The following is a 288,358-nucleotide window of genomic DNA, read 5'->3' as shown; positions in this document are numbered from 1 at the left end:
CACACACACAGATGGAGAGCCGTGTACCCAATTACGTGATAGAAACTTGAAGGGGAGGGGAGGTGACATCGGATTTAACGTTGTATCAAACAGACTCTTTGTGTGTGCATGCTTGCATGTGTGCGTGTGAGTGCACGAGAGGAAGGTGAAGGAATGTTGGGTTCTTGTGGTTCTTGTTCTTGCCCTGCCTGGCTTTATGGGGCCAAATCAAGGACTGCTTGGCTCAGTCAGTATGCTGTGTCTGAGTGGGGTATTCAGGTTAAACTGTGGCATTGTATATTGTATCTCAGTGGGGGTAAAACTATAAAATTGCCATTAGTCTGGAGGGGCACGGGTGACCCAGTTTTCTCAGGCACAGCAATCTGCTGTGCACAGTTGTGTCCCTTAGGCATGCCAGGAACTTATGATCATTGGTTTGAACACACCTATCATGTTTCTAGGTTTGTCAGCATCATACCCATGCTTCTGGGTTTCATCAAAATGGTAAACATCAGAGACCTGCATCACTTCAGGCTTTCCTCCCACTTTAAACCCTGAATTAGTAAAGTGAAAGTTTGGGCCTGCCTGAAATACAGTTCAAAATGTCATGAAGAGTATGACAGTAATATTTCCCTCAATGAGCTGATGTATTTACCATTATCTCCAGGGTCGACGCAATGAGCTAATGTATTTACCTTTATCTCCAGGGTCGACGCAATGAGCTGATGTATTTACCATTTTCTCCAGGGTCGACTCAATGAGCTAATGTATTTACCTTTATCTCCAGGGTCGACTCAATGAGCTGATGTCACAGATCAGGATGCAGAACCATGTTTCATCTCAGAGACAGGAGGTGTCATTTCAGATGGACACAGAACTACAGTCAGAGATAAAACAGGTACTACCAGACATGTATTGGCTACCATGGTTACTGTATACTTTTTGTGGTCATGGACTGTTACGAATTGAAGTCAAACACCTTGTGTTGAAGTTGAAGGGACTTACATTAATACTTCAAGTTATCCGAGGTTCACCACAACCCTAAAGGATGAATAATGAGGGAATACACAGGGACCAAGTTTTCACTCGGAGACAAACATAAGTTTGACACATCAAACTTTGACACAAAAGTGTTTGACATGTTTGTCTGTAGTTAATATTTTCCTGTTATTGCTCATAAGTCTAATAAAAATATGTAGCGGTTCCTATTACCATGACTACTCCTGCCGATAATTTCAAACAAGGGTAGGTACACACTTTTGTTTTTGTTGAAACCCTGCTATGTTGGAGAACTAGAATAAAGCTATGCAGTGTTTGGTATATATATTACTCAGTTAAGAACAGCCAATTCTTTCTTATTACTATAGTTAATCTGTCATAGTATTACTATAGTTAATCTGTCATAGTATGCCTGATTAACTATATTATTGTCAGATCATAGGTTTTCGTACATCATATGTTTTCGGATGGCCGTGTTTATCGAAATTACTCACGCTATAGCAAGGGATGTGGTGTCACACTGATGATGGCGTCTGTTATAAGCGAGTGAGATGTTTTACAGTTGTTGTTGTGATTAACAGGAAAATACAAATATTTTTTAAGCATCCGAAAACCCGTAACAGGGATAATATGAACTTCTTTAACTTCTTTTGAGTAGTATATGTTCCTGCCTGCCCTTTGTTTTGTCCTGAATAATGAGTACCACTAAAAATAGATTCCACACCTTGGATTATGGTGCTGGTAGTTCGGGGGATCTGAGCACTGAGCATGTTTTCAGGCCTTATTCACAACAAGTCAGTGAGATCAACAGTTACTGGTAATACATTGTCCCTTGATTGTGGTACGGAAACCCCAAGTTGTAGATACCCGTGAAGATTCCGGGGTGGAATAGGTCTTCAGCAACCCATACTTGCCGTAAAAGGTGACTATGCTTGTCGTAAAAGGTGACTATGCTTGTCGTAAAAGGTGACTATGCTTGTTGTAAAAGGCGACTAACGGGATCGGGTGGTCAGGCTCGCTGACTTGGTTGATGCATGTCATCGATCCCAATTGCGTGGATCGATGCTCATGATATTATAATCAGTGGATTGTCTGGTCCAGACTCGATTATTTACAGACCGCCGTCATATAGCTGTAATATTGCTGAGTGCGGCGTTAAACAACAAACCAGCCAACCAACCAAGTTGTAGAGTAAAGATCCTTAGTTTTAAAGCAGTAGGTTAATATATTAAAATACTCCATGCTCTGAGACATTGCTCTGTTCTGTTTTTCTCAGCTCCTGAAACAACAACAAGATGGTCTCAATCATCTGATCCAAATCTTGAAGGACGATGCCTCCGACCTTCACCTTATAGAATCGTCCTTAGCAGATACACAGACACGAAGATGATCTTACATCTCACTCACACCAATAGGATGGAATATTTTTGCTTTCTTTTCATGGAGTCTTGGCAGATTGTGACAATTCTGACATTGACCTTGGCATACAGCTAAATGACCCTTGTGCTGTAACACATCCCGGAGAAGATGTCTTTACGTTTGATCCTGCAACTCTGGCAACTCGGCAAATTCAAGACACAGCTGGGTTCATGTGCACTGCACTTTGTTGTCATGGGCAACAGTTGGCATTATACCTCAGGTATCCTGGGGTTGTCGATTTCACCAGTGTGGTAAACATCGGAGACTTCCATCACTTTTGGAGATTTCCTTCTCCATCAAGACATGCCATGGTATAATTGAAATACTGTTCAAAGTGGGGTAGTCCGGACTCACTCATGTGCAACATTGTGTGCTGTGTGAACCATTGTCAGTACACAGAACAACTTCTTCATTTTCCTATGGAAACAAATGTCGTTCCAGGACTATTGGCACTGGAGGCGTTACAACTCGAGTTACTTGGATAGACCATTCATGGAGGTCCATGGTGTGGACATAGGGATTTATAAGTCAGGAATGTGGACAAGATACCGTAAACATCAGTATACAAAGTCAGAGTTGAGATGGTTTGGCTTTATATTTGTGATGGGATGGTGTAGCAGCCATACATTGGAGTAAAAGGCGACTAACAGGATCGGGTGGTCAGGCTCGCTGACTTGGTTGATGCATATCAACGATCCCAATTGTGTGGATCGATGCTCATGATGTCAATCACTGGATTGTCTGGTCCAGAATCGATTATTTACAGACCGCCATCATATAGCTGGAATATTGCTGAGTGCGGCGTTAAACAACAAACAAACAAATAAAAATCACGGACACTTGGCTTCATGGGGACAGTGTGTGAAACAGCTACTCATTCATGTGCGAAGTAATTCAGACTCAAAATAACTTGTGGTATGGTTCATTGACCAATACATGGAACAAAACTAATCTTTAGCAAAACACACAATAAAGTACCTACAGGGATTAAGAAATGAGACGATCTGGAGTAGAATAGGTCCTCAGCAACCTATGCTTACTATAGTAAGATGCGACTAAAAGAATCGGGAGGTCAGGCTCACTGACTTGGTTGATACATTTCATTGTATGCCAACTGCGTGGATCGATGCTCATGATGTCAATCACTGGATTGTCTGGTCCAGACTCATAAATTTACAGACTGCCGTCATAGAGGTGAAATATTGTTGAGTGCGGCATTAAACAACAACAAACAAACAAATAAACAAACAAGAGATGAGACCGATGGTGGGAACTCATGGAGGGTATGTAGTCATTGAAAAGAAGTATTGGAGCACAGATCAGGACCCACTTGCACAAAGCAATCTTAGCGCTAAGACTATCTTAAGCCTATGTTAAAGTATGGGAGTTACGATCATCTTAGCGCTAAGATCGCTTTGTGCAAGTGGGCCCTGGTCTTTTCTCATTTGTTCTGACTGCAAGCAACACATGGTTATTGTTCCTGGTTCATGTTTTGATTACAAAATGTCTCAACTCATCCGTAAATATGTATATATATTGTAAGTTGTAAATAAAAATGTCATCCTTTGTAAATTTGTGTCGTTTTATTACACAAACCCAGGATTGTTACCATGGTTACAGCAGGTGGAGATGTTACTTCAAAACCACGACCCTGTGAAGATCCGGGGTAGAATAGGTCTTGCTTGTCTCAAGAGGTAACTGGATTGGGTGGTCCGGCAAGCTGACATAGTTGATGCATGTCATTGTATCTCAATTGTGTAGATCTTTGCTCATGAAATCAATCACTGGATTGTCTGGTCAAGACTCGATCATTTGGAGACAGTTGTCATATAGGTGGAATATTGCTAAGTGTGGTGTAAAATAGACACAGGTCACTGCTACATGCTGTGTGTGTGTGTGTGTGTGTCCGTCTGTGTGTATATTTGTCTGTGGTAGGCATAAAACTAATAACTCCCACAATAGGGGCAATTAAGTTTCGCAAAGAAATCGCAAATGATCTACGATCCACTTTCTGTGTAAAGATTTTTCTGTTGCAATGTATGTGAATTATGTTTATTTACAACAATACAATACAAGAACCATGCGTGTATAGAAACTAAACGAGTAGCATTCTGTATCTATATTTTCAATAATTCTAGGTATAAGAGTCAAAATAGCGGTGGGAATTATAGGAATGCATCACTGAATATCATTATAAACACGTTTTTATGTACGGCATTATGGGAAATATCGGCACATCGGCCCTGTGTATTCGGGATGCTGGAGGACCATGGTGTAAACCAACTCTGACCGACCTCACCACGTCATGAGACGCACAAGGAGTTGCCTGGCATCACTGGTCAATTACGTCAGTGTTCAGTCACGCCCTTATGAGGCCATTGGTTAATTCTCCACTAACTGTGTATATTGCTCAGTCGAAACATGAAAATATATTTCTTCCTGGGTAATTTTGTTTGGGCTGGTAGACTGACTAACACCAGAGGTGTATAGATACAAAGTGGCCGCATCCTACAGATGTTATTTTACATTCAAATTTGGGGATTTTTTCCAGTCACATTTCAAATTATACCTATGGGGGGAAAGTGGGAATTTTCTCACTATTTCTTCAACATAATTTAACAGTACAGACAAAGGTGAATTTAAAACAATCACGGATTTCTGGGTAGAAGGTAATTGATTGATTTATGGCCATATTTAGGAGTTTATGTGACCATCACCCATAAAGTGCATGACGGGTCATGGCAATAGCTCTAATTTAATCAGGTTACCATCTAAATATTCCTGCAATATATGGGTTGGGAACACCAGAAATAGGCTTCAATCATTGTACCCAAGTGGGGTATCGAACCTTGGTCTTTGCCATGACCAGCGAACGCTTTATCCACTAGGCTACCTCCCGGCTCCCCTGTGACAATGGTGTTATCACAGTTGATGTGTGTACTGGGGTAAACTACACATGGAGAGACATCCTAATTAGTGTGGCGACACAGTTAACCATCATAACACTACGAAGTGCATTACTATGATTATCAGTATCTATAACATATATTAAATCAGCTGTCATCCTAATATTTTTGTATATTTTAAGTATAGTTTGGTCAAATTATGCAAGTGTGTGTGTGTGTGTGTGTGTGTGTGTGTGTGTCCGTCTGTCTGTGTGTATATCTGTCTGTGGTAGGCATAAAACTAATAACTCCCACACTAGGGGCAATTAAATTTCGCAAAGAAATCGCAAATGATCTACGATCCACTTTCTGTGTAGAGATTTTGTTGTTGCAATGTATGTGAATCAAGTTTATTTACAACAATACAATACAAGAACCATGCGTGTATAGAAACTAAACGAGTAGCATTCTGTATCTATATCTGACATTTATCTACTACAAAATGTTCAATAATTCTAGGTATTAGAGTCAAAATAGCGGTGGGAATTATAGGAATGGATCACTGAATATCATCATAAACACGTTTTATGTACGGCATTATGGGAAATATCGCTTTCGCCCTTTCTCCCATGACTGATTAACCCTTATAGTCATATGATAAAATCGGAAGTTCTTTTACTTCTTTTGAATAGTTTAAACTGTAAATCTTAAAATAAACGCGCGTGTTAATTAAATGCGAAAAATGCGAGTGGACTTAATTAATTAAACTTTGCATTTATGTCTCAGAAATGACTGTTGATAAGACGGCCTTACTGCACACTTTGAATAGCGGAAATATCAACTTGAATATAAAAACAACTATCTATTTCCACATAACGTTTTTTTAGAACAAAATGTCATTCATACACTGGAAATTACATAATGGACCACCGGTGAGTTATCATTGCTGGGGTGAGGACCCCTACACACTCGTGTAAAACTCGGCTTCAGTGAGTACTCCAAGTCCAGACAGACGCCACCTCTAAGTGACCTCTATATACGTCTGTACAGTAAAAGTACGTTTAAGTTAAACGTGACAAAAGTTCAACATTCTCTCCATTGGTATAATTTGAAATGTGACGTGTAAAATCTTAGCTCTCCTTTACGAAAAAGACCCACCTCATCTACCCCCACCCCACCCAAAATACACCCAAAAAACCTGATGGCTTTCTAGAATGCTCTCGGATGAAATGAAGGCTACAATGATCACCACATCTACATGCCGTTACCCTGATGTGAACTGAGTTTGTGCCAATCTGCCAACAGAGGACGCTCTTTTTACCGGGCTTGACGGAAATAGCCGAACGTGAGATTGGGGTTTGTGTTTCCATGTGACGTAGTTTAGTATGACGTCATATACTGAATGACGTCATACACTTATGTCGCCGGTACAATGACGTGATGATATTGGAAAAATGGCTGCTGCTTCTGAAATTACTTCTCTGCATATCTGCAGTTGCTACGGAAGGTTGGTATATTTGATTTTCAGAGGTTCTTTTTCCAAACATTCATGATGAAAAAGAATGGGCATGAACCAAAAGAAATGTTGACATCAGTTACACATCATATGTTAGGTGGGGAAATCTAAACCATTTAATTTGTTTCAATTGGACTAAACACAAATGTATACTTTTGCATATGTAGTGTAAATATATACGAGATGTAAATATTTATTTTGGCCGGGAAATGAGGGAATAATATCTTCATTTGCAATAGATCAAGTATGTGTCTTTTGCAGGGATGTATAAGTAGTTATCAAGGGGCGCGGTCGGCAATTGAATGTTTCCCTCACCACGAAATCGTCGAAAGTTTACACATTTCAGATTTCCGACATGATTTGCAGTCATTCGGTGCAATATGCTTGAACTGATTTGTTTTTATTTCAATGTCGGCAGATTTGAAGACAAGTGTAAATTGGGGGAATTTGAACAACTTCGTATTTATTCACAACAGTGTTGACAAAATGACAATTGTCACTGTATTAATGTCACTGTACGAACTGTTTCTACCTATGAGTGAATAAGGTAGACTAAAATAAATAGTCTCCGAAATAAAGTTATGTATGGCGCCGCTTTGAACAGTGAGTGTATCGCTCGATGTTGGAGGAAAGCTTGATGTGTGAGGAAAGCTCTATGTGGGAGGAAAGCTCGATGTGGGAGGAAAGCTTGATGTGTGAGGAAAGCTCTATGTGGGAGGAAAGCTTGATATGGGAGGAAAGCTTGATGTGGGAGGAAAGCTCGATGGGGGAGGAAAGCTTGATATGGGAGGAAAGCTCGATGTGTGAGGAAAGCTTGATGTGGGAGGAAAGCTTGATGTGGGAGGAAAGCTTGATGTGGGAGGAAAGCTCGATGTGGGAGGAAAGCTCGATGTGGGAGGAAAGCTTGATGTGGGAGGAAAGCTTGATGTGGGAGGAAAGCTCGATGTGAGAGGAAAGCTTGATGTGGGAGGAAAGCTCGAAATGATGCGGGTCTTAGACGTCTAACATGATCAGGGAGAAAGTGGGATTCGAACCTACAATCATAGGTTTATCGCGCGTCTAAGTGGCCGGCGACAACCCGTCCGTAATGAAAGATTTTAAGTGGAACCTAGATTCAAATATTACAGCAGAAAACCTTAAGGTCCCGAGGACACTCTTAATTTCTAACAATGCAGTTCTGTTTCTGACTTTTACGAGGTTTTTTTATCCCTGTAAAATTCCCTTCAAATCCAACACCAATACGAGTGAGTGAGTGAGTGAGTATGGTTTTACGCCGCTTTTAGCAATATTCCAGCAATATCACGGCGGGGGACACCAGAAATGGGCTTCACACATTGTACCCATGTCGGGAATCGAACCCGGGTCTTCGGCGTGACGAGCGAACGCTTTAACGACTGGGCTACCCGACCGCCCCAACACCAATACGAACAGTGGGACGCATTATGAAATCATGATACATGGCAAGAATGGAAGAACTATACCATGACAATGGCGACTGTTGTATTACAGGGCCAAGCAACCGGACGATCGAGGCACGACTCGTGGACCAGCTGACCAGCAACTATGACCGAAGGGTCAGACCACGGATGAACGCCTCGGAGACGGTAGACGTGACCTTCGCCTTCTACATGACGAGGGTAGACATATTGGTTAGTTGCTCTTACACGACGTTCTACAATTATGCCACGGTAGAATCGTTTCTAGTGCTTCACAGAAAGATATTTATCCTACAATCTTCGTAATAACTTGTCATAGGAGTTTTCGCTCATATTCTTATTACGTTGTCGACTTACGAGCGCTTCCGGGGAATTCGATTTCGCACTCTCTTCGGCCTATTGGGTTGAAATACTTTATCTGTATTCGCCCGATGACTGTGATGTATTACATTATTGTTTTACCTTGGCACTGTAAAAGGTTTGACTGTTGAATCAGTGGGTTAAGATCACGTCAATACCTGCCTCTGATTAGAATATCTGATATCATAACCGTTTGTAAGTGTTCACAGCTCACCTACTTTCATATGTATATATTATTTCTGTGTAGGCTTGAAGCGAATATACGCTTCTTTATTTATTTTAGTTTCAGAATATTTAAACAATGGGCTGGGTGGAAATGGAGACAAATAGAAAGCCTATAAATACTGGACACAGAAAATGGGGATGATGAACATTTTGGGGGAAATTGTGTGCTCAGTCATCACTTATAAAGACCGCCTCCGTGGTCTAGTTGTATAGCGTCCGCCCGGCCGCGTCATACCAAAAGACGTTAAAAGATGGTACTTGTTACCCTGTCTGGCGCACGGCATTAAAGGGATAAAACAAGGACTGGTCGGCTCAGAGTCGGTATACTGTGTCTGAGTGGGGTATTCATGTCTAACTGCGGCATGGTATCTCAGTGGGCTAGCACTATAAATGGGCATCAGTTCACACTTGTACAATCAGCCACACACACACTAGCATGCACGTCGCTATATAAATGCAATAATCTTGGACGCGACGTTAAACCCAATTTCACCTGGGTATAATAGTTGTGTCTAAGGCGCCGCAATTCAAAACAGCGGCGTGGTATCCCAGTGTGCTAGCACGAAAAATCGGCATCAGCCCGGACTATGAAAGCAGCCACAATCACACACGTGCATTCACGTCACTATGTAAGTGCAATAATCTTGGACGTGACGTTAAACCCTATTTCACCTCATCACTTATAAAAACTATCCCCCCAAAATGAGTCATGATCCCTTTGTGTTCATTATAGTATTGCATCAAGGTGTGTCGTTTCCCTCATCGTCAAATAGACGAACGAATTTGACAACACAACGATTATCTATTTATCAAGCTATAAACTTTGTATCAACTTCTTGTTCCCACTGCCAGAATTTGCGGAGTGAGATGTTGTCTGTCACCGGGTGGATCGTGGTGGTAAGTACTATAAGAAGAATGTGAGTGAGTGAGTGAGTGAGTATGGTTTTACGCCGCTTTTAGCAATATTCCAGCAATATCACGGCGGGGAACACCAGAAATGGGCTTCACACATTGTACCCATGTCGGGAATCGAACCCGGGTCTTCGGCGTGACGAGCCAACGCTTTAACCACTAGGCTACCCGACCGCCCCTAAGAAGAATGTATTATCATAGGTTTGTTTTCTTTATTTTTCTTTATTTGCTTGTTGTTTAACGCCGCACTCAGCAACATTCCAGCTATATGACGGGGGTCTGTACCTAATCGAGTTTGGACCAGACAATCCAGTGATTAACATCATGAGCATGTAATTGGGATACGATGACATGCATCAACCAAGTCAGTGAGCCTCTTACGACAGGCATGGGTTGCTGAAGATAAATTCTTCGCGGTTCTTCATGGGTTTAGTGTCATAGGAGTACGACGGCAAAATGCCTCTTCAAAAACTTTTGTTAATTTTTCCGATTCAAACCGAGCAGAGCCGTTTGCCTTCTGTGCTAATTCAAAGGGGGTAAACCTTAATTCATGAGCGGTTTTTAAGCCCTATTGTGTATAGGGCGTTTTGATTCCCCATGTATAGAGTGTGGAAGCCATTCGTGTTCCCCGCCGTGCTGTGCTTGGAGTTTGGTAAACATGGCGTACAGCATGCTCCAAGATGAATCCGAACTGTTAAGCTGACTGTCTAAGATCAGAATGCCGCATCACCTTCACGTCTAAACTACACTTCTAATAATTTTTTCTTCTCCTTGGTGAATCTGTTTTAGTGCTGCATTCACTTATCGTTTTATGTCGGCGATATTGAACTAGTTAGTGTTAAGACTATTGCCACTCCCATGGCCCATACTTTAATATAGGCATGATGGTATATACTACGGAAGCCTTTTAGGGCCATTTTTTTCGATACTATCTTGAAATTTCAAGATACTAAGTTGAAATTTCAAGATAGTATCGAATCTTTTTTTAAAAAAACCCACATGGCCCTAAAAGGCTTCCGTAATATACTGTATGTATACTTGGGGTAGAACTTGGGAGTGCATACCCACCATGCAAGTCTTCTCTTGGCTTATTCTTCAAAGAAAGGGTGTGTATGCTGATGGACAAAAATAAAGGAACAGGTAAATATATAGCAGAAGAATGTATATTGGCCTGCTTGGTAATTAAGTTGGATGGATTGTTGTTTAACGCCGCACTCAGCAATATTACAGCTATATGACGGCGGTCTGTAAATAATCGAGTCTGGACCAGACAATCCACTGATTAATATCATGAGCATCGATCCACGCAATTGGGATCAATGACATGCATCAATCAAGTCAGCGAGCCTGACCACCCGATCCCGTTAGTCGCCTTTTACGACAAATAGAGTCACCTTTTACGGCAAGCATGGGTTGCTGAAGACCTATTCTACCCCGGAATCTTCACGGGTCTGGTAATTAAGATAGAGACTGTTAATGAAATAATTGTATCTGGTATGATCACTTCACTGTCATTAAGTCATTTTCTGGGTAAATATCGTCAAACACATGGACCCTTTTTTCCTTTTACAACTCAAAAGAAGTTAAAGAATTATTCTTTCTTACTATTATAGTTACGCTGCCATAGCTTGACAGATTAACTGTAGTAGCAATATGAAAGCATCGGGTGTTGTTTAACTTGTTTTGAGTAGTATATATAGAACAACTGTAGAGTTCGTCCACAGTTCAACTGCCTGTTGTAGAGGTGGTATGACGACATCTTCCGATGGGATCCAGCCCAGTACGACAACATCACTAAACTAGTGCTGCCCACGTCCTCTGTATGGTTGCCGATCATTGCCCTGGACAACAGGTGGGTGGAGAGGGAGCTGGGATAACGCTGTCTGGGAACAGTCTTTCCGTTACACCACGGCATCCAGCATCACGTGGGAGTAAAGGGACTCACATGCACATGTTGCCGTGGAAACAGGTTGGGACACTGAATCAGTTGAATATCCGTTTCCATACCTTATTTTGTAACTTGTTCAATATGTCTTCATAAAGTCTCCTTGGGGATTTTGACATTTATCCAATGACTGTTGCCTTACAAATTGTTGGCATTGGCATCTATTGGCTAGTATTACACTGTAAACTGCATCTTATGGTGTCTTCTAATCGTTCCCCGAGAAAGCTGGGCACGATTGTCCATTTCCCTGAAAAAAGATTCGTCTTTGAAGTCACGGAAAGGGACGAGGTTGGCCGATCGCTAGAGGGAATATATTGCCATGATATGATAAACCCATCCCATAAACTTGGTGTCACGATCCGATAAATATGCAAATGTGGTCATCTAGCAGGAACTACTTTCAAACTCCATACATCGATGCATTGCCTTATCTCTTTCCTTTTATCCCAACATGCGCACAAATAAAGGGGTTCCCGATATAGCGCCGTGTTTCTGTAGACAAACATGGCCGCCATGAGACACCGACACTATAGGACAAATTTGGCTAACTTTTCTAAAGCTTCTTCATTGAGAGAAAGTACTTCTTAAACATCCATTATTGTAAGAATGACATCATATATGGGATGATACATGTTTATGATTATTCAGAAAGCGCGACAGAAAAGAAGCATGTAGATTCACAACAAGGTTTTTGCGTCTTTACTTGGAATGTTACACAATATTTAGTCAGTGAGTGATTTTTATCACCACAGTCAGCAATAGTTATATATATTAGGCATTTTCCAAGCAGCTTGCAAAAATCGAGGCTCCATGGGGGAGTGGGTCAGGCACACCCGTCACAAAAAGTATGGGCTACGACCCGAGCCATCGGGGAACGATGAAATGCAGAAATGCATTCAGTTCAGTCGTAAGGCCTGACCTCAATACTTAGCATTTTAGTCTGCTATATATGACAAGCACGATAATAACAAGATTATTGCGGGGCAAAACAAAGAATTCAATTACAAACGTAATCAAAACGTTACAAAACATTTGCCAAAACACTGCATACTTAAGGTCCAAAACTCAAATTTAAATTAATCACCATCGAATAACAAATTCTTGTTGCACCATCAACATCGGTGTATTCTGTCTTAAGCCCGGCAGTTTAGTTAGAATATTGCGGCGTTTAACAATGATTAATAAATACATCTTTACTAAGCATACTCAATTAAATTGCGCATTCTTTGATCAAAAGGTGTGTTTCCATTTTCAGCGTCGACAATATAATCGAGAAGAACTTCCGTGACAATTTCTACGTGCTCATCTCCTACACCGGCCTAATGTCGTGGGAGCCGGGGGGAGTGTTCACGACGTCGTGCGAGATGGACATCACGCTCTACCCGTTTGACCGTCAGACGTGCACGATGTTCTTCTCAACGTGGGACTATACCGTCGACCTCGTCAACCTCACGTTCGCGTCGCCGGAAGTCGACAGGGACGCCTACGTTGAGAACGGAGAGTGGGAGATCCTGAGCACAAAAGTCGAGGGGGACAGGTTCAGTTACAACAACAGCCCGGAAATGATATACCCGGAAGTTGCTGTGACTATACAAATACGGAGGAAGTCCACGTACTACTTCATCAACATTCTGACACCCTGCTTGATGATGTCGTGCCTTGTGCTGATGGTGTTTTACCTGCCGCCGGACTCCGGGGAGAAGGTCTCGCTCGGCGTCACAGTTCTCCTGGCCTTCTCTGTGTTCCAGCTGATGATAGCCGAGGATATGCCGACATCGGCCAGCGCCATGCCCATACTAGGTACTGGTCATACTGAACAGGGGACACGGGTGGCCAAATCGTCTAAGGCGCCGCGATTCGCTGTGCAGAGTTGCGTCCCTTGGGCACGCCAGAAACCTATGATTGTGGGTTCGAATCCCGGTTCGCCCAGATTATGTTTCTAGGTTTGTCAGCACCATACCCGTGCTCGTGGGTTTCACCGAAGTGGTAAACGTCTGAGACCTGTATCACTTCTGGCTTTCCTCCCACATTAAGCTGTCACGCCGTGATATAACTGGAATAATGTTAAAAGCGGCGTAAAACCCAACTCACTCACTCATACTGAACATTCGGGTTACAACTGGTCTTCAGCAACCCATGCTTGTCGTGAGAGGAGACTGACGGGAAGCCTGATCTAGTTTACTTTGGGGCAAATATATTACGTCAACACTAGAGAACAGTCCATTTCATGTGGGCGTTAATGTCGCAATAGAGGTGACATTTATATGAATAGATGATTGAAAATCAGTGATGACACCAGGTGTTCTCGAATAGGGTAAGCATGTCCTGCCCTACGAGTAGCACCGCCACTCACACAATTTGGATTAAAAACAAATACATACATAAGCATTTGATGAAAAATTGTTGTCTGGCGTTGCCAGTCCTCTGGACCATCGGATATATGCCGTGCTACCCGTAGTTTGGGGATATTGGAGATGCTGATACGAGACCATATTACCGATATAAGGATTTTAGGATAAGTCATTATTATAAGCTATTAATTAATGTGATACTTATTTTACGAAACTTTCGCTATGAAGTATGAACCTAGCTTCGTGAAATCGGTATATGATACATACGCGAATGTAATACCATTACAAATAGCGACACGGAGATCGATGCAAATAGTATTAGTGTTTCCATTTCTGGTCGGGAAACCAACTATGAGTAATACTATATAGTTAAAGTTATTCGCAACTCGGAATTACGGAGTATCTTTCTCTCGTGAAATTCACTCGGGACAGATCATTCATAATTCATATTACCATCACTACAAAGACCCGTGAAAATCCGGGATAGAATAGGTCTTCAGCAACCCATGCTTGCAGTTAACGGCGACTATGCTTGTCGTAAGAGGCGACTAACGGGATCGGGTGGTCAGACTCGCCGACTTCGTTGATGCATGTCATAGTTTCCCAATTGCGTGGATCGATGCTCATGATGTCAATCACAGGATTGTCTAGTCCAGACTCGATTATTTACAGACCGCTGTTATATAGCTGGAATATTGCTGAGTGTGGCGTTAAACAACAAACAAACAAACAAACATCGCTTTATGATTAGGTTATGTAAGGAGAACGTGTTCCTATATTGGAAACCCTTCAATTTGTAAAAAGAAATCTGCTCTCCGACAAGCTTTAAACTGATCAATCTCTATAGTGGACATGCTGTGTGCAATGATCGATCTCTAAGTGGGCTTCACACATTGTACCCATGTCGAACCCGGGTCTTCGGCGTGACGAGCGAACGCTTTAACCACTAGGCTACCCGACCGCCCCGATCTCTAAAAGACTTGCTGTATTAAATGATCGATTGCTAATGGACATACTTTCTGTTTTACAGAGGTGTACCTGCTCTGCTTCATGTCGGCATCAACGTTCTCCGTCATCATCTCCGTCCTGGTCCTGAACCTCCATCACCGGACCGAGTACAACCAACCCCCGGTCTGGCTCCGGCGCCTCGTTCTCGACTTCCTCGGCCACTGGCTCTGTATGGGCACCAGGAGCCATACCACGGACGTCCAGCCGATTGTCGAGGAATACCACGACCACATGGATCAAGTAGAAGCCAAGATCGAGATCGACCATCACGACGAGCCCGCAACAAGCTGCAGTAACCCAAAGATCGTCCTCCCTGACTCGCCCGCCGAATCCACACACACCTTCCACCCTACAAGCGGGCTCCTCGGAGCGTCGTGTCAGAACCTACGGACTGGAGCGGCGATATCGGCGGTGAAGCTGATTCACAGCATTGCCAATATTGATAAGACGTCGGGCACACAGTCAAAGACAGCGTTCTTGTCCGCCGTTCGCGACGTGTACCAGGAGCTGTATCAGACCCGGATGGCTGGGGAGGTGGAAGCGGCCTTAGAGAATCAGTGGAAACAGATCGCGCGTGTTGTCGACAGGTTCTTCTTTTGGTTGACCTTCTCTATTCTCATAGTGTCCACGGCTATTATATTTGATGCTGCCAGAGACAGGCAAGCTTAAAGTCATTGGTGTCAGTACCTTGTTTACTTCTGCAAAGTGGCGTCTGGTACAACTGTCTTGATCGAGTCTGACGCCTGGTGTTGAATATTCGTTTGGGCTATGGGTGTCATAGGAAACGATGGTACTTGAAAACATGCAGTTAAAGACACTTTCTACCTTTAACGCGTCTTGTGCTAGGAGTGGATATTCAGTTGTATCGTTCATTTGTCTGTTGGTACATAGACATGGTCGTCCGTGTTACATTTGAGGAGGTGGAGATTAGTGATGCTCAAGCCTTACTTGAGTTTGCGTTCTGTGGTCGCCTACCCGTGAAGATCTGGGTTAGAATAGGTCTTCAGCAACCTATGCTTACCGTAAAAGGCGACTACGCTTTTCGTAAGAGGAGACTAACGAGATCGGGTGGTCAGGCTCGCTGACTTGGTTGATGCATGTATTCCATCGATGGATGCTCATGTCAATCACTGGATTGTCTGGTCCAGACTCGATTAATTACAGACCGCCGACATACAGCTGGAATATTGTTGAGTGTGGCGTTAAACAACAAACTAACAAACAGAATTTACAGACCTCCGTCATATCGCTGGAATATTGCTGAGTGCGGCATTTAACAACAAACAACCAATCATATCTTTGGTCACCAAGTCACAAGGCAGGATCCTCTTGACTCATAAATACAGTTATGTTCATTTGATCTATTCAATCATAGAACTTGATGTTCCACAGATCTTTACGGGAAGTCAAAGTCCCATGAGAAATAACTGTGAGATAACCACCGATTGCTTAAAATAGCAAGGCGCGGCTTTAGTAATAACTGACCAATCACAACTACTTATTTACCATAATATTTGGCCATTATCTTCAGCATACGTTTTACCAAAGTTATTTCTGGTTTCATTTCAAGGGCATTTGTTATCAAATTATTGTTGTTCAAAATCGCGATTCCTTTAAGGCATTATGAGAGCTGGACTCTTCAAACTACATATGTGGTAATAAATTTAAATATTAAACGAGACGTACCTGTAAGGTGAAGTTGGATAATTATTAATTCCACCGACCTATGAAGTACTGAGCCTCTTCAAATTATATATATGACAATAAATAGAATATTACAGTCGCTTCATTCGATATCAGAGTTGTCCCTCGTTGAATATGATTACTGCGTATGTTTCAGAAGTTAGATTGTTGTTTTCAAGAGTAAGTTGGGTTTTAGTGCCAGTATTTCGGTATTTCACTATCACATCGTTTCAGCTTAATGTGGGAGGAAATCTCGTAGAGTTTTCAGATCGTCGATGTTTACCACTTTGGTGGAACCCACAAACACGGGTATGGTGCGGACAAACCAAGAATCATACTGGAGGTTCGAGGGATTCGAACCTACGATCATAGAATTCTGGCAGGTCTCAAGTCGCAAATCTTAGTTTTGCAAATCACTCTCTCATTCGGACGCATTCATGCTGAGCAACGTTGTAACCACAAGATCTATTCTCCGTTTGTAACTGACGTGCCCTTGGGGCAGAAGAGACCAGTGAATAACTTGAGTGAGTGAATGTTGTTTCTTGTCAGCAATGTCCCAGATATATTCCTATCTGTAAGCGATCGAACCTCGACCAGTGAAACCAGTGCATGACTGAAAGCATGAGCGACGACCCGCGCCATCGGGAAACGACGAATTTGTGCATGGCCGCCATCGCTGAGCGAAATGGCGGATTAAAGAAATCTGTATCGGTCCGGTTTCCAACTCAGTAAGAAAATATAATTGTTGCACGATCTAAAATATAAGTAGGCCTACTCGTATATGAAGGCAAATATCTTAGGAAGTGAATCACGATACAATTGATGTTAGATCGCGACGTGTGCACTTTGCTGAAAAGAAATAAGATGCGGTGCAGAACTGTTAGGAAAACACTGTGGGGCAGGTCGAAGCGTCAAGTCAGATCAGAGATAGATTACCGCGTATTAACTGGTGCTTTAGTAAAGGCGGAGCCAATGACAAGGAGCATATTTTGTGTAAGCAAAGTCTGATTTATTCACAATAGAAAAATACTGATTGGAGAACATCATAAAATCTGATATGACAACTTCACAATAACATATGGGACATCACAAAAACTGCATGACATGCGTGTGCGACATTCATGTTAAGCATCACATGTGTGTATCACAGTTCATCTTTCGGCAACTTTGGACCTTGGTAATCTAACCCATACTCCCTCCTCAAACCAACCAACACTTTGAAGGGACGGCTGGTGAAATAGATCTGCATTGTTCGTATGATGTCCTTCCTTGGAACGTCAAAATGGCTGTGGGTGACTGCGCTCTCATAAAAGTCTACCGTCTGCAGCACCGCTTCTTCCCATGGCGTGGGGTCCCACCCCAGGACGTCCACGGCTTTGGAGGTGTCAACAGGGCCCTGTCGCACGGAGGGGAAGAGATACATGGCGTCCTCCCCCGTGTGGGTCTTGATCGTTAGGTCCGTCATGTTCAGCGCCATTTTCATGTCTGTTAGAACGTCAAGCAAAGATGGCGTCTCTTTGAAAGCGAGGTTGTAGGCTTGATCTATCCATTCTGGATTAGGTTGCAATAACAATCCGATAATACGAGCGACGTCTAGCGAGTAGACTAAACTGATCGGTTTGTTAAGAAATCTTGCTGGGACGGACACTGGTTTTTCAAGATATTTTGACAATTTTATCCACATTTGATAAATCCACCAGCGGTATGTATTGTCACGTGGTCCTATGACGTCTGGGAGGCGTAATGCAACATATGGAAATCCTCCATTCTGGCGCTGCTTTATAAGTTCTTCCTCGCATTGCAACTTCCGATGACCATAATCATCTTTTTCCGCCAGGGCATTCCGCACCTCTTCGGAATTCGGTCTCACGGCGTCAACCTCACGGGAAGGTTCAGAATGATTCTTTTCACAAACCTCATACACGGAATCAGAACTAATGTAGATATACAAGCCTAATTTATGTTTAAGCAAATCCACCGCCTCTGTCACAGCAAATGGATGATACCCACTGAAATCCACCACAACATCAACAGAATTTTTCTCAACAAGTCCAACAAGGTCGTCGCATTTACGTAGGGGCACACCTCGGTCACAAGCGATATGTCGTACACGCGGCTTGATGGTAAAGACGGAGTCCCAGTACCAGTTGCCTCTGTTTACTATAGTAATCACGTGACCAGCTTCTAACAATGTTTCCACCGTGGCAGAGCCCATGAAACCATTCCCTCCGAACACAAGAATACTCTTTGGACTCACGTAGTCTAGGTTGGGCTTCGCTTGAACGACACAGAGAGAAAAGAGAATGACCTGCGCGTAGTGGAGACTCGACATTTTGCAGAGCAGCCAAACTTAGTCGCGTCAGCATCCCACACGAGCTGGCTCCCCACTCCCCCACGCCATCTTGTAATCTGACACTTGGTCGTCTGCTCTGTTGTTTCCGGACGTGCGAGGCCCACAGTGGGTTCTTTAGTTCGTGCGTGAAGGAGTGTGGTGTATATGAATGTCAAAAGTTATCGTCAAGAAGAAGATGGTGTAAAATATAAAAACGATATATGTGAGTGAGTGAGTATGGTTTTACGCCGCTTTTAGCAATATTCCAGCAATATCACAGCAGGGGACACCAGAAATGGGCTTCACACATTGTACCCATGTCGGGAATCGAACCCGGGTCTTCGGCGTGACGAGCGAACGCTTTAACTGTCAGGCTACCCGACCGCCCCCGATATGTGTGAGATAAATATTGTAACCTAATACCATTGCATTAGGAGCTATAGTGTACAACATTTCATACAAGATGATATTTTACTGAAATGCGAATACACGATTTCTGATTCAACATGCACATATTTATTTGCATGGGCACTGTCGGGCTAGATCTGGCAGTTTCCATAGAAAGGTAGGTCTGGTTAAGTTGAGTTTCATTCATAAAGCAAAAGACACGTTTTTGCGTACCTGAGAATTTCAATGTGGCTCTGGTAGCGTTTCTCGCGCAAAACACACACATGTTAGTATGACATAAACATACATTTTGGTCTATTTATTATGGCCAGCATGTGGAGCGTCATTATTAGATTAAGAAAACAAAGATATTTAGCTGGACTAGTATCGAATATAGTTGACACTGTACTGTAAACATGGAAAAAATTTCGCCATGAAATTATTCCGAATGCGTCTGGAACGTTTTGCGACACCCTGTTGATGAGATTAACAAAGATCAAAGCTAATGTTTCAGGTGTTATAGTTGATAAGTAGTCGCAGTGTCAGCCAGTGAAGTTTAGACTATAGATGCATACATGTGTTGTTGTAGTTGATAAGGGGGGCTGGGGGGAGCGTGTTTATCTAACTGAATGGACTGGCTGGCGTATGTTTGTGACTCGGTGTTATGTCAACAACTCGACGTGTGTGGCTTGAATGCAATATGATACAACCAATCAGATTGCGCCACGTATGTTTTACAATACTTGTCATGCCAGCACGTCACCCGTTTTACGTCATATATAGAGGTTTGGCAATCAGTGTAGAAGAATAATTATTTTTTTAAAGATTTGACTTCAATATATTTTTGCCGTTTATATATCGCCTTGATATACATGTAGCTGGAATATTCCTGACTGCGAGATTCACACACGCTCCCATTAGTACACACTAACATATAGTCTTTTTCCCGATGCTGAATTAATGATCGTGGAATAGAACTGGCTAGATGTGCTTTTTTATAATCTATATTGGTTTTTTTTTCATTTAAATACATATATTCCAGTCATGGTGCTGAATGTGGGTGTTGTGTTCCCGGAACGTCGGCATGACGAGCCGATTAACGCTTTAACCCCACAGCCCTAGGTTGCCTGACCCTGAACTATATTATTTTCCCTTCCGATCAGCCCCTAATGCTATAGACCTGAAAGACGGGGTCTATGTTTGCCACAGGTTCTTCTCTCCCATTTCACTGGGACGTCTTATAAATTTAAATGAAGTTGTTTGTTTCTATCAAATATATATATTTTCAGAGACTAAGCGTCAGTCTACCCACTGCCTCTTTTAAGATCATAAATAACAGCATGTTAACATTAAGGGCCTGACTGTAAGGTGTAATGTATTCAACACTTATGGAAAAATACAACATATTTCAGTACAACGTATATCATATCGGCAAATTACCACAAGATGTCAAACTGCCACCAGCTTTTACTCAAATTATACGACGCTTTGTCAAATAGTTGCACCTATCAGTAATTTGCTTCCTGTAGTCAGTATCGAACTACAGCTGAACTGTGTGAGATCATGTACTGCTTGCACATGTAATTGTTTGACAGTACATTAATATTTAATCAACCACAGTCTAGAGGTTCTGACCCCGTGAAGATCCGGGTTAGAATTGGTCTTCAGCAGCCCATGCATGCTAGTCTACCTCGTGAAGATCCGGGTGAGGATTGGTCTTCAGCAACCCATGTTTGTCTCTCCCGTAATAGAGATCTGGGTAAGAACTGGTCACCAGCAACCAATGTTTGTCTCTCCCGTATCATAGAGATCTGGGTAAGAACTGGTCTCCAGCAACCAATATTTGTCTCTTCCCCGTGAAGATCTGGATTAGAATTGATCTTCAGCAACTTATGCTTGTCGTAAGTGGCCACTAACGGGATCGGGTGGTCATGCTCCCTGACTTGGTTGATGCATGTCATCGTGTCCCAATTTTGTAGATAGATGGACAGGTCAATCACTAGATCGTCTGGTCCAGACCTCCGTCATATAGCTGGCTACTTCGGAGTGGGGCGTTATACAACAAACACACGCATCTTTCCTCACCAATGGGCACATCGCCCAAAGCAACACATACAATGCAAGGCACGGTGAACCATGAAGCAGAGTTTATTAAGGAACAGGAATTAAGTTCAGCAGTAAGAAAACATATTATGGCTTGTGCTTTGGCCATTATTTATTTATCTATTAATTGGATCACGGTCACGGATATGCAGACCATATTTTTGTCAAATTGATTACCGAGTATCTTAAGAAAAATGGTCACTTATACGATGGCAATATTAGACATTCGTCTTAAATGAACCATTTCGATCCGTGGTAGCCGAGTATGTCCATAAGATATGTGGAGTTATGGCCTTGTGTTTCATGCACGGACTTTGCCGAAATGTACTCCGAGAAAATCCGATATTTCACATAGAGTTACAAACTTAAAAGAGTACCAAGGTTGAGGCCGTCATTTTCTATATCAAACTCCTTCTTCCGACATCTGACATTGGGAGAAAAAACACCGTGATCCAAAAAATACAAATAAAATTGCCTTTCCATAGTATGATACAATACAATCTTCATTGACAACGATGAACAATTATCTGTTTTACAGACGTAATTAAGATAGGTGTTAAAAAACATTGACAACAAACAATCATATTATATTCTTGATATTTTGATACTACATTGGTTATTAAACTTTTCAGAAGTCTCATTCGACCCGCTCGCCCCTTTCCGTAACCGGCTTGTCCGGAGTGGCAGGAGAGGCCACAAATGTGTATGTGTGAGCAGCTCACTGTTGAACCCGCACCAATTATTCAGCTAGTACTGAATGCATCACTTGTGGCACCTGAAAGGTTATATGGGCTGAAGGAAACATATTTTTGAAATGACGCCAATGAAAGCATTCCTTTTGTGCGTTAATAATCATAGGACATGACACATTTGGGATACTACCCATGGGAAAACTATGATCACAGTAACTCAATGATGTTACATTAATTGACAAAGTTATCCATCAGCTTTACTTGTACCAATTGGATCACACATCACTTATGTGTCATGACAAACCACAATCACCAACCTTGGCTTACCTGTGATGAGTTAAAGGCTGTTTTAAACCCTATTTCAGTCACATCAGAGAGTGTCAGCTGAATGTCAGGGGAAAGCAGTAGGTCCTAGCACTTGGTGAAACCCCAATGCATAGTTGGTGTGCTGACAAATCAGTGAGTGAGTGAGTGAGAATGGTTTTATGCTGATTTTATATATATTTCAGCAATGTCTGGGCAGGGGACACCAGAAATGGGCTGCACACATTGTACCCATGTTGGGAATCAAACCCAGGTCTTGGGTGTGACAAGTGAATGCTTTAACCTCTAGGCTACCCCACTGCCTGCTGACAAATAATCATCGGAAGGACAAATCTGGTATTTGAAACCCACAAGTAACTGATTCTGGCACCACTAAGGGAAGCAACTCTGCTACTAATTGGCCACTGGTACCAATTTTTTTGGGAGGCTAAGATATGGCATTACTGACATCATATATTTCATTCTTTGGTTAAGTAAACATGTGTTATACATATTTTGCCATTTTGCTCACTAATAATGGAATTCTTGATCCAAACCAATACTTCCATATAAGACAAATCTTAAATTTTGACAATGAAATAGATCTCCACAGCATCACAAGTATTGAGCTCTGTGAATGTATTGTGAGCTTTAAACCCATCTGATATGTATCTTACCACCTTACATAGTGACTAGGGCTGGGATGAGTACAAATTTTTTAACAGGTACCCAAACTGAAGCTAGGGTACCGCAAATATCAACATAGAGATATAACATGTATATACCTTTGCTTTGGGTTTTTGTTGTTTAACACTGAACCAACTATAGGACGTCTGCATGTTGATAATAAAGTCTAGACAAAACTAATCATATTATGAACAACTATCCATGTCACCAGGAATAATGACACACTTATCAACATAATTTAGTTAGTCCACCAGCACAGGTGGCTAGGAACCTACTCAAACCCATATTCCCGAGAAGAGTTAACTGACTGTAAAAGTCCAGTTTCCACCCATGCTGAACTAGGCTGGATCTTGTGCCACCATTTGCTAATACGAGTTATGTCCCTTCTAAGTCCGTCCTATCGACCAATCAGATTCCACCACTCATATTACTTGCTTTTAACAAAATGGCAGTGCCCAGTCAAGACGATCTGATGCAGCGTAAGAAATTGGCATTAGTCCTGTAGTCCTTGCAAAAGTGCCTAACAGTTAAGGACTAGTAGAAATTTGCCATTTTTAAAGGGTTTTCCTCTTTGTCATCATTATAAGGACAAGTAGACTAAAAATGTTAGTTTTACTGCTGTCTGATGGAAAATCAAAATCTATATTGTGATAAAACGGATCTTACTTTCCAAGGTACATTAAATAACGACAGCACCTTGATTAAAAACATTTTGAAAGATGTGGAAAATATCTGTTGATGCTGAGATGGGAGGTACACATGCTTTGCAAATCCTGCAATTGATCAAAATCTGCATGGCAGTACGTCCTTTCGCTAAACGATTTTGATTGGACTACACATAGGGATAATATAACTCCATAATTCCAGCCTAAATCAGCAAAGGTGGAAACTTGACTTTTATAGACAGTTAACTCCCTTGCCTCGGGAAGATGGCTCTAACCCAGAATCCCTGAGAGATACAATGCACAACCTAAATATTTGCATTAGATTTTGAAACAGAACTCTTGGTTTATTTAAAAGAAAACATCAGCAATCAATACAAACATGGAAAAGTAATTCTATTTTCAATTTAATCATGAAGTCATGCGTTTCATAGATGATATGTCACATCTGAAAACACCAGGGTCTTGGTATATCAATTTCATACTGGTAATCTTTGTCTATCCAACCTTGGATGCCCATCCAAGCGAAGATGGTACATATACTGTTTGAATGACAACTGTTGTTAACATAAAGTTTCTCCATCAAAGCTGGCGGATTGTGATGATGTTTGTAGGGCAACTGTTTATATGAGTGTTGCTTTAAAATAGTAAACATCCATTTCAAACAAACGTGTACTGATGCCGACTTCAAATACTGAGCTGAGGCCATTTATGAATATTGTATTGTATTGGTGTCATGGACTTCAGGAGGCAAACATCTTGGAATATGCTTTCCTTTGTTGGTTCTTGTAATCTCCTTTCATCTTTCGTGTCTTCTGAAGTTCTCTCATTATGCCTAATGAACATCAGAATAACACAGTAAACAAACAATTCAGTGTCCATTTCATGATGCTTCACACTAGCCTGAATTAATATATGATCATTATCATTCAATCACATTTTTTAACATTTTAGGAAGATATTTAAAAAAAAATTAAAAATTTATAAAAAGATAAACAAGGTTTTTCTTTTTCAAGCCTTGAGTAGTTCTAAAAAGTAAATATATTTGTAATTTGCATATGGCAAGGCTGAAATTCTATCCTCCAAGTTCATAAATGCAGTTATTATCAATGATTATTTGATTGTATGCTGACCTTTATCTTCAGGTTGAGATTTTAAGGCTGCTTCAAGGTCGATCTGAAACACAAGCATACAGTCAGGTGGATAGGTATTTTTAACTGACAATACAAATTAGCAAACAGCAGATCTTTGAATAAAAATACCACACAACTAAATCATCCAACAAGCTGTACATATTTCTAAGACACTAAGCACAATAAGAATGAGTGAATCAAGATCATTTCAGATTATTAATTATGATTATTTGTACCAAGGTAGGAATGAAAAATTATACAATGTCTACAATAAATTCTCTGAAAATCCACAACTGATAGCAAAAAAAATGTCACTATTTTGCCCATTTTTGTAGTTAGATGTTTTCTAATCACATTAATATGAAAGCCAGAGTTAAAAAATAACAATGCTAAATGGCCCCTAACTGTAACTGCCCCTAGATTATTTTACATCAGTGATGTCAGTAAAATTGTTTATTGTTAAACGCTGCTCTGAGCAGTATTCCAGTTATACGACGGTGACCTGTAAATAATCAATTCTGCACCAGACAATCCAGCAGCGCTAGAAACTAACATTTTTTGTCCACTAGTCCTTATAATGACACCAAATAGCAAAACCCTAAAAAAATGTAAATTTCTACTAGTCCTTATGATACCCAAGTATTGGACAGTTTGGCAAGGGCTATAGAATTAGCATGTTTCTACCACTGTCATGTGATTGATATCATGAGCATCTATCCATGTCTATGGGGTACAATGACATGCATCAATCAAATCCCCAAGCCTGAACATCCGCACCATTTAGACGCCTCTTACAACAAGCATGGGATGCAGGGGACTGAACGTCTCACCCAGTCACCCCACGGACCTTACTGCCATTGACACACATTGGATACTGTGTCATTCTGCCCCGTGACAACGTTAGACAACCCAATCTCATTAAAATCAGATCTTAGTTCTCGCTACCGCTAAACAAAGATCCGAGGACATTCCATTATGGGTCACGTCAGACAGACCTTGTGCGAACTTTGACAAACCAATGGAATGACCAATCAGGAGGCAGCTTTCTCGTGCTTTAAGGCACTAATTTCAAATTGGCAACTATGTTCGAAACATATTTTGACAAGTTCTCGATTACAAATTTGAAACCTGAACAAAAGAACATTCTGGAATGGCTAATAGATTGTCTAGATTGTATGGATTCAGTCGTTAAACCCGTAACTATTGTTCGGAATACCCCGTGTTAAAATTATCGAGGTTGCATGATTAGAAATCACATTCCGACATTCACTTTCATAATCTGGTAAGCGACGCTCTGATTGGTCGGATGAAAGGTCGTTCTGACGCGACCCCTAATGAGATGTCTTCAGATCCTTGTTTGGCGATAGCGAGAACTAAGGTCTGATTTTAATGAGATTGTTAGACAACACTTCCTTGTACACTATGTACTCACAATAGCATCATCCCAGTTCTTAAGTGCATTTTGGGCCTGAGCTCTTCTGAATAAAGCTTTAGCATTTGTAGGTTCTTTCTCCAATACCTGAACACAATAGAAACAAAATAGGGATGAAGTTAACAACTCTTTACAAGAAAAAATTTAATGTTCATGTCAATAATTTGAAATTTCCTAAAACCAACAAGGACTTTAACAACTAGTCATGCAGGCAACCTGTACTATTCTTTAGAATACAAACTTTTAGTTTCAATTTTCGTCTCACATTTGATGAAGGTATCTTTCAGAATCCTATTTATGGTACTTAATTCTCATGGATAAAACAAGATAAACATGTTTTATACATATGATGCTGAGATATGTTCCAACCAAGACCGGTGACGGTGACAGAGCATTTCAGAAAGTCAGACCCTTTCTGAGGAACTCTCCATTGAGATGAGGAACATTGAAAAACTGAACACTTTCAGATCCCAGCTCAAAACTCCTCGGTTTCTAACAGCCTATGAGCAAGAGCACTTTTGAGCAAAAGTCTGGATGGAGCGTTACAAAAATGTCTCATATATTATTCATTTATTATCATTAATAGCAAATGACATGAAATATTCATGATAATTCAAGAACTTACTTCGTGACAATTTTCAAATGCCTCTTCATATTCACTTAATTTCAAATTACATGCTGCTCTGAAAATAAAGACAAAGGGGAAATTAATTTTATTAACACAAAAACTGATCGTATGACTGTCTAATACTTTTGATTGCATTACTATGTACATATAACGCTATTAGAGTGAAAGGATGCAAAATGTAGGGCTATGTTTCATGTCTTGTCAATCCAGAAGTAGTGAGTGAGTTGGGTTTAACGCCGCTTTTAATAGTATTCCAGTTATATCGCGGCGTGTCAGCTTAATGTGGGAGGAAAGCACGAAGTGATGCAGGTCTCAGACGTTTACCACTTCGGTGAAACCCACGAGCACTGGTTTGGTGCTGACAAACCTAGAAACATAATGGGGGCGAACCGGGATTCGAACCCACAATCATAGGTTTCTGGCGTGCCCAAGGGACGCAACTCTGCACAGCGAATCGCGGCGCCTTGGACGACTGGGCCACCCGTGCCCCCTCAATCCAGAAGTAAATCTTATAACTGTGAGACTGCATCTTAACTCGACGAGTGACTTAACATGTACTGAATGGATAAATAGATTAGAATAAACAATCATAGAAGTCTAACACCATGTTTAGCAAATACAATCTTTACACTCCGAATGTACCAATGTTTTATATATACCACTCTAACCAAAAGGTCTGTTATCATCAGAGGGCAAACATATTTAACTTCTGACTGAAGAAAATAGAAACAACTTCTGACTGTCACAACATACACAATGCACTTAAAGTTTGTTGTTGAGATACTTACAGATTAAGAAAAAATGGTAGAATATGTGTGCGACCAATGTCTTCTTCTTCTTGATCAGGTAGCGACATCTGATTACTCATCGTGTGTAGATACCTTCAATGGCAAAATAGGGACTGGACTTAGAAACAATGATACCTGGGATCAAGGTGTCTAAACAACTGTATCAAGACAATGTTTGAGGGACAGTTCGACTTTTGTCCAGAAACCTGACTTCAAGGCTAGGAGGGATGTATCATGCATGTCTGTAATTCAATAGGTAGAGGTTTGATGTTTAATGACGCTTGGAACAGTATTTAGTTATGTAATGTTTGTTTGCTGTTTAACTCCACACATGGCAATATTCCGGCTATATGCATATGACTTTAAGTAATTGAGACCATACTACAGTCCAGAGATTGATACAGGGATTTAACACCGCTTTAAACAGTATTCCAGTTATATCACAGCGTGTCAGTTTAATGTGGGAGGAAAGCCTGAAGTGATGCAGGTCTCAGACATTTACCAGTTCTGTGAAAGCCACGAGCACGGGTATGGTGCTGACAAACCTAGAAACATAATCAGGGCGAACCGGGATTCAAGAACCTGGTGTGCCCAAGGGACGCAACTCTGCACATCAAATGGCGGCGCCTTAGACGTCTGGGCCACCCGTGTCCCTACCCAGGATTAGAGTGAGTGAGTGAGTGAGTGAGTGAGTGAGTGAGTGAGTATGGTTTTACGCCGCTTTTAGCAATATTCCAGCATTATCACGACGGGGGACACCAAAAATGGGCTTCACATATTGTGCCCATGTAGGGAATCAAACCTGGGTCTTCGGCACGACGAACGAACGCTTTAACCACTAGGCTACACCACTGCCTCCCCCACCAGGATTAGAAGAAACCAAATCTGTCAGTAGTGATCACCCACCCAAGTCACACAATCTGTTTCAGATGTGTATAAGCATAGTCTAATGAGGAATCCTCGATTGAGATAATTTTAAGTAGTACTGCATTTCTGATAACCTGCTCCTCACCTTAAAGCTTTCCTGTACTTCCTTTTGGCCTTGGAAAATTTTTGTTCCTTAAACAATGTGTTTCCAATCTTCTTGATATCAAGAGCAATAACTATGATTTTCTCCTTGTTGTCTTTCTGTAACATGAAAAAAACAATTTCAGCATCACAACATAGCCATAAAAATTACCACATTCAAGCACAGGCATGCTGCTGACAAACCTAGAAACATAATTGGAACCGGGATATAAAACCACACTCTTAGGTTTCTGGCGTGCACAAGTCCTATTTAAAAAAAGATTGCTTGGTATCCAACATCCCACAGTTGAAATTACTTAAGTTTTGAAGATTTTTCTGTATACACTACTCAGATCTTGATAGGTTTGGGATGTGGGTGGGGTTTGGAATGCGGATGGGGTTTGGGATGCGGGTGGGGTTTGGGATGCGGGTGGGGTTTGGGATGCGGGTGGGGTTTGAGATGTGGGTGGGGTTTAGGATGTGGGTGGGGTTGGAGGTGTGGGTGGGGTTTGGGATGTGGGTGGGGTTTGGGATGTGGGTGGGGTTTGAGATGTGGGTGGGGTTTGAGATGTGGGTGGGGTTGGGGAAGTGGGTGGGGTTGGAGATATGGGTGGGGTTGGAGATGTGGGTGGGGTTGGAGATGCGGGTGGGGTTGGGGGTGGTTCCAGATTCGGTTTGGTGGGGAAACCTGAAATGCACACATCTTCTTTGGGGGTAGGGGAGTAGGGGGGGGACTTACTGACAAATAAAACATACTAAGTACTCTGTATGCAGCAACTCTAGCAATGCCTGTTTCTCCTACCAGAGAGAAGTCCAGGCCAGCATCTATGGGGAAGTCAGCATATGTGTCCCCTGTTCCATCGTCTTTAGCTTTCTCGAAGTCCTCCCCTGGTTGAAGCTCCCCGCAGTCGGAGATTACGCATTCCTGAAATCAGGGGTATTCAGAATTAACAGATGATCGATAAATAAAACGTTTTAGTTACTTCGTGGAAAAAGTCATTTTTAACAAAACAGTTCATATTTAACGCTGTTTAACACTACTCTCAGTAATATTCCATCATATAAAAACGATATGTAAATAATCGCGCCTGCACCAGAAAATCCAGTGATTGACACCAAGACAAGACAAGACAAGACAAGACAAGACAAGACAAGACAAGACAAGACAAGACAAGACAAGACAAGACAAGACAAGACATCTGCTATATAGGCATGACAAGCTCACACACAGGCCTGCAACGTAACCTCTAACCTGGATAGTAATACAGCTTATTCTAAACCTAGTGCCGCCCAGAACGTTATTCTTTTCTTAACTTCAAAGGTATTGTAACATTGTAATTTGAGATTGCATTCAATGCACTAACATAAAACTAAGCATTATTACCTACTCCGCTTTACTGGTCCTGTTACCATTGGAATACAAGCTACCTCCACAAAGCCAGTATATCATGTATATATTATCGGGAATTGGAAAATCTTATTCAAATATGGGAATTTTTATAGACATTTGCTGCAGATTTGGTGTCAGAGCAGGTCCAGATAATTCCCTGATAACATGTGACATCCCAAAAATCTTGACTTTTTTCTGTACTTTTTAACATGCAAAAGGGAACTATGCTCCACTACTTGGTACTCATTACAAGTCTTGGTTGTAATCACTGACTTGTGTTGAGACACTGCCCATGTTTGTGTGTAATTAAGTAACTGTATTTGGTTTTATGCCGTTTTGAGCAATATTCCAGCAATATCATAGCAGGGAACACCCGGAATATGCTTCCGGAGTGAGTGAGTGAGTGAGTGAGTGAGTGAGTGAGTCAGTCAGTCAGTCAGGTTTAACACTGCTTTTAATAATATTCCAGTTATATCACGGCGTGTCAGCTTAATGTGGGAGGAAAGCCCGAAGTGATGCAGGTCTCAGACATTTACCACTTCGGTGAAACCCACGAGCACGGGTATGGTGCTGACAAATCTAGAAACATAATCGGGGCGAACTGGGATTTGAACCCACAATCATTGGTTTCTGGCGTGCCCAAATGACGCAACTCTGCACAGCGAAATTGAGGCGCCTTAGACAACTGGGCCACCCCCACACAAATTGTATCCATTTGAGAATTCAAACGCGCGTCTTTGGCGTGACTAGCAAACACTTTAACCACTAGGCTACCTCACCGCCTATGTGTAACTAAGGTATTCATCAACAACTGTATTCATAAAAATCATAACATACGAGTCACAAACAAAGCTGGCTAGTGACAATTTGCATCGATATGACACAAACTTCTTGTCATCATCATCATCATCATCATCATCATCATCATCATCAACCAACCTGTATAGGTCTCTCCCCATCTTTCTCCACATTCTCCAGCTCACTCACGATACCCATCCCGCTGATGACTTTACCGAACACGACATGCTTATCGTCAAGGTGTGGTGTGGGCACTGTCGTGATGAAGAACTGAGACCCATTGGTGTTGGGTCCGCTGTTGGCCATGCTGAGTAAACCTGGGATATCATGCTGCAGAAACAATTGTTACAAAGGTTAAATATAAATAATATTTTATACAATAATTTAACTGCCATATTACTGAACAACTTTAAACTGTGTTTGTTTGTGGGTTTAACGACACACTCAGCAATATTCCAGCTACATGTATATAGAAATAATAGTCTGGACCAGATAATCCAGTGATTGACATCATGTGCATCAATCTACAAAATTGTGATACGATGACACATATTAACTAAGTCAGCAACGAGCCTGATCACCCGATCACGTTCGTCGCCTCTTGAGACAAGCATGGTTTGCTGAAGACCTATTTTAACCTGGAATCTTCACGGGATGTTCAACTGTGAACATGGTAAAAGCCTATCAATGACCTCACCAATATGTTCCGAACAGCCTCAGAACTATTTACATGATTTACATACCTTGATATAAACACTTTTCCTTTTATGTCAAAACTGATTAACAAATAGTAAGGAGCTAAACATGTGATATTCTGGGAAAGGTTGGTATTCGAAAAAAATAAAGATGAAAATTAGAAAATATGTTAAATCAATACCTTATAGGGAAATCCTTCATCATCAAACTTAGCTCCATAGATGCTTTCCCCACCGGTGCCATTTTGGTTGGAGAAATCCCCCCCTTGGATCATGAAATCCTTGATTACTGAAAACAGCATGAAATCTTAGAAAAGCCTCCATAACACAGATTTCATGTAAGTATGACTGTTAAAACTAAATGACACTTCTTGTATGATGCAACTTTCTTTCTTTGTTAATTAATGCTGCACTGAGCAATATTGCTGCTGTAATGAGTGAGTTTATGCTTTATGTCACATCAGCAATATTTCAGCCATATCGTGATGATATTGCTGCTGTAATGAGTGAGTTTATGCTTTACGTCACATCAGCAATATTTCAGCCATATCGTGATGATATTGCTGCTGTAATGAGTGAGTTTATGCTTTACGTCACATCAGCAATATTTCAGCCATATCGTGATGATATTGCTGCTGTAATGAGTGAGTTTATGCTTTACGTCACATCAGCAATATTTCAGCCATATCGTGACGATATTGCTGCTGTAATGAATGAGTTTATGCTTTACGTCACATCAGCAATATTTCAGCCATATCGTGATGATACTGCTGCTGTAATGAGTGAATTTATGCTTTACGTCACATCAGCAATATTTCAGCCATATCGTGACGATATTGCTGCTGTAATGAGTGAGTTTATGCTTTACGTCACATCAGCAATATTTCAGCCATATTGTGACGATAATGCTGCTGTAATGAATGAGTTTATGCTTTACGTCACATCAGCAATATTTCAGCCATATCGTGATGATAATGCTGCTGTAATGAATGAGTTTATGCTTTACGTCACATCAGCAATATTTCAGCCATATCGTGATGATATTGCTGCTGTAATGAGTGAGTTTATGCTTTACGTCACATCAGCAATATTTCAGCCATATCGTGACGATAATGCTGCTGTAATGAATGAATTTATGCTTTACGTCACATCAGCAATATTTCAGCCATATCGTGATGATACTGCTGCTGTAATGAGTGAGTTTATGCTTTACGTCACATCAGCAATATTTCAGCCATATTGTGACGATAATGCTGCTGTAATGAATGAGTTTATGCTTTACGTCACATCAGCAATATTTCAGCCATATCGTGATGATATTGCTGCTGTAATGAGTGAGTTTATGCTTTACGTCACATCAGCAATATTTCAGCCATATCGTGATGATACTGCTGCTGTAATGAGTGAGTTTATGCTTTACGTCACATCAGCAATATTTCAGCCATATCGTGACGATAATGCTGCTGTAATGAATGAGTTTATGCTTTACGTCACATCAGCAATATTTCAGCCATATCGTGACGATAATGCTGCTGTAATGAATGAGTTTATGCTTTACGTCACATCAGTAATATTTCAGCCATATCGTGATGATACCGCTGCTGTAATGAGTGAGTTTATGCTTTACGTCACATCAGTAATATTTCAGCCATATCGTGACGATAATGCTGCTGTAATGAATGAGTTTATGCTTTACGTCACATCAGTAATATTTCAGCCATATCGTGACGATACTGCTGCTGTAATGAGTGAGTTTATGCTTTACGTCACATCAGCAATATTTCAGCCATATCGTGATGATATTGCTGCTGTAATGAGTGAGTTTATGCTTTACGTCACATAAGCAATATTTCAGCCATATTGTGACGATACTGCTGCTGTAATGAGTGAGTTTATGCTTTACGTCACATCCACAATATTTCAGCCATATCGTGATGATATTACTGCTGTAATGAATGAGTTTATGCTTTACGTCACATCAGCAATATTTCAGACATATCGTGACGATACTGCTGCTGTATGATCATGATGATGGCGGCCTGGACTTAATGGATGTGATGGCCAAGTGATTTGGTTGATTGTGTGTCAGGGTGCCTTGAAGGTGTTGAGCAAAGCTCATAAAATCAATAACGAATGACTTGATTATTTACAGCCTGCAGCCATATAGTGAGAATATTGATGAGTTCTGTGTTAAATACAAACAAAATTTACTTTGCACTTACATAGTTTACGTTTGTTTTGCTATTTGAGATAACTTACTTCTCATATTACCATGACCATGTATACTAGGAAAACAAAAACATAAATAAAAATATAACTGTTAATAGTCTTTGGAAATCATCTTACAATCAACATGATCAAGATAATAAAATTATATATTTTGACAATGTTTGCTTGTTGTTTAATGCACCACTCAGCAATATGCTATATGACGGTGGTCTGTAAATAATCGAGTCTGGACTAGACAATCCAGTGATTGACATCATGAGCATCGGTCAATGCAAATGAAATACGATGACATGCATGAACCAAGTCAGCTAGCCTGACCACCCGATTTCGTAAGTCGTCTGTTACGACAAGCATAGTCGCCTTGTACGGCAAGCATGGGTTACTGAAGACCTATTCTCTACCCGAATCTTCACGGGTCCTTGACAATGTAATCATGGTAACACAGAATGTTTTTCAAAACAGGGGTATAATGATACTTGACACATTGTAATGTTATTTCAATTATCACTGACAGCAACAATCATTATAATTATATCTTTGCAAATTAATTTGACATGAAAGACATCAGTCTCATTAACTTTATTATGATCAAATCAGATAAAAAGAGATATAGTACCAGAGTGAAATATCTAATTTTAAACATTGTTAAAGTCGGTACCAGTATCAAGCAGGACCTACTTCTGTGAAATGGACATCCTTTAAAGTGTAGAGGCTTTCCCGTGGTTTCTCCCACTCCTTTTTCACCTGTACATAAGGCTCTGAAGTTCTCAGCTGTTTTTGGTAATTTGTCCTTGAATAGTTCAAACACCACCTTGCCAACTGAAAAAGAAGATTGACATACCCTTTTCGTGAATTTACCAGGAAAGTTAATCAACCTTGCTGCAAAATCCTAGCTAAGGAATGATCCACTGTTATTATCCGACATCTATCACTAATACATGTAGTAGGACTGGGACGAGTCCAAATTTACTACCCGGGTATCCGACCACCTATACCCGACCCTACCCGGACACCCACTGTAGCGTCAAGAGTTGGGTACAAAATGTGCGATTAGGAATTGTTTTACCGGACTCATGGCAAAAAGTATTTAGGTACATCTATAAAACAATCTGGTCATGCATACACTGAAGTTGACTGAAGCTGTATCTTTACTCAAAACATATAAATGTCAGATCGAAGGAATGCGTGTATAGTCAGCAAGATAGACAAACATTAGCGACTTTAAGTTGTAGAAGTGTATTTTTCTCATTAAATGATATATCACGTGATTAACCACAGGTCCGGGTAGTCATGTGGGTACCTGGGTCTTATTCAGAACCAACCCGACCCGAGTTGCCTGTCCCAGCCATGATATATAGCTATGCATCCCTCCAACACTAGGCTAATGATGGTAATAATTTTACAGGATTTAATGCTATCTTTCCAAAAACCTTAAAAACTCAGCTATTTTTATTGTGATTGGTCAGGCTTCTTGGTACTATGGCTAAAACAGATTACCAGGACTATTCTGCACAAATACACTTTGACTATGGACAAGCTATTTGAGCTGAGACGATCTTTGTCAGCACAGGTACTACAGATATGTACCCCATCGGTACATGCTGGATAATGCAGTGAATCGTGGATTTTTTTTAGTAATGTATGCACGTAACTGTATTTGCTTGTTTTTTTCTATGGCACACAATATGACCGATCCATTTATGGAAAGGAAATACTGAGAGAAAAATATACACATACTGCCATGTTGAATTTTACCACGGTTTGGCATCCAGGATGTGTCGTATACGTAAGCGTACGAAGGAACCGGTTACGTGCATTGCTCAGTATAGCATGTGGCAGAATGGACTCATCTTAGAGTACCTTTCTGTATTCTGATTTCGGCTAGGGCACAATCTGCATACAGAAATGTACCTGGTATACATATCAGTAGAAGCCTTCAACCTCGGGGTATCGCAGTACTTGTAATGTACGCTAAACGGAACAAAATGCACTCACAAACCTTTATGATTATTCATGTTCTCTATATCTGAGGTCATTTATTTTATCTCAGTATGAATATTTTACTGATAAAAGTTCATTATTTACATTAGTAGCGTCGAGTAAAAGCCGGGCCTCGTGCTCTGTTTGACAAGGGAGAGAACGCCATCATATCGCGGTACATGGAAAAGTTGTGTATGGAGGTCCAAATTGGACAGAAACAGGACATAACTCCACCAACCACTAAGTATGATGATGTCAGACTTCACTGATTTGTCCATACAAGTGCAAAGACAGCACAAGTAAAATTCTGAATGTTTTATCAGTAATAGGTATTCAATACATATTTACGTAAGACCAAAATATTTTAAAAAATCAACAACAAAATATCAGAAATGATATTTTAAGATTTAAAATAAATAAATTGGATGACAATAATTTGTCAAAAATATGGAAATATGTTAAAAGTTAGCAATAAATATATAAAAAGCACTCCTGGTATGCCAAAAGTATGTATTTAGTACTATTTATCATTTGGCTACTAGTGAAGAACGTATTTCTAAGTATGGCATTATGGTCCTTATGATCTCCTAATAGATTATGGCCAAAGAGCGAAAAAAAATATGTGTGGACGATGTAACTTCCGTTACAATGAATATGCAGATGATCTAGTTCAGGTCGATGGAGAAAATTTACTTGGGAAACTGCGGGTTATATCGTTGTTCATTGACAGATGGCGGTAAGGCAATATTAAAAAGATGCCAGTAGTAAGAATCAATGTGTTAATAACTCCTTACTTACAGCAGACGGAGCATTCCGAGGAAATTGAAATTGTTTACGAAGCACTTCCTGGTTACTGATTTGCATTAATAGACAGCCGCTAAGAGGTGCGTCCCGCGTAAACTACCGGAAATCACAAATGCCGCGATACCATGAATGCCGCGGTACCACGGGGTCCGAGTATACCTGTGCCTTCAACGACCCAATCAGTATTAATAATGGAGCAGCTACTTGTTGGACATTGTTGGAGGCATATTCATTCAATTTCCATTCCTGTTCGGTACTACTTAATCATGTTAATAGCATATATTTATTTTTTTTCCAATAAACTTGTCTTGATTAATATTATAACTTCGATTATTACAATTAATTCAATAGATAAACAAATGTTGATCGATTGATGTAGCATCTACATTTCCCCATTTCTATTGTACATGTTGTAAGAAAGTGAAAGTGTACAAAATGATCTAGACCTTTTGATTGTACCAAAATGTAAAATAGGCTATAAATAACTTAGAAACATTTACAAAATTGTCATAGTCATGCATAGCCAACTGTTACAGGTGACTGGGTGCTCGTCATGCAGGCTAGATTCCTCTAGCAAGTTCCACAGAGCTATTTTTAGACTATGAAGACCCGTCAACCAGTTATGTACTGTGGTGTTATATCCATGTTCATACGATAATTTACAAATTGTGATTGAAAGCTTCATCGCACAATGCACCCTATTCATACAGCAAAAATACACCAGAAGCATCACGTGACAACGCGACTCACTGGAATCGCCGTCGACCGCAATGTCAAAGAAAACTCGGGGATTCCCATCTTCCGACGCCATGCTGCCGCAGAATCAAACCGAGGCTGTATTACGGAAGTGACGTTAGGTTGTATATAAAAGCTGACAGATCTCTTGAAGTGCACAGTCATATTTCTAGACGAAGCATAAGGATGGAGTTTCCCAGTTTAGGAAAGAATTGCTTTGAGTCGAGTTGTAAACAACTGGGTATGTGTGTTTTTGGTCCATTTAGAAATACAAATATGTCATTAAACTTCCTTAATTCCAGCGTTTACCTAAATGGGAACTAAATATATTTGTCAACAACGTTTTTGTCCTCGAAATCGGAATTTGTACTTCCCAGAGTTGTCACTGTCAGTTGACAAATGACTTCTGAAGTTCATGCGTGAATGGAGTGTCATAGAAATGTGTGATTCGTCAAATTGTTTATTCTATATAATTATGATGATATAGAATAGTTAATTTTCTTTTTATTCTATTCATTAACTGTTAATCACACAGACGTGTTTTTGTCAATATGTGATATCATAGTGATTGCGATCACTGATGATCTAGGCTGTTTTAGCAGCCTAAATGATATCCTCTCCATTGTTTGACCAAACTAGATCTAGTTCATTTTCTGTAGCTTATAAACCTAATGTCGAAATTGTATAAACAGGACTCTGACTAATCTTGATTTCTGTCAACACCGGTCCAGATTTACTGAAATAATTTTTCATAAAGTTTAATCTGCCTAATCCAGACTTCCTTCACTCTGGATTCTGGACTGAAATTGTGCGACAGAGGATCGTTTTACCATGTAATTGACACTCTCCCTAATCAGGATTGACTTTTCACATGTTCCCCTCACATTTTCGGTGAGCAGTTCTCATCAACATACAACAGAGCTACAGGTAAGCTGAGTATTTGTGTAACATACCCCCAAAACTATTCAAAACCCAATTACTTGCAATTAACTTGCGTACTGAAACGCATGCATTAAATGGAAAACCCAATTGTTTAAAAACAGCACACGTAAATACCCAATGAAGCTTTTTTAGCATGCGTACAATGGAGCTAATTTCCGAAACACAATTATGAGCTAATTTACTTTCTGAGTCAAGCCTATATTTAGAACCGTTATATACATCTAAAACATAATGTCATTTTTTTTAAATCTCAAAATGCTAACTCATTTGAGGAAAAACCCAACAGAATGATGAATAGATGAGGGGAAAAATATTGGTTACCCAATGAAAAATGTAATGACCCAATTAAAATAGAAACCTTCGAGTAAAAACTCAATTGCTCAAAAAGTTATCTGGAGCTCTGAAACAATGTGTAACAATGTTTACAAAGTGATATATTATGTGATGAAGAGAATGGTGACATATATTTTTGAGTTTGATGACAAAATAGCACATGAATCTGAAATTACTACTGAGTCAAATGTGTCATTTCCTATCTGGTATATAAAAATTTGCATATATTTTTATTCATAAGCAGTGAGTATTAGTACACTAATTGTGACAATGCAGCGTTTGAAGTTAAGGGATCCATGTCATAATTCTCAAGGACCCACAAATTAAATTAAATTTCAAATACTGCAATGGCATCTTGGGCCAGCAGTCATGATAAGTGGGTTTTTATGAACCTTGTAGGGATTCTGGGTTAGAATTGGTTCCCATCAACCTAGGCTGGTCATTACAGGTATTATAATACATCAGGTGGTCAGACTCAGTGTCTTGGTTGATTGCGTGTCATTGTCTGTACCACAAAGTCCAGTTTAGACAGGTTCCATGTGAAATATCTTTAGTCTGGACCCTGTTAGTTGGAAGACCTTGTTTGAAACATCTCTATTGCATATTTACAGGAACAATTCTCTCATCTCAATGATAGGTTATTCCTGATGGTACCATTCGAGTTAGCTATGTTGCACTGCATACTCATCATTTGATATGCCTCTGTTGTGCATCTCGTGTCCTATGTGATCTTCCTAAAAATAATCAATTACAGTAATTACATAGAAACAAGGTGGCAGTTTGGTAGTAGACTACTGTCCCGCCATTACATAATGGTTACAGTCTCTGGGCCCATTTGTGGATCACTAGATGTTCATTTCCCTTAGCTATGTTAACATGAATAATTCCTGTTTCAATAACAAATTCATTCTTCTGCAGATTTTCTTCCTATGAAATGTGATGCCTGTTCAAACATCTTTTGGTAAGTTACCATAATCATAATATTATTTGCCACCCTCTTAAAATATATACTGGTACTCAAAAGATGCAAAAATGTGAAAATAGTGTATTATCATGATAAAGAGGAAAATCCCACGTTATGAATATTTGAACTGAGGATAAAGAGTCAATTTTGTTTCATTGCCAGTATAGCAATCCTCCAATTTTATAGGGTATGTTATAATTTTTTCTCTACCCTCCTCTTGCATGCCCTGAACTTGAAAGGACCTGTCAAGTGGTTCCAGACCTTGTGTTTGTATGTCAGGAGTGTCACAATACGCCTTTCAACAGCGGTTGAAACTTACAGTTCTAGTCAACGGGTCCTTATAATGATAACATATAACAAAACCCTTAAAAATGGCAACTTTCTACTAGTCTTTATGATACCTTAACAATTGGGCAGTTTGGCAAAAACCACAGAACTAGTGCCAATTTCTAACGCTGCCTAGTGTATTGATACTGTGACAAGTTGTTTTTAATGTGTTATGAAACATGGTCCACCTCCTGACACTTGTACAAACCCATCATCGTGTTTTTCTTTTTGATGTTTTCAGTCGGGATCATATCAAGTATGACACTCACAGTTGTACAGAATCATACAAGAAGGTATGGCATAACCTGGGGATAAAGGGATCTTAGCTAAGGCAATCAGAACTCCCCTACGTTAACATTGGTATACTGTAGTTGTAGTGCTAAGTTCGTTTTGTGGAACAGAGGCCTGATAACATGATGGTCGAACAAGACTTTGACAATTTCTGCATGTTCTACCCATTTCTTGTTTTGTTGTCGTTAATGTGTCAATTCTTCATCCTTGTCATACTCAGCTGATAATTTTGATTTTTGGTCCATAGTTGTATAGCATCAGTTTTGCAAGTTCAGTAAAACCGTAAACTATACCTTGTAAGTGTTTGTGGTGAAAAGTTAAATATCAGGATATTTTTGGTTTAGTTATGTCATGTATACAATGGTATATGCATAATGTGGTATGTAGTAAATATGTACAAGTGACCTTTCATGTGTTCATGATGTTCAAAGCTAATCCTATGTTTTGCATGTACCACTTTGCAGGACAATCAAGTTCCTGTCTGTCCACTATGCAATGAGGCCATATCGGTGAAGAAAGGTGACCTCCCCGATGCTGTTGTGAGTCGCCACATAGACAATGACTGCTCCTCAGATCTTGCCAAACAGAGAAGAAAGGTACACATCACTGAGTCACTCTGCTTATATGTTCACTTCATTGCCCGGGGGCACTGGTGCCTAGCCGTCTAAGGCGCCGCGATTCGCTGTGCAGAGTTGCGTCCCTTGGACACGCCAGAAACCTGTGATCGTGGGTTCGAATCACTCTCACTCACTCACTCACTCACTCACTCACTCCCACTCACTCACTCACTCCCACTCACTCACTCACTCTGCCCAACCTGTGGGAATTCCAGGTTAGACTTGGTTCCCAGCATCCTATGTCGGTTGTAAGCCTAGAGATGACATAATGGATCAGGTGCTCATATTCTGCAACTTGGTTTATTGTGTGACATCAATGTCTTCACAAGGCACTGATATTTCTCACGATATCAGTCACTGGATTAGAATAAAATATTTACAGGTCGTCATCATATGGCTTGAATATTGCTGAATAGAATATTAATCGACACACTGGCTCCAGATTATACTGATTATCAAGATTGTGAAAACATCCATCGTACCACATGTGGTATATTTTGTTTTTGTTAATCTTTTTTTCATGTTTATCATGTTTGTCTCTCTAAATTTCAGATCTATACTAATAAGTGTACCTTCAAGGGCTGCAAGCAGAAAGAGGTAAGTGTTCAACATATTGAAGGGCTGGGGTATATAGTTATACCAAGGAATTCCATCCGTCTGTCCTTCCAAGGACATTTTTTTGTGCGACCTATAACTTGAAAACTACCAAGTGGATTCTTTTCGAACTTGAACACTTTTTATACCTGTAGGAGAGGTGCAGTTAAGTTCAATATTTGGAGTTTTGTGTGCTTGTAAACTTTAGTAATATTTAACTATAGATATTTCATTTTTGTTCACTTAAATTTTAAACTTTAGTAATATTTAACTATAGATATTTCATTTTTGTTCACTTAAATTTTAAGCATGTTAATGCAAAGATCTACCTGAACATTGTTGAAAGTCCTCTATACTGAATTTATTTTTAATACATGTATGTGCTTTTCATGTGCAATAATACCGATGTTACAGCTTGTGCCAGTTAAGTGTGACAAGTGTCATCAAAACTTCTGTTTCCGTCACCGCCACGAAACTGACCACAAGTGTCAGGGATTTGAGAACACCGGTCAAGGGATGTCAAATACAGGGTGAGTACCTCAGGAAGCCATGCCCAGCATCATGTTTAAGAGGAATCAGGTTTGTAGGGGGATGAGTTGTTAAAACTGAAAGTAATGTGTGCAGTTCGACATTTGTTGGGAAGGTAGTATTTGAGTGCATCAGTTTACCCTGTAAGATGAAGTGTTTGAAGCAGGCAACGAGCTATGATGAAACTACAAGAGTTCATGATGAGATGTGCTTCACCTTAAGGTTGTTGTAGCCATGGTAGCACTATTTCATATTTCATGATTATGCTAGGCTTTGAGGTTGTGATGGCAATATCGAATGTGAGTGGTATCTTTCCTTTGTGACATCCACGATGTACACTTTGTATATCATCCATGTACTGTAGTGAGTGTTCTCATCAAATACTAAGAGCCTAGTCTTGGACGAAGTGTATATAATCATGATTATGGATGTGGTGTATACCATAGACGTAGTGTATATCATCGATGTACTGTAGAGATTGTTCTTGTCGTCAGATGCTACTGTCCTACCGGTGGGGCTTGTGCACAGAGCCTTGTCTTGGACAAAGTGTATATAATCATGATTATGGATGTGGTGTATACCATAGACGGAGTGTATATCATCCATGTACTGTAGAGATTGTTCTAGTCGTCAAATGCTACTGTCCTACCGGTGGGGCTTGTGCACAGAGCCTTGTCTTGGACGAAGTGTATATAATCATGATTATGGATGTGGTGTATACCATAGATGTAGTGTATATCATCGATGTACTGTAGTGAGTGTTCTTGTCGTCAGATGCTACTGTCCTACCGGTGGGGCTTGTGCACAGAGCCTTGTCTTGGACGAAGTGTATATATATAATCATGATTATGGATGTGGTGTATACCATAGATGTAGTGTATATCATCGATGTACTGTAGAGATTGTTCTTGTCGTCAGATGCTACTGTCCTACCGGTGGGGCTTGTGCACAGAGCCTTGTCTTGGACGAAGTGTATATAATCATGATTATGGATGTGGTGTATACCATAGATGTAGTGTATATCATCGATGTACTGTAGAGATTGTTCTTGTCGTCAAATGCTACTGTCCTACAGGGAGGGGCTTGTGCACAGAGCCTTGTCTTGGACGAAGTGTATATAATTATGATAAAGGATGTCGTGTATGTCATGGATCTTCTTTGACTTTGCAGTGTCGCAGCTCTCTTTAGGAGGAAAACCAATGCAGGTTCTTCATCTGGCAGCTCCACATCTCAGAAACCCCGCAAACAGCCACAACAGACAACACTGACCTCCTTCGGCAGGGGGCTGGACAGGTGACTCACTCACATCTCTCTCATGGCCTGGTGGAGCAGGGCATAACCACCAACTTTGTCATTACATGACTTGTCCAGTTGGGACACTTGTCAGAATTGTCAAAAAGAAGCATCAGTATTTTTCATCTTCAAAACCACATGCATTGAATAGGTAGCAACAGTAGACATGAGAAATGACGAGGGCTGTGTTTCACATGTGTACTGCAGTATAATGCGATACTTAGGTTGAATTGTGATGCATATTGCAGTATATTGCCATTAACATAATGCTAAGTTTTCTTCCACCTTTAAACCATGCTTCTGGAATATTGCTAACAGCAGTGTAAACCCCACTCACTCACTTACACTTCTCTTGTGGACTAATGGCAGTTATATATTAAACAAGAGGAGGAGGATGATATGGTAGTTGATGGAAGAATCAAGCAAAGCTTGCAGTTTCTAATGTTTCACATGTCACCATGTGTATGGTGTGTTTCACAGTATGTATAAGGGGTCCTTACACCAAGTCATTCTTCTTCTTCTTCTTCTTCTTGACCTGTGAAGATTCCGGGGTAGAATCATCATCATATTGTTATCTTTGTACATTCATCCCACTAATAGTGTTGTGTAAACATCATGATATATATAGACCCATGAAGATTCCGGGGTAGAATAGGTCTTCAGCAACCTATGCTTGCTGTAAAAGGCGACTATGCTTGTCACAAAAGGCGACTAACGGGACCGGGTGGTCAGGCTCGCTGACTTGGTTGATGCATGTCATCGATCCCAGTTACGTGGATCGATGCTCATGATATCAATCAGTGGATTGTCTGGTCCAGACTCGATTATTTACAGACCACCATCATATAGCTGGAATATTGCTGAGGGAGGCTTAAAACAACAAACCAAACCAAACCAAACCAAACCAAACCAAACCAAACCTTCTTCTTCTTCTTCTTAATGATTGACCATACACCAGGTCATGTAAGCTGAGATGCATTTGATCACACCTTTATCACACCAGACTTTTAATTTTCCAGGGAGCGTAGAGAGAGGCAGCAAAGACAAGCTGCACCACCAACAGCAGCAGCATCAACATTGCCAGCTGGCATGGTATGTAGCTAGAGAGGGCTTGTTGATACATATATACAGAAATTGTTCATTTTCATGGTTGTTGATGAATTTATAATTCCATTTGTCCAGATCATTATTGTTCTAGTGACAACCTCTATATATGTTTTATGTCTTGATTTCAGACTGAGGATGAAGCTCTTGCCCGTGCAATACAATTGTCTATGGCTGAAGGTCAGTCACAACCGCGACCAGCGCAGGGCAAAAAACAAGGGTAGGTGACCTTATTTCAATCAGCTTGGTTTGTTATTTATTTAACACCGCACTCAGCAATATTCCAGCTATATGACGGCGGTTCAATCAGCACATAATGTTACACATTGATCAGATTTATGGATCTGTTTGTTTGATTGCATGCTGTACTCAACACATCACTTTTATTTGATATAAGTTGCTTCATCAGATTATGATCGATGAGTAAGTTGAACCAGTTGAGAAAAACCAGTTCCGGTGCCGTTAAAATATGTCTACCATAACCATGAGCAAGTAATATATACTACTCAAAAGAGTACACCAAATTCTTTCACATTACTATAGTTAATCTGTCATGACGGAAGGCCCAGTCGTCTAAGGCGCTGCAATTTCGCTGTGCAGAGTTGCATCCCTTGGGCACACCAGAAACCTATGATTGTGGGTTCAAATCCCGGTTCGCCCCGATTGTGTTTCTAGGTTTGTCAGCACCATACACGTGCTCGTGGGTTTCACTTAAGTGGTAAACATCTGAGACCTGCATCACTTCGGGCTTTCCTCACACATTAAGCTGTCAGTGTTTGTTTCATGATCATGAGCATTGCATACAGATGGCAGTGTATGGTTCCTAGTCATACAAAAGTATGGTTAAAAGTTCACTGACCTTGTCATACCCTTGACCAAGCTCCTTCCCAGCGTGTGACACCGTGTTACCCTCTCAGTATCATCTCTGCCACCAGTGTGTAAGTGGCCAGTACTGAAATCTTAAATATTTTCACTCTACCCCAAAATTTGTTATATGTATATTTTTCTGTCCGTCGGTGGAAATGTCATAATAATGAATTGGGAAAAGGTTCACAACTGACTTACTTGTTCGCAGATGAATTCACATTTGTTTGTTTTATCAGATTGGTTCAAGATTGTAGAGTAACAGAGAAGCTCCCATCTTCCCTGTTCATTCTTACTAAACTAATTACATGATATCTGAAATGAAATTTAAATTCCAATCATGCCAATAGACAAACAAAATAATTTAGGTGGAGACTCTAATCTAATGTTTGTAAATATAACTCAGTTGTTGAGAGTCACTCAGCCCAGTGGGGAGCTGTGTCTGGTGGCAGCGATAGTATAGAGAGCTTTACGAACAGGTTAACCCTTGACACAGTAATAAGTAGGGCTGTAACGTTACACATCATTGTGATACAATACTTATCTCGATATTAGTGACAGGATATGACACATGTATGATAAATGATGTGATATACCTTACATGGAAACTCAAATACATGTTAAGGAAACATTTCCATCATCAAAGATAGTGAATAGTACCAACACTGGTCGTAAGAGGCGATTTAGTGGATCAGGTGATGAGGAGTGGTGACTTGGTTAGTGGCCATAAAATTTCCAAGTTCTGTGATGGGATTTGAACCCACGAACCCACTGATCAGAGGTCGGACGTCATGTCCACATGACCAAAGAGGTTGACCCTGTCAGCAAGCTGACACGATAAGGATGTCATCTGTGTGATGACTCCACGCCCCGCTGCACGGTGTAAGCAACAAACATGTGTACATGTTTATGTTTGTTTCAGCCTGACAGCCCAGGAGCAGGAAGACCAGCTGTTGGCCCAGGCCCTGGCTGCCAGTGAGGAGGAGGCCATGAGGGATCAGAGGAGGAGGGTAGGTGCAGCTGTATAGGCAGTGGCGGGGCACGTGTGGCCCAGTCGTCTAAGGCGCCGCGATTCGCTGTGCAGAGTTGCATCCCTTTGGCATGCCAGAAGCCGATGATTGTGGGTTCGAATCCCGGTTCGCCTCAATTATGTTTCTAGGTTTGTCAGCACCATACCCGTGCTCGTGGGTTTCACCGAAGTGGTAAACGTCTGAGACCTGCATCACTTCAGGCTTTCCTCCCACATTAAGCTGACACGTCGTGATATAACGGGAATACTGTTAAAAGCGGCGTTAAACCCAACTCACTCACTCATGCATAGGCAGTGGGGTAGGGCTGGGACGGGTAACTCGGGTACTCGGGTCGGGTGGGTACTGATTAGGACCCGAGTACCCACAGGATTACCAAGACCCGTGGTTTGTCACGCGATATAATGTTTTATCGAAAACCCTATGTTTGAACTACAAGTCACTAATGTTCGCAGTTCTTCCTGACTACTTCGCCCATTCCTTCTGGTTTTTATATGTTTGAATGAAAATAAAACTTCAGTCAACTTCAGTGTATGTATACAGATTGTTGCATACATACATCTAAACACGTTTTTCCAGAGCTAAGGTCAAACTTTTCCCAATCGGACAATTTGTACCTACCTATTAAGACCTACAGCCGGTATCCGGGTAGGGTAGGGTAAGAGGGGGGTGAGAACCCAGGTGGTAAATTTGGAGTTGTCCCAGCCCTACACTGGGGACATTAGACTGTCATTGTCCCAGTAATAAGTTAACTGAGGCAATCTAGACTTGCCCAATCACCCTAGACTTGAGTTGGACTCCTTTTTCTGTTCGTTCTCTAGGGTCTGGGAGAGAGAAACTATGGGGACATTCATGCATGATACATTGAAACATGATCAAGTCAGGTATAAAGGGAAACATTTCACCCACAACAAGCCAAATTTCATTTGCTGATTATTGGAAACAAACATTGTTCCTTTTAATCACAAATTTCATGATAATGTTCCATTAGAAATTGTTGTATTTGGATTTGACTGTTGTTCTGAAGTTATTATTAGTTCGTGAACTTATTGTAGCTCCAGAATTATCTGAATACTTTTGTCAAGAGACAAATTGTCTGTGAAAATGGTGGACCAGATGTCAGAAATAAGTGGCCAGGGATCCATATTGCTGAAACAAAAAAGGTCATATTGGGTTATTTATTGATCATGTTAATGAGCCAGTGTCAGCTTGGCGAGACTTTCTTCTAACATGATTGTTATGGGGTGTAGGGGCATTTGATTTATTTGCTATATACAACATGGTGTTTATAAATTTATATTTATTATTTCCTTGTCAACTTGTAATTTGTAGGCAGTGAAAGTGTCAGCGTGAGTGTATGGTCCTGATCGGAGTTTCCGTCTATTGCAGCAGCATCAACAGCAAGAAAAATCAATGTGCGAAGTTTCCTGAAACAGATGATGAAGAAATGACTTGGCATTCAACCTATCCTACCTTAGTGGCCTGAATGGTATTGTCCAGATAAAGACATGGAATATACCATAGTTTCTTCCAGGGTGGATTAAGCGTATTGTGGAATGGGGAATACTTTCAAAGATTGTGTGCAATGATTGTTATCCTGCATTCTCTGCAGTTTCATTTCGTCATGTTTAAATATAGATTGTTGAATTTTATACCGAAAGTTTTACTGTCATGAACAGCCTCTCCAACCATCTCAACAGTGAGGGTCACAGTGACATTTATCTTTTTAACACTAGTCCAATGTTACACTTTACATCTTTAGAAATAATACTTTCTGATCATATTTTGAATGTCTTCATACTTGCATGTATGAGGTTCAGGCTTGTCAGTTATTGTGTCATGGTGAATATACCGGAAACTATACTACTCAGTAGACGTTAAGGACCACCGCTATACTTAATCTGATATGCCATTTCAGATTAACTATATCAATATGAAAGAATCGCGTGGTCCGTAACTTCTTTTGAGTAGTATTCTATCCATTCAAAGCTTTGATTGTGGCGCTTTCAGTATGGAGTAGCCAGATTGTGTTCTGTTGACAGAACCTTGATAAAAGTATACTATTCAACATTTGCATAGGACCACTCAATAATTATGGCCATCTGGTGTGTGACTGAGAGGGAGTTAATGTTGAAAGTTACATCGGCAGTATTTCAGCCATATCGTGACCTGTCCTGCAGTGAATCTCAAGTTTGATAGAAATGCATATACTTCCTTGATTGCAACTCACTTCCAGTATGTTGAGCACTGTTAACACTTATCATCATATTCCAATCAAGGTTTTCTGATTTATTTATTCCATGATTTATGCATTTTTGACTCTTTGTAACAATTTTATGTACCGGTACTTTTCTACCATTGTCTTTTGGAGAATATTGTGGGACTCTTTGAAATGTTTCTTCAAATTTTCTGTCATTGTATTGAAATAAAAATCAACTATATGTAATTTCGATATTCTAGTTTGAACTATTCTTGTACTTAATCATGAAAATTGTTATTTATGAAACATGTCTTAAATCCAGTGTGGTTCTCAGCAGAGGGGAAATTATTAACGTGGATATGTTGAAGAGTATTGTTAAGTTTGATTTCGTGGTGTCCATGTTTATTTGAATGTTTTATGTCTGTGATATCAATAAAGTGTACATATATTTGAAATGTAGTTGAAAGTTTGTATTTCTCAATGAACAGATGTACTATTTTTCTGCATCTTTAGCAGCTTGCATGGTCTCCTTCATCTGATGGGGACATGGGTTCAAATCCTCATTCGCCTTGATAAATTTTCTAGGTTTATCATTACCATACCTGTGCTCATGAGGTTCAGCAAAGTGGTAAATGTCTGAGACCTGCATCACCTTAGGCTTTTTTATTACATTAAGCTGACATACCATGATGTAACTGGAATACTGTTATTAGTGGCATAAAACCAAACTCACTCGCTCACTCCTTCACATGATGATGGGCAGCTGTCCGGAGAGCGGGAGGTCGGTGGTTTTATCCCCCGGCTTCCTCATAACAAAAGATGTTAAAAGATAGTACTTGTTACCTTCCCTGGAGCTCAGCATTAAGGGGCAAAACCAAACGGTTGGCTTGTCAGTATAACATCTCATGAGCAATGATTGAGGTGCATTCCTGGTTAAAACAGCCTCCCCTGATTGCCTGGATTGCATAATTGTTCCTGACACAAGGCATTGTGGGACATGGAGCCATGCTAGCAGTGTCAAATGACCATGTGTGGAGTGATGTGGTGGTGTCTCTGAGAGGGTGAGATGTTTAAAACCGCACTCAGCAATATTCAAGCTATGGCGAAGGCCTGTAAATAATCGAGTCTGGCCCAGACAATCCAGTGATTGATATTGTGAGCAACAATAATAAACAAACCAGAAAGACAAGCAGTGTTATATATTTTATTGCTGCTTCTGGTAGCAGATGAATTCATACAGCTTTGGCTATGATATATATTTGTGACACAAGCCATGGGCTCTGCATACATTCAACTTGTGGTACAAAACTTGGTTCTGCCGTACCATGTTCAAAGAATCTACTCCGAACTTGTTCGCTGAGGTAAAGCTAATCTCACTGCACCTTGACTAACTGTGGTGAAACCATCTACACAATACTAGAGTACAGGCTCTCAAGTCAGACTGATATATGAAAAGAAAGTCCTCGGTTAACATAACTTAAATAGAACATGCAGATTACATTTTAATTGCTGTGTGAAAGGTATGTTAGTAGTACTACCTGGATGAGTTTCATGTTCAGGCTAGAGCCCTGTTCAACAGAGTAACCATAACATGATGACATGCATTAACCAATCGGGGGTTCGGGTGCCCCAGACGTCTAAGGCGCCGAGATTCGCTGTGCAGAGTTGCGTCCCCTGGACACGCCAGAAACCTATGATTGTGGGTTCGAATCCCGGTTCAGCACGATTATGTTTCTAGGTTTGTCAGCACCATACCCGTGCTCTTGGGTTTCACCGAAGTGGTAAACGTCTGAGACCAGCATTACTTAGGGCTTTCCTCCCACATTAAGCTGACACGCCGTGATATAACGGGAATAATGTTAAAAGCGGCGTTAAGCCAACTCACTCACTCATTAACCAATCACTACGACCCTGACCACCTGATCCTGTAAGTTGCCTCTTACAAGAAGCATGGGTTGCTGAACACCAATTCTAAGCAGGATCATCACAGGGGTATAGGACTGTTGTCAGTCTGTGTAAAAAGTACAAGAGTAACAAGTGTCTTGCACTAAAATCACTTGGTGGATAGTTAAAAAAATCCTCTTCTTTTTTTTATCCATAATGTGCATATTTTCAATAAAACACAGCCTTCAATCTTTTTTTCCTTTTGCTGAACTTCAGCAGTCTAATGCATAAAACACTAAATAAATTGGCTTGGCCTTGTCATTGGATAGGAGCAAAGTGCTATGAAAGTTAGGATGCTCAGCAGTTTTATTAATGCCATGCTTGAGAACCCCTCCAACATTCCAAGCCTTAATCACCTGTTAATATCATGGCAGAAAAAGTACACTTTGGTTACAAAATACACCCAACATTTAAAATAATATCCATAATAAACCTTGGATAAATATCACTCCACCTACTACCATCACTACGCTGAACACAAAGTGTAGGTCCCCCTCCCTATTTAACTATGACAATGTACCACATTTCCTCTATTAGACGCCCAGGCGTCTTAATTTCAGGCAAGCCACTGACCTGGATTCTATTCTGTTTAACGCTGGCATAGTGGCAACTCATTACCCTACCCAATCCCAAGTTCTACAGTCCTACAAAGATTACATTTGCAGGAAACAGTCATTATTAAGTGAAGGGAGTAATCATTACTTGCCGTAATTTAATGTGATAGGGATAATTTCATCAAATGATGCACCCAGCCTCTATTAGAGGCCTGGGGTCTATTTTTTACAGAGCGTATAACCCGGTGTCAGTTAGAGGCCATATGTATTGAAGGCCGGGCACATAATAGCAGAAATATGGTATGTGTAGTGAAGGCCAATTAGCCCTGAAAGTAGTCGGTATAGTATCACAGTAGTAAGGACTAAGTGTGAGTGAGTGAGTATGGTTTTACGCCGCTTTTAGCAATATTCCAGCAATATAACGGCGGGGGACACCAGAAATGGGCTTCACACATTGTACCCATGTCGGGAATCGAACCTGGGTCTTCGGCGTGACGAGCGAATGCTTTTACCACTAGGCTACCTGACCGCCCCAAGGACAATGTGTGTCCAGCGATCGTAGTGCTATGGTATTATCGTAACTCCCATACTTAAACACTGGCTTTCGATAGTCGTAGCGCTACGATCGCTTTGTGGAATGGGGCACAGGGTGCCGTTATACAAACTTTTAGTGCTATGACTGTCGTAAGTCTGTTAAAGTATGGGAGTTACAGTCACCTTAGCGCTAAGATGGCTTTGTACAACGGCACCCTGACCTCTACATGTTAGAGCACCCCTAAAAGCTGTGAGCCAATGGGTGTTCATCATTTGGGTCATGTGTAGTACACTATTCCACTTCCACGATACACAAAAGTGATGGTCATAACATGTCTACGTCATGTTATATTTAAATAGAATCTGATTATCGCGATCAAAAGTGGAGTATAATATCATCATATCAACCCTAATATGGCTAGTGTACTCCAATCTTGCATGTTGTACCTCAGTGCTGTATGTACAATCAAGGAGATTCCTTGGACGCGGACCAAGTGGAAAGTTTTTGTTTGTTTCTTTCTTTGTTTAACGCAGCACTCAGCAATATTCCCGCTATATGACCGTGGTCTGTAAATAATCGAGTCTGGACCAGATAATCCAGTGATTAACATCATGAGCATCAATCTATGTAATCAAGAGCATTGGCCCACGCAATTGGAATACAATAACATGCATCAACCAAGTCAGCGGCCTGACCACCCGATCCCGTTAGTCGCCTCATATGACAAGCATAGTCACCTGTTACGGCAAGCATGGGTTGCTGATGACCTATTCTACCCTGGATCTACCTGGGTCTGAGTGGAAAGTGTGAGCTGTTCACCATGTACAAAGAATATGCTTAATGTGGAACTCAAGCAAATGGCTGTGCTCTAAGACAGAGAACTTTACAGAAAGTCCTTTATTTTGATTAAAAATGGAACAGCAGCGAGAACAATAGGATTCAGCTCCGCCTTGCCCCTTTAAAGTACTGTCACTTGTCCTCTACCAATAACAGTTACATCAGTCCCCAAATATACGAAGGACCTTCTCCGTAGGCTGGTGAATAGAGCAACTACCCAGAGAGCGGAAGGTCGGTGGTGTGATCCCCGGCTGTGTCATACCACAACATGTTAAACAATGGTACTTGTTTCGGGGGGGGGGGGGGGGGGGGGGGGGCACGGGTGGCCCAGTCGTCTAAGGCTCCGCGATTCGCTGTGCAGAGTTGCGTCCCTTGGGCACACCAGAAACCTATGATTGTGGGTTCGAATCCCGGTTCACCCCGATAATGGTTTTAGGTTTGTCAGCACCATACCCGTGCTCGTGGGTTTCACCAAAGTGGTAAACGTCTGAGACCTGCATCACTTCGGGCTTTCCTTCCACATTAAGCTGTGCCATGCCGTGATACTACTGGCATGGGGTTCAAAACAGCAATAAACCCAATTCACTCACTCACTCATCCAACTTATTAAAGGGAGGTACCTTTATCCTTTTATCAAGGGAGGTGATATCCGATGATTAACTAATGGGAGGTAACTGGAATACTGTTAAAAGCGGTGTTAAGCCCAACTCACTCACTCAACTTGTTTCCGTAAATGACTCCCTATATGGCCTGCATGGCCAGATTTGAGTCAGTATAATGTGTCTGAGTGGATATTCATAATAAAGTGCTGCTTGGTATCTCAGTGGGCTAGCACCATAAAACCAGCATTAGTCACACACACGCACACCCACACAAACCATTCCCCCTCACCTCACATGTACAAAATTATCTTAAGTGCCAAGGTTATTGTGTCTGTTACAATAGTAGGATCAGTGCATTGTTCTAACTTCATGTTGTTCCTCAGGGTTTTGGCTAGAGCATTTCATATATCAGTTCCAGTGATGAGTGAGTGAGTGAGTGAGTGAGTGAGTGAGGTTTTACGCCGCTTTAAGCAAATTTCCAGCAATATCAGGGCGGGGGACATCAGAAATGAGCTTCACACATTGTACCCATGTCAGGGCTCGAACCTGGGTCTTCGGCGTGACGAGCGAACATTTTAACAACTAGGCTACCTGACCACACTCCAGTGATGAAGAACCCTTGACTTACATCCCTAATTCTGAACACTGAGCACCAAGATCAGATAGTACAGATATTAGATAAATAACTTATGGCAAAGATGTAATAGAGGTAGAGGATTCGCAAGAATCAAATCACTTTCTTATCCCCAGCAAAATCCATCTCAGTTTATCATCATTATCCCATTACACCTGTGTTGACTGTAATAGAATTCTATTTCCTGCCTAGTTAACTACAGGTACTTGCCACATGGAGATAAACAAATGTCCATACAATATATCAAACACTTTATTATGGAACTTAGCCATACATCAATGTCAGGTATCTTCAAACTGCAAATGAAACTAGCATATGTCAGCTCACAGACATACAAACACCTCCCTTCTTTCAGTGAACAATGTCTAATTCAGTGGGATGCTGAATATTGTCTGAAGTTTCTAAATGTGCAATAATAATTATTAGTGACAGGAAAATAGCATATGTGACACATCAGATAAGATAAACAGGCCATTACATTCTGACCTGAGATTACAACTTCTTGTATATACAAGTACACTATTATCGCTAAAACTGTAATGCACACCTATGTTGGAATGATATATAATATGTACATACTGAATTTACCTACAGACCTAGATTAAGTACTGTTTAGGTCTGTGTATTAATCTATACAAATGTACAGTGGAGGAAAATGTACTAAAAATTCTACAGTTGATTATATGGTTGTAGTTTTGTAATAAGACGTATCCACTGTAACCTATCTTTTCAGTAATATTTTCACAGGGCACATAATACTACAACAAACTTTGTAGGCCTCATTCCGCAGGGCATTTTAACATCTTTTAACAGCAACTCATGACAAGTGAGTGAGTGAGTGGGGTTTAACGCCGCTTTTAACAGTATTCCAGTCATATCACGGTGTGTCAGCTTAATGTGGGAGGAAAGCCCGAAGTGGTGCAGGTTTCAGACATTTACCACTTCGGTGAAACCCACGAGCACAGGTAAGGTGCTGACAAACCTAGAAACATAATCGGGGCGAACCGGGATTCGAACCCACAGTCATAGGTTTCTGGCGTGCCCAAGGGACGCAACTCTGCACAGCAAATCGCGGCGCCTTAGACGACTGGGCCACCTGTGCCCCCTCATGACAAGTGTAGGTTCTGGTATGAGACATCCAACAGCTGCAGGGCTATTGACATAGATGGACCTGCCTTGCAGGGAAGGAGGTGTCTGACTGACTAGATTCATCTACAACTGTTTATTTCAATTTTGTCTTGCTTAAAAATATAAAGCTCAGGACTTAAAAAAAAATCATCAGAAAGACAATATATTGTGTTATACCACGGTAAATATAACTTTGATAATGAAATCCAAGGGATTTTTATAGGACTAAACATATTTTTTTATAAGGATCTTTTTAATCACCTATCAATCAAAATCAAACTTTAAGATGATTAAAAAAAATCCTGTACAGTGCTTTTTGTTATTATGTACATATTTTTGACCTACTGACTAAAAGTTCCACTGTAAAAATCTGAAACCAAAATATAAGAGAAACATCTGACCTAAACATTCAAACTCACTTGGCACATGAAATTGTGACTTTTAAGCACATAGCTTGAAAATGCTTTATAATTCAGACCTTGTTTCTGATCTTAGGATCAGAAAGCTAAATAACAAACACATGACTTTATGTAATGCACATGATAATAATATTGAGTATCCATAGTTTGAATAATGAGGTGTGTTGATATTAGAGCATAAGAGACTATAAGAAATCTACCTGCTTTTTGTTTATGACGCACTCATTTCTTAAATAATCAAGGCTGGATCAGACAAACCAGTGATTGATATTATGAGCATAATGTACACAATTGGGATACCATAAGACACATAAACCAAGTCACTGAGCCTGATCACCAGATCACCTCTCACGACCAGCATTGCTGAAGACCATTCTAAACCAACAATCCCCAGAGGGTCATTCTGATTAAAAGGAGTTAGATCTGGTAAAATTTCCCTATACATTAATTAAACTGTGCTATGGTAAACTATTAAATTCTAATTCAAATCTAACTCAAATCTTTGATCTCATTCCAAATGTTTCAAGTAGTGGATAACAGGACAAGCTATAATATATGCAATGTGTTATCACATGGCAGTGATCGATGAGTAACTATGCACTGTGCAATATCATGCAATATCACATGGGAAGGACCGACCTTATGGAAGCACTGAAACACGGTCCAAACTATGACCACACACAACATTCCTTGGTTCACTCATCAGCTAACACTAAATGCTAGAAAGATGGGGACAAAACAGAAACATAAACAAAGTTAATAGTGGAGTACAGGCTTTGTGGAGTATCTTTAAAACAGGTACAATTGGTTTTAAATTTGATCTGAACTGTTTGCAAATGGAGGACTGAATTCCTACATGCCATGTCCTGCTATTTCTGTTACAAATCCAACTATGAACAGACATGGCATGACTTTACTTAAACAGTTGTGTGTATAAAGTATTATCATTAAGTGTAATGAAATCCTGCTCTCTGATTGGCTAGTCGCTGTCATGTAAAGATCTTTACAAATCAGTCCCCGGCCTGTAGTGTTTATATGATCATCTGTTTGTCATATCATAACTGACCTCGTTCACATTTTAAGTTACCATGGTGATCCCACTGGCGGTCACAAGGCTGATCTCTATTGTCACACAAACAAAATTGAACTGAAAATTACCTTTTGTAACTTGTGGACACATGATCAGTCTGTTACATGTGTGAGTAGCGGGGTGTATTGGATGTTATGATCTGAACTTCGGTCTCGTGGTGTACATGCCCATTACACTCGTAAATTTCTGTACACCCTGCTAATGACACATGTAATGTCTTGTCAACAACAACCTTACTGTACTCTAGGTCATGAAATGGCAGACATCACAAGAAACCAGTTCTCTCCCAGTCACTATATCTTCATACACTAACAGACATTCTTTCAACAAAACAAAAGTTTCAATAGATATGTCAGTTTAATGTTTTCATCATGTCTAACATAGATTTGGCATGTGATGGCGCTTTGTATTTGTTTCGTTGGAACAAATGCAAAACAAGAACTAACAATATTCTGAATAAATATAACATTTACACAACTTCCTTGGCAAAATTACCATGACAACACCCATGAGATCCTGAATTGAATGATACAGTAATTGACATATATGCTACTCAAAAGAAGTTAAGGCCAACCAATTCTTTCATATTAGTGTAGTTAATCTGTTATGGCATGTGATAACTAGTCTTTAACATGCCATGTCAGATTTACTACAAAAATGTTTTAAAAAGTTGGGTGATCCTTAAGTTCTTTTGAGTAGAATATGTTTAAAGAGACTTCCATGGCATGAGCAAGACTGACTTAAGTACATCACACATGTACAGTAGTGAGGAACACTTCACAGTGATGTTGTCAGCATCTATTGAGGGCACCTGCTTACAGGAGATTACACTGCAGGGTTACAGGGTTACACCCCGCCACTAGTTCACTTGTCCTACTGCCCAGGGTTTTATCTGTCACTGGTCACGAGAGGACAACCCTAAATTTAAGCAATGAGGAATATCTGGGACAACTGTAGTCTAAACTTACTAATTTTTGAAAGAAATTAAAGATAATTATTTATATGATTTTCATGTTTGTAAAAGTGGGTCCGTGAAATTCATAGTGTGTTGATTGCAGTAGATAATTCAGAACAGATGTTGTTTATTTTTATCTCATAATGAATTCTATCCAATTCAGCTATAATAAGGGTAACACTATTTTTCAGGGCATAATCATTTGCAGAAGCCCCCAGTCTTTTCAGCTGCCCTCCTTCGTCGGACAGTTAACAGAAGAATTATAATGCACTGAAAAATAGCGTTCCGCTTATATTATCACCCAAACTCCTCCAAATCTGTAAACTGTCACATCATAATAATTAATTAGTTATGTAGGTAACGATGCCTGTACCAAAGTCAATATCTACCTTAATTTTTAGGTAATGTATTTTGAACAAACTTCATAACATATTTCACTAATCACCCTGGCAGTATTGGATTCAAAATAATGGAATGATTCCACTGGTTGGAACCCATCTCCAGTAGAGGTCCTTCCTTAGTCATGTTCAACATGACAAGGTCAAAGTGAACTAATGACAAGAGGTATTTGACATATGATGTCTACCCATGGCACCTATTGACTTCCTTGTTGACAAAGATAAAACAAACAACTAATGACAAATAGGTGTTGCTGTCTTCCATCTACAATATGTACAGGCCCATTATACTCAGGCACATTATAACAAAGCCCCATTAATTTTGACAGTTTTCTTGGGAAATAATTTGGATAAACAAATTCCAATATTATCGAATCATGGAGTAATAAAATGGAGTTATGTCCCTTTAGACAGATGTTCCCAGATGGACTGGGGCACAGGTCTGGATTAATGGGGTTTTGCTGTATGTACAAGACATAATACATGCTGAAAGAAATGTTGAACACACATGGCCGTGATCCACATTTTTTTGTGCTTCTGATTGCAAGGTTTTATCACTTGTTTCTGTTAAAGAAATGACTGTCAGCCATGCAATATTCCGACAGACGTTTCCATTTTCATTCCAAATAATTGCAGCAACATATCTGACCTATACAAGGCTACATTCAAACACTTATTCTCATACATCTCTTCTATCTGGATACATTGTAAATATGAACCTGTAACCAGAATTGCATGATACGTGTCCTTGTTCAGGGCAACTTTTTTATACCCTCTAGCCCATATGAAGGACATGTATCATATCAAGTTGTGCTGTGGTGGATATATACATAATTGACACTAACAGACAAAGTGGACTAAATCCTGTTTTGGTTGGCCGAGGTCCAGCAGTCAGGAGAGAGCTTCAGGGAAATATGTCAAGAAAACTTCTCCTCAAAGTAACTTCAGAATCATGACCCAAGATGTGACCCTTGACATCTTTGTGACCCGTTCCACAGAGTGATCTGGTGTAAGTCTTTGGGGGTTGCGATTGTCTCGGCACTAAGAATACTTGGTGGAACATGAGCCCACTGTATGAACAACATCGCATGAACTACATTGCATGAACTACATTGCATGAACAACATCGCATGAACTACGACTGCGATGTTGTTTGGCGATATGTCACAGCTCCAATCTAATTGATGAAGCATCCCTTACTTAAACCATATCGCAGATAGAAGGCCAAATCGCAAGGTTTGTGATGCATTGCAGTTTAAATTACACGTACTGCACAGTGTCACTCTGTGATGATGTCACAGTTTTAATCAATGTTCTTTTTATACACTACTAACAAAAAGAGTTAAGGAAAACCTGGTTCTTTCATATTACTATTGTTAATCCATCATGCCATATGAAAGAATTGGGAGGTCATTGACTTTTTGAGTAGCGCATTTTACAGAATGTAACTTCTCAACATTGTCTTTCTATCAGTTTCATATTATGTCGATTTTACAATAAGTTACAAGAACCTCAATAAATGTCGATACAGTGACACTGTAAGAGACATGCATGAAATTCATATCATTTGAAAGAACATTTTTCAACAACTGCTACACATCACACACAGCAGGAGTACATGTATCTGGGATGTGTTTATACAACACCCTAAGAGCAAAACCACAACTGAGCCCTGGGCCCCAGATCTTGGTTTAGTTTCACAATTTGATAAAAGTGCCATGACTATTACAGGTAAGGGACAGGTCATTTTAGGGGGGTGATGGTGTGCTGTGGCGGGGTTGGAATGGGTGGTCAAAATGGTCTTAGGACTATCATTTTCCAAACCTCCCAAAAAGAAATACAGGTAACATAATTGCTACCCCCTCCCCCTCCTCCCATAACAAGCGTCCAGCCCCTAATAATAATCAAAATTCTCAAAAAAAGCTTTTTAAAAATTAGAACCCCAATTTTCATGTCCCACCCCACCCTGCCACATAGTTGGGATATTTTTTTTGGAACCCCCAAATTTCAAATTTCGCTTTGTCATTTTTTTAAATAAAAACATTCATTAAATACTTTTTATTTTGTAGAAATGACTGGTCTCGAAGTAAAAGTAAGGGAGCTGTGGTAGTCCTAGTGCTGTAAGAATAGTTTGTGGAGCGGGTCCTTGGAGCCCTCAACTTCACTGCTGGCCAGGAGGTCAAACTAACAAACTGTAAATTTCCTGACATACTGTTGTCATGACAACCACACAAGAGAAACTATATACAGAAGAACATGATTACAGTATTGCACAGATATACAAGTGTGGTTGGAGGAGGCAAATAGAACAAATCATCACAACGTTAGCAACACGACAGTGTTGTCTACATCCTTATAATTATCGTATTCAACCATCTGTATGAATAGCAACGTATAGTCTAACATGACGAGTAGCAAGTGAGCTGAATTGTATGTAGCTTATAGCAATGCTGTTGTATATCACACATAGAACCCGTTTGGATATTGAACCTAAGTCCTGGTGTGAAGAGCAAACACCTTAATCACTGGGCTATCACCGTTTATGACTGATGAACCTTGACCTTCCTTGGATTACCCAAAATGCTTTGTTTGTCTGTTTGTTGTTGAACACTGCACTCAGCAATATTTCAGCTATACGACGTCTGTAATTAATTCAGACTGGACCAGACAATCCAGTGATTGACATCATGAGCATCGATCCACACAAATGGGATATGATGACATTCATCAACCAAGCCTGATCATCCGATCCCGTTATTCGCCTCTTACGACAAGCATAGTCGCCCTCAAAGTGCAATCAGTTGGAGACTGAACACCCAGGTAAAAAATTTAAATCAAATGCTCAACGGGCAACGCTCAAATGCTCATCAGAAGCTGATCTCCTTAGTTCTTCCAATCTTCTCTCAGCACAAACTGATCACATCGGCTTGTAAATGCAAAAGTAACACAACTGACAAGTGGGGAAGGTCAAAAGGCACCAGACAACCAGGAATGTGTGCCCAGTTCCACAGAGATGAACTGTCTTGATTTGGGTTCTGGAATGGAAGCTATCCTAGTGATTGTGAGTAGTAGGGTCTTACGCAGGCTGTCAACAGGGGACATAAACAATGAGCTCCAATTCCATACCCAATCTGGAAACAAACTTGAGTCTTGTTATGATGGCACGGCACTAGGTACTGAGCTAATCTCTGACGGAGAGATCCAGATCGTATTAGTCTGTAACATGTGAACACTACGGCGGTCAAGTTAAGGTCATTCTTAACTTGTAGAACCAATAGATTTCTATAAAATAACATATTTTGTTCTTGAGCATGTGTTTCATAGCTGGCATAGGACTTAAAAATTGTTCTAAGCTCCCAAGCGAAGACTTGAGCAAATATATTGCACTGTGTAATGAGATTCAGGTGTACATTATTTCTCCATAAAAATAGTATCTTAATATCTTCAGATCAATACACCTATGAACATAACAGAGAAACAAACATGGAGTATCAGCACTTTCAGGCCTGCTCAGTTCAAAGTATGTTACAAAAACATTCACGAATTGAATTGACAAGCCAAATCTACCTCCATCCAACCACCACACCACAATACACGTTAATGAGAACTGTGCTTTGTAAGTCCCGCATGTCTTGGTTTTTGGTCCTGTTTTGTACTGTCTGTGTGCCGAGAAGTTTTCCCACTATGCTCATCAGCTAACGGCTGATTGGCTGATTTGGACACAGGAAGTCTATGGTTAATGAATCCATGAACTGGGCTTATTGGCAACGAAGGCGAAAAAGTTGGAAGGGTGAGATCCAACTTTTCATATTCCTCGGCCGAAACGTGTTGCCGCAGTTTTGTGACTGCGTTCAGCAGAGCAGCTCTCTCCAGTTCCAGCGTACGAATGTGTGACTTGAGTTTGGCCTCGCCGACCTGGTAGTTGTGAACAGTGATCTCGAGGCTGTGCGTCTGTCCGTGAGCCTGCTGCAGCTTCTCCAGAAGCTCCATGTTCTGTTGCCGTAGGTTACGGTTAATGCCCTCTAGTTTGATGACGAGGTCAGACTCGCCTCGTTGTGGGGAATACATCATCTCCTCCCGTAGCACGTGATACTCCACCTCGTAGGATCGCAGTTGAGCCGTGATGTCCAGATCAAAGGCCTGGGAAGGATGAAAGGGTAAATTTCTTACAATTATCAAATTAAAAAAGTATGAAAATCAAAGGTGATCAGTTCGTCAATTTTGTTACCAAACCTTAAAATATTAAAACAAAATAATGAGCAATAGTACAAAAGAATCTGAAATGCACACATTGAATATTTTAATAGAAACAATAGCGCCACAAGGCTCTGTAGCTCACCTGATTCTGGAAGAAATAATTTTATGACACTTTAACCTAATTTTGGTACAAACATCCATAAAGTAATAGGAAAAAAATGGTGCAAAAAATTCTATGAAATAGAAAACAAATACTTCTGCAACATCGTTTATGACAATAATGTTGAGAGCAAATAGTGACTCCTTGAACAACTAGTCAAATTGTCCAAAACTCCTGCTGTCCATGGAATTTTGGGCTCGCTTGAACTTGTTTTGCTATATTCTTTACATCTAACGTTGAAGAATGGTAAAGCTGTGTTTGGACCATCCTGACATACAGACATGTTGCTGAAACCCTTCTTTTACCAAGAATGGCCTTCACACATCGTACACTTTTGGGGAATTAAAACAAGGCCTATGGATTAATCAGCCAATGCTCTGACAAGTGTGCTACCCTACAGCCCTGGTAAACATACAACCCTGCAGGCAGTGACTGTCTCCACACCTGTAGTTTGTCTCACCTGGTTAACGACTCTCTCCATCTGTACATGCACCATGTCAGGTAGGGTTGTCTTCAAGAATTCAACCACATTCTCAAATGAGTCACACTGCATTATCAGCTCACGGTGGTTGCCTAGCAACACAAGCGCCACCTTGAACAGGGCATCCGTGCCCTGAATGAAGATCATATCTGAAGAAGAAAGAGACACTGATTATTTGTTCCTACAGAAAGCCACTTCATGTTTGTCCTATTTTAAGAGTGAAGGATTGAATGTTGCTTTATGCAATAGTCAGCAATGTTCCAGGAACATAATCAATCAACCAGTTTCGTTCGTTTGTATTCACTAGTGAGTGAGTGAGTTTGGTTTTACGCCGCATTTAGCCATATTCCAGCAATATCACGGAGGGGGACACCAGAAATGGGCTTCACACATTGTAACCATCTCGGGATTCGAACCCAGGTCTTCAGCGTGACGACCGAACGCTTTAACCACTAGGCTACCCGACCGCCCCTTGTATTCACTAACGCCTTATAAACGATATCGCATCTACATGACAGTGGCCTATAAATGACTGATTCTGCACCAGGTAAACCAGTGATAGATATAATGAGCAACATCTCTCAATGTAGGATATGACGAAACACAATCCACCAAATCACTGAGTCTGACCAACCGATTCCCTTAAGTCACGTGTTACAACAATCATACGTTGCAAGGTACTCATTCTAACCCGGACCTTGATGAGTGAAAGAGGCTAAGTTGTATGAAGGTTGACTCACCAAACACCCTGGCCACGAAGCCGAGGGGGAACTGTGAGGCGAAGAGCGTGAGGAACCAGGGGGCAGCGTACAGAGTGGGGGCGATCTCGTGGGTCTCGAAGTGGTTGTACAGGTCCTTGTGGTGGTCATGCAGCAGGCGTGTCAGCTGGTACAGCTTGATCTAAGGAACACAAGGAGGGGTTCAAGTTTGGGTTTCACGGGATTTGTGGTTGTTTTATATATACATTTACCAAAATTGCTTTATCATCAAGGCCACATTTCAAAGAGGGGTTAAGTGAGTAAGAGTTGGGTTTAACGCCGCTTTTAACAGTATTCCAGTTATATCACGGTGTGTCAGCTTAATGTGGGAGGAAAGCCCGAAGTGGTGCAGGTCTCAGACATTTACCACTTCGGTAAAACCCATGAGCACAGCTATGGTGCTGACAAACCTAGAAACATAATCGGGGCGAACCGGGATTCGAACCCACAATCATAGGTTTCTGGCGTGTCCAGGGGAGGCAACTCTGCACAGCGAATCGCAGCGCCTTAGAAGACTGGGTCACCCATGGCCCCTATTGAATCCTGAAGTTAGTGTAGACTCTCACTGTCTGTTGATAAATGATTTCTTTTTTAAACAAATTGAACATCAACACATCACACTGTGAAAGGTCTGCCAGGTAGTAGATAAACGCAGCAAAGGTCACATCGAATACCTGTACTTAGGTAATGACCAAAAACAATGGCGATTTAGCTTTTTCAAAAGAAGCCATGATTTTTAATTTTTCCTGACGAGTCCTAAAAAGTCCTAGTGAATCGTGAACATAATATAAACAGGTTGATCATGTATCTCTGTCTGGTATCAAAGGTAATGTCTAACCCTGAATGACATCTAACTACATGGGAGACAAAATCTCAGTTTCACACAAGAAACAAGACACAAGCTTCAGCATCACACAAGGCCCTGGCTACAGCATCTGACAAGGCCCTGGCTACAGCATCTGACAAGGCTCTGGCTACAGCATCTGACAAAGCCCTAGCTACAGCATCTGACAAAGCCCTAGCTACAGCATCTGACAAGGCCCTGGCTACAGCATCTGACAAGGCCCTGGCTACAGCATCTGACAAAGCCCTAGCTACAGCATCTGACAAGGCCCTGGCTACAGCATCTGACAAGGCCCTGGCTACAGCATCTGACAAGGCCCTGGCTACAGCATCTGACAAGGCCCTGGCTACAGCATCTGACAAAGCCCTAGCTACAGCATCTGACAAGGCCCTGGCTACAGCATCTGACAAGGCCCTGGCTACAGCATCTGACAAGGCCCTGGCTACAGCATCTGACAAGGCCCTAGCTACAGCATCTGACAAGGCCCTAGCTACAGCATCACACAAGGCCCTGGCTACAGCATCTGACAAAGCCCTAGCTATAGCATCACACAAGGCCCTGGCTACAGCATCTGACAAAGCCCTAGCTATAGCATCACACAAGGCCCTAGCTACAGCATCTGACAAAGCCCTAGCTACAGCATCACACAAGGCCCTAGCTACAGCATCACACAAGGCCCTAGCTACAGCATCACACAAGGCCCTAGCTACAGCATCTGACAAGGCCCTGGCTACAGCATCACACAAGGCCCTAGCTACAGCATCACACAAGGCCCTAGCTACAGCATCACACAAGGCCCTGGCTACAGCATCTGACAAGGCCCTGGCTACAGCATCACACAAGGCCCTAGCTACAGCATCACACAAGGCCCTAGCTACAGCATCACACAAGGCCCTAGCTACAGCATCACACAAGGCCCTAGCTACAGCATCACACAAGGCCCTGGCTACAGCATCTGACAAAGCCCTAGCTATAGCATCTGACAAGGCCCTAGCTATAGCATCACACAAGGCCCTGGCTACAGCATCTGACAAAGCCCTAGCTATAGCATCATACAAGGCCCTGGCTACAGCATCTGACAAAGCCCTAGCTATAGCATCACACAAGGCCCTAGCTACAGCATCTGACAAAGCCCTAGCTATAGCATCACACAAGGCCCTAGCTAAAGCATCTGACAAAGCCCTAGCTATAGCATCACACAAGGCCCTAGCTAGAGCATCTGACAAGGCCCTAGCTACAGCATCTGACAAGGCCCTGGCTACAGCAACTGACAAGGCCCTAGCTACAGCATCTGACAAGGCCCTGGCTACAGCATCTGACAAGGCCCTGGCTACAGCATCTGACAAGGCCCTGGCTACAGCATCTGACAAGGCCCTAGCTACAGCATCTGACAAGGCCCTGGCTACAGCATCTGACAAGGCCCTAGCTACAGCATCTGACAAGGCCCTAGCTACAGCACTTAGACTATTGGGCAACCGGTGGAAATCTCCCTCTAACACCAATCACCTGTAGTGCCATCATGTTGGGTCGGTACTGCTGTCGAAGGCCCAACTCAAACATCAGGAACTTCAGGATCTCAAAGGCCTGGCACTCTTCAAGCTGAAACAACACACACAATACAACATTGTTTTTCTGTGACTATTGAGCACAAATACAAGAGTTTGGTTTAGTGTCACTTTGAACAGTATTTCAATAATACCACAGTGTGTCAGCTTCATGTGGAAGGAGAGCCCAAAGGGACACAGGTCTGCAAGGTTTGGTGCCAATAAACTTAGAACCATAATCACAGCAAAATCTGGAAATTGATGCAACTCTCCACAACTAATGTATGACACAACTAATGGACCATAGGTACGTATTACATGGCGCATAGGTATGTATTATATGGTCCATACATACGTATTACATGGTCCATAGGTAAGTATTACATGGTCCATAGGTAAGTATTACATGGTCCATAGCTAAGTATTGCATGGTCCATAGGTAAGTATTGCATGGCCCATATGTACATATTGCAAGGTCCAGAGGTAAGTATTACATGATCCATAGGTATGAGGTGAGGTGAGGTGAAATGGGGTTTAACATGGCGTCCAAGATTATTGCACTTATATAGCGACGTGCATGCACGTGTGTGTGTGTGTGTGGTTGCATGTACTAGTCCGGACTGATGCCGATGTATAGTGCTAGCTCACTGAGATACCATGCTGCAGTTTAACATGAATACCCCACTCAGACACAATATACTGACTCCGAGCCGACCAGTCCTTGTTTTAGCCCCTTAATGCCGAGCGCCAGACAGGGTACCATCTTTTAACGTCTTTTGGTATGACGCGGTCGGGGATGGAACCCCGGGCCTTCCGCTCTCCGAGCGGACGCTCTACCACAAGACCACGGAGGTGGCTCCACAGGTATGAAAGACATGGTCAATAAGTAATGTTGGTAAACTGTCTACAGGTAAATATTGTACATGGTTGATAGGTAAGTATTACATGTTCAATAGTTAAGGTATGTTAGATGGTCCACAGGTAAGTACTGTTATGGTCCATAAATAAATATGGTACAATGTCCATAGGTCATTATTTGGACATATTTTCACAGCAGCACGTTTAGTGCATAAATGATTTCATCCTTTATTATTACACAGTTTCTGATATTTTAAGTTTTTCCTTCAGCTCATTTTCCTGGTGGTCCAGCAGGTGCTTGCTGTACTCACATGCATGATGAGGATGCCAGCCACGAAGCTGAGGCCCTGACAGTAGCCCACATCCTGGTCCATCAGACTGTATGCCTTGAGGATGTTGAACAGCTCTAGTTGGCCTGGACCCAGCTGGGTGGCGAAGTAGGGATGACTCGGGAATGTGCGACCTAGTGACAGAGGAACATTCGAGCTGATACGAGACGTGGATCAATTGATTTATTTGCCACGACTGAGGAGAGATTTGAGTTATATGAATGTGCCAACACAAAAAGGATTTACAAGTGACATTGTTACCTCCCTTGATTGAGGTAGAGCAACAAAGTTACCTCTCCTGATTGAACTTCAGTACATAAGTTATCTCCCATTAGTTAATCATCAGACATCAGCTCCCTTGATAAAAGGATAAAGGTACCTCCCTTGAATAAGTTGGATGAGTGAGTGAGTGAGTGAGTGAGTGAGTGAGTTGGGTTTAATGCTGTTTTGAACACTATTCCAGTAGTATCACGGCGTGTCAGCTTAATATGGGAGGACAGCCCGAAGTGATGCAGGTCTCATAAGTTTACCAGTTTGGTGAGACCCACAAGCACAGGTATGGTGCTGACAAACATAGAAACATGATGGGGGTGAACTGGGATTCCAAACAACAATTATATAGGTTTCTGCGTGCTCAAGGGATGCATCTCTGCACAGTGAATTGCAGAGCCGTAGACAGTCTAAATGGGCCTACCATGACCATCAGGTTGGATGAACCTGTGTGATACAAGTAGTTTTCTTGACTTGTTGAGTGAGTGAGTGAGTGAGTTGTTTTACACCGCTTAAACAATATTCCAGCAATTGTGCCCATGTGCCCATGTGGGGAATCAAACCCGGGCCTTCAGCATGACAAGTTAATGCTTTAACCACTCGGCTACCCAACCGCCCAGTTAGATGGAATTACATAATCAGCCCCTAGTGTGAGCAGCAACACGAGGACAACTCTTACCAAGGTCTATAAGGATGGCGTGCTGATGAGTGGTGAGCTGCTTCAGGAGGTCGCAGTAGGCCAGGTGATGGCGGGGAAGTTGCAAGAGGCAGCTGGCGTTGTGGAGATGTTGCTGCTCACCAAGCAGTTTCCAGATATCCCCCCGAAGACTCCGTGGCACGCCTGCAACCAATGAAAGAAAGTCACTGAGTATTTTAAATATTCTTCTCGGTGCTAATATACTACTCAAAAACTATACTAACATAGTAATATGACAGAATCTCATTGTTCTTAACCTTTTTTGAGTAGTATATGACAAGCATGAAGTAAGCAACAAGTATGTGTTTGCTTTGTTGTTTAAAGTCAAACCAGTGATACTTTGTTGGTTGTTTAACGCCACAATCAGAATATACCAACTATGGGACTGCAGCCTGTAAATAATTGAGTCTGGACCAGACAATCCAGTGATCGATATTGTTAGCAATGATCACACTGTCGAGGACACGCTATCAACCAAGTCATCGAGTCTGACCGCCCGACCATTTGGTTGCCTCTTACGACAGCATTGGTTGCTGGGGAGTAAGTCTAACCCGGAATCCCCCTTGGGTTGGGCAGAGAATCTAAAACAGAAGTACACTGTACCCTTCTTGACACAGCCTAATAGCTTGTCTTGAGCTATCTTGGTTGACGTCCTGTTCTCTGCAGCGAGGAGCTCCTCCCAGACTTTGGTGACATCCTTCAAACATGGCGTCACTTCCTGGTAGTCCAACTTCTGTCTCTTCTGGTCCATCTCATCCTGCCGAGCTGCAGAAAAGTACCCCTCGTATAATGTCATGTTCAAATACGTAAATGAATCCATTTACCTCATCGTGTGGAACAATACAATGTTAACTAGGCATCACCTTCAAAACCTAAAATTACCAACAGCTATCTGCTAATTTACCATCACTACCTTTTTAATGCCATTCATGAAGGGTATCATGCTAAATCCAAAATTGTATATTCTAAAATTTAAAAAAAACAAAACCCCTCAGTGTCCACTGAACCAATATTCTAGTATAATTTGATGAAACCTGGCTTTATATATTTCCTAATAAAAGGAGAAAAATTTTGTGATACATTTGTATCTAAATATACTTGTAGTTCCCCCTAGAGCATGAAATGCCGTTAACCTTCAATTACTTGATAATCGGTAACTTATCTAGACTTGCTTAGAGGCCAATACCAGCCCCAAGTCTGCAATAAAGGTCAGTAAAAATTCCCCAACTAGGAAGTTCCAGTTTCATGTTGATACATTTGCTGTATCGTTATAACATATGTGATGATTTTGTAGAGGTGGCCTGTATTTCACTAATAATGGGGCCAATAAACAGTGATAGAAACAAACAGTTTTAGCCCACTGGTCCTTGTAATGAAAACATGTAGCAAAATCGCTATGACGAGCAAACGCTTTAACCACTAGGCTACCAGATCGCATCTCCACAATAAGAACACTTGTTAGATTTTTATTCAAATGGTGTGAAGGCCTTTTATCTATCATATACATGTTTCCTCATACTTACTGCTCAAGGCATCTGTCTACACTAACTGTCTGTGGATGTAATTCTCAGCGTTTGGTTACACTTGACAAGTATAAAAATATTTTCCTCAAATTTCATTAAAGTAAAGAAAATAGAACATATATTTTGAATCTCTTTGTAATTATTTATGGATAATATAATGTTAGACAGGGATGAAAATCAAATATTTTATTTTGGCCTTATATGTTTTCATCTGGATATGATTATTGTCCATAAATTGAATAATTCTATTTAAACATGGTTGGGTTCTGAACAAACATTTTCATCGACACAAGTGCAAATACTTTTAAATATCTCCCATTCTCTCACCCTTAGGGCAACTATTCAGCCATTGATGACATGGGCTGTCCTTTCCGTACATTAAATTGACATTGTGTTTCATCATAGTGATATCACACAAGGCTATTTGTGCATTGGTCATAACTACAACATAGAATTTACCTTTTTAACGCTGCATAACTAAACACTCATCACAATATCAATGTCTTTCTAAGTGCTTATTTATATATAAATATATATAGACAAACACAATATATGAGAGAGAATATGTATTTATAAATGTTTAATTAATATTCCTGTGGGCAGATGTATATCATAGAGATTAATTATGTTAATGAACATACTGCAACATTTACAATATTTTAATAACACTAATGATGAACTCTTACCATTTGACTGTGATATTTTCTAAACGGTCATCTCAATATTTCAACATATATACCCATGTTTCCTACACCAGTAACCATGGTAACAAGGGTGAAAGGATACGACACATATTGTCACATAAAGCATTTAATACGACATATATACACAAAAGGTGAATTTTGAAGGCTGTCTATATTATTGTTACATATTACGCACATATATTGTATATATTTAATACAAACATAGGCCAATGAATGCTTTGATTATCACAATCTAACACTGTAAATCCATTTCCTGAGCATCTGTGAATCATGATACAGCACTGTACCAGTGTATCGTTACACCCTATGTAGTACCATCCAATATCTCCTCACCACCTCTCGCCACCATAAACCATGCACCCCAACTGGGCCACCTCATAGGATCTGAGGTAACTAATAACACCATATGTATGACACAATAGTCTGTTTCCAAATAACACTACACAGAAGAGGGAAATGTTGTAGGACAATAGTGCTTATATACTCATGGAAATAAATAAAGGAACATTAGAGTCGTTTTGACATGTCACTATAATGTACCCAAATTAAGTCTTTGATGGACATTTAGAAGATGGAAGAAGATTAAAACAGGGATACCCTCGTCTGTATTATTCAGGGGCAAGAAGTAGCCCTGAAACATCACAAACAAAGAGGATCTGTAATGCGTAAAATATTTCATGACTTCATACATCCTAATTATTCGGCAACTGGGGCTTACACAATACATGTGATCGACATATTCATTCTTTGACTTATCTTGTTGATAAGCCGTATGTTTATCAACATCGGCGGGGAATAATCTTCTGCATCACAACGTGTTCCTTTATCTTTTTCCATCAGTATACAGTCAAGCCTCACAAACTTATAATCACTTCTGAGTCGAGATATCAGTCATTCGAGACAAGCAGATTGCTGATAGTGTGTCGATAATTACTCAACTGTGGGCACCAAGTTACATTGTCTAAACACACATGTCTATCAAACCAAAATGTCAACAAGATTCCACTACATATGGAATATTGCAGTTTGGCATTTTTTATACAGCTATCACAGTTCTTTTTTTTTTTAAATAATTATATTTAAGTGAGCATATATCATATAGCTGACTAAAGCATACTTATTTCAGAAAAAGTACTACAACGTCAAAGACAAGATGCTAGTAAGGATGGAAACTAGCCCTTAATGTTGCAACAATAACTATTAATATTATCAATATCATTTAATAAATCTTTGTAACTTTTGACTGTCTCATCTACCTCTAAAGTATGATTATAATAAATACATAATCACCTCTCTTGTCAAACATATTACAATGCATATACTGCTAAGGCTGTGGGCAACAATGTGAACACTGATTAAGCAGATCAACAATGTTCAATTATATACACTGGCTGAGCAGGAGATATAGGTTATCAAGAAACAGACTATACCTTACCACCTATTATCCCACCCTGACTGCTCAAAGGTGTGGGGGGTGTAAATAGGCACTGTGGGGGTGAAGTTATCCCTACCTGTACACACCAACTCTATATACATAGACTTACAACTGCCCTGTCAATCCTGCTGTCTTGCATTCCCTACCTATCTCCTGTTATCCCACCCCTGACTGTTCAGAGGTGTGGGGGTATAACAGGGCACTGTGGGGGTGAAGTAATCCTTACCTATACACACCAACTCTATATACATAGACTTACAACTGCCCTGTCAATCCTGCTGTCTTGCATTCCTACCTATCTCCTGTTATCCCACCCCTGACTGTTCAGAGGTGTGGGGGTATAACAGGGCACTATGGGGGTGAAGTAATCCCTACCTGTACACACCAACTCTATATACATAGACTTACAACTGCCCTGTCAATCCTGCTGTCTTGCATTCCCTACCTATCTCCTGTTATCCCACCCCTGACTGCTCAGAGGTGTAGGGGTATAACAGGTCTCTGTGGGGGTGAAGTAATCCCTACCTATACACACCTATTCTGTATACATAGACTTTGTAAACACCCTGTCAGTCATGCTGTCTTGCATTTCTAATGAAGCTCATTGCATTAATCTACCTAAGATTAATATTTTCAAAAGTAAAAATGACTGAAACATGCTCCTTTGAAATATCTATTTTGACCTAGCTAACTTAATTCAGGAGCCATAAAAGGTGACTAACGGGATCGGGTGGTCAGGCTCGCTGACTTGGTCGATGAATGTCATCGATCCCATATGCGTGGATCGATGTTCATGATATTAATCACTGGATTGTCTGGTCCAGACTCGATTATTTACAGACCGCCGTCATATAGCTGGAATAATGCTGAGTGCGGCGTTAAGCAACAAACAAACAAACAAACAGGAGCCATTTTATAACAGATATTATCAGCACAGTTACTAGGTACTTTATTGGGTTATCAACTGTGACAGAGCTGTGGGGTAGAGTCCGTCTTTCCTGATAAAGCATGTTTCAATCTTTTGTTAGGTGAGATCTGATATGGAATCAACAGTTGGTAGTTAACATTACCACCTCATGCTGATCTGAGCACAGTCTACTTCAACCTGACTGGACACAATAAATGGATCTTTCTGCCGCAAGGCTTTATTGATAAAGAGATTTCCAAAGGTTATTGCTGGCTTCTCGTCAACAGCAGGACCTTAAAACACAAAACTCTCTAACGTCCTATTTGATCATCCTCTCACATCAAAGCTTAGAACAGGGCAATATAAGATTTTATTCCCCATGCTGGAATTATCCACACAGCTGGGCTGTAAGCCCATTTAACACTGATGTGATGTTATCACCGGTTTTATCAATCTGATCTGCATGCCCGAATGTATCTAAAAACAACAACAGTCAGTTGGTAGCAATGAGTACTGACAGAACTAATCACAAAAGCTATGGGTTCTTTGCCATTGCTAAACCTGTCACAAGCCTTTTTGAAATATCCCATTTTTTAATATTACGGAGATTGGTTGATAAGTGGTCTTAAGGCACATTCTTATATTTAGTAAATTGTTGTTATGACAGCCATACCACTAATTTCCATTGGTGGATTCAATTTTTAATTGTTTGCAGGAAACAGAAATATGAGAGACAGAATTGCAAAAAAATTGAGTTGAAGAGGGTTGAATTTATTTAAAAACTGATGTCTCTAGCTGTAAATAATTAGAATTTTTAAAAATATTTTTCAAGTTTTCAGGAAATGCACCCCACATGCTTGAAATATGATATGACGATTATCTTATGATGTTATTGCCATCATCTTAGACAAATGTTGACAGTGCAGTTTCTATGTATACAGAATGTGCTCCATTCTTAAGCCACCAAGCTGGTGCACTCTCTCTCTGTGCCACTCAAACCAGGTGCAATGGAGATGGGTATATGAACTTTATGTCATGGTGGGCAATATTACATATATATCACTTCTATATCTATATTGCAGGCAAACCAGTGCTTGATGGTATGAACATAAACCCATGCCACTACACGGAAATTCACAATGAACCAATCATGTTAGACTAGGCGAGTGTATGGTGTGTCACACCCGAGTCAGATCATTGTGGTCAGTAAATAGTTAAAACAGGATAGCCAGATACAAGGTTGATAGTGTGAGCAACAATCCATTCCATTGGAGTACGATGACACACAATCAGGTCACATAAAGTGATCGCTTGATTCCCCTCATCATGATCATAGCTGTGTTTTTCAACAAGCATGGGTACTACGGCTCTACTTTGCCCCCAAATCTCAAAATGGACTTTGAAGGTAATTATCTATAAAAATATTATCCACAAGGAGCTGCCATTGTGGCCCCTTAATACTCCTTAGTACATCTAGCATCATGCATGGAATGGCTTGACATCTTTCGGCCTTGAATCCCAGTATTGAAGGTGTAATTATCCATCAAAATATTATCTACAAGGAGCTGCCATTGTGGCCCCTTAATACGCCTTAGTTCCTCTAGCATCATGCATGGGATGGCTTGACATCTTTCGGCCTTGAATCCCAGCATTGAAGAATCAAAGGAGAAAAAAACTGAACCATATTCAGCCTTCAATTCCAAAAGAAATTCGGCCTTGAATGGAGAAAAAAATGAACTATATGAATTTGGTTTACATCTGACACAGTTTTACAAATATATAATACAGGTGCAGAATCTTAAGTTATACACAAAGACATGTATCAATATTTCATACTCTACAACTGAAATAGGTATTACACAAAATTGAAATTTCTGGTACTGGTTCTTTGTACTGAACTGAATTGGTAGCTATGTGCATAACATATTATCAACTACAACATAATAAATGAAATCTCTACGATTATATAAACACTCAAACTGCTATATGTAAACAAATTCTTCGTAACAGGAATCATATTGCATGACATGATGTTTGAAGGAAGATGAAACAAAGCAGGATATAATGAACACAATTCTGTTCTAGGTGATTCGGCTAAAACAGACTGTGTTAGGAATTGCTTTAAACAAACCAGGCTTGAGATGTTAGTGAATACAACAAGGCTATTCCGGGAACTAAAACAAAACTGGAACACATCTCCATGAAACCAAGCTATGCATCCTTACCTTTGAACACCACTACTGACCGTGAGCCATACAGTATGAAATAGCCTACGAGGGCGGACAGAAAAAAATAGTTTGGTTAAATACACTGTCATAGGGGTCATGCAGGTTTGAAGGTGGAGCCACCCATACCAACATGGAGCCCTACACAAGGCTCCATGTAACGGTCAGTTGTGTTATACATACATTTGCTGGATCAGTATTACGATTAATCTTTCTCATTATTCTAAAAGTTTAAAACCATTCCTATGATAACTTCTTTGATAGGCATTTAGAAGTTGGAGTACTAAGTAAGGATAAGAATTTATGGACGAACAACTTCTTTATTACAATTAAGAGCGACGTTTCGGTGTAGGTTCTCACACCATTATCAAGCAAGTGTTAGAACCTACACCGAAACGTCTCTCTTAATTGTAATAAAGAAGTTGTTCATCCATAAATTCTTATCCTTACTTAGTATTCCAACTTCTAAATGCCTATCAAAGAAGTTATTCGTCGTCTTCATGGAGACGTGGCAATCACTTGCTTGATAATGGTGTTAGAACTACACTGAAGCGTCGCTCTTAATTGTAATAAAGAAGTTGTTCATCCATAAATTCTTATCCTTACTCATTCCTATAATGCTCATGGCACTGTAGCTCACTCTAAGTTCTAGGAATTGCAACGTGTGGGTCACTGCATCCACGTTTAACTTTGCAGCTGATGTGTTTATGTTATTAAATCATATTGCAGGGGAACACACAACTTCATTAAAATCAGATCTTAGTTCTTGCTACAGATAAACAGAGATCTGAGGACATCCCATTAGGGATCCCATCAGAATCACCTTTCATCCAACCAGTCAGAGCGTCACTTACCAGATCACGACAGTGACAGTTGGAATGTTTTTCCCAATCACACCACCTCAAAAACCCTAAACACAGGGTATTCTGTATGACACTTCAAGGGCTGTACGACTGAATCTGTCAAAATCATTATCTATCTCTCGCTCCAATGCGATAAACTGTTGAATAGAAGAGATTTTGCAGTCCACAGGAAGAGCTGCCATACAATCTAGGCCACATATTAGACATTCCAAAATGTTCTTTTCTTTGTTCAGTTTCAAATTTGAATTGAGAATTTTGTCAAAATATGTTTCAAAGCCTTGTCTGGGAATGGGAGTTGCCAGTTAGAAACCAGTGCTGTAAGCTCAAGTAAGTTGCTTTCTGATTGGCTAATGTCGATTTCTTGTTAGTCATTTCATTGGTCGGTCAAAGTTTGCGAAAGGTCGTTCTGACATCGACCTGTAATGGGATTTCTTCAGACATTTGCTTAGGGATAGAGCGAACTAAGATCTGATTTTATTCAGATTGGTGGAACACATGGCCTGCTATCAGTGGCTATTGGACATGTGTAAGGGCTGCAAGTGTCCCCCAAACAGATATTTTAATAAAATATTTTTCCAATTTTTTTTGGTGAGATTTCATACATGATGTTTACTCATGTGAAGAGTGAATTACGACTTTTTTCCCGTGGTCATTGATACAAAATTTCAGCTTAAAACACTCAGAGGAGAAACTGACTCAGTGGCTCAAGTTTCTACACCCATGCATGAAACCCGAATAATATTTTCAATATGGCTGCTGTTGCTACCATGTTCAAATTGGACTATGTACTATAACTTAGCACTTTTTAAATGACATTTTTGGTACAAAAGGGGCAGCTATAAATTAATTATGCAAAGATCTATTTAAAACAAGAATATGTACAAAATAATTGTTATATTGCATACTCTCTGACTAAATTGCACATTGTTACATGAATAAATGGCTGACATTTTTAAAGCTGCTGATGAGGAGGCCATTTTATAAATTTGACCTTATGAACACATTTTGGATAACATTATTACTTCACAACTTTCAATGACACTGCTGAGGTAGCTACGTCAGACATTATTTCTTCGATCACATTCTTAGAATTTCAGCTTTTTACTGCCTTTCAGAAAACATGACCAAAATGTAAAAGTTCATGTGATCAGCGAAAAGACAGGCAACAGATGGACGATCTGTTTCCTGAATCTGAAAAGTGAATACATTATCTCTTGTGCATAGACTAAACCTAGGAATTGGGGCTTCAAACATTCAACTACATGTATAACTGTAATATTAATTGATTGAATGAGTGAGTTTGGTTTAACACCACTTATAACAGTATTTCAGTTTTATCACATAGTGTCAGCTTCAAGTGGGAGGAAAGCCAAAACTGATGCAGATCTACATTTTCAACTTCAATCTAGACAAATCTAGAAACATTATCAGGGCATAGCTAAGATTCCATCCAATACCATTAAAATCTGATCTTAGTGCTCTCTACAGCTACACACGGATCTGAGGACATCTCATTACGGGTCACATCAGATCATCCTTTCATCCCTCCAAACAAGGCGTTGCCTATGAGATCGTGAAAATAAAAGTCTGAATGTGTTTTCCAATCATGCAACCTCATACAGACTGTATGACTGATTTCGTCAAAATCATTATCTATCTCTCGCTTCAATGGAAGAAACATCTGAAATGGAAGAGACTTTCCATGGCCCATGAAAAGTACGGCCACAGAATCTTGGCCATTCAGTTCCAGAATAATTGTTTATTCAGTTTTCAAATTTTGAATCGAGAACTTTGTCAAAATATTTTGTAGTCCAGACTGAAAGTCGCCAGTTTGAAACAAGCCCTGTAAAGCTAGAGAAAGCTGGTTCCTTATTGGCTAATGTCATCTTCGTGTAAGTCATTTCATTGGTCAAAGTTCATGAAAGGTCGTTCTGACGTGACCTGCAAAAGGATGCCCTCAGATATTGGAGTAGTGGTAGCGCGCACACAAAGACCTGAGTTTAATGAGACTGGGATTCTATTTACCTAGTGCTATTCCCTTCACCAACATGGCATCTCCATCACCATTTCATGTTGCGTTAAATACACATGAACTAGTTCCATACATCCAACTAAGGCCCAGTACCACACACAAATTTATTTATTTAAGAAAAAAAACACCTTATAAGCAAATCTTTGACATTAAAACCAGGAAGTTAGGAACAAAATAATGTCTATGTTAGTGCTGCATCAAGTCAATTCGGTTCAATCCACACTCATAGATACCTTTATTGTTGCTGCTGATTGCTGAAATATTGAGAAGATAATTTCAAACTTGAAAATACACCAGAGTGTGTTTATATTTATGCACATGCCTTGAAACCATTTTGGTATTCTGCACAGAAATCAGATGAAATTAATTCCTAGATTATCACCCATCAAGTTTCTTTTTTAAGCAGGACAAAGCTTGTTATTGTTAATATGCTTAGCTAATGAAAACAATTAGATCCAATTCGACAAATATGGATGAAAATCTAGTGATTAACTGTCTGAAATGCAAGGATAAGCTATTTGAAAGATTTCTGAAACATTAATTGAAATCGTTGAAATAACAAGAACAATTAATTATTCCTCGCTGTTTCTTCAACTACTTGACTATTATTTTCTTACTCTACTCCATTTTCCCAACATAATCTTAACAAAACCCAAACAGGGCCTCACCTCTCAGAGACTGGTTTTCTTTCTCCATTCGAATGAGTAGCAACGTTTCCAAGATGGCTTTTTTCCACAGACATCGGATCTTAGTCGGTGTCAGTGTCCGAGGAGGTTCAAAGTCAATGTCTGCCTCATCTGGGGAAGGAGAAGGATCAAATCAAATCTTAACTAATTGCAATCAATCTGTATCAAAAGTGCTAAAATGTGCCGAAATGATTTCTAGATGTTTGCTACCAACACAACCTTGTTGATAACTTAATAAATTCATCTCTCATTGTTTTATTCATGAACCTTGCCAGAGAATAAGAATATGTTGATTGCTATGTGATTATGTGGCAACTGCTGTCTTGTATTTCAAAAAGTCATACAGGTTTATATGTCTATAACGGTATGGTGTAGCAAGTCCCTGATTGCTATTGCAAGGTGTATGTTATCAGAATTATAGGCCACATAGAATGTATATCTACTAGAGAATACTGCCAGTCAAAACTGTATTGCTACATATTCACCATGATAAGACCCTGGGGATTTAGAAAATTGACAGTGTGGACGTTGTTGTTATGTAATGCTACACTCAGCAATATTCCAGTTGTATGACAGCAGTCTGTAAATAATCAAGTCTGGATCAGACAGTCCAGTGATAGACATCATGAGCATCAATCTATGTAATCAGGATACGATGATGTGCATCAACCAAGTAAGTGAGCATGGCCCTCCGACCCTGTTAGTCGCCTCTTACCACAAGCATGGGTTGCTGAAGACAATTCTAACATGGGTCTCTACCTTAATCGAGCAAGCATCATACTGAAGGAGAATTTATTTGGGGGGTGGGGAGGAGAGCTTTATGCTCTTTTGTATGTGCAACCATAACATTACCTTATCCCTCTGATGTTCATGTGGTAAACTGAACGAAGTACCTACCTAATGAATACATAAAATATAAATGCTACCTTTTAGGAGCCAATGAAAAGTCTTGGCAGCCATGTAATAACAGTGAGTGAGTGAGTATTGTTTTACGCCGCTTTTAGCAATATTCCAGCAATATCACAGCGGGAGACACCAGAAATGGGTTTCACACATTGTACCCATGTCGGGAATCGAACCCGGGTCTTTGACGTGACGAGCGAACGCTTTAACCACCAGGCTACCCGACCGCCCCATGTAATAACAATTATATATACTACCCGAAAGAAATCAAAGAACACCCAATACTCTAAGACTACTATAGGTGACTTGTCAAGTCATGATGATTAACTAGAGTAATATGAAAGAATCTGGTGTTCTCTAACTTCCTAACTTTCCTAAACAGTGACTGAACTGACCAGAGAAGGATGGAGATTCTGGGATCTGCACAGGAGTGACAACTCTGTTGAATATAGCTTGTCTCCATGAACTTCGTTTCCGATACGGCGTGAACTCATCTGGCAGTGTTGTCGACAGTGATGAAGATGTACTTTCTGCAAAGCCAGGGCTTGGACTTCCCGCTAACAGAAACCTGCAACAATGCATTCAACTGTTCTCAAAGGAATGTTCTGTACCTATTTACCAGTTATGTGAGTTGGTTGGTGTTTTGCTGTTTGACCGACCCAGTAACTATTTCAATATTAAAAATGCCCTCAATAGTAAGCCATAAATATGAAAGCCCAAAAATGCCCTACTTACATATTACAACACTACTGCAATAGTTGTATTTATATCGCGACAACATCCTAATAGTGTTTTAACAATCACAATACTATTTAAATAGTACAAATGCGCTTGATACTCAGCCCTAATAACAACTTCCCTTGAATACACGCTTTAGTTGTTGGAATCACATGAAAATACTACTGTGATATTATTGCAATTGTATCTATACTGAACAAAAATATTTAGGGATCATGAATATTTCTGGAGATATGTTTCTGTAGAAGACTGAGCACACAATATCATAAAATGTCCCCCAAAATAATAATGATCCCTAACTTTTTTAGTTCAGTTTATATTGCAACAGTATTTAACTATCAACATACTATTTCAATAGCACAAATGCACTTAATAGTCAACCCAAATAACAACTGCCCAAGAATGCACACTTCAGTTGTGCTACTCACATGTCACAACACTATTTAACTGTGATACTACTGCAATAGTTTTATCTATATTGCAACAGTAACAGTGTTGTAACTATGGCCACACTATTGCAATATTACACTTACAACCAACCTGCAATAGTTTTATCTATATTGCAACAGTAACAGTGTTGTAACTATGGCCACACTATTGCAATATTACACTTACAACCGACCTGCAATAGTTTTATCTATATTGCAACAGTAACAGTGTTGTAACTATGGCCACACTATTGCAATATTACACATACAACCAACCTGCAATAGTTTTATCTATATTGCAACAGTAACAGTGTTGTAACTATGGCCACACTATTGCAATATTACACATACAACCGACCTGCAATAGTTTTATCTATATTGCAACAGTAACAGTGTTGTAACTATGGCCACACTATTGCAATATTACACATACAACCGACCTGCAATAGTTTTATCTATATTGCAACAGTAACAGTGTTGTAACTATGGCCACACTATTGCAATATTACACATACAACCGACCTGCAATAGTTTTATCTATATTGCAACAGTAACAGTGTTGTAACTATGGCCACACTTTTGCAATATTACACATATAACCAACCCCGATTGCACACTTCATGTGATACTCACATGTTCTTCATTGGGCTGATGCTGGTGTTCTGGCGACTCTGGGAGTGTGAGTTGTGGTTGACATCCCGCCTTCTCTTCTGGACCATGTTTCGTCTGCTGGCAGAGATGGCGGGGTCAGGGATAGCACCAACTGTTGAGCTTCGCCGCCGCGGCGTCTCGGGGGAAGCAGGGGGGCTGGGGAAGTGGTGGGGGGCATCTTTACTGATGGGCGATGGGAGTGGTGACGCATCTGGGGTAGAGGCAGTGGATGAGTCCTAAAATGAAGACAATATTTTTCAAGACATTTGTGACAGAATGTGATAAATTGGTAACGATTCACCATTTTATGATCAGGCATCATAACGTTAGGGTAAGAGTATTGTATCATGAAGTCATGCACTGTCAAAATGATGAGGACATGCTGTACGTTTTATGTTATATGGATAGTCTAGTGGTTAAAGTGGTCACTCATCACATCAGGGTTTGATTCTCCACATGGGTACATTGTGTGAAGCCCATTTCTGGTGTCCCCCGCCGTGATATTGCTGGTATATTGCTACAAGTGGTGTAAAACCATAATCTCTATTGGTTAAAGTTTTCCCTTAAAACATCTAAACTGTGGGTTCGATTCCCACAAGGGTATTATCAGAGCTCCAGATAAGCTTCGTATCTGCGTGAAATACGCATCAGAAATGCAGAAATACACAGTAAAATATAATCCAAGCGTATCAAATACGCAACGAACATTACAGATACGCTACAAAAATAAAACTTGTGCGTATCATCAACATATTGTGAAGTAACCCTGCATATTCGATTAGCAAATCAGCAACTTAATTTGAAATTATAAAGGGGCATTCCGTCAACCTTGCCAAACTCGATGACAGTTACATCATGATCATTTGCCATCACACTTTCTTGTGGAAGTATCGTGGTATTTTTGAGTCCTATAAAGCTCTCGAACCAACACGACACCAGTTTGCAGGGACTAGATGAATAGTGTTTTTAAATATTTAACTTAAATACCCACATGTGTAAAAACTAGTGGGTAACAGAAATTTGAATACGCAGGTAGAATTACTGATACCCAATGATTTTAAAATGCATGGGTAAAATACCCACAACACCAAAAGCTTATCTGGAGCTCTGGTATTATTATATGTTAAGCCCATTTTGGGTACCCAGACTATAAAATATGACTCACTCAAATGAAAGTTGTTGTTATCCCAAACAACTACCATGAGGTACTAAGGACATATTTGGCCCTATGGGTACATTGTGTGATTTCAATAACATCAATCACTGGTTTGTCTGGTTCAGACTTGATCATTTATAGTCCGCTATAATAAAGCTAGAACGTTTCTGAGTGTGTTGTTAAGCAACAAACAAAAGGAAATTATTCTTATGGGCCTCTATTATCTACAAGGTATATGAGGGAGAAAGTATGGTTTTACTCCGCTTTTAGCAATATTCCAGCAGTATCACGGAGGGGGACACCAGAAATGGGCTTGACACATTGTACCCATGTGGGAATCGAATTTGGGCCTTTGGCGTGATAAGCAAACGCTTTAACCACAACGCTTCTCCACAACTCACAGGGTATATGAAATTAAACTAGAGTTTGCCACTAACGTGGCTATATCCCCCGCCCCTGTTGCAGAATTTATGACATAATTAAATCTAAACAAACCCTAAATTATTTTAACCAAGGTGGAACTTGTCATGGAAATTGTAAAAAAAGATGAGTTTGGAACCTAAGTCCATCTTGTTGCCATGGAAACGTAAAAAATAAAAAATTTCTAAAATTCCTCAATAGCAAAAGGCACCAGTTCAGCATGTACCTGACAGACCTGCAAAGTTTCATGAAAAAATATTGAACGGTTTATGAGTTATGCTCCGGAAACAAACCCTACCCTTACAGAACCTAAGTCCATCTTGTTGCCATGGAAACGTAAAAATAAAAATTTCTAAAATTTCTCAATAGCAAAAGGCACCAGTTCAGCATGTACCTGAGAGACCTGCAAAGTTTCATGACAAAATATTGAACGGTTTATGAGTTATGCTCCGGAAACGAAATGTGACGGGCGGACGGACGGACGGAGCTTGTTTCTATATAATATAATCATTAAAAAGACTACCATACAGAATATATATAAAAGATAAATGAAATTGTGTACCATTAGTCATTATCATTGATGATAAAATTGGTATAATAGGGTATATAGATGTTATTGTACACGTGTGGGATACACCAAAATTCTGACAACTATTTTGTGTTTTAACTTTATTATCCTAAACACTTTGTATTGAATTGAAGACCTTTCTGAGAGTCTTCTATGTCAAAAACCCTCTCAAGAAGCTTACAGCGTCACAATCATAAAAACAACACTACAGTGTCATTACACATAAAATCAACAATGTCTGATGCACGTCTTGCGTCAACAACAACGTCTGCATTACCACAATAACCGAAAGTGTGTTGAAATCATTATGATATGACATTGTATGTACGTATGGATTTGTATTAAATTGCTTATCTGGAACCATAGGGATATTAATAATGCTTTATCATTCAGCATATTAAGCTTATTCAGCAAGTCCTGAATAAAATATCTATGAGAAATCAATACTAACGAATAATTGATGCACACATGTATGTATGACAGTTGAAAGCTACACCTACATATATTCATGTATATTAAATCAACAACCTTATACTGAGTGTATATGGTTTTACGCTGCTTTTAGCAATGTCAAGCAACATCAAGGTGGGGACACCAGAAATTTTTGTTGTAACTCTGCACTCGGCAATATTCCAGCTATATGACAGTGGTCTGTAAATAATCAAGTCTTAACCAGACAATCCAGTGATTGACATCATGAGCATCGATCCACGCATTTGGGATAAAATGACATGCATCAACAAAGACAGCAAGTCTGACCACCTGATCCCATTAGTTGCCTCTTACGACAAGCATAGTCGCCTTTTATGGCAAGCATGGATTGCCGAATACGTATTCTATCCTGGATCTTCACGGGTCCACCAGGAATGGACTTCACACATTTGACCCATGTTGGAAATCGAACCCCGGCCTTCGGTGTGACGAGCGAATGCTTTAACCACTATCCAGCCTTGTAAGCAGTGGACGATAGGTGCCAGCTTCGATGGATACACTACTCAAGCTATGACAGGGATATCAACACATTTCCAACTGCAGAATATCTGCATTTAATTTACTAGAAACCAGTATAAATAATAAAAATAGCGACCAAAAGTTCTGTATCTCACCTGACTAAAGAAAAAAAGAAGAAGATCTTCAGCGAGATAAAGTGAGTGAGTGAGTTGGGTTTAACGCCGCTTTTAACAGTATTCCAGTTATGTCAAAGGTTGTCAGCTTAATGTGGGAGGAAAGCCCGAAGTGATGCAGGTCCCAGATGTTTACCACTTCGGTGAAACCCACGAGCATGGGTATGGTGCTGACAAACCTAGAAACATAATCGGGGCGAACCGGGATTCGAACCCACAATCATAGGTTTCTGGCATGCCCAAGGGATGCAACTCTGCTGAGCGAATCGCGGCGCCTTAGACGACTGGGCCACCTGTGCCCCCTCAGCGAGATAAAAAAAATAATGTGCAAATATTCTTTGGAAAAGAAAATAGCATTTTTGTAACATTGTTGAAGGCAACAGTGTTGAGTGCAAACAGTGATGCCTTGACCGAACCTGGATCTTCTTTTAAAAATTACATTCACACTGAGTTTAAGTCCCATGCCATGTTACTCCGAGTACAATTTTGAGTTTTTTTGGGTAAATATTTTTACAAAAAACCCTTACAATAAAATCACATTGATAAGAAGAAGAAACTTGTCTTCATAAGAAGAAACCTGCTTGCCAAATTTCAGCTTCATCAGTCAAGCAGTATCGGGGAGCAGATATGTTCGAGCATGGTAAAAGTGCAAAGGTCATTGCTGGGGTTACTGGGGGCCAGAGGGTATCTTTTATACTGTTTGTCACAAGAAAGAAACCTCTCTTCGAAGTGCTGAAGGTCACTATCACTTGCCTCCAGGGCCAAAGCAATAACTAGCTGTTACGAGTTTGACCAGCGAAGGGCTAAGTGATGCACAAGTCAAATTATCTAAAACTAGGACCTGCTCATTGTGGACAGTTTGTGCTTGCTTGAACCTCTCCTATATCAAAAGGTGTAGGATGTTGAAACATTGCCTGGACCATCCTACAGACAGCCTCTCACAATGTTGCATGAACCATTTTTTTTAAATCAAGTCTGGTTGCATGGCAATCATATGCAAAAATGTACTTTTTGCCAGTGTATGCAGATAATTTGACAAAACATGGTGGCAGGCTAGTGTGCAGTGAGGTCTAAGATAAGGTTTTCCAGTTTTGCCCATGGCAGAATGTTCACTTTGCTGACATCAACTATTAGGGTGTAAAGGTTGAATTAAATTTCAATACATTTTGAAAAAAAGCTCCCAGATTAATAGCCAGATTTCTAAAATGCAGAACACAAGAAAAAAAGCTGTCTGAAAGTTAAATATTGTAACTGGATTGAAATTCAAAATATGCCCCAAAAGGTATAATATGTTATTCAGAAAACCATGCATGCAAAAGTGGCTGAGTTATGGAGAAAAATGAGAAAGAAATGTGGCCATGTTTAAGATCAGATTGTCCTTCTGTGAGCACATTTCAGAGACACCACAGTCGAGATCATTTATACAAAGTTTCAGCTCTATAGATCTTGGCATTTCAGAGGATATGTAAAAAATGCAATAATACCAGAAAGCTGGAGCTGTGCACGTGGCAGCCATGTTTAAAATCAGTTAAGAACATATAGTGAGGGCAAAACTGTATGATTTGTTTGTTTGTTGCTTGTCGTATGACGCCACACTCAAGCCATATGATGGTGTTTGTAAATTATCGAGTCTGGACCAGACAACCCAGAGATTGACATCATGAGCATCAATCCACGCAATTGGGATGCGATGACATGCATCAACCAAGTCACCCGATCCCGTAAGTCGCCTCTTATGACAAGCATAGTCGCCTTTTACTGCAAGCATGGGTTGCTGAAGATCTATTCTAAACCGGATCTTCACTGGTCCAAAACTGTGTGAATGTTGTGACAAGGAAGTCTGTAATACTTTAGCAAACAGGTATTTCTTCAGTTTAATAAAGAGATTCTCTGGGCTCCTTTCAATATTATATTAAAAGACAATTTCATAAAAAATAATCTTACAATATTTACATTTCAGAGACTCATAAAAAGCATGTTTTATCAAATATGGAATTTTGTTGCCAGATTGAGAGCTTGTGACTTTACATTATCCTGACACAGTGTATTGCCCCAATCACCTAGACTAATGTTTAATCTCTGGAAATTTATATTTTTGATAGAAACAAGCAACTTATTCAAATTGAGAAAGAGTCCCAGCCCTCTTGTGGAAAATCTAGACTTGCCTCGGTTAGTGCTTTCGCATTACAGTAAGAGCTGGGAGGATGGGAAAATAATATGGTTCAGGGGTTGTGAGACAGTCAGCTCATCACCTATACTTCTCCAATATATGGGGAACAATACATCAGTAGTATTTCCATGTTATTTTAGAGATACGATCCATAGTACATTTGACAAATACCAACACATAAGTACACACATGTTAAATCATCTTAAGCTATATAATAACATTAAAACTTTACCATGAAAGTAACATCATTCCTCCAACATAATGAATCATAATGTGTAAAATATTGATCTGTATATTATTTTAGGATTTATTAGCTTCAGAAAATATTTACACATAAATATTATCCACTACCATAAATTGAAGCAAATATGCAGTAAAAACAAAATAATTTACATTAAGTTGGACTGAATCATTATAAATCATGGACTTAAAACTATCAGAAAGGAATTAAACAGAAATGTTGAAGAACAAATCAACAAAATGTGTTTCTTGTCTAGAGAGTTCTTCATACCTACTTGAAATATTTGAATCTTTCGAAAACTGAATATCCTCATGTTAACATCCAGCTGTGGTCTACGACAGTATTCCCGCTTGTGTGAGCAATATCTCCTATTTTACCTAGTCACTGTTACCCATCTGCTTTATGCCCTGGGTGATATACGTTGCATAATGCACTGTGGATAATCTGACAATCTGATGGTGATCTACAGGCCGCAGGAGCTAATTCTAGCTTGTGCAGTGATTCATTACACTCTAGCCATGACAGTTTAACTGAAGTCAATCTCAGCAAGGAGAGACAACAAAGGTATTGATTTAAAGGGGTAGAAATGAGAAGTTTAATGGACAAAAAGTGTTTTATAGACTGTGATTATTACATTGAAATATTTACTGACTGATAATTTATAAAAATAATCATATTTTTCACTTCTGATGAAAGTTGTGAAAAGCTTTAGTACCTTTAGACCTACAGACCTTGACCATCTACCACAGACTACAGACCATGACCATCTCCCACAGACCTGGACCATCTCCCACTAACCTATCACGCACCTGGACCATCTCCCACTAACTTATCACGCACCTGGACCATCTCCATCTAACCTATCACGCACCTGGACCATCTCCCACTAACCTATCACGCACCTGGACCATCTCCCACTGATCTGGACCATCTACCACAGACCTACAGACCAGCTCCATCTTCCATAGACCTATCACAGACCTGGTCAATCTACCACAGACCTAGTCCATCTCCTACAGACCTATCACACACCTGGTCCATCTTCAAAGGATCCATGGACCACCAACCACAGACCTACAGACCAGCTCCATCTTCCATAGACCTTTCACAGACCTGGTCAATCTACCACAGACCTATCACACACCTTGTCCATCTTCAAAGGACCTGATCCATCTCCCACAGACCTGGACTATCTACCACAGACCTATCACGGACCTACCATAGATCTGGTCCAGCTGCTCTCACTGTCACTCGTCCCACTCCGATGGCGGAACGCTTCCCGTGCATCATCACGTTTCCGACCCTGGAAGAAACAAAGTTACAATTTGAAAACACCAGAGCTCCAGATAAGCTTTTGGTGTTGTGGGTATTTTACCCATGCATTTTAAAATATCAGTATCAGTAATTCTATCTGCGTATTCAAATTTCTGTTACCCACTAGTTTTTACACATGTGGGTATTTAAGTTAAATATTAAAAAAAAACACTCTGCATCTAGTCCCTGCAAACTGGTGTCGTGTGGATTCGAGAGCTTTATAGGACTCAAAAATACCACGATACTTCCACAAGAAAGTGTGATGGCAAATGATCATGATGTAACTGTCATCGTGGAGTTTGGCAAGGTTGACGGAATGCCCGTTTATAATTTCAAAATAAGTTGCTGATTTGCTAATCGAATACGCAGGGTTACTTCACAATATGTTGATGATACGCACAAGTTTTATTTTTGTAGCGTATCTGTGTTGTTCATTGCGTATTTGATACGCTTGGATTATATTTTACTGCGTATTTCTGCATTTCTGATGCGTATTTCACGCAGATACGCAGCTTATCTGGAGCTCTGAACACTTTCACGATAATACTTGGGGGTGACAGAATGGGTGGTGGTAATGCATTCCTACTCAATTTGGGGGATTACAGTAGGGAATTATAGAACGGATCACTGCTTCTTACGACAGATAGTCTGAATAAGCAAAAATTATTTGAAGTGAGATTCAAACATCCAGAAAACTAGGAGATGACATTGTGAGTGTATTATAAGAATTTCATATTTCAATAATGGCTGATGTTGAAGTTTAAATAACATTGAAAGTACTCTATAGAACATACTGCCTTTACAGTTTCTGTTCACTGTGACTTGTGGGTTCAGAGAAGGTTTTAATATGCTTTGATTTAATTTTATTACAGATTCTAAGTTATTATTCAATTCTAAATACCATGTTTTTCTAACAACAATCGAGCCACATGACCAACAAAAGTAGCAGGTTGTAAATGTTAATTTTGATGCCATTATGGTGTTAGACATACCCTAAAGTTTCAAGTTAATCCCTCCTCCCAGTCCGGAGACGATAAGGTAGAGGGTAAACACAGACAGACAATGTACATGTCATTCCGTATCAAACATTTATTTTCTGAAGGCTTAGGGCCAGTTTACCAAAAGCTTATTTTCCAGGTAGCTAAATAAGGGGAATACCTATCAGTCAACATTAAGAGAAAGTCACTTAATGCAGATTCCATAATCACTAAATAAACGGTGGGCTACATGTTTTCCTACTCTTAAGACTCCATGTTTGTTGCACAAGAAGGAATATCTCTAGGGTATTTTCAGTGTTTTTTTCCCATTTCTTAAAGTGCATCTATATATCAAATCAAATATTTAAAAAATATATTCAGCTGCTTCCCTACGGTTGTCCAGGCCGGCTTGCCCCTGCAACCAACCTCATAAAACATTAATCATTCTTAAGCAACAACCGAGTTAGCTCCCAATTTTGTGCCAATTTTATAATAAATAATTTTAGTCTACTTGTTGCTTTGTTATTTCTGCAAAAACTGATAATATACTCCAGGGTATTTGCAGTGGTTTTTTCCCATTTCCCAAAGTGCATCTATATATCAAATCAAATATTTAAAAAATATATAGTTTCTTATCAAATACAAAGGAAGCCATTGGGAAATAATGAACCCATGATATATGCCCGAGTCAGCAATATTTAGATTGAGCCATACCATGGTTGCAGGAAAATATATTTGGTGCCTTCATCTATATGGCAAGTGAGCAATTAAAAGGCAGGACAACAGAAATTGCCTTTACATATTGTTCCCATGTGGGGAATCGAACCTGGGCCTTCTGCGCACATGCTCTATCCCCTATATACATGTTGGAGGAAACAGTTTGTCTTTTATGCCTCAAAATTCTTATTCACTTATCTGGGCTTCAACATAAGCACACAATAGAAACACACCTTGTTTGAGAATATAGAGATTTGTTCAAAATTCAAACTTCATATTTGACACACAGAAAAGAATTTCTAACGCATCTGTTTTAGCTTAATGAAATGCTATTTCACACTGGATGCATTGCTGCGTAAACCATTACGTACAAACTGCCACTCATAACTCTAGCCATGAGAGTGCATATTCTGATGCATGTAAAAACAGATGATAGTAGTGACTGAGTAGGGTGTTATGTCACTTATTCCATATTCCAGCAATGGACTCCCCACATTGTTCCCAGGTGCTGAACTGAATCTTTGTCACAATGTTTGAATGCTTTAACAACAAGGCTACTGTACTGCAATATTCCAGCAATATCACGGTGGGGGACACCAGAAATGGGCTTCACACATTGTGCCCATGTCGGGAATCGAACCCGGGTCTTCGGCATGACGAACTAACGCTTTCACCACTAGGCTACCCGACCGCCCCTTTGAAGCTAGAAGAGAGCAGAAGCCTTTGATAGGCGTGGGAACAGCAAGTAGCTCTGAAACGTCGTACAAAGGATAAAAGTCGTATCCATAAAAAGTGTCATGTATTCATAGTGTACTGAAAAAGTGTACTGAACTGTGAACTTTAATGTACTTAAAATGAAGCTGCACTTGTTGAAGCTCTTTTACAATTTTGAATACTATTCGTATGAAAACATGTCTCAGCAATCAGTTACATTTTAATCTAAACCTGGGCACCACAAATATTTTTATCAAAAGTTGCGTAGTATAGTATAACGCCACACTCAGCAACATTCACATTACATGACAGCGGCATGAAAATATTCAAGTCCAGATCAGACAATCCAGTGACTGACAACATGAGCTGCAATCTATGCAATTGGGATACAATGACGTGCATTGACCAAGTCATGGAGCCTGACCACCAGATCCTGTTAGTAGCCTTCTATGACAAGCATGGCTTGCTGAAGACCAACACCTCCATGGTCAAGTGGTAGAGCATTTGCCCGGAGAGCGGAAGGTCCGGGGTTAAATCCCCGGCCGCATCATACCAAAAGGCGTTTAAAGATGGTACTTGTTGTTACACATACACACAAGCACACAAACACGTGCATGCATGTCGCTATATAGGTGCAATAATCTTGGAAGCGACATTAAACCCCATTTGACATCACATTTCACCTTCACATGAGTGTCGTATAGTAACGCATGTACAAGACAACACGACCCGTGAAGATTCCTGGGTAGAATAGGTCTTCAGCAACCCATGCTTGCCGTAAAAGGTGACTATGCTTGTTGTAAAAGGCGATTAACGGGATCGGGTGGTCAGGCTCGCTGACTTGGTTGATGCATGTCATCGATTCCAATTGCGTGGATCGATGCTCATGATATCGATTACTGGATTGTCTGGTCCAGACTCGATTATTTACAGACCGCCGTCATATAGCTGGAATATTGCTGACTGCGGCGTTAAACAACAAACCAACAACAAGACAACACACAGGCTGAGCAGTACACCTCAATTCAGTACACTGCTACAGTGTTGCACCGCTGCTGACCTACTTCTAGGGAATCTAGACAGCTGGAGCATGGTTTTCACTCAATCGTGATCACACAAGTGGCAGGAAATTGTCCCATTGAAGTATATATTGATTCTAATGTATGTAACACTGCTGACACCCACACCAACCTCATATTCCTTTACTTTTGATAATTGCTCACTATACAATGTTGTACGTCAATGCCATTAAAACCGGTGTATAAATGTTGAATGAACACCTCATTGCATATGCAGATATTGAACAAATGTGGATGCAATAACACTCTTATATCATAGGTTTGAAAACTCTTAATGATTTCTTAACACAGTGTTTTTGCGTTGTGTACTTTTATAGCCAAATGTACTGCTACACTGACACTATGACCAAGTTTGTAATCTCCCACATATTCAATATTCATAGACTGCTCACATAGCAGTTTTTGACAACACATTTTACACGAAGAAAACTTAAAAACCATACCCTAAATGGGAGGTGCGCATGATTCTGAAGTGTGCATCTTATAGATGAAAATAGGGCGCAGTGTGTTTAGATTGTGTGCATCATAAGAACTTCTTAGATTAAAATTTATGAAATAAATTATTTAATTCATGCGCAAATATTCTAGTGAGGACATTGAGTAAACTGAGATTCAGATCACATTTATCAATATTACAGCAACATAACGGCAGGGGGCACCAGGGATGGGCTTCACATAATATACCCAAGTGGGGAGTGAGCGAGTGAGTGAGTTGGGTTTAACACCGCTTTTAACAGTATTCCAGTTATATCGCGGCGTGTCAGCTTAATGTGGGAGGAAAGCCTGAAGTGATGCAGGTCTCAGACGTTTGCCGCTTCGGTGAAACCCACAAGCACGGGTACGGTGCTGACAAACCTAGAAAAATAATCGGGGCGACCTGGGATTCGATTCCACAATCATAGGTTTCTTGCGTGCCCAAGCGACGCAACTCTGCACAGCGAATCGCGGCGCCTTAGACGACTGGGCCACCTGTGCCCCCACCCATGCGGGGAATAGAACTAGGGTCCTCAGTGAGACCAGTGTAAAGGTTAAAGGTAATATTTGTTGTAGTTCGACGATTAAATGTCAGAGAGATCGTGCGAAACCTTAATGGTGATTTGTCAAACTATCCCATGTTAATAAAATATCGGACAATACACAAAAGAGCTATCGCCTAACCCTGGTTTGGTTCTCATTATTTTGAAGATATATAGTAAAACCTGCAATTAAAAAAAAAAGATATCAGAATATACTATTTGCAGTAAAACAGTAGTTTCAAATAGTACAGCAACAAACCTCGATTACCACGGATATCCTTCCATTTAACACGACTGGCTACACAAGGCCATGCGACAGGGTTGAAGGATTACATATGGTAAATCATGATATCAATGTGCCACCAAAGTAATGTGAGTGACAGACAGCCCCTAGTCTATGATGTGTCACCAAAGTAATGTGAGTGACTGACAGCCCCTAGTCTATGATGTGTCACCAAAGTAATGTGAGTGACTGACAGCCCCTAGTCTATGATGTGTCACCAAAGTAATGTGAGTGACTGACAGCCCCTAGTCTATGATGTGTCACCAAAGTAATGTGAGTGACTGACAGCCCCTAGTCTATGATGTGTCAACAAAGTAATGCGAGTAATCTCATCCTTGAACCTCGTCAGGTCACATATGAAAATTGTAATGGTTCCAAGTGGGGTTACAAAAGTTTGTTTTTTTCCATGATGTTTTATTTGTTTCCACAAGAATACTTTGATACAAGAGTTAGCGGAATTCTTTGAATGTACATAAGCAGGGTTGTATGTATTCACCACAGCTGCTGTTACTGTACTGGATGTTTTAACTGAGTGGCTGTATGCTTGTCGTCAGAGGCGACTATGCTTGTCGTAAGAGGTGACTAACGGGATCGGGTGGTCAGGCTCGCTGACTTGGTTGATATATGTCCTTGTATCCCAATTGCGTGGATCGATGCTCATGATGTCAATCCCTTGATTGTCTGGTCCAGACTTGATTAATTACATACTGCCGTCATATAGTCGTAATATTGCTGAGTGCGGCTTTAAACAACAACAAAAAACAAAAAAAATCTGAGTGCCTGAGCATTGTTTTCATTGTAATCATAAGCATATTTGACAAACTTGCCAAGAACAAAGATGCAATCATACATGGTTGGTGACTGTCATAACTACTTGATCACTTGATTGTGTAACAAACTGACCACATTTGACGCGGAACATATTGAAAAGCACTAACTATGGTCCTCACGTTAGACTGTTTATTGGGAGCTTTGTAACGTGTGTCAATGTTTGGCGTATGCGTTCAACCTGACATAACAATAACTTCCAACATGCCCAGATGAAAAGCGTCCCAGCATTTACAGAACAAGGTACACTCATATTGGTTTAATTAATTTCATGCTCGTGTCATTTTCATGATTTACAGTATATGAGTGACTAAGTGAGATTATCATATTGTTATCTTTGTACATTCATCCAACTTGTAGTGTTGTGTAAACATCATGACATATATAGACCCGTGAAGATTCCGGGGTAGAATAGGTCTTCAGCAACCCATGCTTGCCATAAAAGGCGACTATGCTTGTCGTAAAAGGTGACTAACGGGATCGGGTGGTCAGGTTCACTGACTTGGTTGATGCAGGTCATCGATCCCAGTTGCGTGGATCAATGCTCATGATATTAATCACTGGATTGTCTGGTCCAGACTCGATTATTTACTGACCGCCATCATATAGCAGGACTATTGCTGGGTGTGGCTTAAAACAGCAAAAAAACAAACAAACATCATGACATACATATTACTTTATGCAATTACTAAGCATTCACCTGATGAAGAAGAACAAAGTAGTACTGAAACATCGAATAAAGAATAAAAGAAGTTTCTATCCCTAAAAAAGTGTCATGTATTCATGTTCTCCCAACTTCTAAATGCCTGTTAACGACATCTAAGTGAGAGAATGACAGATATGGTGAGACGGATTTTTTCAAAACATACCTGTGTCTGGGTTCGTAAGAAATTAAGGAATGTATCAAATGTAGACTCATCATCCTCGCTACCACTTCCAATATTCAGCGTTTCCCGTACTTTATCCCATAATGCACCAATCATCCGACTTCCTTCATCGGCAAGGCTCATGTTGTCGTATTACCCCAAGTTGGTATGGACACAATACTGTACAATGCTTGCATATTGGATTCTTTATTAATTCACAGTAATCCTTAAGATGTTCCTAAAGATGTATTTTCACCATGAAAACAAATCCGTGAAGTGAACATGTTCCACGTGTGTGTTTTAACATGAAGGCCACACAAAATCTACTCTGGAATCAGCCACACGTCCTCATAATGCTGCAAGTAATATCCATTCCATGAATAGACTGGCATTTATCACAAGGAGATAATCAGGTGATAAAACTTTTCCCCAAGAATTAACACCTCACAATATTCACAAATAATCAACATTGAAAATTAATTTCAGATACTGAAAGTCAATTCCAATGAAGCGATCATGAATCACACAGGCACATTTTCGAATACACCATTCACCACTTTAAGTCTGAAACTCTGAAATAACTGTACTGAATGTCCCATTGCAAGTGCATAACTAACACTCACGCCTACATAAAACTATCCCCATAACTAATAATGGCACGATCCTAACGCCATCCCGGTCTGGCGCACAGTGACAGTCCACAACCATTAGTCAATGAAGTCAGTCCTCTACTCCACTTAACTCCGATTACATGTGACAGGCAACAGGTTTCATTAAAGTTGGTCGTACTCAACCACAGATAAACTTGATCCGAACATGCCACGACTCCACCTGACAACCCCAGGAGGCTGGTATTCACCGTGGGTTCACCAATTACCTCTGTCAACAACTGGATAGCCACTGATCTGTGACAGGGATAATGAAGCGAGTGCCATCACTGCCGTCACTGCCACCTCCATAAACATTTGTGTGGCAGGTATGCAGAGTCAAACAATGACGCTGGCTTACAGTGTCGAGCACACAAGATGGATCACCAGATTACTATACACTGTATGATGGGACTATATAACCCTTGTCAGGTAAAGAAATCCATTTCATGGTAATATTTACTTTGGTCATCCATATATACACAATTTCAATATAAGATATTATTTTATTACACGATTTGGGAATTTGGTTTACATTTAAGAAAGGCTTTAGTTACATGAAACATAAATATAGACAGAGGCTTGGGTTAACAAGGTTATGTCACAAGACATGACTTTGATCAAAGGGTCTGACACTACAAAAAAATATATAGACTTAAACTACTGTTCTGGATTCTGTCAACATATGCAGTATCACCTGCTCTGACACTACAAATAAATATAAAGACTTCAATTACTGTTCTAGATTCTTGGCTTCAGCGAAATTAACGCTCACAAATTTAATTGACATGTATCAGACAGATCAGACTGCAAACTGTTGGTATCATCTTGTAGATGGTTTACTATGTCTATTTACATGCAGAAACTGTGCAAATATTAGAAATGATATGTATTTTTACACCCATGTATATAACCTAAAAACGGTTTTATATAGCAGCTCTTCATTTAGTTTTGCAATTAAGATGGAGCTTTTTTAAATCAGTCCACAATTTTATTGTCAAAAGAAAAAGATTTGAATGGTACAGTATATCGCCATGTATAAGGTGAGTTTTTCGGTGATGTGCTTCATTCTTATTCGCTTTATAGACAGGGTATATAAATAAGCATCAATTTTGAAGGCTTTTACACAGGGGGTCGCCTTAAAGGCAGGGTTGCTTTATAGACAGGGTATATAAATAAGCATCAATTTCGAAGGCTTTTACACAGGGGGGTCGACTTATAGGCGGGGTTGCTTTATAGACAGGGTATATAAATAAGCATCAATTTCGAAGGCTTTTACACAGGGGGGTCGCCTTATAGGCGGGGTTGCTTTATAGACAGGGTATATAGATTAGCATCAATTTCGAGGGCTTTTACACAGGGGGGTCGCCTTATAGGCGGGGTTGCTTTAAGACAGGGATACACGGTAGTACTTATCTTAATCTTAGTACATTTTGGATATTTTTTGAGGTACACATGCTTTGTAAATCCTGCAATCCATCGAAATCTGCACGACAGTTTATGAACCGGATTTTATTTCACTATTTTGATTGGGCTACACATCAACTCGTTAGTCCAGCCAAAATGTAACTCCATAATACCAGCCTAGTTTGGCAAGGGTAGAAACTGGACTTTTATAGTCAGTTAACTCTCTTGCCTCGGGAAGATGCGATGTAAGGTGTAATTAAGCAAATTATGCATATAAGAGTATTACTTTTTCAAAATAGTTTTCTTTTTTAACAGATGTCATAGGAATATGCAATTTCTTATTGTCACTCATTGAGTTTGGTACATAAAAATTTCATTTCACTTTTAAATGTTTCTCAGTATATATTTTGAACATCTTTTATTAATTTTCACATTTTCAGTGTCTGAAGGTAAGAAAAGGACAATTTATTTTAAATGTCATAACGATCATTGAGCTGGTTACTTATATTTCATAATTTTATCTTCAGTAAGTAGTATTAGTGTATTTATTGGTTGTGTTTAATTTACTCATTGAATGACACATATAAATTATAGGAATTTATTTGTAAAAACTACCTTGTGATGATGTGTATTATATGAAACAATAAATGTTTGCATTCAATTTTTTTAACATTTTGAAGTGAATGTCATTTTGCATAATTAACCTGGATAAACATAGAAATTACATAAATTAAAAAAAATCTGAGGAATAATAAATGTGATCAATCTCAATGAAAAGGAAGCAGGCAAACTTTCTAATTTACATTTGTTTGTTGTTTAACGAGACACTCAGCAATATTACAGCTATTTGACAGGGGTCTGCAAATAATCAAGTCTAGACCAGACAATCCAGTGATTGACAAGCATAGTCGCATCTTACAGAAAGCGTGGGTTGCTGAAGACCCAATTTGACCCGGATCTTCATGGGTCTTCTGAATTACAACTGCTTATTGTCTAGCTAATGGTGAAATGATAATCACTACACCTGAAGATGGACCAGAACTACTTTTCTGTCACACTTAAATTCCAGGGGGCACATCTGACATATTTATGAGTGCCCTCTGGCACACAGGGAAACAAATGCTTTCTTATCCCTACTAAGCCACAACTGTACATACACAATACAAAGCCTAAGCAATAAGTTCATATACACCGGTACAGAAAATCAGAGAGCAGAACCTATTAATTGTATAGATGGTGACAGCACATTCAGGAAAAATGCGAGTGATTCACACCAGCTTGCTGTGCTAACTTAATCGAGGAGTATTAGCCAATCTAGGGCAGACAACCAATATCTTTTATAGACTTAGTAATTGTGGAATCAATTATTCCAACAATTGTGCAACGATAAATTGGCCAAGCCTATTTGAGTTAATGATCCAGTCCCAGCCTCAGTGGTAGCAGGATTGGTTGTACGTCTCACAAGTTCAGATAGGCTATACATGGCCGCCATAAGGAGGGGGAATATGGCCAATTATACACTGGCTATAGATACCCGGTCATCCATTATAATGCAAGGGCATCAGCTGATAGCTCACTTAAGCATTCTAAGATTCAGATGTTACAATGTTTATCAAACATGGTGTCTCCCAAATGATATTTTGAGACCAGTTCAGACCTATTCATAAAACATTTGGCTTACTGACAGAAAAGAATCTAAATCAGAGGGATATATGTAGAAAATATATAAATCCCAAATGTATCTTTTAAAGGAATCTCTCAAAAACATGGTCATTAGGGAGAAATCAATACCATATAGCGCCACATCTAAAACAAGTTTTTGAAACCTACAGAGATAAAGAGTGGGGTTGTTTATCGCTGGAGTCCTAGTTTTCTCAAGTTTTCAAAGTCTGTCCAGATCCTACTGGCAATGTCACATGACCTATGGCAGCCATCCTAACACTGTCCATGTTTGACAGGCTAATATTGTATTTGCAGTATTTGTATGTTGTTTAACGCTGCCCTAAGCAATATTCCAGCTATATGACAGTGGTCTTTAAAATAATTGAGTCTGGACTAGACAATCCAGTGATTAACATAAGAATCAATCTACGCAATAGAGATCCGATGACATTCACTCACCAATATTCAACCTATATGACGACAGCCTTGAAAATAATTAAGTCTGGACCAGATCAAGTGTTTAACATAGGCATCGATCTACGCACTAGAGATCAGATGACATGCATAAATTTTCAGTTCATTTGCTTAAACAAATTAAATATTTGCACCGATATCCCCACTGCTTTGTAAAATACTCAATAAAACATCGCTGTACGAGTCTTCTTTACTACCCATATGGAGACATCCTAGGCAACTCAAAGCTATGCATATATGTGGTAATGTCAATATTGTTGCTGAAGCAGTATACTCCTCAGGGAGTTGAAATGGATCTGTTTACTTGATAATACCCCACAACCATGTGTTTATGTAATCAGCAGCAACACTCGCAAATCTAGACGGATAGAGGTACACTTGGGGATGCCGAGAACATTGCGCTGTTGGTTAAAGATGTCTTTTGAAAACACTCATCAAATAACGGTGACAGAAGAAAGAACAGTAATTGCTCTACTCACCCTCAACAAACTCTCAAAAGAATTGGCCAGACTTTTCTTTGCTTTATTCTTGAATGTATCAAACTTCACAAGCACGCTCTTGTCGTCGAGGATGTTGAACTGAAATTGAGAGATTTGACTATGCACTGGAAAGTTTTTAAAATGAGTTGATTGGTTATTACCAAGGGGAAGATCTACAAATAACAAATAACAGCATTGCTGTTCAATCAAGGAACATAAACATTCTCAAATCATCTATTTAAGCAAAAAAAGAGGTCATCTGTTCCTTCATCCATTCTTGTCATTATTTTGACACATCAGCTCTTATTTCCGTGGAATGAGTGAGTGAATACATTGAACATACCTGCCATATCAGTCATGTATCTAGACTTGCTCAGAGGCCAATATTCCCCCCCAAATCTGCAGCAAATGTCATTCAAAATTCCCAAATGGAAGAATACCCCAAATCATGTTCTAATAACTACTTTTATGGCTTTATAAGGTACTTTTTATTTCACTGATAAATGGACAAATAATGAAGCAGAGCTTAAACACTAAGTTTTATATTAATGCATTAAATGCAACACAATATATATGTTAAAATACCTCTGATTTTAAGAAAATAAGGACTTTAATAAAAATCCCAATTTTGAACATAAGAACAATTTTTCCCCAATGTTGCCTACCATGGCCACTTAGTTAAGAATCTATGATAAATCCCTGTCTGTAATGGTAGTCATGGTAACATATTGGACTAGGCAAAGCTGTGGTCGAGAGCATGAGCATCTATTCACACTGTCAGGTCGCAATGACCTACAGTCAGACAGGTGACACGTTGCAACCACCTGTTCTTCACTAGGCAATACCACGTGGGGGAATAGGTCCCCAAGCCTATGCTAGTAGTAAGAGGAGACCAAATGGAATGACTGGTCAAGCTCTGTGACATGGTTCTTTGCGTGTCATTTGTACTCCAACAGTGTACGACATTCATAATATAAATCACTTGTTTGTCTGGTCCAAACTCGATTATTATAACGCTACATCAAATACCTCGAATACTGCTGAGTGAAGAATTAAAAAACAGACAAAATATTTGGTGGCTTTGGGTACAGAGGACATATTCTGCCCCAGAATCCCCATGAGGTTATTCCTCAGTATGACTCACAGTGGACAGAATGCATCCTCAAGTCAGTCAGTAATTTTGCAGAAAGCAGCTGCTTGTCAATTATTGTGTCTAGACCCAACAAACCAATTATTGATAGCCACATGACTGGGAAACATATGTCATGCAGTCATCCAGGTCATACATTGTAACTACCAAAGCCCATTTCTGTTACTGGCATACAGGAAAACCATTCTGCCATTTAAATTTCCATGGCTGATTTAGAGTGAGCGAGTCAATTGGGTTTTACACCGCTTTTAGCAATATTCCAGAAACATCCTGATTTGTTGCTTAATGCTGTACTCAGTAAAGTTCCAGCTGTGACGGCAGCATGAAATCGCTGAGTCTGGACAAGACAACCAGTAATATCAATATTGTGAGCAACAAATAACACCATTTGTGTAAAATGACATGATACCAATGACCACCAATCCATTAAGTTGGCTTGTGCAACAATCACAGGCCAATCCCCACATGGAGGCATGAGATATATTTTACAACCATTTTCTTACCTCTCATTTGAATTTGTATTTTGATAATTAAGAAAATAGGAAAGACTAGAAGTTGAGCTGCGTCAAAAGTTTAGTAAAATCCCAAAATGAGAATTTATATTCAACTTAAAGAATACAGATCAATATATTTATGTATAGGAGAAAGTCTTCAATCTCGCGATTATTTTCGCACGTGAAACTTGTTGACGGCCTCGAACAGCCACGTGCGAAAATAATCGCGAGATTGAAGACTTTCTCCTACTTAAAACAAACTTCGATCAAGTTAATGCCTCAAACTAATCTTCAAGTGATATTCACTATACTGTGCTATACTATGGGAGGGTGACCGCTCTTGTTTAACTATGGGAGGGGAGGAACCTTTCAAGGAAGACTATGGGACGATTTAGTACCCATACTCAAACTATGGGAGTGTCAGCAAAATGATTGCATCCATCCAACTGTCATTAAAGTTCACGTAACTTTGTTTTAATTCTAACAACATCAATGCCAAAAGAGTATAATGTAATATCACTTATATTAAATTATACATATGGGTACATGAGAAAATGTATTCGGCATCAAAGCAGAAATGCTTTCATGTTGGGCCGGCAGGCAGATTTTCACATGCATTTTAGCCTGTTTCTGGACATAATTTCATCCAACTCTCAATCTAATGATCATATTTAAAAAAAAGTCCTTTTTTTCCAAACAACCAGTGTTCTGCATGACATTTCATGTGCAGCTCCTGTATGCCCCAGGCAGATATACAGCTTATGCAATGTAGGGGAGACAACTCACATCATTCTTGCACTGCTTGGCTCCTTCTGAGATGTGCACATGTTCCTTCTGTTTTCTCTCACACAACTTCCTCAACTCGATCATGAGGATCTCAACCATCTCATCATATCCCTTGGGGTTCTCGACCTGGGGTTAGCACACAAACCATTACTTGAAATCTCATACTATAATAGGTTATCAGCTGTACCAAGACTGCTAACTTTGGCAACAAAATCAAGGCAACATTATAGGACGAAAAACTGCTGTGTGTAAGGTTTGTTGAACAAAAGGAGCAAATCTCTTTATTTCAATTTTTTTTAAAATACTTCACGAAAAACTGAAAAAATAAATCTTAACTTTTCCAAAAATGAATTCTGTGGGTTCAGAATCAAATTCAAAATAAATTTACAGCTGAGAAACATCCATACCATAAAAGAGATATCCACAAATAATCAAATAAATGCCATTGCCAAAATAGTTCATTGTTAATAGTTTTAATTGTGACAAGCACATGTGTATTACTTTGACTCCACACGTGAGAGAGTTATCTGACCTTGAGGGTGTTGGAAATGGCTGCTATTTCACACTCAGTGAGGTTCTGCACTCTCTTCACAAGAAGGTCATAGGCTGCATGGGGGCTTAAACCTGGGGAGGAAAAGAACCGACTGATCTTCATAATACCTTGAACTTTGCAACTCAACTATTCAAATATATTTTTGCTTTTATACTGTTTATTGTATTTTATAATACCTAATTTGGCTGTGTATAAGGCGAGTTTTTCGTACCTAGAATCAGGGGGCTAAGAAGGGGGTCGTCTTAAACACGGAGTCGAAGATCTCACATTTTTTTCCAATCGTTTCACTTTCAGCTTCCACTGGCGATGTCAACCGGCGTTTGATAGCCAGCCCAGCATTTGACAATAAAACTTTGCATTTCGTCCTAAATAACTGTTCTAATAACTATAAAAAATTTAAATTACTTTAATTACAGCATATTATATTTCTTGACAAGGGTTAGGTACAATGGATACGACTATGTCCCTCGTGATGCAGCATATTCTATTTTCTGCATCCATTCTATACACATGCATAAAACCCTGAGGCATGAGTGAGTGAGTGAGTGAGTATGGTTTTACGCCGCTTTTAGCAATATTCCAGAAATATCATGGCGGGGGACACCAGAAATGGGCTTCACACATTGTACCCATGTCGGGAATCGAACCCGGGTCTTCGGTGTGACGAGCGAACGCTTTAACCACTAGGCTACCCGACCGCCTCCCTGAGGCATGAAGTACAGTGCAGTCAGCTGCTAGGGCTGGGACGGTAACTTGGGTACTCGGGTCGGGTGGGTCCTGAGTAGGACCCGGGTACCCACAGGACTACCCGGACCTGTGGTTGAATGACAAAAATTATCTAAAACTCTATGGTTACACTTTAAGTCACTAATGTTCCCATTTCTTTCTGACTATGGACCATTCCTTCTGACTTTTATATGTCTGAATAAAGATAAAACTTTATGCAGGAAACTTTAGTGTATGCATGACCAGATTGTTTTACACACATATCTGATTACATTTTGCCAGGGCTACGGTCAAACTTTTCCAAATCGGACAGTTTGTACCTATCTCTAGATATCTACAGTGGGTACCAGGGTAGGGTCGGGTAATAGGGAGGTGGGTACCTCGGTAGTAAATTTGGACTCATCCCCGCCCTATTGGCTGCTTAATTTTTGCACACTGACCATTGATTTCCTGACAGAGTTTCTCCAGCTGATGAAGAGGACATCGAATACAGATCTGGTTGTGAGATGCTGAACGAGCAGGGCCACTGCTGCTACATGTCTTTGACGCGATGCTGTCTTTGTGGGCTGTTGCAAACGCCGTCTGTAGGGCGCACATGATTTCTGATACCTGTAAACAGAGAAGAGCATTGAAATAGTTTGTCTTGCACTGAGTCCTTGGCAGGGTTTTCCATGATGCAAAAATCATTTGATCATGATGCAATTAGACCCATGGAAGTGACGTGTAAAAATCATTTACAGTGTATTTGAATTATTAACATGTATCTCTTTCATTATTTACCAGTAATTCAAAGGAAGAAGTGAAACAAGCGTTCTTCTACAGAGCTGTAGAAGAAATGATACTTCACAAATATCTTCAACCCGTGCAGCTTCCGGAGAAGAACATAAGTCCCGAGTAACCTACGCTTATCGTATGAGGCGACTAAATTGATTCCCTGTCATTGTTTCTCAATTGCCTGGATCGATGCTCATGATGTCAATCACCGGATTGTCTGGTCCAGATTCGATTATTTACAGACTGAAGTCATATTTCTTAGTGTGGTGTTAAACAACAAAAACAAATATTTCTGCTAATGGGTCTTCATGACCCATGTATTTCAAAGACAAGGTTGATGACACAACTAATGGTCATCCTCTCCCTGTTTTCATCCTCATTGATTGATTCAGTAATTATTTCATCATTTCAAGTTTCATTTCAGGGGAAATAATTATTGCACATCCTTAGTCAGACTTATACTTTGTATTTCAAGAGAACTTATTCCCCAAGGGGGTAAATTATACACTAACTTTTAAAGTCAGAAACTATTTAATGCATATTTTGCCATTTCTCACATACCGGTACTAACAATTCATGAAATTCATTAGAAATTAATACAAACTGTACAGGGAGATCACATGACAATAATAACCCAGATGTCTTATTTGTTTGCCTTCCATTTCCAAACATAACTTACATTTGCTAATGAGCTCTGCAAACAAAATTTGGTTTATACACAGTCAAAACTGGTTTACTTAAGCTATCACCAAACAGCATTCATGACCTTTTGTTCATGTTAGCTTTTAATAAACATATAGAAATTTCCTGAAATTTGAGGTATGTTATAGATTTAATATCCATTTATCATTATGAGTAATTACCTTGATAAGAGGTATCAAATTCGTGACAATAAAACTTCAAAATTCAGGTGTTCACAAAAAGGGTAAGCATGTCCAGCCCTACCAGTAGCACCCGCCATTCACACAGTTTGTATAAAAAAGTGAGTGAGTGAGTGAGTATGGTTTTACGCCGCTTTTAGCAATATTCCAGCAATATCACGGCGGGGGACACCAGAAATGGGCTTCACACATTGTACCCATGTTGGGAATCGAACCCGGGTCTTTGGCGTGACGAGCGAACGCTTTAACCACCAGGCTACCGGACCGCCCCTGTATAAACAAGTATGTTTGTCCTGGGCTGCTGCAATTCAACATGTACATATTGTATGGAAATATTTTTGTGACATCCATTTTGAAGTTGATCATTACTCACACCAACTTGTATATTTCCTATTCACATATTTTTGAGTGAAGAAGAGAATGAATATTTCACACCTACTTATACAAGGAGCGCAAATTATTTTCTAACATCGAAATATTTTTCCCTATTCCCTTGACATTTCAATCAAACTGATGAAATATCAAAGACAAGATTTGGGTCTATTATTTTTTTCTTTTCATCTTATTTTGATGAAACTCAGCTCATTAGACAATTTAACAAAATAACTAAAAAACATCAGGGCGTCAGTCCCTGATGAGAAAATACAAAACGTAAAGTAATATTCTCTTTGTGAAAGAAGGTAGGTGAAATTTTGACAAACAAATAATCTAAAGAAGCTGGGGCATGTGTGAAATATCAATAACCTTTTAACAATAATATCACTGTCCATTATTGTTCATAGCCCTTAGGCAACTCCTTTTTTGATTAGCTCTGGCCACGCCCTCTTTATTACATGAAAAGAGCATTAAAACCATGGGCCATCGAAAACACACTGTGGTATTAATCTCCTCATATCCACCAGAGTCGCTGACACAAACTTGATAATTGTACCTATTCTAATAAGGAAAACTGCATAGACATTGCAGGGAAGTTTATTTGGCTGTGAGATAACATCTCTGGCAAGCTGCCAAGAATGGAGTACTTTTCATATCAATGTGAAAGCTTTGTCATGTTCTTGTGTTTCAAAATCTCAAACTGTCTTGAGATTTATCAAAACAATTATAACTGTTATATTTGCTTCAACCACTTAAGACAAATCAGGCCATTTCACCAACACATTGCACAAAATTTAGGGGTTTCCCCCTTGATAGAGAACTGAATGTATTACTTTGTTATAGAGATGATCAGTTTGACACTATTTACAGTATTCCAGATGTCTGTGAGAAAAAAGCTACAAGTGATATATATTCTTTATATCACAGAAATGTTCTTTGGTAAAAGCCATGAGCATGGAAATGGTGCAGACAAACAAACAACCACAAATGGGGTGAATCTGGAAACCAACCCATGACCAGTACATCCTGCCACCTTGATAAGGTACATAACTCTACACAGCAACTTACTGCCTCTACACGTTCCCTCAAATAAATACAGGATCTGTTCAGGAATGTCGCTGCCTATCTCACCAGACCAGCTATGTTACATAACCGAACAAGTAGAATGTTTCAAATTGTTGTCTGAAGTTTTCAAGACACACACAAACTTTTCCAGAAACTAATATTTAATTCAAATTGTTGCTTTTTGTAAAAGAATAATTCATTACCTTACTCACAGTTTTGGCCTTGGTTCTTAACTCACACAAAAAACTTGTCAAGAGACAAAGTGAGGTATATATATCCGTGTACAGAACGTGAGTTGTTACTTATTTTCAAGGTGTGAAAATGGACCAATCTTGATTAGAATGCCAGCTCGATCATACCCTATTTGCCACAGATACCCTGAACTAATTTCTAAAAAGGAATTGTGTAAAATATTAACAAAAAAACTCAGGACATATAATCCCAACAGAGTGTTTGTCCAAAGACAAGTGACAGCCCTTCATGACAGCATCAACATGGTATAAAGGCGAATTCACATTCACTCAAAGCAATATTTACTCAGTCGTTATCAGTATATGAAGCAATATTCACTCTCATTATCTATATGATATGAAACAATAATCATGCACATATTATCTGTACAATATGAAGCAATATTCACTCATTCATTATCAGTATGATGTATAGCAATATAAAGTCACTATGTATATGTGGGTACAATGGGTGAAGCCATTTCTGGTGTTCCCCGCTGTGATATTGCTGGAATATTGCTTGTAGTCGTGTAAAACTATACTCACTCACTCACTATGTATATGAAATGACGCAATAATTACATCTATACATGAAGCAGTATTCTCTCACAATCTATACATGAAGCAGTATTCTCTCACAATCTATACATGAAGCAATATTCTCTCACAATCTATACATGAAGCAGTATTCTCTCACAATCTATACATGAAGCAATATTCTCTCACAATCTATACATGAAGCAATATTCTCTCACCTTCTATACATGAAGCAGTATTCTCTCACAATCTATACATGAAGCAATATTCTCTCACAATCTATACATGAAGCAGTATTCTCTCACAATCTATACATGAAGCAGTATTAACTCACAATCTATACATGAAGCAATATTCACTCACCATCTATACATGAAGCAATATTCTCTCACAATCTATACATGAAGCAGTATTCACTCACCCAATATCAGCATGATGTAAATCATTACTCACTCCTAACAGTATGATATGAATCGATATGCACTTTCACTCCTTCTCAGTATGGTATAAAGCCATATTTACCTTTCACACCTTTGACCACCGTCATTGTGGAATACAGCAACTCACTCACTAAGTATCATTATGGCATACGGCCATATTCACTCTCACTCATCGGCTAGTTATAAAGCAGTGTTCACTCACACACTCACCATCAGTCTGAGGTTACCACAGTCTAATTATAAATTCGGAGAAAATAGCAGTGGCAACTATGTTGGATTGATTTTTCCCCCCGACATTATCTGTATGGTAAAAGCAGTTGCTCTTTATCAATTTGAACTTACCACTGCTTCACTGTAGCATCGGAGAATATAGCAGTTGAAGACATGTGTCAGCTCGGCCTTGTTTTGATCTCGACTTGGAGCAGACGTCAACTTGGGCTCCCGAGCAATGATACCAAATACATCCTGCTTGCTACTTCCCTAAAATTGAAACAAATATTAATCAGCAATCTTTCAAATTCATTCTCCACTTGTCCCACTCCCATGGAGTGACATACTTAACAGACAATAGTCCAGATTAGACACTGCTGGTCAAATCCAAGTACGCCACAGCTCCTTTTGGACTAGTGGTTCATGTAAAAATAGCGAGATTTTGGTAGAAAAGAAATAGTCACTTTGTTATTATACTGATCTTAAACAAAAAAAAATCCAGGTTTTCAATACGTCACATGGTTTATTGAGCCCGGCCATCCCCAAAGGTAATGTGCTTTTAAACATAAATTCCAATATAAAAAAACATACACAATCTATACTAATTTAAACAATAGCCATCAGAAGATGACAAATCCCCCCGGCCTCCACAAAAACAAAAGGCACCACTTAAGCCCTTGGTTAATACATGTACCAAGTTTGGATTAAAAGTCTTTCACGTTTTTTAAGTTATGCTTCGGAAACAAAATATGGGTGGAAACACAGGCAAATGGACGGACTGACGGACTGACGGACGGATGGACAGACAGAGAGACCTGATGATGACTTTATGCCCCCGCATTATATGCTGGAGAGGATAAAAATAATAATATGGACTTTCTACAGGTTTGCATTGAAAAATTTACTGACATACAAATGAAAAATGAAAAAAAATAAATTACATGCTCACTTACTCCAACTATCAGTTTGACGAAGCAATCAATCAAAAAATTCTGTAAATGAACTATTTGTTTAAAGAAAAAAAGAAAACGGTCCGTTGATGAATTGTCAAGAATTCTGGAGTACAAATATATCATCCATGTATCCTAACATGCCCCAATAATATACTGCAATGCTGTGAAAACGATTACCGTATTTGACGTAATAAGTGCCCCGCTCTAATAAGCGCCCACGGCGGTATTTGCTAATATATTGGCTAGTGAACAATCCCAATTAGAACCCCTTCCGATTGATCAATGTACATAAGATTTATTTATTCATGTATAATATGCACCCTTAATTATGGGCAATTAAATTCTTGAAAATATATCTATCGTGTATAATATGCACATATTCTTCTTTTATATCATTTCAGGTTGTCAGCATAAACCACAAAATTTACAATCTTTCAACTCTGTTTTTTATCTCACCAAAATTATATTCTAATAAGAGACCCGATTTCTAATTTTGAGAGCGCCCTGGGTGCTTATTACGGCAAATACGGTAACCAACTTTAACACAAAATCAGAAAAGATGTGCTCAAGTCAATCCCCACACACAATGAATGAGATTTGAACATGTACGACGACATTCAGTGTTTCTGTTTACCGGTAATTTCCAGTTTTTACAGGTAAAAGTAGGCTTGGACCGGTAATTCATGTGACTGCCAGTCCCTGTGGACCAGCAAATAAAGTACCTTATAAATCTTGTTGTAGAACAAAACATTGGCGATATTAAAATAAGTATATTTTTCTAACAAAGTCAGCTTGTCTGTTACCATCAGGGATTCTTGTAGTCTATTTTTAGTGCAAGGAAATAACATTTTGCTTTGCTTGGAGGTTAAAAATATATTTTTAGCGACTTAGTCCTGAAATATTAATAAAAGAGAGATAATTGTGACTGAGCTTTGTGTGAATAACGCCTAGATCTAAATAAGTTACTTCAGACACGACGTCATTGAAATCAATCACGATGTTGAAATAATTAAAACCAGGTAATGTTTTTGGATTTGTTGAAAGTTGTGACTGACAAAAAGTAGGGGAGACTGGTAATTTTTAGAGTTGCCAGTCCACCAGGACAATTGAAAAGCCAGCAGGAACACTGGACATTGCTGTGTTTTATTATCTCATCCCTTAATACCAAGACAGCTTAATGTAATTCTTGTGGCCATTTTGCCAAATATAACAAAGAAATTCAACCTTTTTTTTCGGAGTATTTTGGTGTATGTTAACTTCTCTTACCCTACAATACATTGAGGAGTTGTAGGTCAAGCCATCTTCACCATGTTAAACATAGTGATGTATTCTTTGTCTTGCAGGAAAAAAAACTACCTTATTTTCTTGTGAATAGCATGTCCATTTTAAATAAACATTCTACCAAGATATTGAAGAAGGGCTTGATCGTGATTGGTTAAAAAGGGGTTTCCTTTTAGCTACGGAAATATCTTTTAAACACATAAAGTCTTTGACCACAAAAAAACGTGATTATGAATACATTGATAGGCTATATATATATTGATTCAATCCCTCGTGTGAAAATAGCCGGCTTGTCTAGACCTAAAAAATTGATGCTCAGTCATTATATCTCCAGTTCCATTGGCAATCACATTGTACCTGGTCAGGTTCATTTCCTTAAGCGCTTGGTTCCTAATTAAAATAAAAGGTATCTACTCTACAGTGGGACTACATCAAATTTCAAAACAGTTGGTTTATCTTCTAACTATACACCTGTGTTGAGGTAGGTGCGCATAAATATCATGTAATATACCAAATAGTTATTTTTACATTAAATATTTATAGTAAAAGCTGCAAATGATAACAAGATATATGTATACACTTCCAGGTAAAATAATAGCTTCAGATACAAATCCTTCTGAATCACCAGTAGATCTAGGATAAAATGTATGTACAGCCGATTGCTATTTCCGTCTTAGATTTTGAGACAATTACACACAGTAATCTTTTATCTCTGCAATTAAAAAAAGTGTTTAGCATGACAGGAAATACAATTGAAATAGCAAATCATCAGTCTAGTGATGTTTTATCGCAAATTTCACATTTTTATGGACCAAGTTCTATTGTTCTGGGCATTCCCTGAGGCGATACGATGTAGTGTTTGACTGCACACAACATGTAAAATAGCAATTTCCCCCAAAACAGTGTAGGGTTCCGCATGATACTCAAGTGTGCATTCTACACACAAAAAAATATGGTAAGTTGTTGCATACTACGCAACATTTGTGCAAACTGAATATGAACTCTGACACCTTCCCATTGTGTGGTCATGCGTGCGTGCGTGCGCACTCGTCTGGACTGATGCTGGTTTCATAGTGCTAGCCCACTGAGATACCATGCCACAGTTTAACACAAATACCCCACTCAGACATCACAGTATTCTGTCTCGAGGTTGACCAGTCCTTGTTTTACCCCGGACAGACAATGTAAAAACATGTACCATCTTTAAACATCTTTTGGTATGACGGGACCAGGGATCGAACCCCAGACCTTCCGCTCTCTTGGCGGACTCTCTACCACTAGACCACAGAGGCAGTCAGTACGTACAAGAAGGGATCCCATAATGAATGGGGACTGGGAAACATTAGGCTTACATGTTGACCACTTTGGTCCTCTCTCTATCTCCTCCTCTCCCCCCACCCCCGTGCAGGTTAATGATAAACCTAGAACATCGTCCAGGCCAAACTTGGAATCCAACCCACTATCACAAGGGTAGACACCGTTGTTCGTATCCAACTATTCTGACAAGTGACTTTTGAAACATATATTCAGTAAACAGTAAACTATATTCATAGCGAAACTGCTTATAACAAACTGACCAATAGAACGAACATATTTTTAGTCCAGACTATTTCTTGTATATATGGTGTATATATGCTCATAACAAACTAAACTAAGTGGTCCCTTTGATTTTGTTTTAACCGTAGTGTACTAGCTGTACTTCATAACGTCATGTGGTTGTTGAGTACTTTCTAACCTATTGTATATTGTTCATTGCTTAACGTTGCACTCAGTAATATTACAGCTATATGACAGCGGTCTGTAAATAATCAAGTCCGAACCAGACAATCCAGTGATTGACATCATGAGCATCAATCCACGCAATTGGGATACGATGACATGAAGCAACCAAGTCACCGAGTCTGACCACCCAATCCTGTTAGTCACAAGTGTAGTCACCTTTTATGAGTGAGTGAGTGAGTATGGTTTTACGCCGCTTTTCGCAATATTCCAGCAATATCACGTCGGGGGACACCAGAAATGGGCTTCACACATTGGTCACCTTTTATGGCAAGCATTGGTTGCTGAATAGAAAACAACTAAGCCCTCTAGATACTAACTTGTGACTACTAGTGGCCGTGTCCTATAATCCCTGGATCCTAAGTTTCTGGAACGAATAAGTGACACTCCTCGATCTGACCGGCAAGGAAACCCATCATCTCACAACAATATCAATGCGGTTGTCTGCATTACCAGAGACCAGCGACGTTGTGAAATGAGCAACGATAAGCATAAGTGTCTGCAGTCTGCCACTGGTTGCATATTTGTGTTTGCCTGTCATTTGCCTGGCTTTCAGATGAATAATAATTGTTGTGAATTGTTAGGTTACATTGACCTAAGCCTTCACCATAGTTATGTTGGAGGAGGAATGAAATGTTTTGAATTCTGAAAATTCCATAGCCCAAGAGAAAGAAAAGAAGAAGGAGGGTAGAGAGATTGTATGATCACAAGACCACCAGCTCCCCTTGACACCCTCCCCCACCACCCACCCCCCACCCCCATCCCCCACCCCCACCATTTGAACAAGGCAAAAATGGAAATGGCAATATTCCAGCTATATGATGGCGGTCTGTAAATAAACGAGTCTGAACCAGACAATGCAGTGATTAATATTATGAACTTAGATCCACGCAATTGGGATCGATGACATGCATCAACCAATTTTTTAAGTCAGTGAGCCTGACCACCCGATCTCGTTAATCGAATCTTACGACAAGGATAGGCGCCTTTTGCGGCAAGCATGGGTTGCTGAAGACCTATTCTACCCCAGATCTTCGTAGCAAAATGAAGAACTTGTTCTGAAATATAGTCCTCAAATGTTACTCGTCAATAAGGACTACCATCATTGGATTTTTACTTCAGCACAATAAGTAGTACATAGCCAGCAGGCTAGCTTGAATTTTGAAGACTGACTAATAAAAGCCCGAATCAGAGACCATATACCGAGGGATGGGCCTGTATATGGCCTGACAAAATTATTCAGCATTCAAAGGATAAAATACTTGTCGCTAACTGTGATTTTGACAACCCAAACCCACACCATGGTAAGAACTAAGCATTCCATGGATAATTGTTGTAAACTGTCCAGATTACACCCAACCCCAGGAAGCCAAGGTCATGATATTGCATAGTGAAGGTGGAGTAACGGTTGTAAATTGTGAACATGTATCCATCTCATAACTGCCACAATATATACAGTCAGCTAGCCAGCACTCCAGCTGAGAATTTATAACATGCAATGACTTTTGTTAGCCGCGTATCAATCAATGTCAAGAAAGATTTGAGGTTTGTACTAAATAATCAAAAAATCAATATTCATAGTTATAGCCTTACTTATATGCGACACTCTAAACAATGTTTTATGACCTTTTATCAAGGAAACTAGGCTTAGCATACTCCGAACAGTGGCTAGCTGTCTAATTTCAGATCAAAGGGGCTGGTAAAATGTAAATTGTCCCTGTAAATATTGACCTTTTCTGAATGACTTGATGATTGTAACATGATTTATACATAAATCCTAGTACTCTGGCCTATATTGTTATTTCAATGGGACAAAGGTATGGAGTAATGTCCCTATTTAAAACACTACCATAGGAAATCATACAGAATATGGGATTTCCGGATAAACAGGGTGCATGCATAAATCGGTCTGTACTGATTCTATTTAACCTTTTTCAAAAATAAAAAAATGTCATTGTTCTAATACATTTTAGAAGTTTGCAGGTAAATCTGACATGTACATTATGATTTTCTTTACAAAGATAATTATTTTTTGTATCGTGACACACATTATATTTACAGACATGTCATGACAAGAATCAGGTAATTATGACCTATATTTCCCCAGAATCTCTGGACATGCATTAGGTTTACAGTGGACTTGACCTACCTGAGACACAAATGAAATGTCCTTGAACTTCCTCTCGAGAACTGGCTGCTTCTTGTCTGGGCTGATGAGCGTGAGATCCTTCCTGCCGATCTGCAGCAGCATCACCCTACTTGCCTCATTTCTTGGAGCTTCATTCTTTAAGACGTTTGACGATTGAGAAACAAACACTTCATGCTCTTCCTCGCCATTCAAGTGCTCCTTACTTCCGTCACTATCGGCACTCTGACCGACCTTAAGGTCAGGTCCTTGACACGAATTTGACAAACCATTGGAACTCCCATGAACATTCTCAGAAGAACTGCCATAGGTATCACCACTTGCAAGTTCATCTGTGCTGCTCTCGGCACTGTCATAATGGAGTTGAAGTCGTTCCTGTTGCCGACATAAGTTATTTTCCGTAACACAAACCATATCCTCAAGAGACGCAGGTAAACTCCGAACACTCGTTCCGCTTGCATGTCGTTGTCTTTGTTCCTGCTCCTGAGCACGGAGCTTCTGCTCATCTCCTCTCGCGTCAAACCTTTCCACAAGTTCGTCAATGAATGACGTTGGGACTTTTCTTGTTGCAACCTGAGTTCGGCCAATGAACATGACCTCAAAGAATGTTTTTGATTGGTCAAATGTCCCTTCTCCCATATTGGAGGGTAAGTTGACAACCTTTTCGTGAGTCACTTCTTTCGATAAGTCTTTTGTAGCTTCTCGTATGGAGTTAAATATTTCTGGGACCTGAAATCATAAAGAATATATAAATAATTACTGTGTACAGTTTGCTTTTTACACCATAATCAAGTAAACCCAATATGATCAACATGGGTGGGTGAGTGGGTGAGTGAGTGAGTGAGTGAGTGATTGAGTGAGTGAGTGAGTGGGTGGGTGGGTGGGTGAGTGAGTGAGTGAGTGAGTGAGTGAGTGGGTGGGTGGGTGGGTGGGTGAGTGAGTGAGTGAGTGAGTGATTGGGTGGGTGGGTGGGTGGGTGGGTGGGTGGGTGGTTGGGTGGGTGGGTGGGTGAGTGAGTGAGTGAGTGGGTGGGTGGGTGGGTGGGTGGGTGAGTGAGTGAGTGAGTGAGTGGGTGGGTGGGTGGGTGGGTGGGTGGGTGGGTGGGTGAGTGAGTGAGTGAGTGAGTGAGTGATTGAGTGGGTGGGTGGGTGGGTGGGTGGGTGGGTGGGTGGGTGAGTGAGTGAGTGAGTGAGTGAGTGGGTGGGTGGGTGAGTGGGTGGGTGGGTGAGTGAGTGAGTGAGTGAGTGAGTGGCCTTCACACACTGTAGCCAATCATCAAACCTGCACCGTTAAACAATAAACAAACAAACATGATCACAACACACTTAACCACACAACTACCTAACAACCCTTCCCCTTCTTTAAATAAGAGGAAATCCTATATTCTGTTGCTGTAGACTACCTGGCATAAAACATCCATTCAAACTCGTCAGTGACAAAACATCACACCACAGCTCCACAGCACCAGAGGACACGATGTGCACATACAAGAACACTTTATAAATGATGACAGTGAAGCCTCATTACAACTTTCATCAATACCAAGTTTTTGCTTTCCGGGTGTAGAAGATCTAACAAGTCAGTATCATCCATCAGATGAACTGTCACTGCACACATGGTAATGACAAAACACTCCCATGCACAATGTAACACAATACGTCATTCAAATAGTTATTGATATCAACATTGTGTTGTTTTGTATTCCAGAGTTCATTATGTTGGTCATAGTTTACACTTAAGTCTCTTTGACCTCTGCAATTCAAAATATTCATTGTTTCGTAATCTTTCTTTTCAGACTGTTTGTCATTGAGACAAGACTAAAGGTTAAAACTAGTTTTCAATAAGTACAGGTCAATATGTATATTTATCATACTCAGGTAGTTGACACGCTGTACATTACTTATCCTGAGGCTGTATACAACAAGGTCAGGTGAAACGGTGTATTTTATTACCAGTGAGAGATACAGCACTGCAGTTATATACTTCATAACCTCATGGCTAGCTGTTGAGTGCTTTCTACCCTATTGTATATAGGATCATATGGTCAATACTAGTCTGTCACACAGACCTTGAAACAAGTATATCCAATACAGCCCATGCAAGTCTATAATATTTGGCAAGTCTAGATTAATGCAGTTTCAGGTCTCTTGGCTCCTTTTTATAATATCTATTAGACCATAATTTAAGAATTGATTTTGCTGTAAAATATGTTCAATTCAGAGACTAGATGTTAGTCTAGGTCGTTACTATAAAAACGGAATGAAATAGAACAAGAACTGGGTAACTTATTCCATCAATTATGCTACTTTATGGACTCTACTGTTACAAATTGGACATGACAGCCATGGCAATAACATGTCTATAATAATTCTGCATAAAGATGCAAATGGAATATAAATGATATATTTTAATGTGCTGTAGATGACTTTCACCCAACTTAAAAAAAGAGATCATGCTCAGTGCAAAACGTTAAAACAGTCATTGTTTATCACCACAATAGCAATTTTGTACATAGCTATTCTCTGTGAATCACAATGGCGCCTCTGAAAAAATATACACATTTACCAGCTAGGAATAAAGATAAAACATCGCACTGGCATAATTTGTGACTTTTAACCCACCTCCTTCCCCCCCCCCCCCCCCCCCCAAAAAAAAACACAAACAAACAAAACATATTTAGTTTCAACTATCTTTTCATGCTTCTATTATTTCCTTATATAACATTTCAGTTTTAATTTCTTCTCAGGTAAAATCAAACAATGTAAATACCCTCACCTCAGAGGCTAACATATTATCAAATATTTGGGAGTTACGGTACACACGTTATAGTACACAACATCTACTACATCCCTGACACGAAACCATCACTTCCTTCCCTATGCCCTGACACGACACTCGCGGTAGATATAAGCCTATATTGCTGGGTATGACGAGTGTCAGGAGTTAAAGGTTTATTCCCTGTGACTTCTAATCACTGTCAGGTGATAACTATTAATATACGACAGTACAGTACGTGACCAGGCTGGTGATGGCAGGATGATAGTTTCCTACAACTGCCTGATTAGATATTGGCATATTGATGCGGACTCTTAGCAGGCCTACAACAATTGATTCTTGTTGCAGGTCAGATCTGCTGAACGACCATCTGAAAGTATGCCAAGTCTTGAGAGGAATAAACACCTGCCTTGAATACACCTCCAGTCAGCTGCACCTTCTGAATAAACATGAAACCAGTGGAAACAAGACTTACCTGTAGGCTTTAATCAAACAACCCACAATGATACCAATAACTATAATACACTATTCTATTGTACCATCACATCAACAATCCAAACACCCTCTTATAAACAGACCAAAATACCAGCACACACATACTACTCAAAAGAAGTAAAAAACACCCCATTCATTTACATCCCTAGTGTTAATCTATCATGACATGACAGTTCCTACTGTAATATTAAAGAAGCAGGTGTTCTTTACATTCTTTTGAGTAGTATATATTACATATACACTATTCTTCAAACCCTGAATATCATATTTCAAATTGGTCATCACTGAGTGAGAAATCAGTTTCACTTGAAGCACTCATAAAATCATAAAAACAAAAGTAGACCACTTGGACCATACTTCCAAATGCAACAAAACCCCATACTTTGTTATTTCAGAGAAGCAAATATCATGTTTAAGTTTAGATTTGGAAATAAGCCATTTTCAATTTGTTGATGTGGTGTTAAGTTTGAAAAGAGGGTATTAACTGAGTGGTTGATTCCAAGAATGGAAGTGGCCCTTTGTTCCAATATGAAAAAATAAATATAATCCAAGACATATTTTCCCTTCTTCTTTATTATATAATTTTTTTTAGAAAAATGTTTCTACTTTAATTTTTTTTGCATTTTGTTGGTTGCTTGATTAAGGCTATTTGAGACATTACACCTGTACTCCGACTTTAGCAGAAATTTCTTATAATTATGGAAATGGTTCTTGTAGCTTGTATTTGCATGTCATAAAAGACTGGAGACTGTTCCAGAGACTATGAAGACCATAATCAGGGCATCCTTGCACGACGCAATCTTAGCGTTGAGATGATCGTAACTCCCATACATTAACATAGGCTTACAATAGTCATAGCGCTAAGATCGCTTTGTGCAAGTGGGCCCAGATGCTTAAGAAAGAGATACGGACATCAGAGTAGTGGGTATTGTATTTTCTTTGAACCCACCGTGAAAAATGTTAAGCACTGTGTCATATATGTTTCCATATAATTTTTTCTTTTTTTTTAAATCATCCAGTATTGAAATACACAAACCCAAATCAATTGGCTAATGGCATGTTTCGTAACCATGGCAATAGTAAATTGATTAGTCTCTTAAATTTCTTCCTCTGCTTCCTCCTTGTTTGCAATCATCTAGACAACATACTGTGTTCCTGTGTCAACTCTTAACCAGCTATTGGTGGTATTTTAGACAATTATCAAGATGAGGTCATATGTAGATATTTTCTCAAAATACATGGAAGGTCAGGACATAGGAAATCAAACAAGGAAGGTGTTTAGCGCTTTTTTCCTGATGCAAATTTCAACTTCTTGCCTGCCTAGTCCTCCATCTATGTGCCAATCAGCATCAGTAGTGTTGCAGAAACAATGTAACAAAACAAAGGTCAATACGAAGATATTTCCCAAAGATACATGGAAGTTCAAGATAGAAGAAAAAGAAGAAGGGATAGTGCTAAACCTTTTTCCAGATGCAGTTTCAATTTTGTTATAAATAATAAAACTCATACACATTGCCAGCATAGTACTCCATCTACATGCATGTTTGCAGAAAATAATGTTTGCTAATGTTAATAATTACTAAAACATACCACTATGGCAGTTAGCTCACCTGCACTTCATTTGTATCAGCAGACAAATAGATTGTGGAAAATATAAGGAGTTTACTTTATAGGAAGACCATCAACGCCAAGGATAACTTTAACATCGGGCAGATAGCTTGAGGGGATCTATCTTAAGCGACTACTATTCCCTCTGATCATGGAAATGATTAGAACAGGTGAGCTTATAATCATGTAATTTCATACAACCTGAAGAGTCTCAGCCTCAAGCATTTCATGAAATACTCTGGTCAGAAAGGTAATCATTCATAGCTGGATTCAGAATAAACATTGTCAATATAGAAATAATAAGTTGTAATATTAATTGCTAAGTTTTTTAAAAAGGTTACATTTGAAGGAAGTGTTAAGTATGAAGCCGGTTAGTCAACATGACTGTGTGGTATGTATCTGACACACAGACAAGCAGTTTCTTATCCACGGCTTCAGAACATGTACGTCACAGAGAATGTATATTGAAGCCGTATCACATGACACTAGAACAAGAATTAGATATCCTAGTAATGTAAGATTACAGACACTATTGCCTTAGAGGTGATAAATTATATCAACAATTATTAGTTTCCTGAACCCACATAAACACAGCAATTTAAGCACAGAAGAACCTACACAGAAATATACAACTGTAAACAGCTTGGTTTCAAGCACAATAACCCGACATGACCCAAGAAACATGTAACACAATATGTTTCTAAATATTGAATTGTCAATGTGAAATTAAAATAAATTTTTAAACAAAATTTAAACATAATTCAGCTGAGCATATATTTCATATATGTCCTTGAAAGTAAAATTGACACAAATGCCTACTTCTTTTGGGCCTTTTTCTGATTTTTGCAGCAAGGGTGAAGCACTTCTCTTGAGCACATGTATCCGCAGATCTGATTCCATTGTAGCTGCTTCAGGCATGGTAACACTGTTGTTTTCGAGCAGTCAGTCACTAATGCACTCCGCACCTGTACTATCGACTACTCAACTGTAGGTCTGTGAGCATATCCCTTGATTAGTCCCTGCACACGCTATGCCCTGAAAGGCTTGTGAGCGTGGAAATCAGAGTATCCTGTTTTTATCACACAGTCGTATCTCCCTCTTATCCTGTACTTCGTATCACACAGAAGGTGTATATGAGTGGTCCTGAGTGACATCATTCATATCCTGGCTGTTATATCACTGTCATCATGTTTGTTTCCGCTCATAATACCGTCTATATTCTTAATGTGTTTTGTCCATCAAACCAAGTGGACAGCATATTAATAATATAACAATAATAAAATAAAATAAATATAATTAAATATTTTATGTCACCTCAGCCTATAACAATTTGTGATGGCATTACAAAAAGCTTTTTATTTTAATTTTGAAGATTTAGTGTCCTTGGGTTTAATTTGGCTGAAGTTGTAGGCTATCTTTCTGTTAAATTTAAGACATCAAATTCAAAATGGTAAATTTGAGTACTGCCTAGCATGTATTGTGTTCATTACCTAAATTATGGAAAAATGTCACAGATTATTTTCAATTCCCAATAGAGATGAACATCAGCTAGGAAGGGAAATCAGAACTGAGAAATGAAAGTTTCATCCAAATGCATCAAAACAACATCAAGCTACCCATGAAATTTGTTGTGTAAACAGTTTCAGAGAGATAAAATGTAACTACGCACCTGCAACATCTGTAGTGACAAAGTTAGAAGACTGATCAGTCTGTAAAGTCATATATTACCATAATTTTAGTGATTCTCAGTGCTAATTGGTCAATTGAATCCATATCTCGTCCAATATGATATGATATCATATGATGGAAGACAAAGTGATTACAAAACTTCAGTACGTTTCTCTGTAGGGTTGACTTTTCATTTGTTTTTTCTTTATTTTCTCTCATAAAATGACAATGAGTACAGAGAATAGCCTACTCCAATCACATATCTGTCCCTTGTGAATGAATGCTGCAAGTCCCTTGCAAAAGCCTTAAGGTTAACACCAACTGGGAGACTGATATTCCATAATTCCTCATGTTGGTTATTCTCTAAATAGTCCCTATAATCATAATCATTATCAATTCTAATTTATCATTAAATTGAAATGATCAGTTACTTTGGCATACGAGTATATATTGAATACGTTCAATAACAACCCATGAGGTTTAACTGACTATATACAGTACCTGTCAGCTGACCCGTTATCAGATGTATGTCCTAGTGTATACCACAATCACATGGAGATAGACATGACACACAGAAGATGTACGTCAAACTGGGATGGACATAATTATAACTGTCATGCATTTATCAAAACACTGTCAACGATGTTCTAAAAAGATATAATCAAACCTGTTCCTGAACTGACACAAGCAAGTGAGTAAGCAACACTTATATTTCACATGTTATCAACATCTACTAACTACTTATTAAGACCCGTGAAGATCCGGGGTACATTAGGTCTTCAGCAACCCATGCTTGCCGTAAAAGGCACCTATCCTTGTCGTAAGAGGTGACCAACAGGATTTGGTGGACAGGCTCGCCGACATGGTTGATGCATGTCATCAATCTCAATTGTGTGGATCGATGTTCATGATGTCATTCACTGGATTGTCTGGTCCAGACTCGATTATTTACAGACTGTCGTCATTTACCTGGAATATTGCCTGGAGTGCGGCGTTAAACTACAAACAACCCAAAACAAAATCTTATTAACATGGAACCGTCTTCTCAGGGGTTGACTTTGACCACGTACTTTTTCAGAACACAAAGGTCCAGTGCTTCCAAAAAGTCCCTGGACTCACGAAACAATTCCACGACTACAAAGTCAGTTTAAACAAGTTCTCTAATTTTCACTACTCAGTATTGTAGTTATTTTCCCCAACTATCCTTCCATACTGTCCTAATAAGGAGTTATCCTGAACATTTAATATTTTCCACTTAGTAATCAGGCTATGACTTCAAATGACAGGTCCCGACTCAAATGTTTCGGCATTTGTCTTTCGACTCTTTCGAATGTGCTTTCTGTATTGTTAATAGTTCTAAATTGTTTATTTGACATACACAGTCATTGTGCATCAATAACCAATCAAATTCTTGTTTTCTGTCATCAAGATTAATGTCCTTTAGTGTCCTTTACATAGTTATTGGATCTTTTCAAAATGTTCATTCTACCTTCACTGAGTGCGTGCGTGCGTGCCAGTGAGCGTGTGGAGTGAGAGTGAGAGTGAGAGTGAGAGTGAGTGTGAGAGTGAGTATTGACTATACTGCTATGAACACTACATTAACAAAGGCAGCTGTAAATAATTTCATCGGAGCAAGACAAACAAGTTGCGGATGCTATGAGGAATGATTCACTGTGTCAAGGCAAAATGATACACAGTCAAGTTAAACATCATTTTAGTCAGCTCATCCACATGGGGATGCACAGGCCCTCACAGATTAAAGGTTATTTCATTGGTCAGAGACCTCACTGAGATTTACACACAGGGATCTGACATATACAGGACAGACGCAAGCTACACTGAACAAACACTCTCTGTAGGAACTGGATGATTTATCAGTCCTAATAAAGTGTTAAATTGTAAAAGGTGGGGGAGGGAATTTTCCTTGAGTGAGTGAGTGAGTATGGTTTAACACCGCTTGTTGCAATATTCCAGCAATATCACGGCGGGGGACACCAGAAATGGGCTTCACACACTGCACCCGTGTCTGGAATCGAACATGGGTCTTTGGCGTGAAGAGTGAACACTTTAACCACTAGGCTACCCGACTGCCCCATCTAACTTTGTAAGTGATCATTTGAATTGATCAAAATTCCAATAATAAGTTCCAACATTTCACGAGGACAATTCAAACTGAACAAGTCATGTTCATTAATATCTTTAAACAAAGAAGTTGCTCTATTTAATAATCATCTGAGCCTATTTAATCAACATGCAAGTCTTACATGTCAATTTTGAAAATAAATATTACCGATAAAAAGACAGATATTTGGAATACCTTGAGTAGCACGGTCCTAACAACAGTGTACAGTTGTGTGAGTAAACAAGCCCCCTTGATGGATTCTGTCCATGTGAGTTACAGCTCAACACCACACTGCAGATGTATCCTCATAAGGTCAGGGGTCAGTGATGGTATGCACTATAAGCCGTATACCACAGGATTTCCCTGCCGTTGGATACAATCTTTATGTAGGATTGCATTATATTGACACTGCTTGATAACTCACAAGTTAAATCAGGGCCCCATGCCACAATACGATATTAGTGTTATTGCTGTCATGACCACCAGTCAAACATAGATTTACAAAAGTTTGGAATGTGGACTACAATTTAGAACATTTTTCAAGCACATGCCTCTTCAAATGACATCAAGCGTATACCTCTTCAAATGACATTAAGCCTATGCCTCTTTAAATGACATCAAGCATATACCTCTTCAAATGACATTAAGCCTATGCCTCTTCAAATGACATCAAGCATATGCCAATTCTAATTACACCAACCACATATAATATGACAAACTCACCTTGTTCTTTGACTACAATGTCATTGACCATAATTATGCTTGAACAAAATTTGAAATGAATAACGATTTCCTCAGCTAATCAGACAGAATAATTATATAATCAATTGACTTTTGCAACAAGTTCGCAGCACAGAGTGTTCTGAATTTCTATTTCTGTCCAGTCATCCAGCTGATAATATTCCATGTGTTTGAAGTACAATTTACTGGGGAACAAAGCCAAGTGCCAATTCCAGGCTATTTGACTCCAAAATGTGGTAAAAACCACTGCATAGGCTGAATTCTGCCAACTCAGCATATTATACAGTCGTGAACTATAGTGTGATGATTGCAGAGAAATGATAATTCCCTTTAACGGGGGAACATTCTGGTGTGATTGACTGGAGCCCTGCATTCAATACGACCCTGTCACAACCTGTGAGGAATAAGGGCAACAGAAGCTATAAAAAGTTGGATTATTGATAGTTTGATGTGCCCTTTTCACATGGGAATCCTTCAAACACAGCGATGTTGAATTGCCCGGTCATACTTGAACTAATCTAGTTCTTCACGGCATATCTCTCATAGGGTTGAAATACCCACTCGAAGATGCGACACCTTTCACACTATTGACACATCTGATATAATTTAAAGGTTATTTCATTGGTCAGAGACACCTCAGTGAGATTTACACACAGGGATCGGACATGTACAGGACAGATGCAGCTGTACTGAACAAACACACCCTGCAGGAACTGGATGATTTGAATAATCCTTAGAAAGTGTTAAATTGTAAAGGGGAGGAGGGAATTCCTCAGGTTTCTTATATAGTATGAACCCCTAAAATTAAAAACAGATTAGGACTATTTGATTTTCATTCTCTTTAATTATGGACCGCTTCTTTCACATTAAACTTTGTAGTGAGTGAGTGAGTGAGTATGATTTTATGCCACTTGTAGCAATATTCCAGCAATATCACAGCGGGGGACACCAGAAATGGGCTACACACATTGTACCCATGTTGGGAATCAAACCCAGGCCTTTGATGTGACGAGCAAACGCTTTAACCACTAGGCTACCTGACCGTCCCATTAAACTGATCAAAATTCCAATAATAATATCCAGCATTTCATGAGTACAATTCAAACTCAACAAGACATGTTTATTACCGTATTTTCTTGAGTATAGTGCGCACCCATGTATAATGCGCACCCCCCTCTAGCGGGTTCAATATTTTGGAAAAAAAGAAATTTGAATATTATGCGCAGAAAAAAATTACACCGTACCCTTTCAGCGAAGTCCGGCAAACGAACGGGTGCTGAGAAACTTCCGTCAGTACAAATTCGAAATTTGAGATAAAAAATCACCAGACATGTTTATTTACCGTTTAAATAGTATTGAATGTTCTGCTAGGCATTGTTTTATATCTAGGGATTAAGATTACCTTGTGTATTTTCTCGTAAACTAAGCCGGAAACAGCAATCAGCTGTACACACGTTTTCTTGGAATCGACCGGTGATTCGGTCAAGACACACCCAATGATATAACTTTACAGGATTTTTAATGCAAGGATCGGCAACAATTGTATCTGAAACTATTTTATTTATCAGGAATAATATATTCCATTATTTTCTTAATTAAATGCAGCCTTTACTAAACATATTTAAAATAATAATAACCCTAAGCGAAGCAGCTGATCGCTATTCCCGGGTATTATTTTTTACATGGAACATGTCTGACCAGTCACCGTCAAGGCTCACGCGCACGGGATCACGTGAGCGCGAGAATTTCATGTTGACATAGAATCGTCAAACAAAAACAAATATGACTTTTAACGAGTCAAAGTATGTCATTTATGATATATGTATCCATTCTCTGTCAACTAAAGTTCGTTTCAAGGCGTCAATAGCGGTATTCTGACCGTGGTTGCTGTTAATAACGGTGAGTTGTGCGATCTTCCGATCGCTTCACACACGATTTCGCCGAAATTAATAAAAACAATATTATAAGGAATTTTGAATAAAATTAATAAAGTAAGTTACAAACATAAGTCCAGAAATACAAAGAACACTTTTTATAGACAGACAGTGTAATTACATAATTATTTTGCGTACTTCAGTATGGATTTGTTGACATGGTATTTCCGGTGTTTCGTGCTCACGGTAATGTCATTCCATGGGGGAAAAAAACATCCAAACTCATAATTCGTGTATAATGCGCACCCCCTTCTACACAGCTGTGTTTTTTGGAAAAAAAGTGCGCACTATACTCAAGAAAATACGGTAATCTCTTTAAACAAAGAAGATCCAAGGGTTCTTGAGGTTTTCAAATGGTGGTTGTATCATGGCGGCTGATAAGAGTTTACAAGATTTATTTAACTCAAATATTAAAAAATGTATAATAAGGTAAGACCACAATAATTTTTGGAGTTTTTTCCACCCAACTTTTTCATATCACTATTATAAGTTAATCTTTCATGCCACGATAGATTAACCATAGTGATATGAAAGTTGGGGTCCCTAACTTCTTTTGACAAGTATATGTTTACATCATGATATAGTCTGTCATACAGACCCTGATACAAATAAATCTAATACAGCTCATGCAAGTCTATAATGTTTGGCATTAGATTACTGCAGCATCAGGAATGAAGAGAGTCTCTTGGCTCCATTTTATTATATTTTTATTAAGATAAGTTAACAACTGTTTTTTTCTGTAAGATATGTTCATTTCAGAGGGAAGATGTTGTCTAATCATGATACTTTTCTTGGTGATAGACAAAGTTTTCCATGGGTAGAATGTCTTTGAGCCTTTCTGCAATCTTTTCAGAGGTGGATCAAGATTTTGAAAAAGGTGAGGGTGGGACGCAGAATATAAAACCCACATCACAAAGTTAACGTGTAAGGTGTCTGAAGCGGGGGAGATGGATCCTTAACGCAAACATTGCAAACGACAATGATAACTGGTCACGGCTGCCACCTCCTTCGCACATTGAATTACACAAACCACGTTTATAACGAACATGCTTATAATAAACGAACTGACCGATATAACTAACTTATTTCTTAGGCCCGGCCATTTGTTGTATATATGACGTACATATGCTTATAATGAACTACGGTTATTACGAACTAAAATTAGTGGTCCCTATGAGTTTGTTATAAAAGTAGTTCACTGTAAGAGATCCCATATTGCAAGTATTCTCCTTCAACACCTTTGACAGAGCCATATAATGTAGTTCAAAAACAATTATAATTAACAGAGTTAATAAATTAAAGATTGGGCCAGTGCTCAAAGATGGGTCTATATCTGCCTAAATATAGTAATGTGAATTTATATTTATTCAAATTAGAGCCTGCACAAACATTTTTTCAGTCAGAGCTATTTTGGGGGGGAGTTGAGTTGATGACCCCGGTTTCAAATCACCATCCCAAAATATCGTGCAAGGACAGTTCAGTCATACTATCAAATATGACATTTTTCAAAAGCAAATAATCAACTTCATCAAGACGTCCAATGGCATATAATATTAAGAAAAATCAATTACTATCTTTGACAATAAAACTTGCCGAAGGCTTTTTCAATTAAATCTTTAGCATATCAATGTCAGCATTTTTTACACAGTAATGTGAGTTTTGTCAAACTTCAAAGATCTCCAACGCTCAGAATAAAATGAGCGAAGGAAATGTGCTACTTAATACAAGTCCAAATCCTGATCAGCCTAAAGGGAAAATGATAAAAAAGACTTCTTCTGATTTTCTTAGCATTTGCGAAATGATGATGATAAACTGTGACAGTCCGCAGATGTATAGGGCATTTGTGAGTCAAATCAGCTCAAGGAACAGAACATCCTGTCTGAGACAGGTTATGCCGCAATACATGACCACAGACAATAGACTGCAACCAATTTATTTTAGGAGACATTTTTATGATTCTGAAAACTGGGAATCAGAGTCAGTTGAAGCCATTGTTGGCCTTTTGTAACAGAACATATATAGACAGAGCGTTGTCGTCGCCAGATATATTCAGAGGGTTGGCAGACACACTGCATGAATATTTAATAATAAACGATGGAATGGGCACGGTAGACCATGTATTATATCTGATGTGATTGTCCCTTCATCTCTTTACCAATGAAGAACAGGACCGTTGCTAGGCAGTGTGTCAAATACTGAATAGTGTGTTGGTGGATGGGATATCTGAGTGGGTGGATTAAGGTGTGTGGGTGCGTTGTGTTTCAGCTTTTCTGCACCAAAATTAGAATTAGGAGGTTATATTGATTTAGCTTTTAACACAGCAACATTGAACGTGTTACAAGGCTGAGAGTTTGATATTCTAACAGATAACTTTTGTTGTCTGGCATATACTGTTCTTGCATGCAGAAAAAACTAAACAATTCTCCTTCTGTATTAGGGGGCATGGGTGGCCAAGTCGTCTAAGGCGCCATGATTCGCACTGCAGATTTGCGTCCCTTGGGCACGCCAGAAACCTATGATTTATGGTTTCGAATCCCTGTTCGCCCCAATTATGTTTCTAGGTTTGTCAGCACCATACCCATGCTTGTGGGTTTCACCGAAGTGGTAAACGTCTGAGGCCTGCATCACTTCGGGCTTTCCTCCCACATTAAGCTGACACGCCATGATATAACTGGAATACTGTTAAAAAAGGCGTTAAACCCAACTCACTCACTCACTCACTTCTGTATTAAAGCAGAGGCATTTAGAAGTTGGTAGTTCATTCACATGAAGGGTCAAGAAGTAGCCCTGAAAACCTCATTACAAAGAATAAAGTTTTTGTCAATAAAAGTTTCATGTCTTCATTATTAAAAGTATGGGTTTTTATTCAAAATATTGCAGAATTTTGTTTTAGTGTGATTAATTCTCTGATACAGACAGATTGGATGAAACATTTTGACACATTTGGAACGATTATGATGAGAGCATATGAACAGTTTGTGTTTCAGAACAGAACTGAAGTAGAAACGTTTTTCAGTACGGGATTGATTGATTGGGATTAAAATTTCCAGACCATGCATTTCCACCACAAAAAAATGGTCTTTTATGGTAAAATAGGGGATTATCATTTCTGAATTTATGTCTATTTTTATTATATCATGAAGGCTTATTTGAAGTGGAAATTTGCTCTACTTTATTCTGTATGGAAACAGTAGCCTATGGTTAACAGAATCTAAGAGATTGATAAAAAAATCAGTGACTGATCGATATCTCAGGAACTAATGGATTAGTATTTCCTGGCTATTATTAGGCAAGATTGATAATTAAATAGCTTAATGTGGTAATCTGTTCCTACGGCAATGATTTACACAAACAGCAAGTTGTTTTTTATTCATCCCATTTGGCTGCTTCTACCAGCACTGTGGCACAATGTACAGAGTGAGTGAGTGAGTGAGTGAGTAGGTGAGTAGGTGAGAGTGAGTGAGTGAGTGAGTGAGTGAGATTGCAAAAAATAAGAAACAAACTGCGTCTTCATGGATTATTCTGGGAACACTTACCTATGAGAGAAAATCTGTCCTGGTCGGAAAGCAATGAGATTTTTGGCGTGTGACGAGATTTTGCTAACTATCCTAGATGTTTTGTCTTCATACAATGGAAACTGTATTTCATTTTCGGTATTTGTGACTCAAATCATGTTGCAATAAATGTGACTAGATTATATAGATATATCCTTGTATATCCTATTTTTTAAACATGAATTATTATTTCAGTGCAAATATCTAAAAATATGTGTATCTTACTGGATTACGTGCATTGTCCACTGAAATAAAATACCAATTACATTAATATTTATGTAGTTCTGTTCGTTGTCCACTTCAGGAGAAATTACATTAAAATTTATGTATTTCTGTTCATTGTCGACTTAGGAGGGATTATTCGCAATTACAAATCATAGATAGTTCAGTATACCATGATCAGCTGTTCAAATTCAGGAGACAATAATCTGCAGTTATCAAATTTCTAGGTCTTCGATGATGTGTGTTTAGATATTAATTTAATATATTCAAACAGATGACATGAAATAGTGGTGTTACAGTTTTTTGGCAAACAATATATTATTTACATTCCAGAATGAGAGGAAACATGGTGCTTTCATCAATTTCAATGTCTATTTCCGTCCGTAGTGTGTTCCAAACCAAAGGAAATATTATGGAATTTTCAATTAATTAGAAGTGGCTTTTTATCACATGTTCATTATACAATGAATATTGTGTCAGGTTTGCTCTTTTGTTGAATTAAGTCATCTGTTTCATGCAGAAGGCGGTGTATTTGCTATGTACAGCAGCCTGAAAAAGTTGTGAAGTACCTGGAAGTTGAAAAGGCTGTCAACATTCACGATGTTTATGAGTTACATTTGAATGATTAAGTCACATTTTCCTGATTTTATGGACAAATCTGGTAGCAAACGTATCATTGAACTTGACTTTTGGCCACTAGAATATACAAGTAGTTCAAAATTCTTAATAATCGCATGGAGGCCATAATTCTTGCACGAGGGTACGTTCATGAAAACTCTTCCACCAGTGTTGTCTAATCTAAAGGCTAGGCGAATATCATCTTAAATACAATTGTTTGTGAGCTAAAATTTATATATTATGATGGAGAAAGAGTTGTAGATATATTTATTAAAGAATTGACTGTTTATTTTTTTCGGTTCTTTGAGGTGTGAATTGAAACCCAGTCGAGTGTCAGCTTCCACGTTTGCTGCTTCAGTTCTCTGCCTTCTGTCTCAAAGGGTAGTTTGGAAATAAATATCCATGAATTTTGCAAAATGTCCTGTGCATGATGATACACGTAATCAGACAAGGAGCTCCCTCGGCTGTAATACTGGGGTTCCCTGACATTCCGTAGTCATAAAGGTAGTCCGCTTCGGTGGGCTTGGCTTAAGTTTTTACATTCATTGGGAAATGAATGCAATAACACGTGACCAATTCAGCTGATCAAAATACAGGAATTACAATGAACACAATGAAAATTCATTGATTTAATATATCTCGATTTCTTTTAGGATAAAAGCGACAAAAAATGTTTAATAACTGTAGTGTTGTAGATCACTGTTTCAAACGGAATAAGATTTTTGTATGTTTCCAAAGTGTTCATCTTGTAAAAACAAACCCTTGTTTTGCCAATCAGTGATCAACAATGTTGTCTTCAAATTATCTGCAAGACAGGTGGCGAAAAATTCAGCAGATAGTTGATTCAATTCAAAGAAATACTTCTAGACAGATAATGCTGTGTTTCAATACATATGTGCTTGTTGTTTCTTTCGTGTATAAGGACTCTCCGAGGTCACTGTGACCTAGTTGTAAACTCTTACATTTACCTCCTTAATCATGGGTTCCTGTCAGTCGTGGCTGCCGTGGAGACTACATGTCAACAGGTTAATATATCCCCTGTCTCTGGGGTCCTAGTTGATCCAGCTCAGGATACCACCTTTTTGTGGGGATTAATTTCATATTGTCCTTGTAAAATATACAGAACTTGTTTACTGCTAGTTACTGGAGGTCTTCCCTACACTTAACATCATGTCTATCACCTATAACATCATATCCACATCCTTATAACCAAATAGCAAGAAATACAATCTGTATCCACCACCTCATATTCCTTCCATTAACATCCATGTCTATCACAATAACATCATTCTATCCACATCCTAGTGGCAAGACATACATTCGGTATCGACCACCTTATATGCCCTACACATAACATCCATGTATATCTCCAATAACATCATCGTATCCACATTCTAGTAACCACATGGCAGGACATACAATCCGTATCCACCACCTCATATTCCCCATTACAGCTGCCCCTTGCACTTGTCCTAGGAACCTGCTCCTCATGCCTGGCTACAAATTTCATTGATCACACCGTGGCATGTTAATCTTGGGCGGCATCAATTTAGTGATTCCAACTGATCTCTGTACTCGGCAGGACTTTACCGGACGCCTCCACAAAGTGGCTGCACACTGGCCACGGATTGTATCCTGATGCTATCATTACAGCCGTCATTAGCGCAATAACAAAATGTCTGGATCCCAGCAGGCTGGTGGGCACGATGACCAGGATGGTATTAGTCGATATAGACATGGTAGATACTCCTTGGCTTCATCCCCAGCCAAGCAATTACAACTATTTCTGTCAAGAGTGGTCCCGCAGGTCTTTTGGATACACAAATTACAAAATGACCTCCATATTTGTTCTGAGGGGCAATCTGACAGTGACAAAGGATGGAAGCACATGCTGTAAATTACAACCTTAAAAAGAGGGCCCAATAAAGAGATCATTATTAATTCAGCAATATCATCAGACTAATCTTCACACATTGTGCTTAATCACAACAGATGAGTCATATATGATGATATAGTGAATAGAGAACACATAACAGGCCCCAGAACATAGGTTGTGTTTCCCATCACATACTATTACCAAAGCAGATCTAGGGGATTAAAAACCATCCATATAGGTTTTCTGGCCACTGTTTCTTACTTACTTACTTATTTGGAGATTTAACGTGCGCTTTCCGACTGATGCGTATTTCGCACACGGAACACTGTTTCTCTATGTGACCTTTTATGGTCATATACAACATTGTCCTACATCTAGGGAGGGTAATTGCTTTTCTGTTTCCATGGTTACTCGACTACTGTGTTTTGGCTGCTGAGATGGTTTGGAGACCCAAGCTGACCACTGACGGAGATCAAGGCATCTATCTACTCACTGTATACTCAGACAATTGACACTCTTGAGACATTGTTTATTGTGTCATTGTTGCTTTTCATCAGGTGATCACTATTATCCCATTCATGTTGATAACCCTGTTATCACACCTCCTTATTGGCTTCATCCTCCTCGGTTATCCCACTTGACTTCATCCTATCAAATAACTACCATTCATTTGGAGATGCTAATGCTGTTAACACAACATCTTCATTCACTAATTCCATGTTAACATCACAGCACCTTCTTACATCCCACTTGCTGAATGGCAAGAAAAAAAACCCAAAATGTTGTGAGATATATGAAAGAAATGAATAATCTCATGTCTTCCTGTAGTTAAGAGCATTCGTTCGTTCGTTCGTTCGTTCGTTAGTTTATTAGGGCTGTAATGATTCACTAGATTCACTGTTCGCAATTGTTAGTTTGACTGTTTAAAGTTTACTACATATGTTTTTTTGTTTTGTTTTTGCTGTTGTTTTGTTGTTTTTTGGGGGTTTTTTTTGGTTGTTTTTTTGGTTGTTTTTTTCGGGGGGGGGGGGGGGGTAATCTGTGAAATCGTTGAAACATTAAATTTCACTCCTCTAAATATTTATTTTTTTCTTTGCTGATTATATGTGGAATACATCTACCTAGACTAGCTTTTTCACAATCTGGTTTGGTTTCATAAAATACATATATTCCATAGTCATGGTGCAGGGCTATTAGATAATCAAAAATTCCAGTTGGTGATGAAATTGGAATTCTTAAAGGGGTGTCAAGATCAGGCAAATTGGCAGTTGAAGCATATTCGATTCTAGTCACTGTTAATGTGTTTTGTTTTTCTGCAACTCGAACTCAAACGTAGCAGCTCACATTCTAAGGTGTACATGATTCCAACAGTAAAAGGTTACCCTAATTATAGACAATGTCTCAATTTCACACTGGACAACATAATCGCAACATCGACAGAAAACCAAGAAGAACATTGCCCCTTAAATTTACACAGTGAATGTCACATGGCCACCATGCTTCAATTGTAACCTGTTCCTTTCCATTACGTAATATTATGTTAAACTGTATGTAGGGAGAATCAAAAACAATAAGTGTTTTACTTGTGCCCAATTCCATTCTCTTTTTTTTGAAAATAAATATACTTAAACTAAACCTTGCTGTAACAAAGTGTATGTTTACAGACATATTACTTTGTTTATCATTAGTACAGTTTGTTTGTTGTCTGACGCCACACGCAGCCACATTCCATCTGAATGACTGCAATCTGTGAATAATTGAGTCTCGACCAGACAATCTAGTGACTCACACCAAGAGGATCGATCCAAGAAAATGTGATACGATTATATTCCATCAACCAAGCCATGGACATTGACCACCTAGTCCATTTAGTCGCCTCTTATGGCAAGTATTGTGAGTTAGTGAGTGAGTTGGGTTTAACGCTGCTTTAAACAGTATTCCAGTTATATCGCGGCGTGTCAGCTTAATGTGGGAGGAAAGCCCGAAGTGATGCAGATCTCAGATGTTTACCACTTCGGTGAAACCCACAAGCAGGGGTATGGTGCTGACAAACCTAGAAACATAATCGGGGCAAACCGGGATTCGAACCCACAATCAAAGGTTTCTGGCGTGCCTAAGGGACGCAACTCTGCAGTGCGAATCGCGGCGCCTTAGACGACTGGGCCACCCATGCCCCCTATGGCAAGTATAAGTTGCTGAGAATCAATATTCTTACCTGGAATCCCCAGGGGTCTTGAGTATTGTTGTAACTCTGCATATAGAACTTAAATTGTACATACTATTTCAATATGCCTACAGACGATGTCAGAGAAACAAGTACTCTTCTATAAATATTAGCTTCAGTGATGCATCCATCAAATCAACCTTAAATCAAAGGTAGTTATTGTGATTTGAAACCTCTGACTGACAGCAATCAGTTAGGACCAGTATGGTCACACAACTGTCAGTGTCATCTAATTCTGCTTAGACAGCTAACTTAGGTGTGGCAATGGGGAGTGTAACTCATGAGAGCAAAAAGTCATTTATACAAATTAATATAAATGGCTTCAATGTCATTATATAGCTCCTCAAGAACCCATATAAGACTGAAAGATGGCAACATTTCATCACAACTTCCACTAGCATTATACAAAACCAAATTTCTAGTAGCTTACTTGTCGATGCCTATACATTAATTACATTGATAATTCGAATGAGATCTATTCCTGCTTGACAGGAACACATACTGCCCATAAATCAGTAATATTTTTACATATTTCTACCATCATTGCTACTAACAGATAAATATTTGGCCTCACACTATGACAATATTTATAAGTCGCCTGGTAAACTAGAAATATCTAAGTCAAATATTTGACTGCAATGGCCATGATGGCAATCTAATTAGTCATGCCACGAGCAGTACCAGCTTGCAATGCCAGGTTTCCCCTTCATTAACTATCACGGTATTGGATCATCTATGAGACAAGGAAACCTGAATACACAATGTCATTGTCTCTCAAGCCTCATTCCATGAATAAATATCAATATCCAGCAACAGATGCAAAGGGGATGAGTCGCGTACTTTTCTCAGTAGTTTCCAGGTATAACAAGCACCTGTTGAATTCTGCAGTTCCATATCATAGTGTAAACCATGATCGAACAGAGGTCTTATTCCATGCCTGCATGTATTTTGAAAAACTATCCCTATTTAATACCACAAATTTGCAGATTGTTAAACATACTTAAATTCACAAATGTGCAATTTAAAAAATTGACAAAGAATTATGCACTTCATATCTCATGCATGTTATAATCTTCCTATGCATCAAATTGTGCCATGTTTTATAATTTTAAGTCAACTTTTGCCCATGTCCCTGAAATGTGAATATAATGATTATTCATAGGTATTAAAGGAGCAGGAAGTCAACTGTTCTGAACACTTGTTTGTAACCTCTACATGCTCTAAGCTTACTCGGCTCTGCTTGCCTTATTCTGAAACTTATTACATGACTGGACTTTTCCCTTGTTTGTAAACAAACACGTTATTCACAAATAAGAACAAACAATATACCTATTGTTTTGCATAATTATAAAGACATACTACTACAAGTGCGACAGTGATTTGCAAAGTAATATAGCTGTACACATCACAATGACTGACCGCAGGTGTTCGATGATAGCACGTGGAGGATAAGTACTCAAATGGAAAGAGTTTGTCCAGTTTAAGGATATTTTCTCATGAAAGTTAAACATTTCATGACATATGGTTAAAATCAAAATGTGCAGACTTCTTCAAAATGAAACAGATGAAAAACACATGAATAGATTGTATAAGATATAATGATGCGTCGTGAGAGAGGTATTCGTCTGGCCGCAAGGAACTCTTGGTAAGAAAGTGATTGGCTTCATACGACCGAGGCATATTTATATTGTAATCTTGGCTTTGATAAACATTGGTTCCTAATCAAATCAAGCTGATAATTAGTATTTTGTAACTCAAAAGAAAAACACACAAACTTTCTCTTCAATTTGCCTCTAATAAAAAACATTACTGAAGTTTGTTTTCTCTGCGTAGTGTTTGCGTTGTCAGTTCGCTTTGCGGAACTCTCTTGTTTGGGTTTTGAGAACTGAATCAGGCATCTGACGCCACACTTGGAAATTATTTTTTGCATGATTTAAAAACTGCTGAGTTTCTGTCCCTTAATTATCAATAAATACAAAAGAATTGTTATGTATGATTAAGGAGATGTTCAGATAAGTATCCGATTGCCTGTTCATCAATCCGCCATGTGAAATGAAATATGTTTAAAGCACATCTCACATGGAGGCTGATGACTTGCAGATGGATGGCGTGACCTTTCCAGAATAGAGAAATGACTGTCATTTGATGTTTATAGATGTATTGTTCTTGAATTACTGAGTTTTAACAGGGGGCATAATTCAAAATAATATTTGCACCAGATGCAGAAGACGGAGCTCTTTTCCATAGTTTGCTCCTGTGTCACATGCAAATTAGAATTTTTTATTATAAACTCATGAATATGACATAACAATTTCGGCTTTTAGAGACGGAAATGTCAAAGTTATGAGGTGAATCATATTTGCCAAGTCAAAATGAAATATATTCCATGGGTGAGCTGAGTACATATGATTATTTCTAATAGTTGATTAAAACCGCTCAAACAATTTCCATCATAACATTATATCAGAATATCAGTTTTCTATAACACTGTCAGTGAGTATGTCCTTCTCATTATGTCCTTCTACAAGAAAAACTCTCCCAAGTCGTATTCACCACATTAAGTGCCCTGTTCCAGTATGTCCCTGATCAACTTCTTGGCCATCTGTAAGTGAGTGAGTGAGTGAGTGAGTGAGCATGGTTTTACGCCACCTTTAGCAGTATTCCAGCAATATCACGACGGGGGACACCAGAAATGGGCTTCACACATTGTACCCATGTTGGGAATCTAACCCGGGTCTTCGGCGTGACAAGCGAATGCTTTAACCACTAGGCTACCCGACCGCCCATCCATCTGTACAGCAGTGTAGAAGGGGTGAATTATTGACCGGAAACTATTATTGAAAAAGTTTTAGTTTCAGTCATGTTAAAACTTTGTTTGTTCCCTACTGCCAGGGTTTTCTGTGATGCACAAATGTGCAGCCTGTATGTACAAATGTAGAGAATGGATGCAGAAAAAATATACTGTATCCCAAAGGACACACAATAATACAGAGTGCCTGTTATTTCATCCTTCAATAATGACCACTGTCCACATGATCATTGATTCATTCCAGGCTCTAAAGTAAACTCTATTCGTAGAGTACACTACGCCATTCCGTTACTTTACAGGACCCTCATATTGCCTGCAGGGAACCTTAAAAGTAATTATTGGGGGTCCCTTCTACTGTGCTTACAAAATAATTAACTTGTGGTGTATATTCTTAATAACCACCCCCTTTTTTTAGGTGCCTACGGAACTCATTACGGCAAATACAGAAATAGACATGCCCATCTTAATTAGTATCATATCTTCCAATTCACATAATGATATGGTCACTTACTGTGTTGATTAGGGTAAAATTGCTTTCGATGTTTTTCAGACATTAAGAAGTTGGGAGAACTTGAGTATGTGAAACATGTCGGATTAAAACTTCTTTTCTAAACAGAAATACTACAAAAGTTCAATATTTCATTGGATGCAAATATCCAAACGCCATTATGCAGTTACCTGACATGTATTTTAGAAAATGCAAGTTGAAAAAATTCTTTTTGTTGTTGTTAAAAGTTAAAAGTGATATCATGAAAGATAATTAAGTAATTTATTTAAATTAAGTAAATTTGTAAATTTCATAAATTACTGACTTCTAACGTGTCAATCCTTAACAAATGTGCTAAGTTTGTTAAAGAAGCTCTGAAATGTAAATATGCACTTGATAGTAAGTATATTGTGTCATCTACCACCTAATTGCCACATATGTATGATATTGTTGTATCAATTGTGTACATGGGCTGATGGCCTATAAAACAGAAAATAAACTTCTATCAATGTAAGCAGTCAGCATTGACATATCCCCCAAAACAGGGTTGGTTGATATGAATTCGGTCACATTTTGCCATGTTGCTTTCTTCCGAGTTCAGGCCTACATGTTCTGAATAATCATAGCCTCCATTCATTACGGAGCCCGACTTAGATTCAATAGTCAATTTTGATATTTGCCAAATAGTTACCTAAAGGTATAAAACCCGTAACTTCAGATGATAATTCCATCCAATTAGCATTGATATTTCCATGGCAACACTGAAACAGGATGTATAAGTATGTACAGTACAATGCCGCCAGTAATTCCACAAAGTTGTCTGTGATACAAATCAATGGGAAGATAGCGTCCTGGAGTAGCAGCATCCCACGTCTTCCAAAAAACCAGGATGTTTCAAGGAAATTAAACCTCAACTGCAGAAGAATCAATGATGTTGGCTACAATTCCACTTGAGCATGCTTTCAGTCCTGCACATGTCCTGGTGGGTGAGTGGGTGAGTGAGTTTGTGGAAACTGGGTGAGCGAGTGATTGAGTGGGTGTGTGGGTGGGTGGGTGAGCGAGTGAATGAGTGGGTGTGTGGGTGGGTGGGTGAGCGAGTGAATGAGTGTGTGTGTGGGTGGGTGGGTGAGCGAGTGAATGAGTGAGTGAGTGTGTGTGTGTGTGGGTGGGTGGGTGAGCGAGTGAATGAGTGGGTGTGTGGGTGGGTGGGTGAGCGAGTGATTGAGTGGGTGTGTGTGTGGGTGGGTGAGCGAGTGAATGAGTGAGTGTGTGGGTGAGCTAGTGAATGAGTGAGTGTGTGGGTGGGTGGGTGAGCGAGTGAATGAGTGGGTGGGTGGGTGATCGAGTGATTGAGTGGGTGTGAGGGTGGGTGAGCGAGTGAATGAGTGAGTGTGTGCATGCAGGTGAACACGAGCAGCCAGCGGGTGAGTTAGAATATATGTGGGTGGGCAGGTGAAAATCGAGTGAGTGCATGCGGACTGGCAGGCAGGCAATTGAGTGAGTGAGTGAGGGTGGATGCGGACTAGCAGATAGGCGATTGAGTGAGTGAGTGAGGGTGGATGCAGACTAGCAGATAGGCGATTGAGTGAGTGAGTGAGGGTGGATGTGGACTGGCAGGCAGGTGATTGAGTGAGTGAGTGAGGGTGGATGCGGACAGGCAGGCAGGTGATTGAGTGAGTGAGTGAGTGAGGGTGGATGCGGACTAGCAGGCAGGCAATTGAGTGAGTGAGTGAGGGTGGATGTGGACTGGCAGGCAGGTGATTGAGTGAGTGAGTGAGGGTGGATGCGGACTGGCAGGCAGGTGATTGAGTGAGTGAGTGAGTGAGTGAGGGTGGATGCGGACTAGCAGGCAGGCAATTGAGTGAGTGAGTGAGGGTGGATGCGGACTAGCAGGCAGGCAATTGAGTGAGTGAGTGAGGGTGGATGCGGACTGGCAGGCAGGCAATTGAGTGAGTGAGTGAGGGTGGATGCGGACTGGCAGGCAGGTGATTGAGTGAGTGAGTGAGTGAGGGTGGATGCGGACTAGCAGATAGGCGATTGAGTGTGTGAGTGAGGGTAGATGCGGACTAGCAGGCAGGTGATTGAGTGAGTGAGTGAGTGAGGGTGGATGCGGACTAGCAGATAGGCGATTGAGTGTGTGAGTGAGGGTGGATGCGGACTAGCAGGCAGGTGATTGAGTGAGTGAGTGAGTGAGGGTGGATGCGGACTAGCACATAGGCGATTGAGTGTGTGAGTGAGGGTGGATGCGGACTAGCAGGCAGGTGATTGAGTGAGTGAGTGAGGGTGGATGCGGACTAGCAGGCAGGTGATTGAGTGAGTGAGTGAGGGTGGATGCGGACTAGCAGATAGGCGATTGAGTGAGTGAGTGAGGGTGGATGCGGACTAGCATATAGGCGATTGAGTGAGTGAGTGAGGGTGGATGCGGACTGGCAGGCAGGTGATTGAGTGAGTGAGTGAGGGTGGATGCGGACTAGCAGGCAGGTGATTGAGTGAGTGAGTGAGGGTGGATGCGGACTAGCAGATAGGCGATTGAGTGAGTGAGTGAGGGTGGATGCGGACTAGCACATAGGCGATTGAGTGAGTGAGTGAGGGTGGATGCGGACTAGCAGGCAGGTGATTGAGTGAGTGAGTGAGGGTGGATGCGGACTAGCAGGCAGGTGATTGAGTGAGTGAGTGAGGGTGGATGCGGACTAGCAGATAGGAGATTGAGTGAGTGAGTGAGGGTGGATGCGGACTGGCAGGCAGGTGATTGAGTGAGTGGGTGAGGGAGGGTGCGGACTGGCAGGCAGGCGATTGAGTGAGTGAGTGAGGGTGGATGCGGATGGGCAGGTGGGTGAGTGAGAAGATCCTCAAATCAACGAAATGATATTTTTATTTTAGGGTCTGCCTGAGAGACAATGTGGACCAATCAGTGTATGAAATTCTACATAGGCTGATAATAAGATCTGTCTCTCCCAGAATTATGGCCAATTAAAGCCATATCATTTATTTCATTATTCTCAAAAGTTCAAGATAGCATGTTGAAATTTCAAGGTAATACTGTAAATCTGGAAATTAATGCATCTCCAAATAAATACGACTGCTGACCCCTAGCAAAAAATGTGACACAATATCAATCCAACTCCCCCCAATTCCATACATATCATAACTTAATCCAGTCAAACAGCAAATAGCATTGCTTATTAGCGCCGAGTAGAGCCCTTCCATAAATACAATAAACAATGTTTTCCTAAAAAAAAACACACAGTTCATATGTTTACTCTGTTGACTGGCATTAAGTAAGTTAAAGGGAAATAAAAAAACTGAACCAACAGTTCACTGATTGGTATGTGGAGAAGGTGTCAACAAGCTTGACACGAGTGGATAGCTCTTGACCCCAGCAGTGATAACTCACTGGATGCCCATTGTGTAATTCCTATTCTTTGAATGACATTGTTATATACTTGTTACAACTGCTGCTCAATAAAAAGTGTTTGTGTTTATATTCAAGTTGGTATTTCTGCTATCCTAAATGTGCAGTGAGGCCGTTGTTGATAGTCTTTTGGAGACATAAATGCGAAGTTTCATTAATGCGAACAAAGGCCATTTGCATATTTCTCAATTCACGCTCAAGTTAATTTCAAGATTTACAGTATATTGAAATCATAAGATATTATGTTGGAAACTCAAGGTACTACTTTGAAATTTCATGTATTGTATTATCGCCATATTTCAACACAGTATCATGAATTTTCAACACAGTATCTTGAAATTTCAAATTGGTATCATGAAAAACATAAAGGAATTCAAGAAAGACAAAAAAAGATATGGTCCTAAAAGGACTCTGTATGGAATATAGCAATCAATATCGTGTGCATTTCTGAATTCCAACAAATAGTGAAGAGTTGAATTTGTTTAACCTTAAGGTTGGCAGAATTCCAGCTACATGACAGTAGCCTGTTGATCATCAAGTCTGGTCTAGCCTGATATAGTGGTCGATAGCATGAGCAACTATACAAGACTTCAGGGTACAATGCCACACAATCAGCCAGGTCACACATTGGAGTGGGTGAGTGAGTATGGTTTTACTCCGCTTTTAGCAATATTCCAGCAATATCACGCGGGGGACACCAGAAATGGGCTTTAGTCTGTCTCCAAGACCCTAGAGAAAATATTGAAAAAGTCCAACTGAAGTCTAGAATGATTCGGCAAGTCATGATTGCCTCAGCACTAGCTGGAAATTAAGGATTGTTCTGAGCTCTATTTTGATCTCACTTTATATTCTGTGGATATATATTTTTAAATGAGATGACTTTATTTCTGGGACTAAATGTTAGTTTTAGTTACCTATTATATCCAGGAATAAACTAAGACGACAACAATGGTGAGCATCACCAAAGTCTAATCCAATCACAACGTCCAGCGATTTCACATAACAAATAAACACATAAAGAAATGTTTTCATAACCTTTGCCATATTCAGCACAATCTGATGACTGACGGAACCACAATAATCTATTTACAGTCTACCACTGTCAGATCAAATTATCTCAATACCTCCTCAGACCATGCTGCCATGTAAATCCATGTCTCTATCCACACGTGCTGGCTATCTAATTAATGCTTGATGACATCTGATGGTAACTTTACCATCAAGTACAGCTCATGTGACCAGATTGCAATAATCCCCGTAATCACAAGGGAACTGCTAGCTTTTAGGCACCAGATTTGTGTCATAATGAGAGGATGAGATACATAAAGATGGCCAGACAAAAACACACTAGCAACATCCCTGGCGACAAAGTAAAGCCGTCAACGGTAAATGTCACAGCCATAGTGCCCCGAGCGTCAAACACGAACATGGCTAATTTTGACAGACCTGCATTGGGCAGAGACGAAAGGACATCATTATATCCAGGAAGGTAAAGAGCCTTATGGGAGGTTCATCGCGATGTCTCCAAATGTCAGCAGTGGAAAAGAAAATGTACATCGTGTTGCTGATCTGACACTACAAAATGAAGCATATAATCTGTTTTCAGAATTAGCAATCCTCCTGGGACCTAGAGCATTAGATTCAAAGGCTTGTGAATAACATTTGTGTATATGGCAAGGAAAACAAATGAGGCTTGTGTTGTGTTATCACTGCCCAATTACACTGACAAATTACAGATTCTAAAATAGCACATACTTGGGTAAATCTACTTCAGAAAGCAAAACAGACCTCAGAGCTTATGAGATCAATTCTATTCATGGATGTCCTTTAAACAACTCTTCAGAAGACCAGGTGGTGCCATGGTGACACGGAAGGATATCATAAAATGTTCACAGACCCATAAAAGTTCTATCCTTGATAATTCAGTGTGATACAGCTACGACTGGAAGTGATGTCAATTGGATTAGAACAGGTTTCCAGAAAACTATACTTGTCTGAAGCAGTGTGCGACTTTAGCCATTAGACCAAAGCCCTCATCTGTGAAATTCTGTTTGGTCACGTAAGCTCAACAGACAATAGTGCATATAACACTAAAATGTACTGAAAAGGATGCCAAGTACCAAATTCGAGTGAAAAGCTTTTGGCACAAACTGCGGAAGAGGTGACAAAATGGATTAAGTGGTCAGGCTTTCCAGCTATATTACTCTGTATTGTAAATAAACAAATATATATATCATGAGCAACATCTAACATCATCAGTGTACGATGACATGCAATCAACAAAATCAACAGGCTTTGCTTCCAGTTCTGTTTCATCACATTCTTGTTTCTTGTTAAACGTTGCACTCAGCAATTGTCCAGCTATATGACAGCTGTCTGTGAATAATTAGGTCTGGACCAGACAATCCAGTGACTCAGACATGAGCATTGATCCTCAATAATGGGATGTGATGACATGTTTCAACCATGTCACTGAGCCTGACCACCTGATCCACTTAGTTGCCTCTTATGACAAGCATAGGTTTCTGTGGACCAATATTCTCATCACCCGTAATCCCCAGGGTTCTTGAGTACTGTAGTCACTCTGCACTTCAATCATCTGGTTACCGGTAAGTTCCAGACCCGTGAAGATCCGGCTAAGAATAGGTCTTCAGTCTTCTGCCATAAAAGGCAACTATGCTTGTCGTAAGAGGCAACTAACGAGATTGGGTGATCAGGCCCGCTGACTTGGTTGATGTATGTCGTATCCCAATTGCGTAGATCAATGCTCATGACGTCCTTCACTGGATTGTGTGATCCAGACTTGATTATTTACAGACCACCATAATATAGCTGAAATATTGCTGAGTGCTGGGTTAAACTACAAACAAACAATTTGTAGCAAAATAATTATAGCCCTCCAATGTAACTAGTCGATGAGGACTACCAGCATTGGATTTTTCTACTCAGCACAATTTAGAAGACTCGGGCTAGCAAACAAGTACGAATTTTGAGTGAGTGAGTGAGTGAATATGGTTTTACGCCGCTTTTAGCAATATTCCAGCAATATCACGGCAGGGGCCACCAGAAATGGGCTTCACATATTGTACCCATGTCGGGAATCGAACCCAGGTCTTCGGCATGACGAGTGAACGTTTTAACCACTAGGCTACCCAACCGCCCCTATGAATTTTGAAGGCTGTAACATCACACAACAGGTTAAATAGGCTTGTTTAATGTTCAGCATATTATCCCACCTTGTTACAACGTGATGGCACAAGAACAAGAACTGCATTCCCCTAAAACCAAAGACAAATAAAAGTACACTTAATCACAACATAATTAGTTTCAATATTATTATCAGTGTTTCAGGTCACTAAGGGCCATTGACCCCTCAAAACCACAACTGATCAATATTGACCCCAGCCCTATATTTCTGAAATCAAGCCCTATCATTTTCACAGATAAAGGGTAACCTGACCCATAAGCATGCCAATCAATCTAACACTACACATATGGCATACTGAAGTTCTGGAAAATGAAATAATATATAAAAAACTATTAATTATAGATTTCATAGATAGTCGGACCGGAAAGATAAAGGCGTTTCATCTGATTTTTTATATTACATTCTCCTGAATTTGATATCAAAGATAAGCAGTCTCCTCGCACAAATTCACAAAATCAATGTTACAGTACTTGGGCTCATAAGGCCTATCCACATGACTAAAGCAGTTCTTGCAGCAAAACGCTGACAGACATAAAGACACCAAGACTGACCGATCTAATTCAACACCTAAATATTCCTTGAAGCTGCAGTTCTGATAGAAATACGCTTCAACGAAACTTCAGTTGCACAATATTTGACACGAACACTAATTCCCCACCAGCGAAAATCTGTAAGGAACAGCGTCTCCTCAGACATGTTCCATAAACAATTGCAAGTAGTCTGAAGCAAACTGAGATCCCGTGGGACTTCACTCACGATGATTACTCCTATCATTGTCACACTCAAAATGCTAGGATACCAGTGAGAGGTTTCTGTATTACATACAGCAGAGTGATGATGCCATCTTGACAGTAGTTGGCCTCAAAATACAGGGCACTATATTATGTTTGTTTAAATGAAATGTCTGTTGTGGGAGATATATTTAATCAACATGTTATAATTCTGATGTGTGCCAAATAGGTGTCCGTGAAGATCTGGGGTAGAATTGGTCTTCAGCAATCCATGCTTGACGTAAAAGGCGACTATGCTTGTCGTAAGTAGCGACTAATACAACGAGAACGGGTGGATGGTTTCACATGATGTCAATCACTGGGCTGTCTGGTCCAGACTCGAATAGTTACAGACCACCGTCATATAGCTGGAATATTGCTGAGAGGGCGTTAAACAACAAACAAACAAACGCTGTTACTTTACATGTTACTTTAGGTCGTTCAGCCGCTTAGTAAGACGCAATGATGATCTCTAGAGCAATATACTGATCGGTTTGAGCAGGAGTATCAAATCATTGATTTAACACTATGTTGTCATGGTCACCAACCATTTCGCAATGACAAAGTGTGGGGAACAAATACTTTTTCCAAACACAATATTTAATCAAGCAAACAAAAACATGAATAGATTTTTGTAGCATGCTCAATACAAAGGGTTAAGACACTTTATACTTGAATCATTTAGGTTTTTACTGAGGAACTTTACTAGACTGCTTTTGGACTAGAGGATTAAGAAGCAGACTGAAAGGAGTTAACTTATACGCCACAATAAAAGGTGATTCAAATAGTGAGTGAGTGAGTGAGTGAGTGAGTGAGTGAGTTTAACTCAGCTTTGAACAGTATTTCAGTTGTATCAAAGCATGTCAGCTTGATTAGGGAGGAAAGAAAGAAGTGATGTAGGTCTCAGAAGGTTACCACTTTGGTGAAACCCATTAACACGGGAATGGTGCTAACAAACCTAAAAACACAATTGAGGCGATCAAGATTCAAACTCTCATACATTTCTGGCCTGCCCAAGGGACACAACTCTGCACAGTTGCCACACCATAGACGACTGGGCCACCTGTGCCCCACATAGCACTAAGAGTGAGTGAGTGAGTGAGGTTTTACGCCGCTTTTAGCAATATTCCAACAATATCACGGCGGGGGACACCAGAAATGGGCTTCACACATTGTACCCATGTCGGGAATCGAACCCGGGTCTTTGGCGAAAGCACTAAGAAGGGTCAGGTACCAAACAACAAGAACTGATGTTGGGCCATGCTTCCCAGCTGTATTCCTGCACATGGCGGGCCGTCCTACAATCTCATCATGCGCCATGTACTTCCATTACAGAAAACCTGTTCCTCCGTTACCAGCCTGATGACCTTACAGGTCACTGCCACGGCTGTAATATGACTGAGTGTGGGGAAAAAGCCTATAAAAGACTTGCATCCTCATACTGACCGATTATCTAGACTCGCCTATTATAAGGATAGAACAACTTTACACCCATGGACTAATCATTCAATACGAGGAGCAAGGCTAACAGCAGACAGTGGGGTAGACCAACATTTAGTCTCTGAAATCTTATATAACACAAAATCCTTCTTGACTCTAAAAATAAAATAAAAATTCCCTATGCTGTGGAATAGAGCTAGCTGGAGCTGGCTAACTTGCTTTTGTATGCGTTTCCAGATTAATTTTTCTTTTTCATAAAATAAATATATTCCACAGTCATGGTGCAGGACTAACAGTGGGGAGATGCTTGAGATTGGGAGACAGGCAGCAGAAGCAAGCTCCCACTGTGTATAAACAAAGAGGTCATTCCAGCCATCATAGTCCCCTCGCCCTTATCAGTAGATTCCAAATCTCATGTCCGCCTGTCACTTACATTTTGATAAACTATTAGCAACAACTTGAAGCAAATTCCACCGTTCTCGGTCTTTAAAGCAGTTCACAGAATCATTTCTTGACATATTTAGGTCACATCTAACTTGAACTCTTCCAGCCTCTTAGTATGACTCTAAAGCATGACACTGATAGGTTTGAGCAAGTATCAAATCAATGATTTAATACTGAGTTGTAGATGACCTTACAGGTCACTGCCATGGCTGTAATATGACTGAGTGTGCTCTAAAACCCATTCAGGCACTCTTGGCAGAATCAATTCTTGACATATTAGGACAAATGAAACAATACAGTGTGGCAGATGTTGCTCTTTGGTCAAAGTGATCTGTTTCTTCATTACTGCACTGAAAGGGACACACCATTTGTCCTATTTGCAGTCCTTAGTTTTATTCAACTCGACTTACAGTATGTCTGTTTACTCAAAGATCAAATAAGCTGATAAAAAGTCCTGTTTTGATTCCGTGGCAAATAAGAGCTCGGTATTCCAAGCTTGTCGAAAAAGCTGACAAGGAGTAAAATGGCGATCAACTGTTATGATGCAAACCCTGTATCATTGTACATGTTGTATGTTATTCTAAACTGGCAAAAAAGGCTGCATGGTTCATAAAACACTTGACCTTAAACACACAAATTTAAGACGTTCTAAGGCCTTTTCAAAGCAATGACCACACTTTTCAAGACACAAGTGTCTTGTGAATAAACTTAAGAGGACATATGTCCTCTCTAAACTATTCAATTAGTCACGTCAACACACCAGTGAATATTATTATTTATTAGTTAGGGAGGAATCTTTTGATTCATATCATCATGGAATATTGGAGAAAAAATAATTGGAATATACTTTTCACAAGCCAAGTTAACAATAATTGCCAAATTGAAAGCCTTTTATTAAATAATAAGGTTTTTACATCATACATTCAAAATTGAGGCCTTTATAAGGAGAGATAGCCAAATTCAAGGCATTTCCCAAGAGAACCCTGTGCATATTGGCAGCCTCAGTAAAGGTGGGGGGGGGGGGGGGGGGGGGAGAGAGAAAACTGTCCCCATGACGGCTACGGCACTGGTATGTAATCATATTCGAACCCTACACCCGAACATGAACACTGTACCTGTTCAAAGGTGGGACAATGTTTTAATATAAATACTATCCTTAGCCACGGTTGTGAAAGGGTTGGTGCATGACTTTCATGCTCAATGCTGGATTTTCTTCTCCATTCAGCGATACACTAAAAGGACAAAATGGCTCCTTTCGAGCTCATCATTAAGTGATCAAGATGTGTACATGTACCCACAGTTCCGTATAACACGGTGATAAGGACGCAAAGTCTACATCCCCTCATGTCCAGCTGGTCACTGACAGAGAATGGAAGTCAAATAGTGTATAGTAGGGCTGGGACGAGTCCAAATTTACTACCCGGGTACCCACCCACCTATTACCTGACCCTACCCGGGTATCCACTGTAGGTCTCAAGAGTATAGGTACAAAATGTCCGATTAGGAATAGTTTGACTGTAGCCCTTATAGGTACAAAATGTCGTATTGGGAATAGTTTGACTGTAGCCCTGGACAAAATGTATTTAGATACACGTATAAATGGATCTGGTCATGCCTCCACTGAAGTTGACTGAAGTTTTATCTTTTTTCAAACATATAAAAGTCTAGGTGCATAGTCAGAAAGAAATGCAAACATTAGTGACTTGTAGTGTAACCATATAGTTCAAGATCATTTTTGTTATTAAACATGTTTCACATGACCAACCACAGGTCCAGGTAGTTCTGTGGGTACCCGGTTCATTCTCAGTACCCATCAGACCAGAATACCCGAGTTACCCGTCCCAGCCCAAGTGCATCATGTGTAAAGACAGGCTGTGATGTCCCTAGGAGGAAAACAGGTCTGTCACATGATCAGCAATCGCAGATCTTATGGATCAGAATAGGGACTATTATAAACACTGCATTAGCAAACTATACTACCGAAAAGAAGTTAAGGACCACCCGATTCTGACATATCACTATAGTTACTCTTTATATAGAATTCAACTACAGTAATGTGAAAGAATCAGGTCGTCCTTAACTTTTTTTCAGCTGTATAAAATGGAGAAAATGTGTGACTTGCCTGATTGGGTTGATATTAATCTGAAATTAGCTTTACCAGGAAAATATTAATAAATTTAAATGTTGATAAAACCCAAAGAAATACACTCATCTAGAAAAACTTTCTCAAAATACAGACCCATGTAGATCCTATTGCATATTGCAATTCATATTGTTGATAGTTTGTAACTTTGTATGACGGTTTTCTGGTGAACATGGCAACACATTATTTATTCACAGGCTGCCACTATGTAGCCCTCTTATTGCATTGAACAACACTTACTTATTCACATCCATACATTGCCTGTCAGAGACTGTATGCGTATTGCATGTATGATGAGAAAATTCAGTGAAATTTCCCAAGAAAATAAATTCCATATTCAGGTTATACTAGCTCACAAATTATGTTTTAACTTGGCAAAGATGACTTGTATTTCATTGATCAATGAACAAGAAGACAATAATACTTAGTTTTACATTATTTCAAAATAATGTTTGAATACCTCTGAATTTAAGAAACAAAACTTCTTATTTTTCCACAAAATAATGTTTATCCCAATGTACCTGCCATTGGCCCTTAGTTTCATTTCCTAAACCAGTCTCTGATATGTTCAAAATAAACACACAGTAACATTACATACATGTCTTGTTCAACAATCAGGAAGTTTTATTTCTGTTGTGGGACAGAATGATATATTTTTAGTGCTCCTGAAGCTAAAGGAACACTCACTGCCCCTAGCTGTGGAAAATGTCAGTGAATCTTGTTGACCTCCGGCTACGCTTGACTAACTATCTATCCCCTGGAAGATACGAATGTGTGATATGGAGAGGTGATATATTTCAGGTTATACACCAACAGTGTACATTCAACATTGTTCCTGACTAAACTGCATACACGTATGTATCAGTATGCATGAAGATTTCCTCATGCTTGAATTGAATAATACTTTGTTCTGCATGCTGTAATTTTAATAGGTCAAATTGAATGGAAATAACTTGGCAGTTAAATCCAAGTTGAGTACAAATCGGTCAATATAATGCTTTCAAAAAGCTTTGGCAGCTCGCTGACTTGGTTGAAGCATGTCATTGATCCCAATTGCGTGAATCGATATTCATGACATAAATCACTGGATTGTCTGGTCAAACTCGATTATTTACAGACCGCCGTCATATAGGCTGGATTATTGCTGAGTGTGGCGTAAAACAACAAACCAACAACAACACCAAAATGCTTTGGCAGCAATGATAGTATGGACACAAGGCATATTAATTACTACATAGCGAATACCAATCATAATAACAAATGTGTATTTCTAAAAGCCTTTAAATAATACATGATTTGTAGTAGGGCTGGGACGGGTAACTCAGGTACCCTGGTCGGGTGGGTCCTGAGTAGGACCCGGGTACCCACAAGACTACCCAGACCCGTGGTTAGTCGCATGATATATTGTTTAATGACAAAAATTATCTCGAACTCTATGGTTACACTACAAGTCACTAATGTTTGCATTTCTTTCTGACTATGCACCCATTCCTTCTGACTTTTCCTATGGTTGAATAAAGATATGCATGTCAGATTGTTTAATACATGTGTCTAAATAGGTTTTGCAAGTGCTGTGGTAAAAGTTTCCCAATCGGACATTTTGTATCTCTTGAGACCTTCACTGGCTACCCAAGAGGGTCAGGTAATAGGGGGTTGGACACCCGGGTAGTAAATTTGAACTCGTGTTGTTTGAGTATACATGATCATAAAAAAACCATAACATGGCATCATTAATGCTTTCCGACTATCAATAAATCATAATATGGGTCACTCCTACTGAAGATTTTTAAAGGACCAGAGCCCAAACAGTCCAGGGACTGCCAATTTTGTGTTCAAGACAGATTAGTGAGTTTGGTCTTACTCTGTTTCAAATAATATCACAGGACACCAGAAATGAGCTTCACACAATGTACCCATGTGGGAAATCAAACCAGACTTTTGGCCTGATAAGTGAACACTTTAACCACTAAGCTAACTAATCCTAAGGGTGCCTCTAAGTTTGTTATATCAAGGTTCTACTTTAAATCATTTAACACAAACATGGATTATTCTTAACTCTGATGTTCAACAGCCCTGCCATACATTATACATGGAGCATTCTCAATACATGTATTAACTGTGATTTGACTAATACTTTAAAAAAACTCTATAAATTGAACAACAATACAAACAGTGTGATAATAATCAAAGAGAAAGAATGTCATCTGAATATAGGTACACTGCATAATATATGTCATACTCGTAAGGATCCAGGTTAAAATAGGCCTTCAGCAACACATGCTTGTCATAAGAGGTGACTAACGGGATCGTAAGGTCAGGCTTGTGGACTTGGTTGAAGCATGGCATTGTGTCCCAATTGCGTAGATTGATGCTCATGATGCCAATCACTGGCTTGTCTGGTCCAGACTTAATTATTTACAACCCGCCGTCATATAGCTGGAATATTGCTGAGTATGGCATTAAACAATAAACAAACAAATAATACAGTGAATACAATAAGGGAGAGTTGTCATTGTTGAAAGAGTCAGTTGATGAGAAGGACATACTCACTGACAGTGGTATAAAAACCTGATATTCGGAGTCACTTATGATGGAAATGGTTTAAGCTGAGTGTGGCGTTAAACAACAAATAGACAAACAAACAAAGCTCATATGTCGTATCACACCTCGTTTCACATCCCTAAGAGCACTGTGTATTGTCCCTACTGTTCTACCTTCATTGTTCCTACTGGCTGTACCCACTGACAGACTCGACAACCTCCTTCCAGGGACAGGAGGCACTTTCAACATGTCTTGCTCAGGTATGGGGTACATGTTCAACAAACACAATCACTGGTAACATTTTTCCTTGTTTAACTACGGAATACTGAAGGTTGTTATCTGTCAACCAGAACACTGTTTTGGTTGGCTGTCGTATCATGTAATATTGTTGTGTACTGTCTGGGTGAAAGTCACAGTGGAGAATAAAAGATTTATATCACCTGTATAGCCAGTGTCTCTTTTTCAATGCATCCGTATTTAGCCAGTAGAGGATGGTGGATAATGCATTTATTTTAATCCCTATGTGGGATTTTTAATTCATTTTAGAGATTGAACCAGGAACTGATACCAAGAGGAGGTAGACACCAAGCGTCAATATTTAACTTATTTGTATGTATCATTTGGGACGGAACTGTTTATTTTGTTTGTTTGATGTGTAATGCAATTTATTACTTGCCCTTGAAGAGATCACCCGTTCAATAAACATACAGCTGTATTACACATTGTGTAATACCAAAACAAGTGCTTATGTACTCTCAGAACACGTTTCACGAACAAATATTGAAAGCTCTCAACATCCCTTGGCTTATTCAAAGACATTGCATGTTGAGATGATAGATCACTGAGAGGAGCTTGTGCACATTCAATGACCCCAGCAACCTTGTTGCTAGACTGACGTCACATGTCATTGTTTCGCCGATGGATCTCGTAACAAAATTCCACAAATTACGTCATTGGATGTTGTGACGTGACTGTAAACTTTGAGGTGCAAGGCCCAGTTCCACAAGGCGACCGTATTGTAACGCAACGACAGTCGTTAATCTTAGTTTAAGTATGTGAGTTGCGATAACCTTAGCGCTACGATGATTTTGTGGAACGGTCGCCTGAATTCTAAAGGTGGACCGTTGTATGATATTAAATTCATACGTTTCAACTTTTGACGTGTTTGAAGTATAATTCTGTTAAACTCAGTTGGATTATGCCGTGAATTGTGTAGGTGTCAGCCTATTCAAACTCAACAGTATAAACGTTATAAATGGCAAGTAATAAATAAAATGCTAAACTCGCTCCCTTGTAAAACCAATTTTATGACCTGCATCCGTTGGGCTTTCCTCCCACACGAAGCTGACATGCTGTAATGTAACTGGAATACTGTTCAAAGTGGCATTAAACCCAACTCACTCACTCACTTACAATAAGCATAAAGTTACCAGCAAATTATTTATCATAACCATATGGGTAAAGTTGTTTTTGTTATGGGGGATAAATCATTGTCAGGTGTACCATACGTTAAATTTCCCATCATTTAAGATAAAATGAGCAATAGGTGAGTTGATATGATTGGCGCTAGGTGTCAGTAGGTGTCAACATATTTTTCATCTGCTACTAGATAGGTTAAGTGTCCTAACAAGCATGGTCACCATGTAAGTGCAATAACAAGCATCCTCTTAGACAGGATCTCAATAAGCCCCTTCTTTAACCTCTGACTTGGTTAAAAGCCTGAAGTGCTAATTGCATCAATTAGGGTAATGGATGACTGATCAGTTGTAACAGCAGATTACAACTGTGGACTGATTATGTAAGTCCAAAACTAGCAGAAACTTCTCCCCAAGCAAACATTTAATAAGCTCATCACCAAATATGAAGCAAACACAAACAAAAAACACAACATACACATAATTGGCTTTTGAGTGGTCATGTCTTGAAATCCATGACACAGACAATACCACAAGCAGAGAGTGAATAGAAGCAGATGTGTTGAAACAGGTGACAATCTTGTCCTTAGCTAAAGTCTAAAAACTAAGAAACACCTGAATACCAATATTTTCATGAATGAAATTGTTATGTACTTCACTCCAGCATGCAATTATTATACCAAATTAATGTATTATAAACTGTCTGTCTGAAAACACCGATGTTTACAAACTAAATGTAGAGACTACTGGTCACCAACAAGTCATCACCATTTTTTACATGTTATTTCCGAAATATTCCACGTACAAAGTTAACTGTGCCAACTTTGATTTGTGTAAACATGAGCAGATGCATGTATTTCTGTCCGTGGAGAAAGTTCCAGTTGATTTCTGTTATAATGCGACGATTGGGAATCAAAACAGTGGGAATAGAAACTTCCTATCGACCAGCTGTACCAGTGATCAGCATTGTCTAAACAGCACGTGTCCTGGATCGTGCACACCACTTCAGTTATACAAATTACTTTTCCTATTTTCTGTGGTGTTGCATTCAATTATTATATACACTACAATTAATAAGAAATGCTTTTATCAATCTTTTCGTCTGCAATTTGATGTAAACCAATATTCCCCAAATTTGATATGCACATGCTTATCCTCAACACTATGAACGATCAATTTCGCAATATATACATGGTTAAGCATTTTGGAAAAATAGCTCAAATAGGTTTTAGAATTGTATTTTGTATTCTGCGTGTCATTTCTCAAATTGTATTTGAGCAAGGTGATCATATGGTGTTTTTTAATGTTTCCTCACAAGAGTCTGTTTTGGTATTAATTTCTTTGATAAATACTTCTCTCTTCTAATGAAACTGAGCAAAAGTAAAACGAGAAGCGATCATGTGCACACTATATTAAGGAGTTGGTGAGTGAGTGAGTGAGTATGGTTTTACGCCGCTTTTAGCAATATTCCAGCAATATCGCGGCGGGGGACACCAGATATGGGCTTCACACATTGTACCCATGTCGGGAATCGAACCCGGGTCTTCGGCGTGACGAGCGAACGCTTTCACCACTAGGCTACCCGACCGCCCCAAGGAGTTGGTGATAATTGGTCTTCGGCCATAACTGGTCGTGAACATGTAGTCATTCATAACAAAGGGTGGGAGGGCTATATTAATCAGTGGAGAGTTGTGAAACAATATACACAATCGTGAAGAAAATAGTGACAAAAAAATTAGTAATTGTATTGTAAAAAATAATTGTAAACTGAAACTGTTTTGCTATTAATCAAGAAAAAAAACTACGAAAGCAATTTGGCCTCATTGTGCTTGTCATGAAAACAAATTAAAACGGTTTTGAAGGGTAGCTAAATATGGCATACAATTGAGAGGATCGTTTCATATGTGAATATTCTTATACTTCATGGTTTGTGTAACACCATAAATTGTATATGGCTTCTGTAAATATGTTGAACATTGTTACGTATAATATACAGATTATAAAAAAATTTCCAAGCAAACAGAATTTTAGGTGTATATATGGAACTTTGGTGAAAGAAAAAATATATTACAAAAAATCAAAGACATGTGGCATTATTTTTATCTAATACTTAAAATATTTTTTCAAGCAAAATCTTTTTTTATTTGCTACAGTTTAATAGACAGGGGTTATTTTTCTTGTCTGAATTGAAAATTATGTTTTTGGAACTTTAACAACATGAAAACAACAAAAAATACTCACAGCGTCCGGCTCATGAGCCATAAAGACATGGCACTCGAAGTCATCACTATTCAGCTGTTGACGAGAGAGATAGGCAAAACATCTTGGCTCCTGGTGAAGTTTAGCAAATCTGGTCAACTCCTGCAGTTTGTGTTCAAACAATGCATCAGTTCCCATGTCGTCACAACTTGTTGCTTTGAGACAGTGGGGCAACACCTCGAGTGTCACCTCTCTCGCCCCTTCCTTTCGCCGTCGAATCTCGGCCATAACCCATGGCTGGACGCTCTGGGTATGGCGCCTGTCCATGCAGGATGACCCAAGATACGCCACCTTGAAACATTTGCCTGATGCATCTCCCGATTCTGCCATACCGGCCGCTTGCTTCACCTCGGGGTCGGCTTTCACTGATTCCATACCGCTCAGCCTTGAACAGCTGATCAACGAAACACGCACCTGCTTAAAATCAGAAGTCAAATCGTAAACAAACCAGCAGACAGGCTGCAACCTCAATGTCGTCAACACTTCTCTCTCACATATTTCCAATAAACTTCAGAATAGCATGAAACGGTTGTCACAGCATGAAACCTGCGGCCTTCTCGAGCAGATGAATTCTGATATTCCGTGGTTATTTTCGTCTGCACAAACTTCCACGCTTTTGTTTAGCCGCCATAGTGGGCATGACGTCATCAACGTCACAATAACACAATATTGATTTCTGGACGCATATATTCAGCTAAGTACTATGAAACATTTCATCACTGGAGAAACAGATTTATATCCCACATAAACATTGATTGCAATTTTGCCAGAATTGTTTACAAGAGGTAGGTCAATGTATTACATTTTCGGCACGACTACTTAAAAACGTCACGTTGGTGTTCTGTTGGGAGGATTAACTGACATGTTTTAGCTTTTAAAAATCCCATGCCAAACAAATTTTACATAATATTGAACCAAAAGAATCCACACACTGGTAACGATCACTAGAAATACATTATGAGTGCATAAAATTCAAGAATATTAAGATTTCAATTTGAATAACTACATATCGCATGTATGCTACTTCTAAAAGATTTATTAAAGCAGGTAAAAACACTGTTACACAAATGACAGTGGTAAACGTCTTGTACAACACATTTCGCAAGGCAAAGATACCATTGTAATATTTCTGAAGATTGATACAATGCATTACTGTGTCAGAGACCATATAATATATAATATCATATGGTCTCTGATAGTGTTGAGTAAGAAAGAAAGAAGGCTTTTTCAGTCCAGCTTGTGCTCTTTCAAGGACAGCGGGGCTTTGATTGGCTCGGTACATTATTAGTTTGGATACGTTATCACACATCAGTTCTGTTAGCAGATTACTATCCTATTATACTTTATTACCTAACGGTGACAGGTGTTTAGAAATAATGGGATTAGTACAAGTGTTAACTGGTGTAACAACGCCGTTAATTTAATAGTTGATTGCCTTGTCTCAGTAGCACAGACTTGGGGCATTTTGAACATGATGTGTTTGACAAATGACTAATAATAATAATAATAATAATAATAATAATAAAACATTTTTTTTTGCTTAACGTCACACTTAGCAATATGTTCCAGCTTTATCATGCGGAGGTCTGTAAATAATCATGTCTGGTGCAGAAACGGACCTATATACAAGTAGGTGGTGCAGACAAACAGGTGATTGATATTATGAGGACCGTCGGTGACACGACACCAATGCCTCCAGTCGCCTATTAAGACGAGCAAAGGTTCCCGATGATCTATTCCAACGCGGGTATGTGGGGTTTGGGGTTATAATAATTTATACTAATAATTACAGTTATTAATATTTCACAATAATAACGATAACAATTATTATTAATAATATTAATATATAAAAGCAGACAGACACCCCCACTGACTGTGGTTGCGACAGATATTTGAATAGATTTATGCATGTGATATTCAGTCCGACATAAAAGTTTAACACGCAATGGTATTTGTATTTAGATTAATTTTAATGTTAGTAGACTGTTATATGAACTTAACCACTTCAAAATTCTATATTTCATTGTAAAACTGAAGCTTCAAAGGTCTCCAAAATAATTCATTTACGCATATTTTGTCTGTGTTTTTTTTCAACATATATTGAACTTAACCACTTCAAAATTCTATATTTCATTGTAAAACTGAAGCTTCAAAGGTCTCCAAAATAATTCATTTACGCATATTTTGTCTGTGTTTTTTTTTCAACATATATTTCTTAAAATCTATAACTGGAACATTTGTTTTAGATGCGAAATACTTCCTTTTTCCGGAAAAAAAGTTATGGATAGGAAACAGTTTCGTTGAAAATAGAACATATTTTTTGACATTACGACCCGGAAGTGAACCATCCATGTGCGCACGTGGTTTTCATAATCAAGCGTCAAAATGGCTGAACAGAGATGGGTACCCCTGGAGTCTAACCCCGATGTATGTAATGACAGCCTCTTTATTGGTTTAAAACTTCCATTAGGCTGGAGAATTGTTCCTAGCAACTAGTTTATGTCTGTTTTTGTCTTTCACAGGTGCTGAACAAGGTGAGAAATCGCGGTCGGAGTGTCAACTGAAATGTCAACACGACAGTGGAGAGCCGGCTCAGTCCGAGGCTGATGATGCAGAACGTTCGGCATCGTGTTTATCATAACTAATGCATGTCTGCAACTGGGCGATCTATAAACATAAGTCAAAGAAAATGTGTGCCCACACAATGTTTAGAAAAACCCCATAACATTCAAAGGCTGTGTGATATCTGTGATCGCCGACGTGGGTTGCTAGTGCGGATGTTTTGAAGTAGGCCTATAATTTTTTAGAATGTTGCTGAGGCAGCATTATGTTTAGCCAATTTATCATTATTTCCAACTGACAAAAGTTCTACAACATTTGGAGATATATTTATATTTAATATCTTATTTTGATCTGACTTAATTTGAGTTTTATTAAGACTTATATTAGCTACAAATAAGAATCACAAGAAATCTTCTCGTGTGTTTGTGTCTAATTTTCCGTCTAGGCTCTAGTCTTTGATATCAGTGCAGTGTGTGGAATGGTTCTGCCCCATTTGTCAGACCCCAGTTATTGGACAGATCAAGAAAGACGGGCTGGTCTATCGATATTGTTGCATGGATCAGCACAGATTGGCTTATATCTCTTTGATATATTTAATTGTTTCTGTGCTCTGAGTGTAAGCTTTAAGTGCTAGTTTGATATACATCCATTAAGTTAGTTCGCAAATGGCCTGCTCCCCACAAAGTGCTTGATGTAACAAACAACCAAACTCACACTTTCTTAAAATTCCAGTTAATTTGGGCTCTTTTCCCTTCTTAGATTAAATGCAAACATAATTGTATGCTTTTGTATCCTTGAAGAGTAAGTTTATGTTTAAAGCCTACACATATATTAAGGGTATTCAGTATTTGTAAAAGAATACATGTACGCAAGCTGTGAAGGCTACAAAGGGTGATTGTGCCCTTCACCCAAATTGTGATTGTGCTCATTCACCCAAACTCACTCACTCACTCACTCACCAAACCATCCACACACTCACTCACCAACTCAAACTCACTCATTCACTCACCCAAACTCACTCACCCACCAAAACACTCACAAACTCACCTACTCAAACTCACTCGCTCGCACACTCACTCACTCACTCACTAACTCACTCCACTTGCTATTGATTATTGGTTTTGCTGGCCAGTGGTCAGAAGCATGAGTGAGTGAATGTTGTCAACACTGATGACCAGCTTTGTCAGGCAAAGACCCATGGGGACACCTATATGAATAGGTTCCCACACCCTATTGCTGGTAGAAGGGGATGACTAGATTGAGTCGGGTGTTAAGGCTGTGTGATTTGGTTGGTTGCAGGTCAGTGTGGAATGGCTGTTAAACAACAGTTGCTCAATCACTTCATTTATCAGGGTGGTGGGAAAGTCTTGTAGTTATGGTGTTTGCTTGTCACGCTAAAGGCCCTGGTTTGATCCCCAACATGACTACAATGTATGATGTCTATGTTTGGTGTCCCTCGTAAAGATAATGCTGTCATATTGCTGAAAATGGTGTAAGACTCACTCACTCACTCACTCACTCACTCACCAATACCCACACACTCACTCCATTTATCTAGCTATGATATCCCCCTACGGAAAATTCTAGGGTGGGGCCTTGTGCTTATAGCCCCTAAATTTGGAAAAGGCTCACATTTTCAAATACAGTGGGTCACTTTAACACTGTGCTGTTTTGGCGTTCCTCTGGAATATTTGAAATTTTTCACATAAAGGGCCCATGTCAGAAAATTCCTGGAGGGAACCCTGTATCTTGACTACCATTTGCCCTGATACAGCTGTATATATATAACACTCCCATGCTTACTCCCACCATCCCACATGGCCTCTTCCATCTTCCAGTACATCCATGACCTCGGAGCCCCAAGCAAGTGGCAGTTTGTGGATGTGTTTGGTTTGGACGATGACCTCCTCGCCATGGTACCCCAGCCAGTGGTGGCCATTATGCTGTTGTATCCACTCACAGAGAAGGTAAGGCATGACAGGAAAATAAGAAATACTTCTTGCTATTTTATGCAATTGCCATGCCGTCTTATCTTCATCTTCTAGAGGCAAGAATGTCCACTAGCCTATATCAAAGCGTAGTTTCTACCCTTGCCATTTAAAGCTTAGGGGGCATGGGTGGCCCAGTCGTCTAAGGCGTCACGATTCGCTGTGCAGAAATGTGTCCCTTGGGCACGCCAGAAACCTATGATTGTGGGTTCGAATCTCGGTTCGCCCCGATTATGTTTCTAGGTTTGTCAGCACCATACCCATGCTCGTGGGTTTCGTCGAAGTGGTAAACGTCTGAGACCTGCATCACTTCGGGCTTTCCTCCCACATTAAGTTGAAACGCCGTGATATAACTGGAATACTGTTAAAAGCGGCGTTAAACCCAACTCACTCACTCTCTCACACACCATTTCAAGCTTACGTTACTTGGATTGATCATGTCGCCATCCCATGTAGAAGACAAGTTGTGTCCTTTGTGATGAAAATGTGATAACTAATCAGATCACTGTTCTCATTTCGAATGGCTTCACAAAGACGATTACCATAGTTGATCAACTAACAAAAAATTTGCGATTTCATCCTTGACAGATAAATGGCAGATTAACAGAGTAAAGAATCTTATTATTACCACATTTCTCTTTTGCAATAACAGAGACATCCCGACAAGGGAGTCTACACCGTATCAAGTAACTAACACTGCACATCTCATGACCTGCTCAGTTGACATTTTCGCTTGTGGCTGCGCTACTCGAGAAAATATCAACTTTGCAGATCACTCGATGAGATAGACCTATGAAGATCCGGGTTAGAATAGATTGTCATGATATTTATAATTAATTACCTTGAGCGGAACCTTCCAGGGAAACTAAGAGACCTGTCAAAATTGAAACTTTAATCTTAAAGAAAGATCTTGAACAAGTTAAGTTTTCATGCTAAATGAACATCCCTTTGGAAATAAGATTCAGGATGCGACATCACTACAATTTCCAGCCTTGTCCCTGATTATAACCTGAGAAGCTTGGAATGCAAGAAGGTCTCTCAGGTCGCAGTGACTGCGAATTATTGATTTTTGCGTTATCTGTTGCATTGTCGTGCAACACATACGCTATGTGTCATCGAAGACCTGCGGTGTTGTTGCAGGGCTAATGGTGTCGTATTATTTGCCGATCAGGGCTTGAAAATTAACCTAACGTTATTGTAACGAAACAATATTTTGCTACTAATATACTTTCTGCATATTCAGATGCTATTTTCATTTCTATGGTAATAAGGCTCAAGAACTGCTTTCATATAGATTTTGCTTGGTTTAGAGACTTGCTTACTCCAAAATAATGAAAAGTACTTTTATTTTATTCTGATAATGCAAAACAAGAGGATAACCAAAAATGATTTTTTAATATCTATATTAACCGTGAATATGGATCCGGCAAGATCCGGGTAAGGATTGGTCTTCAGCAACCCGTGCTTGTCGTAAGAGGCGACTAATATGGAATATTGCTGAGTGAACAGTGAACATGGCACAAATGGCAAAATATTTCAGATATCAAATAATCCAATGTCTGTTTTGATAATGTTTTTCCACCTTTCAACCTGAACCTTTCGCAAGAAATAAAATCTGCCAACACTGATTTAAAGCTCTGACACTACTTTTTATTTTATTTTCAATCTTGAATGTAGAATTGATCCCCCAGTTCCCCATGCATAAGGTGGTCAGGCTGAATTTGTCATGCTGTTAACCTCTGGTATCCCTGGTTCAGACTTGAATATTGACACACCTGCCGTGATATGACTGCCGTGTAACACAGAATCCTCTCACTGACATGCTTTCATATCCTGCTAGGGGCGGTCGAGTAGCCTAGTGGTTAAAGCGTTCGCTCGTCACGCCGAAGACCAGGGTTCGATTCCCGACATGGGAACAATGTGTGAAGCCCATTTCTGGTGTCCCCTGCCGTGATATTGCTGGAATATTGCTACAAGCGGCGTAAAATGATATTCACTCACTCACTCACTCACTCACTCACTCATATCCCGCTTTACTTACCATACTGTTGTAGCCTTGGAGCATTTACTCACAATGACAAATTATCATTCACATTGGGTAGTGATAGCTTTCTTTGCGTATTCAGTATGTTGTCACTCTCTTGGGTCCAATCTGATGGATATTTTTACACCAGTGTGTGCACATTTAGATAAAAAAAAATTCTGCTTAGCCTTAAAATACTGTTTCCGGTAACTTCTATTTGAACCTATTCTTGTGGTGCCCCAAGTATGTAACATCACATAAACTCACAACAACGACATACATGTCGTTTTGACAATAAGCTAGACATGATGCCTGTATCAAAGCCAAGTTTCTACCCTTGCCACATTAAGGCCATCTTTCTTGGCTCAACCCTGGCGCCCCCTTGCGTAGATCATGAGTTGTGCCCCTTGTACTGAAAACGGGATATCCAATCAGATCTCTGTTCTTACCTCTGTTCTTACCTCGTATCTAACGGGATCAGATGGTCAGACTCGCTGACTTGGTTGATGCATGTCATTGATCCCAAATGCGTGGATCGATGCTCATGATATCAATCACTTGATTGTCTGGTCCAGACTCGATTATTTACAGACTGCCGTCATATAGCTGGAATATTGCCGAGTGTGGCGTTAAACAACAAAACAACCAACAACCCTTCTTACCTCGTATAGCTTCACAAAGATGACAACTACCATAGGTGACAACCGAGTCTATTACAAGTTGAAAACATTTGTGATTTCATCCCTGACACAAAAACAGGCAATTGTTGGGGGGTTGAAAAGATGACAAATATTTGTATCAGTATAGGCAGTGGTAAATCACTTTCATACAAAGGTGTACCAGTCGTGGATGTTGATTTTGTGAAAATTCTCTGATTGGGCTATCGATCGGTAGAGAAACAGTTGGAAAGGATACATGGGGTCACAACGCTAAGCATACTTCTTCTGTTTTTGTTTTCTTATTTTATTATGCGTGTTTGTACGCAAGCAACTCTAAATTAATGGGGTTATGGTGATTTGTTTTTCATATTTTCATCAAATATACAACTTATCTTGAGCTCAGCTTCCTAATCCAATCTTTGAAATCGTCCAGATGATCATGTTTTGATTAGCGAATTATGAGTAATGTGACTAGTGTCCCTTTAATAATGTCTTGCTTTTCCAAAAAGATCATCAGGAATGATGGTTTTCTGGTTTGACAGTCCAGACTAACAAGATTTCAATCAAGACATGCTCTCTTTCCCAGGTAGAGGGAAGCCCAATTGGAGATGTGGACACAGGTGTTTTAGAAAAGGCCTACTTCATCAGACAGACCATCCGCAATGCCTGTGGAACTATTGCGCTCGTACATGCCCTGGCCAATAACAAGGACAAGATTGAGTTTGATGGTCAGTACTACATGGCAAGCTTCAAACATACAAGTTTTTCTTACAGTACACATGAATGTCGGATTCTGATTGGTTGAGATCCATTGCAATATTTTCAATGTACCCTCGTAACATGTAATGTACATTTCTTACATTCCTTGCTTGAATTGTTGAACTGTTGCCATTACATTTGCAACATACCAACCACAATTTTGGATCTATTAATAATGTAAGAGGCCATTCTCCAGATATTTACAATAATTTCTGAATGAAATAGATCTAGGGGGAACAACTCTAAGTTTGTTTTCTGTTGTGTGTTAAAATGCCTAACTGTGGTATTACCGATTCGGACCAAAACATGCATCAAGTCTTTGAAAGGCATTCAGAGGTGATACACATAATGAAGAGAATTTAAGGATGTCAACTCCTTCAACATTTCGGAGTATATGCTGACTCATTCCATCTGGTGAATGAATGTTATATGAGGCTGAGAGCATATATATGTACATGTAAGAACAACAAAAGTAATGAGACGTGCATGTATAAGATGTGTGCGGTAAGATAAATTCATTGTCCACTAGTCATGCTAGTCACAATGTTAGTTATGTTCCCAGGGGCACAGGTGGCCCAGTCGTTTAAGGCACCGCAATTCGCCGCGCAGAGTTGCGTCCCTTGGGCACGCCAGAAACCTATGATTGTGGGTTTGAATCCCGGTTCACCCTGATTATGTTTCTAGGTTTGTCAGCTCCATACCCAGGCGCGTCATGCCTGTAGACGTTAAAAGATGGTACTTGTTGTTACCCTGTCTGGGGCTCGGCATTAAGGGACTAGTACAGGCAGCCACACAGACGTGCATGCACGTTGCTATATAAGTGCAATAATCTTGAATGTCAAACCCCATTTCACCTCCCCCACCTTCACCAAAGTGATAAATGTCTAAGACCTGCATCACTCCGGGCTTTCCTCCCACATCAAGCTGACACGCCGTGAAATATCTGGAATACTGTTTAACGTGGTGTTAAACCCAATTCACTCACTCACTCAGTTATGTTTCCCTCACAGGCACTTAAAGTCAGTGACTCATTTCAGATTATCATTTATGTATGTAATTATTCATTTTGATGTCTGCTTGTGGAACAAACAAAGTGGACCCAATTTTTATGACCAAGGAATGTGGTCCTCATTTATTATCGTCCATAGGTGATATGTGTTGCCTGAGGTTGTGTGACAAATCTGATTGTGTTTTTTTCTAGATAGCAAATATTTCACCAAGTTCCTGGAGAGTACCAAGACAATGAGCCCAGAAGACAGAGCAGGCTTTCTGGAGAAAGATTCTGTAAGTTGAAGTTTTCCTCCTGGTGCTACCCCTGTGGGGAATCGAGGACAGAATAGGTCGCCTGTACCCATGCCTCTTGTACAAGTAGTTACAGGCCACCCTCATTTTTCTGACTGGTGAAAAATAATGCCTGTTAATTCTGTTTCTCTCTGTTTCTTTGTGCCTTTCTCTCTCTGTCTGTCTCTGTCTCTGTCTCCCTTTCTATGTCTTTCTGTCTGTTGTATCGCTTTGTCTCTGTTACACTGTGTGTGTGTCTGTCTCTGTCTCTGTCTCTCTCTCATCTCTGTCTCTCTTGTCTCTCTGTGTCTCTCTCATCTCTGTCATTGACTGAGTTACAATTTTTGTCGTTGACAAAAAGGTGAAACATGAAACTTTGCTGTTGATAATGGTGTCGAATACACAGGAATTAAGTGTAATTAAGGAATGAACAGATTTGATAGAGTTATGTCCCTTTTCTTACATTATGAATGTCATCCAAGGTTGCTTGTGCTTGGACACAAAGCATGGTTGATGATAATTGCTTATGTTTATATTCCTTTCAGAATATGGGGAACATTCATGAAGAAAGTGCACAGGAAGGCCAAACACAGGTAAAGAAACTATTATTTTATTTTGAGGGTAGGGTTCCGTTCCAGAGCAGAACTCATGGACCTTTTAATATTTCTTTGAAACTTTGTTTGCGCGTCAGGTATTCACTGAACTGGTTCCTTATGCTCAGAATATTGAACATTTTGAAAGTCCAGTGAGGTTATGTTATGGAACTTTGTTCAATGGATGTATGTATGTCTGTCTGTCTGTCTGTCTGTCTGTCTGTCTTAACCTTCACATTTTCAACATCTCTAAAATTACAAGGCCTATGAAACAGAACTTTGCATGAATGATGCCAGCTTTGCTAACAGACTTTCTGATCTGACATTAAACATGGCTGCCATGGCGACCATTTTTAACATGTCAGCTTTCATTACTCTTCCATTTCTGCATATGTTGGACAAGTTGGACTTCAAATTAGGGAAGTGTTCGTTTCCATAACTCATCAACGGCACAGTCTTTCTTTGTGAATCTATATTTGCCCATCAGAACAAAGTGCTGATCTGGTGCCTTTATGTTTTGAATTTCTAAGGCCAAAAAGATGATAACAAGACTTTTGTTAAGTAAGGATAAGAATTTATGGAAGAACAACTTCTTTATTACAATTCATCCATAAATTCTTATCCTTACTTAGTTCTCCAACTTCTAAATGCCTATCAAAGAAGTTAAAAAGACTTTTGTTGTGGAATTATCAGTTAGAGATTTGAAAATAGTTCGTGTAACATTGCTATCACATAAAAATGTATTGAAAAATGCCATAACTAGTTCACATCATGGGAAGTTAAGGAGAGCATTTAAATGATAGAGGGAATCATTTGGTTTGATCTTATCAGTCATAGTTCTGTTGGGCAACAGGGATACAGTGGTCCCCAGCTCCCTGTTGTTATCCATAAGAGGCAACTATATAGTCCAGCCAAAATATAACTCCATAATCCCAGCCTCGTTCGGCAAGGGTGGAAACTGGACTTTTACCGTCAGTTACCTCCCTTGCCCTAGGAAGATGGTAATGTCAGATTTGGAACAGTATTGGTACAGACACTAAATGAAGCAGTCATAAAATATCTTCAGTTGTGCCTGAAGTGGACACAAAACAACACATACAGCTACAGTGTCACGATGCTTTTTCTGTTTTATTTGCATATATTTAAATTCTTAACAGTACCAGATTTACCTGCTTTGACTTCTGTCAGACATGATTTTGTTCTCGTTAGAAGATGACCAGTGACCAGAGACTATATAAATTGATATTTATGAACTTAACAGTTATCATTGTTTATTTTTTAAATTAATTTTGCTATTGTATCTATTTATTTTTCAATTAAAGTTTGGTTGCAAAACTAAAAACTATTTGATGTCATTATTGTGGCTCTCGCTCTGGTTAGACTGAACCGTAAACAGAAAACTAAGAAAGTGTAACATGATGTGATGCCTTGCCGTGATACACACTCATGTTTCACAACATTTACCCCATGATACTCCACATTATTCCATAGATTGGAATATCATAGACTACAGTTCTCAACTTGTAAATAATCAGTCAAAATACTCTACAGTTCCAGAAACCTGAGGACAATTATTGAATTGTGGTGTCAAATTTAGAAAGAAAATGATTTTCAGCAGGTATCTTTTAAAGTATACTTTGTTCACTGTAATAAGTAAATTGGGTGCTTCAAAAATTGACAAAAGGGGGTGCTTGCGTGTGTGGGGGGTGGGGTGGGATGGGATGGGTCTGTGTGTCTGCCTGTGTGGGTGGTTCAGTATTTTTAAGGATTTTGTTATTTTCATCACTGCCAGAGTCAGTAGGGTACAGTTGAATGATGCAATGGTGTACAGATGCCAACCATTACAGTTTGAGCGTAACAGTTACGATTTACAAAAGAAAACCTACGTTATTATAGTCTGGAAGGTAATTTAAGGTACCAACATTTACTACAATATCTCAAAAACTATCGTACCTACTCCAGTCAAAGTTGGTATGAGATTATTAAACAGTCATACATAACTCGAAAGGGTGCACAGGAATCACGCACGTTGAGACACCCAACGCTAACACCGTATTCGCGCGTGCGTGATTCCCGTGCACCCTTTCGAGTTGAGTTGATTGGTTCAACTTTCTGTTTCAATGAATGCTCGTTCCATCCGTGACGAACAGGTCTGGTTGTTGATGAAATATGATAATAGCTAAATAGACAGATTTTTTATTCATGCACCGATTGTCTTTAAATGTAATATCCAGTTATGTATGACTGTTTAATAATCTCATACCAACTTTGACTGGAGTAGGTCCGATAGTTTTTCAGATATTGTAGTAAACGTCGGTACCTTAAATTACCTTGCAGACTATACACCTGTCCTTCCACAAATTATGAATATTTTTTCATGTACTGATAAAATATCATGCAGAGCATTTGATAATTCAATGACATGAAATCATTTTGTCAATTGTTCTTTGTGGATGCAGACAGGAACTTCAATATCAATTTGAAACTGAAAACACCACATTGTCTGTCTGAAAAACAGTTAAGTAGTGTCACATAAGGAATTTTACAAATATGTGGAGTTTTTACACCGTTTCACTTATGTCTTATCCTAATGAAAATGTTAAAGCAAAACCATGCATCATGGTACTGCCAACAAGTCATTTTCACATGAAATTATTCTGTTTTGTATCCCACTGATTTACTCCAAGACTTCAGTTAGGTTTGGCATCTCTCAGTAATGTGTAATTCTTCCTGGCTCGCTGACCGTGTAAGCCTTGGGGCATCTTCATCTGGTCCTACAGATAGAGCCAGCTGTATCTAGCTTGTATGAAAACAGTCCTCTTGACTTGCAAAAGTGGTGGTCCAAGGGACCCCCAATAATTAATTATCAGGGTCCCTGCAGACAATAAGAGGGTCCTGTAAAGTAACGAAATGGTGCAGTGTACTCTACGAATAGAGTTTACTTTAGAACCTGGATTGAATCAATGATCATGTGGACAGTGGTCATGATTGATGGATGAAATAACACCTATAATTGCACTAGATGTGCTGGAGGTACAATGAATATTAGTCCTGATATGTCCTTTTCTGTGTCATTTCTCTACATTTGTGCGCAATGGATGCACATTTGTGCGTCAAGTAAAACCCTGGCCCCCACACTGAAGCAACCGCTGCCTGTTAGTGTTAGGGTTGGGCATATGATGGTTCGTGGTAAGAGAATAAATCCGTTATAAGTTTTTCTGAAATATTAATGTCATGGAAAATATTGCTCTGCTCCCAATCAGTTATTGATTACAGTAGAACATGGATATAACGAACACGGATATAGCGAACAAACGGATACAACAAACTGTTAAAAAATTCCTGATTTATCTCCTATATATATCATATAAAATTTACGTATATAACAAACTCTCTACAGCGAACTGATATCTGATCACAGACAAGCCCATCTATCACTAATTAGTGACGTGTATAGTGAAAGGAGAAATCTCTGTGTCAAGTGTCACTGACAACTGGCTGTAACGAGTTGACAATTCTTTAGCTATGCCCGTTTGCACTTACATGGAACCCAGTCGCAACAAATGGCCACGAGAGGGGCACAATCTGCTTATCCCGCAATAAAACAAGCTGGTCAGGAATGGTTTCTAGGTTTGTCTGCATCATACCTTGCTGTAAGATTTCACCAAAGTGATAAACGTCTAGACCTGCATCACCTTGTGCTTTCCTCCTCCATGAAGCAGACAGGCCGTGATATAACAGTTATATCATGGTTTAACTGGAATACTGTACAATAGGGCGTTATATCCAGCTCACCCACTCCCTGCACTGTACTTCATGGGACTTGTTTGTATTTGTTGTAGGCTCCTTCGAGAGAGGATGAGGTGAACCCCCACTTCGTGGCCTTCATCCATCAGGACGGCGGCCTGTACGAACTTGGTGAGTTTAGTACAACTGAGATCACATGATCACTTGTGAGTGTGTGCATATATACTACTCAACTGTTGACAGGGTTAGTCAGATATTTCGTTCACTTTAAATACACACGTAACATGTAAAGAGAATCAGTGTTGTGTATCATGGAAAGGCCAAAATATCCCTATCAAAAGTTGAGTAGTATATATAGTGCATGCTTGGGTAAAACAAGTAATGTTTGACCGTAACATGTGTTATATTTGCGATTAAACTTTCTAAATGAAGTACAAATTCTTGTTTTTTGGGGGGTTAAGTCCCATGCAGGATTCAAACCCATTCTCAAAGAGAGGCAGCTTATCATCAGCACACAAAGTCAGCGATCTAACCCACTCAGCCACCGAGGCGACTAGAAAATAGAAGTCTGCCAACTGGTAGTCCAGATCACATACCAACGTCTATAAAGTGACCCAGTGTATTAGGGGACCCCCTGTAAAAGCCTTCCAAATTGATGATAAGTTACAAGGCAGAATAGGTCTCCAGTACCCTAAACTGAAAATAGTATTCACTCACTCACTCACTCACTCACTCACTCACTCACTCACTCACTCACTCACTCACTCACTCACTCACTCACTCACTCACTCACTCACTCACTCACTCACTCACTCACTCACTCGTCTAGGTTTTAGGGTGCCTAGTTAGATTTTATTTGCTTCTACTCTAAGTAGAGGTGCATGGCATTTCCGGTATCCCACGATTAGAAATACTAATGTGTGTATGTACATCATACTATGTATGGAAAATACAGGTGTATTGCATGTTTTCCAAATCGTTCATATTTTCATCTTGTTGGCAAGGTTTACATAAGTGACAAGTTGAACTGAAATTATGACATTCAGAATTGATTCCTGTAATTGAAATAGGGTAACTAATCGCGACCAGCTTCCTGTGTATACTGTGTCTATTACCCAATGTTGTGACCATAGCAACAGCCAACAAAATAGTGGACGACCTCAAAGGTGACAATTATTTTTATTCAGGGTCCAAACAAAATACAGATGATAGATTGCATGCAGTATCTTGTGGTAGATAATAAATTGCAAAAGAAAGTTGGGCCAATACCCATCACAAACTGTAAGCCTCAAGAAGATTCATCGAGTGTGCATTTGTATTTGTCTCCTTGCTGATTTTCACCAATCTGTTATAAATCTGTATGCATTTGACTACCGAAATCATTTGCTTCCAAATTGAAATAATCTACAGTAAGACTAGGTTGTTCTACATATTCATTCAGTTCATGCAAATATACGCCAGCCAATCCTACTTCTTATCTTTGATTCATAAATTCGAAGGCAAGCTGTGTGTCCATTTCAGGTCAGCTACTATCAGTTCAGTCACAAACACCTAGTTTGCCACCTGTCACTGTCCAGGGTTGCATTCCTTGGTCATGCCAGGATCTGCTGTCTAGGGTTTTGATATAGATCTTAACTCTGCCAGCACCATTACTGGGCTCTCGCATGGGTTTCACCAAAGGGTTGAGATCCGTAAAGATCCGGGGTAGAATAGGTCTTCAGCAAACCATGCGTGCTGTAAAATATGACTATGCTTGTCGTAAGAGGCGACTAACATGATCGGATGTTCAGACTTGCTGACTTGGTTGATGCATGTCATCGTATCCTAATTGCGTGGATCGATGCTCATGATGTCAATCACTGGATTGACTTGATCATTTACAGTCTGCTGTCATATAGCTGGAATATTGCTGAGTGAGGCATTAAACAACAAACAAACAAACAAACAAACAAACAAACGGGATCAAGGGCTAAGGCCTGCCTTTTCTCCTTATGATACCGACCCGTGAAGAGTAGGTCTTCAGCAACCCATGCTTGCCGTAAAAGGTGGCTATGCTTGTCGTAAAAGGCGACTAACGGGATTGGTTGGTCAGGCTCGCTGACTTGGTTGATGCATGTCATCAATCCCAATTGCGTGGATGGATGCTCATGATATTAATCACTGGATTGTCTGGTCCAGACTCGATTTTTTACAGGCCGCCGTCATATAGATGGAATATTACTGAGTGCAGCGTAAAACAACAAACCAAACAACAAACCTTATGATACCTTACCTATTAGGCAGTTTGGCAAGGACTACAGGACTAGTGCCAATTTCTAACGCTGTCCAGACGTAATTAATTACAGTTGGCCATGATGTGGCTGGAATATTGCTGTGTGAAAACAACAAACCTTTCATACTTCATAATTGAAAAGGGTAGTCTATTGGTTAAGTGTGTGCTTGTCACAGGTTCGATTCCCCACATGCGTGACTTTCTAGAGAATGGGAATTACGATCATCATTGCGCAAAGTCTGTTTTGTGCGAGTGGGCCCAGGAGCAGAATAGACCCTATGTTCTTGTATGATCCGACTAAGATCAGATGGTTGAATGGGTGACAGGTTGGATCTTTGTGTTGGCCTGGCCCAGAATCCATAAATCAGGCCTTAGATAAACATAGGTACACTTAAACTCCACTCTTGGTTGATCACAATGTGTTCCCCCTGTGAGCGGTCCCAGGTTAGAATAGGCCCCCATAGGAGGCAGTTAAGGTGTTCCGACTAGGTGACTGGAACGATAGCATGTCATGGTACCCTGATAGTGTTGCACACATCAGTCACTGGATTGTCTGGTCCAAACTTGATTATTGACAGGTCATCATCATAAAAGTGACATTTTGCTGAGTGCAGCATTAAATCACGCACGCATGCTCGTACGTACAGACAGACAGACAGACAGACAGTGTTCATTGTATCATAATGTATTTGTATAACATTTGTCTTGAAGCTGGGTTTATTTGGCAGAAAATGGGAACAGATGAACATTTCTCTGTACATGCAATGTGTCTAGACTTATCATTGTTTTAATCTATCTCAGATGTCCATATTTGGTGACATTTAATCATCAGTGTTGTTGTGTTTGGGGCCAGATGGACCATTCTTCATGGGTGCCATATTCATTAAGTGCAACAACAGGATTTTCTTTTGCTATGTATCCCAAGGAATTTGTGAATTTAAGATAAATTTTAATTCTTGTAAGAAGTTTGTAACTCTGAAATGTAAACTACAAGCCTGTTTAAAACTATGTTCGTATATATCATTATCAACCTAACTTTGTCAGTATAAGAGAAACAGTTTTGTTAGTGTTGCGAAGTTCAGTTGTATTTATTGACTTGATTGTGGATACTTTGCTTAGTAATTTGATGTCAGTTTGTCAAAACCCCAGGACGCTTAACTAGAATCAGTTATGTTTTGTTAACTCTAATCTTGAATGTTAAAAAAAAAATTTGATATTTTTGTCAACAAAGCCGTGAGAAATCGGTGGACCTAGCAGCAGTGAGATTAGGCCTGGTCACGACTATCTATTCCTGAACAACATACCATGGCTCCACAAGATAAACCAGTGACATGTGCTCATGTAAATGTCCTGTTGGGATTCCAGGTTAGAATAGGTCCCCATGCTGGTCACAAGAGGTATCCAGGCATTGGCTGGTCAGGCTCGGGTACTTCGGGGATTGGTCCTCCTCCCCGACACTGGGGATCTTTTGCTGATATCAGTCACTGGATTGTCTGTACCAGACACGGTTGTTTACAAGCCACCATCTTATAGTTAGTATAATGCTAAGTGTGGCGTTAAACAAAAAATAAACAAACAAACAAACAGATAATATAGTGAAAAATTGAAATGTTGGCTCTAAGCCTACACTGGTGCAATCCATTAATATACAAGCTGCATTCACCCGGAGAGCGGAAGGTCGGGAGTTTAATCCCCGGACGCATCATACAAATAGACAATAAAAGATAGCACTTGATGAATTGTTTTATAACCCAATAGTATAGCAACATCCTGCGTAATTACCCAATGGACCTGTGAAGATCCGGGGTAGAACAGGTCTTCAGCAACCCATGCTTGCCCTAACATTTGTGCATACTGGACGCACAGTTTTGCATCATGTCAAACTCTGCTCTAATCTGAATTCTCAAAAGAGTATTAGCTTGTACTTTCAAATCCAATTCATTTTTCGACACTAACTCTGGTCCGCTGGTACAAGTCTAGTATATTTTCTTAAATACCAGTAAAATGAAATAAGTGGTGGTCTGGGGTCGTGTTATTTTGGCGACGAACAAAGTATTTTAATTGGTGGTCCAGTGGTCTTGTGTTATTTTAGGGACGAACAAAGTATTTTAATTGGTGGCCTGGTGGTCTAGTGTTCTTTTGGGGATGAACAAAGTATTTTAATTGATGGTCCGGGGTCAAGTGTTATTTTGGGGACGAACAAAGTATTTTAATTGGTGGTCCGGTGGTCTAGTGTTATTTAGCGGATGAACAAAGTATTTTAATTGGTGGTCCGGTGATCTAGTGTTATTTTGCGGATGAACAAAGTATTTTAATTGGTGGTCCGGTGGTCTAGTGTTATTTTGGGTACGAACAAAGTATTTTAATTGGTGGTCCGGTGATCTAGTGTTATTTTGGGTACGAACAAAGTATTTTAATTGGTGGTCCGGTGGTCTAGTGTTATTTTGGGGACGAACAAAGTATTTTAAGTTGTATGATTTTTTAAATCAGCGCTAGATGAGGACCATTGTGTCTAGTGGAGATCCAACAGGACCAGATTTCCTATGACCAAAATGGTCCACAGGACCAAAACCAGTGTCAAATACTGTTTTAAGATGAGTCCATGTTTGCTTCTCTGTATATTGTATTTTGTAACCATTTTGTATGAATTGAAATTTTATGGATTCATATATAATATGATATTGTTGTTTTCAGATGGGCGTAAGGAGGGACCAATCAGACACTCTGATTCAACACCAGAGACCCTCCTGCAAGTAAGTAATTATAATTCATCAAGTCCACACCCTTAAGCTTTGTCATTGCGCTACATTATTATCCTGGTCCGTGAATCTGAGTGTTCACTGCTCCCTGGGGAGTATACAACCTAGGCTGTCTGTAAGGCACTAGAAGGCTAACAGCCATTATACCCATTCTTCCTATCGGGTACCCATATCACTGCTGGGTAAACAGAGTGCATTGAAGTGAGAATTTACAGGGTGATATAATTTTATCTGTAAAAATGAAATCTATATTTTCTACTGAGTGAGCATGGCTACTTACATTTGGCCTTTTGCTTGATTGTTTACTCCTGGGCCCACTTGCACAAAGCGATATTAGCGCTAAGATGATCGTAACTCCCATACTTTAGCATACGCTTACAATAGTCTAAGATCGCTTTGTGCAAGTGGGCCCTGGTCTGTAGTCGGAGGGTGAATAAAACCAAAATGGTATTTAAAATTTTTGTTTAGTTTTTAGAACAATTCTTGTCATTTAACATGTTTAAGCCTTCGAATGTTTATTGTCTAGCAGTTTTACTTATTGCTGTACAAAAATAGCATTTTTCAGGGTTTTATTTTATCCACTTTTAATTTTTTTAGGGTCAGTGGGTCTGTAACCAAATCTGAGATGATATCACCTTAATTGACCTGCTGTTATTAACATGTTAATTCACTGAGGAAAGCTACACTTGTCAGGGCAAGTTATAGTTTACGGTTTATGCGGGTAAACAGAATGCCAATGTACCTTGACATCGCTGCTCATAATATCAATCATTGTTTTGTCTGGTCCAGACTAAATTATTTACAGGCTCCTATCGTGGGTTTCACCGAAGTGATAAACGTCTGAGACCTGCATCACTTTGGGCTTTCCTCCCACATTAAGCTGACACGCCACGATATAACTGGAATACTGTTAAAAGCGGCATCAAACCAAACTCACTCACTCACTACAGGCTCCTATCCCATGCTAAAGCTAAATATTGCTTAGTGCAACTAATTTAGATGAGGATCTCACCGACAATGTCGTGTTGCTTAGGGAACAGTTCAAAAGTTAAATGTAGGATCAAAAATTTAATTCCTCAAGTTTTGAGACATATTTAATAATTCTAAAAATGTTGAATTCCTTGTAATACTCAGGACATGCCACAAGAGTCTGTGATGCAAAACCCAACATTGTGGAAAGACTTGATGTACCTAATGACAGCTCCTAACAGCATTTGCCTGGCGAATCCTATTGCTTTAGAGTTTTCATTGGCAGTGGTGCTAAGAGCTTGTGGGCTGAATTAACTGTTTTTTTCTCTCAACTCACCCTGACCGACAATGATTTCGTATAAAAAATAAGAAATTGTTTTTGCTGAGTTTAGTTACTACATGTATATAAAAAACACTGAGAAATCAGGTAAATTTGAAGGAATTAAGATTTAACACCAAAGTTTTGACCGGGTCCCTTACTGTGGGGATAAACTTGAGGCATTGCAACAAGTCTGACAAGAGTTATCTCCCTTACACCACTGATATAAAATATGTTCAATAGATCCCACTCACCTCTTCTTGTGACAGTCACTTGGAGTTCTCATTGCTCATGCTATCAACCACCGGTTTGTCTGCTCCAAGCCAGTTGGGGATTCCGGGTTAGAATGGTCCCCCGCAACCTATGCTGGTCCAGGCCAGTTGGGGATTCCGGGTTAGAATGGTTCCCACCAACCTATGCTGGTCCAGGCCAGTTGGGGATTCCGGGTTAGAATGGTTCCCACCAACCTATGCTGGTTGTGATTGGTGAGTTTGTTGATTGCTTGCCATCATACTCCGACTGTATGGGACATTATCATAATTTCAGTAACTGGATGCAATTGTTTACATGCTGCAGTCATATTTATGGAAAATTACTGAGTGTTTGGAGTTAACAAGAATTTGTCTGGACCTGCCCAAAGTATGAAGCAAATGTCAGTAAAAATTCCCAAAGTGGAATTTAAAGATTTGACAAGTGGCACTATTATAGTAGTACAGGAAACTGCGGTTAAAACGAACCCAAACGGACCACTAATTTTAGTTCGTTATAACCGTAGTTCGTTATAAGCTATGTACAGCATGGATACAGCAGTGGCCGGGACAAAAAAATAAGTTCGTCATATCCATCAGTCCGTTATAAGCGTAGTTTACTGTAATATATCTTATTGCCTTATAGAGGTGACTTGCCTTTTACTGATAACAGGACTAATAAACAAGAAGAGGTTCTTACTTTTACATTTTGGCATTGAATGAAATATTTGAATGCCCCTGATTTTAAGATAATATGGACTTGTAAGGACTTTATTGAACAAAATTACAATTGTTACCCAAATTTCACTTATCTTGGAATCCTAGATAAATCCCAGGTTAAATAAGACAGAAAGAAACAAATAAATATCTGGTTTGGACCATCTTCCTGAGGCAAAGGAGTTAAATAACTCTAAAAGTCCAGTTACCACCCTTACTGAAATATCGTTGCTATTAGGAGTTATGTCTCTCCTATTGACCTGATTGACCAGTCATATACCACTCTCGTATCTCTTGCATTTACATCAAACCAAATTGTCGTGCCACGTCAAGACGTTCTGTTCAAGTTAATGTGTAAAAAACTTGAGCATGTTGATTAAAAACATGGATAGATTTGGAAAATATCTGTCGATGCCCAGTTGACAGTACACATGCTTTCAAACCGAAAGTAGACTGAATTCTGAACAGCAGTTGTTGATTTCGTTTTTCGATTATACTTTTTTTTAGGGGGGGGAGGACTCGTTGGTACAGCCAAAATAAAACTCAGCCTAGGTAGAGGAAGAGGTGAAATGGGGTTTAACATCACGTCCAAGATTATTGCATTTATATGGCGACGTGCATGTGTGTGTGTGCACGCACGCTTGTTCTAGTCCGGACTTGTGCAGTTTTTGTAGTGCTTGCCCTCTGAGATACCATGCCGCAGTTATCATGAATACCCCACCAAGTATACTAACTCCGAGCTGACCAGTCCTTGTTTTAACCCCTTAACGCTGAGCACCAGACAGGAAAACAACAAGTACCATCTTTTAATGTCTTGGTATGACACAGCCATGGATTGAACCCCAGATATTCCGCTCTCCGGGCGTACGCTCCACCACTAGACCAAAGAAGCAGTCGCCTTGGGAAGACTGGTCTAGACTAGTAGTGTGGCTTTATAATGTTGCCTGGCATTTATAGCATTCAGTCTCTCAATTCCCGCAGGGAAAGTATGTAATAAAGGTTTACCGAAAATTAGTAGAAGTACCAGACCAGACAACTGTGCATACGCAGCAGACAGCAATTTCCAGTTTGGCTTCTGTCATTCCATTTAGAAGTGTCAGAGCATGTCTGCTGAAAATGTCAATAGAGTCAAGTCTGATGAAAAACTGTTCCAACGTGAAACTTGCCAATACAAGTTTATGCTGTCCAAAATGTTTCACGAACAGTGAATATGTATGCCTCGTTTTTTCACCTGAAATAACTTTCACAATGCGTGACAATGCGTGACAATGTCAATCATGCCGTCTTTCTTGCAGTCTAGGGGGAGCACGTGTGGTCCAGTCGTCTATGGCATTGTAATTCGCTGTGCAAAGTTGCGTCCCTTGGGCATGCCAGAAACCTATGACCGTGGGTTCGAATCCCAGTTCGCCCCGATTATGTTTCTAGGTTTGTCAGCACCATACCCGTGCTCGTGGGTTTCACCGAAGTGGTAAACGTCTGAAACCTGCATCACTTCAGGCTTTCCTCCCACATTGAGCTGACACGCCGTGATATAACAGGATATACTGTTAAAAGCAGCGTTAAACCCAACTCACTCTTGCAGCCTAGCCAGTGAAGATGCCATCTCAAAAAGACCTTGTATCAAGGTCTGTGGGATTTTAGTTTATCCTAAAGATAGCATTCTGTGTTTCATGGTTATTAAAGACCATGCACATGAATGCAAAACGTTAAGTGGACTTGGGGTTCGGCGCTTGTGGACATCAGCTGCAACTACCAGTATGACAGTATGAAAAACAATAATGTCAAACATCATGTGCTGCTTTTCAGTGTTCTTCAGAACAGTTTTGGGAAGAATTTGGTTTCTCATTTTGCAGGGGAGGTCTAGTGGTTAACATGTTAAAAGAAATTAATAAACATGTCATGTTCAGTTTGAATTGTCCTCGTGAAATGTTGGAACTTGACATTGGAATTTTGGAATTAATGGGGCACCCGGAAGCCTAGTGGTTAAAGTGTTCGCTCGTCACGCCGAAGACCCGGGTTCGATTCCCGACATGGGTAAATTGTGTGAAGCCCATTTCTGGTGTTCCCGCCGTGATATTGCTGGAATATTGCTAAAAGCGGCGTAAAACCATACCCACTCACTCTAATTTTTCAGTTTTAAGATTTGTATCCTTCAGTAATTGTACCCTTAGTTGTCTTCCCAGGTGCCACAATTCGCTTGGCAGAGTTGCGTCCCTTAGGTGTGACAGAATCCTATGATCCTCGCTAATAACAAATTCCGCCGGATGAGAATATTTGTTTATCAACACCAAACCCCTTACCATGGGTTTCACCAAAGTAGTAAACATCTAAGACCTAAATCACGTTCCCCTTTCCTCATGACACACCAATTGACGTACTAATGAGAGCAGCATTAAACCTAACTCACTCACTCACTCACTTCCTCAGGTACACTGCACACCTGTTTACCGGCAGTCTTTCCTGTGTTAATATGAGACAGTGTGTACGCTGTTGGCCTCATGTGGGGTCCTGCAACTAACAAACAACAATATCTCCGAGGAGAGCCAGCTACATTGCTCAGCAAACCCTGACTAAGTTTTGTACTTGCCTGCACCTATTTACTTTTGAACTCTGCATATGTATGCAGAATGTACACAGGAAAGGTCAAGCCATTCAACGTTGTTGCTATTTAAGAATTCTTCACTGAGGAAGTGACAAGCAATATTACTGAATGCTTTTTCTGTCTTCTGTGTAGGAATCCTTGGCTCTTGTTGTGTTGTATTGTGTTGCATTGTGTCATATGATAGTAAGGGACATGCATGATGTCGTGAACTGGCAAGGTTATGTTATTGTACACGCTATGTTTTTGTACATAACTTGTAGTTCTTCATAATTCATGTGGGCGCAATGGGGTAGTTGAGTGGTTAAAGCGTTCGCTTGTCACGCCGAAGACCCGGGTACGATTCCTAACATGGGAACAATGTGTGAAGCACATTTCTGGTGTCCTCCGCCGTGATATTGCTGGAACATTTCTAAAATGGGCGTAAAACCATACTCACTCACTCATTAGTCATGTTCCCAGTGATGATCCGTGCTAGAATAGGTCTTCAGCAGCCCATGATTGTCTCAAGAGGTGACTAACATGATCAGGTGGTCAGGCTTACTGACTTGATGCATGATGCATGTTTACATATTCCAATGGTGTAGAACGATGCCCATGATGTTCATCATTAGTAAGTATGGTCCGGACTCGATTATTTACAGACCGCCGACATAAAGCTGGAATTTTGCTGAATGGAACATTAAACAATAGAGGACTGTCGGTTTATGCACATTTGGTTTTTGATAATATTTCACATTAGTTGTTGCTTCAATTTGATGGGTGTTTGGGGTGCTGTGTAAAGGTAGCTGATTCTGAATTTGAATCCCAGATTTGTCCCGATGATAAACCATGGTTTGTCAGCACCTTTCTTGTGCATATTGATTTCACTGAAGTGGAAAGCATGAAGTCATACAAAAAGACCTTAAAAGATGGTATTAAGGGGCTAAAACAAAGGACTGGTCGCCTCGGAGTCAGTATACAGTCTGAGTCTGGTTATTCATGTTGAACTGTGGCATGGTATCTCAGAGGGACAGCACTATAAAACGGGCCTAGTGCATGCACATGCACATGCACACGCACGCTTGCACCATATGAGTGCAATAATCTTGCCACATTTCACCTCCGCATTACTTGCTGTGATCTAAGTAAAAAACTATTCAAAGCATCGTTAATTTTTACTTTGACAAGTAACAGTGAAATGTGATCAGGTGCCTCAGTCCTGACTTTCCCTGCTGACCTCCACGGAAGGCTCCTGAAAGTCATATGGAGCATGGGAGCCACCAGCTGTCGCCATTCATAGTCCTGCGTCAACAAGCATAACATTTGTCGCATATATGTAATCTTGATTAGTCCTCAATCTTCAAGTAATTCCTCGCCTAGTTGCCAAGTGTTTTTGATTTATTGTGTGCGACAATACATTTTCTTTCTATTAGTTTACGAATCCACTGACCTTAAAAACAAGAAGTGATGTTTTGGAGGAACAATATGAAAAGTATAGTTACCTGTTTGCCACAAGAGTGTGTACTTGTGATTTGGCCCCTGAGGATTCTTGGATGGAATTTGTCCCCAACAAAATATGCTGGTAGTAAGAGGTAATGAAATGGATCAGGGGTTCACTGTTCAAGGGGACGGTGGGGTAGCCTTGTGGTTAAAACACTCAATTGTCCCGCCGAAGGCCCTGGTTCAATTCCCCACATGGATAAAATGTGTTAAGCCCTTTACTTGTTTCACACACCACTGCCCGCAAAATGAGTTTTTTTTACCCACTATTTTTCAAATAGAATATTGCCAAGAGACCATCTTTAAAGTCCTGTAAAGCAAAAAAAATAAATTATTTGGACATTTTAAATTTCTCTGTTTGTTAACCTAATCCTAATTGCCTAGACTGATGATCATGATGTCAATTACTGGATTGTCTGGTCCAGACTTGACTATTTACGCATTGCCATCATAGAGTTGCTATAATGGTGAGTGCAGCGTTGAACAACAAACATAGAAACAAATGTTTCCGCCGATAATCGAAACTGATTTTTTTATATACTTTTAATGTTGCAGGACACAGCCAAGGTCCTGCGGAAGTTCATGGACCGGGATCCAGAAAACATCAACTTTGCAATCACTGCCTTGGTCCAGAATTAGGACTCGTCTACCAGGTCAAGCAAAAATGCACCACCACATTTTCTGTGGCTTATTGCAACAATCCTGCTGATTGGCTAATATCTCTCTACTCTCAAAGCAGTGTGGTTGCTTTTGTTATATGCATAGCCAGGTCAGCAGGTGGTTCACCAAGGAAATATTTCCAAAACAGTTGACGTAATGACTTTTTCCAAAAAACAAATATTTTCTTAGCAAGAACATCAACCTGTGCCTTTTGAGTACAGGAAAAAATCATTGAATGAAAAAATTAATAAAATAGATAACTCAATTTGAGGTGACATTTGCTACTTCATGTAAAACCATTTCCGTCACCAGTACACTATCAGTATGCATGTGGACCATGTTCTGGAGGCTCACTTCAGGAAGAGGTTTGCCTTATGTCTGTATGTGATATGCCCCGTATTTACTGGTCATTAAGCTTGTATCCTGTGAATGAATATGCTTGTTGTTGTATGCTAGTTTGATGTTCATGATATTGATGGTGAAAATTACAACTAAATGGTTGTGTGTCAGTTTGAACCATAATTGGTAGAGTGAGTATGGTGAATGTTTAATCAACCGATACCGATTTCAAAAGTTGTAAGGAATGTGTGTTTAAAGCCATGTTGTATTATTGTACTATGGTGCATAATTAGCTTAATGTTACAATTATAATGATCTGTTTCAAGTATTGATGGTTTGATCATTTCAGGCAAATCATGGTTCATTGGTGTTTATTGAGAATTACAGTTTCTTGTTATCCACTTCCATGTTGAAATAGGCCAAGGAATTCCAAGTCCCTTCATTATAAGTTATTGTTTGTTGTGAGAAAAAGGTTTGAAAGAGAATACTCTGGTAGGTTCGTTTTTGTTTATGTGGACAGCCTTGATCGATCATTTCAACTTAGTGCTTTGGCTGAAAATTATTTCAAGTTATCTGGTTCAGATGTCTTCTTTGATTATTTTCTTCAGCTGCGAAGAAAAAGTTGTCTTGTCCATCTTATAATGAAAGTGTCTACTCCATAGTCCCTCCGGTGACAGTATATTCCCACAGTGCCATTGACAAGTGAGTCACAAGGTCTGTAGGATGGTGAGATGTACCACATGTGACAGCCAATTGACTCCTTTTGTCTTGATTTTTAGAAAGCTATTTCGTTCAGTTTCATGAATTAGATCCTAGTCAATTACCAATTTTCTTTGTGTTTTTATTCAGCGTTCAGCTCGAAAAATCGATGTCATTTTGGGTAATGAAACACCGTCCTGAAACCCTTCGTGCCATAGATAAATAATAACTGTTGAAAACTACAGGTTAATCAATTATTTGTGTTGATTTGGACCAATATATATTTTTTTTTATTGTTGTTTTATGCTTTTGAACATTATACAGGATGCTATATAATATGTTCATTGCCATCTGGGTGGGGATTATTTCTCTATATGTAGGTGACTTGTTGGACAAAGCCAGAAAATTAACCAAGATTTTTGTCTCCAATTGGAATAAGGATCTTACACCATGGGAAATGTCTTCAAAAACTGAAACTGAAAAAAATTGACCCAGTAATAAATAATTCCATAATTTCACAAGGTTTGATATTTGAAGTGTTTAACACTAGTGTGTCCTGCAGAATCTTGTTTAGTTTTGCTAGAATGGGGTCACAGATACCACGGTTGATGATCAAAGACGGTTTCAGCGTGAAACCTTTGACATGTTTCAACTCAACATTGATCAAATGGGTTCTTTCCATGCTTCATGTTATGTAAGCAGAAAGACTACCAAAAAAATGGTCACATTGTGTAATTTGAAATCATGGCGTATGTCCCGATATCTGAGATTGTGGGAGTCAGCTGTCAGCATATGTCCCCCTTTTATATAAGCTTCCAGTCGTTGTTTGATCATGTAACAGCAGTGCTATCAGACGAAGATAATTTCTGTGAATGGCCTAAAATGTTTTATTTGCCTGTATATTTTTGTACACGGGCATGTTTTCTGATGTATGCATGGGTTTATTGGATGATATTTTTTCAGTACACACCTGCAGGTCTCCGTGGCAACGCTATGTCCTACACGTGCCAATGTTCATGTTGCAGACTGTAATAAATATTGCTACAAGCAGTCTCGTGTCATGTTTCTGTTAGATCCACTAGGGCACCATGGGTATGGCGGAGAGGCACAATCACGTATCTGTTGATTGGGCCAGTGAGGAATCTTGGCTAAATTAGGCCCCCAGCAACCTATGCTTGTACCAGGCGACTTAATGGATGGGGATGGTCAAGGCCCCGTTCCACACGGTGATCTTAGCACTTAATGGATGGGATGGTCAAGGCACCGTTCCACACAGTGATCTTAGCAGGTAGTAAGGGATGGTCAAGGCCCAATTCCACTCAGTGATCTTAGCACTTAATGGATGGGATGGTCAAGGCCCCGTTCCACACAGTGATCTTAGCACTTAATGGATGGGATGGTCAAGTCCCTATTCCACACAGTGATCTTAGCACTTAATGGATGGGATGGTCAAGGCCCCGTTCCACACATGGATCTTAGCAGGTAGTAAGGGATGGTCAAGGCCCAATTCCACGCAGTGATCTTAGCACTTAATGGATGGGATGGTCAAGTCCCCGTTCCACACAGTGATCTGGGCACTTAATGGATGGGATGGACACGTCCCAATTCCACACAGTGGTCGTATTGATAGGACTATCCTAAGTCTGTTAAGTCATGGAAGTTACAATCATCTTGGCACTAAGGCCCAGGCTGGTTGATGTGTCATTGTATGGACCACAGGGATCATTGCCCAAAATATCAATCACTGGTTTGTCTGGTCCAAACTTGTTTACTGGCTACTGTGGTATAGCTGGAATATTGCCAAGTGCTTCATTAAACAACCAACACAAGTCAATAAATTCATATGGGACACCAAAGAGGTTATCCAGTGCACTGACAAGGTTAGCCTTGCAACATATAAATACAGGGTACGGGTGGCCCAGTAGTCTACTGCGTCATAATTTACTGTACAGGATCTGCTGACTATGCTTGTCGTAAGAGGCGACTAACGGGATCGGGTGGTCAGGCTTGCTGACTTGGTTGATGCATGTCATCCTATCCAAATTGCATGGATCGATGTTCATGATGTCAATCACTGGATTTTATGGTCCAGACTCGATTATTTACAGACCGCCGTCATATAGCTGGAATACTGCTGAGTGCAGCGTTAAACAACAAACCAGCCAACCAGCCTTGTCATATATAGAGAAACTTTGACAGTTTGACACCATTCTCGTTTCGACATGAGTGTGGTATTAGATATTACCAATCAAGATGACCAACTAACCCAATTTCATAAATTAAAAGGGGGGCACGGGCGGCCCAGGTGCCTGAAGCGCCGCAATTCGTTGTGCAGAGTTGCGTCCCTTAGGCACGCCAGAAACCTATGATTGTTGGTTCGAATCCCGGTTCACCCCGATTATGTTTCTAGGTTTGTCAGCACCATACCCGTGCTCGTGGGTTTCACCAAAGTGGTAAACGTCTGAGACCTGCATCACTTCGGGCTTTCCTCCCACATTAAGCTGACACGCCGTGATGTAACTGGAATACTGTTAAAGCGGCGTTAAACCAAACTCACTCACTCACCTACAAAGTTGTACTTCTCCACGAAAATATCCGCTTGAAAATGGCATAAATTCGTATTGTGTTTTGCCAAAATATGAGTACAGAGGGTTTTTTCACTCTATGTGCCGATCTTGGCATATAATACATGTGGTAAGAATTACAATTTATCATCATTGCATTATGTAGTAGTTTTAAAAGAAAGGTTTTGAAAAGTCTCTGACAGTAAGATTCTGTTTTACTCTGATTACTGCAATCCAATAAAACAGGATTTTTTTTAACAATGAATTAAGGCAAAATAACACAGATGTTAATGAACATAGTGAATTAAGACATAAACGTTTGACATGTTTGTGAACTTAACGTAATCCGGCAGGGTCCCACGCGTAAGACCAATATCAATCACCATTGTTACGACATTTCGCACTACCGGAAGTTACGTGTCAACTCTGATTAGCAAGGCAGTCTCGCTAACATGAAGACATGTTGTCTGTTGGCATCTTTTAAGGCTGAGTCCAACAGTGACATATTTGTGAAGTGATTCCTATTGTTTAAAACAACCCCAGTGGACTTTTCTCTGAGAGTCACGTGAACCTGTTGTTTTTCAGGGCGGAATGTCACGCCAGGTCCATTGTCTCAGTTTTACTTCCATGATAAACAATAAAGAGAATCCGCTTGTGTTTTCGGACATATCTGACATTCCCACCCTCTGAATCAGGCACGTCCATAAAAAACTACGCCGGTTTAATTTGACCGCGTACGGATACTGTATACCTCGGGGGAGAGAGGCGCGCGTGCTCAGATGACAGTAATACGTCGTTAGACTCGCAGCCGAATAATGTGGGCTGATAGCCCTGTCAGACCAGAGACACCGGATATTTCCTGTTAAGGGGGTAAAAAAAATATGGATTGTTTTTCTCGATATTTTAGACGTACTTAGCCCAGAAAGGTTATTGAAAGTGTAGCACCAGATTAACATTCAATTTCTATGGTGGCATGTGTTGGCATGTTTTAATTGAGAATTATTTTCCTGCACGCTCGCCTTCTATTTAGGATGAGTGAGTGAGTGTGGTTTTACGCCGCTTTTCTTCCATCAATATCACGGCGGGCGACAAGCACCGCTGCCGCATGCTCGGCAAGCATAAGTTGCTGAAGACCTATTCTACCCCGGATCTTCACGGATCATAGGTCATATATAAAGGCTAAAAAACTTGATAACAGTATTGCTCTGTTGTTTTCGTATAAAAGCTCTCTTCTTTTTCTATAAATCCTAACGCCTATGCACTTCGAATATAGCACAATAACGATTGAAATGTGGATAACGTTTGCACCTATCTTGTCAGTTGCATTCACAACCATAGGTAGTTTTGTTAACATTAACGTTTGTAATATGAGGTTACAGATTCACACGCCCAAGCAGAATGTTGACTTGACAAACAGGCGGTTGATAGCATGAGCAACGATCCACGAATTTGGGGTACGAAAAGCGCACAAGCTGTAACTATCCAAAATAATTTCGGTCCTGTCCTTAGACAAATATAGTACACAAGGAATGGTTTATCTCCAGAATTCCGCGGCAATTTCAAAATATATATTGTGCATGGTGGGATAACAAACAAAAACAATTGTCATTTTTATTATTTTTCAAAAAAAAATCAGACTATATTAAAATAACATGACAGAGAAAAAACTGTTTTTCTATGTTTAATATGCAGTTCGTGGTTTACAGACGATCAGGTTGGTGATTAACATTATTTCAGTTTCCTATCCGTACAAGTAAATATAACGCAGTTTTACGCTCCCTCGTAAAAGTGACCAATCAGCGACGTGCTTTTATATCAATTTACAAGCCATCATCGACCTACTCGGTTTGATTGGGTGATATTTTTGGTTAGCACGTGCTTCATGACTGTACACATACGAGACAAATAACTACTGTAAATTTCGGTTAATATATGACGCAAGACGTCGTATATGAGCCATTTCTCCTCAATGTCGAAGCAATTTCCGGTTCTATTGTCGATTAGTCAATAAATCGTGAAGTTCATTTCTCCACTTGCATCCGTGACTTTCAGCAAACGCAATTAACCGCTTTCTGGAAGCAATGTTTTGTCTTTGTTGTCAGACATTGTTTTCGAAATATCAACAGGGAGTGACTGACGACCCTAAATGGTATCTGCTTCGTTGGTTGTATAATGTCAGAACGGACATTAAAGGGCAAAAACATATTTCTAAATTTAAAGAAAAAATAGGTTTAGGGGTTCTATTTGATAAAAACGCAAATTATGACATTTATTACATTTGAAGATATCAGAGAGTGAGAAAAGTTTAAAAGATTATGTTTCGATAACCCAACCCATACCACCAAAAAGTAGCCATTGGAGTTTGTGAGCATTAATGTGGTTTTGTGCTGTTATTAGCAATATTCCAGCAATATCATAGACTAACATATATTACACAATACATTTCTCTCCTCAAAAAATATAAACAAAGAGTTTTTCTGATATGTGGACTGGAACCCGGTTATCGGTATGAAGAGAGAGTTTGTCCGATGTGCTGCAATAGTTGTGTTGAAGATGAGTTTTATGTTTTGCTTATCTGTCCGTTGTTTTCGGACCTACATTTAAACTTATATTGTTTAGCAATACATTTTATTGACGAATGTGGTGTTTTAACTGGTGTACAAAAAAATCTGGTTTTTTTTGTCATGTCTAGCTAGGGCATAACTGTTAATATTGCCCAAACCCTTTATCATATCACAGCAGCTCGACGTCGAGCATTGCTTAATGCCTATGCATGTAAATATTTTATGTTATAATGCAAATACGTCGTCTCTCGTCGTTCCATAGGGAACGGCTTATCTGCATTGTCCGCCCGTCCGACATGACGAGTCCATGCTTTAATCACTAGGAAACCTCACTGCTAGCCTTTCTCCAAGGCTGTACTGAAAGATAAGTCCATGGATGTATTGTAATTCTATCCGCCGAATAGGCAAGTCTTGATGTGTGGACTCTTATAGGGACAACCTGTTCTTATTATTTACATTATATAGAAATTATGATTTAAACTACAGTAAACTACGGTCATAACGAACTCAAAGGGACCGCTAATGTGAGTTCGTTATAACCGTATTTCGCTGTAAGCATATATACAGCATGTGTCCGTTCGTTATATCCGTCAGTTCGTTGTAAGCGTGTTCGTTATAAACGTAGTTTACTGTAATAATAATTGCCTTATATACACTGGTCTTATTATTTACATCATCTAGAAATTATGATTTAAACTAATTATTATTGCCTTAGAGACTTGTGCAAGTCTACCCCATCGCAAATATACTCTTTAAAAAAGAAGGGAAAACTCGGAAATAACTTAAAATATCTAAAATTGTAAGAGATATTAGCCTCTAGTAATATTTGAATGATAATGATGAACGAACTGGGAACACACTACAACCAGTGGTGAAGTATGACAGTAGATGTTTTGACCGCTTACGATCTTGAAAGGACGATTAGATGGGAAATTTCAAAGTTGACATTTTTGGATAGTGTAGTACGTAATCCTGCCACCATTTGTCAAATATTCAATCTCATTAAACTCAAAGATCTGAGGACATCCCGTTACGAGTCACGTCAGAACGACCTTTCATCCGACCAATCAAAGTGTCGCCTACCAGATCATGAAAGTGACAGTCGGAATGTGTTTTCAAATCATGCAACCTTAAAAACGTTAACTCGGGGAATTCCGAACGACAGTTCCGGTCCGTACGACTGATTCCGTCAAAATTATCGTCTGTCTCTCGCTTCCGTGGGATAAACATTTTAACGGGGGAGTCGTTGCAAAGTACGTGGGGAGCACTGCCATACAAACGCAACCATACATTAGACATTCTGGAATGTTCGTTTGTTCATTTTTCACAATTTTAATCGAGAACTGTGTCAACATATTTTTCAAGCTTGGTCTGAAATGGAAGTCGCCAGGTTGAAACGAGTGCCGTAAAACCCGAGAAAGCTGCTTTCTAATTGGCTGATGTCGACTTCTTGTTAGTCATTTCAGTGGTCGGTCAAAGTTCGCGAAAGTTCGTTCTGACGTGACCCGTAATGGGATGTCCTCAGATCTTTGTTTAGCGGCAGCGAGAACTTAGATCTGAGTATGCGTCTCTAAATGGCGATTTGAGGGATTCCGCCACGTGCAGCGCCAGGTCGAGTTCCGCCAACGTGGTCGGCGGCCTATGACGTTGACGCACCCGTCTACCTATCATATCCCAGACGTGTTCAGTTGGGGAAAGGTCTGGGCTCATTGCTGGTCATGAGATTCTATGGATGTTGTGCTGCTGGAGGTGCTGGACGAGTCGTGCACGATGACCCCGGGCGTTGTAGTCCTGAAAGACAAAACGTCGACCCACACGTGTCAGTATGTTGTCCCGATAGCACTGTCCAGCAACCCTTCCTTACACAATATGGACTGGGGTTCGCTCAGTCATAGTGATGCTACCCCACACCATAACCGATCCAGCGCCAAATCCGTCATGAGGTCTCAGGTTGACATTGGCTTGACGTTCTTTTCGACGTCACCAGAAAGGACCCCGCCTCTCAAGGAAGTGCAAAGTGACAAAGTTAATCGGGCATCACTTGAAAACATGACACGTGACCAGCGACGATTTCCCCAGTTTTGACCTGGTGTACACCAATGACGTCTGTTAGCAATATGACAAACTGTCAGGGCGGAACAACACGTGGCATGGATCCGGAGATGAACTGCATTGTCGTGTGGTCTGTAACTTGTACTCCAGTAGACTAATGAAGTTTGTGGCATCTTGATCTTGATTCCGTACAGCCTGGCTTCGATCCTGTACTCTTGTCGTTGACCTCCGTGGTCTAGTGGTAGAGCGTCCGCCCGGAGAGCGGAAGGTCCGGGGTTCGATACCCGGCCGCGTCATACCAAAAGACGTTGTAACCCTGTCTGGCGCTCGACATTAAGGTGCTAAAATAGGACTGGTCGGCTCGGAGTCTGTATACTGTGTCCGAGTGGGGTATCACAGTGAGCTAGCACTATAAATCGGCATCAGTTCGGCCTAGTACAAGGAGCCACACACACACATACATGCACGTCGCTATATAAGTGCAATAATCTTGGACGCGACGTTTAACCCAATTTCACCTCACCTCACCTCACCTTGTAGTTGACTTGGGACGCCCTGAACGGGGACGATCATGTTGGGTTTGTTGGTACCTGTTCCATTGTCCGCTAATTACAGACTGAGAATCATTGAAGGTATGGCAATAGCCCGTAGACGCTCTGTGCGTGGCAGACGCCGCATCACTCGTTCATATTCAAACGCTGAATGAAATACAAATCACAACTGTATAATAAGCAGAATCAATAAGACTGACAGAAATAATGGTCCACAGAGAATAATCGACCTCCCTTGGAAGTATCAAAAACAAGAATGACATCCTACGCACATGTGTCCGCTACTACGTGAGGCACGTGCAAACTATAGAATGTGTTTTGGTGTAACGTTTTACAGACATAAACGTGCTTGCATCGGATGTTTGTCGTCAACAATTATTTTTGTTCTAATGCTTGGTATTAACATTAATAGCTCGTGATCCCCTACTTATTTTTAAAGGTATATAATATAAAGGAGCCGGGGTAATCTGTTTCAGAAACTGAAGAAATATAGACTTGCCAAAGTATGGTAGATTTACTTGGCATATTTTGGATTCAGGTTCTGTAAGAGAGATTGGTTATTGTGTTCTGTTCATTCTGTCTTCACTCTGCTCGCTCTGCTCTATTAGAATATTAAAAGTACAGACTTTGGGTAATTAGACGCTTATCTTACGAGCATCTGCTGCATACAACACACAAGCCATAACTACCCTTACAGTCGCTGAATGAAATATTCATTGTGTCACTAACAACTGGGTTATATTGAGGTCTCGTGCCACGCGCACTGAGCGCAGCCAAGAGAATGTCACATCAGTTATAATTAAGTAATTTAATGTCTCATTCCAAAAGAAATATTTCAAGTATATCGAACTGGAATTATACTCATTATCCGGTAAGAACTAGTTTAATTGTTAAGGCACGCGTGACAAGACTTTCACAGGGCATCCAGTCTAATACTGCAGGTCGTTGGTGAATAATCACTAATAACCCCTTTCGTCTGACATGCGCAGTGACGCAATGCCAGTTGGGTCCAAAGGTCAGAGACAAAGAAGACACGAGGCGGAAAAAAAGAGAAAAGTTGAACACGAGGAAAATACCGGTCTGACACTGGCTCATGTACGACTACCAAGAACACTGCACGTTGTTCTGATAATTGATTGTTGCTTATTGTCATGCCATGTCAGAAGGAAGGTGTTCCCGCTCTTTGCACCCGGAAACCCGTAAATGTTTTCGTAGCATGCGGGGACTATTTGCGTCATAACAAACTGAATAACGGTCGTGCCCGGCAACAATAACAGCTTTGTGTTGACTGAGGAGATGGATTTATATCCTCGGCGGAAAATGTGATGAGTAATATTGCATTTGGCTATTAACGATTCCCGACAACCCACTCGTACTGCAATCTTATGCATACTAATACTACCATCTTACTACTATGTTAGGGGGTAGCGGGCAATTTGCTATGCAGAATTACGTCCCTTGGATACGCCAGAAACTTATGATCATAGGTTCGAATCCCGGTTCGCCTCGATTAAGTAATGTTTCTAGGTTTGTCAGCACCATACCAAAAGACGTTAAAATATGGTACTTGTTACCCTGTCTGGCGCTCTGCATTAAGGGGCTAAAACAAGGACAGGTCGGCTAGGAGTCTATTCATGTTAAACTGCGGCATGGTATTTCAGAGGGTTAGCACTATGAATTCGGCGTTAGTCCGGATTATTACAAACAACACACACACACACGTACCATCTTACGACTATCTTAGCATGACATTCCAGTACTACCATCTTACGACTATCTCAGCATGACATACCAGTACTACCATCTTACGACTATAGCAGGTAAAACATACCAGTACTACCATCTTACGACTATCTGAGCATGATATACCAGTACTACCTTTTTACGGCTATATCAGGTAAAACATACCAGTATTACCATATTACGACTATCTTAGCATGGCGTTCCAGTACTACTAACCTACGACTATCTTAGCATGACATACCAGTATTAACATATTACGACTATCTTAGCATGGCGTTCCAGTACTACTATCTTACGACTAGCCTAGCATGACATACCAGTACTACCATCTTACGACTATCTTAGCATGACATACCAGTACTACCATCTTACGACTATCTTAGCATGATATACCAGTATTACCATATTACGACTAGCCGAGCGTGACATAGCAGTACTACCATCTTACGACTATCTTAGCATGACATACCAGTACTACCATCTTACGACTATCTTAGCATGATATACCAGTACTACCATCTTACGACTATCATAGCATAACATACCAGTACTACGATCTTACGACTATCTTAGCATGACATACCATTACTACCATCGTACGACTAGCCTAGCGACTAGCCTAGCATGACATACCAGTACTACCATCTTACGACTATCTTAGCATGACATACCAGTACTACCATCTTACGACTATCTTAGAATGACATACCAGTACTATCTGACGACTAGCCTAGCATGACATACCAGTACTACCATCTTACGACTATCTTAGCATGACATACCAGTACTACCATCTTACGACTATCTTAGCATGATATACGTAAGTCGTAGTACTTATTAAATGGCTTGACGTTGAAATGTTCCTTTTGGTTTAGCTATAAGTATGAGTAGACAGGGACAGGAACCCAGTCAAGATTCCGCAAGCCGACTTCCATGCAGTGACTGATCTCCATGCAAACCACTTGAGGTAATTACGATATAAGTATTGGTTTACACACTTGCTGTAAGTGGAAGGACCGCGCTTCCGACTGTTATATTCGCTACTCTGTGACCTCCTAAATTTGGCCCGACCGTCAACATGCGACAGATGACCAGATTGTGACAGCCGTCCGGATGTACCGGCGCGTGCTGCTTCCCGCGCAGCCACTGACGGTGGTAGATAGCCCGAAACAATGCACTCAAATAAATAAATTAAGCAGTCATTGAGGTTATACGCAAAAACGTGCGAAAACGTGTACACGTCATCGGATGTCGCGGCTTCCTGGTTTAATACACATATCTCACACATACGATTATTTCGGTGAATCGAAAAACTATTTTATGTTGGGGAAAAATGAGCGCACCGTCAAATAAGGTTTCAGAACATACACCGGTATACTGATCAATATATATCATAGATAATAAATACATACTGTCGATGTGTTTGTTAACCTTTGGTTAATATTAGGAATGTTTCATTTACAAAGCGAGAAGACACTGCGGCGGTTTTAGTTGAAAATAATTTAGTTTTATATTTCAGAAGAAATTTAAGGAAGTTTTAGAATACATTCTGGAATGACTAGTGTTGTATCCTGATTGTCTGACTAACGCTTGAACCTGTGGACAATCTAGACTTGCTTCATTTAGGATGCAACAGAACAGTATAGGGTATAATAAGTAAGGGATGGGCGGAAGGGAATAAATATGGTTCAAGGACTACCGGGTTGTTTGCGTTCAAATACCGAGCACTGGCCATACATCTGTACTTTCAGTAACTTCTAACCCCCATGACGTCAGGATGACGTTTGATATTCAGAATTCCTGGAAATGTAAAATTTCGAAAATGATTTGAAATATCCGTGTATCTATTGTCATTTATGAAAGTTGCCGTGAGGGGTTCCCTACAGCGGCCGACCCGGAAGTCCTCGTGAGGCAATACTAGTCCACATGGCAGTGTTGATTGACGCCCTATTGTCCCGTTATATACAGGAGAGATGGCGAGGTGGCCTAGTGGTTATAGAGCGATGTCATGAAGCTCATCCCCCCCCCCCCCCCAATGTGACAGAGTAGAGACATTACCAAAAGTGGCGTAAAACTATACTCACCCACAATTGGAAGTAGGTAGACAGATAACCAAGTAGACTAACATCTAGTCTCTGAAATGAACATGTGCAGAAAAAAATAGTTGTTGAATTATCTTAATAAAAATGTAATAAAAAGGAGCCCAGAGAATCTCTTCATTTTCAGATACTGCAGAAATCTAGATTTGCCAAACATTATAGACTTGCATGGGCTGTATTTGATATATTTGTATCAGGGTCTGTAAGACAGATTAGTAACCAAGTGGTTAAAGCGTTCGCTCCTCACACCAAAGACCCGGGTTCTATTCCCTACACATCGTACATGGGTAAAATGAGTGCAGCTCATTGGTATCCCCGATTGTGGTAGTGCTGGGCCATTATAAATAGTGGGGTATAACCCTCACTCACTCATATTGTGGGGACAGTGGGGTAGTCTAGTGGTGAAAGCGTTCGCTGGACATGCTATAGACACTGGTTCGGTGTTCCATTCCCTACATCTATTCTAAGACCATGAATTTGCCCCGTCAGTTGGCTGGTATTGCTAAAAATGGAGTGAACCTGTTTTCACTCAATAATGGTACTAAGGTCCGCGTTGTATCTAAGTTTCTGTCTTTAACCAGAAATTGGTATTTTAAGTGTTGAACAAACCGATATTTCATTTGTGCAACATAATTCCTATTTATAGTCAATAACGTGGTAGTTAATATCTTAAAGTTTCCACAGCATTGGTAAATATGATAAGATTAATTAAAGTATATGTTTTGTCTGAAAATCAAATTGAAATGTGTAGAGATTGAAACATTTCACGTTTGTCTTTACAAAAAGTATATTTACGTGTTAATAATGGATATATACTTAGCCGGGGGTTACAACAAATAGTTTGGGAATCAGGGTCATATCGGAAGTACCCAAACGAATCCCTTGAGATAGGTGAAACTACTAGTTTCTAGTATGCAGTCACAGACACTATATATTTTTTCTGTCTGTATTGAAATTACTGTCCAGGGCCTGCTCTTTCTGCACATGGCATGCAGTTGGGATTTTTCGTCATTGGTCTCGATTTATAAGGGCTCACTGATAGTGATAGACAGTTAATATTGACCGAACATTTTGATTTCTTTAAAACTTCAAATAGCTATTAAGTCATTTTTGTGGTGGATTTGATTTGTTTTGCTAATTCTTTCTAATGTATATTTCCAAGAGCTTTCCATATATCTAAAACACTTGGTACGGTTTCAAAAAAGGGGTGGGTGGGGGTGGGGGTGGGGGTTGGTGGGGGTGGGGCAACGTGACTAGCCCCTAATGCATTATGGTCGGAAATTACCTTTGAACCTGGTTTGGACGTGCAGGGGATATTGAGGATAATGTCGAAATCCCCAGAATAAAAATTGGCCCTGTAGGTATCAGTTGTCAAAAGAATCTCATCAGGATGCTGATAGTACAAAAGGTCTGGCAAAAGACGCCAAACTCACCCCTACAGTGGTAGAACATCGCAGTGCCTGGTGCTTCAAGAATAACTCACACGTCATCTTAGCTTGATAATTCCTCACTCTAAATATGCCATGATCAAATTGTCATCATTGACCCTTTATAAATGAAAACAAGTTGACCCAAAATCGGCGTTATATTTATGAATCTAAATGATAATTGTCAAAATTTGAATCGATGCAGCGGCTAAATTCAAATGTTTCAGAACATTTATCACAAGATATAGGGTATGTCGAATTGCTGTCAAACCCAAACTTGAAATTTAACACAAATTTCCAAAATTTGGAACCACACACAATGTCCCAAGATTATGGTTCAGGACTGTCCGTCTCCTAGATCCCACACAATAAATTTTAAATCGAATCCAAATCAAGACTAGAAATTAAGCATTGTTCTGGGCTCCTTTTGGATTTTACTTTATATCTTGTACATATATATTTGTTAATATGATAGCTTTATTTCTGGAACTTTATGTTTATCTCAGTTCGGAAGTACAGCATGTAACACCTGATATCTGTGCTTAAGATCCATTTGAAATAAACGGAGTGGTATTATTTTGCATGCGATCAATTCAAAACCTCAATAAAATATGCGTCAAGGAATAATAGATCTTGTTTCAAAGATGAATTACATCAACCAGACAGCCATACGACCCCCAAGGACCACACTGATTGCAAGAGACGGGTTAATATGTTAAGTATCTCATTTAAAGCTTCTCCCTTTCCCTAACAAAAGTTATATCTACAATGTCCACATATTGACCACTGATGTGGAATTTTTTCTCAATGAAGTCATCACAATGATGGATTCACCAGCCCCCGCTTCCGCCCCCGCGTCCAGCCCTGACCATCCCCTAAGGTCACGGGGAGACCAGTTGGGTGTGGGGGTGGGCCCAGCGGACCACTTGACCACGCAGGAATGTAACTCGAGACATGCCTAAATGACCATTAGCCCTCTGATAATCCACTGCCCCCCTATTCCTGGACATCGGTCAGTTAACACTGAAGAGGGCTGCATCGGGGCGAGACGAAGCGTGGCTAGTGTTTTGTCTGGGTGCCGTCCCTCTTGTGCAACACATTCCTGGGGAGGGGCAGGGGTGTCGGCTTCGGGGCAAACACTGAGGCCCTGGGAGGGTGGAGGTATTTGGGGATCTTTTGCCATGATATGAAGCACCATGACTTCGGAATATGTGCATTTTATTTAACCAAACCAAGTAGGAGATACAGATAAGCACATATAACTGACGTAAGTGAAATCAGCATTAGATTTTATTTTTTTTAAATAAACACCAAAACGAACACAGAAATGTAATGTGTATGAAAAGATGTCATTGACTATAAGCAGTAATGGAATTTAATGTTTTTCCAGAGTGTGAAATTGGCTCCATTGGAAGCGCGCGTTAAATATTCAAATTAATCAGATACCATTTAGTGTGTTTGATCTCTGACATGAATAAGTATGAAAACATGCAATTCTTACATGAAATATTTATTATTGATATTATTGATAACATGTATTGATTTCTTTAATAAGGATACTACAAATATGCCGTATAGTGATATTAGGTAACATAGCACTATTAAAGCAATGTGTGCACAATGCTTCATGTGAAGAAGTTAGTCATAACGGAGGAATTACATGCAGGTTAACCATCAGTTTACAGATGCAAGTTTTTTATAATTTATATATTTGCAATATGGATAATGTCAAAATCCACAAATTCTTTTCTGCCTCCAATGTTTCCGTAAAATGTTACAGGACTGGATTTCATGAAATGAAATTATTTATACGTATATCAACATATGGTTATCACCATTAAAACAAAAATGCACACAGTTATATTCTACAGTGTTTAAAAAGACTTGCAATTGATACGAACTTACATGTATATTTGTAAAAAAAAATCACCTTAATAGGACCTCGCTGATTACAAAACTGTAATATGTGTCGCGAGACAGGAAGTTGCGATAAAGCAAGTTAAGCATGAACGATTTACGGTTGTCGCTATCAAGTAGGGCCACCTAAGATGCTGGTTATGATGGATGTGTCGGATCGAACCCGATTACGGTAGTCTAATGTCGTCAACTCGCTTTTCTAACCTGCTCGCTTTGATCAGTTCCGCTTGCATACCTGATGTCAATGTCGTTATTGTATTGCGGTAATCAGCACATCCCATTTGATTCCTGTCAACAAACGGTCTTTGAAACACGATCATCGGAGGTAAACGACATCAATAGAACCGTTTTTGAGCCACCATCGAGGAATTCCAGCCACACCTGATTCATTCAGCTTCATGATTCTTTTACGAACACCCATAATTAGTTATATTGTTGAAGTGGATTTGACGAATACCTCCACCTGACTATAAGCTATACTTTATCATTGAGTGTGGGCAATTATTCGCTGCAAATGCAGACCTAGTCCCTAGACCCTAGAAAAAAGAAATGAAAAAAGAAATACCTAGTTAAAGTTTAGAATGATTTAGCAAATCTAGATTTGTTCTTGGCTCCATTTGTCTATACTTTTTATTTTGTAGATAATTCAGAGCTCCAGATAAGCTGCGTATCTGCGTGAAATACGCATCAGAAATGCAGAAATACACAGTAAAATATAATCCAAGCGTATCAAATACGCAACGAACATTACAGATACGCTACAAAAATAAAACTTGTGCGTATCATCAAAATATTGTGAAGTAACCCTGCATATTCGATTAGCAAATCAGCAACTTAATTTGAAATTATAAAGGGGCATTCCGTCAACCTTGCCAAACTCGATGACAGTTACATCATGATCATTTGCCATCACACTTTCTTGTGGAAGTATCGTGGTATTTTTGAGTCCTATAAAGCTCTCGAACCCACACGACACCAGTTTGCAGGGACTAGATGAATAGTGTTTTTAAATATTTAACTTAAATACCCACATGTGTAAAAACTAGTGGGTAACAGAAATTTGAATACGCAGGTAGAATTACTGATACCCAATGATTTTAAAATGCATGGGTAAAATACCCACAACACCAAAAGCTTATCTGGAGCTCTGTTAGATATATATTTTTTTACAAGATACCTTTATTTCTAGAACTAGATGCTTGTCTAATTCAGAACAAGAACAACACTATCTTATGCATGTGGTACTGTCAAACAACTGCAATCTAACATGTCTCAACGAAGCACATGATCAGAGTATTCGTATATATTTTATCATTCAAAGGGTGCTCGATGATCTGTTGATAAGAAAAGGAGGGAAGTAACCGTGACCACACAGACGAATGTGACATTTCCACAGCATGTAAGAACAACAAATATGAGTTTGGTATTCAATTCCCTATTTTGTTCCCTATGTTCCCTTGTTTTTTTCAGGTGAACAATTGATGAGCCATTGCATGTGCATTGGAACTGGTGTCACATTTTCGCGAACACCTGGTATCATCACTATTTGATAGTGATTCATAAACACATGCTTATGCTATAGTCGGAATCGTCCAATGGATATAGCTTCCTTATTGTAATGGAAATGCATTTTGTCGCTTTTATTCACATATATATCATATAATATGTATGTCTTAATATTTATCAAAAGTAAAACCTCAAACAAAGTATACACGTGCTTTGCTTTGAGACAATGTCAAGTACATAATGTTAAAAGTTTGTGCAATGAATGAATCGCTGTTATTGTATGACATACACTACTTATGTAACACCTTACACAATCGTTATGTCAGTCGTTGTGCCAGACAGTATGACAATTGTTATGTCAGTTTTGCCAGACAGTATGACAATCGTTATGTCAGTCGTTGCGCCAGACAGTATGACAATTGTTATGTCAGTTGTGCCAGACAGTATGACAATCGTTATGTCAGTCGTTGCGCCAGACAGTATGACAATCGTTATGTCAGACAGTATGACAATTGTTATGTCAGTTTTGCCAGACAGTATGACAATCGTTATGTCAGTCGTTGCGCCAGACAGTATGACAATTGTTATGTCAGTTGTGCCAGACAGTATATCAATCGTTATTTCAGTTGTTGTGTCAGACAGTATATCAATCGTTATGTCAGTCGTTGTGCCAGACAGTATGACAATCGTTATGTAAGTCGTTGTGCCAGACAGTATATCAATCGTTATGTCAGTCGTTGTGCCAGACAGTATATCAATGGGTCTTTCAGTCGTTATGCCAGACAATATATCAATGGTTATGTCAGTCGTTGTGCCAGACAGTACATCAATCGTTATGTCAGTCGTTGTGCCAGACAGTATATCAATCGTTATGTCAGTCGTTGTGCCAGACAGTATATCAATGGGTCTTTCAGTCGTTGTGCCAGACAGTATATCAATGGTTATGTCAGTCGTTGTGCCAGACAGTATATCAATCGTTATGTCAGTCGTTGTGTCAGACAGTATATCAATGGTTATGTCAGTCGTTGTGCCAGACAGTATATCAATCGTTATGTCAGTCGTTGCGCCAGACAGTATTACAATGGCTATGTCAGTCGTTGTGCCAGACAGTATATCAATCGTTATGTCAGTCGTTGTGCCAGACAGTATATCAATCGTTATGTCAGTCGTTGCGCCAGACATTATATTAATGGTTATGTCAGTCGTTGTGCCAGACAGTATATCAATCGTTATGTCAGTCGTTGTGCCAGTGTGACAATTGTTATGTCAGTCGTTGCGCCAAACAGTATATCAATGGTTATGTCGGTCGTTGCTCCAGACAATGTGACAATTGTTATGTCAGTCGTTGCGCCAGACAGTATGACAATTGCTATGTCAGTCGTTGTGCCAGGCAGTATGACAATCGTTATGTCAGTCGTTGTGCCAGACAGTATGACAATCGTTATGTCAGTCGTGCCAACTGTATGACAATCGTTATATCTATCATTGCGCCAGTGTGACAATCGTTATATCAGTCGTTGCTCCAGACAGTGTGACAAATGGTATGTCAGTCGTTGTGCCAGACAGTATATCAACCGTTGTCAGTCGTTGTGCCAGTGTGACAATCGTTATGTCACTCGTTGTATCAGACAGTATGACAGTCCTTATGTCACTCGTTGTGCTAGACAGTATGACAGTCGTTATGTCACTCGTTGTGCCAGACAGTATGACAGTCGTTATGTCACTCGTTGTATCAGACAGTATGACAGTCCTTATGTCACTCGTTGTGCTAGACAGTATGACAGTCCTTATGTCACTCGTTGTGCCAGACAGTATGACAGTCGTTATGTCACTCGTTGTATCAGACAGTATGACAATCGTTATGTCAGTCGTTGCGCCAGACAGTATGACAATTGCTATGTCAGTCGTTGTGCCAGACAGTATGACAATCGTTATGTCACTCGTTGCGCCAGACAGTGTGACAATCGTCAGGTTTTTTTTGTGCCAATGGTTGTGCCAATCGCTGTTACAAACGTCATTCCAGTCATTGTATTAATCGTAATGCCGGTCATTGTGTCAGTGGTTCCGTCAATCGTTTAGTCAGGCGTTGCGTCATGGGGTGAGTTATGCGCTCAGTCAGTGTTTCAATTTTCATGTAATGAATTACAGACGGTACACGTAACACGTCAAGACCTATGGGTGTTCATTTTCGTATTTCAAACACACAAGTAAAATGAACCAGAAAATGAAAGGAAAAAGCTCAAACACACGTACCACAGGTTAAGATGAATTGATAACACTAGGTGGTGAGTAAAGGTCAAGGTCACTCAAACAGTGTCCTTCAGAAAACAACATCAATGACATCGAATTCCGAATCACAGATTAAGCAGGTATTTTAAACGAAACTAACAAATAATCAATCAAACTATTTTTAACATTTTGAAAGTTTCCTGACAAAGCATGTTAAGTGTCTCTGTTAACAATATTTAGGTTGTCCTAAGTTGGATTATTTGTTCCTAATCCTTTTTCATTTGTAAATAAAATATATTTTAACTAAACTAATAATATTTATTTAATATTTGATCATTCATTGTACGTGCATAAATATACCAGGATATGACGTGTTATTTAAACAGTATCGCCCTGAGAATGAGCAGGATCCTAGTCGAGCCGGGTGAAGTTTGACTGGTCATACCGACATGCTTCATGGTAAACAGAGACGCAACACAAAACGTGTAGCCATTATCTATTATATGGATACTATCACAATGTGTATTCCATCATGTCATGGCTCGTAATGAGTGAGTGGGTGAGTTTGGTTTTACGCCGCTTTTAGCAATATTCCAGCAATATCACGGCGGGGGACACCAGAAATGGGCTTCACACGTTGTACCCATGTCGGGATTCGAACCCGAGCGAACGATTTAACCACTAGGCTACCCGACCGCCCCCGGCTCGTAATGAGAAAATGTGACTTGAGAAACGTGACTCGTAGCAATGAACCATGGGATGGGTCCATCATAAATTATTGTCATTTATTACCCTGTGTAAAATTAAATATAGGTTATTTACAGACTTGTCATAAATTCACCATACCAGGATCCCTGGCCGTTATTTAAATCCAAGATTAACCTCGATTATGAGTAAGGGATATGGCCTTTCTGTTCTTGTTGCGAAAACAGGCTAACACCTTATAACCATGTATGGAGGAACCTAATGGTTAAAGCGTTCGCTCGTCTCGGCGAAGGCCAAGGTTCGATTCCCCACATGGCTACCATGTGTGAACCGCATTTCTGGCGTCCCCCGTCGTTATACTACAGGAATATTACTAAAAGGGGTGTAAAACCTTATTCACTCACTCACTTATGTATGGTAACGAACCAACGACTTGACCACTTGGCTAGACAACCGCTATACATACAAAGTAAGATTCCTGCTGTGGTAGTTTCTGCGTGGCACTGACATGGCGGTCGGCTGGCTCAGTTGTTAAATCTCATCCAACTCAAGACCCGGGTCGGATTCCCAACAAGGGTACATCGTGTGAAAGCTATCTATTGAGTCCCCACCTTAATATGTAATAGTGCTAAAAGCTGCGTAAACACAACTCACTCACCCACTCACTCACAAAGTACCCATGCTCATGGGTTTCACCAAATTGGTAAACATCGGTGACTTTTGTCACTTTTCGCTCATTTAATCCTGCAAGACGTGAAACGAGACTCGTATGGCCGAAATACTGATCCAAGAGGAGTTACACCAGACTCGCTCACTGAGTTGCGCTATAATTATTATAAGCGTTTGCTTCCTTATACTATCATCCTCGTTTCTCGAGTATATTATCTTTCATGATGTTATGATACATACGAATAGATAGATACGGCTGCTATACTGTGTAAGTAAGTGAGTATGGTTTTACGCCGCTTTTAGCAATATTCCAGCAATATGACGGCGGGGGACACCAGAAATGGGCTTCACACAATGTACCCATGTCGGGAATCGAACCCGGGTCTTCGGCGTGACAAGCGAACGCTTTTACCACTAGGCTACCCGAGCGCCCCCTATACTATGTAAGTCGAGCCTTTAATGTAAAGATTCCGTTAGCATTCCGTGGGCATTCTGGGTAATGACAAAGGTCCCCAGCAACATATGCTGGTCGTAAGAGGTGGCCAAATAGATCGGGTGGTCAGGCTCGGTGACCTGGTTGATTGCATGTCATCGTACCCCGACGGCGTGGGCCGTTGCGCATGATATCAATCACTGGATTGTCAGGTTTAGACTCGATTATTTATAGGCCACAATTATATAGCTGGAATATTGCCGAGTGCGGCGTTAAACAACAATGAAACATTCAAACAAACAAATCAAAATATTTCTAATCTTGGGTTTCATAAATAAAATCAATATCATTAAAATCTCAGTTCTCGCTATCTTAAACAAAGATCTGAGGACATCCCATTACGGGTCACGTCAGAACGACCTTTCGCGAACTTTGACCGACCAATGGAATGACTAACAAGAAGTCGACAATAGCCAATCAGGAAGCAGCTTAATCGAGCTTTACGGCGCGAGTTTCAAACTGGCGACTAGGCTTGAAAACTCAGCAAAGCACCTGTAGAGGACGGATTACCTTCAGAGTTTTTTAAGTGTGCGGGACCGTTTCTCATTCCCTTTTTGAAATTACTGTTTAACAAAGTATTAGATACTGGTATTTTCCCTTCTTCCTGGAACTTAGGTATGATTACCCCGTTATACAAACCTGGGAAAAAGGCGGACCCAAATAATTACAGAGGTATTTCTCTTTTAAATGTTAATGGCAAGTTATTCACTTTTGTGTTAGAAAAAGGGTTGAGAACATTGATGGAAATCAATGATTATATATCGGAATTTCAAGCTGGTTTTCGTCCTAAATATTCTTCCATAGATAATATGTAGATTTTACAGTCATTGTGCTCGAAATATATATGCAAACCGAAGGGAGTTTTTACTGTGCTTTCGTTGATTTTAAGAAAGCCTTTGATTTTGTGGATAGGCAAAAGTTACTGTATCTACTTGTAATCAAGGGTTGTCGTTGGAAAATGTTTAATGGTCTGCAAAGTATGTATTCATCAGAAAAAGCATGTATAATGACTGACAAGGGTAAAACAGATTGTTTTTCAACGAGACAGGGGTGTATTTTGAGTCCTGTTTTGTTCATTTTCTTTATCAAGGAACTTGTTATTGAAATTCATAAACAATGTAATTATGGCATATTTGTCCATGAAGATATTGTTGATATTATGATGCTATTGTTTGCTGATGATATTGTATTGTTTCCATTTGCAGTAAGCGGTTTACAAAAACAATTAAATGTATAACAATCATTTTGTTTGAAATGGGGACTGGAGGAAAATTTAAATAAAACAAACATAATGGTCTTTAGAAATAGTGGTATTGTTGCCAACAGGGAAAAGTGGACTTATGGAAATGATTCGGTCAAGATGAAACTTACTATAAATATTTTGGTATCATGTTTTCTTCTATATTAATGTGGTCAGTAGCATGTAAACAACTTGCTATTCAAGCTTCAAAAGCATGTATGCATGTGTATAAATGGTTTAAACAAAATAAGTATATATCATTTTCAACAGCATGCAACATGTTTGATTGTAAAATTGCACCAATATTACTATATGGTTCGGAAATATGGGAACAAAATATTATATGCCATCGAAAAAGTACAATCCTCATATTTCAAACGGTTTTTTTTTGTATTGGTAAATATGCCTCAAATAAAGCAATTCTTGGAGAAAATGCACGCTGCAATATGTTTGTGCATTGCCAAATAAGAGTAGTTAAATACTGGATAAAGTAACTTAAAATGGAAGAATGTAGATATCATCTTCAATGTTATGAATTGTTAAAGTAGTTGGATGATAAAGGTAAACAAAACTGGGTTTCTGAAGTAAGAAATCTATTATTTACATGTGGATTTTTCTTTTGCGTGGATTGCACAGGATATTGGAACCATTCAAGTATTTATGGGAATATTTAAGCAGCGAGTGAAAGATATTTGCACAAAACTGGAACGAAACTGTTTCATCTTCGCATTATCTTAGCAATTATAGTAAACTAAAGACACATCTTCAACAGGAAATGTATTTATCTGTCTTACCAGACAAATCATTAATAAGATCGTTTTGTCAATTTGTAAATTTTGAATCTCATTACACAATTTTAATGTAAATATGTGTCGTAAATCGAAAAATATTGATGCTGTTAACAGTGTTTGTACCAATTGTGACAGAGGTGAAATTGAAGATGAATTCCATGTCTTAAGTGTAACAAGTATTCCAAGTTAAGATCTACACATCTCCCCTTCTTGGATAATGACTATAAATCTGAAATGTTAATGATCAATATTATCAACTCACAAAATAAACATGTTATCTTTTCAGTGGCTACTCATATAAAGCATGTTTTTTTCTATCAGATTCAAGAAGATGTAATTTCTGTATATGCACGTGACATCATATTATGAGTTAGTATCAATTGTACCTTAGGCCATATGGCCATAATACTGAATAAACCTGTCTGTCTGTCTGTATGAGATGTCAATAAATTTAGAATCAAGTCTCAGTGATAGAATGTAAGGCTTTATACGCTTGTATTTTACATGTATATTTATTTAAAAAACTTAATGTTCATAAAAAAGTCTCCTACGCTAAAACTGTATCGAATTTGATGTCACCACCACTTTGGCATCAGAAAGCATATGTTGACTTTCTGAACAAGATTTATCAGGTGTCCAGTCCACAAAAGCGATCATATTATCTTAATGTCACCATGGTCATATCATATGAATATACCGCAGAAACATACGATGTAAAGTTTCAACCCAAATGATGTTTGAGTGGAGTTTGTGTGAGTCATTTCGTACAGGTCTGTAAAGTGTGCATTGTAAAGCGAAAACGCTTTCCAGCAGTGAAATATCCCCCCGTTGCAGCCGTAGATTTGCAATTCAGTATCAGGACCTTCTTCCGAACATCTCGAATACAAGAATTGTTTGATAGGCATTACTTAGAAGTTGACGGATGACAAAGTAGACACAACTTATGGATAACAACTTCTTTAATACTGTAAAGGCGACTGTTCGTTATAGATCCTTACACCGTTGTCAAGCAAGACAGTTACTGTTATCCATAATTTGTGTCTCCTATGTCGAATACACACGAACCTATGTCGAATACACACGCTCCTATGTAGAATACACACGCTCCTATGTCGAATACACACGCTCCTATGTCATATACACACGAACCTATGTCGAATTCACACGCTCCTATGTCGAATACACACGCTCCTATGTCGAATACACACGATCCTACGTCGAATACACACGCTCCTATGTAGAATACACAAAAACCTATGTCGAATACACACGCTCCTATGTAGAATACACACGCTCCTATGTCGAATACACACGCTCCTATGTAGAATACATACGCTCCTATGTAGAATACACAAAAACCTATGTCGAATACACACGCTCATATGTCGAATACACACGCTCCTATGTAGAATACATACGCTCCTATGTAGAATACACAAAAACCTATGTCGAATACACACGCTCCTATGTCGAATACACACGAACCTATGTCGAATACACACTAACCTATGCCGAATACACGAGCTCCTATGTAGAATGCACACGCTCCTATGTCGAATACACACGCTCCTATGTCGAATACACACGCTCCTATGTCGAATACACACGCTCCTATGTCGAATACACAAAAACCTATGTCGAATACACACGCTCCTATGTAGAATACACAAAAACCTATGTCGAATACACACGCTCCTATGTCGAATACACACGCTCCTATGTCGAATACACACGCTCCTATGTAGAATACACACGCTCCTATGTCGAATACACACGCTCCTATGTAGAATACACACGCTCCTATGTAGAATGCACACGCTCCTATGTCGAATACACACTAACCTATGTCGAATACACACGCTCCTATGTCGAATACACACGCTCCTATGTAGAATACACAAAAACCTATGTCGAATACACACGCTCCTATGTAGAATACACACGCTCCTATGTCGAATACACACGCTCCTATGTCGAATACACACGCTCCTATGTCGAATACACAAAAACCTATGTCGAATACACACGCTCCTATGTCGAATACACACGCTCCTATGTCGAATACACACGCTCCTATGTCGTATACACACGCTCCTATGTCGAATACACACGCTCCTATGTCGAATACACGCGCTCCTATGTCGAATACACACGCACAATAAAATAAATCATAGTGGACGATATAGCCAGTGTGTAACTACAAGTACTTATATCGCAAAGATGCATGAAGAGTTTAAATGGTTATTTTCCTGAATCACGAGTGTCTATTATTCTGAAGAAGGCCACGTTTTAATGCACTTTAAAGAAGTCTCTACACAGTAAATTAAGAAAAAAGAACTACATGATCTATGTATAAAGTTGTGACATGAATACATTTAAGAATACGTACGGAGATCAGATGTCAGCCGAGCCATTTCCCATTTCTTAATGAATTTTACAGGTATATTAATATAAATGCGGTTAAAATAATCTTTATGAGACTATTTAATTCGTTCCAACAATATGATAGCGTGTGCTACCGACATAGCAGGACATGCTTACCCTTTTCGTGAACACCTGGTGTCACAACTTATTAAAGTGATCATTTCATATAATTTTCACCACTAATTCGCCTGGTATGCCCAGTGAATTCTGTTTGGGCAGATATAAGTGAAAGTGTATATTCTCTGGCGTTGACGTTTTATATTTTTAAAAAACCCACAAAAATATCTTATACATATTATAGAAAATTGGTATCTTTTTAGTATCTACTGATCACGTTTAGGCATTTGAAGAAAATTAGATACATGTTCATTTAAAGTTTTAAAATATCCTAAACAATATCTAGTGAGTATCCAGTGAGCGGCCACATGTTTCCAATGTCCGTGTTATTTAGACATTCTGCGGAAGTAACACCCCAGGTAATGGCTGCGACGTATTTGATATGCTTCTTGGAACACACACAGTGTCCGAATCTAGTACTCCCAGCACCACATCCCAAACACAGCTTATTGGCCGGCTAAATATGTGGGGGAGGGGAGATAAACATATAGCCCGGGGGGTCAACTGACGGAGGGGTAAACAAAATGCATGGGGGGTAAAACCCGGGGGAGGGACAGTTTCCTGACTCGCGCCGTTAATGAGTGCCACATGCCTGTGACGGGTCAACATTTACCGTGTGGGTCACCAGGTATGTCTTACTACAGGTAAACTACGCTCGCTCTGCCACTAAATGGCGCTGCGTCTTGTGCTCGATTTACTTACCTTACTTGGCTTGAAGTACACGGATGGTTTCAGGGTTTTGTAAATAACCGATGTGTACTTAGACAGAATCTAAATGTTGCAGCTGCTGCGCGGCCCGTGTCACTGTAACAGTGCGCGTGACATATGCAACTGTACCAGGTAAAACACGACATGAATGTCTATCGGTGCTCAGGACAGGTACAGTTTCAGTACTCTTTCTCGGGATTTCCTACCCGTTTGACTTGAAGCGAAGGTTTCAGTATTCTTTATTGTCTCAATTAAATAAATATAATATATATAGTTATAAAACAATTTATTGAATATTCTAACATGTCATTATGTAAAAAGAATATTATTGCTTAAAGCAGTTTTTGTAAGAGGAGAACAAACGAGAGTAGATCTACGAACTGTTTCGTTATAATGTGTCTCAATAATGAATTAAAAAAACCGAAATGGATTATCCTTTTTTAAATGTTCCTTAAAAACAGAATTCGATTAGAAACGTGTTCTTAAAAATCAAAATATTTAAATAATCAAGGAACAGAATAAAAACAAATATTATACGTTTTAAAGAAATTAACAGTACATTACAGATACTGCGCTGTTTCGGTGCCTGTCACGGTTTATGCTTGTCAATGCAATACTCTTGTGAATAATTTACTTAATTAAGAACTTCTATTCAAATACGAACTTTCAATACATTTAACAATTGTGCATCTGGCTAGATATACATGAACCGTAGTACTGTATCAATTAGAAAGTAACCACAATGCAAGCTTATCGGGACTTGGAGAACGGGAGTTTGCTATCGGTTGAGCGGAAATATGAAACTTTCTGTTCAAAGCAGTTATTCCTTTGATCAATTCTGTTCTCTAATCTATGAAATTGGACACTGTCAAACTCTGACTGTCCAAGCAGCGGTCGCCCACGCACAGTCCTCTATCCCCATACAACAGTCTCTTTGTCCCGGACTATGTATTTCTGTTCTAAGATCCTCGTAACGTTATATCACAAGTACCATGGGTAACGGGCACCTGGCAATATCCGGATCGGAGTGACCGGGCACCTGAAGAAAACGGGATCTCACGCGACATAGAACCGTGTTTACCTTCAGCTGTCACGGTGACACGCGTGTTTGGTAATCGGGAGCCAATCATGTCGTCGGCATGACTCACGTGATCCGGGTGTAAGTAAACTTTGTCAACATTGTAGGCTGGTGTACTTAGACTGGGCCCTTTAAATCTCGAATATACCTGACGATTTGTATCCACCTACATGTATGGTCGAATCTGCAAACAGGTGGGAAACCACGCGAAAAGGTTGATAATTTCGTTGGCGGTCGGATCTAGTTTAAGAATATTGTTATACAAGTTTGAGGATATGGTCATAAAGGTTTGTGAACATAGTCATACAAGTTTGAGAAGATGGTCATACTAGTTTGAGAAGAGGATCATACAAGTTTGAGAATATGATCATATAAGTTTGAGAATATTGTCATACAAGTTTGTCATATAGGTTTTGTTGTCAGAAAGCATTCAAATATTAGTTGCCATATTTAAACAATTATGATGACGTCACGCTATTTTTCTGAAGTTAATTCTGAACCAGGAATTCACTAGACATTTGGAACGAGCTCTTTCTAAAAAATGTAACACTAACTACAGGTCATTATCCAAAATTATTGAAAATTTATACATCACCTATGACATGGTTTTAAGTCGTACAGAAATCACTCGAATCTGTTCATTCTGAACGTAGAATCAACTTCCAGAATCAACAGATTCTCATGATTTCTCCGTTACGGATAAAACATTAATTACAAACGTCAATTTATTTTACTCACTGTTCAAATGGTTACAGAAATAGGTTTAAAGTCAACAAGATTTATTCATACAACGAATATGTAAGTATACCTTGGTACAAATTACAAACAATAGAAGCTGCTCATTCTGATGGAAAATACGACTGTTGAAGAAATCAGCCCTCACTGATTTGTGTGTCTGAAATCGAGCTTTCGTCGTAGAATTCCTGCCATGTCCGGGCTATTGGCGGGGGAAATCAATTACTTAGTATTCAATATGGGTACTTCAAAAGCCGTTTAAAACCAACTAATCAAACACCAACAACATTCAGGTAATAACACAACTGTGTACGGCACGTTATACACATATACAGAATACTAAACTCGCTCCCGTGTAATACCAATTTTATGAAACGAGTGAATAGTTGTGGTATCTGACGAGCGAAAGCGAGTCAGATACCACAACTATTCACGAGTTTCATAAAATTTGTTTTACACGGGAGCGAGTTTAGTATTTTATTTATTACTTGCCATTTATAACGTTTTTTTAGAATTATGCTGTTGAGTGTGAATAGGCTGACACCTACACTACCCACGGCATAATCCAATTGAGTTCAACATAATAATACTTCAAACACGTCAAAAGTTGAAACGTATGAATTTAATATCACACAACGGTTTACCTTCAGAATTCAGGCGTCCGTTCCACAAAACTATCGTAGCGCTAAGGTTATCGCAACTCACATACTTTAACTTAGACCAACGACTGTCGTTGCGCTACAGTACGATCGCCTTGTGGAGCGGGGCCTTGCACCTCAACGTTTACAATCACGTCACAGTACCCGATGACGTAATTTGTGGAATTTTGTAGCAAGATCCATCGGCGAAACAATGCCATGTGACGTCAGCCTAGCAACGAAGTTGCTGGGCTCATCGAGTGTTCATAAGCTCCTCTCAGTGTTCTATCATCTCCACCCGCAATGTCGTTGAATAAGCCAAAGGATGTCGAGAGCTTTCAATATTTGTTCGTAAAATGTGTTCCGAGAGTACATAAGCACGCATTTTGGTATTACACAATGTGTAATACAGCTGTATGTTTATTAAACGGGTGATCTCTTCACGGGCAAGTAATAAACATTGTTATCACAGTAACACATTCATATTCAAAAAGGTGAAAAAATAATAACACTTTTTTAATAGTATTTTCTTCAGACAAACTCCCAGTTACTGAATAAGGGAACATTTAGTTTACGACACAGTAAAATGATATGCTACCATGTGTTCCCAGCCTTGACTACCAAATACCAGCTGGAAACATTGCACAAAAACACATCTCAACATTTGATGCTGTATACGTGGTATTTCAAATGTACCGACAGTAAAGCTTATTTCCCAATATGTTTCATTGTTCCCTTATTAGTTTCCGTCAGTATATTAACGTGCATGTCGTCAGGGCTTTATTTGATTTTAGGGTTGTGTTTACGAAGCGTGACTGAGTCGCCGTGCTTGTTTTGTCCAACAGGTGTTCAGTTAGAAACACAAACTGTGTCCCATCGGGGACATCAGGTGAAACAAACACGGCGTTGACATGCCCAGGGTACAGATACATCACACATACAGTAAAATACGTTTATAACGAACACGCTTATAACGAACTGACGGGCATTACGAACTTAATTTTTGGTCCCCGCCATTTGTTGTGCATATGTATGTATGGTTATAACGAACTACGGTTATAACGAACTTAAATTAGTGGTCCATTTGAGTTCGTTTTAACCATAGTTTACTGTAGGTAGACAGAATCTATATACCCTGAAGCTAGAACGTTGGGCTGTTGGGATATCAGACATTGTCATATATTGTAAATACAGTTAGATACATCAAGGACTATTTGTTGGGCTCAAGAGGTACAAGCAATGATAAACTGTATAGATAAACTAACTTTCAATCATTAGCCAAAAGAAAATTAAATTCAATCGTAACACTATTTTACAAGATGGTAAAGCGGTTAACACCAGATTATCTTTCTGGCTTTATTCCACAAAACGTCTCTGCTGTTAGTGATTACCTATTGAGAAATCAATCTAATATACAGGCTATAAGATGTAGAACACAATGCTATGCCAAGTCATTCCTACCGGATACCATTTATGATTGGAATAGGTTACCTGATAGAATAACTAAAGTAGAAACGATTGGGAAACTCAAAGGGTTTTTAACCTTGGACAATGTTATTAATATATATTTGAACTCAAATCATGGCTACAGATTCTGTCAGATGATCCATTCTCGCCTCAGACTCACATCGGCTTGAAAGACACATCTCAGACAACGCATCATGCTCTTGTGGTTATCCGTTCGAAGATATACTTCATTATTTTTTCACATGCCCTCACTACAATATTTTTAGAAACGATTCGTTTTTCTATTTGAAAGGTTTCAGTTTAGATTCAGTGTTTTGCTGGAATGGTCTATGTACATCTTATACGCTCTGGCAGATTTGCACTAATGTAATAACCTAAGATTTAATTCATACTTTTAGACAAGTACTACGTATTAAATAGTTAATGGCTTTCTTTTCCTAATAATTGAACACCTTTCCATCAGCCGCACTAAACTGATGACCAGTCGTTTTTGTTCTGTTTAATAATGTGTATGTGTGTATGTGCGCGTGCGTGAAGGTGTGTGTGGTGTATGTATGTGTGTATGTGCGCGTGTGTGTATGTGTATGTGCGCGTGCGCGTACGTGTATGTGTGTATGTGCGCGTGTGTGTATGTGTATGTTCGCCTACGTGTATGTGTGTGTATATGTGTATGTGAGCGTGCGTGAAGGTGTGTGTGGTGTATGTATGTGTGTATGTGCGCGTGTGTGTATGTGTACGTTCGCCTACGTGTATGTGTGTGTATGTGTGTATGTGCGCGTGCGTGAAGGTGTGTGTGGTGTATGTATGTGTGTATGTGCGCGTGTGTGTATGTGTATGTTCGCCTACGTGTATGTGTGTGTATGTGTGTATGTGAGCGTGCGTGAAGGTGTGTGTGGTGTATGTATGTGTGTATGTGCGCGTGTGTGTATGTGTACGTTCGCCTACGTGTATGTGTGTGTATGTGCGCGTGCGTGAAGGTGTGTGTGGTGTATGTATGTGTGTATGTGCGCGAGTGTGTATGTGTATGTTCGCCTACGTGTATGTGTGTATGTGAGCGTGCGTGTATGTGTATGTGCGCGTGCGTGTATGTGTGTGGTGTGAATGTATGCATTTGTATGGCTATGTGTGTGTGGTGTGTATATGTACGTATGTATGTGCGGCTGTGAGTGTGTTTGTGTCTGTGTTGGGTGTGTGTGGGTGTGTATGTGCGCATGCGTGTATGGGGTGTATATGTGCGTGTGTATGTGTGACTGTAAGTGTGTGTGTGTCTGTGTTGGGTGTGTGTATGTGTGACGCTGAGTGCATGTGTGGTAGTGTGGCTGAGAGTGTGTTTGTGTTGGGAGTTTGTGTGTGTGTGTGTATGTGTGTGTATGTATGTGTGCGTGCGTGTATGTATGTATGGGGTGTATATGTGCATGTGTATGTGTGACTGTGAGTGTGTGTGTCTGTGTGATTGTGTTGTATGTGTGGATGTGGCTGTAAGTATGTGAGTATGCGTGTGCGCGTGTGTGTGCGCGCGCGCGTATAAGTGTTTGTTTGTTCGGTATGTGGGTGGGTGTCGGTGTGCCACGAAAGGGCTTCACGCATTACCCACACTTTCAACGAGAATAGGTCCTGTATTTCGTGTGACGAGCTGATGCCTTAACTACCAGGCTTCATCCGCGCGCGTTTCACTATAAGAACAAATACTGGGCGTAACGCGTGACACGGCGGCCCCTCTGCTTCACGGCGCCCTGCGTACACTGAGGCATGATGAATAACGTACGTGCACAGACAGGACACTGTATCCAAACAGGTATTCTAAACATATTACCTTGTTCTAGGCGCTAGACACGATTGAAAGCGAAATAGACACATTGCACAGATTATAATGGTGTAGGTTGTCTTATCATGTCATATGACGTCATTCAAATCACACCAGCCGCGTGCAATGGTCGTTTCACCAAAGAGTTTGTGATACCAGGTATTCCCCGATACTATGGCAACAGTAATTGAGTTTGAAGTTTGATGTAGATTTGATACTCCAACTGAATATGATTGAAACCATACCTTATGATTGAAACGATAACTTTTGAACCAGTTTGAAGCAGAAAACAAATATCTGAAGAATATTGGTAGTTCTGGGATGTTTATGAAGATACAAACTTTTTATGTCATTCGATGAGAAAAACACATCATTTTTCACAAAAATACAGATGTTGTTTCGTTACATATTTCGTTCTCAGTGATATTTATTATCTTACGAAAATCTTCGTGTCGTCCAGGCAGACAGAGCAAACTGCAGGACAAAAGAAAAATTCGTGAAAAATTGGATTTGACCAAAACATCACGAATATAATAAAAACGTTACTAGGCAGAATGTCTGATATTTGTGAACCAGCTAAAACTGGTCATGACAATACCTGCTTCCCTCCGCTCATGACATCACCATCGAATAACCATTCATGTTTGTTTCAGTTTTAGCCAGCGTTAAATATTGGTGTATACCTTCTTCTGGCCCGCAGTTTATTTTCAGCACGAAGTTTTATTTCGCTGGAGTGAGATACCGATTTTATATTTTAAGTCTTAAGATGTGACAGGATCGGATGGTCAGGCCCGCTGACTTGGTTGATGCATCTTATTGTATCCCAATTGTTAGGTAGATGCTCATGACGTCAGTCACTGAGTTGTCTGGCCCAGACTCGATTATTTACAGACCACCGTCATATAACTGGAATATTGCTGAGTGGGGCGTTAAGCAACAATCAAACAATCAATCAAACATGTAACAATGATATACACATATTGCCGCCTGTTCATACTAATCTAATGGGTGAACGAAAGTGTGCATATGTGAATATCATTGAAACGATAACGTTTGAACCAATTTGAAGCAGAAAACAAATATCTGAAGAATATTGGTAGTTCGGGGGTGTTTATGAAGAATGTTTTTTCGATGGTGATGTATTTGATGAGGGTTTCATTGTTGTGTTTTGGACCTTAAGTGTTTCCGCCAATGTTTGCAGCCTAGCAACGTTTTCATTACGTTTGTAATGTGTTGACACATAAGGCGACAGGGTCCACTCCCAGTAGGTTCAAACCCTACTACACGCCGTTTAAAGTATGTACCTAATAGTGTTATCAATTTGGATTATTAATATATACTACTCAAAATAAGTAAAATAACTCGTGGTTCTTTAAAATGTCTTGTTAATCTGTCATGACATATATATAGGAATATATATTTTAACTTCTTTTGAGTAGTATAAAGTATCGCGTATACTAAGTGTAAGCGTGTTATAACACAATAACTAGGCAGTCTATATACATCTTATTCAGTGACACTACTACAGCAATACTCATATAATCTACTTTATGTATATATTTTAAAAAAAAAAAAAATCTCCCAAAGGTGATATGTTACAATTAACCCGGGGCGGTTGGGTAGCCTAGTGGTTAAAGCGTTCGCTCGTCACGCCGAAGACCCGGGTTCGATTCACGACATGGGTACAATGTGTGAAGCCCATTTCTGGTGTCCCCCGCCGTGATATTGCTGGAATATTGCTAAAAGCGGCGTAAAACCATACTCACTCACTCACTACAATTAATCCACAATGGACAAATAACAGATGGACAATAGACATTTGAGTAGACTTCATGGCAATAGACTCGCATAATATTGCTGTCGATATATTATAAAATGTTAAAAGTGGTTACATTTCTGTAAGTGATTAAGATAAATGGTATGTCTATTTCTTCTAACTGCAATAGCTGTTTCGACTTCGAATACAAATGATAGATACCCAATGAAGCGTTCAAAAGATGCTTTTTCGCCTCTCATACTTGATAAATGAATATGCTTTTTCGCTAACAGTAATATGTGATAAAATTTTATATTTTCTTTAAACTTAAACAGAATGGAAAATGTTGTGACATGAAACTTATCTTGAAGATACTGGTTACTTTATTTGGTAATGTGTTTTAAAACACATGACATGACTAGCAAACTTACTTCAGGGGTACCTTACACTAGAAATCGTATGTTAACTTGTGGTTACTTAAAACGTCCCTTCCCAACAAAACCAGTCGTATCGGCAGTTGTATCGGTGACACCAGGCTAACCTCCTTTATCCAGACGCTGCTGTACCGGAACTTCAACCTCGATATAACAACAGTTCAGTCAATTCAGTTTGTTTAATCCGTATTAAGGTTGTTTTCTACCTCAGGCGATTTCGGCAGATCTGAAGAGACGACACTAATTTGTTCTATCATTTGTCTCGTTCGTCAAGAAAGCCATTAATCGCGACGATTCAGATGGAAATAGATGCGCCTGGGTAAACGAGGTCTGACTTGACATGACTGTGTTCGTGGTGATACCGCTCATATATCTTCACATACACACTTACGTTTTTAATGTCAACAAATCTGTAGCCTAATCCTACTTGAAATTCACATCCTAAGTGACGCCCATTATTTCCTGCGATACCTGCTCGGTAGGCTGTGTCACGTGACCGATGCAACCGGAAGTCCCGCGCTTCCCCCTGCTTGTAATGATCTGGTAAACATTACGATATCGCGGTGTGGGCGGGGTCCGAATGAAACACATTGGACACACTTTCAAGTTGATTGTGTATTTAAGGTGCGATGGAGGTAGTGCGGAAAGGAAAATAGTATTATCTCTCTCAGGGGACTTCGACTTCCGTCGAATTTTTAATCTGTGAAATTGCGTAGAATAACTATATCGAGGTTTATAGGCAATATCGAACACGCCACACAATGGCACCACATACACATGTAACTAACCAGGTTTCAGATGTATGAATAATTGGACAAAATACACGTTGTTATACTCGGCAAGACATCTTGAATAAAACGCGTGATTCTGTAATATAGGTATATACTACCAGCACTGAAGTCCGAGCTCCATGCTTCTTTCACATTGACTCATAGTAATAACTGTTCTTCTAATGTTAAAGCCTCTCTTTGTATCAGTCAGAGACCATATACCGGTATATGGTCTCTGTATCAGTGGACAGTGGGTGGCCCATGGTGTCAGTGACGTCCCTTTCCCTTGCAGGATCCACTGGTCGTGGGTAGACTTTGCAAGTGTCCCCGTTGGTTTCTGACCGAAATGGTAAATGTCTACTCTGTCTCCCAGACCCTAGGGAATAAATTAAAAAAGGAGTCCAACTCAAGTCTAGGATGATTGGGCAAGTCTAGATTACCTCAGCTCCAGGAATTAAGGACTGTTCTGGGGTACATTTGGATATTATTATTTTTTTATTTTGTAGACACATATTTTTTAATATATTTCAAGCTGTAGCTGCGGCACTCTGGACTGTACTTTAACGTTATGACACAACGCCACGTAACTGAAATACAGTTCAAAGCGGCGTAAAAACTCATTTCACTCTCTTCCTATTACTGTCTATTTACATTAATACGATATCAACTACTTGGGGCACAGTCACCAAAGCCGCCCCAAATCGCTGTGGGTTCGAATCCCGGTTTGACGTGATTATATTTGTAGGGTTATCAGTACCATACCCATGCTCGTGGGTTTCACCAAAGAGGTAAACGTCAAAGACCTGCATCACGTCAGCCTTTCCTCCATCATTAAGCTGATACGCTGATATAACGTGAACACTTTCAAAGCGGCGTTAAACCCACTCACTCTGCTAATCGGGCGTTTTGCAAAATGTATTGTGCAAGGCGTTTTTATTAAGAAACAATATGCTTCTATGTTGAAACTGTTATATATCTAGATATGTGCGTGAAGTGGACAGGTACCCTTAATACACGGGAGGCTTGTTGCCTCCGAAATACTGGGATTGAATGATTGATACGAATCTCCTGCTAACACCCCTTGCATGGTGTCGTCAGTCAATGTGAAGCTAACGTCCAGCGTCTTTGAGTGTCGGTTCAGACTGTTAACAGCCAACTGATTCATACAGACTCAGACTAACCCGAACTTCTGGCGGTACCAGACCAAAATTACGTAGGTGTTTGAACAGTCGTGTTTACTTCGTCCCCCTCTCTATCTTTTACTTCATCTCCGCCCCTCCTCGCGTCTTTCTCCGCTCTCTCTCTCTTTATCTCAGGTCAATGTGTTTATCTGTCACTGTCTCTCTCTCCACCCCAACCTCACCCATAATGTTTCCCCTCCCCATCTCATCTTTCCTTCTCTGTCTATTCTACCACCCTCATTCTCTGTTCATTGTATTCTCTCCCCTCTCTCCGTGTCTCTGTGTGCGTCTCTCTCTCTCTCTCTCTCTGTCTCTCTCTCTCTCTCTCTCTCTCACTCTCTCTACTCCTGGCACAGGACTTGTAGCTCTTGTTTGCTACACACAGATATATTACTTCCCGATACGTGCGCGCTGTGGTGATGCTGTCCATTCCCTGGAGATAACTTCTGGGTTTAATTAGTACAAATGTGTCAAAACGAGGACGTCCTTCTTTATTAAAGATTGTTTTCCCTAAACCTTTTAAAGCAAATTCATTCCTTAACATGACACATGCCATGGGCATAACACATATAACGAACAATACTTGTAAAAAGTTAATTGGTGTTTTAAGGTTTCATGGGCAATTTGAATGACAAAAAGGCGTTGTCATGTACGCACGTGGGTGTGTCATAAAATGCGTTTAACTTTAAATAAATAAAATAATTTTTAACTACATTATCATCTCATCCAAGCTGAAGATGTTTACCAAGTTTAACTGATTCACCTCCCACGCATGTTGCGTCACAACGAGTACAAAACAGGAACGCGATATTCAGAGGAAAAACACATTTTCTTCCTTGTTTTATCGAATCGTAGTACACACAGACTCACTCATACTCCGTCGCTTTTGAAGGTTTTATGAATGAATTTGTCAACACCCTCCATTCATACGTAAGTCGTAGTAACGGCTGACCTCGTGCCATGTGCTCTGACGTCACTCGGCGTAAATATTGGATATCAAACCTCGTGGCCAGTGTTCGGCGTGTCACGTGATATCCCGATAAGCTTTCGTGTTTACTTACATATCGTTGTGAATGACATTCCTAGGATACCATATAACCAAGTACCCGTTTGTGTTTGTCGCTTAGTAATGCCTTGGATAACTTATCTGAAAGCTGATCTATGAATCCGGTTACTCCTCGTTATAGCGCGACCTCGCCGCTAAAGGAAAGCGTTTGTTACGCGACAACAAAACAATGCATGGGCTGGGTGATTAAAATGGCGAATCACGTGCATACGTCGTTAAGATGGTAATGTTTCGTGTCAGCGGATCGCCTGTTGAATACTGTTCTACAATTAGCGTGTGATTCGCCAGTGTTTTAAGGCTTATAAAACCACGAATTCTGTCTGGACTCACGTTTGAAACAGAGGCAATGAAATATTCAATCAATCCGTCTGAGGCCGAGGTGTTTGTGTTGTCGGTTGTTAGGCAAATAGGACCATCAGTAGACAAGTTTTTCTTTTCTTGTTTACAATCTTTAAGATTTCATGAACCTGTCATCACAATGATGTGGGTGATGAAAGTAGACAGGAGTTAACAATTAACTGAAGTGTTGTGTACATTGCATGAAGATAAACCAGAAAATATATAGTGCTCGAAATATATAAGATTGGTTGGTTGGTTGATTTGTTGTTTAACGCCGCACTCAGCAATATTACAGCTATATGACGGCGGTCTGTAAATAATCGAGTCTGGACCAGAAAATCCAGTGATTAATATCATGAGCATCGATCCACGCAATTGGGATCGATGACATGCATCAACCAAGTTGGCCAGCCTGACCACCCGATCCCGTTAGTTGCCTTTTACGACAAGCATAGTCGCCTTTTACGGCAAGCGTGGGTTGCTGAAGACCTATTCTACCCCGGAATCTTCACGGGGGGAGACAAGCATGGGTTGCTGAAGACCTATTCTAACCCGGACTCTTCACGGGAACCAATACACGCCGTGTATTGACTGAAATACTGATCAGTGCGGCGTTAAACAAGACTCACTCACTCATCTAGGGACCGCCTAAGTGGTCTATTACTGAATAGGGAGTCTGCCCGGAGAGCGGAAGGTCGGGGGTTTGATCCCCGGCCGCGTCATACCAAAGGACGTTAGAAGATGGTACTTGTTGTTACCCTGCCTGACGCTTGACATGAAGAGGCTAAAACAAGGACTGGTCGGCTCGGAGTCAGTATACACTGTGTCTGAGTATAGTATTCATGTGCCACATAAGTACAATGATCTCGAACGCGATATTAAACCCCATTTCACCTCACCTCACCACAGAATAGCTTAAAGAAATATGGATATACTGACAGGTAATACAATATCAGGATAAACACCATAAGCGGAGTTCAAACTTACGCTTTGATAGTTTTTGTGTTTTGTATTGTATAACGTTCAATATTTACCAGTTTGACCCAGTCTTGGCTCGTTACATGACATTCAGTCATTAAATCAGAGCATGAATTTAATGACGTTTAATAACCTTTACCATTTGACGTTAATGATATAATGTCCCCTCTTAAGCTATATTTTACACTTTCTACGTTTACCGTGACGGGTTATCAGGAGTTAGCATCAATATTAACATTCATTGTATAACATATTAATAATTTATGCCTATTCGTGTAATTACTACATGTAACCCTATAATGTTATGAACTATATATATAAGTAGGTCAGAGTTTACGCAGTAGTGACATGTATTAGCGAGACGTGCGCGTAACACGTAGGCCAATATATGTTAAACATGATGGACGGTGTCCGTTTCGACCCTCTGAGGTCACATGATGAAGGAGGTTTTCACTTACATTTCAATCAATCATCGCGTCTAATGAGGCCTTCGGCAAATACAATCTCCCGATCTTGTGTTCGTGGTTCCGGCACTGTTCTTGTTAGATCCATATGGCGTTTGTAATGTTCTAAAATATGTCCCCTTTAGACTAACATCTAGTCTCTGAAATGAACATATCGTGCAGAAACCCCCCCACAGTTGTTCAGTTATCTTAATAAAAATATAATAAAAGGGAGCCCAGTGACTCTCTTCATTTTCAGACTGCAGTAATCTAGACTTGCCAAATATTATAGACTTGGATGGGCTGTATTTGGTATATATTTGTATCAGGGTCTGTAAGTCAGACTATGACCCCTTGTACACATGCATTTACGTACCCCCGTGCCTGTATTAGAGGCCTCTGGTAACAAGCGACACAGGTGACAATGTAAAACCTAACTCAACCCCTGACCTTGAATAAGGGATCATTAGTTAGTGACTTGGGTTTAACGCCGCTTTTAACATTATTCAAGTTACATCATGGCGCGTCAGCTTAATTTTGGAGGAAAGCCAGAAGTGATGCAGGTCTCAGACGTTTACCACTTAGGTGAAACCCACGAGCACAGGTATTGTGTTGACAAACCTGGAAACATATTCGGGGCGAACCGGGATTCGAATCCACAGTCATACGTGTCTGGTGTGCCCAGGGTACGCAGCTATGCACAGACAATTGCAATACAACCTCTGTCCTGGATTAGGTGAACATTTCTTCCCTGTCCTTGAATAAGTAAATACTTATACAATCCCTGTCCAGGAATAAGTAAACCCTTATACAATCCCTGTCCACGAATTAATAAACCCTGATACAATCAGGGTCCGCGAATACGTAAACCCGTATACAATCCCTGTCCACGAATAAGTAAAACCCTTATACAATCCCTGTCCAGGAATAAGTAAACCATTATACAATCCCTGTCCACAAATAAGTAAACCCGTATACAATCCCTGTCCAGGAATAAGTAAACCCTTATACAATCCCTGTCCGCGAATAAGTAAACCCTTATACAATCCCTGTCCAGGAATAAGTAAACCCTTATACAATCCCTGTCCACGAATAAATAAACCCGTATACAATCCCTGTCCACGAATAAGTAAACCCTTGTACAACCTCTGTCCACGAATAAGTAAATACTTATACAATCCCTGTTCACGAATAAGTAAATACTTATACAATCCCTGGTCACGAAAAAGTAAATATTTATACAATCACTGTCCATGAATAAGTAAACGTTTTTACAATCCCTGTCCACGAATAAGTAAACATTTATACAATTCCATGTCCTTGAACAAGTAAAACCTTATACAATCCCTATCAGCGAATAAGTAAACCCTTATGCAATCCCTGTCCAGGAATAAGTAAACCCTTATACAATCCCTGTCCACGAATAAGTAAATCCTTATACAATCCCTGTCCACGAATAAGTAAACCCTTATACAATCCCTGTCCACGAATAAGTAAACCCGTATACAATCCCTGTCCACCAATAAGTAAACCCTTATACAATCCCTGTCCACCAATAAGTAAACCCTTATACAATCCCTGTCCACCAATAAGTAAACCCTTATACAATCCCTGTCCACGAATAAGTAAACCCTTATACAATCCCTGTCCATGCATACGTTAACCCGTATACAGTCCCATGTACTTGAAAAGTAAACCCTTCTACATTCCCTGTCCTTCAAAAAGTAACGAGTGCTCATATTGATGTCGTTGAATGAAAATATGTATAGTTTCATTCGGTAGGATCTAAATTATTTATTTAAACGACGTTTTAACCTTGTTCTCGCCTTGTCTAACTATTGTATGGGTATTAGATCAACACGTAAACTATTCTCAATGACCTCTGGCTGCATGATACGATTCTATTACGTACACGTGGTATGGTCCCGCTACTGCCCGACTTTACCACCGGAACAAACTATTTCCGTCTTTTGCGCAATACCACATGACTGTGGGTCACGCAACGATTCATTCATAAAACTGCTTCCAACACGTGCCCTACTTTTTGACACTAACGGGTACGTGTAACCTAGGGGTATTTTCCTTGTTTCAAACACCGGCTCATCTTTAACGCATTTCATTCAAATCCCAAATTCTTGGGGTCGCCCCCGCATCCTCCTTTAACGATTAAATGAGGTCACATGACCTTGAACCCCGCATATTTCTATGTATTTTGCTGACTGGGGGTCGTATGTCTTGAGACATAAAACCCGAGACTTTTGTCAGACGTGTTTGAAAACCGCACATTCAGGCACCATGGGAGTATAACTGTTGTTTGAAATCGGCCCTGTCAGAAATCTGTTTTGAGGAATATAGCTTTAAGAAGATATTATTATTCTACACTGGGGTCAGTGATCACCATGATATGATAGCTGATATTAACGTGAACACGGGTTTAAATTAAGATTAAACACCAACTGGTCGCCAGCTGCCTCGTGACAATCGCCATACATAACACTATAGGAAATGGAATTTATGTCACCTTGATGGGATTGGGAATGAATACCATGCAGTCTCACATTTTACCATTTCATTTACCAAAGGGAATGGTGCCAATCGTGGCATTATTGCAACAAGTCAAACAGTTATGGAGATAGTGATCTGTTGAATAGTAGAAAAGACAGTTGTAAAGAAAACTTTTAAGTCCTCTGTTAAAACCTAAACTCTGTTAATCTCTCTATGTGTGTATATTAGCTCCGTCATGTTCTATGACGTTGGTTGGTTGGTTGTTTAACGCCGCACTCAGCAATATTCAAGCTATATGACGGCGGTCTGTAAATAATCGTGTCTGGACCAGACAATCCAGTGATTAATATCATGAGCATCGATCCACGCAATTGGGATCGATGATATGTATCAACCAAATCAGCGAGTCTGACCACCCGATCCCGTTAGTAACCTTTTACGACAAGCATATAGTCGCCTTTTACGGCAAAAATGGGTTGCTGAAGACCTATTCTACCCTGGTAACTGCACGGGTCTTATATAACGTAATCAATCGTGTTGTACTTCATGTGTCGTTATACGCGGTCTGAAACGCAGTAAAGTTCTGTTCAGATGTCTACCGCGTTGTTTAGGGCCCCTAGTTAAAGCCTCTTGGCTGTCTATCGTTTGAAATCGACCCTGTCAGACAAACCCGTTTTCAGTAATAAAAAATGTATAAGACAATTCCATACTGGGGTCAGTTAAAGGTTTCTCCTATGAGTACTCTAGCTGACGCTGACACAAATTAAGAATTGACCGTTCAAGTCCCAATTCAAATGTTTACCAGGGTAGAGATAGCCATCTAATTGTTCGCAATAACTCCTTCCTCGTGACCTTCTAGAGAAAAAGTACGTTGAGTCATTCGTTCACGTGTTTGGGTCACTATGATATGATTGTTTGTTTGTATATTGTTTAACGCCGCATGTCTTGATTAACGATCGGATATATTTGTAGACGGTCCTGGCCTAATTGTCAGAAATGTGAGGTTTTCTGTACTTATGTCCCCCACGGTTTCGAACTTGTTCCCCTTAATCCAGCTATATGACGGCGGTCAATAAATAATCGAGTCTGGACCAGACAATCCAGTGATGGACATTACGAGGACCGATCCATGCAATTGAGATACGATGACATGCATCAACCAAGTCAGCGAGGCTGTCCACCCGATCCCGTTAGTCGCCTCTTACAAGCACACGTGTATATATTCTTATTCGGAATCCCACCAGATTCATTAGCCTTAAACTTCACTCACTCACTTTCATGCATCATTGTGACTGCGATTATAACATTTACGGTGTTTATTTCAACCCTGACACGTCCAAAACCTATCATTTATTGTCTGTACATGCATTTTAGACCACTGAGATAAAACAAAACAGTTCTCCCTGACAATTCATTTAGAGAGGCGTGTCCCGAGTCCAGCATTATCACATCAAAGTGAAGCCGACTTCAAATTTCGCCCCAAACCGGCCTTGTGGCAGGTGTGATTGTGTAACGTACACTAGACTTACCTGTAGTTGATTACAGATTGCCAAAATATAGAGACTAATGAAGTTACCTGTCTTACATGAAAGGCGAACTTTGAGAACTTTTCGGGTCATTTAAGTATAGTTAAACGCTTCGTGTCGCTGCGATAACAGGTAGATCGTCACTTGGATTCACGGCGAGTTACAGCTTGCAGTAGGTGCTTGAAAGTTCGACCTTGAGTCGCAGTCCAAATAGTCTAATCACTTACAACAAAGGGGGCATCGGGTACATTTGCGTGGGAGGATGAACGCTCATGGGGGTACATCATAATCCCCTCAACCCTCCCCCCATTCCATAGCCCTACAACAATTTCAACTCGCGCAGTAAACAACATGCTCGCTTCACGTGAACACGTTTCAATTTTGATTGCACAATTACCTGTCAATCAAACCTAGAAGTGACCAATCAGAGAGCGAGATAGCAAACAGCGCGACAGTATGGCCGGCGGATGTTGACTGTACGATGTAAGATGGTGTTGAATTACTATTAATGGCGACGGGGCCGATAAGTGACATACGCGTTGGGGAAATTCTAACGTTGTGAAAGTAGTTACCTTTCAAGCTACCTCAGATTACAGCGACACCTAGCAGACGATTTCCTGTTTTCCGGCCGACCTTCAAAAGTTCAAATTTGAAATTCTACCCTGGGACAAACAAAACCAGTTACAGCTTATATCCTATCCCAATATTAAGATATTAGCTGGGTTTTGTGAACGAACGGTCGTACAGATATAGTCGTATAGTGGACAGGCCAGGGTACGATTAGGAATCGCTATCTCTAAAGCTATGAAATAGTGCCTATGTTCGGAGGGGAATATAATCTCCATATACCCTACATATTCACACGTAACAAAATACTGCTTACAATTCCGCCATATTGCCCCCTTGTTTTCAAGGACATTCTTAAACCTCTGATAACAAAGTTCATTTCAAACATTGCGTCATTTATAAGTTTTTTTTACTGTATATGTCCAACATATATGTAGAAAAGCAACTCTGTTAATGGAGTTATAATAATAGTCGTAATATTTTCTCTTCACATTATCATTTATCCCGATTTAAATCAAAATCGAAATCAAAATTGAACTGAGTCGTGAAAAATGCTGAGTATTGATTCCAGTTAAATGGCTACATCAATATTTATGCAGATAACTATTTGACTTATAATTGTGTGCATCTACCGCATTTAGAAGTTATATGGGACAGCATTACCTGAGGGAAATTCCCTTGGGGAATTCCTAAATATTTGAAAAGGTTATCGAGATAAAAACTCAACCTTACTATTATGAACAAAAGTTCAAAACTTTATCAATCGAAATAATACAAAACAATTTTACCTAAAGTAAGTTACATGTTCAAACACGTATAATCATTTGTCAACAGTGTATGGCAATGGTATTACATATCGTGATGCGACGTGACATGTGAGAGGTCGACAATCATCGAGTGCTTTCTCCGAAAGCCTTGTTAGACGCTTCTCCCGAACGCGAGAAATCTATATTTAGTAACTGACGTGGATGACCCCGATCCGGCTGGAGGTTGCGTGCTTTGCAAGTGTAGGCCGACCCAGCTGAACAATCCAGACTTTTGTGTAGTGGTCAAAACCTTATATCGGGCTTAAAATAATACATGCAATGTGATGCACTAATGTTAAAAAATGCAGGTTCGGTGCTGCACATAGGCCTGCAGTAAGTGCTTATTTTTGTGCACAGGGAATACCTTTAAGGTTTAGCTTCTGTGGAATGTAGAACCATCACCCACAGACCGTGTAAGTCTAGCTGGGAAACAGAAATGTCTTTCGCATTTGAATAAAAAAAATATGTCTAACAATTATTCGCACATTCGTACTTTTTCAGACGTTATAGATACGTGCTGTCGCTGACGTTTCTCCGTGATTAACTTAGGCTAATGTGAATAATGAAAACATTTGTATACTTTACGCATTTTAGACACTTTTTTTATTTTGTGCATATGGATTTAGTTGGAAGTTTAGTCTCGTGTCACGACCCGCTTTTCCACTTTCTGTGTAACTTTACATATAACACGCCAACTTACAATACATATATAGCAACTGTATTGTAATCGACATACCATAAACGTTTGTATTTATTCGAATCTGTTTAATTATTTCAAAGTAGACGAAATTTACGGATAACAACTTCTTTAAATACTTTAAATGTTTGATTATTTGGTTGTTGTGTAAGGCGACTAGCGGCAGTATTCCAGCTGTATGACGGCCATTTCATATTCAAATATGTTACTATCGGATTGATTTCATTAAAATAAAAAAAAAAATCCTCAAAATAAAATTATTAAGTTAGCCAGTATATATGCTTTAAATGTTTAAACTAGAAAATGGAAATAAACTTGCATTCTTGTATCTGTTCGGTTATTGCTTTGTATATCGTTTTGATACGATAGAATTCAGAAACAAATGCAGAAACAGATAGAAAGGTTTATTAATAAATGAACTAATCAAGTTCTATATTCAAATAGCACGTCTTGATCAGTGAATAAGCTGTTGGTTTATTGTGTTGTGTTTGCAACCCTTCATCCGAATCATGGTTACGACAGGTGTGTTTAATACGTACATGCGTTTATGATGCACTGAAGATAAGATACAAATGTAGATGGTCTCGGGGCAAACAAAATATGATTATGAATATTTATAAATGTAATGAATATCATTTATATACTTGAAAACTATGTAAATATGTCACTATGTGGCCGAAATATTGTCGATGCGGCGTTAATTTTTAATTCACTCATGCAGTTAAATATGTATATATGCACTGTATAAGCGACTGGAACAATCTCCATTATTATCTATAACATTTAAATAATGTCTGTAATAACATCAAACAGGTAAACAACTAATTTAAAATGCATAAATATATTTGATAAAATTGAAACTTTTGTTTCCAGCGAAAGTTTTAACGTTATGTAAATTTATAAGGTTTTAGATGTTTTTTTTATGCATTTGGAACACACCCAAAAAATATCTGGTTTGTATGCTATTTCAAACTGGAAAGAAATATATATTGGTAACTGCTTTAAGTGTATCTATTAACTTCACCTTTTGTTTTGTATAATATTTATACAGTCAACTACGGTTATAACGAACTCGCTTATAACGAACTTACTTTTTGGTCCCGACTATTTGCTGTAGTTATGCTGTATATATGCTTATAACGAAGTACGGTTATAACGAACTAAAATTAGAAGTCCCTTTGAGTTCGTTATAACCGAGGTTTACTGTAATAAAGAATTTGAAATCCATGAACTGTTTGTTAGTACGTATTATACGCATGGCAGGAGCCGACTGAGGACAGCAAGTACAGCGAGTAGAGCAGAACAGTTAGCTGGTACAGTTTGTTGTCGAGCGCCTGGGGGTACCGAGTATACAACGCTGCTGCTGCTACTACTACTGTGTGCCTCTTGTTTAGTGCATAACGCTGTCTAGATCTTTTTATTCGTTGATTACCGAGCCGGGGCAATTACGATAGTAAATAGCTAGTGTTTGTATGTGCGACTCAGTGCACGATTCTCTGCATCCCGCCGCTAACATTCAAAACAACCCCATGGCGAAACACTATTGGGCGCAGATTGTGAAACATTCGCATTTTATTAAATCTGAAGATAATCTTACTTTTTGTGCAGCGACGTGTAGCGATGGAGGTGATGCTGGTGTGTACGACATGCCGGTCGAGGAGGTTTTGTGAGTGACACAGAACGCCACGCTCCTTGCCCCCGACCGCCGCTAGTCTGAATGATGCCGTTGTAGGCGGCCGCCACAGGCGACTGGTGTTTTTGAATTAAGACGAACGCAGGGTTTAAAACCAGCAGGAGACTGGGGAATCGAACCCGTGTCTGAACTTGCTCACCCTAAACCACCCGTGGATTATATCTGTGTAATTTGTGAGATAATTCAACCCGATATCTTGTATGCCCTTTAGTACAGGGTCGTTTTCAATTGTCATTAAACTGATTAATCCGGAAGGTATTGTTTCCACAATTTCAAATGTCCGGATTAACAAATATATTACTAGGCGGCTCTAACCTTGTTGTCCGAAATGTGAGGTATTCGGTACTGTCCGCCAGGAGTAGTGACTTGTTTAAAAAAAATGATTATTTGTTGTTTAGGGGCGGTCGGGTAGCCTAGTGGTTAAAGCGTTCGCTTATCACGCCGAAAACCCGGGTTCGATGCCCGACATGGGTACATTGTGTGAAGCCCATTTCCGGTGTCCCCCGCCGTGATATTGCTTGAATATTGCTAAAGGCGGCGTAAAACCATACTCACTCACTCACTCACTTGTTTAACACCTCACTGTGCAATATTTCAGCTATATATATATATATATATATATATATATGACGTCGGTCTGTAAACAATCGAGTCTGGACCAGACAATCAAGTGATTGACTACATGAGCATCGATCTGGAATAAGATGACTTGCATCAACCAAGTCAGTGAGCCTGACCACCGGATCCCGTTCGTCGTCTCTTACGACAAGCACGGGCTACCCAATTGAAAGCCTTATCTTCACGGGAATTTACAATACAGAAAAAAATGGCATTTTTCAAGGTTATCTGTACTGAAGGTATGCCGAGAGAACATGTCAACTTTGGTAGACATTATATACACGTGGTTGTCAAATATAAGATGAGATATATGTTATCTTTTGATTTATTGCCAATTTTCCAAATGATCGGCAAGTTTCAGCCATGATAAAAAAAAAAAAAAATTCATAAACTTTTTATGTACATATTAACCGATATCTGTCCGCGAAAGAAATCATTATGTACAACTTCCCAACAGTGAATATGCTGCGTATATATCCACAGGGTGCATACATATATCTGCACGTGCTCATGAGATGACGTCATCATCGCGTTTTACACGCAAATAGTCGTGTATACTAATGGCGTAAATACATTATATTGCTATTGACGTGGAGCGCAATAACGGCTTCTTATCGAATGTATTTTTCATTTTATTGATTAATGTCTGAAACGTTTTAACTTGTCATAGCGTTAGAAACGACGTTATCATTTAGACAACACTTACCTAAGATGGGCACGTAGGTAGATGTGGATGTTCTAACACCAAGGCGATAAGTGTTTGGGGTATTGTGAATGTGAAATAGCTAAATCACAGTTAATGTAAATAAAGAAAGTTGGCATCCTCATCCTGACTTCACAAACATGCAGCTTAATGAGAGACTCCACAAAAAAGAGTCAGTTACACTTAGATGTTGAGTTTTGAAACAGCGGGAGTTGACATTCTTGATAAACTTACGTACCCCACCCCCACCCCCCACCCCCACCCACCCCCCTCTCTCTCTCTCTCTCTTCCCAAATTCCCTTTCTGTCTCCCCATGTGTGTCTCCTCAATATCCCCTTCTATAAATTTCTCCTCTCTAAAACATCAAAATAGCAACTACCAAGGCGAACTCATTGCCCTTGTTCGAGCAACGTTCGTAGAATGAACTCAACTTGCTCTGTGTCAACTTGTTTATCGTTCAAGATCGGCACGCGAGTCAGCGGGAACAGACGCAAATCTACAAAACAACATACATTAATGTTCTCCGTACACAACTGTTATTGAAAACATGTGCCTGATTTCTTAGGTCGTGACTAATACACTGATCTTCTCGTGCAAATCAGTTACATCTGAGATGTATGATATTGTTTTCTTCTGAACTCGGAATAAAGCCACTTGCTGGTTCAGAGTATCAGAACAGCAAGTGCACTTTTAGAGCAACTGTGACATCATTATATTAGGTGCGCGTTTTTCGTCTTATTAAACTACATCATTACTCACGCTTGAAAAAATATCGCGTGAATTTGCATCTCTTGAATATATTATCTGAATGACACCCATCTATGAATATATTCTGAGGTGGTGAGGTGAGGTGAAATGGGGTTTAACGTCGCGTCCAAGATTATTGCACTTATATAGCGACGTGCATGTACGTTTGTGTGTTTGTGTGGCTGCTTGTGGACTGATGCCGATTTATAGTGCTAGCTCACTGATATTCCATGCCGCAGTTTAACATGAATATCCCACTCAGACACAGTATACTGACTCCGAGCCGACCAGTCCTTGTTTTAGCCCCTTAATGCCGAGCGACAGACAGGGTAACAACAAGCACCATCTTTTAACGTCTTTTGGTATGACGCGGCCGGGAATCGAACCCCGGACCTTCCGCTCTCCGGGCGGACGCTCGACCCCTAGTCAACGGAGGCGGTCGAATATAGACTGAAATAATAAGAAGTTATAATTCAACGTCACGCATGCACAATTTAAGACATGTGGTTTCGCAGTATCAGCACATCTTTAGTTTAACCGAGTCCTCTTCTGTAGGGGACAGAGAGGTGTTTTGGGTGATGAACACCGTGCCTTAATAACCACGAGACTGATGGAGTGAATGTTGTTTTATTTAAGTCGGCAATATTCCAGTTATATCCCGGCGACCTGTAAATAATACAGTTTGGGCAGGGGAAACCAGTGGTCGATAGCGTGAACAACTATCCAAGCCGTCGCTGTGAGATGGCACCCTGGGACACTGTATTTCCCCCTCCTATTTCTAAACAATACGTTATCATAGCCCAATGATTGTCCTAACTTATTGTTAAAGTTTCAGCGGTAAGGTAGTGGAACGAGATCAGGAGTTCGGTTGTATGTGTGACCGAGGTCAGGCAGTCTCAGCCTCATTGATGTGACTCTTCTTTAAATCGACAAATATCTGTATAAACCACAATTGTTATGGCAGTAACAATAAACCATAAATAATAAGACGAAAAACGCACACCTGATATACAAAATATAATTTCAAAATACACTAATTTGATATGTTCAAATGAGATAATATTGTGAAAAACTTCAGTTTGTTTTTACATAACCATGTTCAAATAATGTTTTAAACAGTGGTCAAACACAATTGTGTGGAAGTTGAAGGGGCCTACATTAATACTTCGAGGTTCGATACAACAGTGTTTAACAGTACATGGTGAAAACTTCAATCGTTATTATACGACTATATAAACTTTGCAAGTATTGCAGTTTTCCACTGACGTCTCCATCTGTTTCAACACCTTCTTTACCATTAGCAACATCGTTATTTACCGATGTTTTGTTATTACATTCCCAATCACAATGACCGTTTTATAAAGTCAAGGTGACCTTACTCTCCGCAATAAGGTCGATTGCATGCTATTGATTGTCTGCGACAGACTGTCCCGTTGTACACAGGGGGAAACCAAACACGCAGAGCTGATGAACTAGCGACGAGATTGTCAATATATTATTTCACGTAATATCAACAGGGAACCGCCACAAGCTGGCATCCTGTTTCGACTATACAGTTTGTTTATACAGGCCAAAGTATATCATACTTGCAGCCTCGACAACTCGACATTCATCAGATACAATTGATCATGAAGGTGTAAGTGGTTTGTTTGTTTGTTGTTTAACGCCGCACTCAAAATGGTCCTTCCATATGTAGATGGTAGGTAAATAGTCGTGTCTGGACCAGACAATCCAGGGATTGACTGACTGAGTATGGGTTTACGCCGCTTTTAGCAATATTCCATCAATATCACGGCGGGGGACACCAGAAATGGGCTTCACACATTGTACCCATGTCGGGAATCGAACCCGGGTCTTCGGCGTGACGAGCGAACGCTTTAATCACTAGGCTACCCGACCGCCCCTCAATTCAGGGATTGATATCATGAGCATCGATGTACGCAATTGGGATACGATGACATGCATCAAAAAAGTCAGCGACATTCTTACCTTGCTCCCTACGGGTTAGTTATGCGGAGACGTTGGTTTGAAATTATAAAAGAATATTGTTCTTCACAGTATTTTGGAAATAATGGTTCATGTGTCATTGTTAGATAATTGGTAATATGAGCTCTGCTTTATGAAAACACAAATATGACCTCTACCTTACAAATATATATTTGACCTCTGCTTTATAATATATATTGGTGACCTTTGCACTAAAGAAAATACAAGTGTGAACTCCGCGGAAGGTATATACAAATGTAACCTCTGCCTAACAAATATATAAATTTGACCTCTGCCTTAGTATATATGTTTGTGACATCTTCCTAAAGAAAATACAAGTGTGACCTCTGCTTGAAGAATATACAAATGTGACCTCTGCTTAAAGAATATACAAATGAGACCTCTGCCTAAAGAATAAATAAATGTGACATCTGCCTGAAGATCATACAAATGTGACCTCTGCCTGAAGAATATACAAATGTGACCTCTGTCTAAAGAATAAATTAATGTGACCTCTGCCTGAAGTGTATACAAATGTGACCTCTGCCTAGATAATTTACAGATGTGACCTCTGCCTGAAGTATATACAAATGTGACCTCTGCCTGAAGAATAAATAAATGTGACCTCTGCCTGAAGTATAAACAAATGTGACCTCTGCCTGAAGTATAAACACATGTGATCTCTGCCTATAAAATAGATATATGTGACCTCTGCCTATAGAATAAATAAATGGGACATCTGTCTAAAGAATAAATATATGTGACCTCTGCCTAAAGAATATACAAATGTGACCTCTGCCTAAAGAATAAATAAATGTGACCTCTGCCTAGATAATATACAAATGTGACCTCTGCCTAAAGAATAAACAAAATGTGACATCTGCCTAAAGAATATACAAATGTGACCTCTGCCTGAAGTATATACAAATGTGACCTCTGTCTAAAGAATAAATAAATGTAACCTCTGCCTAAGGTATATACAAATGTGACCTCTGCCTAAACAATAAACAAATATGACCTCTGCCTAAATAAGAGCGACATCGCCATTTCCATAATCATAAGAAATCTCTTCTAAAATCAGCGTCAGTTGGACGATTCAAACCATATCATGAGCATGTATTTATGAATCCATGTCTGAAGGACTGTCCATTGAAGGACGGGTGTGTACGACTCTTTGTCGTAGATATCCAACATATTTGTACACCCAAGCTTATTCAAGAACATATGCACTTTTATACAAAGTCACCTGGGGCAATTGGTGGGATCGAATGTTATTTTGTAATATCCGGTTCATACCTATGTGGCTGCATTGTTTGTCGACAGCACTGGATGCAGTGCATGCTGTGAAAACAACGGCGGTGGGAGCATGTGAATGATGCATGCAAGCAAACGCACAGATAACGTACATCCGGGTTCTAAAAATGAACATAGCCGATGATCATGATAAATATATCCGTGTGCTGGCCCTGGGAACTTGTAATAGATAGATACACACTTGTCAAGTAGGCTCACATTAGGCTGCATATGTACGTATATGTATTTGAACAGCCTCGTATTCTGGTGGTCAAGAAAAATAAGGCTCTGAATTCTATATTTTCTCCTCGACCCAGACACTCTATTTTAACCTGATCCTTCAGACCCTAACACTTAGACCATAACGTCCCTTTTTAATGCATTTGGTCTGTTGTTGTATTTAAACTTCTGATAATCTACCTAAACAGACACCTTTACGCCCTGATAATCATACATGGATCACTGTTGAATTAATCGTGGTATACATGTATCACTGCTGAATGAATCATGGTATACATGGATCACTGCTCAATTTTAATCGTTGTATACATAAAACATTGCTGAATTTATCGTGGTATACATGGATCATTGCTGAATTAATCGTGGTATACATCGATCACTGCTGAATTTCAATCGTGGTATACAGGGATCACTGCTGAATTAATCGTGGTATACATGGATCACTGCTGAATTAATCATGGAATAAATGGACCACTGCTAAATTAATTGTGGTATACATGGATCACTGCTGAATTTCAATCGTTGTATACATAGAACATTGCTGAATTTATCGTGGTATACATGGATCATTGCTGAATTTATCGTGGTATACATGAATCATTGCTGAATTTCAATCGCTGTATACATGGATCGCTGCTGAATTAATCGTGGTATAAATAGATCACTGTTGAATTTATCGTGGTATACATGGATCACTGTTGAATTAATCGTAGTATACATGGATCACTGCTAATTAATCGTGGTATACATGGATCACTGCTGAATTAATCATGGAATACATGGACCACTGCTGAATTAATCATGGAATACATGGAACATTGCTGAATAAAGGGTTGTGTACAGGGATCATTGCTGAATAAAGCGTGATGTACAGGGATCACTGCTGAATAAAGGGTTGTGTACAGGGATCACTGCTGAATAAATGGTTGTGTACAGGGATGACTGCTGAATAAAGGGTTGTGTACAGGGATGACTGCTGAATAAAGGGTTGTGTACAGGGATCTGTGCTGAATAAAGGGTTGTGTACAGGGATCATTGCTGAATAAAGGGTGATGTACAGGGATCACTGCTGAATAAAGGGTTGTGTACAGGGATAACTGCTGAATAAAGGGTGATGTACAGGGATGACTGCTGAATAAAGGGTGATGTACAGGGATAACTGCTGAATAAAGGGTGATGTACAGGGATGACTGCTGAATAAAGGGTGATGTACAGGGATAACTGCTGAATAAAGGGTGATGTACAGGGGTGACTGCTGAATAAAGGGTGATGTACAGGGATGACTGCTGAATAAAGGGTGATGTACAGGGATGACTGCTGAATAAAGGGTGATGTACAGGGATAACTGCTGAATAAAGGGTTGTGTACAGGGATGACTGCTGAATAAAGGGTGATGTACAGGGATCACTGCTGAATAAAGGGTTGTGTACAGGGATAACTGCTGAATAAAGGGTTGTGTACAGGGATCACTGCTGAATAAAGGGTGATGTACAGGGACAACTGCTGAATAAAGGGTTGTGTACAGGGATCATTGTGGAATTTGTCCTGGTATACATGGGATATTACTGCTTATTGCATGGTACGCCATGGTCATTGTGGGGATTTGAATGCATGATAAATTGAAAACCTTTGTTAGTTTTCCATGCATCATCTCACATGAACAGTTACGCTATGGCCTGCACCGAAAGGCCTCAAGAGACCTCTTTGCCTTCCACAACGATAACTCGGCCTGGTTATTACCGAGATTGGGAGATTTGGAGATCCACCTGCACCTGTATCGCGGGTCGCCTGTCTGTGTGGTATAGAAGGAGATGTATACTATTCAACGTTTCCTAAGGACCACACATTTGACTGACGATGACTGTTTTGGTCCTTAGCATATGTTGAGTACTATAGCTCTGTACCTGGACCCGCTTATCTTCTTCCTTGTGGTATTACACATATTACTTGGTAAATTAAACATAGAAATGGACATGTCATCAACAGAATATTTAACCTTCCGAGTGCAGTTTGATAGGTACGTGACGAAATGAGTATGTTGATAAGGTGATGATATGGCGTTCTTTCGGTGAGACGTCGCAGTGCTGCACTTGTAGTGATATCATCAAGTATGAGAACAATTCACATTCTGTCAGTGCAGCTTGTAAACAGTTGTTTGTATGTTAGCGTTCTGGTGCAGAACTAGTGTGTCCTTGAAACCTGAAGTCGGCGAAGGGGTGGGTTTGTTTGTTTGTTTGTTTGTTTGTTTGTTATTCAACGCCGCACTCAGTAATATTCCAGCTATATGACGGCTGTCTGTAAATAATCTAGTCTAGACCAGACAATCCAGTGACTGACATCATGAACATCGATCGAGCGAGTCGGTGATCAAGTGAGTTGATGAGTGAGTGAACGGGTGATCAACTGATTTGGTGAGTGAATGATCATGTGAATTCGTGAGTGAGTGAGTGAGTGAGCGATCAAGTGAGTTGGTAAGAGAGTGAGTGAGAGAGTGATCATGTGAATTGGTGAGTGAGTGAGTGAGTGGGTGAGTGATCAAGGGAGTTGGCCAGTGAGTGAGTGATCTAGTGAGTTGGTGAGAGAGTGAGTGAGTGATCAAGTGCGTTGGTGAGTGAGTGAGTAGGTGATCAAGTGAGTTGGTGAGTGAGTGATCTAGTGCGTTGGTGAGTGATCAAGTGAGTTGGTGAGAGAGTGAGTGAGTGATCTAGTGCGTTCGTGAGTGAGTGAGTAGGTGATCAAGTGAGTTGGTGAGTGAGTGATCTAGTGCGTTGGTGAGTGAGTGAGTAGGTGATCAAGTGATTTGGTGAGTGAGTAAGTGATCATGTGAATTGGTGAGTGAGTTAGTGGGTGAGTGATCAAGTGAGTTGGTGAGTGAGTGAGTGATCATGTGAATTGGTGAGTGAGTGGGTGAGTGAGTGAGTGAGTTAGCGAGTGAGTGAGTGATCAAGTGAGTTGGTCAGAGAGTGAGTGAGTGATCAAGTGAGTTGGTGAGAGAGTGAGTGATCAAGTGCGTTGGTGAGTGAGTGAATAGGTGATCAAGTTTGTTGGTGAGTGAGTGATCATGTGAATTGGTGAGTGAGTGAGTGAGTGAGTGATCAAGTGAGTTGGCGAGTGAGTGAGTGATCAAGTGAGTTGGTGAGAGAGTGAGTGAGTGATCAAGTGAGTTGGTGCGTGAGTGAGTGATCATGTGAATTGGTGAGTGGGTGAGTGATCAAGTGAGTTGGCGAGTGAGTGAGTGATCAAGTGAGTTGGTGAGTGAGTGAGTGATCATGTGAATTGGTGAGTGAGTGAGTAGGTGGGTGACCAAATGAGTTGGCGAGTGGGTGAGTGATCAAGTGAGTTGGCGAGTGAGTGAGTGATCAAGTGAGTTAGTGAGTGAGTGAGTGGGTAATCAAGAGAGTTTTGGGTGAGTGAGTGAGTTTGTGAGTGGGTAGATTGGTGGGTGGATTGGGGAGGGAGTGGGTTCTGTGATCAAGGAGTTGGTGAGTGAGTGAGTGTGTGAGTGCTGATGGATTGGTGAATGAGTGGGTAGTGTGTCTGTGTATTTTTGTGTGTATGTATGTGTGTATTATATATGTATACGTTGGTTGTTACTAGGCGAACTGACTGTTTAACAATATATAGTTGAAACACGGCTTCTGCGTGCTGCCTGGTAAAAAAACGTATAAATCTTCACATTTATAAGAATTAAACTTCTGAATACACATTAGTATCACCCATAGTGTGTCACCCCAGAAAAGCCTGTATGCTATTAATATATGTCCACATCAATGCATGCACACAAAAAATATGCATCGTATGCATGTGTCAGCGTTATTTTAATAAATGAATATGTAAGTGTGACTATATAGCGGTTCTGCCAGTCACCTAAAGAATCTATTCTCAAAATTTAATTCACTGAAGTGTCTAGAAAGACCTTTGGATAAATTTAGATCTTATGGTCTCACACAACCCTGACTTTCAGTCTATATGTCTGGACGGCGCATTCCCCAACGCGTAAAAACGACCGCCCCCATCCTGACACTCTCCCGCGCGATACGCTTGTCTGGCGTCCGATTGCACTCACCGACATTTCGACCAATCAAATCGCAGCTCCTTTGCTGGGGGTATTTCATGCGGATTGATCACTGCTGCAGAAACGTTTTGCATAAAATAGGAATTTTCCTGTGGCCTTGGAAATTTGAGCCATCGACATTTTTTAAAATATTTTATAAATATCGCGTGAGTCAGCAGTTTAGCCGACATTATTAATCCACTCGTCCCTAAATAGAAAGAGTTTTGGTACATGCACATGACATAAGACGTAGCGGGATCTGAAATTCTGAGAGGTGAAGTTCAGTCGCCTGATTGCTTTCTTTGTAAACACCAACCCACTCCTCTCTCTACTTCAACAAAACGCGCTTCATGCCTGGTGTTGAGTCAGAAACACACACTCAGTGGTATATGTCAATTTTTATGCACGTTGCATATTAATTAGGCAATAATAAATTACTAACTCCGTCTTCTGACATTTTAGTCACAAATGAGGCTAAAATCAACTTTTAGGGGTTTTAGTGTTCAAGTCCATAAAAAGCCATTCCAATCGTCATATGCTATCACTTCTGTTGAAAAAAATGTTGCATACGATGATCTTTGTAGGATGTCAACATTATGACAGGGGGGTGGGGAGCAAGGGAGGGGGGGGGGGGGGGAATGGAGGGTTGTTTTTCGGGTGGGGGTGGGAGGTGACTTGATGGGATTCAGTCACTGCATGAAAACACGCATTTTGGAGCCGAACATTTAAAAAAAAATACATTCACAACATAATTTTTAAAGAACACCCACTATGTGCAATTCCTGTTTGGGTATGTTGCTAGAATATGCTGCGTCACCCATTCAGATCAAGAAATGCTCTTGGCATACACCACGAATGACAGAACACGGACACACCAAGTCTGTAGAGGGTTCAACCCAACATTACGTTAGTCATAGGGCCAGAGATTATCTGTTACAGGATATATACACTGTTCTATCCGGCATATCAGTAGTTTGTAGATCAGGAATCGGCATTGTTTGCCCATTGTTGAAGCAGGGCAGACACAAGTGGGCGGCAATTCGTCCAGACGCCACGTCGTTGGTACGTAGACACATATATACTCAACAACAAAAGTTCCCGTGACACCAATGTTTTAGTGTATTTTTCAAACAAGTAAAGTTTGGTTTTCAATATTGTTGTACATGTATGAATCAAGTCACAAAAACGCAACTGCTACATAAAAGCATGCATTCCATGCAAAAGTTGACTTTTATGCAAGCCCCATGCATTTCACCACCTAAGAATGGGTATAAACACGTGCGTTAACGGGATTCCATATGCATTGTTTAGCATCGTGCTGACAACAACCACTCAGAAAAACAACAATATAACGCAATTATTCAACATTACGAAATGCCCCGCCTGTCCGAAAATGAGCGTCTGCGAGCCATTGGTATGCTTGAATCAGGATCGAGTCAACGTGATGTTGCAAGACAATTTAACGTCCACAGAAACACCATTTGGTGTTCAGGGCAACGTTGGCAACAAACTAATGCAGTCAGAGACCATCCTCGGAGTGGCAGGCCACGAGTAACCAATAATCGACAAGACAACTGGATTCGAACAACACACCTACGAAATCGATTCCAGACAGCAACAGTGACTGCAAGAAGCATCCCTGACACTTCCACAGACACCCCAGGAACTTCGAAATATGCTCCAGCAGATATGGACAGATATCCCACAGGACTTTATGCGACGCCTGGTCCATTCCACGAGACGCTTGCATCGCAACCAGAGGTGGACACACACGCTATTGACTTGAAAATTGACATTTTGGCATGTTCATGTTTTTTATGAAATCACGCATTTTCTAAAGTCAGTATGGCAAATTAAACCATTTGAACACTTACAGGAGTCTTTTATCTGTTGCAAACCGAAATTGTTTCAGATTTGGTTTAAAAACACAACTTTGCATTAAACCTTATTCAATGCCACAGGGACTTTTGTTGTTCAGTATACATAAACAGATTTTTTTAATGTATATATGTTTGCATCGCCAAAAGGATGTGACCGATGCAGCTTTTAGAAACATTCCATCCACGTCACGTCGGGGTAATATGTATGTGTGCATGCATATTATAAGTCGTATATCTACCTTATTAATAACACGTACACGTTGTTTATACAAATGTATGACCTGAAAATGTGCTGTAATATGATATGCATGAGTATGGTATTACATTTATATAACCTGGAAATGGACACCCAGTAATATGATTATATATCCTTACATTATACACACATTTATTGGACCTGAAAATGGACAGTAATACCGGGTGAGTGTGGTTTTACGCCGCTTTTGGCAATATTCCAACAATATCACGGCTGGGACACCAGAAATGGGCTTCACTCATTGTACTCATGTCGGGAATCGAACCCGGGTCCTCGGCGTGACGAGCGAATGCTTCGACCACTAGGCTACCTGACCGCCCGGACAGTAATAGTGAGTGAGTATAGTTTTACGCCGCTTTTAGCAATATTCCTGCAATATCACGGCGAGGGACACCAGAAATGGGCTTCACACAATGCACCCATATCGGGAATCGAACCCGATTCTTCGGCGTGACGAGCGAACGTTTCAACCACCCGGACAGTAATAGGGTATGCAGGTATTTGGTATGACATATTTATAATGCCTTGAAAATGGACAGTAATATCGAATGGACGAGAATGGGTTAACATATTGATATGATCTGGAGATGGATAGTAACATGGTACGCACATATTTCGTATGACATATTTATAATACCCTGATAATGGACACTCGCTAATATAAAGTAAAAAAATGCATATTTTACTGTCAATTATTCTCTCCTTTCCCTTGCTGTGAGCTGTATAAAGATATCTGCACATGTCACATATCTGTGATCTCTTAGTGGCTTGCACAAGCCTCTAAAGCAAGTTAAAATAATAATTCCAAGATTATATAAATAATAACAAGTTATTGAAAGTTGAAAACTGTCGCCTTGTCCGCTTATCTAGACTTGTCTGATATAAGGATACAATTACTATACATCTATTGACTTATCATTTGGTACAGCCTCGGGGCAAGGCTACTAAATTTAGTTCATTTACCCGGCTAGATTCACTCCATATCAAGATTTGAATATGAGGCCTCAGAATGCTTGGCATCCGCGCTATGACTGAACAGGACACGGCAAAGGGACATTTTGACAGCAATGAAAAGTAATGTTCCTCAATTTTACCAGGAGGCAAAAATTCTTTCCTTTCGTACTAAGCCGTAAGGTCACGTGACGTGCCGTTCTGTCACGTACTTATGTATATGTGATGAAATATGACGAAATATTCACTTTTCTCTTGTGAAATTATCGACTTCGGGGAACTAAGCTTAGCTGGAGGGCTTGTATCCTGTGTTTAGTAGCTTGAGCGTGTAGAGTCGTCACAATCTGTCACTCATTCATTACATATAATTGGTCGTGATCAAACCATGCTTGGTCGTAATCCCTCGTAAATATGGGAGAATGTTTCTCTTTCAGGTTAGTGACCCTGTTTAGCATACACGCCTAAAGTTCACCTTCCTGCTTGATGGCCCAAAAATATAAATATTACACAGCCATCGATTTTTTGTCAAAATGTTGTTTTAGGAACGGAGCATTTAATATTCTAGAACCAGCGCTTCAAAACGTACACTGTTTCTCTAAAATTAGAAGCCAAACACATTTTTAGACTTAAAACACGTTATTTTTCGACCAACAAACATTTTCAGTGACCGATTGGTGTTTTAATGAAAGCTGAGGTCAAATTCTATATTTCCAGGATTTTCTGGACAATAATCTTGTTTAAAAATGAATTTACATGTACTAAAAATTAAAAGACCCAAGTTAAAATTAAATCAACGTAATACACACCGTCCTAAAAAACCCATTGCATTAAGCAAAAAGTCCGCGGCACATTATTTAATAGAAAATCGGCGAAAAAGCGAAAAACATGTGCAGCACCTGCCGAAGCTAGATGCACAATATGGGTATGTAAATGATACGGACCTCAAGTCAAATACTCACCACAGAAATGCCATGACTGACACCCGACCAACGCGAGTGGACCCTGTGTATGATTTTGATAGGAGACACCCATGCTCACATTGTTAGAACTTTTGGTTGCACCCGTGTTGGTGTAACACGATGCAATCAGCAAAGAACAGCCAGGGTAACTACGCTCAATGAAGACCGGTACTTGCGTATTTATCTAGAATCGATTCATGACAGTGAGGTCATCAGCGACGAATACCTTAGGGCATATGGTCTGTCGTGAGTCAGTGGCCAGACGACTCAGGGGTCAAGGAATTAGGGCTTACAGACCTTACATAGGACAGTTATTGGCGGCGAAACATCGTCGTCAGAGATTGTGACTGGCACGGACTGTACGTCTATGGCAGTGACCTGACTGGTAGAGAGTCGTCTTCACTGATGAAAGCCGCTTTTGTCTGTTCAGAGCTAATGTAAGATAGCGTGTTCTCCGCCCGAGGAAGAACGAAAGGCGGCATGTTGTGTTCAGGTCGTGCCAAATGGTGGATTGGGTGTCATGGTGTGAGTAGGAATATGTGAGCAGGGGAGAACACCACTGGTCATCGTTAACGGAAATGGATGACAATCTTTGTCCGACTGTCCTACCACTTTCTATAACCGCTGCCACGCGGAATCGTACAGAACCTAGTCGTAGCCAACAACGTCAACTCGCCGCCGTGGCCTGCACGCCCGTCACACATGTCCCCAATAGAACACCTCTGGAATGTCATGGATCGTCGTGCACGACATCGACCGTATCATCTAGCCAACCGACAAGGACTGATCCAGGCCCTCCTAGAAAAATGGCGACGAATCCAACGTAACGTCATCAGACGACTGACTTTTTCTGTGTGCTGGAGAATTTGTGCGTGTTTATAGCAGGGGTTGGTCACACGCGCTATTAATGTAACGTGTCATTGAACTTAAGCGATTTTAGATGTGTGTGCCGTTTGTCCATTAAGTTCAAAACTAGTGAGTGAGTGAGTGAGTGAGTTGGGTTTAACGCCGCTTTTAACAGTATTCAAGTCATATCAGGCGTGTCAGCTTAATGTGGGAGCAAAGCCCGAAGTGATGCAGGTCTCAGACGTTTACCTCTTCGGTGAAACCCACGAGCACGGGTATGGTGCTGACAAACCTAGAAACATAATCGCGGCGAACCGTGATTCGAACCCACAATCATAGGTTTCTGGCGTGCCCCAGGGTCGCAACTCTGCACAGCGAATCGCGGGCCCTTAGATGACTGGGCCACCCGTGCCCCCCACCTCAACTAGGGAAGCTGTCATGACAATATCGGATGCAGTATGACTGTCATTTTAAATGTTGATTTCGTTGAGAGTTTGATCTTTTCAATACACTAACTTCATACATCTATCTTTTGCAGTTTTTAAACTAGTGGTTTAAAACTATGGTAAAGTTTCTTTTGGGCGTCAGTTTAGTTTAAAGAGAAAACCTGGCTACTTAGCATTTATCAGAATGTGAAGAATGTGTTGTTGTATTTAACACAACGCGGAATAATTCCTTCAAGAACTTATATTTTGCACTGAACATTTTGAGTATAAACAGAGAGGCAACAGAATCTTTACATCTCAGTTGATTTTATCATATGTCTGATTTTCAATTTAAAATATCTTGTGTGGGCGATAGTATATATAAAATATTGAACTGTATTAGCGTTTAGCCAGCCCTCAAAGAATATTTCTATTTTTTAATTTTAATTTTAATATTTTATTTAAAACTTTCAAAAATGAATATGAATAATAGCATAATACACAACGCCTGATTTGTATCTTAGAGGTCTTATGTTTGAAAATCAACAAATTAATTTGCTTTCTTCGGCATAAATTTACATAATTTCAAGCATGGTAGAGGTCTTGTTGTTGCAAATTCTTTTCTTACCCCAGTCTTCATTAAACCATTATGTTGTTACACAAACCTACCCAGTAACAGATTACTTTTAACAAACTGTTGCAGGAATGAGTGATGGTAAATGGACATAATAACATTTAACAACAGTTCTTTCAAGTTTAAATCATATGGAAAACAAACTCGGTATACTTTCTTTTGCCCTTCAGTTTAGTATAATTGAAAAGCACGCTTGGCTCGTGACATGTTCTCTGCATGTACCAGGATGTTCAGTGAGTGAGTGAAATCTAACATGCTTGGGCATTTTTAGTTTTAACATTCCATTTATATGTTATAATACTTGATTTTATTAGCTTTTTATAAAATGAGCTAAAAAATGATCAATTAGTCAAATGAAACAAATCACATAATCGATTAAACATCCAAGCAAAACCACAAAAAATACAAATGTCTCGATTGTACCTAAATATGAATTTTGAAAAATATTTTACATACATAATTATGGTTTGTAAGAAATATAAAGTAAGGGTATGTCGGTTCAAATATGCACGCCATACAATCTCACTCTGGTGGTCTCAGGGAGAACAGCTATCTGACAACAGCCCTGACCTGCACACAGAGGGACCTAGCTTGTCGAGACAGGATGTATCTCATTCCCGTTTTACAGCCCTCAAAACGCCGACAAGGTGAAAACACATAAATTACCAACAGGCACGGGAAGAGGTGACGGCGATGACTAAGCCGTATATATAGACAGCTTTTGAAGTTCCAGAAGGTGAACAAGGACCCACTCACTGATTGATTTTCCATGGCATACCCTCAATGTCGGAGTCACGAACATGGAAGCTTAGACAACGCCTGTTTTTAGCTTTATGCGAGTTGTGTATAACTTGTGATAGTAATGGGCGTCATTTGTGAAAGTCGTGTACATGATAAGAAAAGATAAGGGCAAAGTCGACACCCCTGTGTTTCCCGTGTTGCTGGCATAACGGTTATATTTGTAACCACAGTGCCTCATGAGAGAAATTGTAACGATAATCTTTGACAGTGTGTTGATGTTACAGCACTGATACTATTCAATTCGTAATGGTCAGTTTGTATTAATACCATCACGATATATAACACATTGTTTGTTGTGTAGTTCGCAAAAGAATTCTCATAATAATCTATGCTTTTGTTATTGACGTTCGTTTTAGGTAAGCAGTATTTCAAGCTATAGTTGATTTTTTTTATCAACACACACATTAAACTTATTAGTTTCAGTATAATGCCATTCAAAGATATATTTAATGTTTAATTATTATTTCATTTCTATTAAAGCTGACAACTAGATCCAGAGGATACAAATATTCACAGCCCGGAAACAAATTAATGTTATGTATGGCCTTACAGATTCAAATTATATAATGTGGTGGGTAAAAATAATCACACTTTAGTATTTGTGAATTGATTTAAACATTTTAGACCTAAGAACAATAAATAATACGTCTTGATACGACTGTGCTAACACGAAGGAAACTTAAGCGTGATTGTCCAGTCGTCGTGAGGTACTTTCTGGTCAAGTAAAATGGAAGATAAAGCTAAAGGCCTCACAATGTGTTTGGCACATTCCAAGTTTTCAAGCGGCATTTGAAATATGGGCTTTTCGAGGAATAAAACACGACCCTCTCTTCAATTACCCCTCATATCCCTGGTAGCGACACACGCCGATACCTTTTATCCGGGACAATAGAAGAGAAACCCATCATCCCAGCGTGTCAAGTTATCCCACATCAGTCTACACGTGTATTCACAAACATCATACACCCCCGCTACCAATCGCTCGGAGCTTCGAGAGACATCAGCTGGTGACCCCACGCAGCTTAACAATACATTGAGGAGATCTCTTTATATCTGTTATTATTCGGGAGGGAAAAAACATTGATACACATAGTGTTCAGTGTGACAATCAGACAGGTCATTTAGTGCATGTCATTATGGTTGTGCCACCCACATGTTCACCTGAGCAGGTATGAGGTCATTACTGACAAGTCGGTATATATAGAGTTATATCCTTCTCGAAACTCAGCCGGTCATCCTGACATATATATATACACTCTGTAGAGACTCCGGGCTGCAAATAGAAGGGCCATCTTAGTCGTAGTATATCCTGTACACGAGATTCCGAGATGACTAAGGAACAATAATACAGACCCTTTTTTCAATGTCTGAAGAGCAATAATCCAGACACTTTCTACAATGTATCTGGAGTAATAATCCATCCTTTTCGACATTGCATCTAGGGCAGTAATCCATCCCCTTTCTACAATGCATCTAGGGCAAAAATCGACACCCTTTCTACAATGCATCTAGGGCAATAATCCACCCTCTTTCTACCATTTACCTAGGGCAATAATCCATCCCCTTTCCACAATGCATCTACTGCAATAATCCACCCCTTTCTACAATGTATCTGGAGTAATAATCCTCCACTTTCTACAATGTATCTGGACTAATAATCCACCACTTTCTACAATGTATCTGGTGTAATAATCCACCACTTTCTACAATGTATCTGGAGTAATAATCCTCCACTTTCTACAATGTATCTGGACTAATAATCCACCACTTTCTACAATGTATCTTGATCAATATTCGCCCCCCTTTCTACAATGTATCTGGAGTAATAATCCACCACATTCTACAATGTATCTTGATCAATAATCGACCCCCTTTCTACAATGTATCTGGAGTAATAATCCACCACATTCTACAATGTGTCTGGAGTACTAATCCTCCACTTTCTACAATGTATCTTGATCAATATTCGACCCCCTTTCTACAATGTATCTGGAGTAATAATCCACCATTTTCTACAATGTATCTGGAGAAATAATCCACCACATTCTACAATGTATCTGGAGTAAAATCCATCCCCTTTCTACAATGTATCTGGAGAAATAATCCACCACATTCTACAATGTATCTGGAGTAAAATCCATCCCCTTTCTACAATGTATCTGTAGATAATGGTATTAGGCTACAAATAAAAAACATATCAAAGGCTGATTGTAGGTATGAAGATCATGCTACTTATATAGCCTCGTATAAGAAGACTAAATAGCCTATATATAGCCTATATAAGGTCATTACATAAATGCCATTGTTGGCTACTTATATACCGGTCATTGTATATACTACTTGGATACTTTGTATATAGAACTCTACCATCACACTGCCACTTTATTCAAGACATAAATGGTCCAGCCACAATTACACAGGCAGGATTCCCTGCTACCACATACGCCAAGAGTTCTGACCTATATACATAAGCCCATATGTATTTCATTCATAATCAATGTATACGAGAATACACACAGTCCTATGAATTTGTGTGATCAATATATCTCAAGGGCTTTCTAAAATATCTTTGAATACAGGAACGGAACCAGCGCTATTACCGGCATTGACACACCGGCCAAGTCGGAAGCATTACACATAAAAGCTTGCTGTTTGTTCTTCGATGCATCTGCTACATACATCCGTGCAACCAATAGCACGGAAGAAGTATGACAATAGCCCATTTTAATTGCCCTCCAGAAATGCCAAATTTTAAGTTCTAGGATATATTGTTTTTACAATGATCGCACAATCATATGACTGGCAATTAACCTTTTCGAATTCATTCTTTGACTTGCTGGTTTTGAACATGACTAAGTACACAATTATGGCTAAAACTTCCGTGACTCAAGATGGTGATGCGCTTGTTCTGTCTTTGTCCATGTCGCATAACAAAATCAGTTTGGGTCGAAGATTTGATCATGTTTATGTATGTATTCAAGACATGCTTACCCTTTCCGCAAACACCTGGTGTCATCACTGTTTTCTAGTGATCCGTTCATGTAATTTTATCATCTTTTGCCTTTTACGCCCTGTGGAATCTGTTTCGGTAGATGTTCATAGTACAGTATTCTTAAATTTGTGAAATGTTCATTATCGTTTTTGTATTTGTGTAACCTTTTGAGGGGCGGTCGGGTAGCCTAGTGGTTAAAGCGTTCGCTCCTCACGCCGGAGACCCGGGTTCGATTCCCGACATGGGTACAATGTGTGAAGCCCATTTCTGGTGTCCCCCGCCCTGATATTGCTGGAATATTGCTACAAGCGGCGTTAAACCAAACTCACTCACTCACTGTATCCTTTTGTAACGTACACGTGACGATCCGGGTTAGAATTGGTCTTCAACAACCCACGGTTGTCGTAGGAGGCGACTTGCGAGATTGGATGGTCAGGCTCGCTGACTTGGCTGATGCATGTCATCATATCACATTTGCATAGATCGATGCTCATGATATCAGTCACTGGATTGTCCGGTCCAGACTCGATTATGGACTGCCGTCATATAGCTGGTATATTGTTGATTGTGGAGATAAACGACAGACGTTTCTTCGATCTCTGTAAGATAAAAAAAGATCCAAATTAAAATGAGGAGATTTAAATAAGGAGTCTAATTCATTTCAGTCAATCTGTCTGAAAAGTCTCATTTTTCAGGCAATATGTATGCTTACTGAAAACTTCAGTCAATATGTGCATGACCTGAGTGAATCAGTCAATATACATATTGTCTGATGATAGACATTAACTGCAACATTTTCATCGTGAAAACAGTAACATTTCGTTCTACAAGCCCTGTCGTGCACAGCTCTACAGGGTCATATTGACATCCCAGTGAAGTGCGGATTGCTTTGAACTAAATCAACTGATTATATAAACATTGAGACCGTTTATATCACTGTATCTAGCCAATGAATTTCATTAATAGGTGAGCATGGCGACGTTGAAATCAAATATTTAACCTTTGGAAAAATGAGTATAACGAAATTATGAAAAACGTTTACTTATGTTTTAACACGGTTTCAGTTGACAACGGGTGTCCGTATAACGGGTACACGAAGCCCTGTGCATGTTACTAGATCAATACTGGAATCAGGTTAAACCTAATTGTCTGACACAATGGGTGTTATGAATACTTGGGGGCCAAGTCCACTATTCACCAGGGCGCTATCTGTGTCGTGGTATACCATCAACGACTACTGCGATACTGACCAGAAGGTGTAGTAGTTGAAGTACTTGTTCCCCATAGGCTCCCCCTGCTACGGTGGCCTAAGGCACGTATCTATTTTAGTGACTTCCTGTATGTAGTTTTGAAAAAGACTTTCCTTCCGTAAGGAATTTTGAAGAATTGATTATATCAAACCCGGGAAATATTGAAAAGAATTTGTCCAATCCTTTCCTACAATAAATATTAAACATATAATTAACCCATTTCTAGATGAAGCTTTGGATAATGAATGTTTTATTGCACCAGTTAAGTTGTTTTGTCGCTCACAAAGAGATATATGTATGTGTTACGGACATATTACGAATATTGGGACCAACACACATATAGCACCTGCCCACCAATCTGTTATTTCCTGAAACGTAGGTTGAAAATACTAAGACAGGTGGGTAGCGGGTAGAAGATACTAAGACAGGTGGGTAGCAGGTAGAAGATACTAAGACAGGTGGGTAGCGGTTAGAATATACTAAGACAGGTGGGTAGTGGGTAGAAGATACTAAGACAGGTGGGTAGCAGGTAGAAGATACTAAGACAGGTGGGTAGTGGGTAGAAGATACTAAGACAGGTGGGTAGTGGGTAGAAGATACTAAGACAGGTGGGTAGCAGGTAGAAGATACTAAGACAGGTGGGTAGCAGGTAGAAGATACTAAGACAGGTGGGTAGCGGGTAGAAGATACTAAGACAGGTGGGTAGCAGGTAGAAGAAACAAAGACAGGTGGGTAGCGGGTAGAAGATACTAAGACAGGTGGGTAGCAGGTAGAAGATACTAAGACAGGTGGGTAGCAGGTAGAATATACTAAGACAGATGGGTAGCAGGTAGAAGATACTAAGACAGGTGGGTAGCAGGTAGAAGATACTAAGACAGATGGGTAGCAGGTAGAAGATACTAAGACAGGTGGGTAGCAGGTAGAAGATACTAAGACAGGTGGGTAGCGGGTAGAAGATACTAAGACAGATGGGCAGCGGGTAGAAGATACTAAGACAGGTGGGTAGCAGGTAGAAGATACTAAGACAGGTGGGTAGCAGGTAGAAGATACTAAGACAGGTGGGTAGTGGGTAGAAGATACTAAGACAGAGGGGCAGCGGGTAGAAGATACTAAGACAGAGGGGCAGCGGGTAAAAGATACTAAGACAGGTGGGTAGCGGGTAGAAGATACTAAGACAGGGAGTAGTGGGTAGAAGATACTGAGACAGATAGGCAGTGGGTAGAAGATACTAAGACAGGTGGGTAGTGGGTAGAATATACTAAGACAGGTGGGTAGTGGGTAGAAGATACTAAGACAGATAGGCAGTGGGTAGAAGAAACTAAGACCCACTACCCACCTGTCTTAGTATCTTCTACCCACTATCCACCTGTCTTAGTTTCTTCTACCCACTGCCTATCTGTCTTAGTATCTTCTACCCACTACCCACCTGTCTTAGTATCTTTTACCCACTACCCACTTGTCTTAGTATATTCTACCCACTACCCCCTGTCTTAGTATCTTCTACCCGCTACCCACCTGTCTTAGTATCTTCTACCCGCTGCCCCTCTGTCTTAGTATATTCTACCCACTACCCCCTGTCTTAGTATCTTCTACCCATTACCCATCTGTCTTTGTTTCTTTTACCTGCTACCCACCTGTCTTAGTATCTTCTACCTGCTACCCACCTGTCTTAGTATCTTCTACCTGCTACCCACCTGTCTTAGTATCTTCTACCCACTACCCACCTGTCTTAGTATCTTCTACCTGCTACCCACCTGTCTTAGTATCTTCTACCCACTACCCACCTGTCTTAGTATCTTCTACCTGCTACCCACCTGTCTTAGTATCTTCTACCCGCTACCCACCTGTCTTAGTATCTTCTACCTGCTACCCACCTGTCTTAGTATCTTCTACCTGCTACCCACCTGTCTTAGTATCTTCTACCCGCTACCCACCTGTCTTAGTATCTTCTACCTGCTACCCACCTGTCTTGGTATCTTCTACCCGCTACCCACCTGTCTTAGTATCTTCTACCTGCTACCCACCTGTCTTAGTATCTTCTACCCGCTACCCACCTGTCTTAGTATCTTCTACCTGCTACCCACCTGTCTTAGTATCTTCTACCCGCTACCCACCTGTCTTAGTATCTTCTACCCACTACCCACCTGTCTTAGTATCTTCTACCCACTACCCACCTGTCTTAGTATCTTCTACCTGCTACCCACCTCTCTTAGTATCTTCTACCCGCTACCCACCTGTCTTAGTATCTTCTACCCGCTGCCCACCTGTCTTAGTATCTTCTACCTGCTACCCACCTGTCTTAGTATCTTCTACCCGCTACCCACCTGTCTTAGTATCTTCTACCCACTGCCTATCTGTCTCAGTATCTTCTACCCACTACTCCCTGTCTTAGTATCTTCTACCCACTACCCACCTGTCTTAGTATCTTCTACCTGCTACCCACCTGTCTTAGTATCTTCTACCCGCTACCCACCTGTCTTAGTATCTTCTACCCGCTACCCCTCTGTCTTAGTATCTTCTACCCACTACCCACCTGTCTTAGTATCTTCTACCCACTACCCACCTGTCTTAGTATCTTCTACCTGCTACCCACCTGTCTTAGTATCTTCTACCCGCTACCCACCTGTCTTAGTATCTTCTACCCGCTGCCCCTCTGTCTTAGTATCTTCTACCCATTACCCATCTGTCTTTGTTTCTTCTACCTGCTACCCACCTGTCTTAGTATCTTCTACCTGCTACCCACCTGTCTTAGTTTCTTCTACCTGCTACCCACCTGTCTTAGTATATTCTAACTGCTACCCACCTGACAGGATATTCTTCCACCCATTACCAATCTGTCTTAGTTTCACTCATGTGTCGTGTGTTTGAAGCACTCCAACCCTCTCACTGACTACCTTCCTCCTTCCCTCGCCCAATCACTCACTCATCCACCTACCCACTCACTCATCCACCCACTCACTCACTGTCTTCCTGCTTCCCAAACTCACTCATGCGTCGTGTGTTTGAAGCACTCAAACCCTCTCACTAACTACCTTTCTTCTTCCCTCGCCCAATCACTCACTCATCCACCTATTCACTCACTCATCCACCTACTCACTCACTCATCCACCTACTCACTCACTCACTCACTTACTCACTCACCCGTGTGTGTTGTCTATCAAACAGTCAATCACTCTCACTCCCTACCTCCTTCACTCACTCACTCACTCACTATGTATGACACAAAAGACACGCAAGGTACCAAGTAATAAGCGTGCTAAATCATAATAAACTGGGTGACAACTTCACACATTACTATGTTTACAAGACAACTTTTGATCTGAGGAGTGCATCGAAGTGAAATGAAGGCTATGTATGTTGACGCTATGTACTCTCCGTGTGTGAACCCACCCTCTGTTGGTAACAGTACACATAGGTCGCTTCACTCATGTGTCAGTCAGACACACAGATACTGAACACCAATAAGCTGCCAGTTAGATATGTTTGTTCACATTTGCTGCACATCTGATGGAAAAATTAGGCTTATCTATCAGTAAACCAAGTGTTTTTTTATGTAATTGAAACTTGAAAGAACTGTTGTTAAATTTAATTTCCTGTAACAGTTTGTAAATAGTAATCTGTGGCTGGCTAATGTTTTGTAAAATCAAAATATTTCAATAAAGACACGGGTAAAAAAATAATTTGCAACCACATGACCCCTACCATGTTGGAAATGGTGTAGATTTGTGACGAAATGTTATTGATGCGAGAAAACGTTGTTGTTTTTAATTTAAAAGCTTTAATCAAATTATTTTTAAAAGAATAACCATGTAAAAGCATTCTTTAAGTCTTGACTTAGCGCCAGTACAGTTCATTTTTTGATAATAATATTGCTAACTTCAGATATTTTCAATTGAAAATTAAAAACATACGATCAAATCAACTGTGAGGTATAGTTAAAACTTTCTTTTGTCCCTCAGTTTTTATCTCAAATCTGTGAGGGGCGGTGGGGTAGACTAGTGGTTAAAGCCTTCTGGGTTCGATTCCCCACATGGGTACAATGTGTAAAGCCCTTTTCTGGTGTCCCCCGGGTGGGATATTGCTAAAAGCGGCGCAAAATCATACTCAGTCACTCACTCACTCATATCTGTGATGCAGTCGTTAAAATGTCACGATCGTTGACATGCATCAACCAAGTCAGCGAGCCTGACCACCCGATCCTGTTAGTCGCCTCTTACGACAAGCATAGTTACCTTTTACCGCAAGCATGGGCTGTTGAAGACCTATTCTTACTCGGATCTTCACGGGTCCGATTGTTCAATGACTGTAGTATATCTATTTATAACTAACACAATAAGCAAAGCAAAATTGAAGTGCTTCTTTGTATTTTAAAGTGTTAATCTCGAATAAGTTTTCTTATCTGCCATGAATGAAAAATAAGTTCCAGCGTGACCTTAATGTTTGATCCTAGTAGGGTCACGTCATCCAATCCAATAAAACGAGGTCAACCTTGTACGACACATGTGTGACGTACCGATTTAGTATCTCACACCTGTCTCTTCACCCCCTGGTTAATGGAACTAAAGTACAAAGCTTTTTCAATTACCTGTATCTTATAATCACCACTCAATCAGATTTGTCAAAAAATATCTAATTATCGTATCATGCATTTTATGTAACATGCTTTTATGCTTGTATCTAAACATATAAAAGCACAAAAAGCATTTCCATAATCAATTTCAAGAAATCTGTACCAAAAGCAGAGTCTGATTGCGACTATTTCATGAGCATGTGTTGATGAATCACTATTAAATAGTGATGACACCAGGTGTTCACGAATCATGTCTGGACCAGGGAAAGTAATGACGCTGTTTAACATGCCGCCAATGTTACCAATCCCTCTCTCTGTTGCCGAGTGCTCTGGCTGCATCGCTTCTGAATAATTGCCGTGATACAGCCTCGAGTGCCATACGAATGTGTAAGCATAAATTACACCACTTAGCATAACAATCGAAACACATTATCACGGCTATTCTGAAAATAAAGGAAGTATTTTAGGATCGGGTCACTATATTTCCTGATAAGGTCGACTTCCAAGTAAAGCTGATGTTACTGTATAAGGATGCTCCACAAAATGCATTTATATTTCGAAATGTGTACAGAGTGGAATCTACACACTACGTGTGTTGAATATATTCAGTTGAAAGACATTGTGGTCGCACTTGCCCGTTGCAATCTTTGTAATACTTTTAAGGAGCATCTTTGCACCCGAAAATAGATATGAATATTTCATTATGTTTTTTTTTCATTCATATTTTATACATTTGCAGACATTCTGGATAAAATACACTGCCGGACAAAAGAGATTACACTCTTGAAAATTGGATTTGACCAGACAAATTACAAACGTTATCAAACGTTACAAGGCTGGAAACAGTCGCTCAAACGCTGCAAATGTAAAGTCCAAAACTCAGCAATGATGCCCGTCTCAAATACATAACCGGCAAATAACCATTTCTTGTTTGTTACACCTTCAGCCACCATACTTTCCGGCAGTTTACAGGTTGGTTAGTGTATGACTCGTATCCTAAACATTAGGCTTCTTCATCAATGAATGAGGGTGTACCTGGTATAGAGATAGAAAGGCAGACGCTGTATCCACTAAATCAACTATTTTATTCAAATATAAGCTCATTTTTTGTATGGAGTTGAAAATGGGTTAAGAGGTCTAAGCCATGGGTCCATTGAAACTACTATTCATGAACATTTACAGATAAATAAGATATCTGTTCTTTGGGTGCCCAAGTTTCTAAATTCTCATCTTAAGGGAAAAAGAACTGACATTGCCAGTGAAAATGTAGAGCTATATGATTGAAGAGAATTTCGTCAAATTCAAAAAGAGATTAGTAACGGGTGATGAAACATGGGACTAACAATATGATCCCGAGTCAAAACGTCAATCCATGGAATGTCACCGTTCCACTTCTTCTGCACCAAAGAAATTGAAGTCTTCAAGATCAGCGAAGAAAGATATGGCCACTGTATTTTGGGATGCATGTAATCCTTGTTGATTACTTAAGAAGTCAAAAGACGATTACCGGTGCCTACTATGCTGATTTGTTTCATCGCAGAAAAGCGGTAAGGAATGCTAACTGCTGGAGTTCTACCACTTCATGACAATGCCTCGACTCACTCGCCAGATTTCCACCTGTTTCCTAAACTGAAAGAACAGCTTCGTGGAAAGCGCTGATTTGGTTTCTCAGGGTGGGTTCAGAAAACTTCTTCCTGACTGGAATAGAAAAGCTTCACCATCGACAGAAGACGTATATTGAAAAGCAGGCAGATAATGTTAATGAAATAAAGTATAAAACACTTTCACATTTGTTGGATTTGCTTGTTAGGTTAGAACTTTTTGACCAGCCCTCGTAACATATTGGATAAAATTGCTTGTCGTGTTAGTTACAAGATACCCCAAGAAATGCTACACTATGATGCTTATTCGTGTTCGACAGGGAAACTGGGTGTCACACGCAAGGCAGCTGCCTCAGACATGTGGGTTATGCCAAGCCGGGACGAAAGGTAGAGATACCCCAGACCGTTTAACAAGGCTTTGACACGTATCTTTAAAGATATGTAATCTCAGAAATGTGGAAACAAGCATGTGGAAACGTAATATATTAAAAAAGGATTTGCAAGGTTTGCAATTTGTTGATACAGAAGCAAATTATCCCTTGATATTTGCTTGTCCACTGCTCAATAAGAGGTGAGGTGAAATGGAGTTTAACGTCGCGTTCAAGAGTATTGCACGTGTGTCTGCTTGTACTAGTCCGGACTAATGCCGATTTTATAGTGCTAGCCCACTGAGATACCATGCCGCAGTTTAACATGAATACCACACTCAGACACAGTATACTGACTCTGAGAAGACCAGTCCTTGTTTAATGTCGAGCGCCAGACAGGGTAACATCAAGTACCATCTTTTAACGTCTTTTGGTATGACGTGGTCGGGGATGGAACCTCGAACCTTCCGCTCTCCGGGCGGACGCTCTACCACTAGACCACGAAGGCGATCCACTTATATAAGAAACATTGTCTTAATGAATACGTTTATCTTGGTCTTCATATAGACTAACCTAGACTAACATCTAGTCTCTGAAATGAACATAAAACAGTTGTTAAATTATGATTATAAAATATAATAAAATGGACCCCAGAGACTTTTTTTCATTTTCAGATACTGATACTGCAGTATTCTAGACTTGCCAAAGATTATAGACTTGCATGGGCTGTATTGGATATATTTGTTTCAGGGTCTGTATGACAGACTAAAGGATACCCTTCATTGGAGAAATATTTATAAATATATAAATTTGTGATCTCTATTTGTTTCATATTCATGCGGGGGTACGGGTGGCCCAGTCGTCTAAGGCGCCGCAATTCGCTGTGCAGAGTTGCGTCCCTTGGGCACGCCAGAAACCTATGATTGTGGGTTCGAATCCCGGTTTGCCCCGATTATATTTCTAGGTTTGTCAGCACCATACCCGTGCTCGTGGGTTTCACCGAAGTAGTAAACGTCTGAGACCTGCATCACTTCGGGCATTCCTCCCACATTAATCTGACAGCCGTGATATAACTGGAATACTGTTAAAAGCGGCGTTAAACCCAACTCACTCACTTACTCATAATCATGCACCAGTGAGCGTGTGTCTACCACCCCACTCGCACAAATATATACTCGTGAATCAGACAAAGCAGAGCAGCACTTCCAGTTTTTTTAATTCTTTTCATGCACACACACTCCTATTTTACATAAATAGAAGCGCGTTCCTATGGTTATATAGTCTCACATCACACCTCCAAGTACAAACACGTGCCAACATGTGCATCACACGCGCACGCACGCACACACCTATGAAATATATATACCCACAATCCACTCAAACCTATGAAATAATACATACTTTGTGAAATTGCGTTATCTCCGGTATCACAAAATATCCTTAAGGCCATATATCTTAATGATTACTGCGTTACTATGTAACTATGTAACTAACACTCGTTGTTTGACTCATCTCTAAGAATTCCACACATGTTTATTAATATAACTTTGTCAGATGAACATGTTAACACAATATAAACATATTTGTAATAAACACATACACTACCTCATGATATATTTATATAAAAAATGGGAGTATGACATATCCTAAATGCTATCAAAATTTTATATCGAAATTTAAATAGCTAGCGAAGACAATTACAGTAAACTACGTTTATAACGAACACGCTTATAACAAACTGACGGATAAAACAAACTTGTTTAACTTGAGTTCGTTATAACGGTCGTTTACTGTATTTGGAATAATTTCATATTTTAGGAACTGTTGAACACATGGTTGAGTTGTGAACAAATGTTCAATTGGTAGTCATACAAATATTCAATCATGCGATCAGGTGGGTTTACAGGGAGGCCTACATCTCTTACACCCACTAGTTTAAAGCCTGTACAGAAAGGTGAAAGGAAAAGGACATTGGTTGCCACTAGTAACGAAATGAATCCACATTATGTCACGCAGACGAGAAAGTAGTCCCTTTTGAGGTAGAGGATTTTTATACCAACTTGATCACTGTTGAAACTGTCAATTAACCGTGCTCTGAATTCTTAAACATTTGGCAGTGTTAAGTAAACAGACCGGTGTTTACCCATTTATTCACCCCTGTCAACGATAAGTTCCGGGACGTCTCGAGCTAGGACCAGGGCTCGATGCGATGTTTTGTTGCATATTACTGCACGATTTCTATTGTTACAAAGGTCTGGTATATCCGCTCAATCTCATCAGCAACACAGCCAGGCTTTATATTGTCAGCGTGTTTACATGACCCCAGTGGGAGGAGGACGGTAGTCGGACGTTATACGCCTGTAAATGCAGTGGCGGACCAGCGTTTGGGGTGGGCGTGGGTGTGAGGGTGGTGGTGTCATCGGGGTGGGGGTTCAGTTATGGAAATTGAGTTTAACATGAATTAGGCTAAGGATAAATATAACATATGAATTAAATCATAAAACAGTAATGTATTAAGGTTTCCTTACATACGATACATGGTACCATCTTTGCAAATTGTGCCGTGTTGATGTAAAAAGATTTAAAACTGTTTTCACAATCACTAGTGTTGTACCGTTACGGTCGAGGATAGCTTCTTTTCAACAGAAGTGTATATGCCAGTTTTTGTTGTCTGAAACAAACTCGTTTTATGGTTCCAGTTCTGCTGTACATCTGTCTACAGTCTCTCTCTCTATATATATATATATGTTCACGTTTGATATGTAGTATAGAATTGTGGTTCTATAACAGAAATGACTGCGGGTTACTAAACGCTGGTTATCAGTCAGTCGCATAAGTAACATAAAACAAATTGACCCTACGTGAATGAAAACAATGGCGAACGGTGTATTAAATACAACCAGGATTTGATCCATATTCTGTGAATGAACGTTTTATTTCCATTCATTGGTAGTCTTATAGCAGGGGCGGGGTCGTTTGGGAGCCTAGTGGTTAGAGCGTTCTCTCATCGTCACTATTTGATGGTGATTCATAAACATATGCTCTTGATATCATCATCATCATCATCATCATCACGCCGAAGGCCCTGGTTCCCCACATGGCTCAATGTTTAAAACCCATTTCTGGTGTCCTCCGTCATGGTATTTCTGGACAATTGGTAAAAGAGGCGCAAAACTATACTCACTTAGTGTCTCACATTCTAAATCGTTATACCGGATTTGAGTTGATATTAAAAGGGTTTCCTTAAGTTATTTTTATCATCATGATCATACGTATTCGATTAAAGGATGCAATTTAATGACAGTATTAATGCTACGAGTCTCCGGTTCACGACACGATGTCGAATAAAGTTCCCATTCTCTTATCAAGAGCGAGACAAAGTCTACATCCGACGTAGAAACAACGTGACTACTCACGACAACCATGTCCTTCCTACAGATGATCAATGAGACATCGACACGTTCTGTACGCACACTGGAAACTCTCTACATATGGTAAAAGTGACACAACGCTTGGACAGTAGAGCTGATTGTCCGCGTGGACTGATTGACCGGTGGATCGAATCCAGAGATCACGACCATTGTATCAAAACTGCTTGGAGACAGTCTATTAGTGCTCAGGATAACCTTCCTAGCATGTAGCACGCGCACACGCACACGCACGCGCACGCGCACACACTTCTACATGTATATTTGTTCTATAAGTTACACTGTACATATATTCAACGCCGCACTCAGCAATATTCCAGCTATATGACGGCGGTCTGTAAATAATCGAGTCTGGACCAGACAATCCAGTGATTATCATGAACATCGATCCACGCAATTGGGATCGATGACAGGCCTCAACCAAGTCAGCGAGCCTGACTACCCGATCCCGATAGTCGCTTTTACGACAAGCATGTGTTGCTGAAGACCTATTCTACCCCGGATCTTCACATCTTATATCTTATATAACGTACCTTGGCATGTATATTCTTATCTATTCGAAAACAATAGGTGAGGTGAAATGGGGCGTCCAAGATTTTGGCACTGATATAGGGACATGATATTGGCTGCGTGTACTAGTCCGAACTGATGCCGATTTTATAGTGCTAACCCATGAGATACTATGCCGCAGTTTAACACGAATTCCCCACTCAGACACAGTATACTGACTCTTAGAAGACCAGTCCTTGTTTAATGCCGAGCGCCATACAGGGTAACATCAAGTACCATCTATAAAAGTCCTTTGGTATGACGCGGCCGGGGATCGAACCCCGGACCTTCCGCTCTCCGTGCGGACGCTCTACCACAAGACGGTCGGAAACAATAGGTAACGATATTTTTTTCTGTTACGAAACTAAAAAGGGAAACAAGGAAATCAATGTAGATATTAGATATGTCATATAAACCGCCGGTAATTACAAGGTTTTCACCCATGTTAGTTGTTGGCTGAAAATGAAACAACTAGAAATGGTGATGTATTTGATACTGGTATCATAGTTATGTTTTGGATCTAAATTTGTAATGTTTCGGCGACCGTTTTCAGCTTAGCAACATTTAGGTCATATCCAATTTTCAAAACATACTTTTTTTAGCCTGCCAGTTTAGCCTTTTCGGAATAGGATATACCTAGTTTTTGAAGGATATTTAAAGTGATGCACATAAGGAAAAGAATTTATGGATGTCAGCTTCTTGTTTATGAGGGGGTACGGGTGGCCCAGTCGTCTAAGGCGCCAAGATTCGCACTGCAGAGTTGCGTCCCTTGGGCACGCCAGAAACCTATGATTGTTGGTTCGAATCCCGGTTCGCCCCAATTATGTTTCTAGGTTTGTCAGCACCATACCCATGCTCGTGGGTTTCACCGAAGTGGTAAACGTCTGAGACCTGCATCACTTCGGGCTTTCCTCCAACATTAAGCTGACACGCCGCGATATAACTGGAATACTGTTAAAAGCGACGTTAAACCCAACTCACTCACTCTTGTTTATGAGGATCACAACGTTTCGGAGTATGTACTTACTCCTTCATAGGGTGAAAATACCTAGATATATAAATATGTAATATCTGTTATGTAACAGTAATGTATAAAGGGTAATATATGTTTGCTGATTCAATGTTGTTCTAAGACTATATGTATACAAGCATGGGTCGTTGTTGGGTCACTGGTGTGTTGTGTACAACGTAGCAGGCATGGTTGTTTGTCACAGATATAACATATACACGGCCCCTTCTTCAAGGTATATAATTACTTTCTCTGAAATGAGGAGCTGAACCATTTTGCTTTCACTTTATGAAGGTAATCCAGCATGGCAAGCGAATATTTCTTATGTTGTAAAACCTGAAGCAGTTTTGATCCCAGTATTTTCTGAGAAAGAGGCATTCAAGGCATCTCTCTATTGGACTCCAACGCACTGAGCTGTGATGTGCGACTACAGGCAGGAAACACTGTAGTCCTCGATAACTTACTCGATATCTCTTTACATTCAATTTGGTTGAACCTGTGAAAACTATATAAGATACTAGTTGCATGCATGAATAAACACGATTAAAGCCACTCAACGTCAGATTACGGTCCGTTTATGCTTAATATACATTAGTTACGCGTTCGTAGCATAGCTTGAGGACATCAAAACAGGTCATCGTAAACAACTTGAAATTTATACTAATAAAAGCGATTAAACCTTGCGATTCTAATAGAAATATCTGCTGAAAAGGCAGAGTCGATTGTACGTTTGCGACTATATCATGAGCCAAAAATGTTAAAAAATATATCATGATACATTTCTGTGAAATCCTATTTTTAAATTATTCATAAATTTTAAATGTTTTTGTAACGTGTTAGAAAACAGATGACGGTTGTAGTGTCGGTGTTGTGTTCAGAGATGGTCTATGCGGTGTCTAGTCACCGTCACGGAGGGGCATTTTCTCTCTCGTCACTTGAATCTGTTTATTGCTGCATGCTTAACACGAAGACGAGATAAACCTCAACTCATCTGAATATAAAACATCAACGCCACAGAGTAAATCGCCTTGATAATCCACCGTAAGAGATTCCACGGGGCGCAAAAGGCAAAACACCGGGGAAAATTATATGAAAGGATCACTGAAAATCAGGGATGACACCAGGTGTTCCCGAAAAAGAAGACACATCACACGATATATAGTTGCGCGCATATTTGTTGAACTCTATATACTTATAAAGCCTGTAGACCACGAAGAACCTATGTTTGATTGTGTGTTGTGGGTGGTTCTCTTTGACTGCTATTGAAGCATACGAAATAAATATGTTTTGCTTACAAATGAGGAGGACATCGTTGAATAGCGAAAAGTGCTGGGTTTGGATTCGTATTATTCTGATCTGGTTATTAATAATAATAAATAAGAACGACAAACCCCTTTCCATAGACATAAGAAACCTACTAAAGGCAGAGTCCGTTGTACGATTCCGACTATATCATGAGTATGTGTTTGTGAATCAGTATCAAATAGTTATGACACCAGGCCTCACTTGCACAAAGCGATCTTAGCGCTAAGATGATCGTAACTCCCATACTTTAACATAGGCTTACAATAGTCGTAGTGCTAAGATCGCTTTGTGAAAGTGGGCCCTGGTGTTGACGTCAGGTGCTCTCATGTTTTACTAATGGTCCATCTGTATTTGAAAACAACGTGTCTTATTCCACAGAAATGCATTTCAAAATAGAAGACAAACAAATGGTATATTTCATGTATTTTTATTATTTTGTATATTGAAAACGTTCACCACATTTTATATAACTCATCAAACATCATAGAAAAATAGGAAAACAAACCTCAACGTGGGTTTGACTCTTATTTCCATAACATAACAAATGCTATCACAAACATAGGGTAAAATGTCATTGATATCTGAGAACGTTGAGGCCACACCAATGTGTAAACCAACCGTACATTGCTGAACACCTTCAGAGCTGACATCTAACATTAACTGAACATGTTCAATCTGCTCTCAATATGAACATTGAACAATCAGAACACGTTCAGATCCTAAACGCACGTGCAGTGCGCATCATAGCACCATATTTGGAATGGTAAAAGTGATACCGTCTATCTTTGGCACAGTTCAGTTCTCTATCACGGTAACACCGAGTTGCTGTCTATCATCTGTTGGGCCAAGTGTCCACCTACATTCTGACCATCTTGAGAGAACGCCACGGAGACACGTGCATGCACGTGAATCACCACACATAGCACTATGAGGGTGACTCGGATTTCAGCGTATGATGATTAATGATACATTTGAAATATCACCCACTGTGTCACAACCAAGAGGGCCTGAAAGACGTGTGCACGAAGTTCACGTGCTGCTGTGTCGTATGTTACTATGGTGACACGGGTAGAGGCATTGGTTCTACTTGGTGCCTATTTGAAGTTAGGCTGACATAAATAATAGCACCGTTATCAGCGCTTCGCACAAATGCACATTCCAATTAATCATGATGAGTAGAATGTATGAACAATAAATACCCATGAAATGACTGGATTAAGAAGTGCATAAAATTGCAAAACTGCAAATAAAAAAGCTATCCCTAGCGGCCGTTTATACTGGCAAAATATAAATTTTCGATGTCAAAGATAAAAAAGTTTGTAATATCAGTTTCAATGAGATCAGTTGTTTCCAGTAAGAAACCGGATATGACGTCAATGTGTCCTTAGAATTCCGCTGCATGTGACTTCCGGCATTCATTTCTGTCACAACTTCTAGCGGATGTGGTCAGGCGGTTTCTCGTACAACCGTCGCAGCAGCAACACCAGCTCTGTCTACTTCAACGTATCACACAGTTGCAGCTATCACGTGACTGAAGGGTTCAGACGCTTGGCGCTGCCCGGTGCGTGCGCACACCGGAAGGAGTGGGTCAGCCCAGTCGGGTTCTTCACTTGGCCTTAGGTTCGTGTCTCTTCATGTGCAAGGCAAGATGGTCAGAACGGGCGAAGGAACGGTCGCAGACTTTACACTTGAATGGCTTGGCGCCCGTGTGTTTTCTAATGTGACGTGTCAGTTCATCAGACCGGGCAAATCGCCATTGACAACTGGGGAAGTGACATTTGTAGGGCTTCTCGCCTGGAAAAACAAGAGAACATCATAAATACATTGTTGCGTGAGAAAACAGGAAAAACAACATGCTTAAATCTCAAATATCTTACAATATGAATGATGCGGGCAATGTGCCTTTAAGTTTTAGAAATACATGGGATCATATACAACTGTGTTGACTAGTTGGAACTTTAAATATTAACGACATTCATACAAAGAAATAGTTTCCGAATGGTAGAGTTAATTACCTGTGTGTATTCTTTGATGAGCCTTGAGATGTGAGCTCTTGGTATAGGCTTTGCGACAACCTGGAAAAACAAGACAAAGACATAAGACATTTATACAAATAGTAGATATAGCTAACAAATATACGACTGCTTTTAACCCTATTGCTACAAAATATGTTTTCCAGAGATCTTTTCATTTATAATATTGTTCAACGCTACAACTGGTAAATAAGAGTAAATTTCGCTGATATTGAACAGATGTAGAGTTCTCAAGCTCTGAGCAGCGCGCGAGTCGATGAAAACAGGAGATCAATGCATATCGATCGACAATTGCTATGTACTGGTTACGGCTAAGGTCATAGTCACCCTGGCGAGGGAGAGCGGTCGTACAGTAGTAAACAACTGCTACGTCACTGCTGAGTATCACTTAGTCATGCCTTGCAACATGGCGGCTCTGGCCGCTTCGGGCGCTATGAAGTAACTTATTTATGACTCACTCCTTCTTGACTAACTAACACTGTTAAAGCAAAGAGGTTTCTACAAATATTTGATGAATTTGCGGTATGAAAGTCGTAACCGGAGAGGTGTCGGACATTTCTAAGAAACATGATTTCATCTGACGCAACGTTAAATCGGCTCGGTAGGCATATTTACCTGGGAAATCACAAAAGTGGATGCGCCTCTTCTCAAGTTCTGGGTTGTTTTTCCTGTTGTAGCGGATTGTAGAGCAACCGGGATGTGTGTTCTGTAGTTTAAGCGATCTCTGGCAAGGTGAAGAGTGCATCGGGATGGGGATGGACAACGCCTGGACACCCTGGACCTGCATTCCAGGGTAGGGGGGTGGAGGGGTCCGCCGGACGAAGTCTTGGCTGGGGCTGGCAGGTTGCGAGTTGGGCGGAGTTGGAAGAAAGACGGGGACGATGTGGGTAGAGTTTGAGTACTGGGGAACATCAGATTTGGCATATTGGTTAGGTTGGATGTACATCCCATTGAAAGTCACACTTGGCTCACTGATGCCGGGGATGTCAGACTCGGTGTAGATCACCTGCTGTGGAATTGACATGGGTGATGTCTGAGAACGTCCATCATTTATCAAACATGTTAAAGACTCGGGTTTTACGTCACCCATTTTAGAGAGTTCAAACTGGCAGGACGGTTTGTCAGATGTATCCATGGGTTCTTCCTTGACGGGTGAATCTTTGCATTTTTGTCGGTTGTCCACGTTGTCCGTCCCATTGTTGTCTTCTACCATGTTAATGCTGGCTCTTAGGTCCTCCCAGATCGAGTCGGACACCTTCAAGCTCTCAGCCTTCAGATCATCGTCCGTCTGGGGGATGACGCTGTCGTAGTCGGTGGAGCTGTCGAGGTTGAACATCTCCCCCGTCGTCTGGTCCACTGGCTCTTGCTTCACGAACAGATTGTCCTTGTCACAACCCTTGAAAACATAGCCAAAGAAGTCATCTACGATGGACGAACTCTCCCTGCGAGGGTTTGTATCCAAGCAATGTTGCTTGTCGACGAGTTGAAGCATTTGTTGTTTGGCGGAGTTCAAGAGCCCTACACGAAGTTGATTCAGCTCGTGAAGAATATGGTTGTTGGCTTTGGCAGGAGACCCTGGCACTTTGGATGGGTCCGCGCAGAAGAATTCGTCAATGACTGAAGCGCTTTCCCGCCTTGGTTTCTTTCCTTCTAGTTCCTGGCCTAGAATGTAGCGATCCAACTCAGCCTTCACCTATAACGAATAATGAAGAAATAAATATTTTGACAAAATTACACAGTATATTAAAATATGTTCAACTGACAAAAGAGAAACGCAAATTATGTTAGCAGTGTTGGAACAAAGGAAGCAGTACCACTTAAGCTAAATTCTATCTCCGGATATAGCAACATATATCCTTGGATCCAATGACTATTTCCTGACTTTTAAAACCCCTAGCCCTTCTCACATGTCATGACCATAACCTACTTTGGGGGAATGGCGAATTTCCGAAGCTGAATTTGTCAGAGATTTTTTTTCAATATCAAATCCAATTCGGCTTAAGTCCTGTTTTCCGATTGTGTTAGGTGCGAGTTGGTGAAGCTACGTGCTACTCCGCTTGTCACCCAGGTCCTTATAATACCTGATACTCGCTTCTATCACTAGCATTACGCGGCAATTTATGTTTCATTCATACGCCGAGAGAGAAAAGATTGGACGGGACGTTTCCAATACGCAGATCACCGCCCACACACATTCCCGTGCCTCGGTTCACCGAGTACACACGAGCAACCCCCTATCTATTTGTGAATCATCGATGGCCGAGATCTTCCGATTGCTTAATTGCCCAATTCGCTCATAAACAAGTGTGATAAAACATTAAGGTGGGTATTGCGTAATATGTCCCGTATCATTTACTGCAAGTCAGCACAGGTAATCCACTCCGGGTTCATAGTGTACATTTCTCCGAAACCCGAGAGCTCGGAACACCTCGGTTATTTGATTCGGTAAACATATCTCTATTTCCAAGAACTCGGGTCAACTGAATATATTACCCTACTACTGGCCCCGTACCACTGATAAGTGACGTTACGCCTCTCTATACACTAACACGTGATTTTAAATTCAAAAGCTAATGCTATGACAATAGGACCCCACTTGTAAAAGTCAACTCCAAAGATAAACAATTAATGAAATAAACACTTTAAAAGTTTGGAATAAATGTTATAAAGTTTCCAGTGATAAATAAAGTAAACTTACGTTGGCAGGTAGACTTGGCAGTACAATTTCTGTCGGGGGTAGAAAACAGTCGTCAGTATCGGGGACGATCTGATCCTCAAACAGTTGTGCGTCCGGAGGTAGTAAGCACAAGGTGTCAGCCATATGTAGATACGTATATTTGTAATCCCACTTAGAAAAGAAGTGACTCGAAGTCAAGTATCCACGCTTAGTAAGCTAGTAGTTCCTATGACTGTCTCTCACGAGGAGAATCGGAGAATGAGGCCTGACTTATGAATGAATGCCTCTTATAGTCCCTTATGGGCGGAGCTACGTTCCATATTTGGATGATTGCTTCTGATTGGCCGTCTGGCTACGAAGTGTTTATCACGTTTCCAGCCTATAATGCGCGCTTTAAAGCGGTCAAACGGTCGATGACAGGTATCTGCATCTTCCATAAACTTGGACAGGCTGTTTTGATCTGTCCTAGCAATATTTCTCTCTCAACCAAAGCCTTTCACTCAGTTTTACGCGAGTGTATGCCCGCTCTCCATCGACCAGCCGGCGCTCGCTTTTCCGGGAGATTCGTCACGGAAAAAGCCGAAGAGTATTTGATGACGTCAGAAGGTCACAGGTCAGGGAACATTCCAGTATGGCTGCTGTGCGCTCGTAGTAAACAACTCTAGTATTGACGCAACGCTTTGCACTTGTTGAGTGACCTTCTTATTGTTGTAGATTAAACTGGATGTTATGAAAGCTTTCAATTACTCGTTACGTATGGAGGAAAATCAAAACAAACCAACAAACTCATGACCTATTTAATAAAGTCTTATCAGTATTGTTTCGTCAGAAACTCAATAGCGACATAATAGTCTACATGGTAACACCAAGCACAGAAAACAATACTGAGGAGGAACGAAACGTATTTCCTCCTGTGAATGATAATATATCACACAGATTACACGCCGCTGTATGAGAGAAAAACCTCAGCCTCGGGGTGTTTACCACGAGTCTCAACCATGACTAAGTGATTGCTAGTGTAACGTTGGAACAAGGGAAAATTCCCAGATGACTTATAGCTTTTTGTGTTGGGGTATGGTGACACGGTATCTACTTGGCCGGGCACTTGGGCAATGATTAAGCGTATTAGGGTGCTGAAGTGATTACATTTCAACGACGTGTGTTTACTTTCATGATCGATACACACGAAAATATTATTTTTTCTGGGTCACTAGTCATTAACTATTGTTGAACTATTTAAAGTGCCATGTGGTTCTATTGGTCATATATTTAATATTAATGTAAACATTTATTGTGTTAAATATTAAATCCAGGTAAGTGGTACTAAGGATTTATTACAACCACACGTGAAATCAAGCTCATGAACAACATGACACGAATAACACAATAAAACACACAAAATGTCCTTGGAAGGACGTGAGCGCCAACACTGGTTGATATCAGTTGTTATGGGAGGCTATGCGTATACCAGGAACGCAGGCTTGCACTCTTACTTCTGTACCGAGTGATCCGGCTTGCTCCCTGTTGCATAATATTCTATTTAGTGTCAGGTATAGCGGAGGATCAGCCGTACTCGGCGAAATGTGCGGGGGTGGGGGAATACAGCCGTGGGCTTTTTATAACTGCTTCTCATGGGCGGAGACTGTGTTCACACCGTTGAGGAACTAAGTGCTATATTGCTTAGGTTAATGTACTAGCGTCGGGTCGTGTTGTGTACTATGCGTTACTACCGTCACCCCGTTAATACACTGTATTGCCGGTTAACACGGGGAAAGTATGTGTTTATATATCACCATGGCAATGAGCTATTGTTGGGGCCATACATGCCGTAACCAAATACCACCCGTGTGTATGTTCATTGCTTTGTTTTAATAAAGTTTGACTATATGTCTTTTTGATCGGGAACATACATGCAGAAACGTCTCGTGTAAGGTATATTGTGCTGTACAGTGCTGTACCATACATGGCTATGTCATACATTACCCTTGAAGATCCGGGTTAGAATAGGTCTTGAGAACTCATGCTTGTACCGAGAGGCGACTAACGGTATCGGGTGTTTAGACTCGCAGACTTGTTTGATGCGTGTCATCGTATCCCATTTGCGTGTATCGACGCTCATGATATCAATCACTAGATTGTCTGGTCCAGACTCGATTATTTACAGACCGCAGTCATACAGCTGAAATATTGTCGAGTGAGGGTTTAAACAACAAACAAACATACCATACATTAGTGTACTGTACTTTGTACTTTACCGTACAGTTAGGTGTTGTGATGTGCCATACTGTCCTGATATTTCGTACTGTACAGTACTGTGTTGTACTGTACAGTACTGTGTCGTGCCATACTGTCCTGTACAGACCTGCGCCGTGTTGTGCTATGTTGCACTGTTGTGCATGAGTTGCAATACGTCACATTAAACGTACACAAAGAAGAAATATTTCTTGTTTCTGACATCTTAAACTTCAAAAGTGGCATATGTAAATATTTTTGTTCCAAACCATGGCCTGCCTCTTATCTCACACATGCTAACCCGTAAGCCACCATATATCTTATCAAAACCGCTTCTCAGTGACATATTAACCTAATAAACAAGAATATTTTTGTCCAAACAATCTTAAGGTCGAATAAAACATAAAACGCTAGCCACGCAAGGTCAACAGTATACGCCCTTGTTCCTCGTCCAGTGTCGTCCCCAGATTGTAGACTTGACGCTGTTAAAAACAATTTTCACCAGGCAAAATGAGCACAATACTTGCCACACACAGAAATAAACAAAAACCATGTTCAATGCATATTGTGATGCTGAAATGTAACCTTATCACATCCACAAACGTTAATTTCTCGATAAGAAGAGCTAACGTATTAAGGCAGGACGTGTTTAGCTGTAATAAATGAATATGAACTGCTGAAAAAAAGTTGTTATGCCACGTAAATGGAATAACATTTCACAGCATTAGCCGCTGTTATGTGTAACCCCCTCTGCGTCACAGACTACTTGCGCGACGAAACTTGATTAGGACAAACAAATACTGTCGATCAACGTGGCATGTGGCTCGCTGACCAAATCCCTACTTACGTGATTAGCGGATTAAACCGTTTTTTCTCTTTTATGAACCGGGTGCGTGAGTATGGTTTTACGCCGCTTTTAGCAGACTATAGGGTAGAGAGGAGAAAGGGGCTTCACACAGCGTCCAAGGAATCGAACCCGGGTCTACGGCGTGACGAGCGAACGCTTTATCCACTGGGCTACCCCACCGCCCGTCTTTTATGAAGGTCCCAGTGGTTTGAAGGTGAGATTGAAGAGCGTCATAATGTGAATGTGTGACATGGGGCTACTCTGCTGCCGTCCCACATATGTTGCTGTGGTCTGGCTAACGTGGGATGGATAGCCGGAGCAGCTCAAGACAATCGTCGACACAGGATAAAACACATAATGCTCAGTATATGTTATGTTTGTGAAGACAATGACAACTACACTCATGGATACATGGATCAAACAGGCACATTCACACAAACACAACACAACTTACATAATCAGACATTATGGTTTGCAAACCAGAGACACTATTTTTATACGAACACTAGGAACACTGTGAAAAGATGAGGTTATGTAAACTGTGTTCAGGTAGACACGCGACTATTGTGTAAACATAACCTGTCCTTTTGACGCCAGGATTTATAAAATTCTTATCTGATAAAGACCTGGAATATAAGCCAGTGCGTCTCGATCCCCTTATCGCATCACGTTTATGCCTGTGTGAGGCTGCATCAGCTGTTTTCTCGCAGATCAGCGTTAACTCACCTTATAGCTCACCTGGGTCAGTATTTACCTATATAATCCCTTTAACCACAACCCCTAGCGAATCCCTTTAACCACAACCCCCAGCGTCCATCTCGCGACATCTTCCGTTCGATGCTCGGTCCAGCAACAACCCAGTTGAAGATGTTTTGTGGATACCCTATTGGATGCTACTCAATTACTGACGAGAGTAGACGTACACGAATCTACTGCTCAATTATTATCCTGTCGAAGACCAACTGATTACTGACACGACTCTGCTATTGAACTGATTACCTACACGACTCTGCTGTTGAACTGATTACCTACACGACTCTGCTGTTGAACTGATTACCTACACGACTCTGCTGTTGAACTGATTACCTACACGACACTGCTGTTGAACTGATTACCTACACGACACTGCCATTGAACTGATTACCTACCCGACTCTGTCATTGAACTGATTACCTACACGACTCTGCCATTTAACTGATTACTTACACGACACTGCCACTGGACTGATTACCTACACGACTCTGCCACTGGACTGATTACCTACACGACTCTGCCATTGAACTGATTACCTACACGACTCTGCTGTTGAACTGATTACCTACACGACTCTGCCATTGAACTGATTACCTGCACGACTCTGCCATTTAACTGATTACTTACACGACACTGCCACTGGACTGATTACCTACACGACTCTGCCACTGGACTGATTACCTACACGACTCTGCCATTGAACTGATTACCTACACGACTCTGCCATTGAACTGATTACTCACACGAATACGTAAGTAGTATGAATTATCCGAATCAATTTAACATGAAGTCATACATGTTGCACATATTTACCGATCGAAGGTACATTCTTTTCCTTGTTTCAAAGATCTGGGGTTATTAGGTTTGAATGATTCTGATGACTAATCCTACTTCTATACATCTGACCTCTTCGTGAGTTGGTTAGTTTTCAAATTTGAAAATGGAAAATCTATAAAGCATATTTCTACTTGTAAATAAATCTGTTAGGATTGTTCGCGATGCACACTGCCTGTGTCCCTATTGTTACCCCGAAGTCAGTCACAATGGGAACGTGTTACCTGTCGCGTTTATAGAACGCCCACGTGCCTTTAAGGAGCATCGAGTACATAGTTATCATACCCTCATTTGTGAGGGTTCTGTAACATTTATGTTTTTCACAAATGTACCCTGAATGTACAGGTGGATTGTAACACAGATTGGGCCCCGTTGGACCAATGTCACCCAGTACATCATACACATTCTGTCTTTTCGAGTCGGTGACGACATTAATCAGCTGTTCAAGACTATCTTTTTTCAGTTTCCTTGAAGCCCCAAACACTTTAATAGGTTGTCTTCACATTCGTAAAGCTGTAATAAACCTAATCGCTTTAATCCAGTCAGATTTTAGTTTATAACCCGATTAACGGTTCTTTATTTGCGCAATATTATTATCGTCGGAAGATGAATTTCCTGCATAAACGAGGTCCGGATGAATGAGCTTCCACTTCTTCAGTGAGATGTACCACGCCATTTGCAAGTGTCCGTTTGTGGATTTTTGAACGTATATACGTATTTGGAAACTAACGTTTTTCTTTGTTTTTAAACATAGTTACATTTTGTTACATTGTACATGCATTTTGATACGATTCATCGCCGTAGATTCCCACAGAGAATCGTTTAGCATCTGTCAACATGACTGATTTCACTGTAAGCGGGAAGCCTCCACAAGTCTGATATTATTTTAGCATCTTTCAACAGTTTTTCACTTTGAAAGCGGCAGGACTCCACAGGTCTGTGATATTAATAATTCATAATACCGAGCAGCGATGCAGTTGTAATACATACTGGACAAACTGTGAAAACACTTTGCTTTTAATAGCAGAAAGGGATAAAAAATAGAATTGAAATCCCCACCAAGAAGTATTCCAAGGAGATGAACATTATTTTTAATTATACGAGTTGCTATTTTTATATCGTATACAGGATTTTATTAAACCTATAATTCACAAAAACCCCATGTTGTTCGTAAGAACAACATGAGCCTACATACGTCACTTTTACTTAGTTCAATAAATATATACGATGTTCATGTCACTGAAATCCGTCGAGGTAAAATATATAGACTTATTACAGACCGTTCATACGCCGAAACGCGTTGTAAGTCATGTTTAGGTAACCAGTGCACATTTTCTTCACACACGGTGGGCCACGTTTATATCGCAACCATAATATATTTCATGAAGATACCCTTTACTACAACGCGTATCTGTCTAAACCTAACTATAAATAATCACCGAAAGATTAATGGCTGAGAAACCAGTTTATTGAATTTCGCAATGTTTTCACAAAAGAGGAATCACTTGTGTGCCACATGTGAGGTCAGAGGTCAGGGCTACGTGAGGAAAGATCAGCGAGATGTCGAGTCGGGGCTTGCGTGTATACTCGTTGGTGTTGTGATGAGCAGACATTGTGTTTTGGGGAGACCAGGGATCAGGGGTCAGGGTAATGTAGTGGGGATGGGGTAAACTGTCAGAGATTTGGGGTACTGAGCACGTGAATCACCCAACTCTCTAGTAGTTGGAGACCGACTTATTGTTACTTCCGGAAGTGATGAATCATGGTACCATGCCAGACAGCTGTTGCCGTGGTGCTCTCGTACCACTTATTCACACATGTGTATATACACGATTCTACGCCTTGCCAACAAAAACAGGAAAGCACAGTTTTGGCCAATTTCTCCTACTTATCTTCAATTGATAATTTGAAAAAAGATACATATCCTTCCTAAACTCATACCGGAACAGTCATGAAGGCAACATATGCGAGAGCGAGATCGGCGAGAATACCACAATAATATGCATTTTTTCGTTTGACACGGTCCCCGATCTCCCACGTGGGACATAGTTTATGTTTCCGGTTGATGTGTTGGCAAAGCCTTTTGCGGGGGACGAAAACCCCTGAAACCCCTGTTATTGTTACCTGCTCCCACATTGCCTCGTTTCCGGGTTCATGACGAGGGTTCCTACGCGGGACTGTTTTGGCCTCACTAACAATGATTCCTGTAATAGGACCATCACGATACTGAAGGGTTTCTTGTCAGTGTGTACAGAGGTAAAAACATTCTGAAATGTAATGTCTGAGATTTAGTGATTTAATGTTATCGTTTTCGTGGTTAATGAGGGTTGTTTAAATATGACATTTCACAATCTAATAAATGTTGAAGTAGTATTTATTTGGATCATGCAGAAAACACAAGACCGGCAGACATATTTATTCAGTGTATAGGTCACCGCCCTGTAACGCCAGTAGAGTAGATCTGTTATATAATGATAGATGGCCAATATAACAGTGGTGAAATAGATTGGTGATCTCAAATGTATGTATTTCAAAGTTAGTTGAGTGAGTGTGGTTTTGCGCTGCGTTTAGCAGTATTTCACTATACCAACACGGGAGACACCACAAAAGCCTTTACACGTAATCGTGGGGAATCAAACTCAAGCCTTCTTCGCGACAAACGCTTGAACCACTAGGCTAACTCAGCGCACCTAAAAACTATAATACTCAAGAGAATATAAGGACCACCCGACTCTTTCATACTACTACAGGTTGTCTGTCATGGCATAACAGTTTAACTTTGGTTATAGGAAAGGTGAGGTGAGGTGAAATTTGGTCTAACGTCGCGTCCAAGATTATTGCACATATATAGCGACATGCATGCACGTGTGTGTAGCTGCTTGTACTAGTCCGGACTGATGCCGATTTATAGTGCTAGCACACTGAGATACCATACCGCAGTTTAACATGAATACCCCACTCAGACACAGTATACTGACTCCGAGCCGACCAGTCCTTGTTTTAGCCCCTTTATGCCGAGCGCCAGACAGGGAGTTATAGGAACGAATCGGGTGGCCAGATTAACTATGGTAATATGAAATAATCGAGTGGTCCTTTATTTATTTTGGGTAGCATATGTGAATCCCTGTTCACGCGAAGAAGGGCAAGCTTACATACATATGATTTTAAATTTGACATTTGCCACAAACTTTAACGAAGTTGAAAGTTACATTGAAATAAGGGCAATTAACAGACACCTGATAGCATCACTTATTTTTAGTGATCCATTCGTATAATTGTCATAACTATTTTCACTTTTCCGCCCAATGGAATCTGTTTCGGCACTTAATCGAGTCTGATTGTTCTTCTGCGTTGACATTTTGAGTTGTCCGATCACAGATATACGAATACCCCACTTCACAAGTATATATTACACACATTAATCAAGAAGACTAGAACATGGTGAAGTATAGCAAGGGAAGTGTCTATATTGTCGCAAGCAAATACACCAGGCATTAGATTGGTCCTATGGTATAATGTTATAAAGGCTATATATCGGGTTTAAAATGCCAGTGACATCATGTATATATCGAACTCTATATTTATAACACCTGACTGAACATTTCCAAGAAACGCGACGTCACATTTAGTCACGTGGTCCAATGTATTCACGGGACCCCCGATCAATAGTGTGTTATCAGTACAGGGTCTTTCTTAGGAATATTTTCTCCTAGGAAATAGACATAAGATGTAAAATGAAAGGTGTCGTTATGCAGTTTATGTTTCCGGGACTATGTCATGGCACAGCTGAGGGTCTTTATACAACGGGAGATCGCCGTTTGGTCGCACGGTGCAAATCATACCACGAAAATACCACGGAAAGAGCACTATCTGGGATTGCCTGTTGCACGTGTAGTTCATGCAACACGTGATACTCGGCTGTTGAGGAAGATAGCGACTGAGTGACTTCACATTCCACGAATGAAATTGCACTGACGCTCGACACCGTATATTGTGACATCACAATCTGGTCTCGTGTACCTATATTTCACCATGACGACATTTATTTTAAATATTTCACTCACTAACTCTCCCATTCTATTCTAACATGACACAGGACAACCTGTTTAGTGGTTCTTAAGAACTTACTAAACTGCCGGGTGAAAAACATCTTTCCGAGGCAAGTGAGTAAACTGACTATAAAAGTGGAAACTGGACTTTTAAAGTCAGTTAACTCCCTTGCCTCGGGAAGATGGGTAAAAAAATGTTCGTTTGTTTGTTGTTTAACGCCGCACTCAGCAATATTCCAGCTTTACGGTCTGTAAATAATCGAGTCTGGACCAGACAATCCAGTGATTGACATCATGAGCATCGATCCACGCAATTGGAATACGATGACATGCATCAACCAAGTCACCCGATCCCGTTGGTCGCCTCTTACGGCAAGCATAGGTTGCTGAAGACCTTTTCTAACCCGGATCTTCACGGTATACAGCCATGTTGATTGTGGCTAAAAAGGACAAAACCAAGAAATGTTTTTCGATGGGTATGTAAATTTGATACGGGTATCATAGCAGTGTTTCGCCGAATTTTTTCAGGCGAGTATAAAACCAATTTTCAAACATATACTTTCATTTGCCCAGCAGTTTTCGAATCTCCTTCGATATTGATGGATCATACTTGACATTCCTTTGTCAACATTTACTTCATCAGACACAGACTGTAACGAAGTCGGGTGTACAAAAACGTCGGTTATATCGAAGTCGGGTGTAATAAAACGCCGGTTATATCGAATTCGGGTGTAGTACAAACGCCGGTTATATCGAAGTCGGTGTAGTTAAAAGCAGGTTATATCGAAGTCGGGTGTAAAAAACGCCGTTTATATCGAATTCGGGTGTAGTCAAACGCCGGTTATTTACTTTCCAAATTAGGGAGTATCTCAAGACAAGCATATGGTCCCCGAAATAAAGTAATGAATGCGGGAAAATAAAATAATTCTACAAGGGAACCTATTAGTATAAAAGGAATCTTCACAGTTCCTAGAGCTGAAGGGTATTGACTACTTGAACTGAGAGCTTCGTATATTTGTCATACCTCGCGTTGACTTGAGACAAACAACCATAACACATTGGGTATTATGATATATGTATTTGTTTCTTAAAATTACCTGTTGTAATGAGATCATGCTTGAATAGAACTGTTTGTGTATCTTTGTATGTTTTTAACAAACGTAAGCCATCAGTAAACACATTAATATAGCTACATTGTGTCGTATCATGTTCCGCCTTTTTCAAATAGTGTGTGATTGTTCTACGTATGTTTACAGTAAGCAATATTGTATAAAGCACACCTCTACACAGCACGTTGTTTAGCTTGAATGACACACTACGTGCTCTGGTCTGTCTGCAGCGTTATATTCAAGACACGGACAAAAATGAAATAGGTGAGGTAAAATGGGGCTTAACGTCCCGTCCAAGATTATTGCACTCATATAGCGACGTGCATGTACGCGCGCGCGCGCGCGCGTGTGTGTGTGTGTGTGTGTGTGTGTGCTGGTGCTAGTCTGGACTAATGCCAATTTTATAGTGCTAGCCCACTGAGATACCATGCCGCAGTTTAACATGGATACCCCACCCAGACACAGTATACTGACTCCGAACCGACCAGTCCTTGTTTTCGCACCTTATTGCCGAGGGTAACATCAAGCACCATCTTTAACGTCTGTTGGTATGACGCGGCCGGGGTTTGAACCCCGGACCTCCGGCTCTCCGGGTCATAATTTCAATCTAATTTTCAAGTGTATACTTTTTTTTTGCCCTGAGCTGTACATGAATACAGACAAGAACATAGGCCTAAAATTAGGGTCGGTGGTTACATTGTATGATCTGGTTGACGAAACCCTGCGTGGATCGCTGCTCTTACATCAACCACTCGTTTGATCATTAGGCTGCCGGTGAATAATTGGACATCGACAAGACACATATACAAGGACATCGACAAGGCACATACAAGAACGTTGACAAGACACATATACAAGGACATCTACAAGACACATCTACAAGGTCATCGAAAAGACACATATACAAGGACATCGACAAGACACATATACAAGGACATCTACAAGACACATCTACAAGGTCATCGAAAAGACACATATACAAGGACGTCGACAAGACACATACAAGGACGTTGACAAGACACATCTACAAGGCCATCGAAAAGACACATATACAAGGATATCGACAAGACACATACAAGGACGTTGACAAGACACATATACAAGGACATCGACAAGACACATCTACATGGACATCGACAAGACACATATACAAGGACATCGACAAGACAAGTATACAAGGACATCGACAAGACACATCTACAAGGACATCGACAAGAAACATATACAAAGACATCGACAAGACACATGTACAGGGCCTTTGGCAAGACACGTATGTTAGGGTGCTGGCAAGCAAGTAATATACACTTGAAAATTGGGCGCTGGCAAGACACATATACAAGGGCGGTGCAAGACACATATACAAGGGCGTTGACAAGACACTTATACAAAGGCGTTGACAAGACACATATACAAAGGCGTTGACAAGACACTTATACAAAGGCGTTGACAAGACACATATACAAAGGCGTTGACAAGACACATATACACAGGCGTTGACAAGACACATATACAAAGGCGTTGACAAGACACATATACAAAGGCGTTGACAAGACACATATACAAGGACATCGACAAGACACATAAACAAGGCCATCGACAAGACACATACAAGGACGTTGACAAGACACATATACAAGGACATCGACAAGACACATATACAAGGACATCGACAAGACACATATACAAGGACATCGACAAGACACATACAAGGACGTTGACAAGACACATATACAAGGACATCGACAAGACACATATACAAGGACATCGACAAGACACATATACAAGGACATCGACAAGAGACATACAAGGACGTTGACAAGACACATATACAAGGACATCGACAAGACACATATACAAGGACATCGACAAGACACATATACAAGGACATCGACAAGAGACATACAAGGACGTTGACAAGACACATCTACAAGGACGTTGACAAGACACATATACAAGGACATCGACAAGACACATATACAAGGACATCGACAAGAGACATACAAGGACGTTGACAAGACACATATACAAGGACATCGACAAGAGACATACAAGGACGTTGACAAGACACATGTACAAGGACATCGACAAGACACATACAAGGACGTTGACAAGACACATATACAAGGACATCGACAAGACACATACAAGGACGTTGACAAGACACATATACAAGGACATCGACAAGACACATACAAGGACGTTGACAAGACACATGTACAAGGACATCAACAAGACACATACAAGGACATCGACAAGACACATATACACATACAAGGACATCTACAAGACACATCTACAAGGACATCGAAAAGACACATATACAAGGACATCGACAAGACACATACAAGGACGTTGACAAGACACATGTACAAGGACATCGACAAGACACATACAAGGACGTTGACAAGACACATCTACAAGGACGTTGACAAGACACATATACAAGGACATCGACAAGACACATCTACAAGGACGTTGACAAGACACATATACAAGGACATCGACAAGACACATCTACAAGGACGTTGACAAGACACATATACAAGGACATCGACAAGACACATATACAAGGACATCGACAAGAGACATACAAGGACGTTGACAAGACACATATACAAGGACATCGACAAGACACATACAAGGACGTTGACAAGACACATGTACAAGGACATCGACAAGACACATACAAGGACGTTGACAAGACACATATACAAGGACATCGACAAGACACATCTACAAGGACATCGACAAGACACGTGTACAGGGCCTTTGGTATGTTAGGGTGCTGGCAAGAAAGTAATATACACTTGAAAATTTGGCGCTGGCAAGACACATATACAAGGGCGTTGACAAGACACTTATACAAAGGCGTTGACAAGACACATATACAAAGGCGTTGACAAGACACATATACAAGGGCGCTGGCAAGACACATACTAGTATACAAGGGCGTTGGTATATTCAGTGACACGGTATGGGTCATGTATAAAGGCTTTGTCATTACACGGTCATATCCATGGGTGTAGGCATGCAGGCACACACACGCAGATAAGGACATAGGCAAGAGCAACACCAATGAGTAGGCATACGCAAGGGCAAGGTGGTGTATCACTAAACAAAGGGCAAATTCAGAGGTATTGGCAATGGCACTGGCATGGAATAGGCATGCGTAAAGGCACGATGTGTGGAAGATAAACACAGAGAAGACATAGGCAAGTGTATGAGCAAAGCCATATGGTGATGTAGAGTACTTACGACCCTGGCAATATGAGACTGGCGATTGGTACCACTGAAAGATTTCCCGTGCCGGGACGACCTATATGTATATCACTAGGTCAGGTTATGACCCTAGCCCTAACCTCAACTGTTCCTTGCCAGTTTGGATTTGATAAACATTGCCAAAAAATAATCATGAATCTTATCTTACAGCTTTCAGTTAGCTATTGAAAAACAATTCTCTTAAACTTCAAAAGATTCTTTTTAATTCTGAAACATGGCATCACGTTTATTTCAAAGCAGTTTAAAGTACAACCTGTTACACAAGTAATCATAATTTACATCACTTAGAACCTGACCGTCACTCGCCAAGATATATCTCTGGACTACCTCTCTCAGTTAGTTTGCAACAATGTAAGTAATTGTGTTCATCAGTATCACTACACTCCAGCTCTTAGACACTTGGTATGAACTTTTGTATAAATCAGAAATTCAGAATAGGTAAATCTTTTCCAGTTAACCACTTCGTCATTTTAAGAGCGATAAAATGTTCCAAACATCCTTTTGGATAATTTTAAATCAAAACTAAAACTGACGCAGCTGTTAATAAGAAAATAACAACTTCTTATTTATTGCATATAGCGACGTTTCCACGCAGATTCTTACACCGTTATCAAGCAGGAGTAAAAACAACTACAGGAACTCGATGATAGCGTGAATAGCATAATATATTCGTATAGGAAATATCCCCCCCCCCTCTATACATATAGTATGTACGCATAGGGGGGTGATATTTTCTATAACAATCTATTATGCGATACACGCTATCGTAGAGTTCCTGTGACCACAACCAAGCGAAGAGTGGAACATGTGCATGCTAGGTTGTGATAAGCAGCAGATAAATATTTGCAACAACAGGTAGATAACATAATTGGCTGAAACCAGATGCACAACAATATTAACAAGTAGCACACAGGTAAAGAAGCTAGATGTACAACAAAATTAACAGGTAGCACACAGGTAAAGAAGCCAGATGTACAACAAGATTAACAAGTAGCACACAGGTAAAGAAACCAGATGTACAACAAGATTAACAAGTAGCACACAGGTAAAGAAACCAGATGTACAACAAGATTAACAGGTAGCACACAGGTAAAGAAACCAGATGTACAACAAGATTAACAGGTAGCACACAGGTAAAGAAACCAGATGTACAACAAGATTAACAAGTAGCACACAGGTAAAGAAGCCAGATGTACAGCAAGATTAACAAGTAGCACACAGGTAAAGAAACCAGATGTACAACAAGATTAACAGGTAGCACACAGGTAAAGAAGCTAGAGGTATAGCAAGATTAACAAGTAGCACACAGGTAAAGAAGCTAGAGGTATAGCAAGATTAACAAGTAGCACACAGGTAAAGAAGCTAGAGGTATAGCGAGATTAACAAGTAGCACACAGGTAAAGAAGCTAGATGTACAGCAAGATTAACAAGTAGCACACAGGTAAAGAAGCTAGAGGTATAGCGAGATTAACAAGTAGCACACAGGTAAGGAAGCCAGATGTACAGCAAGATTAACAAGCAGCACACAGGTAAAGAAGCCAGATGTACTGCAAGATTAACAAGTAGCACACAGGTAAAGAAACCAAAGGTACAGCAAGATTAACAAGTAGCACACAGGTAAAGAAGCCAGAGCTACAACAAGATTAACAAGCAGCACACAGGTAAAGAAGCCAGATGTACAACAAGATTAACAAGTAGCACACAGGTAAAGAAACCAGATGTACAACAAGATTAACAAGTAGCACACAGGTAAAGAAGCCAGATGTACAGCAAGATTAACAAGTAGCACACAGGTAAAGAAGCTAGAGGTATAGCAAGATTAACAAGTAGCACACAGGTAAAGAAGCCAGATGTACAACAAGATTAACAAATAGCACACAGGTAAAGAAGCCAGATGTACAGCAAGATTAACAAGTAGCACACAGGTAAAGAAGCCAGATGTACAACAAGATTAACAAGTAGCACACAGGTAAAGAAACCAGAGGTACAGTAAAGATATGAAGGATCAAGTCTATTGCATGATTAGATTTTTATAGCCAGACGAGATATGATACCCCTGATCTTTGTTCATCCCCTGATCGCTATGTGCAATAATTTGTCTGTTTGTTGTTTAACGCCGCACTCAGCAATATCGCAGCTATATGACGGCGGTTTGTATGTAATCGAGTCTGGACCAGACACTCCAGTGATTGACATCATGAGCATCGATCTACGCAATTTGGATACGATGACATGTATCAACCAAGTCAGCGAGCCTTTTGTTATTTTTAAAGTGAAAATCTGTTGATTCGAAGTCAGAATCAAAACTGATGTGATGTATAATTGATGTCCATTGTGAATATGTGTAAAAATATACATTGATTACAGTAGCTAACGTGCGATATTCACTACATAACCCCGTTGATACAGGCGCCGTGAACTGTTGCCAACATATACAACCGACAACACCGTGTTAATTGGTTCCCCCAATCAATTAATTGAGAATAACATCTCAACGAAGGACATATGGTCCCAGCTCCGTGTCGCCGATTAATGGGGGAACATTGCGGGGGGCAGTCGCTTGGCCTGATTAGAACGTCCAAGGTCTCAGGGCCCTACATCATCCTCAACCAAGCGACCATACAGCCAAATACCTGTAAATCCCTTTTAATTAAGGATTAATTAATTATTTATATTCACTATGTACATGAACTTGTTCATCTTTTCGTGTCAGCAAGTGCTACGGTAGTTTTGTGTTTATAAAACATCCGTACCGTATGTATTGTTGGATGAAACAGATTAGGAGGAGGAAATGGGGAAAATGAGAAGGGGTTTAGGTCGCGTTCAAGATTTATTGCAATTATATAGTGAAGCTGGACTAATTCCCATCCCGCAATTTAACACGATACCCCACTCCGACACTGTATACAGACTCCGAGGCGACCAGTCCTGGTTTCCTTTAATACCAAACCCCAGGCAGGGTAACAACAAGTACCACCGTCTAACGTCTTTTGGTATGACGCGTTCGGGGATCGAACCTTTCGCTCTTCGAGAAGACGCTCTAGCCACTTAACCACGGAGGCGGTTGGAGTGTTTAGCCGTTTTTGTCTGGGGCCGATAGCGTAGCTGAGTAGTGCGTGGGTTCAGTTGTCACACCGAAGTCCTTGGTTCGAGTCCAACATTGCTGCAGCCATTTGGCCGGTCCTTGGTCAAACACGCCAGGACGTACGGCCACTTCACAAACGCCAGGCATATAGGCTTCGCGTAATCAAACAGAAGTAATTGTACGATATATCAAAATTACTTGTACTTGTTTCGTTTGCGAGATACGTTTCATCAAGATCTTGTGCTGCCGACGTGTGTAGATAGAGCATTCCGATGTGAAGTCTTCTAGCCTTTTAGTTGGACTCGATGACTATCTCCGAGGCGACGTATGAGACCCCCAATTTTCAAATTAATATGGTTACGATCCGTTACATAATAATACAGGTGTCCCCTGCTGGGATATTACAGGATCATTGCCAAAACGGCTGAAAACCATACTCACTCACTTTTAGTGTCATGTTTACAAAGAACCAACTGTTGGCAAACGTTTTATTGCTGAGATCACGGAACTGTTCGCAATACTTTCTTTTCCTTCTTCACCAACCTTAAACCCTTCTGTCAGAGTCACAATAGCCTGGCCCAGACCCTAGAGAATAAATTAAAAAAAGAGTCCAACTCAAGTCTAGAATGATTTGGGGCGGTCGGGTAGCCTAGTGGTTAAAGCTTTCGCTCGTCACGCCGAAGACCCGGGTTCGATTCCTGACATGGGTACAATGTGTGAAGCCCATTTCTGGTGTCCCCCGCCGTGATATTGCTGGAATATTGCTAAAAGCGGCCTAAAACCATTTTCACTCACTCACTCACTCACTCTAGAATGATTTTGCAAGTCTAAATAGTCCAAGATCTAGGGTCCCTGAACTGAAGGATTGTTCTGGGCTTCATTTCCTTTTTATTATTCTTTATGTTGTTGATATATATATTGATATATATCAGATCACGTTATTTCTGGGACTAAATGTCAGTCTCGAGTCTAAATGTCAATGCCGTGTCTGACCCCGATATGATGTAAGCAGAAAAAACAACAAAAAAACAATGAACCTTTAAAAAATATTTTATCCCACTTTTTTTAACATTGGAAAAGGCGGGATGTCATACAAGTGAAAGAAAAACTTGGTTAAGGGTGCTGAAAATAAAACATAAAACATCTGGAATCGAAACCGAGGGTTCCAGAAATAATGCCAGTAAAATAGTTCTACGTATATACATTAAAAACCTGTAGATGAAATTTAGAGTCGTCACCTGGTTGGAAATAGAAACTAGAGCACATGTGACTCCCAATCTACCACAGTTTACCGGCTTCAGTAACCCATATATTTAACTTAGTTTCATAATCATTGGTCACTGTGACCTATTATGAAAACTTCTTTTTTCGGCAGCAGTGTACCTAGTTCTTGGTCATGTTAGAGAGAAGTACGCATGCGCAGTGTTTTTTCAGGATGAAAAAAGAAAGAAAGGTACTTTCTCGCTCACGAGTACTACAATTTCTGAGATATATATAGTTGGTCCATGAGACGAGCACGTGCTCTACCCTATATTATCGAAAGGGTAGTATAAGAATAGACTATTTCAATATTTTTATCCATGTATCCCCCACTCAGACATATTGCCCACAATCAAAGTGAGATCCTTGGACAAGCCCATCTCCTGGGCAGATAAAAGTTGAAGAAAGTCTAAAAGTATCCTTAATATAATTAGTGGAATCACAAATAGACCAAAAAGGAACCAAACTGTTACCCACTCCCTAGGAAAGTAGTATTTTGGTTCAAGTGTTTGTGTGCAAGTTGTTTGCGTATTATTAAATATGTCTCAAATCACGTTAAATGTGAAATAAACAGTCCCTGATCCGTAGCAACGTCGTAGATTGGTACAATAATAGTTGTATTTGCCTTCTACTTTCCGTCACTTCCAATAACGTGTTTTTGTTGAGCCTTCGGCGTCATCATTACCTGCACTAATGATAGCCTTTCGCCTCCAGCGACTACTTCCGGGTGACGTCACGAACAACTCTCGCGTAAAGCAGCGCGAGTTTACGCTACACTATGGGGGTGGTGCTTCAGTGATGCGTTTGGCTACAGGTTCCGTTGTCAGGGTTGACGTGGTGCCTGTCTCCACTTTACTGGAAACAATAAAATGTTGATCCGATCCCCGTTAACTGTCAACACAGGCAGGAGATGAAAGCTTATGCACGAGGCGAGCTAATCTGGACCTGGTTTATGGTCGAGACGGGGTGCACTTTGTATGAAAAGTCGAAGTAAGGCCTCCAGTTTATGTTTTGGAAGTTATTGCTCTCAGTTTTGAAAATTCTAATGCAGTTGAAATTTGAAAAAAGTCAATACGCCATTGAACATAAAGAAGAAAAACGCGACACCAGAGTGAAGCACTAGGGCACAGCCACGTTTACACTCAGGCAGAACACAAATCTAATTCTCGGACTTACAGATGCAGTTTGTGTTTTATATAAAGAAAAACGTTTAATTGCAATATAGTCCCTGTATTCATAAATGGGAGGCACAGCTGTTGTCATCGCTGATTTTCATTGATCCATTCATACCTTTAACACCCTGTGGAGTCTGTTTCGGTTGCACAATCGAGACTGGTTCTTCTCTGACGTTGACGTTTTATATTTACCAAATGAATGTTGTCAGCAATAACACTGCAACCTGAATTTTTCAAACTAGAGAGTGAAAGCATGAGCTTAGGTTTAAATCTGACCCCGATCCTCTTTAATAGTATAGGACAAGCACGGGCTACTTGGGGTCTGCTATCCTCCAGAACCCCCACGGGGTAGGCGTAGGAGCATGTGTTACTTGTCATAAAACATATCGCACTTTCCTGAGTATACACTAAAAGCGGGGAGGGGGGTGCTGGACAAAGATGGGGATAAAACTGTCTAGGAAAGGAAAATGGGATTTCGCTTGGCACAAGGAGGTTGCTTGACTGCGGGGAAAATATAGAGATGTTGCTAGACAGAGGGAGAATGACAGGGAGGTTGCTTGACAGGGGAAAGGAACACAGGGAGGTTGCTTGACTGAGGGAAATTTTTTGGAGGCTGATTGACAGATAGGGACATATAGGGAGTTTGACAGATGGGGATAAATAGGGAGGTTATTTGACACAGGGAGGTTACTTGACAGAGGGAGAAAATTAGGGAGGTTGCTTGACACAGAGATACATATAGTGAGGTTGCTTGACACAGCCATGGATACATATAGGGAGGTTGCTTGACACAGAGATACATATAGGGAGGTTGCTTGACACAGGGATACATATAGGGAGGTTGCTTGACACAGCCATGGATACATATAGGGAGGTTGCTTGACACAGCCATGGATACATATAGGGAGGTTGCCTGACACAGCCATGGATACATATAGGGAGGTTGCTTGACACAGCCATGGATACATATAGGGAGGTTGCTTGACACAGAGATACATATAGGGAGGTTGCTTGACACAGGGATACATGTAGGGAGGTTGCCTGACACAGGGGTACATATAGGGAGGTTGCTTGACACAGCCATGGATACATATAGGGAGGTTGCTTGACACAGCCATGGATACATATAGGGAGGTTGCTTGTCACAGGGATACATATAGGGAGGTTGCTTGTCACAGGGATACATATAGGGAGGCTGCTTGTCACAGGGATACATATAGGGAGGCTGCTTGTCACAGGGATACATATAGGGAGGTCGCTTGTCACAGGGATACATATAGGGAGGTTGCTTGTCACAGTGATACATATAGGAATGTTGCTTGACACAGGGATACATATAGGGAGGCTGCTTGTCACAGGGATACATATAGGAATGTAGCTTGTCACAGGGATACATATAGGGAGGTTGCTTGTCACAGGGATACATATAGGGAGGCTGCTTGTCACAGGGATACATATAGGGAGGTTGCTTGTCACAGGGATACATATAGGGAGGTCGCTTGACACAGGGATACATACAGGGAGGCTGCTTGACGCAGGGATACATATAGGGAGGTTGCTTGACACAGCCATGGATACATATAGGGAGGTTGCCTGACACAGCCATGGATACATATAGGGAGGTTGCTTGACACAGCCATGGATACATATAGGGAGGTTGCTTGACACAGAGATACATATAGGGAGGTTGCTTGACACAGGGATACATATAGGGAGGTTGCTTGACACAGGGATACATGTAGGGAGGTTGCCTGACACAGGGGTACATATAGGGAGGTTGCTTGACACAGCCATGGATACATATAGGGAGGTTGCTTGACACAGAGATACATATAGGGAGGTTGCTTGACACAGAGATACATATAGGGAGGTTGCTTGACTGAGGGATACATGTAGGGAGGTTGCCTGACACAGGGGTACATATAGGGAGGTTGCTTGACACAGCCATGGATACATATAGGGAGGTTGCTTGACACAGCCATGGATACATATAGGGAGGTTGCTTGACACAGGGATACATATAGGGAGGTTGCTTGACACAGCCATGGATACATATAGGGAGGTTGCTTGTCACAGGGATACATATAGGGAGGTTGCTTGTCACAGGGATACATATAGGGAGGCTGCTTGTCACAGGGATACATGTAGGGAGGCTGCTGGACACAGGGATACATATAGGGAGGTTGCTTGTCACAGGGATACATATAGGGAGGTTGCTTGTCACAGGGATACATGTAGGGAGGCTGCTGGACACAGGGATACATATAGGGAGGTTGCTTGTCACAGGGATACATATAGGGAGGCTGCTTGTCACAGGGATACATATAGGGAGGTTGCTTGTCACAGGGATACATATAGGGAGGTTGCTTGTCACAGGGATACATATAGGGAGGTTGCTTGTCACAGGGATACATATAGGAATGTTGCTTGACACAGGGATACATATAGGGAGGTTGCTTGTCACAGGGATACATATAGGGAGGTTGCTTGTCACAGGGATACATATAGGGAGGCTGCTTGTCACAGGGATACATATAGGGAGGTTGCTTGTCACAGGGATACATATAGGGAGGTTGCTTGTCACAGGGATACATATAGGGAGGTTGCTTGTCACAGGGATACATATAGGGAGGTCGCTTGACACAGGGATACATACAGGGAGGCTGCTTGACGCAGGGATACATATAGGGAGGTTGCTTGACGCAGGGATACATATAGGGAGGTTGCTTGACCCCGAGACAGGAAGAAGTTTAATAGAAGTCTGTTTGACGCATGAGCTATTCTATAGAACATTTTCTAAAGAAATGTCAGTATAACGGTACTATCATCTGCGGTGCAGTCTCCATGTTTACTCCAGGACAAGCATGGTATAAACGGTGATACACAACTGGGATATACCAGCTCGTAAATACCTCACGATACTATTGACATTTCCGCAGGTTAGGTGTTTTGCCACCTAATGACAACCTTCTTACACATACATACTTGCATTTACCTCTTTCTTGCACTGGTCGAGGTGCATCGCCACAACAATAACAGTAAACCCGTACGTACTCATCACAACAACACTGTGTAAACATAAGCTTAAAAACCTTCACCTACAAGTGTAATATCAAGAGTTTCTCAACACCGTCGATGCTTCATCGATCCGTCCAGGATTGAGGTAGACTTGGGAGAGTCTAGCTCATGGTTACTTGCTGTAGGCGGCATATGTCACCACTAGCTGTATCCAGCATGAGGATCTCGGGAGGATCAGAGCCAGAGTATTCTTGTGTTAATCACTCAAATTTCAATTTCATAGCTGAGATGTGTGGATGTTTTTTTTTAAATCGGCGACGTAATGGTTAATGTGCACATGTTAAAATATTAAAAGCTTTGAATGTATGAAACGATGATTTCTTTTAAAGGGAATGTCTCTTTTAATTCAGAGACCTTTCAGACCGAATTCCCACATCTCAACAGACCCTTATGATACCGTCAGAATCTGAACCATCGCTTTTGGTTAATAACAAAACTCCGCTTGTCTCGAACTGTCATGGTCGGTCGCGCAACCACGCATTCTAAATGTACATCCCCTGTAATAGATCAAAATGTGAATAGAAGGATGTTTCGTATCTGTATGTAACTAAAAGCAATACAACCCTTTCAATAATCCTAAGAATTGTCTGCTAAAAGCAAAGTCAACAGTACGATTCCGACTATATTATAAGCATGTGTTTATGAATCACTATGAAATAGTTTTCACACCAGGTGTTCGTGAAAAGGTGAGCAAATCCTGTCCCATCAGTGACACAAGTCACAAACACATGCAAAGGCATGTCAGTTTTGAACCTAAAAAAGCCTACGAGTCAAACTAAGGAATTTCATCGGACATCATTTGGCAATTGAGGCGTAGATATAGGAAACATTTATGTCTTGAATGTGGTTACCCTGATCAAACAACTTTTGAGCAAGAGTCACGTGACGCTCTTTGAAACCTTCGTCGACAGAGCATGCTCGATTGTGCCTCAAAAGTTGTGAAATGATACACCAAAGGCTGGGGTTGCTGGGATTTTTCTCCACGTAAAGGGATTGTTTACTACTGTACTTCATACTGGCCACGTCACCAGCTTCTGGTGTCTCCCGGTAGGACATGCGCAGAAGAGAACATTGTTGCCATCATGATGCGAAGATTCATGTACACGTGTGAGGTCATGTCGATATATCATGTACTTCCCGGACTGGCGAATGGAAGGTATCCCAACTGTTGATGAAGACCTATTTTAGATTTACTGAACCCAACTGTCGATGAAGATGTATTGTAGATTTACTGAACCCAACTGTCGATGAAGATGTATTGCAGATTTACTAAACCCAACTGTCGATGCAGGTGTATTGTAGATTTACTGAACCCAACTG

General features: G+C 40.0%; 8 protein-coding genes across 12 annotated transcripts in view; 4 read left to right on the top strand and 4 right to left on the bottom strand.

Annotated features, from left to right (window-relative positions):
- LOC139449512 (nuclear pore complex protein Nup54-like) overlaps positions 1-2,853 on the top strand; it is a 13,426-nt gene extending 10,573 nt beyond the window's left edge. For both annotated transcript variants that reach the window (XM_071230937.1, XM_071230936.1), the window contains exons 10-11: positions 767-877; positions 2,255-2,853. In XM_071230937.1, the coding sequence (XP_071087038.1) occupies positions 767-877; positions 2,255-2,368 (225 nt within the window). In that variant the 3' untranslated portion in view covers positions 2,369-2,853. The remainder of the gene's footprint in view (positions 1-766; positions 878-2,254) is intronic.
- A 3,869-nt stretch (positions 2,854-6,722) lies between these two features.
- LOC139449485 (neuronal acetylcholine receptor subunit non-alpha-2-like) lies at positions 6,723-15,704 on the top strand. The gene is made up of 6 exons (XM_071230902.1): positions 6,723-6,789; positions 8,308-8,447; positions 9,672-9,716; positions 11,474-11,583; positions 12,932-13,476; positions 15,058-15,704. The coding sequence occupies exons 1-6, from the start codon at positions 6,723-6,725 to the stop codon at positions 15,702-15,704; spliced, it is 1,554 nt and encodes a 517-aa protein (XP_071087003.1).
- A 2,055-nt stretch (positions 15,705-17,759) lies between these two features.
- Positions 17,760-19,108, bottom strand: LOC139450226 (uncharacterized). Its single transcript, XM_071231895.1, has one exon. The coding sequence runs from the start codon at positions 19,048-19,050 to the stop codon at positions 17,863-17,865; it is 1,188 nt and encodes a 395-aa protein (XP_071087996.1). The 5' UTR covers positions 19,051-19,108; the 3' UTR covers positions 17,760-17,862.
- A 4,551-nt stretch (positions 19,109-23,659) lies between these two features.
- Positions 23,660-37,606, bottom strand: LOC139449406 (peptidyl-prolyl cis-trans isomerase D-like). The gene is made up of 11 exons (XM_071230776.1): positions 37,520-37,606; positions 34,664-34,804; positions 31,939-32,045; positions 31,203-31,391; positions 29,676-29,798; positions 28,878-28,993; positions 27,866-27,958; positions 27,075-27,132; positions 26,450-26,536; positions 25,018-25,060; positions 23,660-24,719 (listed from the first exon to the last, which is right to left on the bottom strand). The coding sequence occupies exons 1-11, from the start codon at positions 37,578-37,580 to the stop codon at positions 24,628-24,630; spliced, it is 1,110 nt and encodes a 369-aa protein (XP_071086877.1). The 5' UTR covers positions 37,581-37,606; the 3' UTR covers positions 23,660-24,627.
- Positions 37,607-37,652: 46 nt separating this feature from the next.
- On the top strand, positions 37,653-49,026 carry LOC139450234 (AN1-type zinc finger protein 2A-like). Of its 3 annotated transcripts, none has more exons than XM_071231909.1 (11): positions 37,653-37,745; positions 39,698-39,740; positions 40,312-40,363; positions 40,826-40,957; positions 41,531-41,575; positions 41,987-42,102; positions 43,271-43,393; positions 44,413-44,485; positions 44,629-44,717; positions 46,284-46,371; positions 47,782-49,026. In XM_071231909.1, exons 1-11 carry the CDS (start codon positions 37,691-37,693, stop codon positions 47,818-47,820), a joined length of 855 nt encoding a protein of 284 aa, XP_071088010.1. In that variant the 5' UTR covers positions 37,653-37,690; the 3' UTR covers positions 47,821-49,026. The 3 variants fall into 3 exon arrangements, with proteins under 3 accessions (XP_071088010.1, XP_071088009.1, XP_071088013.1); XM_071231908.1 differs by having other exon boundaries at positions 47,779-49,026; XM_071231912.1 differs by having other exon boundaries at positions 47,722-49,026.
- Positions 49,027-59,699: 10,673 nt separating this feature from the next.
- Positions 59,700-154,845, bottom strand: LOC139449432 (TBC1 domain family member 1-like). The gene is made up of 20 exons (XM_071230822.1): positions 154,188-154,845; positions 113,444-114,169; positions 107,414-107,551; positions 103,210-103,378; positions 102,023-102,114; positions 101,491-101,616; positions 99,061-99,159; positions 87,817-87,900; positions 80,901-81,154; positions 79,497-79,669; positions 78,181-78,309; positions 77,746-77,766; positions 74,618-74,662; positions 68,427-68,588; positions 67,806-67,967; positions 66,839-66,990; positions 65,632-65,724; positions 63,264-63,423; positions 62,503-62,672; positions 59,700-61,825 (listed from the first exon to the last, which is right to left on the bottom strand). The coding sequence occupies exons 1-20, from the start codon at positions 154,578-154,580 to the stop codon at positions 61,283-61,285; spliced, it is 3,891 nt and encodes a 1,296-aa protein (XP_071086923.1). The 5' UTR covers positions 154,581-154,845; the 3' UTR covers positions 59,700-61,282.
- A 1,729-nt stretch (positions 154,846-156,574) lies between these two features.
- On the top strand, positions 156,575-181,923 carry LOC139449991 (ubiquitin carboxyl-terminal hydrolase-like). Of its 2 annotated transcripts, XM_071231602.1 has the most exons (9): positions 156,575-156,632; positions 156,728-156,739; positions 158,606-158,734; positions 162,024-162,165; positions 163,398-163,480; positions 164,023-164,070; positions 167,913-167,988; positions 172,784-172,842; positions 179,738-181,923. In XM_071231602.1, the coding sequence occupies exons 1-9, from the start codon at positions 156,591-156,593 to the stop codon at positions 179,819-179,821; spliced, it is 675 nt and encodes a 224-aa protein (XP_071087703.1). In that variant the 5' UTR covers positions 156,575-156,590; the 3' UTR covers positions 179,822-181,923. The 2 variants fall into 2 exon arrangements, with proteins under 2 accessions (XP_071087703.1, XP_071087704.1); XM_071231603.1 differs by lacking the exon at positions 156,728-156,739.
- Positions 181,924-261,038: 79,115 nt separating this feature from the next.
- LOC139450687 (Krueppel-like factor 5) lies at positions 261,039-265,606 on the bottom strand. Its single transcript, XM_071232491.1, has 4 exons — positions 265,359-265,606; positions 263,276-264,353; positions 262,643-262,702; positions 261,039-262,421 (listed from the first exon to the last, which is right to left on the bottom strand). The coding sequence occupies exons 1-4, from the start codon at positions 265,479-265,481 to the stop codon at positions 262,234-262,236; spliced, it is 1,449 nt and encodes a 482-aa protein (XP_071088592.1). The 5' UTR covers positions 265,482-265,606; the 3' UTR covers positions 261,039-262,233.
- Positions 265,607-288,358: the final 22,752 nt, after the last annotated feature.

Source organism: Haliotis cracherodii, unplaced genomic scaffold, assembly GCF_022045235.1.
Source record: "Haliotis cracherodii isolate W230 unplaced genomic scaffold, xgHalCrac1.p SCAF_8, whole genome shotgun sequence".
NCBI classification, from domain to species: domain Eukaryota; kingdom Metazoa; phylum Mollusca; class Gastropoda; order Lepetellida; family Haliotidae; genus Haliotis; species Haliotis cracherodii.
This window is presented reverse-complemented; position numbering and strand designations above follow the sequence as displayed.

Excerpts from the sequence above, each read along its gene's own strand:
- LOC139450226 (XM_071231895.1), bottom strand. The coding sequence starts at position 19,050 with ATGTCGAGTCTCCACTACGCGCAGGTCATTCTCTTTTCTCTCTGTGTC.
- LOC139449406 (XM_071230776.1), bottom strand. The coding sequence starts at position 37,580 with ATGGCGTCGGAAGATGGGAATCCCCGAGTTTTCTTTGACATTGCGGTC. Across the intron at positions 32,046-34,663 it reads AGGATGTCCATTTCACAGAA|TAATCAAGGATTTCATGATC; the intron begins GTAGGTCCTGCT and ends TGCTGTTTTCAG. Across the intron at positions 31,392-31,938 it reads ATGAAGGATTTCCCTATAAG|CATGATATCCCAGGTTTACT; the intron begins GTATTGATTTAA and ends TTGTTTCTGCAG.
- LOC139449991 (XM_071231602.1), top strand. The coding sequence starts at position 156,591 with ATGGCTGAACAGAGATGGGTACCCCTGGAGTCTAACCCCGAT. Across the intron at positions 158,735-162,023 it reads TGTATCCACTCACAGAGAAG|GTAGAGGGAAGCCCAATTGG; the intron begins GTAAGGCATGAC and ends TCTCTTTCCCAG. Across the intron at positions 163,481-164,022 it reads GCTTTCTGGAGAAAGATTCT|AATATGGGGAACATTCATGA; the intron begins GTAAGTTGAAGT and ends TATTCCTTTCAG.
- LOC139450687 (XM_071232491.1), bottom strand. The coding sequence starts at position 265,481 with ATGGCTGACACCTTGTGCTTACTACCTCCGGACGCACAACTGTTTGAG. Across the intron at positions 262,703-263,275 it reads CCACTTTTGTGATTTCCCAG|GTTGTCGCAAAGCCTATACC; the intron begins GTAAATATGCCT and ends TTGTTTTTCCAG. Across the intron at positions 262,422-262,642 it reads TCATCAAAGAATACACACAG|GCGAGAAGCCCTACAAATGT; the intron begins GTAATTAACTCT and ends TTGTTTTTCCAG.
- LOC139450234 (XM_071231908.1), top strand. The coding sequence starts at position 37,691 with ATGGAGTTTCCCAGTTTAGGAAAGAATTGCTTTGAGTCGAGTTGTAAA. Across the intron at positions 40,958-41,530 it reads TTGCCAAACAGAGAAGAAAG|ATCTATACTAATAAGTGTAC; the intron begins GTACACATCACT and ends TCTAAATTTCAG. Across the intron at positions 43,394-44,412 it reads TTCGGCAGGGGGCTGGACAG|GGAGCGTAGAGAGAGGCAGC; the intron begins GTGACTCACTCA and ends TTAATTTTCCAG.
- LOC139449432 (XM_071230822.1), bottom strand. The coding sequence starts at position 154,580 with ATGGAATCAGTGAAAGCCGACCCCGAGGTGAAGCAAGCGGCCGGTATG. Across the intron at positions 87,901-99,060 it reads CTTTTGAGAGTTTGTTGAGG|GGTCGGAAACGTGATGATGC; the intron begins GTGAGTAGAGCA and ends TGTTTCTTCCAG. Across the intron at positions 63,424-65,631 it reads CCAACATGATGGCACTACAG|ATCAAGCTGTACCAGCTGAC; the intron begins GTGATTGGTGTT and ends TGTGTTCCTTAG.
- LOC139449485 (XM_071230902.1), top strand. The coding sequence starts at position 6,723 with ATGATATTGGAAAAATGGCTGCTGCTTCTGAAATTACTTCTCTGCATA. Across the intron at positions 6,790-8,307 it reads ATCTGCAGTTGCTACGGAAG|GGCCAAGCAACCGGACGATC; the intron begins GTTGGTATATTT and ends GTTGTATTACAG. Across the intron at positions 8,448-9,671 it reads TGACGAGGGTAGACATATTG|AATTTGCGGAGTGAGATGTT; the intron begins GTTAGTTGCTCT and ends TCCCACTGCCAG.